Below are 261,852 nucleotides of genomic sequence, written 5' to 3'. Positions count from 1 at the left end.
TCACCCATTACATAATATAATAAAGTCTATCAATTTAGAAATTGGATAACTGAATGAATTCGGATTGAGTCGATTAGGATGGATTTAGTCACACTATTCAAAGTTTACGAACGATCAAGATAACATCTCCAAATTGTACAGACAAAATAACCTAACGGTAATTAGTGAGTTGAATATGATTATTAGGTTAAATCTACTGTCCATATGATTTTTTATCTGAGAAAGATAGATGGGGATTTGTTCGGGTTATGGTAAGACTTTGACGGTCTTACGTGTTTTGTACATTTTTTTTTGGGTTAATTCCATTTTGACCCCCTAAAGATGACCAACTCACCAAAATAGCCTCCTAAAGATGACCAGTTTCCAAAACAGCCTCCTAAATCATTTTTCCTTCTATTTAACCGCCAATTATTAATGTTTCTTTTTTTCCGTTTCCAATTCTACCCTTCTGACATTATTTATCCTACATTTATTATCCCAGAAACAATAATTATAAATCTTATCAATTCATCACTAACTTTTTAGTTTCTCTTAACAATTAATATTCTTTATTTCTAATTAGTTGTGTCCAAATTTTCAATTATCAAGTCTTTATTTCTTGTTTCTCCAAATCTTAAACTATCACAAGTCTTCAACATTTCTACTACATCTTCATCTTCAACATTTACCTCATCTTTATCAACACCATATTCAACATTTTCTTTTAAATTTTTTCTCCAAATCACTTTTTCTAAATTCATTTTGTTTTTCTTAAATCACCACTACTTGAAGATGGATCAGATTTGAGTGAAGAAAAGGTATAGATTTCTTGCTTCAAAACTCCAATCTGAAGAGAGAAAGTACAACGAAGAAAAAAAAACATCAAATTTAAAGGGAAAGTACACATAAGCAAAAAAACTAATCTAGAGAGAGAAAGTATAGAGAAGCAAATGGGATCATCTTTAGAGATGATGTTGATAGAGATAAAAATAAATGTTGAAGATGAAGATGATAATAGTGATGATGGTGAATTGGTGATGAAGGTATAGAGAGAAATTACAAAGAAGCAAAAAAAAAACAACTAATCTAGAGTGTATAGAGAAGCAAATGGGTTCATCTCTAGAGATGATGATGATGAAGATAAAAGTAAATATTGAAGATGAAGATGATGATGATGAAGGTAGAGAGAGAAATTACAAAGAAGCAAAAAAACAACAACTAATCCATAGAGAAAGTACATAGAAACAAATGTTCATCTTTAGAGATGATGATGAAGATAAAAATAAATGTTGAAGATGATGATGGTGATGAAGGTAAAGAGAGAAAGTCAGAGAAGAAAAAAAACTCAATTGATTTAGAGAAAGTATAGTGAAGCAAATGAGTTTATCTCTAGAGATAATGATGGTGATGATAAAAATAAATGTTGAAGATGATGATGGCGATGAAGGTGATGAGAATATGTTGAAGATAATTGAGGAAATTAATTAGTGAGAAAAAAAAATTGTTGAAAGAAAATAGGAATTTAATAATTAATGACATGATTTATGATGGCCGCGGTTTTGGGGAATAAAGAAAATTCTCCGGGGAATAATTTTTTTTCTTAAAACTAGTCAAATAAGTTTGACTTTTATGTTTTTTTTATTGCTAAGGGACTTCTAATTTTTGGGAGCTCTCCTCCATCTCATCACCTCTCTCTACCACCTCATCTCCACGCCATCTCATCATCTTCTACGGTGAAGGTCGCCGGCCGGCCAATTTTCCGGCCGGCGACCTTCAAACATAAAAAAAAATAATTAAATTAAATTTTTTTTTCTCTCTCAAACTTTTTTTTTCCTTCCTCTCTCTCTCTCTAGAACAGATCTAGAGAGAGAGAGAGTAGATCTTCACGAACAGATCTAGGTCTGTTCGTGAAGATCACGAACAGACCTAGGTCTGTTCGTGAAGAACACGAACAGACCAGGTCTGTTCGTGATGAACACGAACAGACCTAGGTCTGTTCGTGAAGATCTCTCTCTCTTCAAACATTTGGGGACAAAATAGATGATCTTCTATATAAAAGAAAAAGCACAAGATTGATTATACCTTGTCCAATTTCTCATAAGAATCAGCTCGAAGAGGGATCCATCCATGAATAGCTTCACCAGCAACAGCACTAAGCCAAGTAGGCCATCCAGCAGCAACTTGCTCCCCTTCTAAATACTTATTCATATTACTACCTAATCTGAAACTACCCATCCTTAATTTTTCTTCTGCAATTTTACACCTACTCTTTCTCATTGATTCCCCTAATTTATTTCCAAAACTAATTCTCTTGTTATTATCTGGTTCTGGCAGTATGGTTGGAATAGAAGAATTTGAAACTTGAGATGCATTTGACCTAAATGTTTCTTTGTGTAATTCATCAAATGGAGGAGGAGGAGGAGGCTTGACTGATATTGTTTGCTTTGATGGAACACACCCCATTACTGATATTTGTTAAGATGAAAAAAAAAAAAAAATTGAGAGAGAGAGGAAGGAAAAAAAAAAAAAAAAAATTGAGAGAGGAGAGAGAAAAAAAATTTTAATTTTAATTTTTTTTTTATGTTTGAAGGTCGCCGGCCGGAAAATTGGCCGGCCGGCAACCTTCGTTGGAGAAGATGATGAGGTGGCGAGAAGATGAAGTGGCAGAGAGAATAGATGAGATGGAAGAGAACTTTTATAAAAATGTATTTTGTATTCCCAATAAAAATTTATTCCCCGGAGAATTTTCAAAAAAATCCGGATTCCCTCGAGAATTTATTCCCCGGAGAATTTTCTTTATTCCCCAAAGCCGCGACCTTTATGATTAATGATCTTGAAAACCATAAATATTGGAAGTAATGTCAGAAGGGTAAAAGTGGTAATGAAAAGGAAAAAATGTTAATTTCTGACGGTAAACAGACGGAAAAATTTAGGGGGTTATTTTCAAAGCTGGTCATCTTTAGGGGGTCATTTTGGTGAATTGGTCATCTTTAGGAGGCCAAAATAGAATTCATTTTTTTTTTGTTGCAAAGTGTTTTGTACTTTTTGTTTTTGTTTTTTTTTTGTTTTTTGAATCCAAGGGAACAAATTCCATTAATAAGTGATTAAATCACAGTGATTACATGGATGAATGCGTATTCCTCTCCAGGGGCGGACCCATGTTGGGGCCTATGGGGTCACGTGCCCCCACGGCCCCGAGTCAGGAAATAATTGTAGTTTCAAATATTCCTTTTCAAAACAATTTGATCGTGCTACTTTATCAAGAACCAATGTTTGGCTCGCTGGAAGCCTACTTAATCATGTGCGGGAGAGGTCATGGTATCGAATCCCATGCCAGTCCCTTCCCCTTTATTTTTCCGTGATAATTTATCTTGGGCGATTTCAAACGGCAACGCCTTCAAAATTACCTATTTACTTTTGCCCCTACCCTTTACTGATCGGATTTTCCTTTGCTAGAATTCACCTAATCTCTAGCAAAATTATTTGAGTCCCCATATTACCATATGTCCTCTTCATCTTTCACTTTTATGTATATTTTTTTTTGGAGTAGTCTATTTTAATTCATTAATATCTCTCTTCTCCTCCTTTAATCTTTACAAAATATGGGTTATGAGGATTTTTAAAGAAGAGAGTCCTCTTATTAACATATAATTCGTACATATTTATTTTTATATAATTGAACACTAATTATATATATTTAGATTTCGTAACCTAATTAGTTAAGAGCGTTGTTATGACATACATGGAATCATTAGTTTGAATGACACTTATTTTTTTTAATAAGTTACTTATAACTAATTTTGATAAAACTTCTTAGTAATACTCGACAATTTGCCATTGGTGATGGTATTTGTTGTGTTTACTATTTTGTATAATCAAATGTGCCCCCACATAGGAAATTTCCTGGGTCCGTCACTGTTCCTCTCCTCTGAAAACTTCATGAGAGTTACATACCTCTAAATGCAAAGTGCCTCATGAAGGGAAAGAAATTGGACTAGACACTGACACAAAAGATCCTAAAGATCCGAGAATAGAGACCCTAAAGGTCTGACCAAAGGATCCTAAAGATCCGAGAAAGGAGACCCTAAAGGTCTGACAAAAACGAGAATATTATTCTAATAATATCACCAAACAAAAGAAAAAACTAAAGTTACATCCCCGTCGCTTTCGCCTGAGATCCACCAATGTCGCCGGAAAAACCGCTATTGTCGTCGAAAAACTGTCGCTGGAAAACTGCATTCATCGTCGGAAACCGTCGCCCTTACCAGAGAACCGCCTCCACCACAGAAAAATAGCCGCCTCTGCGAGAATCCATGCCACCACCACACCACCATCACAACACACCAAACCACCACTACTACCGCACCACAGAATCCAGTCGCTTCATATTCTTCATCACCAACTTTGATAAATTTTTAGAGAGAGAATGTGGATAAATAACACATTCCTAGCAATAGAATGTGTTAAAGAAGGAAGGGTAATTTTCTATCTCTCTCTCTATATGGATCTGTTTATATGATTGTGTTCTTTTTAGATTGTTTCGTTAGGGTAATCATAATCGAGATAGAAAAATAAAAGAGAAATGGGTAGGCTCTGTTTTGATTAATTTGGGGAGTAATCTTATTGTAGATCTAACAATAAACATACTAAAAACAGGGAAAATCCAGAGGAGGGATCCCTCCTCCGGTCAAATCCACTACTTTTTGTTTTTGTTGAAAGAGTGTTTTTGTATATTTTTTTTTTGTTGAACGGAATGTTTTTGTATTTGGGTGAACCAATTTTCACATTGGCTCCCCCTTATGCCCCTCTTTTTTTTTTGTGTCATTTCACATTGGCTTCAACTTATGCCCATCTTTTTTTTTGTTGAAGCTTATGACCGCTCCCCTGTTTTACTTATCTTTTGTTAACTCAAATTTTAGTCTGGTTGTTAGTATTTTAAGACCGCGACGGTGAGAAATAAAGAAAATTTTTCGGGAAATAAAGGCCTAGTCAACTAAAATTGACTCATGGGGTATACTTATGTTTAGTCCAAAAATTCAGTAGATTGACTTTCGCTCCCTAATCTTCATCCTTTAGCCTCCATCACCATAACTTCCGGACACACCATTTCCGATCACCACCATAACTTCATGCCACTACCATAACTTCGCTTGTTCTCTTCCTCTCCCTCTCTCTACAAAGCCAACCGAACCCAATAGAACTCAGAAGAAAGAAAGGAAGCCCCTTTGTTTGTTGAAGAACCCGCACAAATAATCATGTGAAATAAATAGTGACATTATTTGTTAGATAGTAAAGATTTTGTCTTTCTACACTACCCCACTTTCAATCTATAACATTAAGAAAATAATAAACTCTTGAGAGGATCTAGAGAGAGAAATAACAAGTGAAATGAATGCATTTGATGGGGGGGCGGGGGAGGGGGATGAAGGGTATACTCATATCTCTTCTTCAAATAAGAGTTTAGAGTAACCCCCTCTCCTCTTCTATGAATAACCACCCCACTTTCAATACATAACAGTAAGAAAATAAAAACCATCTGCTTCCCTTCGTCTTCTTTAAGTATGTTGAAAATAAAAACCATCTGCTTCCCTTCGTCTTCTTTAAGTATGTTGATCCCAACAGATCTGAGATCTACTCGACTTTTAAAGAAAGAGACGGAGAAGAAGAGAGGGGCAGGAAGAGAAAGAGTGAAGTAGAAAGAAGATAGAGAGAGAAAAATCAATTGGTGTTGAGATTTTGGCGATCAGGATTGGCGGTATGTGTGAAAGTTGCGGTGATGGAAGTGATAGGAGAATGAAGATTAGAGGGCGAAACTTAATCTATAAAACTTTTGGACTAAAAATAAATATACCCCGATATGTCAATTTTAGTTGACTAGGTCTTTATTCCCCCGAGACTGTATTCCTCAAAGTCGCGGCCTATTTTAATCTCCAAACTACATATCACATCTTAATAATTACCCGTGTTTTTTTATTTTTTGGAACTAAACTTTTTTTTTGTTACGGATTTTGGAACCAAAACCAAACTTCGTGTGTACTGTACGGTTAACTTCATTGTGTGATACTCTTGCCGTTTCTGGCATTCACGCCCGCGATTTTCTGGCTAGGAGTGGGATTTGGTGTCAAGTCGGCCGCCTTCATATCATTCCTTGGCTTGGGTCGTTTGGGTTTTTAAAAATTCTAATGTCCAAAACTCATCCAAAACAATCAAATCTTCCGGGTTTCTCGATATCAGACAGTCATATCGAGTTTTCACCAAAATATAACAGACGAAATGAACAAACTATTTATATTTTCATACTACCGGAATCTCAACCACAACTGAACTTTAATTAAGTTCTCTTACTGAACTTTAATTAAGTTATAACCCGTGCCTTCGGCACAGAGTCTTTTGTGGGCGTTTATCCAGAGAGACTTTTAATGAAGTTGCAACAGTTTCTCAGTTTCCTTTTCATCTAAAAGAATAACCTTCACCAAGATTAATGGAAAACACAAAAGTTATACGCATACGCAGCGGAAACCAATGTATTTATTAAAAGATACACAAAATGAAATGTTACGGCTATTCAAACAAGATTGATAGTCGATAGACATAGAAACCCATCATTTATTGATTGTGTCAATATAAATGATTCTGTTAATAGATAGCAGCCTTTAGGGTAGTTTCTATATCATCTCATTCATTCACAAAAAATTCATTTGCTAAAATATTTTATCAAATCAGGCTAAAGCAGTGAAGTACTTGTTCTTTGGATCAACAAACACAAACACCTTATTTTTTTTTCAGGAAGACCTACTAACCTCTATTTGTTAAGCTAATAGCATAGAATAGAAAAAGCAAGTAGTTCAAACGTTAGGGGGTGGCCAGATCTTTCCAAACAACTCCTCAACCCGCTTTGTTTGATTAACATACCCATCCAGATCAGAAGCCAGGACTTCTTCGGCTGCTAGTCCCATAGCCGCTTTGTCTGAAATATGATTTGAGCAGAGAGGTTCTAAGATTTAATTCGACATAAGACTAACACCACTAAGACTTAGTTTGCAAATTTCATAGAATTTAACAAAAGACGATGAAGTATGCCGCCTTTGAAACCAACCTAATAATCTAATGAAGAGAACCACAAACACTACAGATTTATCTTACAGAAAAAAGTAAGAAGATCAAGAAAAATATACCTATTCGTCTTTGAAAGAGTAGTCATTTGCTGAATTTGGGGATAGCCTCCTTATGAAACCGTATTTTTCATCAGGATGAGCAGGAGATTCTTTGAGTGAGTGTAGTACTTTCAAAGGTGCAATAATGTAATCAACCCTGTAAACATAATAAAAGGATCTCAGCCATGTTAAATCAAGTAACCAACTGGTCCCAAGGAGATATCGAAGGTCTTATCTTACCCCAGAAGGCTGAACAAGTCCTGCTTGTTTAAAACAGCTGCTGCCATTAACTTCGACTTATGCCCATATTTGTGAATGTAATTGTATGCCTTCGTGATCTGCAAACACTATGTAATTTAGCTCCATGACGGAAAGAGCCAAAGAAGTGCTCCAGGGTGCATTTTTTCTATTAGACATTTCATCGAACACATACATGATAGCATCAAACAAATTTCTACTCAATCATAATAACAACCAAATATATATGCAAAAATTCCATTAGGATCCATAGAATTTATGAAGGTTGAGAAACAAAGGAGCAACCAGTAGGAGCAAACGGAATCAAAGGAGTAAACAGTAACAAAATTCCCTAAACCGTCGGTGTGAATCAGAGATCAAATGAGAAAAAACTAACCTTCGGAAATATACACATGAAGTGATATTATATACAAGCGAAGATCAAGAACATTCGGAAATGTACTAAATCTAACATCTAAACTCAAGTTTATTTGGACCAATAACATAGTAAAATCAAGTGAGAGTTTTGAGATTACACGTGATACAATGTCTGTGCAAACTAAGGAACATTTGATTTCCTTCTCGAATCTACATAACGACACATTCATGAAGGATTTTCTTTGATGGCATTTCCTATCAGAATCAAAATGCAGCATATCCAACAGAATCTCAACTAAACACTATATTGAGTTATCAAACTTTCAACATTTCACTTCCAAACAGAGCAATAAGATACCAAGCTAAATCATAATCCAATCAAATGAAGTTATTAAATAGACATCAAATACGAAATTAATCGAACAATCCAAGTAGCAAAAGATTTATATCAGTAGAAAACCTTACCCAGTAGAATCAGTAACTTCTCTTGAAATCTTCATCCTCCAAACTACAAGATAGTGTTTGTTCAATTGGAGAATCCTTCCTCATCGGCACAGGACCTGAACCCTCACCACCATTACCACCTCCCGCTCTAAAAGAGGCGAAAATGTCTTGCACCACCACCACGACGAGATCCACCCATATCTCCCATCCCACCACCATAAGGACTCGAGAACCCAAAAAACTCAGAGAATACGCCGTCGGCGCTCCTTGGGTTGAACTGCAGAAAAAGTGATTTCTTCGGTGAAGATTTATGCCAAGAAGATTGCTTTGATGCTAACCTCAAGAAATTTCAGCATCATTCTTTCTTGCAGAAGATTTGGGGAAGGCTGGAGAGTTGAGAAAATTTTTCTTCTGCCATGAAGATTTGGAGATGGATGACGAATTGGGGAAGGATGAAGAAGTAATCGTTTTATGACTGGGATCCGAGAAGGTACGTCCCTTCAGAGGAGAGGAGGGAGTGACTGGCGCTATAGGCGTCCGGTTGAATCCTTCCAGAAGATGTGCCGCTTGAGAAGATGTGTCCCGTAATAAGAATCCAAGGGCTTATATCAATGCTGATGTGGATCGGACGACCGGATTTATCCAGGTTTTGTCCCAGTCAGCACCCATCCACATGTTTTATTACTAGGGTATAGCCCGTGCCTCCGGCACGGAACCTCTTGCGGAGCACTTACCTAGAGAGTGCAAGATTTAGAGGATTTTTACAGTGAAGAATTTCGAAGAAATACTACCACAACTAAAACATAAGTTGCAACAGTCTCTTTGAAGAAAATTAACAAAACAGTGATTTACAAAATTTAAAACATATGTTAACAATTAAAATATATCAAAGTTAAAAGTTTAGGCAGATCAGCAGATGTCAGAGGAACACTACCAATAATGTTAAAATTAAACACCACTAAATGTGAAACCAACAATGACATTGGGAATTAAGGCATCTGAAAGATTAACCTTATGCTTTAAGATGCTCTCTCTTCGTAGTTTCCAACTTGGTTGGTTTTTCTCTGCCATCGCCATTACAACTTTACCTCGGAGCTGATGGTTTCAAGATTTCAAGGTTTGGGCCGCTGCGAGTAATTTAGTATCATCATTTGTAGCGCACAAAATTTCGTGTATTAGAAAAATTTATCAGATGGATAAGAGGTTACAGACTTACGAGTTTAAGGTAAAATTGCATATGCATATACGATGGTTAATAACTACCAGATAATGTGTATATATTTCGATATTAAAATAAAAAAAGAAAACAAACACAAACCTTGTAACTCCCCACACTCTTCAGATTGTGGTTTAATAACTTTGCACGGTATCATTATCGTTTTTGTCCCACATTATTACCCACGAGAGCACCACTCTAAAAAGCAAAGGTAAGTTCAGGAGATGCCAAGATGGAAACAAAGCAACCCTGGTCCAAGGTAAGTCAAGCTAAAATAAAAAAATCTGCAAAATTGAAGGACTCAGGACGCACTCTTTATAAGAAAAGATCAACCATAAACATAATTAATGGAACTGAGATGAATATGGACAATAGTTTCCAAGTTTGCAACCCAAAATTAGGGAACTGTAAGACTCCACATTGTTCTCCTTCAGAGTAGAAACACTGACAATAACCCCATAAAAAATTATCCAAAAGAACTTTGCAAATCCATGGACTTGTTCTGCAGAAGTAATGAAAGATGATTTTACAACTCAAAACAAATTCAAAATATGTAAAGGAAACAGTAAAGTACTTGGCTATTTTATCTCCTTATGGTTGTATGGGTAACTTTAAGAGAACAACCGTTATTGTGCCATTAGTCTGCTTGGATATGTTTATTTGTAATTTACGTGGAGTCTAAGATGTCTGTTAATAAGAAATTAGTCTCAAACTCCAAATCAGGAAAAATCATTCTCATAGGAAAAAATCGTATTCCGAGCTAATTAAACAAGAAAATGGATCCAGAAACTCATCATATGAACGAACCGGAAAGAGTTCAAATCATCTTGTAAATCCGACAGTCAAACGCAAAATTTATAGGCTTAATAGGATTGACGTTATCGAGTTAACTTATAGTCAATCACATCAAGAACAAAAAGCAGAGTGTAAAATCATAATAATGAAACATCCTCCACTTAGAGGCAACAACTATAACAGAGAAATAAATAGTTATACTTTCAAATAGGAAGCAATGCCAAGAGTCGGACACACCTTGCAATTCAGAATACTTTATTATCTTAACAATAATGAAGACATTCATAAATTACTCAAGAATCAGAATCTAGCGAGACATTATTCATGAGTTCCAGTAACATCTGATGTTGAGTCTCCTGGACTGGCCTGGATATTGAAGAGGGAAAGAAACAAAGAGGAGTTGGCTATAATAGATTTCATTCAGCCCAAGTATGAATATACTTACCACTTCAAATTCAATAGTTACTTTATGGGGCTGCTCATCTATACGGGACAAACACTATGTTCTTCCCAATGGGCCTGAATATGGTATGCATGTGTTTTACTGCATTAAGAGAACAGTTGATAGGACAGCTTCTGCCATTAATTTTCGCAAATTTTGGTGCTTCCTTCGTTCCTTGTTCTCACATTGGTGATCTTAAGCAACTTAAAAGTCATTTGGTAGACAACTAAGGACTGCACTATGAATTCACTCATTGGCTCTCTCTTTCTCTCTCTCTCACTATCCTCTCTCTATTTATGTACTACTATGTTTTAGCCAGTATGTCTTATACTTTAAGTGTCCTCTTGGACAAAGTAAGCTTTCAGCAAGTTTGGTCTGAAACAGTAAACACCCAATAATGTCAATTTAGATAAGAAAGAAATATGACTCTATGCCGGGCCATATTCCCCGGCATGTTACGTGACCTGGGCAGATTTAGTGAGCGGATATCCCGACTGAGATTACAGCCGGGCATAGTTTCAACCCTGAACCAACAATTAGAAACATACAATCAACAAAATCATGAACCAACAATTGTTAATTTTGAACAAAAAAGTGTAGGTAGAGATAAGTGCAACACTTTAAAAGATGATGATTTTGAGTTTAAGTTGCTTCTCTATCCAGTTTATAGTTTTCGTGTCAAGTATATACATACACCCAGGATACTTACATTAGGAATACCAATTTTCAGCCTTCTTTTCTTCGTGAGACTCAACAGAAAGTAAAAGAAATAATTCAAACATTTAGAAAATTTGAATTGTGTACTATCAAATTGCTAAATTTTCCAAGAAAGCAAGAAAAAATAAATGAAAAAGAGTTTCTAGTTCACTTTGTCGAAGAACATGACATAAAACAACACGAGCTCGTATACGAATTGATGCAATACATGTTGAAGCACTCTAATCCAACTAAATACAGGGTGGAAATTATGCAGCGAAAAATGCTATACTAACGGGACACCACGAGGCATGGAACGATGTTTGGCCCATCAAGAGTTATTGTAATAGTTTCTTTCATAGATGTTGTGTGGGAGGCGCGGATTTCGTGAGGATGCCACTCTCCCTTTTTTGCCAACCTGTCCAACGCGTCAAGTGGTAATGACTTGGATTTAGTCGGCCATGCAATTACCAACACGAGGGTGAGTTGTATTGCTTGTCCAAAAGCATGCATAAGCAAAGAAGAAAAGGAATATGAAGCATGGAAATGAAAGAAAAATACAAGAATAATATGTGACTCTAAAGCTATCAACATCCTAGTTTGGCAACATAAATTTTTCGCTCATTTTTGCTCTCCTAAGTGATTTTCTAACTGTTAAGCATAGTTAAACGCCATCGCATCAAATAGACCTATTTCTTTTCTGATTCGTAGAGCTTATTCAAATCATAACGAGCTCACAAAACAAAAATATAATACACCTCCAATTGAGTTTAATTTCTATAGAAAGTTTCAATGTCCAACTATTGACGTTCTTAGGCATAAAACAACAATATACTCCCTGTATTCTCAATGTCAGTTCCCTGCTTTCATTTCACATGGAAGACTAAGTACTCAAAAGATTTAAAAATGATACCACATGATGTGAAGATGACTTATATAACAGGATGTGAGGATGGCTTATACAATATTCGTGTATGAGACATTTCATCAAACACTTTGTCTACAATAGTAAGATCAAGCAAAACTGAAATTGAATTTTGGAACTCCACAAAACAAAATTGAAAAACATGAATCAAAAAGATCTTTTCAATTTTAAAAAGAAAATACTAACCCTAAACACAGTCTAAACTGACCAAAAACATTAATATCAATCCAAGCTGAAATTTGATTTTGGAAGATTACAAAAAAATTGATGCGAAGATGAATCAAACATGAGAAGAACGAAACACTGACCTTGCCGGCACTTACTGAACAATCGAAGCAAAAAATGAGAAGATGAATATCAAAATCAAACAGGTGTGCTCTGAACAAACGAAGCAAAAAATTTCTCAACTTGAGAAGATGGATATCAAAATCAAAGACAAATCAAACATGAGAAGAAAGAAACACTCACCTTCCGACGTGCATTGAACAAACGAAGCCAACAATTTCTCAACCAGGGAAGCCAGAGCCATCGTTTTAATAAAGTGAGGAGAGATATGTTCCGTGGGAAAGAGATATGTCCGGTAGGAAAGAGATATGTCCGGTAGGAAAGAGATGTGTCACTCTAGAGACGTGGCTGAACCCAACGGTGGATAGTGATGCTGATGTGGGGCGGACGACCAGATTTATCCAGAGGTTTGTCCCAGTCAGCACCCATCCACCTGTTTTATTATATAGATATAAAATAGATATACTAGGTTATAGCCCGTGCCTCCGGCACAGAACTATTTTGATAAACTTACCTAGTTTGAATATATATAATGGGTGCACATGAAAAAATGAGGTATAAATTTATTCAAAAGGAGTAGCCAAACTTCTTAATTTTGTTATTCAATATTCATACAACCACATCCAACCATTATCAATCACAAAAACTATAAACTACTATCGAATTTTCATTGGCCACGATCTTATTTTCTTTTATTGGAAGAGAAAATATCCTTGATGGTCATGAATAATTATTCGTACAAAATCATTAGCCACAAACCCATCAAAAGTGTAAGGATTTACAAAAGCACACAGATCTACCAAGACAGACGAAACTCCAACAACAAACTTTAATCCAACCCCCTAAACGAAGAGTTCCTACAATAATAACAACCCCAATGCAAGTATGAGAAAACAAAAGCATAATTGCATACATCATGGGTTAACTCTTATTATTATAACCCCTGCCCGTTTTTATCTATTATTCTATGTAGCTTCACATTGAACTCAGATGACATCAACCTCTCTTCTCCACAAGAAAATTGTATAAACCTTAAGATATTGGGTATTTAGACATGTATCTATCTCGAAGAACAAAGCTAAGAATTTCAAAGCCTTATATCAGAGACTCAATGTTACCAAATCCCACACATCAAATTTTTTTAGAACATTTACTATGTCAAACATGAAACAGAAGACAACGTAACCCACATAAAGATGAATATTTACAATGAAATTTTAAACGTATTTTTTGAACATTGGAGCCAAGATGGAAATGTTAAAGCAAACTCACCAAACATGTTGTCGATAGCCGAGACAGAGAAGCATATGTGCTCCGACCGAAATTGCAATACCCAACCCACCTTTACAATATACACAAGATAAAAAGATAAAATTTGGATACGTGATTTATAAAAAAGACTAAAAGTCAAAGATCAGTTGGTATCCACCTTTACAAGTAAAAGTCCCGCAAATTAAGGGACTGGTTTAATTCGACAATATAGAAAACCTTTGCAATCTCGATTTCTACAACTTCTCGAATAGGGGACAAACGTCGTACCCTTTTATCCCAAATTAAATATGTCTTAGAACTTTTGTTGCCCCTGATTGGTGCCTACCATTATCCCGACTATTACTATATATGAAGGCCTGGAAATTGTTGGTAGAGCTTATATATTATCAAATTCTATAATGATCCAGAATGAGGGCATCTATTTCATCCCAACTATCCGGTGTAGAGAGTACCAGATAGCCCCTTCCAACCAGCAGACTCACCACTTTGTCTGAATTCCTTCTGTTACTACCCATGAACAGGGAGACAAGACTAACACCAAATTGTGTGGCTAATCTTCTAAGAGTTTCACTTGACCCGATTACAATTCCTATATCTGCTTCTAGGAGGCAAAGCAAGTCAATCACAGAATTGCCTATATAAACTGTTACGGGCCTCTTGCTGTTTTCGTTCGTCTTTGATATGTCCTTGAAAGCTTCAGCTTTCTCTGACGGAGACTCCACTTTCCTAAGAATTTTGCATGTCGAAATCCCATCTTCATATACAAACTCGTTTGCGTGAATGGTTAATTCCTCCAGACCTCTTGTTAAGAGAAACAAAATAATCTTCAATTTTTCATATACCTTAGTTGCGGCATATAATACAGAAACACGGACAGGACTTCAGAAACGTACCTGATGCAAAAGCTGATCTCATGAGATCAGCACACCAACAATATGAGAGTACATGGATAGATGCATTTAGCTTTTCATTCTTGATAACTCTCTTAAATAAGTCTTTACAACCATTTTGGAGGATCATATGTTCGCCCACTCGCTTTATGTCTTCGAAGTTTAGACCTTTTAGTACACCTGAATCAATTACTCTTACATACGCCCGTCTCTCAAACTGCGATAGTTGCTCAAGTGCTTTGAGTAGGTATTCATAGTTAAATTTGTCAACTGCAAACACAAATGAAGTACATAAAAACATGAGTATGGCCGAGTCAAAAGAAATCTGGGTAAAATTTGTGTTGTTGCGGCTATAACTGCGATTTAACTATCATATGTGGAGTGCAAAATCTTAACACATTACCTTTGTCACTTGGCAAAATGTTCTCGATGCATTGTTCATACTCTTCAGTATATTGTGCAGAAATAAAATCCCAAGTGTTTCTCAAATCGACTGATGACATCCGAGCAAGTAACTTTTCCTGCTCATCCAGATCAACGTTGGGCGCAGTTAATATTGCAATTTCTGCTAAGATGGCAGAGGTTACAGCAGTACATGTCAAGTCAAAATCAGAAAATAGTATCAGACGCTCCGCCACTGGATCAATCATCTTAGTAAAGGAACAAGGGTTTTCTCAAGAACATGCTGAGCAGCAAATTTTTTTATCTCATATTTAAAAGCTTGATGGTAAAGCTTCTCCACGACTTCAAGTTCTTCTCCCGTCAAACGGATGCTTAGCCTATCAAGCAATTCCTTAGTTTGTAGAGCTGATGCCTGCATTAGTGTAGAAAAAAGAAGATACACATAAGTTACAAGAGCAAATAAAGCGATCTAACTTATCACTGATTACTAATCAACACACCTGCAACTCCTGATTGGATCACTGTTAAAGCACTTACACATTTGCATACCATGCTTGCCCTCTTATGGTGGCAGTGCAAAAAAAAGTGAGTATTGACACAGAGAAGATAGTGATTTTACCATCATTCTCAAGAACGTACCTTGGGAAGTTTGATTCTTTGCTGAAGTTTTGCCATGATTAAAGAAAAGAAAAAATGAATGTACCTTCAAGATGGCAACCTAACTGGTGAGATTAAAAATAAGCCGAATGATGATATACCTGCAACCAACAAAAGAAGGTTAATCGCAAGTTGAAAATTAAGTTCTGAAAATTTAAAACCTTAATCGAGGTAGAGTAAATCTTAAGTACAAACAAGTGTGTAGATGATCACCTAAAATCTAAACACAAAATCAAAATTATAAAACCTTTCTTAGCTGATTTTTAGGTACAAACCGGTGAAGCTGCAGCAACCTGCATGAAGCAAACAGATATTTCCGAAGATCAAATAAAAACCCAAGATAGAATTGAAACCCTAATTGATAAAATGGAAAACATAGAGTGGTAACTTATAGGCATCATCATGCCGTTCCGAGTGTTCAGATTTTGAAATTTACAGTAAAAAGTATGGAAGTAAGAAATTGAAATTACTTACGAAGTGAACTGCACAAGAGCCCAAACGTAGTTTGAAGAGTCGAAACTGAGGCCAGACGTAGCTTGAAGAGTCGAACTGAAAAAGAACAACATGATATTAGTATATTTCTTCGAAAGATAACAAATTGGTTCATAATAAATAATCTTGGCCAAATGCGAGATGAAGATGAATGAAGAAAATTCAGACGAGTTGCTCAAATCGGAATTTCGAGAAATAACAATTTTGTCAAACATTAAATGTAAGATATTGTTGGGCTCGAAGTGCTAATTGGGTTTCATCAAGGACCTACTTGGCGCACGTACACAAAGGTTCCAGAAATCTTAAAACATCTATCAGCAATGGAGCATGTGAACTCTAGAATTTAAAACAACAACAGTAATATAACTTAAACTTTCAAGTGTGAGAGACATTTTATCAAACACTTTGTGAGCATATGACCAAATACTAATTTCTATCAACTCACATAGATGGTTCCAAGTTACAACAACATAGAAACAAATTTTTATCATTTAAAACAACAGTAAACATAAACATAAATTGGATTTAACAAAGTTTGAGACATTTAATTTGTATCATCGAAAACAGAGGTAAGATAAATTGTTTGAGACATTTTATTAAACACTTTGTGAGCATATGAAGTCTATGCAACTCACATAGATGATTTCAAAATAATCGAAACAGATATTTATCATCTAAAACAAAAGTAACATATGAAATCCAGGCAACCAAAAATAATGATTCCTATGCAACTAAATACTAATTTCTCACATAGAAACATATTTTTCTCATCTCACTCAAATAGATGAACAAAGGGAGAATTACTGAAACCCCCCAACTCTGATAATGCGTTTACTGAAACCCCCCACTTTAATTAGTAATTACTGAAACCCCCCAACTCCGTTTGATTTAACTTTGATATTTTCAATATTACTTTCTTACCCTCTTACGTTTTACCCCCACTTCTAATAATGCGTTTACTAAAACCCCCCACTTTATTTTCAATATTGCTTTTACCGTCACAAAAGCATAAGCCTAAAGAAATGGAAGTGAAAGTGTCAATATTTTCCATCTATATAATTCCAAAATCAAAATTAGATTCAAATTACATAAGGTGAAAATAAAATCAACAAACTGTGAGAAGAATTCAGATTTAAATGCAACTGCTGCCAAACCTTCCATTGATCATTATCGTCCTGTTGTTAAATTGATTGATTATAAAAATGGAAATAACAACAACTCTTCATCAATTAATTATAAGTCCAAACAATTAGTAATTCATAGTATTATGAAACCCTAGCTCGCTGTTACGGCACCAGCTAGCTAGTTCTCCTTAATTCCATTCAGTAACATGAAATTAACTTCCTTTCTCTTTGTGAGTTTCTCACTCAAGGCTCAAGCTAAGCTAGATAGCATCTGTGAGGTGATGATCATAGATAGTATATAGAAATTAGAGAGGAAACTAGAGTTTAAGACCGACTCCATATATATATATATTTATAACAAAGAGAAATATTACTATCATTCATATATAGGATTCCAAGAGCTATAACTTAATTGTGCTTACTCCACCATCATCACTAAGATATACTATATATTTTTAATTTGATAAGTATAATGATAGTTCTATATATATATATATATATATATATATATAAACTAGCTAGGACCCTGAGATGGCCGGTGAGAAGATGCAATATCATTCATTATATGTCTTTCTTTTCTTGGTATAATTTTATGAATCCCTGCCTTCTTGCTTGCCTGCCTACACTGAGAAACTCATCAGTCATCACCCACTTAACTCTCTCTCTCTCTCTCTCTCTCTCTCTCTAAACAAAAGAACAACAACATCAATTATATAAAGGACTAGACAAACAAAAAGTTTTTTTTTCTTACAGTGTGCCAATCACTCAACCCCCACTCATGGAAAAGTTCCAAAACTCGCCTGGGGTTTCAGTGAACTCGCCTGGTTTCTTGAAGGAAGAGACTTCACTTCCATTTGGGTTGGAATGGAGAAGATAATTAAGGTGATATAAACGCCCTTCCTTTTAGTCGAAGGCGCCCCATTTTGTGGTCTCATTAGTAGGTCCGGATTTAGTAAAGGGAGCTTTAAGTCATTTCACTCTCACTAACAGTTCAATTCCGTTAAATCAAACGGAGTTGGGGGGTTTCAGTAATTACTAATTAAAGTAGGGGGTTTCAGTAAACGCATTATCAGAGTTGGGGGGTTTCAGTAATTCTCCCCCATGAACAAATATGTTTGATTTAAATTAAATAGATTAATAGATGAACAGAGGCACCTACATACTTATTTCTAAGATTCCAAATCAAAACAGATCAAAAGACGAACAGAAGCATACTTATTCCAATTCCGATTTCAATAAAACAGATCAAAAGATATTTTTGATTCCAACAAAATAGATGAATAGATGAACATGAGAAAAAAGACGAACAAACAAACTTATCTCGCTTCCTTTGCACTGAAAATTCTGAGAATCGAAGGTGAAACGAATGAAAAATTCTCCAACAGGAGAAGCCATTGTTTTAATAGATGTATCCGGCAGGAAACATATGACAGATGTGTCTGAATCCTTTCCTCAACTTACGTGGTTGAATCCTTTCCTCAAATGAAGTGGATGAGAGTTCTGACGTGGGACGGACAACTGGATTTATCTGGAGGCTTGTCCCAGTTAGCACTCATGTTTTACTAACAAAGTAACGTTGTTGGACGATTAACGACCCTAAAATTGTTTATGTTTATTGTGGCATTATAGGTAAACGCCCGATGGTTCAATTGTCCTTATAGATCAATTGAACACAGAAACAGAGAATCCCTTACTGAAAAACAAATAAAGACACGGGAACATCGCAAGGATAAATTGATTCTAATTAGAATCCTTTATCTTTCAAAAAAAAAATAGAATTCTTTACGAATCTATCTCAAATTCAAGTACTAAATCATAACTCTCCATTTTTATCATGTTCTCGTACACAATGGCGTATCCAGAATTTACCTCTGGGGGGTCTCAAGTCGATTCCAAGAATTACAACCCTACAAACTTCAGTAAATAACAAAAACATTAGTAACAAATTATTGGATTGATACTTTGTGATTAAAAAGCTTAATATTTTAGATAGATTTATAGTTTTATAATTCATAATTGATCTTTACAAAGTTTCCGTTGTTTACAAGTTTTTCTTAATTACCTCATTTATCAATCTAGATAGATAAATCATTTTCTATCTATACGAGCATACAATCACTCAATCTGTGAGAATAGTGACGCATGGAAGAATGAGTATCTAGCAACAAAAAATATAAGGTCTAGGTCCTCTTCACTCATTATCAATTGATTTTGAGTTGGATGACCACAAACTTAACATGGTATCAAAACTAGGCCCACACGTAATAGACTTAAAAGCACGCCACACGAGAGGGGGCATGTGAGAATAGTCCCACATGGAAGAATGGGTATCTAGCAACCAAGAATATAAGATTTTCCACCTTAGAGGTCAAAAGTTCGAGACACACGCTTAACAATTAAAAAAAAAAAAGAATATAAGATCTAGGTCACCACAAACTTAACACAATCACTCACTTAATGAAATAGTCTTTCTAAAGTTATAAAATTTGACAAAATGTTCAAAATAAACCCTTAAAATTAACACAAAAGAGTGCTGTGAGAAATTAACACAAAGTTACAAAATTTGGCAAAGAATTTTTGAGTTTATAGTCCATAAAACGGGTCCTAATGAGACATTTAGACCTCTCTAATCCTATAAAGGGTTTCAAAATCAAAATATTAATGCAAATGGATATCTAGTCCATTTGTATCCATCTCGAGAGAACACACTAATCCCTAGAATATATATTAAATCTTAATACCCAAACTAACCTTCTTTATATATAAAACCGATTTTTGTTCAAAATTCCAAATTTCTGTTTCCTATTTTATCTCCTACCTTCTCTCTCCGATCACGATTCTATTCAAAGTAACCATTGTCTTCATTATTCTCTATAACGGAAACCTGTTTATCTTTCTCTCTCTAAAATCAAATCATCTAATAAACCTCCATTTTTGAATCTCGGAAATTTGCTTCATCTTCATTAGAACAGTTGAAACTTCCATCGTTTATCAGGATTTACAGTTTCAAAGTCTTTGTTTATACCATTGTCAAGATCTACTATTTGCTTCTCAGGTTAAAGTAACAGATTTAACATTGCACTGTTTTTAATCTTCAGATTTCATCATCATCAGTTTCATCTCTGTATCATTTTTTCCCTACTTTCATCATAATACATGATTTTCTCTCTCTAAACATATTCATAACAGATTTAGCATATTAATCTCAAATCTTTGTTTAGTAATTCGTTAACTTCGAGTTTGTGATGTTTATCTTCATGTATTAAATTAGTTTTCAATAGAATTTTGTTACAGATGTTGACTATTCGAATATTTCTTGACATCAGATCCGGTTACCGTACCACTACTGAACCAGATAAATTTATGTGCGGTAATTGATTATAAACGATACATACTTTATACGAAAGTATTAAACATCACACGTTTTCACCAGATAAGATTCCCTAAAATGTTTTTGTAACAGAATGTAAACATCGTGTAGTTTACGAACAATTATAGATATTTTTTTGCGATTTACATATTTGAAGTAAAAATATACCATTATTCTGTAACAGTGTGTACATATTGCGTAATTTCCAAAACAGTACACGTAATTTATAGCAAATTACACATGTTTGTGTTATATTACAGTGTCACTATGATTCAAACTGAAATACTATTCATCTCCAACACATGTTGAAGTTTATAAAAAATTATGGATAATTTATTCATTGTTTTATGTCGTTTATGACAAATTATAAATTTTTCTGACAAATGTATATGTTTTTTTTTCTTGTAGTAAACCAACACTGATGGAATTTCCTACAGAATCATCACATCAAGTTAAGACTAGGAAACAATGTACGCTATTGCCGCAACTTGGAATTTTGCACAGGCAACCCCATTAATATCCGAGGTTTACTTCGACCCATCTCATTCGGTCGATCTTCAACAACTTACTTGTACATGTAGAAGGTGGTAGGTCGATGGTGTTCCTTGTGAGCATGTCATTCGGTGCATAAAAAGTTGAAATTACGATGAAGAAGATTGCTTCTATGATCCTGTTTGGACAACGGAGTCTTATGTGAAGACTTAGAAGGAACATATAAACCTTGTCCCTAACTTTGATGAACCACATACATTTGATGAAGAGTCAAAAACAATACCACCTTTGATTCGTCGTAGACCTGGAAGGCCAAGGACTATAATGATCAAGAACTCGGACGACATTCTAAGGAGATTGAAGACTTGTGGTAGGTGTAAGCAGCCTGCCTACCACAACGGCACCACATGTAGGGTTAATATTTGAGTTTATTTTTCAGTTACCGTGTCTACTATGTTCTTTTCATTTCCAATTAAAAACAGATTATTGTTGAATAAAATTTCTTTTCAATCGTACAAAGTTTGTGTTATTTATTATACAGTATACGTAATTTATTTCAAATCACATACTTTATAATAAAATACAGGATTTCAGATTTACATTTTCCAACATGTTACGATAATTTATGGTAATTACATGTAGGCGTAAAAAACGAGTAATTCATGTCAGAAAATAATGTAAGTATGTTTTCTGGTTCTTGGAGCTTCCTTTATCCTCTTAATTAGAGAATTTTGTTTTGGTGTTTGACTAACAACATCTGATTTCTCTGATCCACCCTTCATAACTTTTGATTTTGTTCTTTTCTTCTTAACTGTTTATGAAGTTTGCTCCATAAAATCATCATCTTTTTCTTCACTTTCAGCTCTATCTAAATAGGATTTGGCCACTCGAACAATATCGGAGAAGTCGTTGGGATTTGTTTCATCTATTCCCAATGAAAAGTTCAGAGTGCCGCTATAATTCCTCTCTTCCACATGCTCAAATAGCACAATGGCTGTGCATGGTGCATTTACATCAGGATCTGCAATCATGAAAACATGTTTTTGTAGTTAATTTTTGTATACATGAAAGATAATTCCACTGTCATTTCTTATAGATTACTCATCAATTCTGATAAAGTACACGTAATTTACGAACAATAGACAGTCTGCGACATAAAGTACGCATCATTTATGATAAATTATTTAAACTTTATATATAAAAGGTATAATTTACTCACAGTTTCAGAAATTTATAAGACTTTTCACAAATATTTACCTCAGTAATTGATGATGCTTTAGTTTTACATTTCTTCTTTACAACAACTTCTTCCACAATAGCTTTCCTCTTTAAAGGTATAATTTATTGTAGAAAAATATATGTGCGGGTGAGGGGAAGTGATTTATGTAGTTTAGAGATATTGTAACCGATTTCCTCCCTAACAATTTCTCTTATTTCCATGATTTCCTCCCATAATTTTTGGGTATCTAGTAAATAGCGACAATAGCCTTGCGGTCAATGTTGGGTATCTTTTTTTTTTGCCGCGACTTTGGGGAATAAAGAAAATTCTCCGGGGAATAAATTCTCGAGGGAATCCAGATTTTTTTAAAAATTCTCCGGGGAATAAATTTTTATGGGGAATACAAAATACATTTTTTTGAAAGTTCTCATCCATCTCATCTGTTCTCTCTGCCACTTCATCTTCTCGACACCTCATCATCTTCTCCGACGAAAGTCGCCAGCCGGCCAATTTTTCGGCCGGCGACCTTCAAACATAAAAAAAAGTAATAATAATTAATTTTCTCTGTCCTCTCTCTCTCTCTAAATTTTTTTTTGTTTTTTTCTCTCTCTAGAACAGATCTAGAGAGGTCTGTTCTCAGGAACAGACCACAATGGAGCAAGCTTGAGATCTCTGCTCTCTTTCTCTCTCTCTACTTTTGCTCTCTTTGTCTCTTTATTCTACTAGATTTTCATCTTCTTCTCTCTGCAACAAAAACCCAAAAAAAGGTCACGTTCTCCTTCAATGGCAGCAGATAGAGACTAATTCCTCCAAACGGTTAATTTCAGAGGTACCATCATCTCCCCCTCCATTAATAACACAAACCAAGCAAACCCACGTAGGTCTTGCTTAGGTTTCATCTATAAAGCTGTTTTTGTTTCCATTATTTTAATAATCCTTCCACTTTTCCCATCTACTGCTCCTGAATTTGTTAACCAAAATATAATTAAATGATAGAAGTTGGGAACTTGTTCATCTTCTTTTTGTTGGTATTGCTGTTTCTTATGGTCTATTTAGTCATAGAAATGTTGAAACAGAGAAAGAAATTCATTTCAAAAATGATAATACCCAAACTTATATGTCTAGAATTCTTCAAGTTTCTTCAGTTTTTGATGATGATAATCAGATTGAAACCCTTTTTGGGTTTGATGGTAATAATCTTGTTCAAACATGGAGTTCTGAATATTATAGAGGTGAATCAAATGTTTTAGTTGCAGGTCAAAACTCTGCTTTTTCTGAAGAGAGAAATTTCAGTTTAAATAATGTTAGTTTTAAACCCTTAGTTTTGCCTGTTAGAAGTTTAAGATCTCAAATTTCAGATCCAGATATTGTTGAAGCTAATAAAGAAGAGAAATTATTTGGATCTTCTGGTTTCTTTAGTAGTTCTATTTCTGGTAGTAATGTTGATAGAAATGTTAATGGAGAAAATGGGGATTTGGGTTTTGTTCATTTGGATGAGAAATTTAAGGGTAATTTTGTCCTTCCTTCACCTGTGCCTTGGCGGTCGAGATAAGGAAAGATGATTATGATGAATGAACAAGTGAAATCTTTTGTTCCTTCCGTTGAAGAATCTGAAATCAATCAATTTGATTTTCACCAATAGACCACAATGGTCTGTTCGTGAGAACAAACCTTCTCTCTCTCTAGATCTGTTCTAGAGAGAGAGAAGAAAAAAATTTAGAGAGAGAGAGAGGAGAGAGAAAATTTTAAATTTTTTTATGTTTGAAGGTCGCCGGCCGGAAAAATAGCCGGCCGGCGACTTTCACCGGAGAAGATGATGAGGTGTCGAGAAGATGAGGTGGCAGAGAGAGGTGATGAGATGGAGGAGCCTTTTTTATAGCATCTTCCAAAATTAGAAGCCCCTTAGCAATAAAAAGAAACATAAAAAGTCAATCTTATTTGACTAGTTTTAAGAAAATTCTTTATTCCCCGGAGAATTTTCTTTGTTCCCCAAAGCCGCGACCTTTTTTTTTGATAAAATAATAGTATTGGGTATCTAGTAAATGCCGACAATAGTTTTGCAGTTAATTTGTAAGAAGTTTAAAATCTGATAATATCTAATACAAATGAGGGTATAAAAGTCCAGTAGTAATTTCAAGAACATAGAAATTAATTGTTGACATTAGTACCCTTCCCTTTTTAGTCGATTGACATAAAAATAGATTAATACAAGCGGGGGATGCGATCTTTAGGGTAGATAATCGATTTTTTTAGGGTTGCACTTGGATTTTATACGAATTTAAGATATATTGATTGGATAATTCCTATATATAAAAAGTTAAAATACTTTAAATTATTTACAATAGGACTCGAACCTAGAACCCAAGCTTCCGCCACACAATGCCTTAATCATTAAACCAAGCACCAACTTATGTCATTTAACTCACCATTAAATATATAGGTATAGACACATAAATATATAAAAATACTTTAATTGCTTATAGAGGGACTCAAACTCATATCCTCGCGTTCAAAGAGGCACTCCAGGTTACGGTTTAACCTCTAAGCTAGAGATTTATTTGTGTTAAATTTTTATATTAGAACATATATTATTTACACTTATATATAGAAACAGAATTACCAAAAGAAAAATCGGGAGGATCCACGGGGTGCGGCCGCACCCCCGTGGATCCGCCCCTGGACATGGCATTGTATTTTTAGAATAGACCTGAAGGCCTATTGACTCTATTCATCTGCCAAAAGTTGAGCTACTAGCTTGACCTCAAAACCCAGATTCAACAAGAACTATTTAATTCATATCCTTCCTCTACATCACTAATAACTAAAGCACAAGAAAAGGTTCCCTAGGAAGAAGATTATATTTCATATATAATCATTAGTTTCAAATAACAAGAAGATAGTAAACACTCAGTTAGGTTTTTGTGGTCTTTTAGTCCACATTGGTTGTGGAGGAGGACGGTGATTACTTTGTAAGCGTGAGAGAAAACTTCACTTCTTGAGCTAGTTTTTTTGGGTGAGATAGTCCACAGTCACTTGGGGACAAGTACGGTTTATGGACCAAACCCATGATATCAGAGTCCAAATTTACTAAAAGTATTTCATGTCCATTGCTCAATGAAAGATAATCTTCTAGCTCTAATGCGTGAAGGAAAAATTGGTGTCATTTTCCACATTGGTAGTTGTGGACCTTGTGGTGTGGTCACTTCAATAGTGTGAGAGAAAGACTCAAGTTCTTGAACTAGTTATTGGAGTGAAATAGATCCACGCCCACTTTGAGGCAAGTAGTCCACACTAATTTTTAGGAGTAGTTGGTCTGGACCTTTCGTAACACGAAATAACCCATCCCGACTCCACCGAACTCCCACATCTACCTCTCTCATTAAGATGAGGTTTGATAATTTTTTGTTTTGATGAAGGAAAATACCATTAAAACCAAACGTATATTACATACCAACTAGAAATCCGAAAAAAAAGAGACAACATCATTCCAAAGTTTCTTACACCCGTGAGCACGCCCCCATTTGGCTAACGCATCTGCATAATTATTACTATTCCTAGACACATGAGAGAATATAATTCCTGAAAAGTTTTCCTTGATGTCTTTGATCTGTCGGATGATACTTAGAGATTGCCATTGGATACATCCTTCCTCGCCATTGAGAGCTTACATTATTGCTTTATTATCACTTTCTAAATGCACATAAGATAGTTGCATTTGCATCGCGCTTAGTAGACCATATAATACCGCTAAACTTTCACATTCTTCAGCATTTTGCCCTCGTACACTATCTGCTACCGCCATTATAAAGTTGGCTTCTGCATCTCGCATAATGTAACCGATTCCTGCCTGTTCATGTAAATTAACAAAAGAGGCATCTACATTGATTTTAATATAAGGTGTCGATGGAGGTCTCCATGTTTGTATAACCGTTTGTTCTTGACCCTTCGTGGTAGTGCAATTCTCAGTTCTGAGAGGAGTAGTAGTGGTTTTGTTTATCCTTTCTATCATTTGCATTGGATTTTGTTTATTCGTCGTAAAGCAGTTTTCACATCTGGCTTTCCACAGAAACCAAAGAATTTTAGCATACAGATTAATAGTTTCTTCCTCAAGAGATTTCCATTGGTGTATCCATTGAATAGTGGTACTAATGTGATCAGTTCTAACTTGGTAATGAAGCCAAATTGCTTTCGCAAACGGGCAATGCAGCATAACATGATCTATGGTCTCCTCATAATTACAGTTCACACAGAAGTAATTATTACCGATGAATTTGCCAATCCTTGATTTTACTGGTAAGCTATTCGTATAGCACTTCCAGAGAAATAGTTTGATCCTAGGAATAGTATTCATATTCCATATGAAAAACCAATCCATCTGGTCATGAGTATTATAGAGTGTACTGGTGCGTAAAAAATTGTACATAAATTTAAGAGAGAAGTTACCTGATTTTGTCAGTGTCCAGATAGCTTTATCCTCATCATTAGGATTAAGGTTGATGCTAAGTATCGCGATGAGGTTTGATAATTAAAAGAAATAAGGAAAGTTTTAAAGGTGTCTACTACTTGTGGTATTGGCGCCTCCATGTCGGATGTGTCCCTCTATTTCTGAAAAATTGTTATAAGCTTTCAGACACTCCCACCTCTAAATCCCACAACAGTCTTTTGGTTTATTTCAGTTACTAACTTAAAAACTAAAACAAAATAATAATTAATACCAACTAATTAATCAATAAATTAATGGTTCATTTAGAAAGAACAATAAAGCACTTCATAACAATATAAAACTATCAAAAGTAGAAATCCTTCCTTGGTTCATGATTTTTAGGTCGACATGCAAACAAGAATAATTCTGGTGATCCTAGACCAAGTTTATACAAAGAACTTCTTAAATCAGGATAAGATTTGACATATTTTGGAACTTCTTTCTTTATTAAACTTTGTAAAGAAAGTAACAAGTTTTGTTCTTGACTAGCCACCCAAAACTCAGTCCGTCCAATACCACAAGGGCGTTTCACCATTTTTGTAAGACTCGTTTGTAGACTGTATAGTTTAAATACGTTTGGTCCCTGATCGTTTCTCCAACATAAGAAGATATCCTTACCACAACTCACAATTTGAACATATTGATGCCGAGGCACCTTTGATTTTATCAAAAACAACTCCTCGATCCAAATTTGCTCATTATCTTTTTCTTTCAATGTATACAAGAAAAGTATAGAATTAGAATAATCTCCGAGTGGTTGTTTTTCCAATAATACAAGACAAAGATTTCCTCTAAACTCTATATGAGTAACAAACCTCTGACGAAGTCGACCAACACAATTTGGTGGAAGTTTAATTACGTGAAAAATCTCCTTGTGTATATCGAAAGAAACGATTTCATGATCTACTGTCCTCCAATATAGAAACCCTTTACCAAAAACGGGTACCTTCGCATGGAAATCCTCACGCCAACAATAATAATCGTGTAGTCCTGTTAACTTGCGAGGAACAATGTCACTAATTGGTCGCCATGAATCTGTTCCTAATGTAAAAACCATGCACTTAAGCCTACTACTAATGCAGACCAACTTATATTCGTTCGTCTCAGAAGCATACCCAAATCCATAGCAACAACTTAAAGGAGCATATTTATCATTGATATAAGGAGAGGCAATTGCGAGGATTTCTCGTCTAGTTGGATTGCAAATCTCTATAATCTTCCCTTGTTCAAGGGTTAAACAAACCAAACCATTATAATAAGCACAAAAATTTCTTCTGTAAGTACTACAAATTCGTCCGATGTGACGAAGATCATCACCACTATCTTTTTCTAAATAAAAGAAATTGTTTTCATTATCTTGGCCTAAATAGACATTACCATATCCTTCCTTATAGAACTTGAATATCAAAAGGGGTTGAAAGACTTCAAGATTACTGTTGATTAAATTGAACCATGATTTGCAAACGCAACTGAATCTAATCACAAACTTACTTAGAGAAACCCTAGATATTATATTCAGAAAAAGTTCATCCGGAAGAACATCAAAAGGATTCACTTTCTTCGATTTCACCTTCATCGCTTTCACGATCGAAACTTTCTCAACATCATAGTTTTCTCTTCTACTTTGAAGTTTCTATGTTTTTGTTTTCCTCGAGTATTATGTATATATCGGAATTAAATAGGTTCCTCTTTCAGTTTTTTATTTTCTTGGTAACCTTTTTCAGTTTTTATGGAAACTATCCAAAACCCTAAACGTCTTGGAAGTTCTAATGGCCGTATGGGAGTTAAACAATTTAGAAACCTTAACTGAAATCAACACGTACGGGGTACCCAATAAGGGATAATTTAGCACTAAAATATAATCTGGATTCTCTACTTAGATAAGATACCCAGAGCCCTACCGTTTTTTATTATGATCTGTCAATATTTACTTTATTTAGTGCCTAAATTACATGAGATAAATCTTGGTAATAAACTATTTCCACTGAGATTCGGCCTCATGGCTTAAGAGGGATGCTCGACCTCTACACTAAAGCGTGGCGGACACGTCAAGAAGTATTAGTGTCAATAAATGAAAAAAAAGTAGAAGTGTCAATAGATTTTTCGCAGCGTTGCTTCTCACTAAGCCGTCGCTACTAATATACAAGATTGTCTTTTTTGTGTGAGCTTGTTGCGGTTGTACCTAGTTACAGACCGAATTTTCATTAATTTGAAAAGAGATTGCAACTCTATTTATATAGAAAATGGTAACTAACTCTTAATTAACCTTAAAACCCCTTACAAACTTTGGATTATGATCCATATATGATGCAGGGGCACCCGGCGTGGAGGCTTTTTCCATGACTAAACCGGGCCATGGGCCATGGAGAGTAGCTTTAGGAAGTCCCAATTTTAGTATGATTATTAGAGAATTTAGGTTTAGGAAATTATGTTATTTTAGTATTTCCAATAATTGGAAAGGTCCAGATTTGAGTCTAGTTATTTAGGAAGTTGCAGTATTTTATTTATCTAGGAAAGTCTAATTCAAGTCTATCTAGGAAAGTCCAGAATCCTATAAAAGGATATCTAGTTTGTCTATTATTCCGATGTTGAAGAGAAAACCCAATCAAGTTTAATCGAGTTTACAGTTATTTAGAGTTATTTAATCGTTATTTTATCGTTCTTCGTATTAGTTTATTTTATTCTTAAATTCCGTTGCGTTCTACATCATGTGGTATTCAGAGCCACCAAAGTTTTTGGCTAATGATTCTGGAAATTTTTTTCCAGACCAGTTACATCAGTATCAATCGTATTATATTCGTCAAGATGATTATATTCAATCAAATTATACTCATCAAGAGATACCGAATCAATGCTCATGTTCATCATGTTTATATGCGAATAACGACTCGTACAATTATCATTGGAATCCGGGAGAAATCGAACGAGAAACCCCTCCACAACCGTATTCATCATCACCGTCACCACCCCCACCATTGTCTTATACAGCTTCACATCCATATTCTTCTTCTACACCACCTCCGCACTCTTATTATTCACAACCGTTTTCACCACCTCTACCTTCATACACTTATTATTTACCACAATCACCACCACCACCGCAACCTTCGTACTCTTATTTTACACCGGCACCGTATTCACCACCTCTTATACAACCGTATTCACCTCCACCACCAACACAATCATCTTCTCTTTCCTATTCACCACCACAACAACCACAACCGTCTTTCTTCGAAACAGTTCCATCGCTAATACCCGATTTAGTTAAGGTTCAACATGTGGTGAACGACATCAAAACAATAATACGTCAACCATATTCATCGTCTATTTTATCTTTCAATAAGGAAGAAGAAAGAGAAGAACACAAAGAAGTTGAAGAAGACGCTCACAACGATGTTCAAGTCGACGAAGAAGAAGAACAAGAAGAAAAAGAAGCGTACGAAGAAGTTGAAGCTATAGGTATTTACGCAATTACTTCATCACAGACTACGAAAGGTGAATTATTTTTGGTTGATTTTAACACTAAGTTGAAAAACAAAAACATCACTACCCGTATCAAAGTGGACACAAATTCTAGGGTCTTCAAGAAAGGAGGTGAATTATTCAAGAAAGTAGCAAAGGGTGGATTAAAAGAAGATTTAGCAAGAAAATATTTTCAATAATTGATTTCTGCTGTTTCTTTTTGTCATACTAGAGGTGTTTTTCATAGAGACATAAAACCAGAGAACCTTTTATTAGATGAAAATGGTGATTTAAAAGTATCTGATTTTGGATTAAGTACTGTTTCAGATCAAATGAAAGATGGGTTATTTCATATTTTTTGTGGAACTCCAGCTTATGTTGCTCCTGAAGTTCTTGTTGGAAAAGGGTATGATGCAGCTAAAGTTGATATTTGGTCTTGTGGTGTTGTTTTGTTTGTTTTAATGGCTGGTTATCTACCTTTTCATGATCAAAATATAATGGCTATGTATAAGAAGATTTATAGAGGTGAATTTCGATGTCCTCGTTGGTTTTCGCCTGAACTTGTTCGTCTTCTTAGTCGTCTTCTTGATACAAATCCTTCAACTCGAATTACAATTCCAGAAGTTATGGAGAATAAATGGTTCAAGAAAGGTTTCAAACTTGTTAAATTTTACATTGCAGATAATCAACTATGTAATTTGCAAGAACAAGAAGAAGAAGATATTGATTCGTTATCCGAGAAATCAATGTCTGAATCAGAATCAGAACAAGAGCCAAGAAAAAGAAATCTTGGGTTACCAAGACCAGCTAGTTTGAATGCTTTTGATATAATTTCATTTTCACCTGGTTTTGATTTATCTGGATTGTTTGATGAAACAGGGGAAGAAGCAAGAATTGTATCAGGTGCTCCAGTTTCGAATATCATATCGAAACTGGAAGAGATTGCTAAAGTTGTGAAGTATAGTGTTAGAACAAAAGATTGCAGAGTTAGTTTAGAAGGATCAAGAGAAGGTGTGAAAGGTCCATTAACAATTGCAGCTGAGATATTTGAATTAACACCTTCACTAAGAGTAGTTGAAGTTAAGAAGAAGGTTGGGGATTTCGTCGTGATGGTTTGGAAGACGACACTCAAGGTTAATTTTCCCATAGAGGGGAATGTGGTGCTTATGATATTTTTCACAGACCTACAGGATGACGGGAGATGTAGAAAATTATTGGACCTATATCCTCTAAGATCGATTTTCCGAGGATCTTTGCAACGTTGGATTCAGTATGAAGTTGCGGTTTTGGTCCTTAGTCTTCTTCGAAATTCCGGCAAATGTCGAACAAAGTGGGAATTACGGATCGCCATAACAGAGTTCACCGTTTGCTGGTGCATTACGTTATTTTCTTCATCAAACGGTTCGGGACGAACCTCTTGGGAGAAGGGGATGCTGATGCAGGGGCACCCGGCGTGGAGGCTTTTTCCATGACTAAACCGGGCCATGGGCCATGGAGAGTAGCTTTAGGAAGTCCCAATTTTAGTATGATTATTAGAGAATTTAGGTTTAGGAAATTATGTTATTTTAGTATTTCCAATAATTGGAAAGGTCCAGATTTGAGTCTAGTTATTTAGGAAGTTGCAGTATTTTATTTATCTAGGAAAGTCTAATTCAAGTCTATCTAGGAAAGTCCAGAATCCTATAAAAGGATATCTAGTTTGTCCATTATTCCGATGTTGAAGAGAAAACCCAATCAAGTTTAATCGAGTTTACAGTTATTTAGAATTATTTAATCGTTATTTTATCGTTCTACGTATTAGTTTATTTTATTCTTAAATTCCGCTGCGTTCTACATCAATATATCTCTTTATGAAACAATACACCAGAACTTTATAAGCCCCAGTAGGCCAGTACATCCTCTCATCTATTAGCCCTTCAAAGTGAAGGTGGGTTGTGGACAAACCTTCAATTTGGACTTGAGAGAATGAAATCAAGGACCAGGAAGTGTTGTCGTAAAGTATTATCGTTATATGAAGTTGCTAGTAAAGCATTACTATCTGAAGAAGAGAGATTCTTCATTGTTTTCTTCACTTAGTGGCAGATTGTTTAATTCATTAATAGTAACAGGTGGACGGATTTCTAACTCGTACATAAGTAGCAAAGCCATCAAATTAAGAAGGTAATCCACTAGGAATGCTTACAATTACTTCTTTCAATGATTTTAATGAAGCTGACTACCCGCCGCAGCTAAACTATCATAAATCTTCTTGATTGTTGCAACAAATTCAGGAGTAAAATCATTGTCCTTCTTGCAATCTCGTTGTTGACGTTCAAGTTGAAGAATATGTGGTGTTGGTGAAGCAGGAGGTGATTCTTCAAGATTTTGTCACAATTGTGCTGAAGTAGTTGTGCCAACGACATAAGATACGACTGAATCAGAGAGAGTAGACTTAATCTATATTAGGAGTGTTTGATATTCATCAATCCATTTAATATATGCAGAATTGATGATCTCCTTGTTCTCATCAATGTATTTATCAGGACAAGGTCTAGTCTAACTAACCCTGGAATTTGTATTTCTTTAGAATTTGAAGAAACATTGTCTTCCATGCAAGATAATTGTCAAATTGAAGCTTGATTGGATCGCATTCCCCCATTGAATTTACGGGGGATGTGTTTTAAGTCCAAAATCACATGATCAATAAGTATAGAGACCAAAGATAATCTGAAATAGAAAATAAATCCACTTAAAGTAAATTACATGTCTATCCTCCCATTCTCTTTTACTACCTAACCTATCCTAAGTTAAAAAAATAACCTAAAATAAAATATACCATAATATTTAGAGATTCATTAAATGATTTCTTCAAAAACAAACTTTCCTTCTGGAAAAATAGTTGCCTTTTCCGTTTAGCAGAATACTTTGTTTTATATTTCTATTAGAATTTGACAAAAGCAAACCGAAGAGTAAGAGAGAGCATCGTCAATTTCTAATATACAAACTAGGTTTTGATTTCATTCATCATCGACGCCAAATTAAACCGAGTGAAAAAGGTGAAAGCATCGAGTGGGAGAGAGAGAGAATCAATTGCTGGTTTCATTCATCATCTGCAGTAGTGAAGAGTAAGAAAAAACAAACGTTAAGATAAAATGTTAAAAATGTTGTTACACTCGATAAGATTCTACCAGCATAGAATTTTATTAGAATCAACCTATTGTAACAAATTCATATCAGATGGTAACAGAATCAAGAAAATGCTAGTAAAATACTGAAAATGTAACAAAAATCATTTCACATAATATATTTTAATGACTAAAAAGTATTTGTTAACCTACTGTAACAAATTCATAAGATGCTAGCAAAATATTCTTGCTTTTTAAACTACTGTATTCAAATTCATTCAACAGATGCTAATAGAATGTAAAAATTGCTATTAGAATTAATAAGATGCTAGCGAAATAGTATTTGATTTTTAAACTACTTTGTCAAATTCATTCATCAGATGCTAGTAGAATGTAAAATATGCTAGTAGAATCAGTAAGATGCTAGCAAAATAGTTTGCTTTTTAACCTCACAAACGAATTTGTAGATGTCTAATTGGATCAAGGTAGAAATAAAAAGCAAATCACAAATTCATACTTTCTTGAAGTTCAAATAACATAGAGTTACAGAGAGTGAAAATCGTTTTTGGGAAAGAGCATCTCGTTTTAGGTAAATATCAATTGAATTGGTACGTTAATTTAGACAAATATCCGTTTTGAAAATAATATATTTTCTTGAATTCAAAGAACATATAGTTATAGAAAGAGAAACTCGTTTTTGAGAGAGAGAAACCAGTTTTAGGTAAATATCCATTGAACAAATGCTAGCAAAATATTCTTGCTTTTTAAACTACTGTAATCAAATTCATTCAACAGATGCTAATAGAATGTAAAATTGCTATTGGAATCAATAAGATGCTAGCGAAATAGTATTTGCTTTTTAAACTACCTTGTCAAATTCATTCATCAGATGCTAGTAGAATGTAAAATATGCTACTTGAATCAGTAAGATGCTAGCAAAATAGTTTGCTTTTTAACCTCACAAACGAATTTGTAGATGTCTAATTGGATCGAGGTAGAAATAAAAAGCAAATCACAAATTCATACTTTCTTGAAGTTCAAAGAACATAGAGTTACAGAGAGAGAAAATCGTTTTTGGGAGAGAGCATCTTGTTTTAGGTAAATATCTATTGAATTGGTAGGTTAATTTAGACAAATATCAGTTTTGGAAATAATATATTTTCTTGAATTCAAAGAACATATAATTACAAAAAGAGAAACTCGTTTTTGGGAAAGAGAAACTAGTTTTAGATAAATATTCATTGATTTGGTAGGTTACTTTAGAAAAATATAAGTTTTAGAAATAAAGATTAACATTAAATGTCCACCATAAATATTCTTTCATAAAATTTATGGAAAGAACAATTGTATTAACTCAACCATTATAAACCTGTGGTTTACCAATGGTTAAAAAATATTTATGAAAGGGCAAATATGAGAGAAGATTAAAGGATTGATACATGGGGCCCAGCAAATAGTGAATTTTTGGACTTATTTTACATTTTCGGTTTATTTTGGTTTTATTTTATTTATTGATTTATGAGTGGATATATGACTAATTACCCCCCCTATTTTTGGACCTTAAACTCAAAAATCCTTGAACCTAGGGGTGGGATAACGATCCAGGAACCCGGGACCCGACCCTATCCGCCCCGGTCAGTGAGGACCCGTTGACCGAATTGAGCCAGAGTCGGGCTTATCTGACCCGTTGTAGTGGGTGTTAGTGGGCGGGACTCGATCAAGGCCTCAAATCCGAGTCCCGACCCGATACAACTTGCCGTTAAAGAGACAGATAGAATCCTCCCGGTACCTGATCTAATGCCCACCTGATATAAGCCTGCAAGACACACTACAAGAAAAAACGGTTCAAGCGACAAAAAAATTTGTCGCTAAACATCAGATTTTTGTTGCAAATAATGTTTATCGACGAAATTTTTTTTGTCGTCATTTGGTCATAGTAGCACCGCCAGGGAATGTATTTAGTGGTGAAATAAAAGTTCGCCACAAAAAATATTTTTCAATTACAAAAACTATTTAGTCATAGAAAATATTTTCAACGATAAAACTCCATTGTTGTTGAAAGTATTTTTCAACGACCAAAATATTTGCCACCAAAATACTTTTCAGTGACAAAAGTTGTAGTCCCTAAAGAATTTTTCTGTGGCAAAATATTTGATTTCGAATTTTTCTGTTAACAAAAATATTACTGGTGTTTGAAGAGGTCCTACCATCAGGTATACTTAAACCAATTTGACTAAGAATCATCCTTCTGAAGTTTTCATTGTCGTCATCTATAAATTACGTCGTAAATTTGTTTCAAGGATAGGGAAGGAATCATAAATTTTCATCCTTAGTTTTAGTGACAACTGGGACGACGAAATTTTGAAGTTGTCGCAAAAAAATAATATTCGCGATTAGTTGTTACTTTGTCGTTAAAATTCACTTTTACCGACGAATTTCATATTATCGCCAAAAATTTGTTCGATAAACTTCATTTTTCTTGTAGTGACATCCGCCTATTCAAAACCCGGTTGGATCTTAAGATCCAACGGCCGAAGTAGTTTCCAGGATCACATGCATGACTAATTATGAACTAAACATGGAAAGAAGAATACCTTATTCGCTTTCCCTCGAACTAGATTTCGTCACCTTTTCGGAAGATTGAGAGCTTCAAAAGAGTAGCTCCTCTACTTGAGGCACCAAGTAGGTCGACTTGAAGTCCCTCCCTTTAGTCAACTAAGACCTTGATGAAGGTTGAGATGAAGAACTCCTTTTTCTTGACTAGTTAGAAAGATCTGGGAGTTTTTTTCTCTAAGTTCCTCCTATTATCTCTCTGAGATGTCTGAGAGATGATTTTTTCTTGAGAAAATTCCACCCCTTTTTTGTTTGTCTGACTGGTCCAAATATAGAGAAACCCTAATCTGGACCATAGAAAGATAACTGACAAAAATCCTTTCTGAGTGGGAATCCCAAATAGGAAAGGATTTCCCTAGATGTGGCCGACTAGATCAACCTATTAGTGGGGTTGACCTGCCTGATCCAAAGCTTCTCTTTAAGCCTGTTAGAAGTGACTCGAATATGGGTTGGTATCGAACCAGGTTTACGACCCTCTAACCCGTTTACAAGGACGGATTTCTAACCCGTTAGCGGAGTTGATTGCTGAGACAGAGCTGGAATGCGGAAGCTAGGCTTATGTCGGTGATTAGTGTTATCCGTGTATAATGTCGGTTGTAGAGAGAGAGAGTCGGTAAGGCGGTGGGATTAGGGTTTAGTGGCTATATAAACTAAACCCCAAGGAGATATCAGTAGCACAATCTCACGAATCTCTTGTGCAAACTTGTTTGCTTATCATAGTGGAAATCATCGCGCCGTTGTCGCCGTGGTGTAGGTCTCACCAACTGAACCACGTAAATCTCAGTGTTCTGTTCTTGATTGTTCTTTATTATTCCTATTGCTTCTGCTTGATTACTCGTTATTGATCACATTAAACCCCGATTGACATAACAAGCTGGTATCAAAGCTTAGGTTTTGAGGTTTCTGTGATGGCGAAATACGAGATAGAGAAGTTCGATGGAAGTAACGATTTTAATCTTTGGAAGATTAAGATGGGAGCAGTATTAGTTCAACAGGGTCTGCTGAAGACGTTTAATGGGAAGGCTGCACTCGCTGAATCACTTTCAGAAGCAGAGAAGGAAGATCTCGTGGAGAGATCTCATGGTTAGATTCTACTCTGTTTGAGCAATGAGGTCTTGCGAGAAGTAGCGACGGAAACTACAACCGATGGGCTATGGCGTAAGCTGGAGACGAGGTATCTGAAGAAATCTCTAACTAATCGTTTGTATCTAAAGAAAAAATTATGTAGTTTACAAATGTTAGAAGGGGGAATCGTTGAAAGACCATATGGATGAACTCAATCGAGTATTCTTAGATTTGACAAATATAGATGTCAAGTTCAAAGAAGAAGATAAGGCAGTACTATTGCTTGCATCCTTGCCACCATCATATGAAAGCTTTGTTGATTCTTTTATGTCTGGTAAAACAACTACAACCTTTGAGGATGTTAAAGCAACATTGAACTCGAAGGAGTTGAGACGGAGGTCAATGGAAGAAAGCAACTCAGGAGATGGTTTGGTTGTGAGGGAAAGGTCGCAGCATGTGGTTGATGGGAAGGGTCGTTCACGGTTTAAATCTAAACCTAAGAAGTACATATGTTTTAATTGTAAGAAGGAGGGACACTTCAAGAAGAATTGTCCTGAGCTTAGGAAGAAGCCAAGTGAGGCAGCAGTCATTGAAGAAGATGATGGTAGTGTCTGGGCAATCATTGAAGAATGTGATGAAGTTATGGTTCTGGCGATCAATGCCTGCTTCGCTGAAGATATGTGGATTTTGGATACTGGTTGTACATTCCATGTATGTCCTCATAAGGAATGGTTTTCCACTTACACAGTCATTAATGGCGGTAAGGTGTTAATGAGAAATGACGCTCCTTGTAAGGTGGTTGGAATTGGTACTATTCAGATCAAGATGCATGATGATGTTCTGATGGACTATAACAAACATCTGACATGTTCCAGATTTGAAGAGGAATCTAATCTCTTCGGGAACTCTGGATAATAATGGTTGCAAATATGTTGGTGAAGGTGGTGTTCTTCGGATTTCTAACGGAAGTCTTACAAGGGGTTGAAAAAGAATGGTCTATATGTGCTACAGGGTAAGACAATTACTAGATTTGTAGCGTAACATCATTAGACAAGGAAGCTGAGACTACCAAGTTATGGCATATGCGGTTAGGGCATATGAGTGAAAGGGGGATGGTTATATTGAGCAAGCAAAGTTTACTCTGTGGGCAGAAGGTTGGAAAACTGGAATTCTGTGAACATTGCTTCTTCGGGAAGCAATGTCGGGTAAAGTTCAGTACAACGGTTCATAATACCAAAGGAACTCTAGATTACATCCATTCAGATCTTTGGGGTCCCTCTTGGGTCAGCTCACATAGTGGGGGTAGATACATGTTAACCTTGATAGATGATTTTTCTAGGAAAGTATGGGTCTACATACTGAAACACAAAGATGAGGCATTCGTCAAGTTCAAGCAGTGGAAGACCTTGATCTAGAAACGTACTGGAAAATCGATCAAACGCTTGAGGACTGACAACGACATGGAATTTTACGGAAATGAGTTTAATAGGTTCTGTGTAGACGAAGGGATAGTGAGACACCATACGGTCAGAAAGACCCCACAACAGAATGGGGTGCGGAACGTATGAACAAAACTTTATTAGAACGAGTTCGTTGTATGCTTTTGAATGCAGGGTTGCCGGGGGTGTTCTGGGCTGAAGCAGTGAACACGACATCGTATCTGGTAAATATTTCACTCTGTACATCTATTGAGTGTAAACTTCCTAATAAGGTGTGGTCTGGTTATCCTGCTAATTATGAGAACTTGAGGATCTTTGGTTGTCCGGCTTATACACATGTTAAGGAAGGTAAACTTGATCCGAGGGCTAAGAAATGTGTATTTCTTGGGTATGAGCTTGGAGTTAAGGGTTATCGGTTGTGAAATCCTGATGAAAAATCGAAGAAGTTTCTCATAAGTAGAGATGTTACTTTTGATGAGTTAGCCATGGTAACTCAGAAGGTAACGCCTATAGATGCTCAGGAGGGTGTTGGTAAACAGGTGGAGCAGGAAGATCATGGAGAGCAGGTGGAGTTTGAGATAGACACTCAGGAAGAGGTTCGGCCTCAAGTAGATGAGAAAGCTGAGGAAGATGAACCAGAGCTAGTTCATTACAGTGTTGCGAGGAACATGAGGAGAGACATCCGGGCACCGAAAAGGTATGGGATGGCAGATATGGTTGCATTTGCATTTATTGTGGGGGAAAACATAGATGAAGGTGAGCCATGCACCTATGAAGAAGCTATGAGGAGTGATGAATCAAGGCAGTGGTCTTTTGCCATGAATGAAGAGATCGAGTTTCTTCGGAAGAACTGGGCCTGGGAATTAACCGAACAACCTAAGGGTCAGAAGATTGTTGGTAGCAAATGGGTTTTCAAGAAGAAAGAAGGAATCCCAGAGGTGGAAGATGCACGATACAAAGCACGGTTAGTAGCTAAGGGGTTTACACAACGGGAAGGGATAGACTTCAATGAGGTATTTTCTCCTGTTGTTAAATATAGCTCTATTAGAGTGATACTTGCTATGGTTGCTTTGTATGATATGGAATTGGAGCAGCTTGATGTTAAGACTGCGTTCTTACATGGAGAGCTGGAGGAACAAATCTATATGCGTCAACGAGAGGGGTTTGAGATTCTCGGGAAAGAAGACCAGGTCTGTTTGCTGAAGAAGTCCTTGTATGGACTGAAACAGTCTCCTAGGCAGTGGTATAAGCGTTTTGGATACGCTTATGGTTAAAAATGACTATGACAGAAGCCGATATGATAGTTGTGTATACCACAGGAAACTATGGGATGGTTCTTATGTGTATCTACTCCTATATATGGATGACATGCTAATAGCTTGCAAGGATATGTCCGAAATCCACATGTTAAAGGATCAGTTAAAGGGTGAGTTTGAGATGAAAGACTTGGCCTTAAGGAAGATATTGGGTATGGAGATACAGAGAGACAAATCTGCTGGGAAACTGTTCTTGTCTCAGAAAACGTACATCGAGAAGGTGTTGGAACGTTTTGGTATGACTGAGGCAAAACTTGTCAGTACTCCATTGGCAGCACACTTTGAGCTTTCAGGTGAACTGTCACCAACAACTGATAACGAGACGGAGTACATGTCTCGGGTGCCTTGTCCAAGTGCAGTAGGTAGCATTATGTATGCTATAGTGTGTACAAGGCCTGATATTTCACATGTTGTTAGTGCAGTAAGCAGATACATGGGCAGGTCTGGGAAAGGTCATTGGCAGGCTGTGAAATGGATACTGCGGTATTCAGTTAACTGCGGACATTGGTCTGGTATACGACAGAAGGGCTGACACTTCGGGTTCGGTAGTTGGATTTGTAGATTCAGATTTTTCGGGGGATCTTGACAGGACGAGGTCGTTGACGGGCTATACGTTCACACTCTGCGGGAGTGCCATTAGTTGGAGAGCAGTGCTGTAGTCGGTAGTAGCTCTATCTACAACAGAAGTTGAGTACATGGCAGCAACAGAGGCGGTAAAGAAGGCAATATGGCTGAGTGGTTTAGTTCGGGATTTGGGTCTGAAACAGGAGGTGACAAAGGTCTACTGCGACAACCAGAGTACTATCCATTTGACCAAAAATCAAATGTATCACGAGAGAACTAAACACATTGACGTCAGGTATCACTTTATCAAAGAGGTGATTGAACAAGGGAAGATCACGATGAAGAAGGTTTCTACGGCAGATAATCCAGCGGATATGTTGACCAAGGCAGTTACAACTTTCAAGTTTAAGCATTGCTTAGACTTGATTGAGATTTCCATATGTTAGCCCTAGTAGGGCTGGAGCGACGATGGCTCAGAGGTGTTGAGCTATGATGGTGGCAGTTTAAGTCAAGAGGATCATATTCAAGTCAAGGTGGAGAATTGTTAAAAGTGACTCGAATATGGGTTGGTATCGAACCAGGTTTACGACCCGCCAACCCGTTTACTAGGCAACGGTAACTGCCTGTCTATACTGAAGGTCTCGGCGACGAATTCCTGACCCGTTAGCGGAGTTGATTGCTGAGACAGAGCTGGAATGCGGAAGCTAGACTCATGTTGGTGATTAGTGTTATCCGTGTATAATGTCGGTTGTAGAGAGAGAGTCGGTGAGGCGGTGGGATTAGCGTTTAGTGGCTATATAAACTAAACCCTAAGGAGATATCAGTAGCACAATCTCACGAATTTCTTGTGTAAACTTGTTTGTTTATCATAATGGAAATCATTGCGCCGTTGTCGCCGTGGAGTAGGTCTCACTAACCGAACCACGTAAATCATTGCGCCGTTTGTTTATCATAAGCGGATTCGGTCGAGCTCGGGCTCTTACTTTTCCAGGTCCGGGCGGGTCGATATCTATGGTGTTGTGTCCGATCGGGCTATCGGGCGGATCGGACCGGACACATATGCATAAGTACCTTCGGCCTGATTTTGCCCGAGAGCCCGACCGGGCTCGGGCGGACGGGTCACATGCTTTCTTGAATAAAAAACAATATAGGAAAATAAAAAAAATTATTGTCTTTGTAGACTTACATTGTCTTTCTCCATTAGTTATAGTCTAAACATCTTACATCTTCAAAAATGTTACTGAAGGGTGTTTAATCTACTTGGTTAAATAAGTTAGCTTTCCCTCTACACATATGGTTGGACCAGAACAGAGACTCTAAAAAAATCCTAGAAAGAGATTTACACAACATAAATAAACAGAAACCAAAAAATTAAGCAACATACATAAACAAAGAGATTTACACAACATGGAGAATTGCAAAGAAATTACATAAATAAACAAATGGAGAAAGTGATTTACACAACATACATAAACAATGAAATTGCATGAATAAAAAACAGAATCTAAAAAATAAATAATAAAAAAAAATTCATTCTCCAAATCTTCAAGTCCCAACTTTCATCTGCAAACAAAAAAGAAATTATATAAGAAATAAACTAACTTACATAACTTCAATCTATTTCAGGAGAGTTTATGTAAGAAATTATGTAAGAGAAATTCAGATCTGATTCTTTAGAAAAAAGAAATCTTTATTTATAAATATAGATCTAATTTCGAAGTCTTTATTTATAAATATAGATCTGATTTCACTAATAATCTTCATGTAGAGAAAGCAAGGGTAGCCTTCATACCTTTTTTTTGTCTCTTCAGAACTCTTGTTGGTCTTCATCTAGCCATTGAGTTATTGAAAGAAAAAGTCATAACTCTAATAAAACCCTAGAAAGTTAACTCTAAAAAAACCCTAAAAACTTAAACTCTAAGAATTCATAGAAGCTTAACGAGGATTCTCCTTACCGTCTCTCTCTCAGGGTTGGCCCTGGCCCAAAGCGAGCAAAGCCTCGCTTTGGGCCACACAATTTTGGGGGCCACCCCATTCATTTTATGTTCAAGCAATTTTTCTGAAAGCACCCGTTGTTTTGACTAAATGGTCACCTGTTCGTGTGGGTGATCAAATTGGGACCACTCAACTTGTATCATGTGTTAAAACGAATTTTATAGGTACCCAATAGTTTAAAACCAATTTGGGGCCACCAAACCAATTTACAAGAAACCGGTCAACATCTCTATTGACTTTTCCTAGTTAATTAAAGAAATTTTGGGTTTATGTCCAAAATACGGGCCCTAAACACACATTTAGTCCTCTCTAATCCTATAAAGGGTTTGTAAACCAAAATATTAATGTAAATGGATATCTAGTCCACTTGCATCCATCTCGAAAGAAAACACAAATCCCTAGAATACATCTTAAATCATAATACCTAAACTAACCTTCCTTATACATAAAAACTGATTTACCTTCAAAATCTTCAATTATCTTTTTCCATTTTTATCTCTCACCTTCTCTCTCCAGTCACGTTTCAGTTCAAAGTAATCATTATCTCCATTATCCTTCATAACGGAAGCCTATTTATTTTCTCTCTCTAAACCGAATCATCTAATAAACCTCAATTAAACTCAAAAATCTTGTTTCATCTTCATTAGAGCAGCTGAAACCTCCATTGTTTATCAGGTTTTACATTGTGAAAGTCTTTGTTCATACCATTGATAAGATCTAATATTGCTTCTCAGGTTAAAGTAATAGATTCTCTCTCTCTAAAATAAAACATAACAGATTTTGATTTTGTTCTCAAAGATTTGTTTACTAATTCATTAACTTCGAATGTTTGAGGTTTATTTTCTCTCTCTAAGATTTTCTTACTGTTTATGATCTTGATATTTAATCTTCTTTACTGATTCCTTCAAATCGAGTATGTTATGTTTGCATCCAATTATCATATCATTTTTTTTAGATTTAGTTTTAAGCTTCTTGATTTTCTGATATTTCTTCACATTAGATATTTGTATCCGTACAATTTATGAATCTAGTGTTATTCTGTACGGTTTCTCATAACAGAATATACAATATAGGTAGTTTACAATACATTTTGATACTTTCTAGTACATTACGAAAACATTTTTTGTACGATGTTTTTATAACAGAATGTAAAAAATATATATTTTGTTACAAATTATACATACTTTGTAATTAATATCAAAAACATCTTATAAATCTGCGTACATTATATATAATTTATTCAAAATTACACATACTTTTTCCCCAAAACAGTTGTCGTTTATAGTACAATAATGTTCCAAAAATTATATGTAATTTATTGTACATTATACATATTTTTTCACATAACAGTGACTTTGCGATTCAAATTAAAGTTTTTTTTGTCTCCTAACATATTATGAAATTTAACAAACAGTATGCATAATTTATTCCATTATACATGTCGTTTTTGGTAAATTATATATTTTGTTGACAAATGTATATGTTTTCTTTTTGTAGTTTTGTTGTTACTTGTGGAATTTCTTATAGAATCATCCAATCTAAGTAAGACCACAAAACTATAATCTGATGGCTGAGATAAAATATTTACTGAAGTTCGAAAATTTAGTGTAACTGTTGTTTGTCCTGCTCAAGACTATAAATGTAGAGTACATAGATGGGCACCATTTTTGAACCAGAGAAGATTTTGTACATTTTTTTTGTAACAGAATGTAAACAATGTGTAATGTAAAAGAAATTATGTGTAATTTATTGAACATGACAGACATACAGTTGATAAATTACGTTGTATACATGACAAATGATGGTTTCCTCATCATAAATAACACATAATTTACGTATTTGTTTCATAATTTGTATTCGATGTGTATTTATGTATGAGTAAAAAAGAAAACAAATGTTGTTGTAATGTTTCCAGAAAAATATACTATTTCCACATCTGAAAATTAAGTGAGAGAAAGTGATATATATGTTTTGTATATTAACCCCCAATCACACTAAATTGATCTCAGAAAATATACTTTTTCCAAATCTGAAAGTTAAGTGAGAGAAAATTGATTTGAATCGAAAAAAAATTACATAGTAAGATAGAGAAAATTGATTTGGTTTCCAAATCTGTAAAGTAGAGAGAGAAAGATGATTTGGAAATGTCCGTGATGATGACGTTTCGTTTTGGTTAGGATTTTGGTTTCTGATCGATTCAGGTAATAGGAAAGAGAAAATTTGATTTCCAAATTTGTTTAGAGGACAGAGAAATTATGATTTGTTTCTATCCGTTTTTTGCTAATAAATCCCCCAAATCACGCTCAAATCTGTCTTTTCAGATTACGTCACCCCCCAAAATTCAAAATGGGCGAAATTTGAGCGTGGGACATTGACGGTAATCTGTTTAGAAAGTGAGGGTTTTTATGTCCATATGATATGATAGCTCATAAAAATGTCCCATCAGAGTCGTTTAATTTAGTGAAGTTAGTTCGTTTCGAGTCTTTATTATAATAAAATGGTTGGTTTTCTTGATTAGGTGTCTTTTGCAGTGTTAGGTGTGAAAAACGGTTAAAAACAAGGAAAAGATGCATGAAGGGTATTTTGATCATTTGGAGTGAAAGACATTCTGGTAATTTGGCCAAGATCAGTGCGTGGTTGAAAAGTAGAGGTCGAGACAGTCCGTAGGAGAAAACGGAAGTCAATTCGGAGTCCGGATGAGTGAAAAATACAAAGTCAAAGTCAGGTCAACATTTGGTCAATACTCGGGACAGTGTCGGGCACAGATTTGGCGCGCGGTACACCAACAGACACGTGTCGGAGGACGGAGGCTGTTACATCCATAACCCGTGTTCCCGTTGAGCATCCAAGTGCACCCTAAGTGGACGATCCAATGTTTCCGTCGCAGCTTAACTCAGTAGTCCCGCTCCCAGGTTTTAATCCTGACCGCTTCCTCCCGCGTTTTCAAGATCCGACGGCTTCGGATGGTCCTTCCGAAACCATAGCAACATAGCCTCCATGCACCTGGACGCGTGGCTCCTTCCGAAACCATCCAGATCCGCGTACACCCTCAATCCGACGGCTGCTGGGTCTAGCGCAAGTTAATATGGTGAACCGAGAATCACATTAGCTTCCGAATTAAAACCTAACGGACAGAAGACGCGTGGCTTCCTCTTTTCACTTTTAAGCCCTCCGGACCTTTTATGCCCCTCCTTTTTGTTTCACTTTATGTTCAACCAATAAGAAATCATTTCTTTAGTAGAATACAACCCTAACTTCCTATTTTAACCCTCTTTCTCCAATTTTCTCCCAATTAACCCAACCGAAACCCTAACCCTATATAACACCCTTTTCTCCTCCATTAAAACCTAGACTTGAAAGCCCTCTCAACCTCTTCTTACTCAATCCCTCTTCTCTATTCCCATACCTTCTCTTACCTATCCCCTCTTACCTATTTATTTCTCTCTTCTCTTCTCTACTACTAAATCCATTTTCTCCATTATTTTTCCATCTCTACTACTACTTCTTCTGTACCACTATTCTTTCTTCCATTAATAGTCTTCTTCTTCTTTCTTCCATATTCTTATACCATTTCTATCCCTCTACATCTCTTCTTTCCAACTTCTTTCTACATCTAATTTCTTCCTTCTCTTTCATTTTCTTATTTGGGTGGCAATAAAATAGCTATTACTTGGATTTCTTGGAGTAAAATTCTTGAGCATAAATGGAGCAAATCTTGGATAAAATGGAGATACATAGGAATATGGAGTTTGAACATTCTTGGTGATTTCTTTCCATAAATTTCTTAGTATTTTCATTTATTTTTACAATGTCAATGAATGTTACTCTAGATTCTATGTATAGTTAATTTAGCAATCTAAGGTTGTAGATGAACCCATAATAGATCTTTGTAATGCTTGTTCTTGATTAATTAAGTCCCTTGATGTGCTTTAATGTCTATTGATTGTTTATCTATATGGATTGGATTTTCTTTCCATTATCCATGCCTCATAATTAGATATTTCGTACTTTCGTTAAGTTGTTAGATGGAGTATGCTTTTTAGATGATGAATAATAGTTAAGCGATCCGAATCTCTATAAGGAAGACAATTAGAATTAGTAATTATAAAATTATTTTATCTAGAACATCATCCGGAATCCAAATAGTTCATTATATTGGATCCCGAGTATATACAAAAGAGATTTAAGTAATTAAGTGCTTGTTTTATAAAGTGAACTTATGCGGAGATTTTATAACCTTAGATATCTTCTCCCCTCTCTTAGATAGTTTAGTTAGTTTCATTTGTTTTCTTATTTCTTACATATCAATCATCAAATTCATGAGGGGTGTGTGTGTGTTTTAGTATAAGTTAGTTATTGACATTTTGATTATTGGGCTAAACTCGCCATCAATATCCGAATTGCCTACCTATTCCTTGGGACGATTTCCTGATTTACTAACATGCTATAACTTGACTCCGTATACTTGCGGGAATAGACCTATTTTGGGCCTATCAAGTTTTTGGCGCCGCTGCCGGGGATAGGTTTAGTAGTTTGGATATCGTTTGTTTGTTTGTTCATTAATTTAATGTTAATTTCTTACTTAGACATTTTTGGTTTATTTGTTTTTCTATTTTCTTAAGTGTATTTTTTTTAGGTACCATTTCAAGAAAATAGCCAGAAGAGACATAGGAGCGAAGGAAAGGAAGGAATCAAGAAGTAAAGTGAAAAGTCAATAGTATCGCATTCTATCTCTTCCTTCTTACTTGTGTGTGATTGTTTAGTTCTATAATTGTTAGTTATCATTTTGTGATTATGTGTTACCATCTTTGAATACTGTTAGATTATGACCCGTTCTTATAACGGTTGGCCATTCGATGTTGATGATGATGAGCTTATTTTGAGGATTCCCCGCACTAACCGACCTGATATGACCTTAGGTGAATACCAAAGGATGTGTAGGGATGCTCCGATTAGTGAAGGGAATAGACCATTTGAGCCTGACCGATCTCGTATGACCCTAGGAGAATACCGATGGATGTGTAGAGACGATCAGATTAGTGATGGATATGGTCCAACATCAAATATGTATGAGAGACCTTATAGTCCACACTATTCTGAGACCAATGATTTTAGAGGCAGGTATGATCCTAGTATGTACGGTGGGAGTTATTATCAAGAGTCTTCATTTAATTACACTTGTGAGCCTTATCATGAAGAGACTCTTGAAGATAGATCTTAATTAGAGTCTGTGAGTCGTCTGACTGAAATGATGTTACAACATGAAGAGACACAAGATCTATTTCAACAGACGCAGATTCAAATGCAACAAGAGTTACAACAGAGGTTTGAGTCTCTAAATCATCAGTTTGAGTCTCTAAATCATCAAGTACAGATGATTACATCACAGTTATTAGCCGACGAGGAAGGGGTTTTACCACCCCAAACTTAAGAGGGTACTAGGTCCGATGGCGAGGGTAATACGTCTAACCCTAGTACTAAGTTAAATGTCGACGAATCAACTGAGAGGACCCAAGAGCTTGAACAAACTGATAACCTTGTTGTCTCGTTTCCTCACCATGTGTCATCTCATCATGATAGGACTACATTAGACTTTGAGATTCAGGATGGTGGCTCTATGAACAAGTTTGGGGATGACACTATATTGAACTTTTCGATTTTCGACACTTGTAGGGAGTCAGTCTTAGATGCCAGACATGATGTTATAGCTGACTATGAGGCTTCAGATGCCTTTGAGGACATCGATGACATAGTACCTAGAGACATGTTGGAGAGTTTGTCGGACCATTTACCTAAGGGAACCATGGACCTTGATTTGGTCCCCGAGCCTATTGCCTTACCCTTAGAGTCTAGTTCGACTTTCCACGTGATCTCAAACTCGGTCATTGATCCCTTTTGGGACATTTCAGACCTCTTTCCTAGAATGCCTATGGACATAGTGGATGTTCTATCCACTAAGCTTTTAGATGATTTTTTGCCTTCGACTGACCTCTTAGCTCTTCACTTGTATGTCGATCCTTTTGACGACTTCTTAGTCGCCGCCCCTAGCATTTATGCTTACTTAGTGGACCGTGCATCCACTAAGTTTGGGGATGGCTTATTTTCTTCAATCGTCTTACTTGCACTTTATAGTTTATACATGGTTGTGAGACGATTACCATTTGTATATAGCTTTCTTTGGGTTGACCCCCAAATTTTTCGTCTTTTGCTTTATGATCGTTAGGTCGATTGAGATGGGTCTTGATGTTTGTGGGTATCATCTCTGTAAACCCTCCACGAGACATAACTCGCGTTCTTGTGTGAAATCAAGAGAATCAAAGGCTAATTGCATAGCTCAATGCAATCGTATAAACCCACGTTAGTGGTAGATTTGTATGTGGTCATGTCTTTTATGTGATTCGTTTTCATGATCTTTGTTGATATTTTAGGAGCAATTCTTATATGTTTTACTTCTAAGGCGTGGTTTGTTCCAAGTTTAGGGATGGCGCGAGCTTGGCATCAACTTGGAACCTATTTATACATGAACCTTGGTAGTATCATCTTTTATCTCCTTCGGTTATGGTAATATCTCTCCACTCTTCACTTTAGATTGACGTGCATTTTTATCTTTTGGTGAGTGTATGCTTAGAACATTGAGGACAATGTTAGTTTTAAGTTTAGGGATGCGGGATATGACCATAACCAATGCATGACCATGGGTTCAAAGACAAAAGGGTTCAAATTAGCCAAAATTTGAAAATTTTGAACATTTTGAGTAGATTTGCATGTGATTCTAGTGATAGTTTTAAGAATTTTGATGCATATGTGTCGAGTTGATGAGTTTTGTGATTGCTAATGGCCTTTCCATGAAAGTCGAGTCTTTTAGTGTTTGTGTTGTGCCATGTGAGTTACATCTTAGTGAAGAAGAAACATTTCTAAGAGACCTAAAGTAGTCATTAGCGGAGACTTAACCCATGTGAGAGCTCAAAGCCTAAATTGCCATTCGAGTGTACTCTTCCGCGCTAACTCCGAGTAGAATGAAGAGCTACTCAACCTCGTAACTTATAAAAGAGCTCATTTGATCTCGTGTGCTATATTTCCTTAGCCACTAGGAGTGACATTAGGATAGCGAATTAACCTTGTCCTTGTAGTCCATGAAACCCAATGAGAATGTCAACTAGAGGAAAGCGGATACTCCATCACCATCCATCATCTTATATCCCGAGAATGAAGACATGAGATAAAAGAATGAAGAATGTGAAAAGCAAGTATGAAATGAAAAGTTGATTGCAAGAATAGAGTTATGTTGGTAGTATTTTATTTTGGTTGATTGAATTTGTGTTATGAGAAAAAAAAAGAATGAAAAAAATGAAAAATGAAAAATGAAAAATGAAAAAAAAGTGATATGAAAAAAAGAAAAAGAAAAAGAAAGAAAAAGAGTGAAATAAAGTGATTTTTGTGTATGTTTGAGCATGTGTTAGCTCTTTTGTGTGAGTGATGTGATTGTATATATGTGTTGGTGTTTTTGTTCATGAATAAGTATTCGAAGCAAGAAACAAATGTTGAGATGCTTAAGAGGTTCTACCATAATGAAGAGGTCGAAATTCTCGGGAATCCACCACCATCACATCATCTATTGTATCCGCTAACCTTTAGAAGGCATCTTAATAGGGTAGAATGGGTGAGAAGGGTGAGTGAGCTTCCCCACTCTATTAGTGGCTAATTCCTTTTCGAAGATCAGTCATTCCAAAATGTTGGCCTCACCCCTTTTTATGTGTTGAGTCTATAGTCGTGATCATACTCACACATACGAGCAAACCATTCTTGAGTGATTTCATATTTGGAGTGTATGTCCGTGAGGCCGAAGTCGAGGCGAAATGTACTAACTTGGGAATCAAGGTTTTGTGACTTCGGAACATAGATGTGCTTATTATGGTATGACACTTGCATTTTAGGGTAAGATCTTAGTGAAGGGGTCTTTAGCTTTTACAAGAACTTATTTACTTGATTCATTATGTGTTGACATGCTTAAACCCTTTACTATATCAATCATGCGTATCTATGATTTGGATTTTGGACCCTTGTGTATTTGAAACCATGATGTTTGTGGGTGTCATCTATGGAAACCGTCACGAGACCACACTCGTCCACTAGGGAAACCTAGGGGTTTAACGGCTTGTTGCATACGCTAAATGCAACCGGGATGCCTCCGAAAGTGAATTAGGTTTTCCTTTTATTTTGTTTTGCTCGAGGACTAGCAAAATCTAAGTTTGAGGATGTTTAATGGGTCATGAAAATGTCCCATCAGAGTCGTTTAATTTAGTCGAGTTAGTTCGTTTCGAGTCTTTATTATAATAAAATGGTTGGTTTTCTTGATTAGGTGTCTTTTGCAGAGTTAGGTGTGAAAAACGGTTAAAAACGAGGAAAAGATGCATGAAGGGTATTTTGATCATTTGGAGTGAAGGACATTATGGTAATTTGGCCAAGATCAGTGCGTGGTTGAAAAGTAGAGGTCGAGACGAGTCCGTAGGAGAAAACGGAAGTCAATTCAGAGTCCGGATGAGTGAAAAATGCAAAGTCAAAGTCAAGTCAACATTTGGTGCACATTTGGTCAATACTCGGGACAGTGTCGGTCACAGATTTGGCGCGCGGTACACCAACAGACACGTGTCGGAGGACGGAGGCTGTTACATCCATATCCCGTGTTCCCGCTGAGCATCCAAGTGCACCCTAAGTGGACGATCCAATGTTTCCGTCGCAACTTAACTCCGTAGTCCCGCTCCCAGGTTTTAATCCTGACCGATTCCTCCCGCGTTTTCAAGATCCGACGGCTTCAGATGGTCCCGTCATTAATCTGTTCCCGTGTCACCCGTAGCAACATAGCCTCCATGCACCCGGACGCGTGGCTCCTTCCGAAACCATCCAGATCCGCGTACACCCTCCATTCGACGGCTGCTGGGTCTAGCGCAAGTTAATATGGTGAACCGAGAATCACATTAGCTTCCGAATCAAAACCTAACGGACAGAAGACGCGTGGCTTCCTCTTTTCACTTTTAAGCCCTCCGGAAATTACTTTTATACCCCTCCTTTTTGTCTCACTTTATGTTCAACCGATAAGAAATCATTTCTTTAGTAGAATACAACCCTAACTTCCTATTTTAACCCTCTTTCTCCCATTTTCTCCCAATTAACCCAACCAAAACCCTAACCCTATATAACACACCTTTTCCTCCATTTAAACCTAGACTTGAAAGCTCTCTCAACCTCTTCTTACTCAATCCCTCTTCTCTATTCCCATACCTTCTCTTACCTATCCCCTCTTACCTATTTATTTCTCTTTTCTCTTCTCTACTACTAAATTCATTTTCTCCATTATTTTTCCATCCTTCTCTACTACTACTTCTTCTCTACCACTATTCTTTCTTCCATTAATAGTCTTCTTCTTCTTTCTTCCATATTCTTCTACCATTTCTATCCCTCTTCATCTCTTCTTTCCAACTTCTTTCTACATCTAATTTCTTCCTTCTCTTTCTTTTTCTTATTTGGGTGGCAATAAAATAGCTATTACTTGGATTTCTTGGAGTAAAATTCTTGAGCATAAATGGAGCAAATCTTGGATAAAATGGAGATACATGGGAATATGGAGTTTGAACATTCTTGATGATTTCTTTCCATTAATTTCTTAGTATTTTCATTTATTTTTACAATGTCAATGAATGTTACTCTAGATTCCATGTATAGTTAATTTAGCAATCTAAGGTTGTAGATGAACCCATAATAGATATTTGTAATGCTTGTTCTTGATTAATTAAATCCCTTGATGTGTTTTAATGTCTATTGATTTTTTATCTATATGGATTGGATTTTCTTTCCATTATCCATGCCTCATAATTAGATATTTCATACTTTCGTTAAGTTGTTAGATGGAGTATGCTTTTTAGATGATGAATAATAGTTAAGCGATCTGAATCTCTATAAGAAAGACAATTAGAATTAGTAATTATAAAATTGTTTTATCTAAAACATCATCCGGAATCCAAATAGTTCATTATATTGGATCCCAAGTATATACAAAAGAGATTTAAGTAATTAAGTTCTTGTTTTATAAAGTGAACTTATGCGGGGATTTTATAACCTTAGATATCTTCTCCCCTCTCTTAGGAAGTTTAGTTAGTTTCATTTGTTTTCTTATTTCTTACATATCAATCATCAAATTTATGAGGGGTGTGTGTGTATTTTAGTCTAAGTTAGTTATTGACATTTTGATTATTGGGCTAAACTCGCCATCAATATCTGAATTGCCTACCTATTCCTTGGGACGATTTCTCGATTTACTAACATACTATAACTTGACCCCGTATACTTGCGGGAATAGACCTATTTTGGGCCTATCATGATAAAAAGACTAAAAATTCATTTTTTGGGAAGATTGGATGCTAAACCCTTTTTGAACATTATTTTGGACTATATACCCATGGACCCTTAATTAAATCTTCTTTGTTTATTCTTCTCCATCCGGTCACCCTACTTTCTAATTTTTATCCTAAATTAATAAACCAAACTCCTTTTCTCAAATTACTTCGAACTAAAATTCCTAACCTTCTATTATCTTCATGCTCCAACTTCGTGAATAAAAAAGTCGTTAGTATTTTTTAACTTGGAATTTCAAGTCTTTAACTAACTTTTGATCTTTTAAGTTTAAATTCTTAAATAACTTATATATCCAAATCACTAGAACCAAATTCTCTTTTTTCGCTCAATATTTAAAATTTTCAAGTAATTAACATTTTTTCTCGAATATGGACTAAGATCTGCGTTAGTCATTGCATGACACTGATACATTATCAAGATGTGATAAACACGATAACCTAGGACCTTCAAAGTTTAGAGTTTATGTCAACACTATCAACCACTTGGGTAACCAAGTGTTGACAATAATCAACATTCTATGAGTCTCTTTTCTCATTCAACAATCAACTAATCAACATTCTAATAGGTAATATAGGGCATAGTTGAATGGATTGGTAAGTTTGATGAGGTACTACAATTGCACCGTCATAGTATCTGACATGGTGAAATTCGATATCATTACCTTAGTCACAAAATTCAAAACGAATTGATATTTATGTTTGCTTTTGAGACTAAAAGTTATTGTGAAAAAACTAAAGATGCTAAATACTACTCAGTTGTACTTGATTGCACTTCTGATTTAAGTCACGAAGAACACATGTCACTAGTCATACGATGTGTTAATGTTGCAATAACTCTAATAAAAATTGAAGAATATTTTTTGGGTTCTTAAAAGTGGAAGATACATCGGAGTATGGTATTTTGGAACTGAAATAGTTGAGACGCATTATACCAAAGGAGATTAAAAAATCAATTGAAGTGTTAAGTTGTTTGAAAGATATTCTGTCCACTATGTACAAAAGAAGTTTCAATGGGTGGCCTATTTTGTCTATTGAGAAAGATATAGCCGACACTCTTGATTGTTCAACAATTTTGTAACTAAAAAAGTAAGAAGACTAATGTTCAAGTGATTATAATTATCATTTCAACAAAAAAAAATGATTATAATTATCACAGTTTTTTTTACTCCGTATTATATAAATTTAATAAAAATATATACGCCATTAATAGGTTTTTGTAACCTAGTTTTACGATTTGTTATAGTTGAAGGAGCCACATTTTTTAACTTCGCTTCGGGTCACCAAAAACTCAGTGCCGACCCTGCTCTCTCACTCTCTCTCTCTCTTTCTCACTTTCTCAAACTCTGAAATGCCTGAGAAAATAATGAAGAGAAAGTAAAAAAAATAGCTTATATATTTGATGTGCGAAAAAGTTTCCTAAATAGGTCTACACCCGCAAGTGCACGGGTGTCAAGCTGTAATTTTCCGGTAAGATCGTTCGTTCCTCAGAGACTAAGTCAAACTCAAATTCTAACCTTAAAACTATTGTGATTTTAAAAGTGAATTGATGGTAAGATGATTCAAATAAAAATAGCACATAAACTAAAAAAAAACAAATAAGTTGATATTCAGAAAATGGAAACCTAGGGTCTTCGAATCCGTCCACGTGACAATCCTAAAGACGATGTATTTGCCTTAGTCAACTAAGTACTTTGTTTTACTCAGATTCTATAGCATGAACGCTCTAGAATCCGGAAAGTGTTATCGTTAAAAGCAATAAAGACTTTAAAATATAATAAGATTTAATCTAGACATTAATTGACGTGCATATATATCAAATTGATAAAATTCTCGTTATGGACTTCATCTATATCCTAGATAGAAAATTTAGTTACTAATGGCAAATATAGTAAAATTCAGAAAATAAAGTAAGAAGCAAAGAGAAGAGAAAACATAACTTTTATTGATGTAGACGCAGCGGAATAATTAAAGAACAATAAAATAAACTAAGAACAATTAAAGAAAACGATAAACTAAACTTAAATTCTTAATAACTTCAATTGATTTTCTCTTCAAGGTGGTAATAACATAGACTAGATCCCCTTTTATAAGATAATAAACCTTCCTAGATAGACTCAAACTAGGATTCCTAAAATAATAAACCACTCAAACATAGAAACTTTAAAATAAAGAAATATCAAATTAAAGTAACTTCTCTTCTACTAAATAAACTACTATTATGACTTAATAGGGTGTGGGCACGCGTGGACGTGGGCCCACACGCCTATGCGCCTGCATCAGCACCCTGTTCCCCAGAAGGTTCGTCCCGAACCTTTTCAATGAAGAAAACCTTTTGATGCACCCGCATATGATGAACTTCGCCACACCTATCCTTAATTCCCACTTTTCACGAAATTTGCTGAAAATCTGTAGAAGAAAAATCTGGACCAAAGTACCAACTATAATCTGAATCATAGGATACAAAGATTCACGCCAAAGCAAGAATAGTGAATAAGCATCCAATAAATTTCGACATCTCCCATCATCTTTTAAGTGGCTGACGAAGATTGCAAATACTAACTTCCTCGTTCGCGGAAAATCAATGAAAAATATTATCTTCCAATCCAATATGTATTCAACCTTGTTTCTGTTAAGAACAACATGAAATACCAAATCGAAGTTCCGACCGACTTGTAGGTAATGAATAAAAACAAACAGATCACCAGGTTCCCAAGTAAAAGTATGAAAATTTTCAGAACTTGCCATAATCCGAGTATTGTTATGAGTATCCGCTTGTAATATTGTAGAGTACTCAACCAAGCCTTTCATCTTGTTCTGAGTAGCTGCTTTATGTTGAATTTGGCTCCATACATAGTTCAGTTTTTGTGGAAGGATTTGGTGAAATAGAATTTCGGATTCGCGGGTTCGGTGAGAGGGGTGGTTGTCAATGGGTCGGTAGTAGGTGGGTTGGGTACGGATTGGTTGAACCAGGGAAGTTATTGTGGGAGCTGGATACAGTTGAGTGGGTTGTTGGGTTTCAATCTCTAAGGTTGGGATGGGATCAAGAAACGGTTGGTTAAGTTGTTGTGGAATTTGTTGATTGGGTAGGAAGACTGTGGTGTTAGGTATGATTGTGAGGTGATAGCTGTTGGGAGGAATTGGAATTTGGGTGGTGCTTGTAGTTGGGATTGAAAAATTAGTAGTGGAGAAACTAGGAGTGCCTGTAGAATTCAGGTTGTAGTCTAAATAACTATGGTTTAGCAAAGAGTTGGATTGAGAGCCCTTGAAGTTGGTGGTGGAGGAAGGTGGGGGTGGTTCAGGGAGATTGGATGTGCTTTGGTATCCATTATAGATGTTGGTGGAAGTGGGGGAATTATGATAGTTGGATTGGTAGCCATGAAAGTTGGCGGTAGAAGTGGGGGAAGTATAAGAGTTTGATTGGTAGCCATTATATGTGTTGGTGCTGGAAGAAGGGGATGAATACGGTGGTGGAGGTTCGGTGGTTGTAGGGTGTAGAAAACCTATGATAGGGTTTAATGAGTCGGTGAAGGTGATGTGGGTTGGTGGTGAATACGTTGTTGAATATGGTGGTGTTGTATAACAAAAGTACGGAGGTGGTGGTGGTGGATATGGTGGAGGAGAAGATGGTGGTGTTGTGGGGTTTATGTACGTGAGTGGGAAAACCGGTGATAGTGGTTATGTAGGGTTGATGTGAATCGGGATTGGGGTCGTGTTAGGTTGTCCAAGTATGGATTTTGAAGTTGGTGTTGTGGTTGGAAGTGATAATGATGCTTGAATGGAAGTAGTAGAAGAAGGAGTAGTGGTAAAAGAGGGAGACTTACATATGCCTTCGAGTTGTTTAGATAGCTTCATGATCGAATCATTGACTTGATCGAATTTTTCCATAGTTTCCTTCTTGTGATTTTCGAATTTTTCCATAGATTCCTTCTTGTAATTTTCGAAAGCTTCTTCCAATTTTGTAACCGAGGATAACTTCTTGTTGATGTTGTCCCATTCGGAGGCAAAAGTTGGTGTCTTCTCTTTGATTGTTGGAGTAGGAACGGTAGGATTAACCATTGTGATTGGTTAAAAAAAATGGCTCTGAATACCACTTGATGTAGACGCAGCGGAATAGTTAAAGAACAATAAAATAAACTAAGAACAATTAAAGAAAACGATAAACTAAACTTAAATTCTTAATAACTTCAATTGATTTTCTCTTCAAGGTGGTAATAACATAGACTAGATCCCCTTTTATAAGATAATAAACCTTCCTAGATAGACTCAAACTAGGATTCCTAAAATAATAAACCACTCAAACATAGAAACTTTAAAATAAAGAAATATCAAATTAAAGTAACTTTTCTTCTACTAAATAAACTACTATTATGACTTAATAGGGTGTGGGCACGCGTGGACGTGGGCCCACACGCCTATGCGCCTGCATCATTTATTCTTGCTGGAAATGGTTTCCTTCTGATTTTCCTGTCTAACCGCCAAACGCGCCCTAAGGGAAAACGATTTTCTCGTCTTCTCGGAATTGAATTCTCTGTAGGAAAATAGTTTTCTCGCCTTTTTTCTCGTCTTCTCCAACTCTCTTTCTCTCTCTAACTTTCTGTTTTTCTCTCTCTTTCTACTATAACTCTTCCTTTCTATCTAATATAATCGAATAGAGTGAAATTATCTTAATGAAACCAATCGAAAATGAGTTTATAACATGAACTTAATATAAACCTCTCTCTGTAATTTCTCTCTCTTTCTGTTTACAATCTCTCTCTCTACAATCTCTGTCTCTTTGGCTAATGGTAAGGGGAGCTAAGGATTGTTGTTGGGGAACTACTATGGTTGGGGAGCTGCCAAGATTAGTAAAAGGATATGCAAGTTTTGAGTTATTATTTTAAAGACCTTCTAAGATTCATAATTTAAGGGACTCAAGTGTAACACATGGAAATATACCAGAATTAAAGAAAAGAAAGAAACGATGCCTTCTACTTCCACTCGATCTCTCTTCAAATCGTCTTTCCTAATCTCTGTCCGACTTCTCTTCAATCTTTTCCGGTCATCAACTACCAAATTCCGGCTAACTCTACCCTAGTATTTTCTCTAATGAAGAAGACATCAACCAAAATCTTGTGAGTTTTTCTTCCCCTTTTAATTTCTAGGGTTTTTCTAAGTTTTATATCTAGGATTTTAGTGAGTTTTACATCTAGGATTTTGCTAAGAATTTTTCATAAGTTGCTTATTTGTTTTCCCCCTTTTGTTATACTTAAGATTGTTGTGTTAGCTTCAAAACTTGTTATTGCAATATGTTCTTTGATTTGGCTCTGACTTAGGCGTTTGGTAAGCTAAATCTTTTATCAACTACTGTAAACAAATGTAGACTACTACTACAACATGTTATGCACTTAGAATTTTTATGTTTGTTTTTTGCAGAACAAGCAAATTGGTAAACTTTTAGATAATAAGAAAGCTTGTGGTGGCGAAGACACAAACAAACCGATAAGTCCGAAATCGAGGAAGAAAATGCAAGACACCCTCGAAAGCATATATTAAGATTCTGCTGAAAAGGGAAATCAAGTCTCAGACGAAAAAGATGAGGTGATTCAATCGATGGCGGCGATTCAAGCGATGGGTATAAAGATTATGAGTAAAATTGGCAATAGTATAATTTGATGAATCTCTTTGTGACTATTTTGTAAAGAGAATTGATATGTTATATCTCTAATATAATCATACTATTCACCAAATTTCAGAAATGGGAAGAAACTTTAGTAATGTACCTAGTTTTTTTTTTCATTTTTTGAGGTTCTGTTATTACAATGACGAAATCATGATATGTGGTTCCCTAGGCTGTTTTCACCTTTTTTGTCTAATTTCCCTCAACTGGGGGGAAATTTGTTAAACAAAATATCATGAATATGTGGTTCCCTAAGGAAAACTTATTGTTTTCACCTTTGTTTGCCTAATTTTCCTTAGCGGTGGGGGGGGGGGGGGGGGGGGGAATGTTTCAAAAATTTTCCCCAGGGAAATATCTGAACGAACCGAACGGTTCTGCCTCTTTTTGGCAATTTTTTAAAATTGAAGGAAGAAAGAAAAATAAAATTTAACCGAAAATATTTGTCTTGGAAGTTTCTTACATCTTGAGATAGATCATCATCTATAATAACATTGTTTGATTGAGTTGGTGGTTGTTGGTTCAATTGCAAAATATTTTTTTCCTCCATTAAAGAAGCAACATCATAGATATCGTGAGACATAATAAACGTTAGTATCCAATAGAGAAGAGAGTGGACTAGTTGCTTATCAGTAATGGTTCTTATATAACTTGATTGTGGAGAAAGAGAGCTATATTGTTATTGAAATATTTAGGGTTTAAGGAAGAATAGAAAAGAAAAATTACTATCAAAATTTTTAAAAGTTTGAATTATATAGTTTTTCTAATCCATCTATATTTCATTATTTAGTTTCAGATCCAAAAAAATAGCTACTAATACCAAATTGGTATAGGAAGCTGTAGTACAAAAAATTGATTTTGTACTACAGCTCCCCAACAACAATCTCCAGCTCCCCTTACCAATCACCCTCTCTTTCTCTGTAATCTCTCTCTCTCTCACAAAGAAAAAAGAATTCAGAAAGAAAAATCAAGAAAATGAATGATGATAATGATAATCTTCTCTTTCAAACCGAGAGTTAGATCATAATGGCTCCCTCTTTTCTGTTCTCTGAAACGTGATAATCCATCTCAGGTCTCCTTCCTTCTGTTATATCTCCAAAAATCTCGCCAAAATCCAACCCGGAAAAATCTCTCTCTGTCCCTTCTTCCTTTCTGTTACTATTTTGAATTCGAATAACATTCTCTCTCTCCTCTCTTAGAGCATCTCCAATGCAACACTCAATCTTAGAAACTTTGAGTGCCACCTAGGATTTTTAGAGTTTTTTTAAAACTCCTCTCCAATGCAACACTCTATTTGGATCTCTAAGATGACGTGTCGAGGGTGGAATAGAGATATCTCAAGAGGACACTCTATTTCTAGATGTCCTCTTGCGATATCTCTAATTGTCCAACTCATCAATATTTGATTTTCAACCAATAGAAATCGAGTCTTCTATATTTTTTAAAATAACTAATTATTTATTGACAAAAATAACTATGCCACATAAGTAAATAACATAAGTTTAGAGTTTTGTAGTGGAGACAAAAAAAATTGAGGATCTCTATTAAGGCAACTTAGGAGTGCGAATCTCAATTGGAACTTGACACATAGGATGAATAGAGATTTTTATGAGTTTTGCATTGGAGATGCTCTTAATCTCCATCAATCTCTCGGCTTCTCTCTAAATATATCTGTTTATCTCTAATCTTGATTTTCTTCTTCATATCCAGCTCTATCTAAAGGATCTCTGAAATATCTCCTTCCATAAAGCTCTCGGTTTCTAACTATATTTCCAAACTCTTTCTCTCTCCAGTTTCATTTTGACGAGACAGATAATAGGTAGCAAATAAAAGATCTTACCAAAAGATGGGTACCAAATCAATTAGTGTCTGTTTGATACGCGGGAAAATAAGGTTAGAAAGTCGATTTTCGTAAGAAAATCACTTTCTGCTGTTTGATTGGTGTAAGAAAGTGTGAAAGTCACTTCCCGTAAGAAAAAAAGATAGGAAAATAAGGTTATAAATTTTCCCATCCAAAAGATGGGAAAACGCAATTCTCAACCTCCCAAAGAAAAAAAAACGCGCTCTCTCTCCTCTTTCTAAAATCTAAACCCGCCCTCTCTCTTTCTCGTTATCTCAAAAAACATCAGAATTCACAGGAAATTATAGGGTTTATGATGTTAGTATTTGGCAAATTGTAGGTTGAATCCATATTTGAGATTAAGGTTGAGCACAATGGGATCATAGGGTTTCTGATGTTAGTATTTGGCAAATTTAGGGGAAACCCACATCATAAAAATAGGAAATTATAACTACACAAGGAACAATTAGGATCTTAATAAAACATAAACTAGTTCAAAGAAGTAATCTAGCAAGATTAAAACCTGGACAAGTTGCAATTTTGGGGTTGCCATCTCCATTTGGTGTAAAAATCATCTGGTCTTCTATTTTCAGTACACCAAAATCCTTCATCCAAAAGCTTGCAATCTTTTGACTGATACAAAGGATAACTTTCATCCCAAACCCATTCACCATCAAACAAATCACATTCTTTACTACCCTTTTCACCAAAGAATTCCAACTTTTTCAATACTTGATTCATTAGATCCCAATAATAGATGATGATCACAAAAGGATAACTCTCGTGAGATTAAGGTTTCTGATGTTAATTAGGATGGAAGATGATAATCACAAAATTTCTAAAGGCACCTATCTGAATTGGTTATTAATAAGGAAGGAACATGATTTTTAAAGGCACTCCACAATTTTCTTACAACCCTACCAAACACTTCAAAATCTCATTTACATATGAAAACTTGGTTTTCTTTCCCATCAGAAAAAAAGTGACTTTCTTACTCAGACACTCTAACGTATCAAACGGACCCTTATGTTGGTTAGCCGGTGTTGACGTGAGAGAAAGATAAGGAAAGGAATCAGCCAATCCGGTATGATGTGCTGGCTAGAGGCTCCGATAGCGTGCACCGCGGAGCAGCTAGAAAAAGAAGAAACCTGTTCCAGATGAAGCCACGTGTTGAGCTATTGAAACCGGCCACTGGATCCTCGTGGGAGCATCGAAGTATCTTGCTTTTAGCGCACTGTAGCGCAAATTCTTTAAAATCCCGTGTTGCCTGGCTGGATCCCCGAAAATAGTTTGTGCGCCCACCAGAATGGCCGAAGACAGCCCGAAAATATCCAAACGCACCACGTTCTACCATTACCTTTGTGCCACGTGTCGTCTAATAACTGTTGGTCAATGCCTTTTACTCAAACTTTGACTACCTATAAGTTTCTCATCCGAACTCCGATTGGACCTCTGTTTTCACCCACGGACTCGTCTTGAACTCTACTTTTCACACGATCATCAATGTTGGTCGAAATACCAGAATCAACCAATGACCATAATGCCCCTCATGTGTGTCTTTCTCCCGATCTTGACTATTTTTCTCACCAAACTCCGTAAAAGACACCTGAAAAAGAAAATCAAACAAATTATCAGAGTAACCGCTCGAACTAGACTAACTAACCCGAATTAAGAGATTCAGATGGGACATTTTCATGTCTCATCAATAGTCTAACCCTAAATGGAGAAAGAGAAGTTGGGAGCCTCCTGAAGGATATACACGCTTAAAGTCTGAAGGTATATCCTTCTAAAGGAATGTCCTTCGACCAAGATGGCAATGCGTACGATTTGGCTCATAGGATAACGATGACCTTATTGGAAGATCAATCAACCCGGTTCAATTAAGAGTCGTATTGCTTAGCTAGAAGCCGCTTACGATTGTCAGATCACTTTGGTTTTCTGCAGCTAACATAGACCGGATCCTACAACGGGATACACATAAGAATGGTAACTTGAACAGCGAGAATTAACTAGCATATAGATGGATATGGTTAAGCCTGTCAATGGATATCTGAATATTTGACATCCGCTCCGCATCCGTATTCGAATTTTTAAAAATATATCTGAAATTTGGTTATCGGATACGGATTCCGATATTCATATGGGCTTAGTCTTCCCGGCCCACACCCCTTTTATGGCCGGTCAGGGCTCTCCCCTTAATGGATTCCCTTGTTGGCCCAAAAATGGGTTTTTGCTCTTTTCGGACTTCTCTTTCAAGTCTGATCCTTTTCTATTTTTTAAGCACTATTAGACTGGATATGGGGATCCGATAAGCTATCTGAATATCTGTATCCGATAATTATCCGACGGATATTATAAATCAATATCCGAATCCAATAATATTAATGGATATCGGATAATATCTGATATCCGAAAGCTTAATAAAATTTATCGGATACGGATATTTATCGGATACGGATATTTATCGGATCGAATGTTAGTGTATCCGTATCCGATAAGGAATATCCAAATCCGTATCCGATATCCGAAATTTCAGATATTTTCTTAAAATTCGAATACAGATGCAGTCAAATATTCGGATATCCATTGACAGGCTTATTTGCACCTCCTCCATCTAAAACCCCTCTCATATCCCAGTCTCTCTCCCCATCACCACCACCACCACCACTCTCATCTTTCAATCTTCTAGCTTCGTCTCTTATATTTTACTCTAAGATTTGTTTGATATTAGAAAAATATTTCCATGGGAATAAAATAGTTCCACGGAAAGTCTTCCACATATCTTATTATGTGGAAATAATAAATCTTTCGTTTAGTAGTCACTTATTATTCCGTGGAATTACAAACTCTGTTATTTTGTTGACAACCAACTTCTACAAATATTATTTATTCTTTATGTAGTCAAAATGACATTCCTATCTTTATGTTGCCAAAATTACATATTCATTCTTATGTTGTCCAAATTACGTTTGAGAAGTTTTATAAGGGCTCCTTTTTTTGAATTTGGTACGAGTTCACCGAATCCACAAGTGGCCACTTGATTCGAGCCCACTGAATTCACAAGAGACCCTTTTGTACGAGCTTACCGATCTAGCAACTTACATTTGTAATTCGGTAGACTCGTACAAATTGTGAATTAGGTAGACTCACACCGAATTCAAAAAAGTGACCCTTTTAACAAGAAATGGGATCCCCGATAAAGCTTCTTATTACGCTTTTACCTTTATGTTTGTCAAAATTTTATTTTTAAAAATATTTAACCTGTGTCACTTTGCTACTTAAGAGTAAGAACGTCAAGTTATTAATAAAACAAAATAAATATGTAAATTTGACAACGCATATATAAAAAGTTTATTAATATCAAATTTTATAATAGTCATTTTAATATTGAAGTACAGATATACCATTTTACATGATAAAGATAAGAAAGTTATTCAACTCACGTAAGTAAAAGTGTCATTTTAACAACATAAAGGTAAAATGTCAATTTAATATTATAAAATGATAACAATGTAATTTTGGCTATCTAAAGTCAAAATGTCACTTGTCAACTTGATTAACATGTCATTTCGTAAGAAGGACAAAATGGTTTTTACCTAATGTATAAGTTAAAGATGTAATTTGCTAAATGTTATGAATAAGTGTCATTTTGAACGTATACGAAGATAAATATTAAGTTTCAAGTATCTAAATATATTAAAATATTTTTATTTTGATTTTTGACTTTCGCGGAGAAAAAAATTAAAAATAGACTATTCGAAAGAAAGAAATTATTCCCATGAAAATATGTGATATCAAATACACACTAAGATTTTATGTCGTTGTTTTGCTGTAGTCGCATGCAACTGCTCAAGAATGGAAACCAAGTCAGGACCTAAACCCATCATTTCTTCCTCGATCTCCTTCCTCTCAAGTTTCGCATCCTTCTCTCAATCTCACTTCAAAAATTTGAAGTGCTACTTGGTAATCTGTGCAGCTAGCGATTTCAATGGCGAAAAATGCAGCTTCACTTGCTAGAGAATTGAAGTCAATAAAATCAGATTTATCTTTCTTGAGAGAGAGATGTGCTCTGCTTGAGGAAGAGAATAAGATACTCCAAGAAGGATCGGAAAAAGGGTTAAGACCCAAAGAAGATGATCTGGTGAGACTTCAACTAGAAACACTACTCAGAAGAGAAATCGAGATTAGCTACACTACGAAAGCAAACTTAATTCAAGGGAATCAGTGTCTTCAACAACTAGTGGAATATCATGATCAACTTACCTCCCAAGATGATGACTTCTATGAATCTTATAATCAAGTCGCTTCTACGAATCTTACAGAAGGCGAAATTGTGAAGCTAAAGAAGCCTCTTCGACACCACAAATTGATACTCAGAGGTTTTCTACTTGTCTTGATTACTCCGTGAAGAACAAAAGTAGTACTACAAGATCTCTAACGATTCTTTTTCTTTTCTTTTTGTGTTTTAAATGTTCTTGGTTGATGTACCTGTCACAAAATTTGTTCTGCGGTAATATATATATATATATATATATATATATATATATGCAATTTGAAATGTCATAAAACTGAAACATAAGAAAAGGAAGAAATCAACAGGCAAGGAATAGATCTTTAAGCGAAAGTGAATTCAGCATATGGTTCAAAATGGATAACTACAGTTGAATTCCTTTCAGAAAGTATTCTGCACAAATTCCTAACGATAAAAAAAAAAGAAAAAGATTCCAACCGACTCTCCAGACGCCCCTCAAAGGAAGATCTTCACTTTCGGTCGAGTAATGGACGCTTCAACGAACTATTCTCTGCATCTCCTCTATCTACAAGCCCCCATCACCACCGTCACCACCGTCACCACCGTCACCATCTTTCAATCTTCTAGCTTCGTCTCCTATATTTTTCTCTAAGATTTTATGTCGTTCTTTTGCAATAGCTCTTATCCCATGCAACTGCTCAAGAATGGAAGCCAAGTCAGGACCTAATTCCATCATTTCTTCTTCGATCTCCTTCCTCTCATCCTGGTTTTCTGCCCTAGCCAGACGAGTACACCAGACTATCTTTAGACGATTCCGCACAAGAATCTGAATGAGGTCGAAGCTTTCAAAATCAAGGAGCAGCAACAGACGATTCTCCACTTCCCTGTTGTCACCACCTTCAGCAAGTATTTGAAGTACATCTTCAGCAAGGTCCTGCCCCTGCTGTGGGTCAATCTCATCATAAGCCCGAGTGATTTTCATCTGAATCCAATATGCATCGATGTCGCGGGCATTTAGAGTTGTACCCTCATCTGCCTCTTCCATCTCATTGTCATCTATTCCACCACCACCCATCTGCATACCCGCAGATCCATTTGCTTCAGCCCCATCTCCATCATCCTCTTCTTCTTCTTCTTCTTCAAACTCAACAGCAACACCGATATCATCTTCAGGCGCATTAACAGTAACAGATCCCCCTGCATCACTCCCATCTTGATAATCAGTAATAAGCCTCCCAATTGACACAATGTGATCAAAAGTAGTGTTAGGGATTGCATTCAAAAGCTTCTCAATGTCCTTTTTCTTGTCAGGATTCTTCACCTTCTCATTCTTAAGAACAGCCAAGACCTCGTTGGCGGCAGCACCACATAGAACCTCTTGCTGCTGCCCACCCAAGTGTTGTTGGATTACACAAAGGAGGGCCTCATAGGCAGCGCGTGTCTCTTTAGTCTTGGGCTGGTAAACTCCTTCGTCCGGAAGATTAAGTGCACTGGCCTCGGCAAGTTTTCTGCGCTTACTCTTCTGAACAGAATCAGGAGCTGAAGGGTCACATCCCTTCGATTTTTTCAGTTTTTCTTCAAGTTCAGGTGGTCTACCAATGTAAGCTCGGCCCCCAAAATGCTCGGGATCATCAATCTTACCCCACCAGAGTGTTTCAGGTTCACCAGTGGGCTCATGAGTGACCTGTGGCCGTGTGTCTGTGGTGAGAAAAAGACTGGAGTTGGCTTCAGCACTACCACCCAAACGTGCCATGTTCCCTCAGAGCAGATCAAAGACTAACAAAAAAAGTAAGCCAGATAGATATTCCTGAAAACAAAAATCACATAAATTGACTGCAAAAATCAAATCAAAGTATTTCCTAATTCAAACAAACTTTTAATTATTAGAAAAGGAACACATCAAACTTCAAGATTTAGGAAAAACAGTAAAACCCTAATCTCCTCCTAAATACTCCTAAAGAACAACAAGAAACCTATCAATACTCACTAGCAGACGAAGATTTTAAGATAAGCAACACAAAACCCTAATAATAGAATGTATTTCAACTAAAGCATTATCACATCTAGGGTTATGATTTCAGAGAATAGAGTTTACCGAGTGAAGATTTATCCAGAAAGAGGATCGCACTTCTTCTGAGAGCCTTTAATTCGTGATTCTAGGGTTTTAGTATATTTATTCCTGACCTAGAGGCGGTTTGCACCGATTCTCTTAAAAAAAGGCAAGTTTTAAAGGCGCCGCACAAAAACGTTATTGGGGCCTCCTAGTTATTGGCGCCCCCCAATTGTTAAGATGTGGTTATAGGCGCCTTCTAAGAAAACAAGCACCCACCACATCAAGTTTCACCTAACGAGGATGTTAACGCCGTTAGGTCACCGTTAAGTAATACCCAACAGTTTTCATCTTTTTCTTTCCTCTTTCATTCGGTTGTTCCCTCGTTTCTTCACTCATTCTATATCCAACCCTAAACCTAAGGTACTTGATATATTTGAATTTCTAACTTCACTTTGGGGTAAACCTAAGACTCAAGAAGACTAAGTGAAGGTATATAAGAACAAAGAAAGAAGAAAATTGTTGTAAAACCCCAGGTTTTAATTAATGGTATTGAATGTGATGTTTTGTTGTTTTAAGAATGTTTCGTGACCCTCTGTTATGGTTTTTCAAGAGGATTTGGATGGATTCACGATCTTTTCTTATTTTAACTCTTAACAATTGAACCAGACCGATAATAATCCCACTATTCGGTCTGCTCTTATCGAATAAAGATCCACCGCTTTGATAAGCTATGTTGAATGATAACAGTGTAGTCGATCTGAATATTGCTCATGTATTCTGTTTTCAGTTAGATTTGGTTTTGATACTTATTTTGGATCTATTGAGTTACAAAAGTCGAATTCGGTGGGGTTGAACCGAATTCAGTACACAATTTCGGTCCAACCCCACCGAATTCAGCTTCAGTAACTTAATTGGGTTACTGAAGCCCAATTCGGTTGGGTCGAACCGAAATTGTGTCCTGATTTCGGTTTAACCCCGTCGAATTCAGCTCCAGCAACTTGATTTCATACTCAAGTGGAGTTCGGTTGAGTCAAACCGAAATTGTGTCCTGAATTCGATACACGACCAGACCGAATTGTGTTCGTGTTCAAAAATTGTATTCACCAAAAAAAATCGACCATTAGACTTTATACATTTAACAATGTATCCAGTATTGTTTATATATCTCTTTAGAATCCGAATCATCAACAATCATCTGTTTGGTTGGCTCGTTTGATGTTTCCCTAATTCTTTTGGAATTTTTTCCATACATGGTGATTTCAAAATAAAAAAGGGCCAGCGCTTTGGGGAAAGCTAAATAGTTTCCGGGGTGTGAAATTTTAAAGGGAATATGCAAAATTTCGAAAAGTTTCCGGGGAAACATATTTTATGGGGAATATGGCTAAAAATAAAAAATTTTCCCCCTCACCTCCCTCCACCTCACTTCACCTCCCTCCACCTCACTTCACCTCCCTCCACCTCATCTCACCTCCCTCCACCTCATCTCACCTCCCTCCACCTCATCTTCTCTCTCTCTTCTCCAATAGGTCGCCGGCCGGAAAATTTTCCGGCCGGCGACCATGAAAAAAAAAAATTTTTTTTTTTTTTTTTCTCTCACACCTCTCTCTCTCTAAACTCCGGCGAAGGGGGTTTCCCTTCGCCGGAGTTCCGGTCTGTTGAAGAACAGACCGGATCTGGCCTGTTGAAGAACAGACCAGATCGGTCTGTTCTTCAACAGACCAGTTAGACCAGTCCGGTCTGTTCTTCAACAGACCAGTTCCGGTCTGTTCTTCAACAGACCGGAACTCCGGCGAAGGGAAACCCCCTTCGCCGGAGTTTAGAGAGAGAGAGGTGTGAGAGGAAAAAAAATTTTTTTTTTTTTTTTCATGGTCGCCGGCCGGAAAATTTTCCGGCCGGCGACCTATCGGAGAAGAGAGAGAGAAGATGAGGTGGAGAGAGAAGATGAGGTGGAGAGAGAAGATGAGGTGGAGGGAGAGAAGTGAGGTGGAGAGAGAGAGCTGAGGTGGAGAAGCTATTTTGCTTTCCCCCTAAATAAAATTTTCAAACAAAATTGACCAATTTTTGACCAAGTCTTCACACCCCGGAAACTATTTAGCTTTCCCCAAAGCGCTGGCCTAAAAAAGACACCTCTCGATCTTGCAAATGGAACACATCAACACAATAAGGTGGATGAAAATTTTCGGTAGTACTAGATTGTTCCCGAGGTTGTCGGGTCGATGTGCGGAGGAGGTTCCCGTGAGGAGGTTTGTGTTTGGAGATAGCACGTTTTTAGAAGATCAAGTGTTTGTATAAAAGATGATAAAGTGGGTGAATGTAACTTTCTGTGGAGGCTTATATATCATCTCAGAGGAGGTGCCTATACCCATGCACAGTCAACATGAATCGACCAAGTCAATTGAGTGTCGGGAGGCCCCAATCACAATTTGGGGAGGCACCTTTAAAACTTCCCTCTAATTTTCCCAAAGGGTCGCCCCAAACTTTGCCCTATGAACTCTTGTTTTAAACAAGTTTTAGTTTTATAGGATTGTTAATTGTTTAATCCAAAATATTCTGATTCAAATGCAAAATAATTTTTAACACTATATTTTCATCATCTGGGATTGTACATGATACAATAATTTCTCAAATGGCCCCAACTTTGTGACCATCTTCCTGCCTAACCCCTTACTTTATCAATAATTCCCATGTAAACCCCTTTTCCAGTTACCGTTAACTAGTCATATTCTCTCTCTCCTCCATCTCATCTCTTCTCTCTGCCACCTCATCTTCTAGCCACCTCATCATCTTCTCCGACGGCGACCTTCAAATATAAAAAAAAAATATTTTTATATTTTCTCTCTCCTCTCCTCTCTCTCTAGAGCAGATCTATAGAGAGGAAAGAAAAAAAAATTTAGAAAGAGAGGAGGGAAAATTTTTTTAAAAAAAGGTTTTTTTAAATATTTGAGGGTCGTCGGTCGGCGACTTTCTCCGGAGAAGATGATGAGGTGGCGAGAAGATGAGGTGGCAGAGAGAAGAGATGAGATGGAGGAGAAAGAGAATATAACTAGTTTACGGTAACTGAAAAAGGGGGTCAAATATTGATAAAGTATGGGGGCTAGGCAGGAAGCTTGTCACAAAGTTGAGGGTCACTTGAGAAATAACCCTACGATAATTCATACTGAATTTTGATAGTCATACAACGAGAATATCGTGGTGTTTCTGAGTCGCTTTCATTTACTTTTTTCAAAATTTAAAACTTTTGAGTTCTGATAAACAGTTATGATCACAATTTTAGAATCCGTTGTATAATTGTTGTAGATTTGTTGTAAGAATAGAATTAGGTGACTAATATATGAACAATCAAATATTTTGTGTGGACAACAATTTTCGGGTTGGTTCAAGTCTACGATACTTGACTTATTTGAATTTCTATCTAATCGAGAGACACAACTAAATAACTTAAACATAAAAACAATAATTAATTTGAGGATCATAAACTAAATGTCCTTCTTTCTTAACAAAAAAAAAATGTCCTTCTTTTAATCTTCACGGTTTATCTTTTTCCATTATAATGAAGTTTCCCAAATTTATTTTTCTCTCAACATAAAAAATTTTGTTATGAAATGGGTTATTTCCCTAATAGCCCCCAATTTTGTGACCGGTTTCCTGCCTAGCCCCCTACTTTATCAAAAATACCCAGATGACTCCCTTTTTTAGATTCCGTTATTACACCGTTACCTAGTCATCATTTCTCTCTCTTCCATCTCATTACCTCTCTCTGCCACCTCACCTTATCGCCACCTCATCATCTTCACGGCGAAGGTCGCTGGCCGACCAATTTTCCGGTCGGCTACATCCATTAGAAAAAAAACTTGAACCAGATTTAGAGAGATTTTTTTTGTTTTTAGAGAGAGAGGAGAGAAGAAATTTTTTTTTTTTTAATGAAGGTCGCCGGTGAAGATGATGAGGTGGCGATAAGGTGAGGTGGCAGAGAGAGGTAATGAGATGGAAGAGAGAGAAATGATGACTAGATAATAAGATAACAGTGTTATTACAGAATCTAAAAAAGGGGGTCATGTGGGTATTTTTAATAAAATATGGGGCTAGGTAGGAAACCGGTCATAAAATTGGGGGCTATTTGGGAAATAACCCTTATGAAATTGAGGAGTTGCAAATGTCCATCATAAAAAAAAAAGAGTTAGAGAGAGGTGAGTCTGGATTAAAATTGGAATTATAGAGAATCACAGGCATCAATGCATCACATGTGAGGAGGGTATACGAATTAATGAATCCTCATTTTCTATATTTATCCCTCAAAAATAGAACTGCCCTACCTTCCTTTCTCTCTCACTGTAAAAGATTATGTTATGAAAATGTCTTTCTAGATTTAACAGGGAAAGTTTAGGTTTTATTGTTTAAATTTTCAATCTCTTTAACTAACAATCTAAACTTTAATCTCATTAGGTAAAGATTAGGGCAATATTTGAATTTCCTTCGTCTTGTCATGATCAACAACCTTTCTCTCAATTTTTTTTCTCTAAAAATAAGAAGTTGGTGATCAAGAAGAAAAAAAGAATAACAAGATGTTGCCTAGTGTCACGGCCATATTCTTGGAGATGCTCTATGGTGTGACGAATGTTACGACGACACGCGAGCATATAGGTAGGAGGGTCAAAGACGAGGTCGAAGAGGGCCAAAAGCTTTGATGGAGACCATCAAGATGGGCCTCACGACCGAACTAGTTAGAGGGCCTCATGGCCGAGTCCATTAGGGTTAGAGTTTAGGAGTTTCCATGTTTTAGTATTTCCTACTAAGTCTAGGTTTAGAAGTTTCTATGTTTGAGTATCTTTGATATTTAGGAATCCTAATTTGAGTCTATCTAGAAGTTTCTAAGTTCCTTTAAAAGGAAGTCAGGTCTGTCCTTGTTATTCAGATCAGAGAATATTATGAATCAAGTTTATTGTTAATCAAGTTTATCGTTTATTATTAATCAAGTTTATTGTTTTATCGCTTTTACCTTTATTTCATCAGCTTTATTTCATTAGTTTAGTTTAATAACAATGGTGGATTCCATTACTTTTACGCTTCCGCAACAATCTACATCAGCTGGTATTCAGAGCTTTAAAAATCTGGGAACAAAAGATGAAATATTTTTCATGGATACATCTCTCCTTGAGTGTTGGAAAAATTTTCCACGTTTAGATTGGGATCCCTTTCGAGATTCAAAAAAATTTTATGTTGATCGAAATATCCAGAAAAAATTAATACCGTTTCTAAAATTCCTCTATTCGACGGTCAATATCATATAAATTTTTGGATTCAACATATGGAAGATTGGTTCATAAACCAAGATATCCATGACGAAGATAAGGTTTTTCTCATCGAACAACATATGTCCGAAAGAATCTACGAACAATTCAATGCAATGGAGTCTCATTAATCAAGGAAAAAAATTCGTAGACGATTGGACTACATTGAAAAGCATCTTCAGGTATGTTTTTCTTCCTTTAGATGAATATTTTTCATATGTGGAGACAAAGATTGAATCAAGTAGACAGTTCTCCAATGTTGCTTCGGTCATCGTGTTCGATGGTATTGAAGAAGAGGTTCTTGACAAAAAAAAAACAAAATTTTCTCAATGACTGAGGAAAAAGAAGAACAAAGTGAATTATCCGAAATTCCTTCGACTACTACGGTCGATACTGTTGAAGGAGATTTTCTAGATAAAATAAATACTAGTTTTTCAATGACGGAGAAAGAAAAGTTCAATGAGATGAATAACAAAAGCTCAGACAAATTATTTGCTCCGTATATAATCCTGGGAGAAGAATTAGTTGTTTCGAATCACAAAATTCCTTCGACCACCATGAACAATATTGTTGGAGGAGAGATCCTTGATAACAAAAATACAAGTTATTCAGCGAATGGGGAAGACGAATTGCTCACTTCCACTCCAAGAATGACAACCATGTATTCATCTTCCACTCCAAGAATGACAACCATGTATTCATCTTCCATCTTCCATCTTCCTATTTCTCCAAGAATCTACGAACAATTCAATTGCTCACTGCTCCTGGATCTAAACTGGATTCTACATATGCAAAATCTGTTAGACAAATTCCTTATAATATCTCTATTCTTGAAATTATTTCCCAACTCTTGACACTTACGGAGGGTTTAAAGTCTCATGCCCATGTAATTGTTATAAGAGCTACAAACCGACCAAACCGTATTGATAATGGAATCGGATTGACGGCAGTCGATTTGATGAACAATTTGGGAAAGATTGAGAGATCTGAAACAAAGGAATTCATGGAGCCATTAGAGGAAGGAGCAGATGTTAGTGTGATTGGTCAATTTGGTGTTGGGTTTCACTATTCTTCTCTTGTAGCAGAGAAGGTTATTATGACAATGAATAAAAGTGGGAGAGAAAGTGAGATGTCAGAACCAGTAGAAGGAAAGAAGATAAACAGTAGTAATAGTAAAACCAATTTTTCTTCTACATTAAACGTGAATTCCTTTGAATTTGTTCCAAGAACACGGATCCAAATTCCAAATTCAGGTTACCCAAACTTACAGTATATTGGTACTAGTAGTGGGTATGATCGGTTTAACCCTAGGGAACAGAACTCAGTTTAATTGATTTCATATTCTACTCTTACAATTCCAATTTCATTGAAAATTTTACTCAGTGATGATCTTGGATTAGAGATAGTCAAACAGGTGGAATATCAATTCAGCGATATGAGTTTATTTGCAAGTGATACCATATTGAAGCATATACTAAAGGATCCTGAAGGTTATGTTCCTTTATTTGTTATTTCGTCTCTTGGTGAAGAACTTGTGGGAATTGCTACAATAAGTCTCTCTTCATACTTATTCATGTTACTTCACTCTCTCATGAAGATTGTTAAGTGGCAAATTTTACAATGGGAAGATGGCACGATCAACATTGTTTATTCTTCACTCGTTGGTCGAAGCCTCAATAGGATGACAAAATACATAGTTAAATTTTTGAGAGAGAATAATGTGGGTATTATGATCATCTTCATTGAATTACTAGATGACGGGAGATGTAGAAATTTGTTAGAAGTTTGTTTCTTGGAATTGATTTTGCGGGATATTTCACATCATGGATTTCAGATTATAGTTGGTGAATTGGTCTATATTTGTCTTCTCCGAATTTTTGGCAAATTTCGCGCAAAGTGGGAACTAAGGATTGCCTTCAAAATCGTCGCCAAAGTTACCTTCCACATCGCTAATAACTACCCGTTTTATCCGGATGAACCAATATATGACGACACCAACTTGGGGACAAGTTGTTCCACAGAGGGGGAGTATGATGGAGACCATCAAGATGGGCCTCACGACCGAACTAGTTAGAGGGCCTCATGGCCGAGTCCATTAGGGTTAGAGTTTAGGAGTTTCCATGTTTGAGTATCTTTGATATTTATGAATCCTAATTTGAGTCTATCTAGAAGTTTCTAAGTTCCTTTAAAAGGAAGTCAGGTCTGTCCTTGTTATTCAGATCAGAGAATATTATGAATCAAGTTTATTGTTAATCAAGTTTATCGTTTATTATTAATCAAGTTTATTGTTTTATCGCTTTTATCTTTATTTCATCAGCTTTATTTCATTAGTTTAGTTTAATAACAATGGTGGATTCCATTACTTTTACGCTTCCGCAACAATCTACATCAAGCTTCCTGGAGCCATGCACGGTAGGTTATCTGTGACATTCAAGTCTTAGACAGGGGCATATGAGTCATTTGAACGAGAGTATGCTTGGTTGAAAGGATTGGTGTTTCCTTGTGGAAATAGGCAAAAGAGGAACTTTACTACTAAAGGAGGGGGTGGTCACCCTTCCGCATATGCATCTCGTATATGCCAAGGCCTCGTGGATGGGACGCTCGCCCTTCTTAGTTATTGTGCACGAAAGTGAGCATCCTCATGGCGCAACCCATGAGGTCGGCCTAGCGTATGTGAGAGAAGCATATTGCACGGGTACCTTTGTCATAGGAAATGGCTCGGGACAGTACCTGGAGATAGTTTACTGCGGGTTCCTTCTGAGATGCGATTACATGTACTCATGCTACGTCAAGGCGTGTGTCGTGCTATCGTTTTCCCGGAGGAGGATTGAGATATTCAACGGGTCAGACCTTGATGTGTTATGTTGGACATACGGAGCTAAGATAGCTTGTGGCAAGATGGATGCTCGTATGCCTAATGTAACATCCCATGTTTTTAAGGTTAGTTGAGGGACTATAAAACAATTGGGTCAAGTCAAAAGAGGGGCCAAATTAGCAAAGAGGACAATTTGGGGGTATTTTGCAATCAAGCCAAAACCAGGGGCCTAACTGCAATTTCGTGGAATTGGATAAGAGAAGAAAAATCAGACCTTTTATCCCTCTTTTGTTCGACAGAAATTGAGGGTTAGGGTTTGGGTGAAAGAAAATTCGATTTCTATGGAGATTTCAAGTTGATTTCAAGGGGAAATCTGATTTTTTTTGTTGAATTCAACTTCAATGAGTTGATTCAAGCTAGGGTTTGTGGAATTTTGGTAAGTAAAATCCTATTTCTCTCTCTAGACAGAATTTTAGCTTTGTTTGATTTTAATGGAGTCTTGTTGCTTCGAATTTGTAGAAGTTTGTGAAGGATTGATCAAGGGAAAGCTATCCTAACTAGAATTCAATCGAATCAAGGTAAGAAATCAACCAATTCGATGATTTAATGTCAAAATTCTTAATTCTAGGGTTTAAGGTTTATGAAATTTGGGGATTAGGATAATTCATATAGTTCTAGGGTTTATATGGTTGGGAATAAAGTAATTTTGGTATATTAGTAAACTTTAGAGAGATTATTTGATATAAATCATCGATCGATCGATTGCCGATTCGGAGACTGAATTTAGGCTACTGTCCGAGCCTTTCTGGGCTTTATATGTTACTTGGATGGACTTTCCCGAAACACGAAAATCGTAGTTTAGGATCTTAGCTTTCCAGAATGGTATAGTACAAGTCTTTTCGATAATGGACGAAGGAGTTATGGCTGTTTTACCGAGCAACGCGCAGTTTACCAAACATGAAAACTACTTACTGTTTTTAGTGGTTATCTAATCATACATGGTTGTAAAGTTAGAAGATCAGTTGAATTTCGGGTTAACATGAAGTCTTCCGAAGTTCGCGAATTTACTTTTATGTTTTAAGTTTTCTTTACGTTATTGTCTTTATTATACGAAGGTTCTTAGTATAAGAACCTAACGTTTCTATTCGTTTTTGTTATTCTTCCTTATCCCAGAGCATGCGAATGAGGAGGAATAAGGTCGTCTGGTAGGCGGGAGGTCTTTGGTGATGCAAGGACTGAGGTAGGGGTTCTGAATCCTTTATCCAACATGGTTTTATAGATGATGAATATTCTAGATTCTATAGTTATATATGCGCCATTATAACTAGAATTTAGGTAGCATGAAACTCGATTTATGTGATGAACTGAAATATGCTTGAAATGTTTTGATGCGATATGAGAAATGTTTTCGAACTGATTTTTCGATAATTGCGAACTACTGGGATTTTCTTGTATGTACCCGACTGCGGATTATGTCAACCTACGGGCACGTAGCCATTGAGGGTAGGTGACATGTGGACACGGTTGTGATCCGTGTGAGACCGGTGAGGTGGGCGACACTAGTCATGAGACCTGTGGGAGTAGAGTGCTTCACTTCCTGGCCATTGGTGCTCGTGCCTCCAGCTCGAGGCTCAGGGCCGTACACCCTGACCGCTCGCCTGGGAGGTGACATTGATTGGGAATCCCTCTGCTTTGTGGCGATATGACTCTTGGTTGTTCCACTTCCGTGTTTGATAAGATAATGAATTGAATATGAATATTGGTTTTGATAAATGGATGAAACTGATTTTGAAAGATTGCATTAGATGCATGACAGGGTACCGAAGCGAATGAGGTTCAGGTCCTTCCATGGGTATTGGGGGACGGCTCTCTTATTCGAACTCGGTGATCTAAAACGTATTTAGATACTTAAGGTATATATGTATCATGAGGTAAACTCTTCAATGATTGCGGAGTCCCTTAGTGGGAGAGGGACTTACCGGCTAGGGGTAAGTCTCTTTCTCGAGGAGACGTAGTGCATTAGCTAGTACCATAAATGGGCTGGTACTATCTAACACACTCTAGGTTCTCCTGAGGAACTTTCCTCTTATTGGGAGCGCACCATGGGTGGGCAGCTAACCACTGCTATTGCTTGCTAGATTAAGGAAAAACGATTTTGTATATAGTATATATAGTAACTGGTTTGATAACTCGTTTTGTCACAATGTTTACAACTTATTAAATGAACTTTTGAAAACGTGATGGGTTTTGGATTGGTCTTCTACCAGAATAACTCGTGTCGGTGATTATTCTGACCCCCTACCAGTTGTTAGTGTGCAGGTGCTTGGTTGTAGCCTCGAGGCGGAGTTGTATTCCAGTCGGTGATCTTGTCTAACGAGGCTAGAGGTGTTGCGTCGTTTTCTTTGGTTTTTGCTTATATGGTTTTTCGTTATTTCCAAGTTATGTATTTATTGCAGAAACCAAACTTTAAAATGTATATATATAACACTTAGAGTTGTTTATAGGTTGTATCGTTGTGTAAGAGGCTTTTATAGTTCTTTTTGTGGTTCGGGTTTCGACCCGAAACTGAGTTGAGTTTGTTTAGCTTCCGCTTTAGTTTATTTTTCTTGTATATGCGAATGTATGGTTTGCATGACAGGTTTTACAGGTACGACCGGTTCGATTTACAGAGGAGACTCTGTCGGATTTTTTGTCTCGTCTGTGAATTGTCGGGGCGTGGTCGTGTCTATTTTGGGACACGGGGCGTCACACCTAATGTCTGGATGGTAAGCCAGGATAGAAGGTGTCGGATGCTTGAGACTAAAAGGCAAGATCCGCATATGTGGCTTGGTATGCTCCGCACTATTGTTGGTATCCTTTATAGTGGGCTAGAGTCTATGACTCAAGAAAGCGTTATACGGGACGTCACGAGCTATGCTCGAATGTTGAGACACTACGGTGTCATGCCTCAGTATTAGTCAGGAACCAAGATGACTTGATAGTCGAGATGCTCCAAATATGTTCGGGAAGGCTGGTTATGTACTATGAAGGAGTGCATAACGCCACACGATGTTTTAGGATTTATATTTCGCACTTCGGCTCGTGTGTTTTGTACATATTATGCAGGGTCGACCTAAAAGGTCGTGACACTAGGGTTTATGGAAAAACTATTGGAGAGGACTTAAATTAAAATTTCTAACTTTTGTAGGGCATGAGTGAATATCTTAGAGTGATGTTCCCCTATGAAATTGTTGTCCATATAAAATTTCTAATTTTATCAATTGTCCACATAAAATATTTGATTGTCCATATATTGCCCACCTAGAATTACCAGGCAAAACAAAATAACAATAAGGTTGTAAACAGAGCGAACTTTGAGCGGATACACTACTATCCGATTCGATATCCGAAAATATTCGAACTATCCGATAAGGGTTCGATATCCGACATGTAACATCCCGTGTTTTAAAAGGTTAGTTTAGGGATTATTTGACAATTGGGTCAAGTCAAAAGAGGGGTTAAATCAGCAAAGAGGACAATTTAGGGGGTATTTTACGAACAGGCCAAAACCAGGACCAAACTGTAAATATGGCAGATTTTAAAAGTGGATAGATGTGCTTGGTAATGGTGGGTGGTGATCATTGGGTTCTTAATTTGATTGGTTAATAAGTTTGAATTGGACTTCATCAATGAACAAAAAATTGAATTGGAAATGGGTTTATCAAATGTTGGCTTTTAATAATATTTTATTCATTTTTTAACTAAAAGTTTTTGAAAATCTTAAATTCATTTTAACTGCACCACGTCACTAGCTGCATGCAACTCCACTTTGTTTAACCTATCAACCCCCTGAATACCTATTTTCTTTATTTCATAAATCATCTTCAAAACACAACTCATTTTCAAACACAGAAGCTGAGAAACGAAATGGTTCCTTGAACGTTATAAACTTAATGAATTTCTTTCGCCGATTTCTTCACGATATTTTGTCGGAATTCACTAAAATTTCTTCCAGGTAATTCTATTCGACTTGTTCTACATATCTATCCGCTCAGAATTTTCAATTTCGTCTAAATTTGATGGTTATTGGATGGTTATTTCGATAACTGTATAGTTGTACTAATTTCATTTGGGATCGAAATTTGGAGCTATTTAGACAATTATTATTCAATTTCTTCGAATGATTTGTGTTCAGAAACATGTTTAGGAGATTGTAGACTATTTCGGGTTGTCCAAATATAGACGGGGTGCTGCCGAATTATTTTAGTGCCCGAATTTCATATTTGGACCAGTTTTAGAATGAATTGGAATATAAAGAATTCCTCGAATTTTGTCGTATTTCATATGAATGGACAACTTCAGTTACAGATTTATATTATGAGGTTCATTATATGATTTGTCAGCTTATGAAGACTCTAACATGTAAAATAGAGTTTATCAGAAGTTGGTTGATTGGTTCGTAGGCATTTTCGATATTCAGGAGACATATTTACGAAGTTAGAGATCGATTCGACAGATACTTGAAGTCTTCCGAATTTAGCGAATTTGCTTTTAAGTTTTCATGGTTTTGTTTTAATGATTCTTTTTATTTACGAAGGTTCTTAGTATAAGAACATGATGTTTCTTTTCGGTTTTGGTTATTCTTCCTTATCCCAGAGTATGCGAATGAAGAGGAATTTGGTCGTCTGGTAGGCGGGAGTCTTTGGTGATTCAAGGACTGAGGTAGGGGTTCTGAATCCTTTATCCATCATGGTTTTATAGATAACGAATATGCTAGATTTTATAGTTATATATGCGTCATTATAACTAGAGTTTAGGTAGCATGAAACTCGATTTATGTGATGAACTGAAATATGCTTGAAATGTGTTGATGCGATATGAGAAATGGTTTCGAACTGATTTTACGATTACTGTGAACTACTGGGATTTTCTTGTATGTACCCGACTGCGGATTATGTCAACCTACGGGCACGTAGCCATTGAGGTAGGATGACATGTGGACACGGTTGTGATCCGTGTGAGACCGGTGAGGTAGGCGACACTAGTCATGCGACCTGTGGGAGTAGAGTGCTTCACTTGCTGGCCATTGGTGCTCGTGCCTCCAGCTCGAGGCTCAGGGCCGTACACCCTGACCGCTCGCCTAGGAGGTGACATTGATTGGGAATCCCTCTGCTTTGTGGCGATATGACTCTTGGTTGTTCCACTTCCGTGTTTGATAAGATAATGATTTGAATGAGAAAATGGGTTTCGAGATTGTATGAGAATATTGGTTTTGAGATATGAACGTAACTGATTTTGAAAGATCGCATTAGATGCATGACAAGGTACCGAAGAGAATGAGGTTCAGGTCCTTCCATGGGTATTGGGAGACGGCTCTCTTATTCGAACTCGGTGATCAAAAACTTATTTAGATACTTAAGGTATATATGTATCACGAGGTAAACTCTTCAATGATTGCGGAGTCCCTTAGTGGGAGAGGGGCTTACCGGCTAGGGGTAAGTCTCTTTCTCGAGGAGACGTAGTGCATTAGCTAGTGCAATAAATGGGCTGGTACTATCTAACGCACTCTAGGTTCTCCTGAGGAACTTTCCTCTTAGTGGGAGCGCACCATGGGTGGGTAGCTAATCACTGCTATTGCTTGCTAGATTAAGGAAAATGGTTTTGTATATAGTATATATGGTAACTGGTTTGATAACTCATTTTGTCATGATGTTTACAACTTACTAAATGAACTTTTGAAAACGTGATGGGTTTTGGATTGGTCTTCTACCAGAATAACTCGTGTCGGTGAGTATTTTGACCCCCTACCAGTTGTTAGTGTGCAGGTGCTTGGTTGTAGCCTCGAGGCGGAGTTGTATTCCAGCCGGTGATCTTGTCTAACGAGGCTAGAGGTGTTGCGTAGTTTTCTTTGGTTTTTTCTTATATGGTTTTTCGTTATTTTCAAGTTATGTATTTATTGCAGAAACCAAACTCTAAAATGTATATATATAATACTTAGAGTTGTTTATAGGTTGTATCGTTGAGTAAGAGGCTTTTATAGTTCTTTTTGTGGTTCGGGTTTCGACCCGAAACTGAGTTGAGTTTGTTTAGCTTCCGCTTTAGTTTATTTTCCTTGTATATGCGAATGTATGGTTTGCATGACAAGTACGACCGGTTCGATTTACAGAGGAGACTCTGCCGGATTTTTATCTCGTCTGTGAATTGCAGGGGTCTGGTCGTGTCCATTTTGGGACACGGGGCGTCACAGTTGGTATCAGAGCAGTTAGTTCTGGTGACCCATATCAGAACAGTTAGTTCTGGTGACCCATATCAGAAAAGTTAGTTCTGGTAACCGATAAGTCGTGTATAGTTTATAGCAGTGACTGCTCTAGACTTTAGGGAAAGATAAATGGAGAAGATTAGGTGTCTAAAAGCTTCAAGATTAAAAGCGACCAAGAATAAAAGATGCTATATATGTATTTGTTTCTTTTGATTTTCGTTTCTTGATTCGTTTTACTCGCTAAAGGAAGACTCGACGGATGATTTAAGATTGTTGTAGATTTCTTGCAATGTTGTACAAGATGTTATGGGAGGACAGTCAAGGGTTAAGAGGTTTCAGAGGTAAATTTTGGGCAAGTCGACATATCGGTGTTGTGGAAGTATCTTAGACAATAGTAGATGAGGAGATGAGTCAGACTTGGTATTGTGGACCTCATGGTAGTTATACACATTCCTTCATTTTTGAGTTTCGATCAGATCATTCAGAGATAGTTGAGATTGACTTTGATCAGGTTGTTTCGAGCGTATATTGTTTCAGTTTGATTACAGATAAGTATGGGTCTGGATTCGATTGGGTTTGACGGAATGTTTCGATATTAGAGGTCATATGGATTGAGTTGGTGTTGGGTATTAGAAACATCGGATGTTCTTAAGTTATTGTAGAATGTTTTTCGACGGTTGGTTTATCTACGACTTGTATAGATATTATAGCGGTCTTCTATTTTCATTTTATCATCTTATCGACAACAACTATTTTTTTCTTGAGATTATAGTGTCACCGCCAATGTTAACTTGAATTTATTATAGATGTCTTCATTCTTTATTTTCTTATTTTATCGAGTCAACGGTATTTTCTGAGGATGTGGGATCAACGACAACTTATACATATAGATAGATTATGGAGGTCTTCATTCTTTATTTTATTATATTATGGACAACGGTATTTTCTTATGTTATCAAGAATGGTATTTTCTTTGAGGATATTGGATCAACAAGAACTTATGTATTCGTATATATAGATTATAGAGGTCTTCATTTTTCTTTATCTCTTCATATGAAGGATATTTATTGTTATTGAATATTCTTGACTCGTGTGGTTATGTAGAAGAATTTGGGAGGATTGGACCTAGTTTGTTTAGTCAGATTGATTTTTGTTAGATACAGTGAGTTGGTGATTTTCGAAACGGGACAGCTTCTGTAAAATTCAGAGTTGGTCGAAAGAACAGGGTAAAAAGAAGTGAGTTGATCCAAATTTCGAGGACGAAATTTCTTTAAGGGGGGAGGATTGTAACATCCTGTGTTTTAAAAGGTTAGTTTAGGGATTATTTGGCAATTGGGTCAAGTCAAAAGAGGGGTTAAATCAGCAAAGAGAACAACTAGGACCAAACTGTAAATATGGCAGATTTTAAAAGTGGATAGATGTGCTTGGTAATGGTGGGTGGTGATCATTGGGTTCTTAATTTGATTGGTTAATAAGTTTGAATTGGACTTCATCAAAAACAAAAAATTGAATTGGAAATGGGTTTATCAAATGTTGGCTTTTAATAATATTTTATTCATTTTTTAATTAAAAGTGTTTGAAAATCTTAAATTCATTTTAACTACACCACGTCACTAGCTGCATGAAACTCCACGTTGTTTAACCTACCAACCCCCTTAATACCTATTTTCTTTATTTCATAAATCATCTTCAAAACACAACTCATTCTCAAACACAGAAGCTGAGAAACGAAATGGTTCCTTTAACGTTATAAACTTAATGATTTTCTTTCGCCGATTTCTTCACGATATTTTGTCGGAATTCACTGAAATTTCTTCCAGGTAATTCTATTCGACTTGTTCTACATATCTATCCGTTCAGAATTTTCAATTTCGTCTAAATTTGGTGGTTATTGGATGGTTATTTCGATAACGGTATAGTTGTACTAATTTCATTTGGGATCGAAATTTGGAGCTATTTAGACAATTATTATTCAATTTCTTCGAATGATTTGTGTTCAGAAACATGTTTAGGAGATTGTAGACTATTTCGGGTTGTCCAAATATAGACGGGGTGCTGCCGAATTATTTTAGTGCCCGAATTTCATATTTGGACCAATTTTAGAATGAATTGGAATATAAAGAATTCCTCGAATTTTGTCGTATTTCATATGAATGGACAACTTCAGTTACAAATTTATTATTATGAGGTTCATTATATGATTTGTCAGCTTATAAAGACTCTAACATGTAAAATAGAGTTTATGAGAAGTTGGTTGATTGGTTCGTAGGCATTTTCGATATTCAGGAGACATATTTACAAAGTTAGAGATCGATTCGACAGATACTTGAAGTCTTCCAAATTTAGCGAATTTGCTTTTAAGTTTTCATGGTTTTGTTTTAATGATTCTTTTTATTTACGAAGGTTCTTAGTATAAGAACCTGATGTTTCTTTTCGGTTTTGGTTATTCTTCCTTATCCCAGAGTATGCGAATGAGGAGGAATTTGGTCGTATGGTAGGCGGGAGTCTTTGGTGATGCAAGGACTGAGGTAGGGGTTCTAAATCCTTTATCCATCATGGTTTTATAGATAACAAATATGCTAGATTCTATAGTTATATATGCGCCATTATAACTAGAGTTTAGGTAGCATGAAACTCGATTTATGGGATGAACTGAAATATGCTTGAAATGTGTTGATGCGATATGAGAAATGGTTTCGAACTGATTTTACGATTATTGTGAACTACTTGGATTTTCTTGTATGTACCCGACTGCGGATTATGTCAACCTACGGGCACGCAGCCATTGAGGGTTGGATGACATGTGGACACGGTTGTGATCCGTTTGAGACTGGTGAGGTGGGCGACACTAGTCATGAGACCTGTGGGAGTAGAGTGCTTCACTTGCTGGCCATTGGTGCTCGTGCCTCCAGTTCGAGGCTCAGGGTCGTACACCCTGACCGCTCGCCTGGGAGGTGACATTGATTGGGAATCCCTCTGCTTTGTGACGATATGACTCTTGGTTGTTCCACTTCCGTGTTTGATAAGATAATGATTTGAATGAGAAAATGGATTTCGAGATTGAATGAGAATATTGGTTTTGAGATATGAACGTAACTGATTTTGAAAGATCGCATTAGATGCATGGCAAGGTACCGAAGAGAATGAGGTTCAGGTCCTTCCATGGGTATTGGGGGACGACTCTCTTATTCGAACTCGGTGATCAAAAACTTATTTAGATACTTAAGGTATATATGTATCATGAGGTAAACTCTTCAATGATTGCGGAGTCCCTTAGTGGGAGAAGGGCTTACCGGCTAGGGGTAAGTCTCTTTCTCGAGGAGACGTAGTGCATTAGCTAGTGCCATAAATGGGATGGTACTATCTAACGCACTCTAGGTTCTCCTGAGGAACTCTCCTCTTATTGGGAGCGCACCATGGGTGGGTAGCTAATCACTGTTATTGCTTGCTAGATTAAGGAAAATAGTTTTGTATATAGTATATATGGTAACTGGTTTGACAACTCGTTTTGTCATGATGTTTACAACTTACTAAATGAACTTTTCAAAACGTGATGGGTTTTGGATTGGTCTTCTACCAGAATAACTCGTGTCGGTGAGTATTTTGACCCCCTACCAGTTGTTAGTGTGCAGGTGCTTGGTTGTAGCCTCGAGGCGGAGTTGTATTCCAGCCAGTGATCTTGTCTAACGAGGCTAGAGGTGTTGCGTAGTTTTCTTTGGGTTTTTTTTATATGGTTTTTCGTTATTTCCAAGTTATGTATTTATTGCAGAAACCAAACTCTAAAATGTATATATATAACACTTAGAGTTGTTTATAGGTTGTATCTTTGTGTAAGAGGCTTTTATAGTTCTTTTTGTGGTTCGGGTTTCGACCTGAAACTGAGTTGAGTTTGTTTAGCTTCCGCTTTAGTTTATTTTTCTTGTATATGCGAATGTATGGTTTGCATGACAGGTACGACCGGTTCAATTTACAGAGGAGACTCTGCTGGATTTTTATCTCGTATGTGAATTGCCGGGGCGTGGTCGTGTCCATTTTGGGACACGGGGCGTCACACGACAGATGGTAAATGATATCTGAAATGCATCGAATATCGAATATTATCCGATGCGAAATCCTGAATTTTTTAGCACTCCTTCAACCTTTCTCTTCCCCTGAACCAAATAAAAAAAGATTAGAGAGAAAAAAAAAATGGTAGATGATTTCGAGGTGTGTGTTGATGGGATCATCCCTTGAGCTTGTCTTTAATATGTAAAGGAATGTTTAGAAAGAAAATAAAGGGATAACGAAGTTAGGGTAGATAATAATTTCTATGTTACTTTGATTAAAAACAACTGTGAGAGTTGCTCGAAAAAGGAGAGAAGATTGAGTGCATGATATGTCAAGAAGAAGATGAAAAACATGAAATGGGAGCTCCTTGTGCTTGTAATGGAACTTTAAAGGTCTTTACTTTTCTGGGTTTCTCTTAGATTGAGAAGAAGGAGACGAAGAGATGGAGCTTCCGAGTTGGGCTAGGGTTTTAACTTGGTGGCAAATACAGGGACAACTAGATTTCTTAGTTGGACAACCATGAACGGAGTGTAAATAATTATAATTTGAGGCGATCAAATTGAGGAACTAAAGGCCAGCGCTTTGGGGAAAGCTAAATAGTTTCCAGGGCGTGAAATTTTAAAGGGAATATGCAAAATTTTGAAAATTTTCCGGGGAAACATATTTTATGGGGAATATGTTTCAAAATAAAAATAAAAAACCCTCCACCTCACCTCACTCTCTCTCCACCTCACCTATCTCTCCCCCCACCCCTTTCTCTCCCCACCCTCCTCTCTCCCCACTCTTGGTGTGAAATCTAGTGAACCTAAATACTAGGCTAATTAGATCAAAATAAAACTCGCAAGTGTACGAACCATATGTAAATATGGCAAGAATTACGAGGTCGATCCCACGAAGATTTGTTTGGAATTAAATCTAAACCTAAGATTAACTAACAAACTAGGAAAGTAAACAATTGATTTTTAGAATAATTTGAGAAACTAAAAATTAAAACTTAAGAAACAAAGTAAATTGTGATGGAAACTATAAGTTGGTAAATCTAGGATATTGGAATTCACCACTAACAATCATATTCGAATCTAATATCTAATTTAAATTATTATCCCTCTTTTGATAACTCAAAAATTGGTGGAAATCAATCTCCAATTTTCGGAAGATAAAACAATAAAAGACCCTTCTCAATTAACTAAACCCATAACCCACTTCACTTAAAATATCATGCAATTAAGAACCGAGTTGTTAGTTTCTTAGGCTAACCGAAGTACGATTAATTATAAAACATTAAGGCACACTAATAGAGATAATAAAATAAATTATGATACTAGAATTTCAAATATTCATGTTCGGGTTTCATCCTTTATCCTAGTGGGAGAGTTAGAAACCCATGGATATTAAATACATGGTTCAATTAATGATAAACAAGTAAAAGAAAAGAGAAGAAAGGAAAAGATAAAACCGAATTAATGTTGATGAAGTCCGTTCCTCTCGTCTTTCTCCAAAACTTGTCTTCGATATAGCACTTGAATCTCCCAAATTCTTGCACCCAAAGAAGCTAATTTATCTCTAATGTTGCTCCTCTAAACTTGCTCTTTCATTAGTGTCTGGGGGTGTGTCCTCATTGTATGGGTTAAACCCCTTTTTATAGATGGGGCAAATTTAATTAAATTAGAAAGTTCTTTAGTTTACGGAAAAGTCTAAACGACCCGCTTTTCTGGACCGTGAGTTGGACCGTCTTGTCCACATAGACAAGAAGCCAACAAACTTTCCACGTGGAAGGTCATTTGGAAGGCAAACTGGAGAGAGAGAAAGGGTCTGGACAGAGAAACTAAAAATTATCACTCTTCCTCTCTCTGTTAGCTGCTCCTTTCCCTCTCTAGAAAGTCTCTCACATTAGGGGTTTTGGATGAAGACAATTTACCTTCTTCATCCTTCACTCAACCTAAGGATCTCAAACAAATAAAGATACGTAGTAGTGAAGACTATACTCAATAAATCAGATGTTAAAGAATTTCACAGATCTGTTTTTACATAAGTTGTCTTTATTTCTTTCACTTGAAATCTTTTGTTTCAAATCTAGAAGTGGAAAAGGAAGATCTCTTTTTCTTGTTGGATCTTACAAATCGACATATTAGGTGGTGATACATCTAGATTTTGGGAAAAAAATCCTAGTTTTGAACAAAGATTGATCAAGTGATGACTGCCATGGTTTGATTTTAGGGACTGGAAAGGAAACCTAATTTTGAGGTCATGTTCTCCAAGAGGATAGCACCCTAACTTTGGATAGGTTAAGATAATGAAATTAATTTGCCCTAATTTTCATCCATTGAATGCATCCAAAAGCCATACAAGTTGAAGATGTCATGAATTTAGAAAGTTCAAACTTGTTCAGCCATATAGAAAGCCATTCAAATGCATTCAGATCCATTGAAAACAGACCTTTAGTGAGAAGAAGATTTAGAAAGAGAGTTAGAACAGAAGTTTTAGATTATTTCTAATAGAAATACTTTTCTCTGTCTAGACCCTTTCTCTTCCCCGTCACTTCTTGCTTTCCAGATTTTAAGAAGAACCAGCCCATGTGGAAAGTCTGTTGGCGTCTTGTCCACGTGGACAAGACGGTCCAACAGACGGTCCCCAAAAAGCGGTTCGTCTAGACGCGTTGTTAATTTACCAAACCGACTTTATGATGATACCCTCACATGCCGGGTCAAACTTAGTATTTGACTAGTGAGAATATTGTAGTTGCTGTCTAAGAAGGCTAATGGGTGGAAGTGCTAATAGCACTCTAGGTATATGCTACTAGCCCCACACAAGTTAAACAACCCGGCTATTTCTTTCCTTCAGTTCACGTGGGGACTAATTAAGTTTGTTTTTCATTTTAGTCCCTAAGAATCCAGATTTGCCCCCTGTAGAATCCACAACTGCAGAATGCACCTCATAGTAACTCCATTTTTAGAACCGGTTCAATCTTCGACCACCAAGTCACCAGTCAATTAGAAATCTTCACCAGCATCTTATAATTAATAACTTCTTTGTATTTTAGGGAGTTTCCTGCAAAAACCATATAACGTAATCTATTCCACCAAATTTAACACGTAAAGACTATAAAATACAGTCTGAAAAAGGAGTACTTTACGTACTCATCAACTCCTCTCTCTGTCTTCTACAACAAGGTCGCCGGCGACCTGGAAAGAGAAAAAAAATCCACTCTCTCTCTAGAAACTCCGGCGAAGGGGTTTTCCTTCGCTGGTCTGTTGAAGAACAGACCGGAAACCCCTTCTCCGGAGTTTCTAAAGAGAGAGAGTGTGTGGATTTTTTTTTATCTTTTCAGGTCGCCGGCCGGAAAATTTTCTGGCCGACGATCTGGTCGAAGAAGACAGAGAGAGGGGTGGGGAGAGAGAGAAAGAGGTGAGGTGGAGAGAGAGAGGTGAGGTGGAGGTTTTTATTTCTCCATAACAATTTACAAAATAAAATTGTCAAATAAAATTGACTAATTTTTTTATTAGGTCTTCACACCCCGGAAACTATTTTGCTTTCCCCAAAGCGCTGACAAAACTAAATAAACAATTTTGCCTTTTTCATTTTCATCATCATCTTCACCAAATACAATCATGTTCATATTCTTCATGATTCGCCCTCTTCATCACCACCAACAACAAATCTTCTCCTCTGCATCTCTCCCCTTTTGTTTCTTAAGAAAAATTGGGATTTCATCACAAGTGTCGATCTCAGCGAACCCACAAACATCTAAAATTCTGTAAATTATGGCATCCTCCAACTTCTAGTTTCTGCAAATCAGGGCATCCTATGGAAGGCTCAAGAAGTCCAGTATTAGATCCCCTACATGACATAAACATCCTTCACATTCTTAATGTACTTCCAACTACACCTAAGACAAAGTGACAAACATAGGTTCAAGTAACCCCTTAATAGAGCTTGAACTTCATTATGGTGTGTTTTCTTCTCAGTCTAGTAAAGCTAAACAGAAATCACATCTGCTTTAACATTCTGGTACTTTTAAGATAAGCATTTGCGATGTAAGAAACGTATATGGCTAACTTTCATATGCAGCTTTTAATCAACGGACGAAGGGGAAGAATTCCCCCGCCGCCGGCACTCATTGGCACAAGAAAACCCTAATCTTTTTTATAAGCCAATGAGAGGAGAGACAGAGATGAGATGAAGTGTTGGTGGATGAAGATGAAGAAGGGGTGAAGCAGAACACGAACATGTGGTAGTTGTCGGAGAAAATGGCGCTCGCCGGTGGTAATCGGACCTGAGACCTCCAGGGATTTCTAGAGTTTATATCAACACCTTGGAACCACTTGGGCTACCAACTGTTGACTCCGATATTTAGTTTTAGATTTACATCCTTGAGTTAACCTGCCTCCCAAAGAAATTTGGTTAGGGCCAATTTTGTTGTCCACATAAGAAATATGGTTGTCCGTGTATTGGCCACTTTTAACTTTTTTTTAGTCCCTTGGGTGAATCTTAACCGTTGATTTCAAACTCAAATCGGATCGAATTATTTAAGTTACGGATATAGCTATATCTGAAATTCTGAGTCCGAAACCAACAAGATATCCAAATCCAATATCCGAATTATCGGAGTATTAGAGTACGGATGCAGATCGATTTCGGATTTTAACCACCGTTTACAAACCTAGATAACAACTATAAACTATGCCACAGACTTCTACCACTGGTAACACAATCTAGCTTTGAACGGATTCATGTAAGTTTGAATTGTGTTACCTTCAAATCTCGGATCTGTTACATTTTAATTCGCTTTCAAAGTTTCAATGTGATTTTAGTTAGTACGTGAAAGCTAGAAAACCTAGAAGATGCTAACATAGTGTTTTTTATCTTTACTAACGGTGGATGTTAAGTTGTGTAATACTCAAGTAGAGTAATAGTGAAGGATGCAACTAGGGTCGGAGTATAAGGAGATGGCACGACACGACTGGTAGAAAAGAATTCGGGCCATGTAGAAAGAGATCACATCTCTTAAAAGTTTGTATTTCTCATGTGTTCTTATAATCAGAAGGAATCAAAACCTTTGGAAGCTAAAACACCTCACATGACCAAATTCACATATACCGTAAAATCCATAAAAAATCTCTGTAATCTTGTTACTTTCGGACATACGAAAAATCATCCCACCATTGTTTGCTGTCTAATATAGATTTTACGACAGAACCAAGTAAATTCCTTGGGTTTAATGAATTTGAGATATTGCATATCTTGAATTAATCATGTGTTTTGTGTGATAGGGAGCAAAAGATCTTATCTAGTACTTCACTTTCACCAAGTAAACTATTGGATAAAGAGGGAAGCAAGAAGCTCAAGAAGAAAACAAGAGGAATGTAAAGAGGAAACATGAATCTCATCAATCATGTGAAGATCAAGAGAATACTATCGATCAGAAGAAAGAAAGTATTATCGATCCAAAGGAGAATGAACCGAGTTCCAAGAATGGGAAGCTAAAGAAAGCTAGAAATGTTTGTTTTCAAATTTTGATTTTCCCATCCTTCTTTCAATTTCACTTGAATTATTGAAAATTTGAAGTGCTAATTCTTAAATTGTGCAGCTAGCGATTTCGAATGGCAAAAAATGCAGCTTCACTTGCCAGAGAGTTGAAGTCGATAAAATCGGATTTATCTTTCTTGAGAGAGAGATGTGCTCTGCTTGGGGAAGAGAACAAGATACTCAGAGAAGGATCTGAAAAAGGGTAGAGACTCCAAGAAGATGATCCGGTGAGACTTCAACTAGAAGCACTACTCCAAGAGAAATCGAGATTAGCTACTGAGAAAGCAAACTTAATTCGAGAGAATCAGTATCTTCAACAACTAGTGGAATATCATCAACTTACCTCCGGAGAAGAAGACTTCTATGAATCTTACGATCACGTCGCTTGAGAGATGTTAGATTTTTCATCTCCTACAGAAAGCGAGTCGAACGATTGTGAAACTGAAGAAGCCTCTTCGACACCACAAATTGATAGAGGTTTTTTACTTCTTGATTATTCCAACAAAGAACAAAAGTAGTACTACAAGATCCAAAATCCGAATCCAATCTGACGATTCTTTTCTTTTTAGGTCTTAATGTCTTGGTTGATGTACCTGTCAGAAAGTTTGTTCTACTATAATATAAATGCAATTTGAAATGTCATAAAACTTAATCATAAGAAAATGAAGAAATTAACAAGCACGGAACAGATCTTTAAGCGAAAGCCAATTCAGCATATGGTTCAAAATCGATAACTATAGTTGAATTCCTTTCAGAAAGTATTCTGCACAAATTCCTAAGGATCAAAAAAGAAAAACAGAGATTCCAACTGACTCCCCTGACGCCCTCAAAGGAAGGTCTTCACTTTCCGTCGAAAATAGATAGTGTCACGAACACGAAAGACCTTTATAAGCTCATTAGAGAATTCAGGAAGTTCAGCCTCGAGCATCTTTATCATATTTCTTCCTTTTAGCTGTATTGGGTTCAGGAGAAGTTTGACGAGTGGTGGCATGAGGCGGAGACGAAAGACCTAACACTGTTTCAGTTGTCTTTGATAGATTTGAAAGGAAAGCCATGTCTTTAAATTTATCGAGTGCTGCAGAGAAAACATGCTGCCCTTTCTCGTACTGGAAGAACACAAGAAAAATCAGTTATCGAATGAGATAAATACAAACCAAAGAGAAATATTTCGTGTGGCAGTAAATTAAGCCTAGTCATGCGCTATTATTCAGTTCATGTTCTTGAATTTTGAACTGTCCATTACTTTCACAGAAACAATTAACTCGTCTAATAGTCAATTTGAGAACGTCTGAAGTCTGAACAGATTAAGGGGTAAGTATCAAAACAGCCCAGTCAAGAACAATTCTCGAGAGTCTCTTTTGAACCCCAAATATTTGGGTTAAGTTGAAACCAGGATATTCTGACTGAAACACTCCGAAACAGCAAACATACCAAACGAAAACCAAATCAACATGTTGACATTTTACTTTTTTCATTTATACTTTAACGACTACCAAATAAAGATTTAGGGATCATTGGGTAAGAGAGAATCTCGGCAAAGACCCGTAAAGGATATGTGAATCACAAACAGAAGTCATCCTAGTAACGAAATGGTAACATGAATGAACAGGGAGAGTTCTATACTATACCCCTTCAAGCTTGGCATTAGCACATTCCAGCTTCGTAGTCAACTCAAAATTTTCATCTTGCAATTCTTCAATCTGAAAAAATATGATACTGATTCTTTTAGGACTATATGACATAAAGAACTTAAGAAAGTACCTACACGAAAATAGAAAAACCAAACAACATGGGATAGATTAGGCGTTATAAATAGCACCTTCTTCTGGGACGCTACATACATGTTTTTGTACTTGCTAACTTTCATCTCCAATTTGTAGTTAGTCCCGTTCCCACACGGATTCTGCAGCAGGAGGTTCTCGTTAGCTCCATGTTTTGCGAAAATCGGAACAACCGAGTAATCGACATCAATAATGTACGAAAACATAAATTACCTACCTTTGACACCAAAGATTCAATAATCTTTTTCTGCTCTTCGACGAGTGAAAATAGATTATTTACTTTCTCCTCCATGCTTCCAGCATGGGTAGCTTCTGGTCCATTTTTCTCCTGGTCGATACTTTGCAGATTTTCTTCCTTCTCTCCAACCTCAACAGTTTCAGCAAGAGTTTCAATAGCTTTATCTTGTGAAGATGGACCTACATGTTGTATACGTCGAGATCTTCTAGGAGAACTTACATTCTCTAAAGCGTTGTTCTCTATTGGAGTTATGTTTGCCGAAACTTTAGTTACTTGATTGCCAACATTATTTCCTTTCGAGGCAGGATCTTCACATCCAGGCTAATAAAATTAGATGCATCTAAGTTATTATTCCACAAGTAAAATCAGATAATAACCATATTATATTTCATGATAAACAATTAGATTCCAATGTCATAACAATCAAATCATAAATACCCATACAACTTAAACTCCACTAAGCGTTTATGGATTAAGCAATCTGAATGTCCATCTTAAAAAATAACAACTATGGTATAATACATAGGCCACCGTGCTTAGTGCACATGAAAGTAATGAGATTACCAGGAATAACAATCATGTAATGTGATTCATGGTAATCGCAATACTTGACTATATTGTTTGGTTTGGTCAATAATAGGTTTGGGATTCTCTCTTGACTCTTGAGGGGAAAAATAACATCCCCTAGGTTAAAATAATATCTTCTCTGTTTCTTCTTATCTCCCTATTTGATTAAAAGTTTTTACAGAGCACATTGAAGGTTAAAACCCTAAAAGACAAGAAAAGTAAAACTACAACAACAACAACAAAACCCTAATCACATCAAAACAAAAAGAACCCACAAAAATAGGCAACATGCAAACTACATTGCTTTAACTTTTGTTCTTCAGTTGTAAGTTCTGACAAAGATGTTAAAAGTGAAAAACCCAGAAGTAAAACAACATTAATGGTGGGGTATGAACAGTTTGTTGGTAGGGTTTGATGAAGTGGGTAAGAGTATAAACAAACAAAGAAAGAAACCCAGACCTGATCTTTGAGTGAGAGGTCTATTACTTGGTTCACTTGATTCTTCTTAGCAACTCCAGGTCTTCTACCCATTGTTCTTCTTCTTCTTTACTCTCTTTTTTTTAGATTAGATAGATGGTTATGTATCTTTCTCTCTCTAAATATTCTCTTTCTCTCTTTCGAGAATGAAGTAAGAGAGAGAGAGAAGTGGGGAGGACTCTTCGGGGAGATCAATTACCCATTTATGGAAATTAATTTCTTTTTCACCTACTAACTAACCCATTCCTCTTTCAACAAAAAAAAAAAAAAAAAACTAACTTATTCCTAAAACAAACTTTGGAAACTTCCATGACTCAAGAGATTGATGGGCACAGGCCACATAGAAATAGGTTCGATCTACATTCTATTTATTAAGTGGATGTATAAAACTCAACAAAAAAAAAAGTGGATGTATAATAATGCTCGGTTTCCGGCATACTTGATTGGTTGACCTACAGTTTGACAATCTAAATAATTGGACGAGAACGAGAATAAAAAGATAAATTTTAGGGCAATATGGTAATTGTAAGTGTCAAAATCCATTATCGAGAACTCTTTGTAGAAAATATATGCTAAATGGGCTCACGCAACAACCAAGACCACAAATTAAGATATGAATGGGCATGGGTGACTCACCTCTGGGTACCCAGAATAACCACAGAATGCTTGGGTGGCACGTGCTTATAAGGAGGTTGATCGCTCAACCAAGGATGTCGACCATATGCGAACAGTTAAGTAGAAATTTTGAAAACTAAAGTTGAGTGATTCATAAAAGGTGTTACATGAGTTTGGAGCGATAACAGGATCGAAAATGCTATTTAACTCGAAAATAGGATTCGATCGCAACTTGAAAGTTGATGCAGACGACTCCTACTGGTCCGGGCATTTTTCTCTTGTGACTAGGATCGAAATAAGATACTTTTAGTAGAGTGTCCCCCAACCACGGATATCACGTGTAACAAAACGATGCAAGTAGATTTTAGCAAAATATTTGCAACATTTAAACTAGATTGGAATCTATAAATTTTAGTACTCTACTATTATATGAGCATCTACAATGCAACACTCAAGCTTATAAATTTTGAGTGTCACTTGTTATATACTCTTAAGGATTCTCTCCAACCTAAAACTCAATTTGGATATAGAAGATGATGTGAAAGTAGTTATTAAATATATCACGAGAGGATTAGAATGTCCTTTTGAAATATATTTAACTAGGGTATATCCCGTGTCCTAGGGTACGGACAGAGATTTTTATTAGTTATTATTTATTTGTATTATTTTGTTGTTTCTTTTCTCTTAAATTAGTTATTATTTTATTGAAAGAGATAGAGAGATTTTAATTTCTTTTTTTAACCCTTGAAATTTATTTTGTTTATTTTTTACTTAAATTAGTTATTTTATTTCTAAGAAGGAAACGATTATTGTTTTTTAAATAGGTAACTCTATTTCTACGAAGGACTATATTTTAAATTTTGAGAAAGACTTCTAGACAATATCCTTTATTAAAAAAAAATGTTTGTCTCAGTCACCGTTTTCCCTTCTGTTTTATTATACAGATTGTCTAATTCATCAATATTTGAATTTAGAATGTTTTTTTTAGAAATTGTTTAACTCTAAGAAACCTCTAATACTACATAAAAAGGTTTTCTACAAACTTTGCATTCAATTGTTTAATAAATTCAATTATTCTACCGTTGAATAATATTTCTGATTTTTCTTTGTAACTGGAGTATCTATCAAGTTGGAAGCTTCAGATGTCTTTCTAAATTTCCTATCAAATTTGTCACAAAACAATTCAGTCCCATAACAATTCTCTCTATTTTGTAAAAGAGTACAGGAAGAGAATATATAGATTAAGTTTCTAATTTGGATGTTCAACAAAAAAAAGTTTCTAATTTGGTGATCTTATATTTGTAAACTTATTGTATTTACTTTAATGTGCATAAACCCTAACGCACTATCTATATATTCACAAACAAGATCAATAAAAACTAGCTATATCTGTATTATTTTTAATTCTTTTTAAATCCAAGCTTAGTATTCTTACATAAATCATCGGTCGTGGTCTCATTCATTGCTCATCAAGTTTCAACTGTAAAATTATCTTATGCAACAAAATTAGTTCTTAATATTATCTGATAACCTGGTACTTTTTTGATCGCCTACTAGTTCAACTTATTTTATTCTAATTTTGATTCTAATATATTAATGTCTCGTTTGGTAATCGAAAATATCTTTAGATTTTAACATTTCATTCTAGAGGTTAAGAGTTCGAAACACGCTGACAATTCAAAACAAAAACAAAAACAAGAGGAACGAATGTGGTTTCATAAAGTCTCAAAATAGGACCAATTACTAGTAATTTAATAGAGTAGGACCCGCCAATTAGAACCATTTCCCCCCTAAAAAGTGAGCATTATTTTTTCCTTTTTCGAAAATAGCCGTTGTATACGTTTTCATACTAGCTAGATATGACCGTTGGAGCTAAAAACATCCGTTACCTTCTCTTTCTTGTTCTTTGAAACTCCACCCTTTTGACCTTCATTTCTCAGACAAAGATAGAGAGAGAGAGAGAGATCTTTGAAAACCCTAGGTTGTTTGTCTGAAAATGGTAGCTAAATCACCACCAAAGCAGAAGAAAATGGCAGCTCCACCTCTCAATTCAAATCTCCTAAGAGAAACAGTAAAAAAGGTAACCAATTTCACCACTTGAGCTCTTCTTTAATGGCTTCTATTTCTTAATTTCTTTACTTGGTTCTACTTTTTGTGATGATTTCTCACCTACCCACAAATCTAATTCTTATTATTATTTTAGGTTGATCAATGTATGGCTAGATTGCAAGAACTTCAATATACAGTTTCAGGAGGAACAAAAGTGATATCTGGGGTGAATCTCAGTCCAAGAAGTACAAGAGGGTATTTAAGAACTAGCATTAGATGCAAGCAAGAATCACTCAGGTACTAGGTTTTTCAAGATTAATTGAGTTTGGGTTTTGATCTATTAGGGTTTCTGCTGAAATTTTATAATCTTATATCTGTTCAAAATTGGGGTTTTTTTTCCTTTCTGAAATGGGGTTTCTTTATTGACCTGTATGAAGGATGAAGAATTCAGCTACTACTAAGAAATCTCCTATTGGGAAGTTCCAAGGAAGTACAGGAGGTATGAATCAATATGAAATTTTAGTTCTTAATTTGATGGGTTTGTGCCAATCAAATAGCTTCAATTTAGGGGTTGCTCCAAGTTGTTGAATTTTAATGGATACCACATATCTAGCTTTTGTTCATTCATTCATTTGTTCATTCGTTCGTTCATCCATTCATTCATTCGTTCGTTCCTTTGTTCGTTCCTTAGTTCTTTCGTTCGTTTCATTTTCTTCTTGAATTCTTGTTTTATGGTTAGATTAGGTTGTTTTGTGATTTGAGTTGGTGGGCTTTGCTTGTTTTCGATTCGTCTATCTATTTCTTGATCTGTCTAAATCTAGAGTTTGTTTTGGTTTTCGATCACTTTATAGCAAGCGAATGGCGTCAAATGTCTTTACCTGCCATGCTGGTTGGTGAAACAGTTGGGGAGATCCTTCAAGTTAGTCAATTTGCTAGAGAAGTAGTTGATGCTGTTGGTTTCAAGACGAAGAAAATAGTTCCTGACGATCCCAGAACTCCGATAAGTCAACGGAGAGGTCCAAAGGCACAACCCGAGAACACTGAGATGAAAGTAAGAAGAAAGAGAGAGAAGCAAGTATTGCAGTTAATCCGATCAGACTTGAATTCCCCATGTCTTCAAAGAGCTCGGTCACGTATAAATTTCAAGCTCTCACCGAACAAAAGAGATCTTGGAAAGGAGAATTGTTATATGGCTAACCGCGTATCTCCCAAGCATAAACCATGGGCCAAGAAAGCTGTTCTTTTTCCGAATCCGATGTTCCATTCATCACCGTCTTCTCACCAACAACGATTTTCCAAGACAAGGTCTCCTATTATTGCTAGACCTCGGCAACAGTCCCCACATAAGTTCTTAATCAAATCTCCTCCTTCGAATTCAAAATTTCAAGTAAAGATCAAGAATCCTCATGTTTGTTTATCTCCTACAAGATCTATGACTACCACTTTGAGTAAGAAATCCCCACATAAGTTCTTAATAAAATCTCCTCCTTCGAATTCGAAGTTTGAAGTTAAGATCAAGAATCCTCAAGTTTGTGTATCTCCTACAAGATCCATGACTACCACTTTGAGTAAGAAATCTCCAAAGCTTTCTACAGCTGCAAAACTGCGAAGATCTTTCTCACCTTCAAGGCTGGCAAGTAGATTAGTCTCTCCATTAAAGAGCCGAAGAGCATCGATGCAGCAAAAGAGTAATGGAGTTATGATGAGTGGACTGAAACAGCGTCCGTCTTCAACTCCAGTGCCATTCTCCAATTGGAAACAATAAATTGGTATGTCACCTAAGTTTGCTGTTTCTTGTTCTTTGCTTTGATATGTTTGAATTTGTTTCGATATTGTCTCGATGTCATAATATTTAGGTTGGTCATTGGTGAAGGTGTTTTATCGATAATAACCAAGCGGATTCTTGTAAATTTGTCATGAATTATATCGTATAAAAGCATGCCATGTTATGTTTATTCCTTTTTCTTTCGTATATTCTTTTCTCATTCGTGAACGTACTTTTACTTTGTCAATGTGAACAATATGATGAAAAAGGGTTGATGGTTAAAAGGTAAGGGACGAGTACGCATTGATTACACATAAGATAAAGTTGGAATACCCATTCATCTATGTGAATGGAAATATAACCAAGATATTGAAGTGAGACATAAAAACCAACTTTAGAGTGATGAGAGAAAAAGAATAGCTCTTTTCTTCTTGGTTGGTTAAGCTAAAACAAAAGCAAAGATTGATTGGATTAAAAGGGCAGACATGATTTTTTAGCTCCTTTATATGAGATCACTAAAGATGAAGAACCCATTCACATAACAAAGCAAATCCCACCAATTTGTTTCCTTCACTTTTGTTGCATCACCTTTCATCAACCAAAGCACAAAAAACCAATTACATTGATTTACGTAGTATCTACCTCGAACAAGAGTAATATTCTACAACCAAACGGTTAACCACGTTCACATCTCATATGAGAGATGAGCCTGAAAGAAACTAGCCAAGAATCAACTCACTTGTGATAATCCTACATCCCTCGCAAGCGTGTCCAGAGTCTAGACTATAGGTAAGTGCTCAAGCTTAGTAAGTACAAAGGTCTTTTGGGTGAGCTCGTCGAGCCTTTGCCAAAAACAAAACTTCTTACCTGTGGGCTTAAGCCTTGGGGTGGTAAAAGCAGGACAATATTGATACTACTAAGGCTTGGGGCGTCACAAGCCCCACCGACGCTCATCATGTAAGAGGTAAAATAGCCTGTTTCTGCATTTCCTTTTTTCATCGCAATCCAACGTGAAAATCATGTCCATTCATCTAGATACTAAGAGAATAATATCCATGTAAAAAATCTAATCGAGCGGCTAAAATGAGGGAATCAAGCTGTTGATATTTAGTTATACCATAAGCACAAGGAATATTCATCAAAAATCCAAGTCAATTGACAGATAAAAGAGTGGTAGGAGGCAAAACAGGTATATGTGGAGTTGGGTAACATCAATTGTACTCCCTACTTTGCCCTAGTCTACTGTTGAAATGAACTTTGTGGTAGAATAAAAGTAGTCCACTCAATAAATAGTGTATTTGGTTGCTTTATAGATTGACTATAAATATAGCCTCATCTTGTTTGCTCTTCTCTCATGTCCTCTTCTTTTCTCTTCTCTCTTTTTTCTTCCTATCCAAATCAACAACCAAACCTAATAATCTTTCTTAATCATAATCTCATAATCCAGTTTTCGTTAATACAAACGATTACTAATTATGTCGACTGTGATATGTCAAAACTATCAATCATGCTTTGAATCTCGAAGCTTAAGACACCAAGTGTCTTCTAATCAAATATCTTTTCTATTTGATGCAAGTTCTTCACCAGTGTTAATAGAATCAAATTCTAAAACCGTGGAACTTCGAAAGTCTAGTGGTTACATCAACAACAACAACAAAGAGAAGAACAAGAATGAACTAAAGACTAGCTTCGAAGACGAGAGCTTGATTGATTCTTTAACCAAAGAAGTAGAAGAAAAGAAAGAAACAAATTATGTTCATCCCATGGTTAAGCGTTCGTCATCGTCTCTTAGTGAGAAAAGTTTGGAATTGTGTACAGAGAATTTGGGTGGTGAAACAAGTAACAATATCGAGATTAGCGAAGATTTAAACTTATCTACACATTCGAATTTAGCATCTCCTACAAGAGAAAGATCAAATTCACTACAATCGTGGGTGCATGAGAAGGTAAAGAAACGACCGTTCCCTCCTCCATTAACATCAATAAGCAAATGTGATTCAGTTCAATATAGGCCTTACCGCGAAGGTGGGCGCCTGGTGATTAAAGCCATAACCGTAGTGAACTCAACTACTTGTTTTCAAGCTGAAAGAGGGAACGGCAGACTTAGGCTACTCTTGAAGGAACCATTGGAGGAACAAAGACAAGAAGAACAACAAGAAGAACAAGAACACGAAATACGAGAAGAGTTTGAAGGTAATGAAGAAGATGAGAGTAAAGATGGATATTCGGGTGAGGAAGTAGAACGAAACAAGGCCGATAATGAGTGGGAGTCTGGGAACTTTACAAGACCAAGTAACAGGAGATGCAGTATTACTGGAAGTTCAAACAGGGAGTTGTCAAAGAAATGGGAGCATTTTTGTGTGGCTACTTAAAGCTTTCATTTAGATGTTTCCTTTTCTGTATAAGCATACTATAACTACTAGTACTAAACTTTCTTGTCCTTTGAGTTCTACCTGTAAGAACCTAATCAAATTTCGACCGGGCAGGACTGAGAAAAAACTTGTTCGATAAGAGAAGGAGATTATAGTCATATGAGAATCGTAAGTTGGGGCGAGGGGCAAAAAGAAGAATGCAAGTTGGGGTGCACGTACGGCATACTACGCTTGTCGGGTGGTGTGCCATGGGACCATGAGCCCAGGACTGATGCCTAAGTAGGTGGGTCTAAGAGTTCTGAAGTGATAAAACTCTGCCTCTCCGTGTACTTGCTCTTATCCCATCTTATCAACAACTTTAAGCATACTAACTAACATTCGAATTAGCATAACAGTATTTCATGAGAAAAAGCATACCAAGCCCATCTTGGACACAGAAAATAATTATTATATGAAGCTACCTACAAGTAGAATATAAATACTCTTCGGTTCTATCCCGAACAGAAAAACATATGGAACCTAAATGATACGAGTAATGATAGGGAAGAACAAAAACTAGACAGATTATGAACATAAATCTTATGTGGTTTGCCGCGATTCATAATTTAGTTAATCCGAAACATTAGAAGCAGAAACCACATCAAACCACATAAGTATGCCTAGTTTTTCTTTCTCCCCAAAAATTAATATAGAAATGACAAGGGAATGGATAAAATAGGATAAAAGGTACCTTTGGAAAATTTGATTTGTGAAGGGTATCTTTTGGGATGTGGCAAGAGATAAGTGACTAGATGACATTATTTAAAGGAGGAGGGCAAACTCTAAGCGTGGAACTAGAGCAGCCACTCAAATTAGGGTTTAGGGATAGCTATGTTTTGTCTCTCAACTTTGATGTGTATGGGTCTGAAAACCCACTATCTAGTAAATAGGTAAGCAAAATCCTCACCAATGTTTCTATAAAAGGACGAGATGGTTTGGGACAATCAATTGATGTTTCTCTCAAAAAAACAATCAATTGATGTTTCACCCAAAAAATGATATGTTTGACCCATTTTCTTTTTTCGTGGGCGAAAATATTTTTTGAAATCACGCAAAACCTGTAGGAGACAAAGTTTGGGTTGGACATCCTAAATTGGTCCCATAGAGAGAGCAACAACTTTAACTATGGCTTCAACTAAAAAACAACTTTTAAGTGTGTCATTATTCCATCATATGACGTAGATACGTAGAAAATGGAAAAAACACATACTACCATGAAATATTATTACATAATATAAAATTGATACATCAAAATAATGGAATAAGTTCATAAACTACTCTTTCAACATAAAAAAAAAAAAAAAAAAATTCATAAACTACTACAAAAACGACACTTGGAACCTAAAACCTTAAAAAGGAAATCCAGAGGTAGTCGAGAAATACATCTACTTTATTTACTTAAAAATTACATAGATATTTTTTCGAACTTTCGTGCAGAAAGTGAATAAACTTAAAGATATTTTCAAGCACTCCTTTATCAAGTATACCACTTCTCCCTCTTAAATACTGAGAGATCATAGATTTGAGTCTTAACCTACGCAAAATCATGGTTAACCACATTCATTATCTATGTTTTTTCCTTTTTGAATTGTCAGCGACCTCGAATTCTTGACCTCTAAGGTGGAAGATCAACCAAGGATTGTCAGCACTATCTATAAAGTTTGGGTTCCCCCACCGAGACCACCACCACGACCACCGAGCCCACCATCACTACTGAAACCCCCACCGAGATAATCAATACCACCACCATCCAAAATAAACAACCACCACCACCGAGACAAATACCACCACCACGAATGAGACCACCACCGCCACCACGATTGAGACCACCACCACCCACTGAAACACCACCAACAAAGGTACAAAACGCTTCACCACAAATCAGGAACCAAACCACCACCACTACTGAAACTACTACTACCACCACCAACACAGGTATAAAACCCCTCACCACCACATCAGAAACCAAACCGCCACCACCACATCAGAAACCAATCGTCACCAAAACCAGAAACCGACCCCCACGACAAATGATCACCACTAAAGAACAAACCACCAGATCTGGCGAGGGTCATCGCTTTTGAACCCTCGCCAGACCTTTAACTTCGCCAAAGATTAGTTGAGAGATATGGCCAGAGAGAGAAAGAGATTGACGGTCTGAGAGACACAAGGTCTGAGAGATAGAGAAAGAGGGAGTGAAAGAACCTTGCCCGACTTTCATCATCTGACCTCCATTGTCGGATGTTTTATGTTGGAGAGAGGGGTGTTATGTTAGAGAGAGAAACGGCAGAAAGATGAGAAAGAGAGAGGAAAGGGAGTTTAGGGTACTCCGTTTGGTTTTGATTTTCAAAAAATTGAAATAAGGGTATAAATGTCAAAATAGTAATTCAGACTTACTAGTTCAGACATAAAAATAAACATCAAATTTTAAAATATTTTAGATAATTCAGATTCAGCAAATTCAGTTCAGCAAATTCAGATTCAGACATTAAAAAAAAAACAAACAGCACCTTAGCATCACCTTCAATAGCTAATAATAACCCCAATAGGGAAAAATACATTGAGGCATGTAATAAGAATATTAGATAAATAGCATTTAGGTACAAGCCTCTACATCTGAACTGAAGAAGTCAAGGTATTCTCCCATGAAAATCACAGCAGATATGTACACAGCTTCATTTTCAAGGTAATCGACATTCTTGACTGCGGGAAGAAACAAGAAATGAATTAAACGCTAAAGATTGCAACCGAGCAGCTACCGTAAATACTCTCTTCTAACCGGCTATGCATTCTTCCTTGCAGCATAAACTCGATAAGCTGCCAATCCTACGATACCAACAGCAGCCCCGACTGTTTTTCCTCCAACAAAAGTTTTAGATTACCAAACATGTTTGAGTACGTACTTAGGAAAATAGAGGAGAAAAGTGTTTGAAATAACTTATACCTGAAACGAACATAAGAGAGCGGTTAATGAGCTGGCGATAGTGTTTTCTGTTTCTACCAGCTTCAGTCTCAGGAATACTGAGATGGGGATGCTCTGCTGCACTTATAACCCTTCGGAACACGTTATTTAGATCTCCTAATTTTGTGCTAACTGGTATAGGTGCCTCAATTCCCATATCCTGACTCACCTACATCACCAAAAATGCAGTAAAGCATAAATCACATGTACATGTATCTGTATATAATATATTCACCAACAGTTGGCTGGTGTGGTCAAGTTGCATAATTTTACCCTTCCAATCCGGGGTCCAAATCCTGCCTAACCCGGACTTTGCTGGTGCTCGTTTTTTCTCCTGATTACTTGTCCAAATTTGAATCCTCTGAGTATGACTAGTTTTGGTTAGGGGTGTAATAGTCATCTTAGCTTATTTCAGACAATGGGCTCGGGCTTAATTTATGCTGAGTTGCTAACCCCAATAGACGCAAAATCCGTCCAGATGTCCTAAATCTGACTTAAGTGTTGACCAAAAAGTAAATAACTTCAGTTGAGCACTGAAGAGATAGAGTTAAGAAACAAATACCCTCGTTGAACTTTGTATTGCCAATGGAAAAGGATCAAGATCATCCTTAGCTGCAATTATGAGGGAAGGCACCTCAAACCCACTGTCCTCGAGGTGACCTGCAACTTCCACGAGCAATCGCGTTGCTTTTTCCCATGACTTTTCATCACAACTAAAAAGGCATAACATATCATGTCAAAGAGAGACAAGCAGAAAAATGAATTGAGAGAAAGTAAAGTGCATCTATATATGTTTTTTTTATTGTTTAACACAAACGAGAGAAAGGAAAAGAGGACAATTGAAGTTGTATTTCTTCAAGGCAGAACCTTGGCTGCATTTCATAAATTGAGTACACATAAGAACTGAATCCTTCTCCTAAAAGTGGATGAGTAACAAGTTAGCGAGAGCTCAATTATTGAGCAGCTTTCACAGGTCAAGCTAAATGATTGCGAATCGAAGTTTGCTTGAATTGTTCAGCCATAGAGCAACTCCAATGTATTGGCTCGGCCGCTCCCAATTTTGGGAGCTCTTGAACTTTTTCAATTCCTATGTCGGGCTCCCATATCCAATTGTTGTAATTAAAATTCATACATAATTAGAACAACTAATAAAACTTAAAAAATATTAAAACTACACGACAATTAATGTTAATTTATTGTTGAGTTCCCATTTAAATAGTCTTGCACCACTTTCTCATGAAAAACAAGTTGTAAGGGAGTCATGTTTGAGGTATCTTTGCTCATCAAATCTAACCCTATTTGCATCCTCTGATTTTCGGCATTTTTTTGTTAAACATCTACATTTTTGTTTTGCAACGTTATGGAATCCATCAAAAGTTTATCTCTATTCTCCTGCTGCGCTTTTTTCTCATCCCAAAACTCTAAGTGTCAAAGGGTGTAGAACTTTCTCCACTTTTGGATTTCAATTTTTCCTTGCTTGCCTTTCTTCCAAGTGGTCTTTGTTGGGTACTTACAGATTGTGCTCCTTCGACCTCATCATTCGCTAAATCAACTCGAGGGCTCATATTTAACATATCTAAAAAACTATCTTTATCATTACAATAGGGTTTGTATTAGCCATTGATGAAACAGAAAGGATCAAGACTGAAAGAGAGAGAGAAAAATGGATCAAGAAAGAAAGAGAAGATAGATGAAATGACTCAAATGAGATTGAGAGAAGAAATGGGGGGATCCCCTATCAACCACATTTTGACCAATGGGGGTCCCCAACCAGCCGTAAGGGATCCCCATCGCTCCAAACCCCATGGGGAGCCCAGCTCCTGGGCTCCCCGGTTGGAGCCCGAGTTGCTCTGAGAGAAGAAAGAAAAACTTACTCCATAGCATCACACATATCCCATATTAACATCTAATTTAGGCAATATCTGTTTTAATTGCATTTAGAAAGGGTGGTAACTGGTAAAACTGGCACAAGGATGTAGGCCCTGACAAACTACATGAAAACATTCCAACATATTTTTAGTTTTATCATCATTTTATGACTTATTTTCTCATAGTAGGTCCCTGAGATAGGTTCGCAATGTATCAATGCTAGTTCAAATTATGCCGTCTGTGGGACATATGCTAGGTAAATATAGCAACATCGTATGAATTTTGCAACAAGAGTTACAAGTCAGTACCTGTCATGGACAAATATTGCAGCATCACAGGCCGCAAAGGACTCTTTGTTAGATAGCAGGTGTTTCACACCATCTTCGGGAATCTCTCGCAGAATAAGAGTTTTGTTACTTGCCTTCATGAGAAAAAAATTCAACTAGTATTTAGAACGAAATTACAGGATAGACAGAAAACAGGATATGAGAAATGGTTTCTTAGTTGCAGGACTACAGAACCAAACCAAAAAAAAGATTAAAAAAAAAAAGGAGAGGCAGAAAAATAGTCAAACACTTGGAAAGTGAAAAATGTCAAGAGAGAGAGAGAGAGAGTTAATGTCATAGTATGTACCCCGAGATGTTCAACAACATTTGCTGCAAAACGTTCGGTCTCAGTCGAAGAATAAGTTTCAGAGAAGGGCCTGCAATTGGACAATATGTTTCAAATTTAACTTTTAGTTGCAGCAGATTCTAACGATGAAAGACATGATTCCGCAAACAGGAATAAAATAATATATTCAAGCCACCGTAGAAGGAACTAGAACTTATAAAACAAAATCACCATCAGATACATAACTATACTTAGACAAGTTGCGTGCATTACCTTCGAAGGAACGAATTCAACAATGCCGACTTCCCGGCACATTTAGGTCCAAAGACAAAGCACTGGAAAACTGTTCTGTCGGACTGTTGCTTCTTGCGGTCTAACCGCCTTCGCCTAGTTACTCGTAGCACAGAAGCAGGATCACCCGCATATCCAATGTAAATTAAATTTGCCACACTCTTAGCTGGGTCTAGCAGGGTCATAAGTGCCCACTACATCACAAGTATTTGTTGAATCTATTATAAATTAAGTAGAGGAAAATCGAAGTATTGACCTTTAGCGAGCCCAAGGGGAGGGAAAGCAAGTCTACCGACAAAATTTGAAAGGAGTGCTACTACATACAGAAGTACAAGCAAGGAATGTGACTATTACGTCATCTAGATAAATAAGAAAGATGGTAAACAATTTTTCCATAGGATTAGATGCTATGTAGTTGATCTCGGTCTCGGTCCGGCCGAAGGCCGAGACCGAGACGAGGCCGAGACGGACCGAGATTCTCGGTCGAGACAACATGTATAGTTAATCATAAGTAATATGTACTAAGTAATAAGTTTAACCCCCTGGTTCTTCATTACTTCATAATTTTCTGGACTATAAACATAAAATTACTCCAATATCATAAACGAAATCCTATTTTCACTTCAATAGTTCAATAAAATAAGTAAGTAACGAAATTCATACTTCATAAGTATTCAATAAAATAAGTAGTATAATATTAGGATTTAAAGTTTCCAAAAAAAAAATTAGAAGTCGTTGTCCTCGGGTCTCAGTCTCAGTCTCAGTCTCGGTCTGTCTCGGCCGAGATAGCCGAGAAACTCGACCAAACCCTAACTCGGAATCTCGGCCGAGTCTCGTCTCGGGAGAGGGCCGAGACCGAGACGAGACCCGAGTTCTTCAAATTTTTGAGTCCTTAGCTGTATTCGACAAACTTTTATAATGTCATTGTAACTTTGTTGGATAACTTATTATGATTGATACTATGATATTGGAGTAATAAGTTTGAAGAACTAATATGAATCTTGTTGGATAACTTATTATGATTGATACTTTGATAGTAGTACACCATTACAGTTTTAAGCAGAAAATACAAGTAATGTATATATTTATACCCCAAGAAAAATCTATCAACTGATAATCTCCAAAACTATGCTTTAAAAAGCGGGGCGTTGGCACTTTAAAGCCCGATTAAGTCGGCGCCTATAGCCGACTAGCCCCGAAACGGCTAGTCGGCTAGGCGCAGATTAACTCGGGTCGGTCCAACAGGCTTAAATTTTTGTTGTTTTATTTTCCTAAGATCTAGGGTTTTGGGGATCTCCAGAACAAGCAGCTGAACTTATCTCTCTCATCTCCTTCTTTCCTTCACTTCGTAAGGATTTCAAGCTCCAAAAACCTCCATTACAAGTAAGTTTCTCTAACTATCACTAACTTTTCTTCTCTTTCTCTCTCATAGTAAGCAAGTACTAAGTTATAACTTGTTTTTCATCTCTCTTACTCTTATACTCTGATGGTTTCTAATTTATTTTTTTCTTATGTTTTGTTCATTTCTCTTGTTCTTCTTCGTCACAAATTAATCCAATTCTTCAAATTTCTTATTTTAGGGCATCAAAACTCAATTTTTAGATAGTTTGAGTTTTCTAATGAATCAAATATGTCTACAACTGCTATAGTGTGAGTTTGTGAACTGATTTTTCGCTTGGACTTTCTTCAAATTTCAGAGTTTATGGAATAATTTGGCTCTGAAATGTACTAATTTGGCTCAATCATGGACTGATTTGGCTCTTTAATCGACTGGCTTGGCTCTTTAATGTAAATTTAACTCTTTCATGGACGAAATATATGATGATATATAATATATGTAATTATATATTATTACTACATATATTAACCGATGAAATCCGACTGGTCCCGCTGACATCCCATCTGGCAGCTAGCCCTGGTTGACCGAATAGTCCCCATTTCAGATTTTTCGAGCATAGCTCGAAAAAGTTTAGGCCAATTTTTTTTCTAGAAATAAAAGAAAAGATTGATGTGGTTGAGCATGGTGAATATAGAATACTACATCTTGCACATTTGTTTCACATTACAAAATAAGCAACATGTAGCAATTAGGAAATTTATAAACTAGCAAGGAGTTACTAAAACACATAAACAAAGCAACACTAAGTTGCATTCTTTAGAAAAATAACCATAATTACAAACCTGTGACAGAAATGCATCAAGTGATAACCCTCCTAACACAGTCTTCTCTGCAGAATCCTTATAAGGGGCTTCACACCAAGGGCTGCATATATAAGAAAATATGCAAGAAGAATATTTTGATTAAAATTTTTATTGCATTATGCCATGTGACTGAAGCACTAAAAAAAGGCAAATCCCAACCTTTCAGGTGCTGTTGAGAACAGATCATCAAGTTCAGAAGGTCTTAATATACCGTCCTACCATGCACAAGCTCAAATAAATTAGCAAACAAGGATATTAGGGAACACAACAGGAATTGCAAACCTACACGACTATTGAAATCGCTCAGAGTAATCCTCAATGACACTCAGCAGCTACTATGAGCAATACATTGTGTAATTTCAATAAACTTAATGAAAGTAATAACTGAGAAATATTATCAGGCCCTCATAACAGTAACAGTGCTTTACAGACTACAGTAATATACTAATAGATTTCATTATCTTGCTATATAGGTCATTTTCTTTTGGGCAATTTCGAAGAGTTCAAAGTAAGAAATTATTCGTTGAAAGAGAGATGGCTGAACAAGTTCAGAAGATATAAGTTAATACATACAGCGTCGAGATCGAACATGTTAAAAACTCCTTTAAGGAAGTCAACAGCTTCGTCTATAAGCTCCACACTCTACAGTACAAAGATTACAAATAAGTATTCAACTTGCTAGATTCGATTTTTCATAAAAACAAAAGACAGCAAATGAGATTTTACACAAATAGATGTCTAAAACTAATGTTCACATAAGTAGAGAACTACCTGGTCTGGTGCTCGTTTGAATGAAACAGGAAGGAGATCTTCCCTAAGCTTAATTTCATCGTCGTACCCAAATTTCCTCAAAACTGTCCATGTTGTTTCAAGACGACCTTTTTCTATAAAAAGTGCGTGAAGGAAAAGGAAACCGGTCAATGTTAGACCACGGTCATTGACCCCTTCATTCAGTTTTTCCTGAACAACCCTCTTAACACCAACAATTTCAGACGGCTGGAGTGGAGCATTAAAACATTTAACCTGACATGTACACCACGAAACCCTTTCAAAAGACGGAAAGTTAAGCCACATGCTTGCAAGCTAAAAGAGCATGGTTGCTACAAAATTTGCTTATATAGGTGGCGGTAGCTATTGTGTAAACCTGATAATACATAGAACAATGAAAACCAAGAGTAATGTAAGTAAACAGCTAGCTACCTGAAACTCATTTAGCTCACCATCACTTAGAGCGCCATCCCTGTCTTGATCACAAAGAATAAATATCCTCTTCAATGCTCTCATGCATCGGGGCTTCAAAGTTTGTGTTTCTTGATCAAATAGTGGTGCTGTGGGATGAAGTACTGCCTTTTGAGCATAATAAAAAACTTCAGGAACCTGCAATAATGAAAAATTTTAACATGTTTAAATCCTATTCCAAGTGATAGTGAACGCAACCAAATTATGGTGCACATAACCAGGATGTAAAGAGTCAGTCGCAAATTCAGTAAACCAATGTTCAAATTTGGTAATTCACTAAAAGCGCACTATGTAACTGTTTGATCTTGAAAAGAATTCAGCACATTCAGAGGAACATGATCAGAATTGAAATACCCATTGACACTAATGAATTAAAAAACTAAGTACCTGAATTAAATTACGCGCTGAGCATTCTATACAAGTTTCGATTTCTCGAAACCTATGCATTATTGGAGACATCACCTGCTCCAGGCTTAGATGTGCATCTTCCCTACTATCCAACTTGCAACCAACCACAATCACTGGTACCTTAACCTACTCATCATAAAAGCACAAATAAAATCTAAGTAAAATTACAAAGTTTGTGTGCTTAAAGCAAAACAAATCGAAAATGTGGGTAACCTCTAATTGGCGAAGTTCTGGTAACCAAAATGTACTCAAACGTTCAAGAGTTGCTGGTTGATCACAAGCATAAGTTAACACAACAACATCTGCTAACTTTAATTCTTCACCGAGCTTACTTCTATTCTCCAAACTACATAAAAAAAATTCAAATATTAAAATTACAGTTATAACCCATGAAATGTGAATCTATCTCAATACAAGGGTAGCCAATAAAAACCCTAAGTGGGAAATTTTTTGTTATTCTCCAAACTATATAAAATATTCAAATTACAGCTATAACCCATGAAATGTGAATCTATCTAAATACAAGGGTAGCCACTAAAAACCCTAACTGAGAAAAAAATTTGTCACCTTGAAGAAGTATCAACAATAGTAACAGGTACACGATCAGGATAGTAATCAGCAGGCAAACGAGTTAATGGCAAAACAGGAGGATTATCTCGAGGAAAAGTTTCATTAGCAGCAGCAGCAATCAAACTTGATTTCCCTGTTCCATGATCACCAACAACAACAACACGAACATTTGTCTTATCTCCTGTGTTTGATTGTCCACTAGCGTTCTCCATTCAACTGAAACCGAAAAAAAAAACCCTAAAAATTGGATCAGAAATCAGATTCACAGTAGAATGTAAGACAACGAGAGAGATCTAGAAGAAAGGTTGATGGAAAAACCTAATTTGATGAAGGTAGTACCTTTAAGAGAGAGAGAGGAATGGTGAGTTTTTGAATGAAGATTGTTGAATCCGTAAAAAACCCTAATTTATGAACTTTGTGATGATTGACAGACACAGTGTAATCTTGGAAAAGAAGGTAGAGAGAGAGAGAGATGAGGGTCCTCTAACAGAAACCCTTGTTTTTTTATTCTTCTATTTATACTTTCTCGTAATTTTTTCTCCAACAAGTAATTTTCCGGCAATTTCATTTCAGAAGTTTTTTCTTGCCGTCAACGTCAAGGTATGGGACAAACGGGTAGGGCTGGTTGCGGACCGTTAAAGAAGCTTCGAGGCCCATTAAAAGTGATAACCGCCTGGCCCATAATTATAGGCACATCAAAGACTTGAAAGAGCCACATATGTGGATGAAGGCACACCACCAAAATTGAGACTCCTACAAGCGCGTGCACGCTATTAGTACACAACATGAATTGAATACGCACGTTAACTGGCATAATCGACTACTTAATGCCATATTAAGACCCTTAGAGGCCACGTCGAGGGGCCTTATAATTTCTTTTTAGGAAACGAGGGGGACGTATAGTTATTTATACTAATTTCTACTTTATTCAGTGCAAACTAAAAAGGAGAACGTAAACCAGTAGACTAAAGTGCATGCACACAACATTTAAAGAAAAAACTAAATACAATGCAATCTTTTATCGTTTTCACTACCACCGTAGATCATTTCTCTTTCCCTCTGTAACTTCCCAACTTGAATTCATATGGGCAAGTCCAACATAAAATCACCTCATGACTCGAGATCCAAGTGACATGCCACTCTAAATCTAAAATCAGTAAACAACAATCATGTTATGTGAATATCAGAAACAACAATTATGTTATGTGATCTGTAATAATCGTAATATTTTATTGTACTATCTGGTTTGATCAAATAGAAAATCAAGAAATAAAACCACCTGATTTGAGTCGGTTTGTTCACGTTATTTGATTTCATAAAAAATTGCAAACTCACCCATATCTCTAGATTTAGAATTCCATTTGTGCACCAACCATGCCCTAGAAGTTGGGTCATCAAGCCAATTGACACCAAAGCTGGACTTATCCTGGATATTTTCACCTTTGCTTCTCCCAAGAAAAAATATGCCACCATCTCTCTCTCTACTTGTCACTCTCCCACAAAGGCACAAACTATCTTCATTGATGATGAATATAGATGATGATATCCTAGCTATCTGTAACTCACAAGAAAGAACTATAACCTAATTTCCTGATCTAAATCAAAGAATCATACCTTCTCTTCTAGTATTTTTCTTTTTATAAGTAAAAAATTTGGGGATGGGTATTGATCTAGAATCTTTATCAGAGGCAACTTCAGGTGCCATTGGAGCTCTAATTAGCACAACTGTTCTTTACCCTCTTGATACTTGTAAGACTAAGTATCAAGCTGAAGTTCGATTACTAGGTCGACAACGTTACAGGTTTGATTGAATTCTCATTCCCATCTCTTTAATAATGAAAGGTTTCTTCTTGGAGGGTAGTTAGGGTTTCTATTGGTCTTTATGGTTATTATGTATTTTATTTTGTTTATGGAGAAACTTTGATTAGTATCTTTTAAAGTTGGGATTTTGTTTATTTGGGTATCTTTAGTTTAATGATTTGAGATCAAGGTTAAATGAATTTGATAATATCAAGTTGTAGAATATTTGAAATAAATTTAGGGATTAGTATAATACCATGAACAATAATTATATTTAGGTTGTGTTTGGCACGCAAGAAAGGAATGTGGTTACAAGGATAGCAACCCTAGGATGTGTTTCCTGGTAATTGCAATACTGACCCGGAAGGGGATCCCAACCCCAGAGGTGGAAACGGAATCACCTACCCACCCGCCCCTGGTTTGGGATCCCCTTGACGGGGAATAAACACTCCCCATAGAAATGTGATTGTTGATGCATCCCTGTGTACCAAACACCATTACGAAGTGTGATTAATCACATTTCATTCGTGTCTACCAAACATGACCTTAGGGTTGCAATCACATCAAGAAGAATAATGAATTAATGTAATTTTAGTTTAGATAACGAAGTTGGATTTGTATCAGTAAGATCATTAAGATTTTGCTAAAAGTATTGGGATATTATCTCGTTATGAAGTTCCTATCTGATAAAAATGCACTGATGACACAATCTGTAGATTTGTTTTTAAATCACTGAGATTTTTTAAAATATAATTGTCAAGAAGATGCAACATCAACTTCTGAGTCAAACTTTGAGTAAGACTCTAAGGGAAAGAAGCATTTTTCAATAGAAACTCGTTTTGTAACGACGTTGTTCACTTGTTTGGCTATTAAATTTATTTTGGTTTCTCTTATACTACAGGAATCTCTCCGATGTTTTATGGGAAGCAATTTCTACCAATCAAGTTCTTTCGTTGTACCAGGGCCTCGGAATCAAGAACATACAATCATTTATCTCACAATTCATATACTTTTATGGTTATAGTTACTTTAAAAGGTTTTATATAAGATGGAGCGGAAACAAATCTATTGGCACAAAAGCAAACTTGATTGTTGCCGCTGCTGCTGGGGCTTGTACTGTCATAGTGACACAGGTATTTGATATTGTACAATGGCCGAATTTTTTCGATGTTTAAATGTTCAATTTTCGATAAACTACTTCGTTAAGCTTTATTGTGGTTCTCTAACATGGACCACTATTAGCAAGTACAATGAATTATTCTAAGCATTAAAACTCCCAAAGTAGGGGCGCCCCTCTAATCGTTTTGGAAGCCAATGAAATCGGCACCCAAGGAGCCAACTAGCCCTAGTCAGTAGTTCCCAGTGGGCTGAGTAGTCCCCATTTCCGATTTTCACAGCTCCGTGAGTTAATAAGTTTTTTATTGCTCATGGTTAAGATGCTTAGGAAATCATATTCGTCTTTGTTTTCGTTATTATCTAATTCATTTGAATTCCTCTACTCTAACAATGTTTTAGTATCTGACTTCATTTGTAGCCCCTGGATACAGTATCATCGAAGATGCAAACAAGTGATTTTGGAAAATCTCAAGGATTCTGGAAAACGTTTACAGATCGTGATTGGGCTGCGGCATTTGATGGCCTTGGCATATCTCTTCTTCTGACGTCTAACCCTTCTATCCAGGTACGTCATCGTTATTTCTTCTAGACATGAGTAGTGCAGTCGATGTTCCAAGTTTCACGACATAGGGGTGACAGTTTCGACTTACGCTGTTCTATTTCTTGTTGTAGTATACAGTATTTGATCAGCTGAAGCGAAGATTATTGAAGAGGCAGCAGAGCGAGAAATTAGATACAGAATCATCTCCAGAAGCACTTTCTGCTTTTTCGGCTTTCCTTTTAGGTGCTGTTTCAAAGAGCATAGCTACCTGCTTGACTTATCCAGCCATTAGGTAGACACCCATTTCTTTCATTATCAACTCAACCCTAACAGTTTTTGTCGGTAATTTTTTCATCTTAGCTTCTACATATCGAACTAATCAAGTTATGATATCTGGGTAGGTGTAAAGTCACACTTCAGGCTGCCGATTCAGATGAGGATGAAAACGAAGAAGCTCACCCAAAGGAACCCAAGACATTATCCGGTGCAATAGTTGCTATTTGGAAAAGAGAAGGACTACTAGGTTACTTCAAAGGGTTGCAAGGTCAGATCCTGAAGACTGTGCTTAGCTCGGCCTTGCTTTTGATGATCAAGGAGAAAATAACGAAAACCACTTGGGTCTTAATGCTTGCTCTCAGTAGGTATCTGTTCCTCAAACGAAGTAAACTAAAGAACGTTTGATCTTTCCTGTCAACGGAATATGGCCGAAACCCTAGTTTTACTTTTAGGAACCAACGGATAGAACTTCGGATTGGAGAAATAAAACAAGAGGTTGAATTGAGTTGTAGCTTAGATTAGTAACAAGAGATGATCTGGTTCTGTTTCTTCGAAATAATGATTATGGGTTCAGGCCTATTCTTTAGCTGAAATTCATGAATATTTCATCTTGCGCATATTCATTTGATTTTAATTTTTTATAACATATAATTTCACTTTTCAACCTTGTTTTAAGCTGGTCTAATTCTCATTATTCAAATTTCGATATTTTATTCATTTTTTGTTTTCTCTTTGAATGGTCCGATTAAAGAGTCGTAAAGCAATTCATGGATGACGAAGTTTACTGCATCTTTGTAAGGGCCCGGGAGAACTTGGAATACAAAAGCAGATCACTAGCACCTCAGGTCTGCAGTCATATAACATGTTTTCAACACTAATCTCTCCTATGATATATTCTTGGAGGGAGTGTTGTAGAGCAATCGGATAGTGGTGTATGAGAGAGTGCTTCGTAAGAGTTCAAGCACCCTTGCTACCATCTAGTCTTGGAAGGGATTGTTCGTCGTCGTCATCATCTCTCTTTCTTTGTAAAACTGTCTGTCTCTCCCTCTCCCTCTCTGTCAAACTTCCATAGAAGTTATCTTCAAAAAGTAAAAAAAATTAACTCAAATTTTCATGAGTCCTTGGCCTCTTAAGTTCGAGAGGTCGTGGTCCTCGTGGATAATGAGTCCTATAGAAAATTGTCAGAGGGTTATTTCCTTTTTTGGCCCCTAGTTTGGGACAAGTTTTTTGTCTGGCGTAAATTCAAAATTGATCTCATTTTCCGTCAGTTAACTTTAATGGTTAACCTTTATCATAATTATCCTTCTTATAATTCTTTTTTTCTCTCTCTTCTTCTTCCTCCTTTCTCAATCACTACCACCATTCATAGTCACTACCACCGCCACCATTTTCCTAACTACCACAATTTCTTAAACCCTCGTGACAATAGAAGAGAGAAAAGTGTGATTTTTCCATAAGGTGTAATATTCCAGTGAGGTGCGATTTTTCAAAGCAAGTGATAGAGAAAGAAAAAGACATTAGGAGAGCGCTTCACAATCGAAGTAACTGGTGAACTTATCTGGTGGTTGCTGTCAACTAGAGATGAGACAGTGGTGATGGTAGGCGTCAATTGGCTTGTGTAAGTAAAACTTGACTCGGTCATAATAATTTGGTCAAGACTAGTGAAAAAGTGTGTGCGGAGTACCGCAAAAGTGTGTGAATTGAAGTTTTTCAGAGTTCGAGATGAATGGAGTGTCCGGCGACAAGATTGCCACATTTTCACCACTACAACAATCAACACCCACCGTCACCACCACCATTATCACTGGTTACCACCATCTCTCTCGCCATCTCTCACCACTAACTCTCTTTCCACCGCCGACTCTCTCTTCTCACCTCTCTCTCTCTCTCACCACCACCATTCTTAACTAAAAGTTGTAAGCAAACATTGTCCAGATTTTGCAACGGTTGTAGTGTCCGTTGGTAAGTTGTTTCCAATGGTTTAACCCAAGGTTTTGAGCTGCCTTCTTCTGTTACAAGTAAAGGTAACGGGCAAACTTTGTTGCGAATTAATAACAACAGTTTCCAACCGTCATAAATAAAAAATGAATAACTTAACAAAGTGAGAATAGATCTAGGCCGTCCAATTAACCCACAAAGATTTATTCATCTGCGAGAGGAAATTAGGATTTCCTTTCCGTTTCAGAAACAGTCGAGAGGAAGGTAGTCAGTCAGTCGTAGTTAGACAAAAATGGCGGAGAAAGCCATACTCGAGCATCTAGCTTCCAAGGAAGAAATACCTGATTCCGGCGAGTTCGCTGCCGCCGTCGGTTTTGATCACAACGAGATCTGTAATATCATTAAGAGTCTCCATGGTTTCCGACTCGTCGACGCTCAGGTACTCTCTCTCTCTCTCTCTCTCTATATATATACCTTCTTCTTCTTCTTCTTCTTCTACGACTATAAACTAGATCTGTTTACTGAATCGAATATAATCTGTAGTATCGAAGTGTTTGATTTGAACTAATAAGTCATGTAATAATCTGTTCTTGTTGTTGTTGTTCTTGGTGGATTTGAATATGATTTTGCAGGAAATTAAGAGAGAGAAATGGGTACTCAACGAAGAAGGAGAATCATATACTGTTTTAGGCTCACCTGAAGTTCAACTATTGTTAGCTGTGCCTCCTGAAGGCATCTCCCGTGAAGAACTTCAGGTATAGACTATAAAACCCTAGTCCTTGAACAAGGAAAATTTTCAGAGGGTAAATTGAATGGATTTCTAATCTGAAGTTGTAAATTTAATGTAAAAAATCACATTTTTTTTTCTGTGTTTCTTTTGTTAGGAAGTACTGTAGTATTTTATCTAGATTGGGTATACTAGAGTTTCTTTATTGATCTTAATTATTTGTGTCTTTTTGATTAGTTGAGAGATTTGTGAATTGACACTCATTTTGGTATCATGCAGAAAAAGTTTGATTCTGCTGTTTACAAAATTGGTAGCTTAAATGCCCAAAAGAATGGGTGGGTTGAAACAGGGAAGCAGCTTGTATCGAGAAAGGTAATATGATTTGTACTTCAACACTGTACTTTGGTATAAACCATATTATTTGCCAAATACTGTGGAGAAATTTTGTTGCTCATGCCAAGGAATGAAATTTCTGTTTCGGTAGACATGGAAATATGTTGGTCATTTCAACCGAAAATATTTCAAAATTTATTTCCTTGACAAGGCATTGTTAAGAGAAACTTCGTTAAATTTCGGTTTCGATGGAAATTGTGGTAGGCATGGAAATTTCGAAATTCATTTCCTTGGTTCATGCCCTAAAGCTAGTGATGTACAAAAAATTTCATCATTATGCCATTTTGGAGAAAATGTAGCTTAGATATATCATTCTTATATTTCTTACTTGTGTAGTACTAGTAGTAGTGGGAATAGTTAATTATCTTTGTGAGTTATTGCGGTGCTGTTATTATTATTTCAAAAAAAATCTCAACATTTGTTTTAATTGGGTAGAGTATTGTCTTGTGTTACTAGCACTTAGTATTATCTTTATGTTTGTTCAATATATTCTCCATGTAAGCTACTACTTTTATGGTTAGATACTTCTCTTGGGCTTAGAGTGTATATTGTTTATAGTTTTTTTAAAGGTATTATGAAATAGATAAGGCTATATTGTTTTCACAAGTTTTCATTTATATATAACTATAAGTGACCTTGTACCACAGTTGTGGTTATATATATTACTCGCCTTCTGTAGTTCTCATGTTAATTTGTTGGTTGTAGGTTCAACATGTGGAGGACCAAGTTAAAGATTTGCTTCTACAAATAAAAGACGGGAAGGTGTGTTTTTGGCGACAAATTTTTTTTCCGTTTTGTGTTTGAGGAAGACTTCCAATTTTGCGTGCAAATTTTAGTTTGTTAGATGTGCACGAGTATCTTCTCTAAATAACCTATTGTTGGTATCTAACTGCAATGTTAATAATATGTCTTTTGATTACTCATTCCAGGTCATAGGATCTGAAGATATCAAAATGCTAAAGAAAAGAAAGCTGATTGTTCAACGGTAATTATCACCTTCTCATGTTATCTGTTAAAATCATAGGTTCCATTTGGTTCACTATCCGAAAGACTTTTTCAAAATCTAATTTTGCATTTACAGTACTTTACGTTTGGAAATACAGAAGACGGTTATTGTTTTCGAGTTTCTCTGTTTGATTGTTTCCTCCGACTACTTTAATAAATCTGTGAAAACAAAACCTACTCAAACACCTCAGCTTTCTTATAAATTCGTTTATCTATGGCTCTGTGGCTTGTCCTCTTCAGCTGCGCATTTTGCTGGTCGACAAGTCGATTCTTAGTGCTGAGAATTGATTTATCTTGTCATAGAAAGGGTCTTACGCATTAATCTTTTCCATATCTGTGTATGCTCCTCAGTTCCTTGTGCTAACAATTTCATTTGCTTCTTTATGAAGGACTTGGAGTGGATACTCAGTGAAAAAGGGCCCTAACTTTGCTCTGGAAAGAAAGAAGCTTGTTACCGATTTGACTCGTGATCATCTGCAGAGGTATTTAATGTTCAATTATACTGTCTATGTATGAGAAAGATGTCATTTCGTATCATACATTATCTTGCTCGCATATTTCACACTTCCCAGAATGTTTAACTTTTAATTAAAACCCCCAAATGTATATTAGCGTGTAAATGCATTTAGTTTAAACAATGTGAACCAATCAAGGGAAGTGCTGAAGTGTAAGTTCCAAAATGGTTCTAAAAAGAATCCACAGAGACACTGAATATCCCCAAAAGATGATGTACTTATTGCTTCTCATAATTTGGCGTTTGTCTTGGAGAGAAACTGATGAAAAAGAAAAAAAAATTGAGTGCCTTAATCACACTGTTTTATCGCATTGACAGTTTTTATTTGATGCATGTTGTTTGAAGGGGCGACTGGAAGAAACTAGAGTTTAAGGAGTATAACTTCAACGCCAAAAACTTGACCATACAAGGCGGACATCTTCACCCTTTATTGAAGGCAAGAGTTTTACCTTCTTTTATGTTTGTTATCTACAAACTACAATTCATTGACGTCTGCTGAACTTTAAGCATCAAAATAAACTATGTTCTTCTGTGCTTATTAGATTTTTAGCAACATGTTATGACCTAAGAAGCAATATCTCAGCAAATGCCAATGCTTTCTGCTAAATTGGTAATTTTGTTTGAGGTTAAAACTTAAAATCTCATTGTCTTGTATTTACTACACTACCATACGAATGAATTCCCCCATTGTCAAAATCATGTACGAGAATCATCATCTGGTGCATGTGCTTGATGCGATTAGTGCAAAAAATTATGGAATTTTGTTGGTAAAGTTTTTCAAAGAAGAACATCCCCACCTGGCCACCCATCCGTAGCATCAATTTTTGCTTTTAATGAATTTCAACATATTTAATGCTTCTAATTTATCTACTTGTGTAATCGTGTTTAGGTGCGGGCGCAATTCAGGAATATCTTCATTGAGATGGGGTAAAACTATTTTATCTAGTGATAGCACTACTATATATATATCTATATATACTGAGTTATCTTTTGATATGCTTGTGGTTTTGGATGTTGGCTATTATTGCAGTTTCGAGGAAATGCCAACGAATAATTATGTTGAGAGCAGGTAACTGGTTACGGTATTCTATGCCTTCACACTTGTCAGATAAACAAATAGCTAACATATAATTCATATAAGTGCATTAAGATGTTTAATATAAGCTTTCTATCTTGGGTTTATTAAGTGCAATGCTAAAATGTTATGTTCCACTGGCAGTTTCTGGAATTTCGATGCCCTGTTCCAGCCGCAGCAACATCCAGCTCGCGATTCACATGATACCTTCTTTTTAAGTGGTTAGTTACCTTAGCACTTTAGCAGAACTTAGAAATTCTTCCGCCCTTTGGTATCATGTTAATCAATAAATTACCATTAATTCGTATATTTTCAGTCCCTTCCACTACAAAGACTCTTCCAGAAGATTATGTAAAGAGGGTGAAAAAGGTTCACGAGGAAGGAGACTTTGGATCCAAAGGGTATGTATTTTCATTAATGAGTTGCAGTTTCACATTAAGAAGTATTGAAGCGAAGTTTCCCCTGTATGCAGATATTTATATGACTGGAAACGGGAGGAAGCAAATAAAAATGTGCTTCGAACCCATACTACTGCTGTCTCCGCAAGGATGCTTTACAAGCTTGCGCAGCAGGTATTATAGTAATTGAAGTATTTATTAGGTCTTGGAAGTTGCTCTTTCGATGACCACTTATTTGCTTCCATTTGTCTATTTAAAGCTTATGTATGGCTGGTAATTTTTTGAAAGATAAATGCTATTCGATGCGTTTTGTGAAATCTTTTGTGGTACTTCACACTACTCTGAAACTAAGAGCATGAATTTGGGTTGCACCAACTTTATAGCCTTCTGCGATTCTTGCACCATGCAGAGCTAATACCTTTTTTTACTATATGCATTTTAAAACTCCCATAGCTCTTCTCCTTGGTGTCCAATATGTTTGTCAAATAAAAAACAAAAAATGATACTCTGCCGGGACACTTAACCCGGCCGAATCCCGACCGGCTTAAGTATTGGGCAGAGTTTCACTGCTCATCATTTGGCCCCAATCCAGTGCTAAGTGATATCACAGATCTTTTGAGTTTTGCTCTTCCTTCTCATATCCGTGTTTAAGTGTTTTGTTTTTTTCCCTGTTATTCTATATTTGATAGAAGTCTTGGTTTGATGTGATCAGAAACCTTTTATGCCAAAGAGATACTTCTCTATAGATCGTGTTTTTCGAAATGAAGCTGTTGATCGAACTCATCTTGCAGAATTCCATCAAATCGAGGGTATCTCTTCCTATTTTCTGTTATTAAATTTTCTTTTGCAAAACTTTATGATTTTTGTTTAGGCATTTCTTTTGTCATGAGCCACAGAAGCTTAGCCGCGAGGAACGCGATTCCCCTTGTGAATTATCTTGCAGCTCAATTTCTTATACGCAGTCGAATCTCGACCTTGTTTTTCCCAACTTGTTGGAAACAATAAATTTATTATGCTTGTTATGAATCATAATACTTGAATTTCTTTACTTTGTCTAGGTGTTGTTTGTGATCGGGGTCTCACTCTTGGTGACATGATGGGAGTCTTGCACGACTTCTTTACGAGGCTCGGTAACATACCAAATTTCATCCCTTTTCTTTTCCTTTTAACTAAACGTAGATCCATAAACGGACGATTAACTGATGTATACATCTGATCGGTTAAATTAGTGCAAACATTGTTCTTGGTTAAAAGTTTGAACTTTAAAGTTCATAACAAGTTGTACCGTAATCTAGTTCTGATTCTTTATTTAATCTAACTTTGATTCTATCTCTTCAGGTATGTCAAAGATAAAATTCAAACCTGCTTATAATCCATATACGGAACCCAGCATGGAAATATTTAGGTATTTAAAATCCTGATGCTCATTTTCACGCATGTTCATAGTTTTATCTGCTCACCTGCAGACCCGCTTTCTTTCTGCTGCTAAAAAAAGTGGTCTCTAGTCTCTTAAGTCATTTACGTAAAAAGTCTATGGTAATAGACGGTTCAGTTTGCAAAACTTACATATACTTGTTTTTTTCGGTCAGCTATCATGAAGGCTTCAAGAAATGGGTCGAGGTAGGAAATTCGGGAATGTTCAGACCCGAAATGTTGCTTCCAATGGGCCTCCCTGAAGATGTTACTGCAATCGCATGGGGACTGTCCCTCGAAAGGTAAAAAAATCCTACAACTGATATTTTGAAGAATGACAATAAAAAAGCGTTACGAACTGTGGGAGTGATTAGGCATCTCGAGTCTTCCCAAGTTCACACTATAATGAATATAATCCTAATGTTATTTCTTTTCATTTTAACGATTGAGATATTTCATTCCTCTTTGTTGATTTGTTTCATATCTTCTGCAAATCAGACCTACCATGATATTATATGGAATTGATAACATCCGGGATCTCTTCGGACCAAAGGTACAATTATCATTCCTTCATGTTAACATGCGTAAAATAAAATGGGGTTTTCTAACTTTCGATTTATGTTCTTGTGAAACAGGTTGATCTAAGTCTGATCAAGAGAAACCCAATCTGTCGCCTCGGAGTTCAGTAGATTTTGGGGCTCCTTCCATCCTTGGCAACCATTCTAAATTTTTCTCATTTTTCAATTGTCTCATCTTCGAAATTAATCGAAGTCTGTATTCGGGTTGATAATGATATTTTTGATGAATCATGATTCATAAATTTTCGAAGATTATTTATGGTTTTGAGCATAACTTTATTGAGATTGGTAAAGTAGATATTGTATTTGTGCTACAAAAGAAGTACCATATGATCGAGTCGAAGTTTAAGTTAACAAATTTTGAGTATACGTAGTATTGTTGACAAGAGCAAAATGCACTTCACCGAAGCACAATGGATATTCTAACATCCAACTGGTCACAATCTCAACCAAGTCCCACATTTCCAATTTTTCACGTAGAGGTCAAGGGTTGGAGTCACACTCTGAACAATTCATAAAATAAAAATGTCAAAGATTCACTTGTGCAAAGCATAAAAATGTTGAAGATTCACCTGTGCAATGGATTTGTCGGATGAGAGAAGAGGAGAGGGACTAGGATAATGTTGCTCACTTTTTCACCTTTGCGAACCACATATCCGCAAAATGGAGAGAGACTTGTTTAATTTGGGCACGTTTTCACTTTCACGAGCCGCAATTCTTTTTTTTTTGTTGAACTACGAGCCGCAATTCTATCTCTAAACTATTTTTTGAGAAAAATATGCACATTGAAAATCGAATTTTGGATTGTGCCTTCCTAGTTTTTTGAAGTGAATGTACAACCAATTGAACAAACACTGGTTTGCATAGGCATTTCCGAAAAGGATATTGTATATTGTATCCTTTCATGTTTAAAAGTAAAACCTTTCAAAATTGATCAAAAATGGTCCCATGGTCTAGTGGTTAGGACATTGGACTCTGAATCCAGTAACCCGAGTTCAAGTCTCGGTGGGACCTTTCAATTTTTTACATATTTTTCATCTGTTTTGTCCAAATCTCACCCAACCAAACATCAAAAAAAAAAAAAAACTATACAAACTAAAGATACTGCTTGAGATACTTTCATGTTCTTTTTCCATGTTCACATAATTCCATACCCACACCAATTCAAAATCGGACCCACAATTGGAACCAGCCAGCCATAACAACCCCTCTACTATGGCCACCAAAATATGGATCTTTGAGCAGAAAAATGTTAACCTTAATGTGGGTTGATGTCGGATCCCCTCCTAAGAGATCAAAGTATTATGCTTGTTAAGTTTGTGGTTATCCATCTCAAAACCAGTTAGCCAATGAATGAGAAGCACCTTGGTTGTTGTTGTGCCCATTCAGACTATTCTCACAATGCCCGACTCGAAGGCACAAAATCTACTTAGGTGTACGTTTAGCGGGATAGACAGACCCAATCCTATCATCTTTGTGGGATTTACTATAATAGCAAGGGTGCCAATGGCAGTAGAAAATGGTGAGGGATTTGCTATAGCAAGTTCACTTATCCTGTCAAAGGAGATGGTAAATGAGTTGGAACTATTAGCAAAAGACTAATCAAAGAGTTGATGTTTATTACTACCTCTTTAATATTTCACAAGTAATTGAAATAGGAACTGAAATGTCTGAAATATTTAATCAACATCTATACATACACACAACTGCGACAAAATTTTCGAACTTCCATCGCTTTAAACAATGTCACCCTATATTAACCTTTGTTAATATAAGAGACAAAGACTCATGTATAATTTTTTTAACCACATTAGATAGCTTCTTTCATGTCTACCGACGACCACATTAGATAGCTTCTTTCATGTCTACCGACGAAAATATCGTTGAATTCTTCAACTCTCGTTTAAGGAATAATGCATATAGAAGTTCATTCCATGCATCGGGTACTCCTGGCAGACACCAATGGCTACAATCTTGCCTGTGAAGTGGTGCAGGCCCAATCTTAGATCCAAGATAGTACAAAGATAAATGACCATCTTTCCTAGTTGATGTCATTTGTGTCACATTCAAAACATCCATTTTGAGCACATGAGATTTATTTGATTGCTCCGTTAGTACGTCGTTGAATATGCTGAGAGGAACCCATGTTCTAGTCGGTGCTAGCGATGAACTTAACTCGGGTAAGGTCTCCATATGACAACTTCCACCAGTCCTCCAATCACCACCCCTACAAAAGTCTAACTATATTAGCTTTTGCTTCTGGCCATACTAAAATGACTATTGTACTCTGTAGGAGAACAAGTCAGACCCAGACGAAAGAAGTTAATAAGTTAGAAGGGCATATATACCTGAAATGAACTGGGGCATAAGTCCTGAAGAAGATTTGTGTCTTGCTTGTATCTACTTCCTGTTCTATCCAATCAACGATTGTCTTGATTGATCTTCTATACGCGCTTTCTACACTCATCTCCATCTTCACATCATTCCCTTCTTGAAAATAACAACCCCTATCGAATAAGAAGATAAATTTCATGTCAATCGAAGAAAACAGAAGTGTACTACAAGTCTAGAATGGAGATTGCATATAAAAGATTAGTTAAGATTACCCTCTTATAGTCTTTTCGTAGTTCCACCAATGACCCGTGTTGAGGATCAAAACATCCGCGTCTCTCCATTGAACAGAACTCCAATCCATTTGATCCAACTTGAGAGTTGTCTTAACTTGTTTTGAAACTCTAGCCGGAGGCCGACTTTGAAGTACTAGAAATGGAGCTCTATAGTACTCCAAAGTACAATTATAATCCTTGAACTTAAACACCAAGAAACCTTTGTGTTTTGTGATTGGGTTTCCGTTCACTTCATAGATTGAATCTTGATCGGCAATGACCGATGAGAGCATACACAATAGAGATTCCCACTGGTTTCTCCCAATTGAATCACCAACAAAAACTACTCGTCGATTTCGTAGTTTCTCCAACATTGTCTTTGCATCAAATCTTTTAAAGTAAAAACAATAACAATTAAGCAAAATTCACATTGATTCTTCACTTTTCACCAAAGCAAATCAAAAATCACAATTCACATATTAGAAGTCTATAACATCAAGGTATAACATGATCAAGAAAACTGTCTGGTCATCCAACTTAAAACCAATTGACAATCAGTGAAGATGAGCTAGACATTTTATTATTGGTTGCTATATCCCCCTTGTCACATGTGGGACTACTCTCACACGTGAGCCCCTAACACGCGAGCTCCCTCACGTGTGACAGTAATTATATTATTGGTTGCTAAATTGTCATTCTCCTATGTGGGACTATACACACACCCACAAAAATCAAAATTATAAGAACAAAAGTTTCATGATAACTTGATAACATCAATGATATAAACAGATCATGGAAATTTAAAAACAACCACAAAAATTTCAGAAACATAAAGAAGTAGAAGAATAAGTACCTAGGCAAGTTGCAATCTTTGGGTTGCCATCTCCATTTAGTATAAAACTTATCAGGTCTTCCATTTTCAGAACACCTAAATCCTTCATCTAAAAACTTACAATTTTTAGACTGATATAAAGGATAATTATCATCCCAAACCCATTCTCCTTTAAATAAATCACATTTTCCATTACCATCTTCTTCTTCTTCAAGAAAGTCAAACCTTTCATTTCTAATTCCATCTCTATCATTAAATTCTATACCTAACCCCTTATCACCAACTTCTTCTTCTTCTTCAAATCTTAACCAATTAAACTTTTGTGATTTCTCAACAAATCTATGCCCACTATTAATAACTTTATAATCAAAGTAAAAGAAAAATGCTAGTAAGCAAAAGACAGCAATAAAGTAGAATCCAATACTCTCAATGGGTTTCAAACGTTTCTTCAAAATGTCTAAGTATGGGTCTTGATCTTCACTACTTGAAATTTTAGTCATTTTGGAGAGAGAAAGAAAGTTAGAGAGAGCAAGTGAGAGAGAGAGATGGGTAGGGAAAAGGTGTGGTTTAAGAAAGATTATGTTGACCCATAGTTTGATAAACAAAACAAAATCCTTTGAATCATAATTAAGATATCTTTCTTTTGATTGGGTATTTGCTATAAGTAGGGAAAAGATCTTTAGAATGGGTATAAATGAAGCAAGAAATAAAGCAAGATTGGATCTTGGGTATGCATGTATGTGTATGTTAGTGAAGGTTTCTCTCTCTAGTTCTTCTTTACTTTTGCTCTGTTAAGCAAGAATCTAGAGAGAGAGAGAGATATTGGGTTCTGGTTGGTAAGTTCAAGAAGAGTAAGAGAGAGAGAGAATTTAATCCAAAATGCAAAAACCGCAAAACCGTTTCACTTTTTCTTTTTTGTCTTTTGGTGGCGATGCTTATAGGTCCGGGCCGATCCTTACAGGCCGGGCCTAGCCCGTAAAGAAAGCGGGTCAGGTTAACCTAGGATTTCTCTGGCTCTGGGACTGGACCTCTGTTTTAATCTTGCAGGCTAGGTCCATTGTCCGTAAAGAAAGTGGGTCAGGCTAACCTAGGATTTCTCCCGCTATCGGCTCCATTTTAATCTTGCAGGCTAGGTCCAGTTGTCTGAACGACCAACCAACTGTTTTTATAAGTGGTAGGGGGTAAAAAATGTAATTTTACTTCCTTTCTTTTATTTATGAATACCAATCCGAGTTAGGTATCGGTCCTGAACTAGACCTGGACAAAGCCAATCTAGATAGAGACCCGACTCGTGACTATGCAATCCGGGTTGACTGACCCGCTCCAGCCCGTTAAAGCACCACTATCTTTTGGTATAAAAACTAGTTAAGACGATAAAGGTAGATCGTGGAATCGTGTGGGGGTAGAGGGGGGTAAAAGTGGAAATAAGAAAGTGGGTGGGGGAAGTTTCTTTCATGAGAAAGGATTTGACATTTGGCGAGTTTTGATTGGTTGCTAGTGTCCACTAGTGTGTTTGGACCAACCCAACTGAATCATTTAGTGGGCCCATTGGACCGGAGAAGTTTGGTTTGTGTTGTAACTGGAGTGTCAGAAAAAAAATAGATGGTAATAAATAAATGTATAAAGAGTTGGGGAATCTGACGTTGCTTTACCGTTTCAATTCAAGAAAGTTACCTTTTCAGGTTACCGTTAGCTAAATGTCAAATGTGGGACCCATACTCCAACGGGCACAAATAGTAAATTTAAGGTAGTAACTACTATTTGTTTGGTTGGTGGCTCCATAGGCGCCCCACCCATAGTATTGCTCTACACGAGTGGGAATCATTCCGGACCCGGTGTCCATGGGTTATATCATTCATCGTGTCGGGTCAGTCGAGCTTTTAAATTCCTTGTTGATTTTGGCTCTCTGGCTTAAAGGGTTGTTTATTTTAAAAATTATAGTATTCAAATCCGTCCAAAAATCGTCAAATCCTTTGGATTTATCATGTATCAGGCAGTCGGGTCTCGCATTTATTTCATCGGGTTGGACAGATAGAACCCTATTTCGCGTTTTGGGTACCCATTGGCTCTAACGGAATCAGGTGTCCATAATGAGTTTTAGGTTCGCGGATTTTTCCTAACCCTACACTAGAAGCCCTCACCAAGTCAATATTTTAAAGGGCGCAATTGAAGAGGACGGCTAAAGGCATTCGATGTTTGTGTGATAAGCAGGCGGTTCTATTAGCACCTTAGTTCTTACAAGTACCACTTGACTTTTATACTTAACACACTCAAACATCAAATAATGGGTTAGAGAATGTTTATATACCCTATGGAAGATTTTTCCTTAGTTGAAAATTGATAGAACATCTTTTAATTTTTTATTATTTTTCAAGTTATAGAGAAAAAACACAGAAGAGAACACTTAAAATCCTGGTGCTAATAAAGTGTTCTAGTCAATGTTCATTGACCCTCATCAAACTAATTAGCTGCTTGATTGTATTACAAAGGTCGAGTGCTTTTAACACTATCCAAATTTGAAACTCGATCGAGTCGAAAACAACTTAACATAGTCATTTGGAAATTGGAATAGACAAAATACAAAAACTAACTCAAACCCAGGGCTTGAATCGAAGACCTCTGAGTCTTTTTTGTGTTACTAGTTGGGACCACATACAATTCAAAGGAAGTTCTATAAGCCCTTCTTAACAAAAAAAAAGAAAAAAGTTCTATAAGCCCTTCGTGTTATTGGTAAAGGTGTTTCCTTTCTACGTGAACACTGCAGAAAATGTTCAATGGGCAATAGCAAGAACAAGGGGGCCTTTATAACATGCTGGTCAATTTAAATTATTGGGCTACTAACCCAGTTAGTAGTGCATCGACTCCACAATACGAAGGTCACAGGTTCAATTTCATGAAAATGTAAATTTAGGATTTTTGAACTTGGGTATAATAAACTAGCAAAATGAGCTTTAAGCCAGTAATTTAGATGACTTAGACCAGTAGTTTAGTTAGGGTTGAACTGTTTTTGTAATGGTTTAATTTTGGCAATCATCGAGCTTATCACATCGTATTGATGTATAGATGCCTTTGCAATGACTATCGTAGTCAATATCCAAAAAAAGAATTTAAATTATTGGGCGAGACAAAATATGTAAATGGATGAAATGAGAAACTAAACATCGAACTGAAAATAAACATTGAAATAAGAAAAGCTTAGGGTTTCACCAAGCTAAGTTCAGTAATATTCATAGTAGCTAGTTGAAGTTGGTGAGGAAAATTACTTCATAAATTTCAGAAAATTTATGAAATGATAGGGTTTTGTTTGAACACAATTCCTTCTAATATTCCATTTCTCAACTTGAACTTGGATTCGTTTGGCCTTTCTATTGGACCGGGCAACTTGAAACTTATACCAAAATCTCCTTGAGGGCTAAGCTGTTTCTTCCCATTCACCTCAAACTCATCATCTCCTTCTTTCTGTACTACGACAACAGTTTTTGTCGTGTCCCTGGTTCCAGTTATACGGACATTTCCGCCCTCATCCACTTTACAGCTGAACCCTGCACATATTGACGTTTCGTTTTGAATAGTTGTACGTATGACAAAATAAGGTAATTTCATAAGAAAATAAACGAACGAGCGCCATCTGTTAATCAATGCCAACTTGATTTACGTAGAATTACTATAGATTTTGTAGAAAATGTTAGATATAAGAATAAATACTAAAATTGTAAATTGAAACTAAACTTACCGGAGTTCTTTTGAACACCCGGAAGAGTGACAATAAACATGTAGGAGTCACGAGAGTGTGCAAGTTCAACAACTCCAAACACTGATTCGGGGTGTGCGTCTACTGTAGCTCCATATGATTCCACCGTTATAGAATCAATATCGTTGTTGTACCTACCCTTTTTGTTGATGTTGTTGTTGTTGTTGTTTTGCTCCTCTTGTTTAGAGCCCAAAGGTTGCTCGGGTTCATTCCTTTTTAGTGAACGAGGAGAACAAGTCGCTGTATCTGCTAGGGCTACAGTTGTAGCATTAGTTGGAACAAGAACTGAAGCAAGACCATGAGCCGGAGTAGGATCAAGAGCATGAACGTGCGCTGAAGCAGGAACATGAACTGGAGTAGGAGCTGGATTAGGAGCAGCTGAAGTAGGAGCACGAGCATTCGTAGCAGCTGAAGTAGGAGCACGAGCATTCGTAGCAGCTGCAGTAGGAGCAATAGCATGAGTAGGAAGACGAGCAGGGGCCTGAGTAAAAGCATAAAATCGAGCTCGACTATGAGCATGAACTAGAGCTCGAGCACGAACATGAATTGGAGCTCGCCTGTAAGCATGAACCAATGCAGGAATACGTACTGGAGCTCGAGCAGGAACATTTATCGGAGCTCGAGCAGGAACATTAATTGGAGCTCGAGTATGAGGATGAACTGGAGCTCTAGCAGGAACATGAATTGGAGCTCGAGCACCATCAAATGAAGCAGGGAATAGAGTTGGAGCTGCAGCAGATGTACGACCTACAGCTGCAGAAGCTTGAACTAAAGCTACAGCAGAAGGATTAAATGGAGCTACAGCTGGAGCAAGAGCACGAAGTCCAGCTCGAGTAAGAGTAGGATCAGTAACTGGAATTGGAATTTCATCCCTGAGAAATCGTCTCTTACTAGCCTCATCTCTATCCAACTCTATATTATCAAGAGTTGTTAATCTTTTGAACCTCTCAATATCTTGTTGGTTAACAAAAGAGATGTCTGGGTTTTCGATGAATATAACATTGTCAATGCTCAGGTACCTATCCCCAACCCGACCATGAGGATGCATCTCTAAAGGAAATAGATCTGTAAAATGGCGGTATTCGTTAGGAGCCGCTTGCCCATCAAAAAGCGTACCGTCCATAAAGCTCTTGAATTGCTTGTGCGTAACACGAACATCTGGGTCAGCATTGCGGAGTACATACTTGTATACCCTCTCTATGGTACAAAATTTAATATGGTTTCCGGTTAGTTGGTTGTGAGTGTAGTTGGGTAAGTTTTGATACTTCAATTGAAGCGCAGGTCTCTTGGTCTGCGCGGTCCAAAGATCTGGCCCAAAGTACAATCCGGTAATATAAAGTAACAAAAAATGTTGATCGCTTTGGACAGTAATCTCAGGAGCCATTCTGCAAGAAAACAAGATTCCAAATCACCTATTAATTAAATTAAATGATGCATAAACGCTAATTCGCGCATTAAAAGTAATCATTTGATCTCCCAGAATTGGAATAGAAGATAGTAGTACTATTCTGGCATTTAAAACGACGTGTAATGTATACGACGATATCATTCAAATATAATCTATGTTCGGTTCGATATTGAGAGATCTAAGCCAACTTTCATATTAATCAGTACTAATAAAACAAATATACTCTGTCTAAGGAGAACTAGAACAATCAATCTCATTTATAAATAAAATCATAGGCTCTATATTTGATAACATATATTTTAATACTTGAATATGAAAACCAAGACATTGTCTTAAAGTACTAATTACATCTTAAAATTGCTTTTAATTTGTAAACTCTAACCTATCCTATAGATAAAATAAATGAAAATTGAAAAGGACCCCCTTGAAAAAACCCTGGTTTTACTAATAATAGTTTAGATCGGCATCGAATCATACATGGAATAACAAAAACCCTAATTTTTAAACTCTATCATGTCACAAAAAGAAAAAAACTTCAATACAGCTGATAGGTGGACTCCATAGTATACTTCCCCTAATAGGACAAGGGGTATTTTGGTCTTTTTCAGACTACGAAAATACCTCTATCAAAAAACAAGTTTCAACAAAGTATGCAAGGTATTACCCCAATCATTTTTTATTTTACTATGTATCAAAAACAAGTTTCATGGAACTCCTAACATTTTGACTAGATATTCTTTTATGAGAAATGGAAATAACATTTTGACTAGGCTAGAAGGCCAAACTAGAAGGGAGCAAAATTCCAACGCAGAGAAACTCAAAAATCTTAAAACTTCGGTTCTCCTTTTCACATAAAAAAACAGATTGAAATAGATCTTATCATTAGGATCTATAACTTTTGTGTCCAAAAATATGGAACAAAGAATTCTCTTGAGAAAGTATTTTAAACCATGGGATTTTCAGTAGAAAGTCAAATGTGTTATGACTCAAACAAAATGAGTTTTATAAAATTGAGGACACACTGATGCTTTCAACAAAAAAAAAAAAAAAAGGACAGAGTGGTTATTTGATTAACAACTCAATTATTCAAATCAATTTAAAAATATAAAGAGAAAATTTAACGAAATACTTTAAAGATAATAACCAAAATCCATTCTAAAACAGATCTAAATATAAGATCAATCAAGTTTGAGCGAAAAATGAAATATACTATCTAGATCGTAAGAAGAGAAATTTATGTAATGAAAACATTGAAATGGTAAAAAGAAAAATAGAAAAATTTGCACAAAAAAAAAAATTAATCTTTTTTTACATCTTCACATGTAAAATTCACTATTTAGAAAGATCTATTAGAATAATACAAAATACATCCACAAATACATATTTAAGCGAAAAAAGTTACCCTTAAATACAAAACAAAAACACTGATCCAGTTTTTCTTATCGAACAATAAGATTAGGTCTCATATATTTTCAATATAGACACATAAATTTAACCCTACTCTAAATATTTTTCTGAAACAATATATTATCATATCAGTACTCGAATAAAAGTTCTAAGTTAGATTATACTTTTTTTTTGATGAAATTTAGTTAGATTATACTTACAATTCGAAAAAGCAGACAAATATATGGAGAGACAAAAAGTGAGAGTGAGAGAGAGAGAGGGAGAGAGTGGTGAAAAACTTAGAAGTAGACAAGGGTTTAAATAGGAAAAAGAGAATATCCCAAATGGAGAAAAGGTTGACTAGGGTAAGTGTGCCATCTCACAATACATGAACGAATTTCTCTTACAACCCATTTAGGCTAGGATGTGACTTGTACTGAAACGAAACCGATACTTCAGACCATCATCAGCCGTACACGTGTCCTTCATTTCTTGTTCTTATCGAGCTTGACAAATCTCCACCTTTGGTTTGAATTACTAATTACTAAGTTTCCTGATTTTTTTTTGTTTCAATTTCTTTTCCTTTTTTGATTTTATTTAGTAAATTGATAAGACTTAAAAGATTTCTCTTTTTAATTATAGATATCAAGTGAAATCAGAATCATGAACTGGAATTTTTGGCAGATGATAAAGTTTACCTTTTTAAAGTATAAATCTTAAATAGAATCAGAATAATGAAGTTGAATCTTGATTTGTTAAAAATAGAAAATGATTATGGTTTAACAAAACATTATTTTGATTGTTTTGACCTAACTTTTATAAAGCTAAACTGAGATATTTAGTCTCATTAAATGAAAATATTCTTCAAATTTCATAGGATTTCTTTAATATTTATGGGTCATAATCAGTCATAAATTCTTTTTACTTTTAATAAATCAAAGATTCAAATTTTGTGATTTAGAAAGAGAGTTAAGTTTTTATCTTTTAACATTTGCTCTTGCACAAGATGGAAAAAATCATTAATTATTGTCATAACTCTTCTAATGATGCAGGGTAATTCTAAATGGATAGTTTTTTTTTAGTACACTCTAGCAAGTGGGTTCTAAACGGCTCACTTTATTACAAAATATTATTTTTTGTTGTCCCCCTAACTCTTTCATAATTAGTCCATTTGAGCTACGTGTGTAATTATGAATCATATAGACCCCTTGTTTTGGGTTTGGCTTTTGTTTGGGTTTCTAAGAGAATTATAAATAAGTTCAACAAAAAGAAAAAAGAATTATAAATAAAATAAGGGTTTCTATCCTATTTTGGTGACATAATGTGAGGGAGTCTTGACATTGACTAAGTTCAAGTTATCTATTGGTGTGCCCGAAAATATTCCAAAATTTTATTCGAAGTCCTTTCATACCATAAGATGTAATATCATTTTCTATACGTGAAATAGTCAATAAAAGTTTTCACTTTAAATTTCATAATTTTTTTTTGTTATACTGTAGATAAATGCGAATAGGATAATAATTAATATGTATATGATACTTCAAAGTAGTGATGACAAATCAACTTTTTTTTTTTTTTGTTGAGGAGATGACAAATCAACTTACTAACCGAATTACATATTCTCATAAAATAAAATTTCTAGTTCAATATGAAAAAATTTGTAATCATTATCCAAGAGAATGAAATCAGTTATTATTATATTAAGCATATATTTGTAATTGACTATTTGAAAAAGAAAAAAAAAACTAAAGGGGATAGTATTGATCTTATGATCTCTAGTTTATAAAACAATGTGCTTACCAACTAAGCTATAACCGAGCTCTACAAGTGATTTAGACTTTTAAACATTTACGGCAAAACTATTTGAGGGATCCTCGATTCTTCGATCATTTCTTGTTAATTGAAGAGGGATTGGTGCCGTCGCATCGATCACCCCTCCTCTCTCACACCCCCAAGGATAACAATATTATCTCTCTTCCTCTGTTACCTTCTCTTGCTAACATACTTGTTCTAACACCTAAAATTAAACAACAACTTATTAGATAATTTTATCAGTACGAAAAAACTTATTAGATAATTCTAATCCTTGAAACTCCAGCCGGAGCCCGGCTTTGAAGTACTAGAGATGGAGCTCTATAGTACTCCAAAGTACAATTATAATCCTTGAACTTAAACACCAAGAAACCTTTGTGTTTTGTGATTGGGTTTCCGGTCACTTCATAGATTGAATCTTGATCGGCAATGACAGATGAGAGAATACACAACAGAGATTCCCATTGGTTTCTCCCAATTGAATCACCAACAAAAGCTACTCGTCGATTTCGTAGTTTCTCCAACATTGTCTTTGCATCAAATCTTTAAAAAGTATAAATATAAATAAAAACAATAAGAATTAAGCAAAATTGACGTTGATTCTTCACTTATAACCAAAGCAAATTGAAAACCACAATTCACATATTAGACGTTTATAACATCAAGGTATAACATGATTAAGAACTACCGTTAAATTTGTGGTCATCCAACTCAAAACCTATTGTCAAGACCTAAACATTATATCATTGGTTGCTACATCACCCTTGCCACATGTAGGACTACTCTCACATGTGAGCCCCTTAAGTGTAGCGGTTCTGTGAGCCTAACACGCAAGCTCCCTCACATGTGATGGTCATTATATTACTGGTTGCTAAATTGTCTTTCTCCGATGTGGGACTATACACTCACCCACAAAAATGAAAACTGTAAGAACAAAAAGTTTCATGGTAATTTGATAAATCAATAATATAACAGAGCATGAATATATAAAAACAACCCATAAAAATTTCAGAAAAATAAGGAAGTAGATAGTTCAACAAAAAAAAAAAGGAAGTAGATGAATAAGTACCTAGGCAACTTCAACAAAAAAAAAAAAAGTACCTAGGCAAGTTGCAATCTTTAGGTTGAGTGCTTTTAACACCATCCAAATTTAAAACTCGATCGAGCCCAAAACAACTTAACATAGTCATTTAGAACAGACAAAGTACAAAAACTAACTCAAACCCTGGACTTGAATCGAAGACCTCCGAGTCTTTTGTGTTACTAGTTGGGACCAAATACACATACAATTCAAAGGAAGTTCTATAGGCGCTTCAAGTTATTGCTAAAGGTGTTTCCTTTCTACATGAGCACGGCAGAAAAGGCCCAATGGGCAATAGCAAGAACAAGGGTTGCCTTTATAACCTACTGGTCAATTTAAATTATTGGACCAACAATTTGTAACCCAGTTGGTAGTGCATCCACTACGTAATAGGGAAGTCATAGGTTCGATCTCATGTAAGTGTAAATATAGGATTTTTGAACTTCGGTATGATAAAATAGTTAAATGGGTTTTAAGCCAGTAATTTAGATGACTTAGACGAGTAGTTTAGTTAGGGTTTGGACCGTTTCTGTAAGGGTTTAATTTCGGCAGTCATTGAGTTTATCAGATGTATAAATGCCTTTGTAATGACTATCGTAGTCAAGATCCAAAAAAAGAATTTAAATTATTGGGCTAGACAAAATATGTAAATGGATGACATAAGAAACTAAAGCAACAAAGCTTAAATATCAAACTGAAAATAAACATTGAAATAGGAAAGCTTGGGTTTTTACCAAGCTAAGTTCAGTATTATCCTTAGCAGCTAAATTACTTCATAAATTTCAGAAAATTTATGTAATGACAGGGTTTTGTTTGAACACAATTCCTTCTAATATTCCATTTCTCAACTTGAACTTGGATTCGTTGGGCTTTGCTATCGGACCGGGCAACTTGAAACTTATACCAAAATCTCCTTGAGGGCTAAGCTGATTCTTCCCATTCACCTCAAAGTCATCGGCTCCTTCTTTCCGTTCGATAACATTTCCTCTCGGGTCCTTGTTTCCAGTTATACGGACATTTCCGCCCTCATCCACTTTACAGCTGAACCCTGCACATATTGACGTTTCGTTTTGAATAGTTGTACGTAAGACAAAATAAGGTACTTTCATAAGAAAATAAAAGAACAAGCGCCAACTGTTAATCAATGCCAACTTGATTTACGTAGAATTACTATAGATTTTGTAGAAAATGTTAGATATAAGAATAAATACTAAAATTGTAAATTGAAACTAAACTTACCGGAGTTCTTTTGAACACCCGGAAGAGTGACAATGAACATGTAGGAGTCACGAGAGTGTGCAAGTTCAACAACTCCAAACACTGATTCGGGGTGTGCGTCTACTGTAGCTCCATACGATTCCACCGTTATAGGATCAATATCATTGTTGTACCTACTCTTTTTGTTGTTGTTGTTGTTTTGCTCCTCTTGTTTAGAGCCCAAAGGTTGCTCGGGTTCATTCCTTTTTAGTGAACGAGGAGAAGAAGTCGTTGTATCTGCTAGGGCTAAAGTTGTAGCATTAGTTGGAGCAAGAACTGAAGCAAGAGCATGAGCCGGAGCATGAACTGACGCTGGAGCAGGAATATGAACTGGAGTAGGAGCTGGAGTATGAGTGCAAGCATGAGTAGGATCACAAGCATGAGTAGGAGTACGAGCCTGTGTAGTAGCTGCAATAGGAGCCCGATCATTAGTAACAGCTGGAGCAGGAGCACGAGCATTAGTAGCAGCTGCAGTATGACCACGAGCATGAGTAGGAACTAATGTAGGAGTATTAGCTGAAGTACGAGCATAAGCATGAGTGGGAATACGAGCAGGAGCCTGAGTAGCCGCATAAAATGGAGCTCGACTATGAGCATGAACCGGTCCAGGAATATGAACTGAAGCTCGTGCAGGAACATGAATTGGAGCTCGACTATGAGCATGAATCAGTGCAGGAATATGAACTGGAGCTCGAGCGGGAACATGAATTGGAGCTCGACTATGATCACGAACCGGAGCAGGAATATGAACTGGAGCTCGAGCAATAACATGAATTGGAGCTCGAGCACCATAAAATGAAGCAGGGAATAGAGCTGGAGCTGCAGCAGAAGTACGAAGCATAGCTGCAGCAGAAGCTTGAACTAAAGCTACAGCAGAAGGATGAAATGGAGCTACAGCTGGAGCAAGAGCACGATGTCCAGCTCGAGTAAGAGTAGGATCAGTAACTGGAGTTGGAATTTCATCCCTAAGCAATCGTCTCTTACTAGCCTCATCTCTATCCAACTCTATATTATCAAGAGTTGTTAATCTTTTGAACCTCTCAATATCTTGTTGGTCGAGAAATGAGATGTCTGGGTTTTCGATGAATATAACATTGTCAATGCTCAGGTACCTATCCCCAACTCGACCATGAGGATGCATCTCTAAAGGAAATAGATCTGTAAAATGGCGGTATTCGTTAGGAGCCGCTTGCCCAGCAAAAAGCGTACCGTCCATAAAGCTCTTGAATTGCCTGTGCGTAACACGAACATCTGGGTCAGCATTGCGGAGTACATACTTGTATACCCTCTCTATGGTACAATATTTAATATGGTTTCCCGTTAGCTGGTCGTGAGTGTAGTTGGGTAAGTTTTGATACTTCAATTGAAGCGCAGGTCTCTTGGGCTGCGCGGTCCGAAGATCTGGCCCAAAGTACAATCCGGTAATATAAATTAACAAAAAATGTTGATCGCTTTGGACAGTAATCTCAGTAGCCATTCTGCAAGAAAACAAGATTCTAAATCACCGATTAGTTAAATTAAATGATGCATAAACGCTAATTCGCGCATTAAAAGTAATCATTTGATCTACTAGAATTGGAATAGAAGATAGTAGTACTATTGTGGCATTTAATAACGACGTGTAATCTATCATAAACGCATATTTATCTACTAGACTAACCAACTTTATGCACGAATTCTTATGTATACGACGATATCATTCAAATATAATCTATGTTCGATATTGAGAGATCTAAGCCCACTTTCATATTAATCAGTACTAATAAAACAAATATACTCTGTCTAGGGAGAACTAGAACAATCAATCTCATTTATAAATAAAATCATAGGCTCTATATTTGATAACATATATTTTAATAGTTGAATATGAAAACCAAGACATTTTCTTAAAGTACTATTACATCTTAAAAAAATATAAAGAGAAAATTTAACGAAGTCCTTTAAAGACAATAACCAAATCCATTCTGAAACAGATCTAAATATACTATCTAGATCGTAAGAAGAGAAATTCATCTAATGAAAACATTGAAATGGTAAAACGAAAAATAGAAAAATTTAAGACCCACAAAAAAAAAGTAATCTTTTTTTCACATCTGCACATGCAAAATTCACTATTTAGAAAGATCTATTAGAATAATACAAAATAAATCCAGAAATACATATTTAAGGAAAAAAGATTACCCTTAAATACAAAACAAAAATACTGATCCAGATTTTTTTTTATCGAACAGTAAGATTAGAACTCAAATGTAGAGACACATAAATTTAACCGTACTCTAAATATTTTTCTGAAACAATATATTATCATATCAGTACTCGAATGAAAGTTCTTAGTTAGATTATACTTACAATGCGAAAAAGCAGACAAAGATATGAAGAGACAAGAAGTGAGAGTGAGAGAGAGGGAGAGAGTGGTGAAAAATTTAGAGGTAGAAAAGGGTTTAAATAGAAAAAAGAGAAGATCCCGAATGGAGAAAAGGTTGACGAGGGTAAATGTGCCATCTCACAATAAATGAACGAAATTCTCTTACAACCCATTTAGGATAGGATGTGACTTGTACTAAAACAAAACTGATACTTCAGACCATCATCAGCCGCACACGTGTCCTTCATTTCTTGTTCTTATCGAGCTTGACAAATCTCCACCTTTGGTTTGAATTACTAATTACTAAGTTTCTTGATCTTTTTGTTTCAATTTCTTTTCCTTTTTTGATTTTATTTAGTAAATTGATAAGACTTAAAAGATTTCTTCTTTTAATTATAGATCTTAAGTGAAATCAGAATCATAAACTGAAATTTTTGGCAGATGATCTTTTTTAAGGTATAAATCTTAACTAAAATCAGAATAATGAAGTTGAATGTTGATCTCTTAAAAATAGAAAAAGATTATGGTTTAACAAAACATTATTGAGGCTCAACATTATTTTGATTGTTTTGACGTAACTTTTATAAAGCTAAACTGAGATATTTAGTCTCATTAAATGAAAATATTCTTCAAATTTCAAAGGATTTCTTTAGTATTTATGGGTCATAATCAGTCATAAATTCTTTTTATTTTTAATAAATCAAAGATTCAAAGTTTTTAATTTTGAAAGCAAGTTAAGTTTTTATTTTTTAACATTTGTTCTTGCTCAGTTCAACAAAAAAAACATTTGTTCTTGCACAAGATAGAAAAAATCATTAATTAATGTCATATCTCTTCTAATGGTTATTTTATTACAAAATATTCTTTTTCTGACAGTACGTTTTTTCTCATTTTCATCGGTTGTTGTTTTTGAATTAGATACGCAGAAAATTAGAGTAAGTACAAATTGTCTATGCTTTTGAATTTGAATTAGGTAATTCAGAGACATTCGTAATTAAATCTCAATTATTACATTTACAAACATATCAATATCGGAAGAACCAATTAAACAAACTAAGAACATTTTTTGTTATAGGTGTTTATTGGCACCCAAAGAACTACTTATGGATCACATTATATAATATAAGTTATGAACAAATATGTAGATATTTCATTTCGAAAATAGTCCACCACCACTTGGTGGGGAGGAATGCCGACCACAACGGATGCATAACGCTCGAAAAACAAGTGCACCAACTACAGCTCCGACTGTTGGGGCGAGAATATATAACCATATGTCGTCGAATTTCCTTGAAACAATAGCAGGACCAAGTGATCTTGCTGGATTCATGGATCCTCCTGAAATGGGCCTATAACAATGCAAAATTGATCTATGAATTGATATACATCTTCAATGTTGTAACTTTAAAAGAATAATGAGTTAACTAGAAGGACTAGAATTCATATACCCAGTGATGAGAACTGCCAGTGAGATTGCAACACCAACTACAACCCCAGATATCTGACCTACCTGCATAGACATTGAAGACAATATTCTTAGCTACACCTTAGTTTAGATTCTAGACACAAACATATGCTAGACGGGCTGATACGTCGATTAGGGTTAAGCATGGGCCTGTCCATTCCGGACCTCTCTTAGTATGTCTTCGCTACGAAATCGATTTTCTCCATGGTACAAAATTTTTACCTTATGAGCTTTACGCGCCATTGATGCAGCAAGAAACATAACAATAAAAGTAGCGATGAGCTCGGCCCAGAACGCCTTCCTCCGGCCATGGAGTATATGTAGTGGTCTGCTAACCACTTGCTCAGCCTCTATACCATAGACAGACTCACCCACATATGTTGCCAAGACTGAACCCAGGACTTGTGCCACAATGTAGAATGGGAGCTATATATATTGAGAAAGATATATAAAATGTGTGTGGTATTAATCGAACCGAAATGAGGATCTGATAAGATTTTAGACGTACCCGTCGCCAAGGAAATTGACCTAAGATTGCAAAAGCAAAGGTAATGGAAGGATTAACATGGGCACCAGAGATAGGTCCAACGGAGAAGATGACAACAATAATAGATAAACCCCCTGTAACAGCATACTCTAACAGACCTACTTGTCCTCCTGCCCTTACCATTTCAGTGCTTGCTACTATCCCACACACACACAACACCAATATGAATGTCCCTAACATCTCTGCAAGTACCTACATAAATATATAAAGGTCTGCTTTATACTAATCTTCAGAACTCGAGCAAAATCAACCAAACTGATTTGAGAATAGTCCCACGTAGACAAAAAGTATACTCTTAGAATCAATAATATATATAATATATGGGTGTTATCTCATCTTATAGTCAACTGGTTTTGACTTGGATGCTCACAAAATTATCATGGTGTCAGAGCTATCGATCGGCTCATATATGATAAGTCAAAGGCCACATGTGATCCATTTCCCAATAAAAATTACTTTTGTTAGGCTCAAAGAACGTCACACATGAGGAGGCGCATGAGAATAATATGACATGGACAAATTTTACATAGTACGAGAATGAGATTCACACGTGTGTGATAGCCTGATAGGAATATTGCGCGTGAGGGGGCGCACATGTGATAATGGGCACGAATAGAAAAAGAGTACTCTTATTATATGATATCTAGCTAGGTCATCTTCACTGCTACTTACATGTCAGTTAGTTTTGAGTTGGATTTTCAGAAATTTAACACTTACCATGCGCGCTGGGTTGAGATCTCTTCCTCTTGTAATAAACCACCAAATAGTTGAATGATTCTCAAGTCCTACTATTTCATCATCTTCATTCCGATTAATGGAAATGGTATTGGATCCCATTTCTTGATCAGTACTTAAAGAAGAAGAAGAAGGAGGAGATGAAGAAGATGAAGTTACTTGGTTTGCACAATCAGAAGAAGGTATTATTGCTAGTTTATGAAACAAGGATTTCTTGATATTCATCATTCTAAAATTGGATTATGACCAACTTTGATTGTGCTTGAGGATCTTGAAGACTACACTAACATTCAAGACTTCATGTTCAAAGGTATATTAGAAATTATGGTTGAGTTGTTAGAGTAGGTTTAGTTGTTTTTTGGGTCACACAATTTTGGGGTCTATGAGGAAAGTATGTTTAAAAGGAGTCATGAAAATTGAAGTAGGTATACACATAATTTTCGTGTGGTTCCAACTTCTAACCCTAATTTTGATTTCAATTCATGCTTCTTTGAATTCTTTCAATTTATGGTAGAAATCCTATACTATATAAAACAATGTATCTATTCTATAAAGAAATTATGTAGTTATATAGCAATAACAGTTGAAAGCTACTTATGTTTCCAGTCACACCCTTGGATTAACTAATTTTAGTCATCCTACTCTGACAGATAATTTCGACAAGACTTAATATCTTAACGTAGTCTTCAGGACTTTATTCGTCGATGCATGTAGACAATTCATGACAGACCTCAGACTACTTTACGTAAAACTTATCACTTTATTTTTTAATAAGTGTTGTCGCTTTACGAAAATAGAATCAAATCTGTGTACAATGTAATAAAAAATTTGCTTGTTTTTGTACTTTTTATCCTTCTACTTGGGTTGCTTCTTGTGGTAAAACTAAAACTCCAGTGTAAATTCTCCTAGGTGGTAATCAAGTTTGATGTGTACTTGTATATATAATAGGTTAACTTGAGTACATTAAATTATTGAACTTGTTTGCCCGAGTAGTTAAAGTGTTGACATATACTCCACAGGTCCCTGGAGGTCTCGGGTTCGATCCTCAGAGAAGTTGAATTTCTGGATTATTGAACTTGGGGTTATTAGGGCATAAATAATGTAGATGGGCTTTAGGCCGTAGTTAGTTGGGCTTTAGGCCATAGTTTAGTTGGGTTTTAGGCATGTTCTTGTTTGATTTGACAGTTATCGTGCTTATCACATCTTTGATTTATCAACGTCATTGTAATGCCTTCCAAAAACAAAAAAACTGGAATAAATTAAAATTCGCAAGTGTACAAACTGTTTGTAGATATGGTGGAATTAAGTGTCGAAGATGGTGCAAAATTTTAGAATATCGAAATATACTGCTAACAATCCTAACTGAATCTAAGATCAATTTTAATATTATTATTTTTATGTATAACTATAAAAGGGTACTGTCTCTAATTTTCAAAAGATAAAATAATGAAGAACATTGAGAAGTTTTGAAATCACTAATTTTATATTGAGAAGTTGGAGTTTTAGATATATGGCATAAACTCCAAAAATCCGGACGTCCTAGGTTTCGATCCCACAGGAGGTGGAATATATGTTTATTGAACTTGGGTTATTAAAGGTGTAAATAATATGGATTTTAAGCTCCTTATTATGTTGTTTTTTTTTGGAAGACGAGTATGATCCACGTACATCGTGATATTTGGCATTTGATACATCATAGATGTGATAAGCTCGATAACTGCCCACTCAAACATTAACAAGACAATGGCCTATATAGCCCAACAAAGACAATGGTCTGAAGCCCAACAACTTTATTAATACCTACATAATCCCAATTCAAATTCAAATAACCAAAGATTCCACTTCTCTGGGATTTGAACCTGGGACCTCTAGGGATTTCTGGATTTTATGTCAACACCTTGGAACCACTTGGGCTACCAACTGTTGACCCTTATTATGTTGTTAGACTTTATGTCTCTTTCATTTTTAATTTAATTTTGGCAGTTATCGTACTTATCACATCTTGATGCTGTATCTATGTCATATAATGACTACCATAGAACATAGTTTACAAAAAAAGGTATGTTGGAGGTGAAAATTTTATCTCTAATAATGTTAGGTTAGTTACGTTTGACTTCAACTTCTAGATTTGCCTTTGGTTCACTTTTTTCACTCAGGGGTTTGGTCTCAAGTCATACTTTTCGAATCCTTTTGTATATTTTGTTTCTCCAAATCTTTGATTGCTCGGTTGTTAGTTTGTTTTTCGTGCTATTTACTGGATTTATTTCGGCTAAACATATATAAAATTTATCTCCAATGTAATTCGTCCAACTTTAAGAACAAAATTCTGACGAAAGCTTTTTTCGTCTTCACGTTCATATTACGGGGTCTTCCTATTTATTTGGTTATTTCCACTTGATTAGTTCATAAAAATCAAATAACTTAGCCTAAATTAAGAAAGAATTATTTGTGAATATATATTTTCACCCATGCTTTGAAGTTTATGCTTATAAGTATTATCAGTGTTTGTGTAATTAAGATAGAGCGGAAATGAAGTGAAAAAGACCAGAAGCAACTGTTTTGAATTATGAATTACATTTATTTAATTTAGAAGTAAGTAATTTGGTCGAACGTCTAATTTCAAAAAGAAACTTAGTTAATAAAAGCAAGTTATATTTTGTTTGATTAAAACCCACGTATTTGTGTTTTGTTTGGTTAAAACTTCAAGTATAATGCAACCAAAACAAATATTTTTAAAATTGACCATTATAGGCCCAACGCGATGTAGCCATTTTGAAGGTTGAAATTTTATAAAAATGACTATTGCACCTTAATGCAAATATTTATAAATGTAACAATTGTGCAATCATTTTGCGAAAAACTGTAAATTTATCAGTCATGTTGTTGCAAACTATTCTAAAGCATTTGTAAATAGTTTAGAAACTATTGTTTTTTTATAAATTTATGAACTATTTATAAAAATATCTATAAGAAATCTTTCTTTATAAAGTTAATTAATCTGAGCTTTTATCTATGTTTTTCACATTTTTTATATCTAATTCATACTCAGATTTCATACTTATCAATGAACACCAACAATAACACTCGACTCCTTTATCAGCAAATTAAAAAGAAAACGTCTGTGCTATGTGGTCACTCAACCACATTGAGTTTCATATTAATAACTTAATTCTTCTATTACTAACTTTTTCTATGGCGCCCAGGTTGTTTATAACTTTATTTATTTTTGTTTTGATTCATTCAACTTTTCAATAAATATATACTTATATATAAACTAATTAACTCTTCGCGGTATTAGTATAAAATTCAACTTCTTATACACATCCTCGTGTCGAAGGAGGTCAAACTGTAGCTACGAGGGTTGTCGGAGATCAATCGGCGTTTCACGACGGTAGATTCAATGGTGGCTATCACACCCTCCATGATGACTAAGGTAGACACTTCTTCAAGATATGCTTCATAGACTTTGTCTATTTTACAATGTAAAAATTTATATAACATGTATTTGTATACATATTTTGTTGCAGGAATGTTTTCTTTAGAGAATTCGACTGTACTGGGAAACGATCACTGCGAACAAAACGAGTAGAATATTCCGAGATCGTTGCTACGTCTGAAGTCATTTCTTTTCTAGATGTATCATACATAGATGACAAGATGTGGCTTCTTCATTGAGGGAATTAAAGTAAATTATGTGTTTATCTAAAATGTTTTAAATTATCTATAATGTTATACATATATTAAGAAATCTATATGTATTTAAATACAATTTTTGTTATTTGGCTTCTTCATTGAGGAAATTAAAGTAAATTATGTGTTTATCTAAAATGTTTTAAATTATCTATAATGTTATACATATATTAAGAAATCTATATGTATTTAAATACAATTTTTGTTATTTGGCTTCTTCATTGAGGAAATTTGAGGAAATTAAAGTAAATTATGTGTTTATCTAAAATGTTTTAAATTATCTATAATGTTATATATATATATATATATATATATATATATATATATATATATATATATATATATATATATATATATTAAGAAATCTATAGGTATTTAAAAACAATTTTTGTTATTTGGCTTTTTCATTGAGGAAATTAAAGTAAATTATGTGTTTATCTAAAATTTTTTAAATTATCTATAATGTCGTGTGTATATATATATATATTAAGAAATCTATAGGTATTTAAATACAATTTTTGTTATTTGGACCTCTTTCCATTATTTAAATTAACAAAAGTGGATGTATAAAATAGTGTTGGAATTATAGTCGACTTTGAATCATTTTGACTTGTCAAACTCAACGAAGTACGTTGCTCTCGTCTCGTCGAAAATCTTACATTTAGAGCCAGGAATGGCTCATATCTGGTTTCAGGTTCGAACTTAAAATTTGAGCCGAAATCCTATTAAGAAATTTCCAAGAAAGTTCTTTTCTTACTTATTTTTAGACACAAATATGACTGTGAAGTTTTTCATGTTTTGACTTTCTTTACAAGTTCTACTAAGAAAATTTATCATTTTTTTTTTATAAATTTAATTATTTTAAGTTTTCTATCTCTTCCTATTTCTATCTCTAATTTTTGTTGTGACTTTCAAACTTACCTATGAGCAACATCAACGACCATTCTCCACTAGCCATCTACTGTTTGAATGCCCCTTTACCAGAGCGGTCTGCTTTGCTCTTCTAGTTTCCATTCGTATTGATGAACTCAAGAAAAACACTTTCATTGAATCCATGAAAGTGTTGATGTCATTGGAAGATGAGTTACATCAATCACTGTTATACATCATCACAGCTTGGTGGTTGATTTGGAAAACCAGATGTGAGGTCTTATTTCAAAACAAAACACCCTCTGTTTTTTACTGTATCATAAAAACTGTTAACCTAGTATCATCTCAGATCAGTCTTCTTGTTCCAACTAATCAGAGTTCAAACTCTACCAAAACTGATATGAAATGGACCCCTCCACCACCAACAATCATTAAGTGCAACTTTGATGTTTCCTTTACCACTGTTACAGAAGATGCAGCAATTGGTAGTGTTTTTCATGATTCGAATTCAAAATGCATTGCACGAAAATCATCAATCATTCGTTGTCGAACAGTAGATGAGGGGGAAGCATTGGCCGCATATCAAGCACTATCACTTGCCAAAGAACTTAATTATGTGAATCTCATCTTGGAAGGTGACTCTAGCAATATCATTAAGGCCATTAATGGAGCTGCCAGTTCAGCTCACTGGACCAGCAAGAGGACTATCAACCTTATTAGATCCTTAAGATCATCTTTTGGTAATTTCTCATGTAAATTTGTAAATAGAAAAGCTAATGATAAGGCAGATATGCTTGCTAAGCAAACAAGAACATCAAAATGCTCTCAAGAATGGATCCCTCAGAGGCCACCTTGTTGATGAACTGTGTATGGTTGATGAACTGTGTATGGTTGAATGATCAGTTCACTTTAAAAAAAAAAAAAAAAAACAACCATTCTCCACTCCTTTTATCAACAAACTCAAAGAAATGTATGTGGTGTGTGACATGTGGTATCTGGTATGTGGTATGTGACATGTTGTATCTGATATGTGAGATGTTGATGTAGAATGTGGGATATTAACTTTCATTCAAAAAGTTATTGATTATGTATCCCCTCTTCATCTTAGTAGGACCTTAGTTATAACCACAGGAATTTACAGGTATGTACTTAATTGTCTTTTATATTATAATTACGATAAGTTTAACTTAAATGTTATTTCCTTTAGTGCATGTTGAATAATCATATTGTGTCCTTGCATGTTATACAAAAGGGAAATGATAGAGTGATTTAGAATTTGGTACTTAGATGTCATGTTTCCCATTTGGAAACAAAAGCGGTCCCCACCGTAGTCAAACTTTGAAAAATCTTTTCTTTTAGTGAATTCCACGTCATTATGGTATCCTCTAAGTATCTCTAGCATCTCCCAAACAAAAAATTTATAATTTCAAATTTTGAGATCTATTTATGCTTAAACAATACAAATCCCTTGCTTCCTTCCTATTCACTGAAGATCATATTTTTTAGATCATTCCAAAAGTTCACTATTTAGAAATTGATTCATCAATTACTCAAAATTTTGGAGGGGAAAAATCTACGTATATGTCAATTGAACAAATTCAATCTTCGAAGTTTCACAAAAAAAAAATGACCTTTCACAACTTTCATTGTGTGGAACGATACCAAAAGTACCACCAGAAGTTCGTTTAGTAGTTGCTATGTTGGATTATTTTTAAGCGCAAATGTGACTTTGCAGCTTTTCATCTTCACATGATTTTTCTTTTATAAGTTTTAAGGGCATCGGGTTCTATTAAGAAAGACTACCTTTTATTTGTTACTGATTTCATGAAGATCTGCTTTTCATTGAAACCTTACAAAGTTTGTTGCCACAAAATCTTGACAAATTTTTCTTTTTGATTGTTTTAGGTTTCAGAATGGAAAGAGATGCAATTTGTGCACACCGTATTTCGGTCTAACTATATTAGAAGGTTTATCGACAACCGTTAAACCTTCTAATATAACTTGTTTCTAAATGTTTACTTTGTTGTAGGGATGTTTTCTTTGGGGAATTCAAAAGCACCGGGAAAGGATCACTCCAAATAAAAAGAATAGAATATTTTAAGACCCTTACGGAGTCTGAGGTAGTTCCTTATTGAAGCTGGAGGTACGAATAATGTCGGAATGAGAGCCGATTTTTGCTCAATTCAACTACTGAACACGTTATTGCATTCATCTTGTTGAGTTCTTACATTCAATTTAGAGTCAAACCCCACTTTTATCTGGTTTTGGATGATGAGATATTCGAGTTTAAAATTTGGACGAAGTGCATTAAGAACTTTCAAGGAAAGTTATTTTCTTACTTATTTTGAAACACAAATATGACTTTGAAGCCTTTTCATCTTTGGACCTTTTCTATAAGTTCTACAAAGAAATTTACCCCGAAGAGAAAATGGATTATGGGAGTGTGTGACTTGAACTATTGACTGGCCGTGCAGATATATGATTTTATCCGCCACATTGTAATTTACAACCAAATGTGTCTCTGTTTCAACCACCACGTAATCCCCATACCGAGGATAGGCTGGTTCGCTCGAGACTAAGACTCTTTCGAAAGCTAGTCAATGATGACCCTCCAAGGATTCAAGCCGGTTATGGAAGAAGGAACCGAGAAGGAGGTATCAGCAACCCAAAGCAAGCTACCCCTGAGAGAAATAAATGAATTCCAAAGATCATGGGAAAATCCAAAGATGGTTTTCCCAACAGCTATCACCCCCCCCCCCCCCCCCCCCCCAGAACAACGTTCTCTTTCAGACCTTTCAACCAATCGATACGACCCATGTTGTCTCTATACCCCAACCTCCTTTATCACTGAGCGGTCATTTAGGGGCCTTAGCTGGTGATCCGGGTTGTTTCCCTCTCAAGGCTTCCCTGACTTTGTCCGTGTCAACAAACAATTCGAAATACCTCAAAATTTCTAGAACAGATCCGGAGGAAGGTAATAAAAAAAGAAAGAAGAACTCATCTTTTTTATATACTCCATATAAATTTGTTTATTCTAAATTTTCATCTCTCTTCCACTCTCATTTGTTATCTCTAGTTATTCTTCTCGTTTTCAAACTTACCAATGGACAGCAATAACAACTTTCCCATTCCTTTACCAACAAATTTAAGAAAATGAATATAAGTCTTAAGACGAAGATCTAAGACTTTTTCTGATTTTCATAAGTTTTAGACGAAGATCTAATTCTTTACGGAGTTTAAGACGAAGATCGAAGACTTATAGAACTCGAAACTAAGAAGATTTAATACTAAAATACTGAATTTTATTGATAAACTTGAATGCCTTAAACAATTACTAGACTCCCTTTACATAGCATTAGGGTTTCCTAAACCTAATAAATTCAAAAAAACAACTTCTAAAAACAAAATACTAAATCCTAAAATTATAAAACTGCTAAAAATATTATTTCTCTACTAATAAAAATACGAAATTACTAAACTAATTAGATTATTAGATAACTAAGATTCTCAAGTTATTTTTCGAGAATCTCCCTGCATCAGTCTCCCCCACTTCAAAGAAACTCGTCTCTAGTTTACTAATCGATTTAGCTGTCATGGTGATTGGTACTCCCTTAATGCAACTTTTTCGTGAGTTATGTATAGGAATAACCGAATATTCAGATTTTAACGAAGATTGAGTTATAATATAATCAAGATACTTGTGATTTAGTTGAATCTTCTTCTTCACCCCAAAAATAAATATGTGAGGATCATGAATAAAGTGATTGAGAACCACAAGCTTATGTGAAGACTATCCAATAAAACTATTAACCAATCCATTAGAAACTATTTTAGATTCACATAATACTAGAAAAGGCTCTGCATATGAAGGAAAATTCATCGATCCGATAACTGACTCACTAAGTTTTGCATCTTCCTTCAAAACAACTTTATTATCAACTTCTTCTGAAATAACAAACTCCTCATCTTGAGAGCTGATAATATTAGACTCTTCCTTGATCTCAATAATTTCAGTTTTTATTTTTTCATCAACTTGCTTCATAGCACAATCCACAAGTATTTCAGTGTCTAAATTAGTATAACTAATTTCATCCGCAACAAAAGACATATCAACTGACGCAGCGGAAAACTCTGTAAAGAATTAGATCTTCGTCTAAAACTTATGAAAAATCAGAAAAAGTCTTAGATCTTCGTGTTAAGACTTATAGAACCCGAAACCAAGAAGATTTACTACTAGAATACTGAATTTTATTGATAAACTTAAATGTCTTAAACAATTACTAGACCCCTTTTACATAGCATTAGGGTTTCATAAACCTAATCAAATTCAAAAAAATAACTTCTAAAAACAAAATACTAGAACCCTAAAATTATAAAACTGCTAAAAATATTAGTATTTCTCTACAAATAAAAATACGAAATTACTAACATAACTAGATTACTGATATTTAAGATTCTCAAGTTATTTTCCGAAAATCTCCTTGCATCAATACCTCACATAATCGACTAAAGACTGTTTTAATATATAGGATGGGGTAGTCTTACAGGTGTCCCTCAAAGTGTTATTGATGCCTCTTTCACGACTAATTTTAGAATAAGATTGTGAATGGAAGGGACACAAATAAACTTTTGAGAGACACCTTGGAAATTACAGTTACAAGGTTAACACTAAAACTAGTGATCTAGTATATACCTAAAAAGAATGGAGTATAGAAAACAACATTATAGGACATACATATTGACTTAGCATAATTTGGCAAATGTATGTAGAAATGTATACTAAACCTATAAATTACTCCACTCACATTTCATTCATGTGGCTGGCTTGTTCCAACACCCATTGTTGTTGATCCCCACATTACTGCTTAATTTTGTAATAAGAGTTTGACTAAATCACTTGTTATTTAACTAATTCCTTACAGCTAATCTGTAATCCTTATCTTCACATAATATGACTTTTTGACCTGACCACATCTTGGTATAAACTCACAAATCTATCCTTCCGATAGACAAATACAACTATTTTGACAATTCCAATCAAAGCTTATTTTAAATTTGATTTAAAAAATACTAGATATTTGACTAATATACAGGTGTAGATGAATTATGTTCAGAGTTTGAGAGATTAATTAATTTTTAAGAGAAAATCTGATGTGATAGATCGAGCTGCCAACAGATTTTCAGGAATGTGACGGAAACAAGAAAATCTCCTATAATAAATTTTATTTATCTGAATGAACTAACTTGGAAACTTCTAAATTTTATATTGTGTCTTGAGAACGTCCACGCCATTTTATTTTTTCTTACATTTATTATAAGGTCAACTTCTTAAATTTGATACTCCTTAAATCACTAATATACTCAACACTTCCTCTTTATAAATAAACACATCCTTTCATCTCTAATTCAAATCAATCAAAAAGAGAAAATGACTTGTCATCAAAGCTTTCTTCAATCTAGATTATCAATAATCCTTGTATTAACCTGCATTAGTTTGCTAAGTAATATTGTTTTAGCTCAACCTTACAAAGCCCTAGTTGCACCAATCACCAAAGATCTCACAACTTCTCTCTACTCTCTCACTCTAAACTTCAATGAGGAATATGTCATAGATCTTGGATCTCCTTTCTCATGGTACCATTGCCCTAAGAAGTACCCAACTGTTTCTTGCACATCTCCTCAATGCTTAGATGCTAAATCTTATTTCTCTCCTTTATGTCCTTCCTTTAATGGCACAGGTACAAATCAGTGTTCCTGTGTTGTCACTCCAGTTAACCCAGTCACAAAAAAATGTTCATTAGCTGAATTAACCAAGAAAGATTTCATCATCTCTTGGACAGATGGTCGATCACCGACCGTTGATATCAACTTTAATCAACTATATCTATCATGTGCACCTGATTATCTATTTCAATCTCTACCACTGGGTGTTTCTGGAGTGGCAGGTCTTTCTCAATCCCTGCTCGGACTTTCATCTCAATTTACGCCCGAAGCGAAGAGACAGTTTGGGATTTGTCTTCCCAGTACTGGTTCGAATCCGGGTGTGGTATTCTTTGGCGAAGGCCCATTTTATATGTTAGGCCCGACTAATTTTGATGTGACTTCGGTTCTTTCTTATACACCGTTAATAAAGCATCCAAGCAACGCTAATTACTATATCGATCTAAAGGGTGTGACTATCAATGGCGAGTTTGTTCATTTTTTGGCTCGTGTTCTTGAGTTCGATTCTATTGGTCACGGTGGGGTCAAACTTAGTACTGCAGTTCCGTATACGACATTAATAAGTCATGTTTATAGATTATTTTTGAAGGATTTTGAAAGGGCCACTAATGGTATCCCACGAGCTCCGAAAGTGAAACCATTTGATTATTGTTTGAATACTACTAATCTCGGTTCCACTAGAGTTGGTTTACCGGTTCCACAAATTGATTTGGTTCTAGGAAATGGGAAAAATTGGACAATATTTGGAGCGAATTCGATGAAACAAGTCAGCGATGACGTGGCATGTCTGGCATTTGTGGATGGTGGAGAAAGAGCTGAGGAAGCAATTGTTATTGGGTCATTTCAAATGGAGAATAATTTTCTTTTGTTTGATCTTGAACAATCAAGATTAGGGTTTAGTTCCACATTGTTTTTTATAAGGACTACATGTGGTAATTTCAACTTTACTAGAGGGGTTTGATTTGTTAATTTGGATTGTACACTACCAGTTGTAATGCTTATCTACTCTTAATTAAAGGTAAATTTCATTTTGGCCCCCTAAGATGACCAATGCGTCAAAATGACCCTCTAAAGATGACTGACTGACCAAAATGCCCCGTAAAGATGGCCACCTTCCAATATGGTCTCGTTTGTATTTTTCTGTTAGTTAACTTTAACACGTTATTGAATCTTTATAGGTCAATGGATCCATCTAAAACATTATTCTTTATTTGTTACATTGCCTAAGCTTTGGTATTGAAGTTAAAGTTAGAACAAGTAGTTTGTCTAAACAACAGTGATGAACTAAACCCTAATCTTGATTTTTCCACATCAAACTGGAGTAGATTATCCTCTAACTGATATCCACCGATAACTATTGAAGTCACTTGGTATTCACCTCCATCCACAAACCCTAAACACAACACATTATCATTTACTCGAACCATTGAATTCGACCCGAATATCCTCCATATTACTTTATTATTCGGGGGCAAAACGAGATCGATAGTTGGAACACTTGGTCCAACTCTTGTGCTTAAAATGTTCTTTGAACTAAAACAAGCACCAAATGGTTCCACTGACCTAACCCTAGTAATATTCATAACTTTAGCTTGATTAACAAAAGTATTAGTAAATGCCTTGTATATTGATGTCTCCATAATAGTATAAGGTTTTGTAGTACTTATCTTAGTTCCACCATTGCCATTTTCCTTGTTAATGGTGAGTAATTCTTTCTTCAAATCTACTAGTTTTCCATTGATTTTGATTGACTTTACTCCAATGAAATACTCAGATGAAGGAAACCCATATCCATGATACCCAGTAGTACTAAATGGGTTTACAAAAATAGGAGTATAAACAAGTGAGGTGGAGAGTTCTATTCCTGGTTGCATAAAGTAAGGACTCTCGCCAAAGAAAATTACACCGTTCGAAGACGATAAGCAGATAGCGAATTTTCGAGAAGATTTAAGAGCATAGGAGAATTGTGAAGGCATAGAAATGTTTGTAATGCCAAGACCAGCTATTCCTCTAACACCTTTGGCAAGAAGTTCATCAGTTAGGATAGGAAAACGGGCACACCCGAATAGAAACCGAGTAACCCGGAAGTTACCGACCGGGTATGACCCGTTCGTCGATTGAATGGATACAACATCTGAAGCAAGTAAAGCGTCACTAGTGACATCAGTTACACTAGTTGTATAAACACCACATGGGTAACTGCCGCAACCCTCGCCGGGATCAGGGATACAGCCCACACACCGATTGGATCTAGCAAGTAGGCATTGGACAGACCCACAACTAACATATGGGTCACTTTTTTCCTTGTAACCATTTTCACAACCAATGGTGAGGGATTGACCGCCTAGGTCGACGACTAGTTTTGTGGGTATTAGTGGGGTTCTTTGGTTGATTTCAGTGAGATAGAATTTCGTGGAAACATCTTTCGTGACGGGAAGAACAAGAGCGTGAGGTCGGGTAGACGAAGGACGATGGGCATTAGAGAGACCAGATAGGGATAAGAAGAGAACTAAACAGAGAAGAGATGAGACACAAGAAGCCATGGATTTAGTAATAGGATGTGTGAATCTTGTAATGGGGAGAAATGGTTATGAAGGGCATTGATATGTATGGGGTGGAAGAGGAGGATAGAAGGAAAGTCAAGTGTGGCTGCTTGCTTATAGATCTAGAAAATGACATATATCCACAATTATGCAATGCCCATATGGTCATGGCTCAAATTTTTATCTTATTTATTTGTGGGACCAAGATGTATCAAGACAAGTGGTGAACGGTTTATTGTGTCGTTAGAGCATCATTAAACTCAATTAATCCAATGTGTCAAGTGTGAATTGAGTTTTTCTTTCTTAGAACATCTCCAATGCAACACTCAATCTTAGAAACTCCGAGTGCCACTTAGGATTTTTAGAGTTTTTTCTTAAGAATACTCTCCAATGCAACACTCTATTTGGATCTCTAGGATGACGTGTCGAGGGTGGAATAGAGATATCTCAAGAGGACACTCTATTTCTAGAGTGTCCTCTTGAGATATCTCTAATTGTCCAACTCATCAATATTTGATTTTCAACCAATAGAAATCGAGACTTCTATATTTTCTAAAATAGCTAATTATTTATTTACAAAAATAACTATGCCACATAAGTAAATAAGATAAGTTCAGAGTTTCGCATTGGAGACAAAAAAAATTGAGAATCTCTATTAACGCCACCTAGGAGTGAGAATCTCAATTGGAACTTGACACATAGGATGAATAGAGATTTTTTTGAGTTTTGCATTGGAGATGCTCTTAGGTGTCACTATTGAGATACTCAATTCAAAATTCTTCTCCAATGCAACACTCAAAAAAACTCAACATTTACTTTAGATTTACTCTTCTTTCTTATTTTAATATATAAAACGATGATGTGGGCCAATTTAAATACAACAATGAGATACTCAAAAGAAAACTCAACAATTGAGTTTTCTTTTGAGTATCTCAATATTTATTGTTGCCACATATTGAGTTCCTAGTTGAGTGTTTCATTGGAGAGTTTTTTTTTTGTTAAAAACTTAAATAATCCTATGGGTCAAATTGAGTTTTTTAAGTTGAGTGTTGCATTGGAGATACTCGTAGGTTATGTAAGACATATTTACAAATTACAATCTAGAATTGGACGGCACGACCCGTTTGACAGTCGTGTCGTGTCGTGCCTAGACTACAAGGTCTTGGCACAGAAACGCCCCATGGCAACGACCCAACCGTTGTCGTGCCGTTTCCGTGGCGGTCCCAGCCGTTTTGGTGTCGGGTCGTGGCTAATGGGCCAGTTGTTGCCAAACGTAACAAAAGAAAGCACTAAATAATTTTTAAGTCAAACGTTGTGATCTTTGTTTAAACTGTAGAATCTATGTTTATTTTGTTACTTAATAATTTTATTAACTATTAATTTTATCAATTAACAACTACTTTGAACAAAATAACAACAATGTTTTGTAAATTAAGTACCCGTTTCTAACGGGTTAGCGTGCCGTGGTGGGTTAGGAACGCCACGAGCCGTGGTGGGTTAGGAACGCCACGAGCCGTGGCGTGTCGTGTTTTCGTTCCTAACGTGTCGTGGTTGACGGGTTTGGGAGCTTAAAATCTCAGACCCGCCACGGCCCGCTTGACCCGTGACGGGTCGGCACGACACGGCACGCGACGTTCCGTGCCGTGTCGTGTTGCCTTATAAACGGGTTGTGCCGGTCCGTTTTCGTGCCGACACAACCCGTTGGCCACCACTACGGCACGCGCACTAGACCAAAATAATCCATAATGATGAACACATAAGCTATGAGGCGTCATTGAAATATATTGGTAAACGTATATAACTCATTTAATAAATTCACCATAAACCATCTGGATTTTATTTTGCGTAGTAGGTTACATATACGTCTTTCTACTAAAGAGACTATGATTTCAATCTATCCGTTCGGAAACAAGAAAATAGCCAAAAAAAATATGTATCAAATGTTTGATAAAACATGGCACAAATGATAAGCTTTTGAGGGCTTAAAAACTCCAAAGAAGAATTAGTACTCCCTCTAAACCTTGGTAGTGAAATTGAAGTTGGCACAAGTAGTTTGTCTTTGATGTGGCGTTAAAATACCACATTTGGATCACTTAACTTGGATGAGTTAGTTCTTTTCGAGTTTTATTTCTAACTATTTATGTGTTTTTCTTGGTAGTTACCTTATTTGGAGTTTGATGTTTGATTCAGAATAAAACGAAGCGATTCATCACGTTTTCATCTCATGCAGACGAAGTCGGAGGAAAATAGCACCAGGGGTATTTTGGTCATTTTGGTGAAAGCAGAGGTTCAATGGAAAGTGGAGTCAATGGTGAGTCCGGCGGTGAAGACGGAAGTCGAATCGATGGTCGGACGAAAAAGTTATGGAAGAAGGAAGTCGAAGGTCATTTTCGTCTTTCTGAAAATTAGAGGAAGTGGAGACAAATTTGAAGGCACCCCTTGGTGTGTAATAAGAAGCAAAGCCCGGAAGTCCCAAAGCCCAACAGTTCAAAGAAGATATACAAATGAAACAAACTTATAGGCACTCACTTGGTTTTGAGGGTTTTAGTTTAGGCCTGCCTTTAGACAAGAGATGAGGGACAAATCAGACTTGGGGTTTGAGGATCAAAAAGCTAGGGTTTGATTATTCTCTAAAGGGAAGAGAAAAAGTTTAGAGAGAGAGAGGAAAGGAGAGAGCCGGCCAAGCCTCGGCCGGCCAAGCCTCGGCCGGCCAAGCCTCGGCCGGCCAAGCCTCGGCCGGCCATCATCAAAAGCCTGCCAAGGCTTTTGCCGGCGAGGGACAGAGAAGAGGCTGATCGGGTTCTTCATATCGGAACAGTAGCTCACGGGCAGCAACCGAGAGGGAACAGAGCTTTCATAGCTCGGTATTGGAAGAACAACTCGGGATCTATAGCTAGGGTTCGGGACAGCTTGAAGACCTCCATTGAAGCAGCTCGGGATTTTGAAGACCAGCTCAGGTTTCATTGAGGACGGCAGCAACAGCTCGGTTACTTGAAGGACAACTCGGGACATCATCGGCACGGGACAGAGTTGCAGCTCGGGAAGGAGCTGTTCTTGGCCGGAATCTCACTTCCATTTAGCCGGATTTTATAGGTGTTCCGACCATCAATTGGGTTGGAAACCTTAGGGCTTTTCATTGACATATTATTGCCTTGATTTTCTTAGTGTTTGATTGTGATTTGGTTGCCAATTTCTAGTGAGAGAAAGCTTGAAGCTAGATTTAATGGTGGATTTTGTTTAAGGAAGAAGATGATACTGGCTGATAAGGGGAGGTCAAGTTCTGTTAAGAGGACACCCATTGTATACTGTTAAGAGGACCCCTGCATTCTGTTACAGGGAGATCGACATCACTTCAACACATATATTTCCCGTCGATCTTAGTCTCGCGCCTCATCGGAATAGGGAGATTCTCACCTTAACTCGTGTCTTTCTTGGTTTTCTTCCCGTTTATTATTTGTATTGCCATGTCTAGCTTGCTTTTGTAGTCGGATACTCGTGAAACATGTTTTGATGTGACAATAGAGTTTTATAGCTTTTAATGATAAAATCTTCCGGGTTTTTAGACCGTTCATGGACTGGAATCTGAGTTAAACCAAGAGTTCGTTGACCAATCCAAGTAAATTGGTGAAGTTAACTAACTTTTCATTCTTATAGATCATTAGTACTAGTCACTATCGATTTTGTGGATCGAAGTATCCTCCTCACTTTATTCTTGCTCGACCCTTTTTCCCGAATCTTCCTCGTCTCTCCTTATATAGTTTAGTTTACTTTTCGTTGTTTCTTATAAATCAATCAAAAAAAAACCAAATTATCACCTTTTATTTTAGTCTGAGATAGTGAGTGACACCTAGACCGGTGGCTAGACTCTCTCGATATCCGAATTACCTCCTTGAGGATCGATCCCGATCTTACCGGGTTATTACTTGACGCACGTATACTTGCGGGTGGAGACCTTTTAGGGTAACCTTCTAGGCCCATCAATCTTCCAAGCAATATTGAGCTAAATCCTAATCTTGATTATGGTATATCAAACTGCAGAAAATTGTCTTCCAATTGATACTCACCAATGACAATAGATGTCCTTGGTTTTAAACCACCATCAACAAATCCTAAGCATAAAACTTCATTATTAACTTTCAACATCGAATTCGCCCCAAATATGCTCCAAGTTACTCCATTTTGCAAGCCGAGTTTGATAGTTGGGACCGCAGCTCCGAGCCTAGTGCTCACAATGTTCTTCGAACTAAAACAGAACCGGAACGCGGAAACACCAGCAACACTAATAATATTCCTAGCTTTAGCTTCGTTAACAAAAGCACTAGTAAATGCCTTATACATCAATGATTCTAACACGGTATAAGGAGCAACAGTACTAATTTTCGTCCCTCCAAACCTAGTTTTTTTTTGTTAATAGTTAATAAACTTCTACTTAAGTTGATCCATTTTTCGTTAATCTTGATTGAGTTTACGGCAATAAAGTACTCCGAAGAAGGGGCGCCTAGTATAATAGCACTAGCGGTTGTACGCGGGTTGACATAGAGAGGAGTGTACACAAGTGAACCCGAGAGCTCGATTTCGGGTTGGATCACATAAGGCCCATCACCCATAATAATAAGCCCTCTTTTAACGAAGATGATAAACAAAGAGCAAATTTTCTAGGTATTCTAAAAGCAAGTGAGAATTGTGTAGGTAATGAAAGGTCAGTTCTACCAAAACCAACCATTCCTGTAGCTCTTTTAGAAGCCCATCCAAGAGAGACCCACAACCAAATTGGACATTTCGGGTCGTAACAATCGGACCCGGGTTAGACCCATCAGTGGATTGAACGTACATTATTTCGGAAGGAAGTTCACTAGCGGGAGCGAACTTCGGCCACGGTATTATCCGGGTAAACTATGCAAGATTCGTTTCTACCACAACCCGGTTTAGATCCAGGGGAACAGTCGCAGGTAGAGAGAGAAGGAGGGCATTGGGGTGTGAGGCAAAGGGTAGTTGGCCGATAGGATGATGACACGTAGCCATTTTCACAGTCAACCCATGGGAATTGACCGCCAAGATCCACTACTAGACTTATATGGATCAGGAAATTGGGCCGAAGGCCCAATTTTAGAATTTTTTTTGGTTAAAAAGACATCTCATCTTTTTAAAGAGATAGGCCCCAAATAACTTTTCAAAATGTTCTTGGATGACAATCTTGTAGGCACTCACGTTTTTAAGGTAAAAAATACCCTTTGTCTAATGAAAAATACCATAAAAATAAATTTCTAATAAACTAGGAAGTTGTTTTCTACCAATGAAAAAATCAAACGAGCGTGGTGGATTGGACGATTTTTCCGAATTGATTCTATAAGGTCGAGAATGATCTCCTGATTTTTTTTTATCATCAATATATTTTAGGTTTTTGTAATTGGATCTCTTTAATTGTTGTTTGAAGATGATTTTGAAGGCTTTGAGTTAGTTTTTTGTGAAAAATTCTAGAGAGAGAAAGTTGCAATTTTCAAGTTTTCAATCTTTAGGATTGAAGTAATTTTTTTGCTATGTTAGTTTTGATGTTTATGTTCGACCTTATTTGTTGGATTTATATGGAAGTTGTGGAAGTATAGTTGATGCAAGGAATGTGTTTGATAAAATGCTTGAAAGAGATCTTGTTGCTTGGAATGCAATGTTAGTCAGTTATACAAGATTTGGGTTGGTTGAAATAGCCTTAAAGTTGTTTGATGAAATGCCCGTGAAAATGTTTGTTCTTGGACAATCATGATAAGTGCTTATGTTCAAATTGAAAATTTCATGAAAGTTTTGGAAGTTTTTCGAAGAAATATAAAAAGATGGTGCTAGAGCTTATAAAATGACTATTATGATTTTGTAGGGGTTTTAGCTAGTTTTTTTATACAACATTCTATTAGACAAAATATAATAATTTGTAACAAAGTCAATGTTAAATTAATTCAAAAACTAATTTGCAAACTATTTGCAAGGTTATAGCAAGGTTGTGTGATGGGCCTAAAAGGTTACCCTAAAAGGTCTCCACCCGCAAGTATACGGGCGTCAAGTAATAATTCCGGTAAGACCGGGATCGATCCTCAAGGATAGGGGGTAATTCGAATACCGAAAGAGTCTAACTCACCGGTTTAAGTGTCAGTCACTAACTCAGACTAAAAACAAAAAGAGAATAAGTTGGGGTTTTTTTTTTAATTGATTTCAAATAAATAAACAAATAAGACTAACTAAACTAAAGGTGAGAGATTCGGGAAGAGTCGAGCAAGAATCGAATGAGAGGGATACTTCGATCCACAAAGTCGATAGTGACTAGTACTAATGATCTTATAAGCATAAAAAGTTAGTTAACTTCACCCATGTACTTGGATGGGTCAACGAACTCTTGGTTTAACTCAGATTCCAGTCCATGAACGGTCTAAAAACCCGGAAGATTTTATCATTAAAAGCAATAAAACTCTTGTCACATCAAAACATGTTTCACGAGTATCCGACTACAAAAGTTAGCTAGACATGGCGATACAAATAATAAACGGGAAGAAAACAAAGAAAGTTAAGGTGAGAATCTCCCTATTCCGATGAGGCGCGAGACTAAGATCGACGGGAAATATATGTGTTGAAGTGCTGTCGATCTCCCTGTAACAGAATGCAGGGGTCCTCTTAACAGTATACAATGGGTGTCCTCTCAGCAGAACTTGACCTCCCCTTATCAGTCAGTATCATCTTCTTCCTTTCAAGAACAGTCCACCATGAAAGCAACCTTCAAGCTTTCTCTCTCTGAGATTTCAACACTCAAAACCAAATCAAATATAAGACAAAGCAAGGCAAAAACATTAGGAGTAAAACCCCTAAAGTTTCCGGCCAAGGAGATGGTCGGAGAACCCTAGAAGAACCGGCTAAGGAGATGATCAAATCCGGCTAACTCCATAAGAGTCTGGCTAAATCCGACTGTTCCGAGCCAAGTATATTCCGTCCCGTGAAGACCCGTGCCCGCAGCTGGTGAAATCCCGCGATCTCTGTCCCCTCCTAGCTTCAATCCGAGCTTGAGCTGCTCCTATGAAGATCCCGTGCTGCTGTGCTCTCTGGTTCTCCGAGTTGCTGCTGAAGACTTCAAAAACCGAGCTGCTCTCTTGAAGACTAATGATAAATCCCTAGACCCGAGTTGCAGCTGCTGTTCCCGTCTTCTTCCCGGCGATTTTGATCTGCCGGCCAAGAGATGGCCGGCACTAGTCCCTTTCTCCCCTTTTTCTCCAAAAAGTCCTAAACCCTAATGCTTTGATTGAGAAGATGATGCATCTATTCAGATTTTTTTTCTTTTTATTTCTTCCTTCACTAAAATTGAAACTCTTGACTTGACCACCTCCATTAGATTAGTTGACTTTGACCCTTTAGAGAGGAGGTGCTCACAGAATCTTTACTTGGTCCTTCTTCTTTAGACTCATGGACTTGGGTTTGGGCTGTTACTTCTCATTAAGAAAACAAAGGGGTGCCTATAGATTTCTCTAATGCTCTTTGGCTTCTTTATTTCATAACTTCTTCGTACGAATTCCGATCAGACTTCCGTTTTCGCCGTCGGACTCACCATTGACTCCACTTTCCATCTAACCTCTGAATTTCACAAAATGACCAAAATACCCCTGACGCTCTTTCCTTCCGCTCTCTTCCACATGAGATGAAAATGTGACGAATTGCTTCGTTTTATTCCGAATGTAATGCCAAACTCCAAATAAGCTTCCTAACAAGAAAAATACATAAATTATTAGAAATAAAACCCGAAACGAACTAACTCATCCAAGTTAAGTGATCTCAATGTGGTATTTTAACGCCACATCAAACATCCCCAAACTTAGAATTTGCTAGTCCTCGAGCAAATAAACAAAACAAAACAATAAAGTAAAATCCTAACTCACTTTCGGAGGAATCCCGATTGCATTTAGCGTATGCAATAAGCCGTTAAACCCCTAGGTTACCCCTAAAGGACGAGTGTCGTCTCGTGAGGGTTTCCAGAGAATATACCCACAAAATTCAAGATTTCGAAGACATAAAAGAGTTCAACATCGATGTAAACAAGATAATGACCACAAATGATACACTCAAGCATGCTAAACAAGTGAAACAAAATCGATAAACGCATATATATGCTAAAAGCCTCCTCACTAGTAGTCTCATCCTAAAATGTAAGTGTCCAATCATAATGAGCATCATCTAAGGTCAAAGTCACAAAACTTCGATTCCTATCTTAGTACATTTCGCCTCGACTTTAGCCTCACGGTTATACACTCTTAAACATGAAATCACTCAAAAATAGATAATACGGTTCACTCTAATGTGTGAGCATGGAATAAAGAGAAACTCAACACATACAAAACAAACGAGGATAACAAGTTTTAGAACGAAATGATCTCTAAAGAATGGAAATAACCACTAAAATGGAATGGGGAAGTTCACTCACCCTTCTCACCCACGATACCCTCTAACAATGCTTCCTAAAGGTCAACGGATACAAGTAATGAGATGGAAGTGATGAGATCCCGAGAATGTCGACTCCTTCAATAAAAAGAACGTTCAAACAACTTCTAAACTTAGCTTTTTGCTTTGAACACTTTATTTCCCACATAACTTACACATATAAGCATAAAATAACACATAAACTCATTTCTTTTTTTTCTTTTTTTTTTTTTTTTTTTTTCACTTTTTTTTTTCACTTTTTTTTTTTTCATAACAAACAAATACTAACACTAGTATTCTCAACAAACAACTTTTTCTTCTTTCGCACTTTGCTTTCACATTCTTCTTTCTATAACTATCATGTCTTCATTCTCAGGAGTAGGATGATGAATAGATGGTGGAGTATCCGTTTCCCTAAAGTTGACACTATTATCGGGTTTCATGGACTACAAGAGTAAGGTCGCTATCCTGATGTCACTCCTAGTGGCTAAGAAAGTTGAGCTCATGAGATCGTCTAAGCTCTTTTAAAAGTTACGAGGTTGAGTAGCTCTTCATTCTACTCAGAGTTAGCGCAGAAGAGTACACTCGAAAACAATATAAAGGCTCAGATATCTCACATGGGTTTAAGTCTCCACTAATGACTCTTCTAGGTCCCTCAGAAATGTTTCTTTTTCCTTATGATGCTACTCATATGATCAGAAAACAAACACTAAAGGATTCGACATTCATGAAAAAGACTAAGAACATGCATAACATTCACCAAAACTGAAACACATGCATCAACATACTTAAGCATACCACTAAAGTCATATCAAATCTACCCAAAAATTTTCAAATTTGGTCGAATTATTGAACCCTCTTGTCTTTTGAAACCCCATGGTCATGGCTGAAAGTCATACCCCATCCCCAAACTTAAAACTAACATTGTCCTCAATGTTTCAACCATATACTCACCAAAAGATAAGACATATTAATTTAAAGAGAAGAATGAAAAGATATTACCATAGCCGGAGGAGATAAGAGATACTACTACCGAGAGTCGTGTATGAACAGGTTCCAAGTTGATGTCGAGCTCGTCGCCATCCCCAAACTTGGAACAAACTATGCCTCAGAAGCTAAACAAGTAAGAAATGCTCCTATGATCAACAAGCAATATTAGAATGAAACACATAAGATCATGACCATAAAAATGACCACTAACGCGGGTACACACGATTGCATTGAGCTATGCAATTAGCCGTTGATTCTCTTGCTTTCACAAGAGCACGAGTTCTGTCTCGTGGAGGGTTTCCAGAGATGATACCCACAAACATCAAGACCCATCTCAATCAGTCAAAGATCATACAATAAGAGACGGAAATTTTGGGGGTCAACCCAAAGAAAGCTATATGCCGGTGCTAATCGTCTCACAAAAAGATCAGAAATGTAAAGTGCACATGAGACGATAAAAGAAAACAAGCCATCCCCAAACTTAGTGGGTGCACAGTCCACTAAGTAGGCATAAATAGAAGGAACGACAACAAAGAAATCATCAAAAGGATCGACGTACACGTGAAGGGTCAAAATATCAGTCGAAGGCAAAAAATCATCTGGAAGCTTAGTGGACAGAATATCCACTATGTCCATAGACGTCTTTGGAAAGACGTCTGAAATGTCCCAAAAGGGATCAACAACCGAGTTTGAGATCATGTGGAAAGTCGAACTAGACTCTAAGGGTAAGGCAGTATGCTCGGGGACCAAGTCAAGGTCCATGGTTTCCTTAGGTAAATAGTCTGACAAACTATCCAACATGTCTCTAACTACTATGTCATCAACATCCTCAAAGGCATCTGGAGCCTCGCAGTCAGTTATAATATCAGGCCTTCCTAGCATTGCATCTAAGACTGACTCCTTACATGTGTCAAAAATCGGATAGTTCATAATCGTGTCATCCTCAAACTTGCTCATAGAGCCATCATCCTGAACATCAAAGTCTGGTATAGTCCTATCATAATGAGACGATAAAAGTTGAGGTAAAGACGAAACAAGGTCATCAATATTTTCGGGCTCTTGGGTCCTCTCAGTAGATTTATCGACATTTAACTTAGTACTAGGGTTAGACGTATTACCCTCGTCATCGTACCTAGTACCCTCTTGAGTTTGGGGTGGTGAAACCCCTTCCTCGTCGACAAATGACTGTGACTCGAGCGTCTCTATCTTTTGAGTTAAGGACTCAATCCTCTGCTTCGTTTGAGTAGCAAATTGTGACATCATCTCAATAAGACGACTCTCGGACTCTGATCGAGATCTATCTTCAAGAGTCTCCTCATAACAAGGCTCACCAGTGTAATAAAATGAAGACTCTTGATAATAACTCCCTCCGTATATACTAGGATCATACCTGCCTCTAAAGTCATTGGTCTCAGAATAGTGTGGAATATAAGGTCTCTCATACATATATGGTGTCGGACGATATCCATCACTAATCTGACCATCTATATACATCTGTCGGTATTCTGCTAGTGTCATACGAGATCGATCAGGTTCAGATGGTCTATTCCTCTCACTAATCGGATCATCTCTACACATTCGTTGATAATCTCCGAAGGTCATACCAGGTCGATTAGGCTCAATTGACCTATTCCCCTCATTAACCCGTCGGTATTCTCCTAGGGTCATACCACGTTGGTTAAGCTCAGCTCTACGCAACTGTTGGTATTCTCTTAAGGTCATATCAGGTCGGGTAATGATGGAACTCTTCAGATCAAGGTCATCATCATCATCATTGAATGACCAACCGTTAGAATAACGTGCCATGATCTCACAATGTTCAAGGAACAACACACAAGCTATAAATGTAAACTACCAACCAATTACACACAAGTAGAAAGAAATAGATAGAATACGATACTAGCGAATGCTCCTCTCGTTTCGTTCTTCCTTCTGATTCCTTTCTTTTCCTTCGCTCCTATGTTCTTTTTTTTTTCGGCTTTTTCCTTAGAGTAGTTCCTGAAAATAAGAAAGAGTCAGAAACTACGAAAATAAACAAAAACGTCTAAGTTAACAAATAACACTAAACTGATGAACAAAACGAACAAACAATATCCAAACTACTAAACCTATCCCCGGCAGCGGCGCCAAAAACTTGATGGGCCTAAAAGGTTACCCTAAAAGGTCTCCACCCGCAAGTATACGGGCGTCAAGTAATAATTCCGGTAAGACCGGGATCGATCCTCAAGGATAGGGGGTAATTCGAATACCGAAAGAGTCTAACTCACCGGTTTAAGTGTCAGTCACTAACTCAGACTAAAAACAAAAAGAGAATAAGTTGGGGTTTTTTTTTTAATTGATTTCAAATAAATAAACAAATAAGACTAACTAAACTAAAGGTGAGAGATTCGGGAAGAGTCGAGCAAGAATCGAATGAGAGGGATACTTCGATCCACAAAGTCGATAGTGACTAGTACTAATGATCTTATAAGCATAAAAAGTTAGTTAACTTCACCCATGTACTTGGATGGGTCAACGAACTCTTGGTTTAACTCAGATTCCAGTCCATGAACGGTCTAAAAACCCGGAAGATTTTATCATTAAAAGCAATAAAACTCTTGTCACATCAAAACATGTTTCACGAGTATCCGACTACAAAAGTTAGCTAGACATGGCGATACAAATAATAAACGGGAAGAAAACAAAGAAAGTTAAGGTGAGAATCTCCCTATTCCGATGAGGCGCGAGACTAAGATCGACGGGAAATATATGTGTTGAAGTGCTGTCGATCTCCCTGTAACAGAATGCAGGGGTCCTCTTAACAGTATACAATGGGTGTCCTCTCAGCAGAACTTGACCTCCCCTTATCAGTCAGTATCATCTTCTTCCTTTCAAGAACAGTCCACCATGAAAGCAACCTTCAAGCTTTCTCTCTCTGAGATTTCAACACTCAAAACCAAATCAAATATAAGACAAAGCAAGGCAAAAACATTAGGAGTAAAACCCCTAAAGTTTCCGGCCAAGGAGATGGTCGGAGAACCCTAGAAGAACCGGCTAAGGAGATGATCAAATCCGGCTAACTCCATAAGAGTCTGGCTAAATCCGACTGTTCCGAGCCAAGTATATTCCGTCCCGTGAAGACCCGTGCCCGCAGCTGGTGAAATCCCGCGATCTCTGTCCCCTCCTAGCTTCAATCCGAGCTTGAGCTGCTCCTATGAAGATCCCGTGCTGCTGTGCTCTCTGGTTCTCCGAGTTGCTGCTGAAGACTTCAAAAACCGAGCTGCTCTCTTGAAGACTAATGATAAATCCCTAGACCCGAGTTGCAGCTGCTGTTCCCGTCTTCTTCCCGGCGATTTTGATCTGCCGGCCAAGAGATGGCCGGCACTAGTCCCTTTCTCCCCTTTTTCTCCAAAAAGTCCTAAACCCTAATGCTTTGATTGAGAAGATGATGCATCTATTCAGATTTTTTTTCTTTTTATTTCTTCCTTCACTAAAATTGAAACTCTTGACTTGACCACCTCCATTAGATTAGTTGACTTTGACCCTTTAGAGAGGAGGTGCTCACAGAATCTTTACTTGGTCCTTCTTCTTTAGACTCATGGACTTGGGTTTGGGCTGTTACTTCTCATTAAGAAAACAAAGGGGTGCCTATAGATTTCTCTAATGCTCTTTGGCTTCTTTATTTCATAACTTCTTCGTACGAATTCCGATCAGACTTCCGTTTTCGCCGTCGGACTCACCATTGACTCCACTTTCCATCTAACCTCTGAATTTCACAAAATGACCAAAATACCCCTGACGCTCTTTCCTTCCGCTCTCTTCCACATGAGATGAAAATGTGACGAATTGCTTCGTTTTATTCCGAATGTAATGCCAAACTCCAAATAAGCTTCCTAACAAGAAAAATACATAAATTATTAGAAATAAAACCCGAAACGAACTAACTCATCCAAGTTAAGTGATCTCAATGTGGTATTTTAACGCCACATCATTGTGCAAGTTGTTTGCAAGGTACTGCAAGCTCATTGCAAGGTTTTGCAAGGTGTTTGCAAGGCAGTGCAAGGTGTTTGCAAGGCTATCTAACGTGTTTGCAAAAATCATGCAAGGTGTTTGCGAGGCTCTGCAAGGTGTTTGCATGACTTGCAAAAGTCATGCAAGGTGTTCGCAAGGCTCAGCAAAGTGTTTGCAAGGCTCTGCAAGGTGTTTGCTAGGTTATCCAAGGTGTTTGCAAAAACTATGCAAAGTGTTTGCAAGGTTCTGCAAGGTATTTGCAAGACAATGCAAAGTGTTTGCAAGGTAGTGCAAGTTGTTTGCAAGGTATTTTTTTAGACTAGGGTTAGGTTGGTCTTTTCACTAAAATAGAAAATTACATAATTGCTACTAGGGAGGTGAAGCCTAAAAAACTTTGATGTATTTTTTTTCACCTAAATAATAATTTCTTAGGAAGTTTTGGCCAAATTCCCCGGAATACTATATAAATGGGGGGGCCTAAATTTGGGGGTCCTAGGCGGCCCGCCTGGAGTGCCTAGGCCCAAGGCCGACCCTGTCTGGTCAAAAATCGAATTGGCACACATCAAAGACCAATATGTGTGTATTTTTTTGTAGTAATATCAATTACTAACTCAATAACCACCTTTACCCAATAGATTGCTTCGTGGTACAGACATACAAAAATCGTACTTAGAAATTAGAATAATTTCCTTCGCTGCCATTCTTTGATTTATTTGAAGCTCTTTGGCACCTTAAAATGAACATAGATGCTTCCTCAAAATGCAAAGGAGGGTAATAAGCAACATCAAGTACCAGATTAAAAGAGGTGATAATCAACCTTTGATCAACTTCTTTAAAGGTAGGAAAAAAAAAAAGAAACAGTAATGACATGCCGAGGAATATATCAAAGAAGTCCCTCAAGATCAAACCCAAATTCTTTGGTTGATTTGAGTGAGATAGAATTTCGTCGAAACATCTTTCGTGACGGGAAGAACGAGAGCGTGATGGTGGGTAGAAGAAGGACGATGGGCAATAGAGAAGAGATGAGACACAAGAAGCCATGGATTTAGTAATAGGATGTGTGAATCTTGTAATGGGGAGAAATGGTTATGAAGGGCATTGATATGTATGGGGTGGAAGAGGAGGATAGAAGGAAAGTCAAGTGTGGCTGCTTGCTTATAGATCTAGAAAATGACATATATCCACAATTATGCAATGCCCATATGGTCATGGACTCATAGCTCAAGTTGTTGTCTTATTTATGTGTGGGACCAAGATGTATCAAGTGGTGAACCCCTTATTGTGGGATTAATTAGGTTTTGTATGACATATTTACAAATTACAATCTAGAATCGTATGACACTTGAATTAGACCAAAATAATCCATAATGATGAACACATAAGCTATGTCGCGTCATTGAAATATATTGGTAACCGTATGTATCTCGTTTAATAAATTCACCAGATACCATCTGAATTTTATTTTGCGTAATAGATTACATATACGTCTTTCTACTAAACAGACTATGATTTGAAGCTTATCGGTTCTGAAGAAAAAATTACAAGTAAAAAAGTATCAAATGTTTGATAAAACATTGCAGAAATGATATGCTTTTGCCGGATTAAAAACTCCAAAGAAGAATTAGTACTCCTCTAACCCTTGGTAGTGAAATTGAAGTTGGCACAAGTAGTTTGTCTTCCAAGCAATGTTGAGCTAAACCCTAACCTTGATTTTGGTATATCAAACTGCAGTAAATTGTCTTCCAATTGATACCCACCAATGACAATAGATGTTCTTGGTTCTAAACCACCATCAACAAATCCTAAGCATAAAACTTCATTATTAACTTGGACCATGGAATTCGCCCCAAATATGCTCCAAGTTACTCCATTTTGCAAGCCGAGATTGATAGTTGGGACTGCAGCTCCGAGCCTAGTACTCGCAATATTCTTCGAACTAAAACAGAACCCGAAAGGGGAAACCGCAGCAACACCAGTAATATTCCTAGCTTTAGCTTCGTTAACAAACGCACTAGTAAACGCCTTGTATATCGATGACTGCAACACGGTATAAGGTTCGACAGTACTTATTTTCGTCCCTCCGAATCCAGTTTTTTTGTTAATAGTTATCAAAGTTCTATTCAGGTTGATTCGTTTTTCGTTAATCTTGATTGAGTTTACGGCAATGAAGTACTCTGACGAAGGCGCACCTTTTATAATAACATTAGCAGTCGTACGCGGGTTGACGTAAAGAGGAGTGTACACAAGTGAACCGGAGAGCTCGATTCCGGGTTGCATCACATAAGGCCCATCACCCATAACAATAATGCCCCCTTTTGATGAAGATGATAAACAAAGAGCAAATTTTCTAGGTATTCTAAAAGCAAGTGAGAATTGTGTAGGTAATGAAAGTTCAGTTCTACCAAAACCAACCATTCCTTTAGCTCCTTTAGAAAGCCCATCTAAGAGACCACCGCGAGCGAATTGGACGTTACGGGCCGTAACATTCGGACCCGGGTTAGACCCATCTGTGGATCTAACGGACATTATATCCGAAGCAAGTTCACCGCCGGTAGCGAATCGAGCCACGGTATTATCGGGCCAAACTGTGCAAGATTCGTTTCTACTACCGCAACCCGGTTTAGAACCGGGGGAACAGTCGGCGCAAGATTCAGAGAGAGAAGGAGGGCATTGGGGTGTCAAGCAAAGGGTACGACGGTAGGATGATGACACGTAGCCATTGTCATAGTCAACCCATGGATATAGACCGCCAAGATCAAGTACTAGATTTATAGGGATTTGAGGGGTTCTTTGGTAGATCTGGATTAGGTACTGTTTGGTTGAAGGATCTTTTGTGACAGGAAGGAGGATAGAGTGAGGTCTGGAAGAAGAGGAAGGAGGTTGAGAGTTAGTGAGAGAAATGAATAAGAAAAAGAGAATGAGAGTTTTAGAGAGAGAAAAAGAAGAAGCCATTAGATGGGTAATTGAGTTGTAGATAGATGGGGGGAGTTTATAGATAGATAAATGTTGGGGGAAGAAATAACATAGAAAGAACACCTCAGTGGAAGTAGCCTGAGTAGGGCGCTTCAACAATGGCGGCCCTATTCAAGACTCAAGAGGTAGGCACATGTCACATTCCGCCATTTAAGACGGATGTTGTGAAATGACAATTTTTTCCCTTGTCCTATTAGTCACCAGCTCACCGCGACTCTGCAAGGTGGAGTAGTATTTATGTGTACAAGAAATGGCGGACTAGATTGTGTGGACTAGGTAAGCTCAAAACCACCTATCACATGTTCCGTGATTGTTCGAGGATTAGAGAGACCATATAATTCGTAGACAGTCCAGATCTGGAACAAGACGAAGTGGATCCAATAAATCGACTGAAACAGTGCCTAACTCAAATGAAATCACGACCGTTGATCCGAAGGTGCCCTGGAGACTATCAAATGAAATCAACGACCTTCGTGGAATACACCCGTTTGCACGGAGTGTTGCCAGCATACTGCCCGCGACTTTGCAACAAGGATGCGCATAACTTGGCAACTTCTAGTCAGCCCCTCATCGCAGAATTGTTGTAATTTAGTCCCCTTATGGTTAACTTTTTTACTTTTTTGGTCTCCTTTTTACCGACTTTGGGTTATTCTGTGTAGTCGATAGTTTGTATTCAATGATCAACTCTGTAAACTTTTTAGTCTTTTGATGGATGTTATTCAAAAAAAAGAAATGGTGGGCCCAATATTGGTCTCATGGAGTTGGATACTCTCTCTTAAGCCTATGAGGTCGTGGGATCGAGTCTCGGTGGAAATATTTTGCTATCAAGATTTATCTCATGTAATTTAGACAATAAATTCAGTAAAAGTAGAGGTAGATGGGCTTTCAGGCCTCCTAGGATGACCCTAAGAGTCTTTACATGGACTTTAGGGTCCAAGGTGTCTTAATTGGCGTTTATAGTGCTTCTCAAATTCATGATGTATTATGTGTTATATTCATAATGTATCAATGTCAAATGTATTCATTCTTCAAAGCCAATCTATAAAAAAGAAAAATAGAGTTGACCAATTGTAATATGGTTTTCTTTTTTAGAAATGACATACTATAGTTATTACAATGTATTGACACATCATAAAAAATAGAGTTATTTTTTTTGGCTCCTACTTTGTGACCAACTTCCTTTTTCACCTCCTCTTTTTCGTAAATTCCAGGCCTCCTTTTGTTTCCGTCAATTAATTTTAATGGTTAATTTTTTTGTTTTCATAATTGTCCTTCTTAAAAAAGTGATTTTTAATTCAAAATTGACTCCCTTTTAAATATGTGTTAATTTCTAAAAAAGTGCTAACTATTTTGGAACAAACAAGGGGGCCAAAATGAAATTTATTTACAGAATTAAAAACATAAAACACACCTCATCTCTCCTCCATTTCATCACCTCTCTTCTCCACATCATTTCTCGCCACTTCATCATATTCTTCGGCAAAGGTCATCGTCGGCCAAAATTTCCGGCGACCTTCAAACTTAATTTTTTTAGTCTCTCTCTAATTTCTCTTTCTCTCTACCCTCCCTCTTTATAGCCCCGGCAAAGGGGAGGAGTCCTTTCGTCGAAACCAGACCGAATTTAGTTCAACCCAGATCTTCAAGGTCTGATTTCTCCGGGGAAGGAAATAGAGATTGAAGATAGGGAGATTAAAGAGAGTTGAAGAAAAAAAAGAGAAGAGGAAGAGATTAAAATAATAATAATAAGTTTCAAGGTCGCCAGAAATTTTAGTCGGTCAGCGACCTTTGCCAGAGAAGATGACCAGGTGGCGAGAAAATGATGTGTGTGTAGGGGGGGGAGAGATTGCCCCCTAGTTTGTAGCAAAAAATCACTTTATAAGAAGGGCAATTATTGAAACAAAAAAAATAACTATTAAAGTTAAATGACGATGTTAATAAAAGAGATCTAATTTGAATTTATAAAAAACAGGGGGTCAAAAAGGAAGTTGGTCACAAAGTAGGGGCCAAAAAAGAAATAACTCTAAAATCTATATTACAAAACAGAAAAGTTGTGACTAGGACAAAATAAATGATCCTAGATGGTAGAGTTGTACAGACACATAGGCATATAATCTCATCCGTTCAAAACGAATCTCACATGTAACCAACCCTTAAATTAAATCAACGGCTAAATGGAACGAACATGGAACGAACGGTTGTTTCAATGTCTTTCGCTCAATCAAGGCCGATTCCTATCCTTAACTCTCTCTTCATCGCCCCCAGCCTCTATCTCTTCCACCAAGCTCCTTCATTCACTGTACCATTTCATCTTCATCAATTAACAGGTACAAAACCCTTGGCTATGAAATCCTTATTCATTTGTTTTTCAGTTGCTCTAAATTCTGCCGGAAATTCTCTCGATTGTTCGCCCTTTTTGAGTATTCCATGCTTAAATATGGTAATTTTTTGCTCCAAAAATATATGTTATTGTAGATGAAGTCTTAGTGTTGTTCCTTCCTTTAATACTTAGTTTCTTTCTTCATATATCTAGCTAAATTTTACTCATTCCATAGTGTAGTGGTTGAATGTTGTGATCCGTGAAGGTATTTGACAATCTCATCTGGGTGTTGTATATTTTTGTTGTACCTCAGGTATATTTTTGTTGTACCTAAGGTGTTTGACAATATGTCATATAGGGTGTCGTATATGTTTGTTGTACCTACTTCCTCTCCATTGTACCTTAAAGACTGGAAATCAACACATTTCATACTTTTAGGACTTTTACCTCATAGTTAAACCAAATTGTATTCATGTGCATAGATTTTCATCTTCTTCAATTTATGGAAGTGTCTCAGTTTTACCATTTAATTCATTTCTTAAGCTCCCCTTCTCGTATGTGTTTTTAAATTTCTTTTAATTTTCTGGTGGTCATTTCTTCAATATTTATTGGCTTAGATCTTGAATGTTCGATAGTTGTTTGTTAACTTTAACACGTTTGATATTCCTAGATTATTAAAAAGAAACATGTAAAATTATGAAATTTGTCGACTATGACGAACTTAAGGCAGAGATAAAAATAGTTGACGCTGAAGAGTTGTTAAATGAAGGGATAATTGTTCTTGTGATTTGCGTTTTACTTCCAAAGAGAGAGGAGATCAAAACTTTGCTCACTCTTTCTTCCTAGCCTCTCAGGAAAAGGGATATTCCATTTTGAATGATATATTTCAATGCCTTGATGAACATCATAATTTAATTGAAAGTTTGGCAAAGTGGGGTGGTTGTTCTTCCCGTTCCGCAGGGTATGATCGTCTTTTATGTATTTATTACTATTTGTTATTGATAGTTGCATCTTCTTATTTATTCAGTGAAATATATTATTGTGATGGTAACAACACTCGCTTCATCAGAACAACCATAAGCTATTAGGTAGCCTTCAGAATAACATTTAACAGATTTGTCACTCTAATGATTTCTTTCATCCATGCTAATCATCATTACACAATTTCATGGCCTTAGCCTTAGAACTACTGCACAAACCTTACCAACTTAGTCTTGGCATCCTCTTTAACATATAATTTAACTTCTGATAGTCTATACCAAACCAGTCTAACAGCTGAAAATAACTTCTTCTCATTACATATATGATGAGACATGAAACAGTCTCATTTGAATCTCTTAACTCGGGTTAGTTAGTCCAGTTCGAGCGGTTACTCTGATGATTTGTTTGATTTTCCTTCTCAGGTCTCATTTACGGAGTTCGATGCGGAAACATCGTGATAAAGACATACTTGAGGGGCATTTTGGTCATTTTAATGACAAGGGTATTCTGGTCAATATTAGTGCTCGGATGGAAAGTAGAGTCCAAAACGAACCCGTAGGCGAAAACGGAAGTCAAATCGGAGTCCAGATGAATAAATTAGAGCAAGTCAAAGTTCGGGTCAAATTTGGTATACTAAAAGTCAAGAGGGACACGTGGCATGCATCCGGCAAGAAATCGAATGGACCAGGGAATGCGCGGGCTACTTTCTGTCACGTCCAGAGGTACACCAAGATATACGCGTGACCCGGACAGCCCAGACCGACTCGATGACGTCAGCTGACGTCATCATCTTCTTCTTCCTTTTATAACCGAGAGCTGTCTAAACTTCTTAAAACGGAGACTTCACCAAGATTCCGACCGACTGAAACAGAAATAGAAAGAAGGACAGAAAAGGAAAGTGAGGATTTCGAATTCACATAGAGATGGATAGAAACCGAGTTGGAAAGGGAGAAAGATTGGAGAATATATTCAAAGAAGAAGGAAAGAAGATGAAAAATATTCGAGAGAGAGAAACCCGGTCATGGAAGTATAAAACCGAGAGCATCATCTTAGTTTGATCATCTCGATTGGGGGGTCAAAAACTGATCCTCTCCAGCTCGATGAAAGAGAAATATTAGAGAGAGAGAGAAGAAGAGGAGAGAGAGTTGCCATCATCATCTCTCACGGCCAAGAAGAAAAGAAAAACAGAGACAGAGATTTTATCATCATCATCTTTTCTTTTTCTTATTTTTTTTATGTAGTCTTTGTTCTTAGTGAGAGAGAGAGAGATTACAGAGAGAGATAGAAACAGGAAGTTGTAATAGAGAGAGAGAGAGAGATTAATAGTGAAATCATTCTCGGTTTTAAAGAAATTTCGATTTGTTTCATTGATTCCGGTTAATTAAGTTAAAGAGACAGAAAGGAAAAGCTAGAGAGAGTTTATAAGAAAAGAAACAGAAAGTTAGAGAGAGAAAGAAGGTTGAAGAAGATGAGAAAATAGGTGAGAAAATAATTTTCTCACAGGGAAAATATTTCCGGGAAGACGAGAAAATTGTTTTCCCAGAGGGTGCGTTTGGCAGAACAGTGGAAAATCAGAAGGAAATCACTTCCCTAAGGCTCTGTTTGGCTGGAAAATCAGTAAGAAATTCAATTTTTTTTCTATTTTTCTCCCACTTTTTATATAGTTAACCTTTAAATCTTTCATCATGATTAACTAATCTCTATCTAGGGTCTTAGATGAACTTCTTCATAAATAATTTTATCGATATGATTTGTTAATCAATTTTTCTTGTTTTTCATGATAAAATCTTCCGGATTTTTAGACCATTCATGGACTAAAAATCTGAGTTATATAAAGAATTTGCTAATTAAATTATAATGAATCATCGTTAGAATTATTAGGAGAACGGATTCAGAAAACCCTAGGCTCTCCCCCATTTGAGTTCCTTGTATCATTTGTAATTATTTTCTTTCCGTAATTTTATTTTAATATTTTATTTTAAAAACCAAAACCAAATCATTTTAAAATCTTATTACTTCCTAATTTTAGAATAGGTTCAACTAGTCTCTGAGGAACGAACCGGTCTTACCGGAATTTATTACAACTTGACACCCGTGCACTTGCGGGTGTAGACCTATTTAGGGTAACCTTCTAGGCACATCAATATATCCCCCCTAATATCCTAATGAACACTTCTAAAAAAAAATTATCCTAATGAACACTCTTTAGTAATAAATCTCATGTCTACGGTTCCAGATACTTCCTCTAATTTAGTCTAAGTTTTTTTTTTTTTTAACTTCATAGGTACTTTATCTTCTCACCATGGATTTTCATATGTTTCTCTTTAGGTTGATGGTTGATAACAAAACTAAAGCTATAAACCTAGGTGAAGTTTTAGATTTGCAATGGTGAGAAAATGATTAAAGGCTTAGGACTTGGGCTTAAAGCTTATGGTAGTGGGAGTGAAATGAACGGTTTGAATGACCTTACAATGGAGCTCTTCTTGCGAATACTCTTGAATGTTTATAACCTGACCATGATTTGGAATAGGTTCTTATTAAAATCATAATTTCAGTCCATTTCAAGTTTTATAAATTATCTAAATTTTGTATTAGATTGGAGCCGTTGAGGAGGAAGTATTGTACTGAAGGGCTTGGTAATTTCACAAGTTGTTCATGAAGGTGACAAACATGTTCCTCGGTAAGTTAATATATTTGGTCCATAGAGAAAAATTGATCTCAAACCATTTTAGACTTAATTAAAGTATTTGTTTCTCTTCATCACCATTAATTCCTTTTCTCATCTTATGATCTCTGCCTATCTCTTTATCCTCTCTACAGAGTTTTTCTAAGACGCTCATACAAATTTTCATTTTTTTGGTTTTTGTTAGTCCCGCTTTAATACGTGGAATCGTCTTACGACATATGCACTGAGATTGTTCTTGAGGCATATAGAAACAATCAAAGATGTTATTTTGTTCTATTGGGTGACATTTGTGAATTAGATGGTATGTTTTTTTTTTCCAGTCCAACCGATTACGATCTTCCAATTTCGGGATCTTTTGCAGTGAAGGCATGTCATCGAATTCGTTAAACTTGGAAACTAGACCTACAAGAGATAGCCGTGCAACTAGAGTTCTCCACGGTTGGGACACCACCAGAAAACTTTCTGTTTTTGAATGTGTTTACTTTCTAATTTGTCTTTCATTTTCCCAACTCCTTGTTATTATTTTTCTTTTACATTTTTTTTCAATTTCATACTTCTCACCTCCAAATAATTAATCTATCTTGTAATGCAGTTTTTGTCTCAAATGTTTGACTCTATATATATATATATATATATATATATATATATATATATATATATATATATATATATATTAACCTATATCTACTGTCTACACTTCAGAAAATGGGTAGAAAAATATATTAGATCCGCACATGCGACAAATGAATATCAACCATCTTAAGAACTGTACAGGCAAGTACTCTCATGCTAGATATTCTTTTCTTCACAAATATTTGTGGACATTCGTTGAATTCGTTATTTCTTTTAATTTATTACGTATATTTGAATTAAATTTTCAATTTACAGGTTCATATTTTACACCTTTGAGAAAATCGTTGGTCAACCCTATGGTCAAATGGGTTCAATTGTCGATCAACTCTTAGGAGAGAAGATGGATAAAGATTATAGAACAACTTAGTATTTATCTTACACGGAGAAGCTCGTAATTTGTAGTGAGAAGTGAAGCTTAAATGGAAAACAAGTGTACCACTACAATATTTTTGAGTAACCAATTGTACAAATATTTGTCACTTACATCTTTTACAATAATGCCGCATTAAAATATCGATAAATCAAAGTATTGGGAGAATAAATAAGAAACTATTCTCAAAAAAAAAAAAAACTATGACGAACAAACAAAAATCTATAAGTCAACTTGTGTGTTGAAGTGTAACATTATGACACTTTTATCGCATTCGATGAATTGTACCGTGCATACCTAGTATAATACAAATATACATCAAGATTTATGAATTGAATATGCACTGTAACTGTCTGATGTAAGCCTCTTCAAGGGTCATGCTACAGAGCCTGAAGGCCAGTCTAAAGACCGACTAAATTACTCTATTTATATCCAAGTACAATAAATCTGAGATTTCCACTTCAATTGAACTGAACTTGGGATTTTCATGTTGCAGAGTGGGTGTCCAACCACTACACCAAGAAGTGATGGATAGCTTGTAATATGATTGGACTTATGGAGTACATCATTTTTAGCTGGGGGACTATAAAACAGATTCATATTCTCTTTCACCATATTCCACCTTCATCTTCTTCTTCACTATCAGCCACCACCATTTGTTTAAGTTTTGTTTTATTAAGTGGCGTGTATCTACATTGTGTTGGCAATTTGAACCATTACCTTGGTTGAACTATTGTCTTGGTTGAACAATTGCCTTGGTTGAATTAAAATTAGGAGAGACACATCTCTAGGTTTATGTCTCTCCATGTAGTCACCATCATCTATATATACATAATCCAGATTTCATTTTAGAGATAGAAAAATCAATTAGTTTTCTGAGTTTAGAGTTTGCATTAGAAGTCTAAGAAGTTAAGAGAGTTCTCTACGTATTTGGTTCGAAGTTTCTTGAAGAACGAAGTGCTGCGCTTCAAGAAGGTAAGACTGTTTTATCCTGGGAGACGATTCGTATATACAACCCGGCTTAGCACCATTGTGGGACGAATAACGTCTTAAGGAGAGAGTATCCAATACTCGACTCGGTCATAAAACTTATACTTTATATTGTTATTAATTTCGTAACATAACTTGTCGAACGGAATCATTATCGAATTGTGTATTCGAGAAGGACAATTAAACTAATTAGTCCAACAATCTTAAGACGTTATTCCTTAATGGAAATACCATTCGACAAATTGGACAAGTTAGTTCTATAATACTTTAATGGTGGACGAGATAATTTAGTGTTACTGTTATATTGACAAAGTAATCTAAGGCATAAAAGAAAGTTGGATACTGGCATTTATCTATGTGGTGTTACTTCTAAATTAAAGTTTACATATAATTTATTAGCTACTGTCCCCACTAAATCGTAGACCCCTAGTTGCTTAGACAATTTGTATTGATGCATGTTGCATGGGATAGGCACTGTTAAAACTTAGTAAATTTAATCTTCCTTTTGGTTGCCTGTACCAACTCATCTAGTTTTAATTGGTTCATAGACTCTCTTTCTTAGTTAGTATTAAATTCAAATAATATAATACTACAAAAACCAAATAAAACCCTCGGTGTGTCTCTGTTAGAAACAGAGCAAGTCTATTTGACTCTATCTCTTTAAATATTAGCATGAGAATTAAACCTATACCCTCTCTGCCTGTCTTCTTTGATTCTTTGGCAAAAAAATATTGTGGATCCCTGTTCTATTTAATTAAGTGATAATCTGTCGAAATAGCATACCTTGGTGATTTTGTAATCATCTAAATATTGACTTTGGTATTCTTATCACATCTCAGTTTCGGTTAATGTTTGTAAGTGCTTTATTCACTCTATAATTTTAAATTTAAATCAATTACTTATTGTTTATTGTCAAGACGGTATACAATCAAGAAAAGTATACAATTTACTACCATATTCTTATTAGTCTGTGAATTGTGTATTCAACAGACAATGGCAAGTAATACCGGAAACAATGTTCATGTCCCTCCAACTCATGTTGCACACGGAGAAAAACCTGAGAAGTTTACTGGCGCCAATTTTAAGAGATGGCAACAAAAGATGTTGTTCTATTTGACCACTCTTAACCTTGCTAGGCTGTTATACGAAGAAGCACCCACTCTCAAGGAAGATGAGTCGGATTTTGAGAATGTGGCTGCAGTAGATGCTTGGAAACATTCTGATTTCCTTTGCAAAAATTACATTCTCAATGGTCTCGATAATTCCTTATACAACGTTTATAGTCCGATTAAAACGGCAAAAGAATTATGGGAATCATTAGAGAATAAGTATAAGTCTGAAACTGCCGGAGTGAAAAAATTCATCATAGGAAGGTTCTTGGATTTCAAGATGACAGACCTTAAAACTGTCATTAGCCAAGTTCAAGAATTCCAATTAATTTTACAAGAATTAAAGGCAGAAAAATTGGTGATTAGTGAATCATTTCAAGTGGGAGCAATCATTGAAAAATTGCCACCATCTTGGAAAGATTTTAAAAATTATCTTAAGCATAAACGCAAGGAAATAGACTTGGAGGACTTGATTTTAAAATTGAGAGTTGAAGAAGATAGTCGTCTTGCCGAGAAAAAGAATGAGAAGCCTTCTGAAATCTCAAAAGTGAATGTGGTTGAAGGGGGGCTGAAAAAGAAAAGGAAATTTTCCGGTAAAGAAAAATATCATGGGAACTCTAAGAAGTTCAAAAGGTACTTGTTACAATTGCAATAAGAAAGGACATCTTGCCAAAGATTGTCGCTCCAAAACTTGGAAGAAAAATTTCAAGAAAAGAAAGATGGAAGACAAAGTGATAGATAACTTGTCTGATGGTGTCAAAGAGATTAATTTATGTGCCGTTATTTCTGAAGTCAACTTGGTAAATAATCCAAGAGAATGGTGGGTAGACACTGGGGCTACTCGTCATATTTGTTCAGATAAAGGAGTATTCTCATCTTATAAAAAGGTAGAAAACGCTGAACCTTTATTTATGGGAAATTCGGCAACATCCAAAGTTGAAGGCACCGGGACAGTCATACTTAAATTCACATTTGGAAAGGAAGTAACTCTGAAAAATGTGCTTCATGTACCCGACATCCGAAAGAATTTAGTTTCTGGTTCTTTATTAAGTAAGAATGGTTTTAAACTTGTATTTGAATCTGATAATTTTATTCTTACTAAGAATGGGATGTACGTGGGAAAGGGGTATTTAAGTGAAGGTCTGTTCAAGATGAATGTAATGACCATTAGTCCTAAGATTAATAAAATTAATGATTTTGCTTATATTGTTGATTCGTGTATGAAGTGGCATGAGAGGTTAGGACATGTTAATAATGATTCTTTAAGAAGATTAATTAACATGGACCTTATACCTAAATTTGATTTAAATCCCAATCATAAATGTGAAGTTTGTGTCGAATCAAAAATGACTAAGTCGTCTTTCCGTTCAGTTGAAAGAGACACAGAACCGTTAGAACTAATACATAGTGATATATGTGACTTAAAAACGGTTCAGACAAGAGGTGGGACAAAATACTTCATCACGTTTATAGATGATAGTACCAGATATTGTCATGTTTACTTATTAAGAAGTAAAGATGAAGCCGTAGAAAAATTTAAAATATATAAGAGTGAAGTTGAGAATCAACTCGATAAAAAGATCAAAACTTTACGAAGTGATAGAGGTGGTGAATATGAATCACCATTTGCTGATATTTGTGCTGAAAGTGGTATTATCCATCAAACAACGGCTCCTTATTCGCCTCAGCAAAATGGAGTCGCTGAAAGAAAAAATCGAACTTTAAAAGAAATGATGAACGCATTACTTATAAGTTCAGGATTACCCCAAAATTTGTGGGGGGAAGCTTTGCTTTCAGCAAACTATATTTTGAACAAATTGCCTCATAAGAAAAAGGATAAAACTCATTATGAGTTATGGAAAGGAAAAAAGCCTTCTTATAAATACCTCAAAGTGTGGGGGTGTTTAGCAAAAGTGGCGATTCCTACACCGAAGAAGGTCAAAATTGGACCAAAAACTATCGATTGTATTTTCATAGGATATGCACATAATAGTAGTGCATACAGATTTCTCATACATAAATCTGAAATTCAAGACTTACATGTTAATACGGTAATCGAATCAAGAAATGCTACATTTTTTGAGGACATATTTCCATGTAAATTAGACGATGAGAAAAGTTCCAAAAAGAGGAAATTTGAGTATATTAGTAACAATGAAAATACAAACCAAAATGATAAAGAGAATGTGGTTCAAGAACCACAAGCAGGAGAAAATAAAGAGGAACTCCGAAGAGGCAAGAGACAAAAAATTGCCAAAACATACGGTCCGGATTTCCTCACATATTTGTTAGAACAAGAACCGCAAACATACAAAGAAGCAATGTCTTCTCCTGAATCTCAATTTTGGAAAGAGGCCGTAAATAACGAAATTGAGTCTATCCTTCAGAACCATATATGGGAGTTAGTAGATCTTCCACCGGGGTGTAAACCATTGGGTTATAAATGGATTTTCAAGAGAAAATTAAAAACGGATGGTTCTATAGACAAGTACAAAGCGAGACTTGTCGCAAAAGGATTTAAACAAAAAGAAGGATTAGACTATTTTGATACATATTCTCTTGTTACGAGAATAACATCAATTCGGGTATTAATTGCTATAGCATCTCTATATAATTTAGAGATACATCAAATGGATGTTAAAACTGCTTTCTTGAATGGTGAATTAGAAGAAGAGATCTATATGGAACAACCGGAAGGGTTTATAGTACCCGGTCAAGAAAAGAAAGTTTGTAAATTAGTGAGGTCACTGTATGGGCTGAAACAAGCACCAAAACAGTGGCATGAGAAATTCGACAAAGCCATGTTGTCAAATGGTTTTAGTATTAACGAGTGTGATAAATGTGTCTACACTAAATCTACTACCAACGGAGTTATAATTCTATGCTTGTATGTAGACGATATGTTAATAATGGGTAGCAATTTAGATATGATCAAATCTACGAAGGAAATGCTATCAAAAGTATTTGATATGAAAGATTTAGGTCAAGCAGACTTAATTCTTGGAATCAAGATATGTCGAACTTCTAATGGAATAGTTTTATCTCAATCACATTATATTGAGAAAATTTTAGAGAAATTCAACAAAAATGATAATCAAGTTGTAAAAACTCCAGTAGACCTTAGTCTACATCTAACTAAGAATACGGGTCATAGTACTAACCAATTAGAATATTCTCGGATAATTGGTAGTTTGATGTATCTAATGAATTGTACACGACCTGATATTGCATACTCAGTAAGTAAATTGAGTAGGTTTACGAGCAATCCAAATACAAGTCATTGGAGTGCTCTGATAAGAGTTCTTAGATATTTAAGATATACTAAGGAGTATGGGTTACATTTTACCAAATACCCTGCAGTTCTTGAAGGGTATACTGATGCAAATTGGATTTCAGATACAAACGATTCTAAATCCACAAGCGGTTATGTTTTTACCATAGGTGCTGCATCAGTTTCATGGAAGTCCTCAAAACAAACTTGCATAGCAAGATCAACCATGGAGTCAGAGTTTATTGCTTTAGACAAAGCTGGAGAAGAAGCTAAATGGCTTCGTAATTTTCTAGAGGATATTCCAATTTGGCCAAAACCGGTGTCTGCTATTAAAATACATTGCGATAGTAAATCGGCAATTGGCAAGGCACATAATAAAATGTATAACGGAAAATCTCGACACATACGTCGAAGACATAATATCGTTAAACATTTGCTCTCAAGTGGAATTATAACAATTGATTATATAAAATCAAAGGATAACCTAGCGGATCCGTTTACAAAGGGGTTATCGAAAGAGCAAATGTACAAGTTATCAAGGGGAATGGGCTTAAAGCCTAAAGTAAATGAGTAGATCGCAATAGAAACCCAACCTAGTTGACTGGAGATCCCAAGATCTAGGTTCAAAAGGGACAACATAAATGTGAAATACTCGCCAGTAACACTGAAAGAGTCATTCTCTTACCCATTCCTAAGTATCAGTGTTGCCTGTCAGGTGATAGGATAAGCGATGCTTTTAATGATGCCTATATTCTTGTGTAAACAAGTGGGGTACGTCAGGGTACTCTTCATAGGACATCACCTATGTGAGTGTAGAACTGATGCCGGTTCTATGAGAATGTCCTAAGGCGGAATTCTCTAAAGCACTCATGAATCCAGGAGTTGTCCAGGGCCGAAAAGGACACAACCAAAGAATCAAATATGTACGGAAGAAGTTGTGTGTTGGCTATTGTATCGACTTACTGCGAAAATTGAATAGTTCAAGACATCATGTTCACTAATCAATTAGTAAGTCCGGTAGTCATACACTAAGGAAGGTTCAAAGCCAAAAGCCACCTCTCCTGATGCAACAACTTCCATATGAACTCTCTTAGTCTGTATGCATTGTCAGTTTGCATAGTCTTCATATAGAATAAATTTTAATTCATGTGGGGGATTGTTGGCAATTTGAACCATTACCTTGGTTGAACTATTGTCTTGGTTGAACAATTGCCTTGGTTGAATTAAAATTAGGAGAGACACATCTCTAGGTTTATGTCTCTCCATGTAGTCACCATCATCTATATATACATAATCCAGATTTCATTTTAGAGATAGAAAAATCAATTAGTTTTCTGAGTTTAGAGTTTGCATTAGAAGTCTAAGAAGTTAAGAGAGTTCTCTACGTATTTGGTTCGAAGTTTCTTGAAGAACGAAGTGCTGCGCTTCAAGAAGGTAAGACTGTTTTATCCTGGGAGACGATTCGTATATACAACCCGGCTTAGCACCATTGCGGGACGAATAACGTCTTAAGGAGAGAGTATCCAATACTCGACTCGGTCATAAAACTTATACTTTATATTGTTATTAATTTTGTAACATAACTTGTCGAACGGAATCATTATCGAATTGTGTATTCGAGAAGGACAATTAAACTAATTAGTCCAACACATTGTACCTGTATAGCTAAGATGATCCACAAAGTTTGCATAGTATTTGTCAGACTACGAGCATATAGCTAAGCAGATATAACATTGTTGAACAACTTTGAGCACGAAACAAATCTCTTTTTCATTTGGGTTAGAAGTATCTACGTTGTACCTGTATAGCTAAGATGATCCACAAAGTTTGCATAGTATTTGTCAGACTACGAGCATATAGCTAAGCAGATATAACATTGTTGAACAACTTTGAGCACGAAACAAATCTCTTTTTCATTGGGTTAAAAGTATCTACGTTGTACCTGTATAGCTAAGATGATCCACAAAGTTTGCATAGTATTTGTCAGACTACGAGCATATAGCTAAGCAGATATAACATTGTTGAACAACTTTGAGCACGAAACAAATCTCTTTTTCATTGGGTTAGAAGTATCTACGTCGTACCTGTATAGCTAAGATGATCCACAAAGTTTGCATAGTATTTGTCAGACTACGAGCATATAGCTAAGCAGATATGACATTGTCGAACAACTTTGAGCACGAAACAAATCACTTTTTCATTGGGTTAGAAGTATTTCTTTTTGCAGGATAAATCCATATGTCAGAGGATACGATAACAATATTTATCACGGGATGAGCATCTTCGCAGTATCTTGAAAATAACTGAAGACAAGCAAGAAGATCATGTATCCTTCAAGACTTGCGTAAAAGAAGGTATGCCTTCTTGATCCCATCTCATTGCCAAGGTATAGCCGTCTCATGATCCTATAGGGTATAGGAGCATTACATACAACGTACAATGAACACATTCGACGATCCCCAGATCCTCTGAGTCTCGCGAGAACACCTAACTGTTTTTCACAATAGAGGGGGATCCCACAACACATTCAGGTTCTCTTGATTTTACAAGTCGCCAGAGCTCTCAAGAACTACTTTTACCTTGGTGTTCGAGTTGAAGTTAAATCATCCATACTATTCCCATAATACAATTATTGCCGTTCTCCCTTATTGTTCATTCTAATGATAACAACGAGATAATCTAATTAAGATTGTGAAATTTGAAAAACAACACTTTTGCATTCATGATTATGATTCGTAGTGTTGGGCTAATTACCATAAACGACATGGGAGCTTACTTTGTGTAGCAAGAGCGGTGGAGTCATTTCAATTTAACATTTCCTTAATTACTTTTATAGTTCTAGTAAACTTTATGTCTTTTCTAATACTTTAATTTATAAGTTTGTCAGCTCGGCGAACCTAATGCCTAAAAATATGAAACAAATGCAGCATCCATGAAACAATATACTACTAAATATAGATAAATGAAATCATTTGAGGATACATATATGGGGTGGAAGAGATTTAGGTTTGTAGATCTCAAAAATGACTATTTATAATCCACGAATTCCATAGAATGACACGCGGATCTGATTTATTAATTCACCAAATACATAACAAACTCGTAAAAATGTTCCGTTGTAACATTTTAAGAGATAATTTAACTATTCAAACTCTGAAGAAGAACATGAAGAAGAAGAATTAGCAGTACTCCCTCTAAGCCTTGGTAGTGAAATTGAAGTTGGCACAAGTAGTTTGTCTTCCAAGCAGCGTTGAGCTAAACCCTAATCTTGATTTTGGTATATCAAACTGCAGTAAATTGTCTTCCAATTGATACCCACCAATGACAATAGATGTCCTTGGTCCCAAACCACCATCAACAAATCCTAAGCATAAAACTTCATTATTAACTTGGACCATGGAATTCGCCCCAAATATGCTCCAAGTTACTCCATTTTGCAAGCCGAGTTTGATAGTTGGGACCGCAGCTCCGAGCCTAGTACTCACAATATTCTTCGAACTAAAACAAAACCCGAACGGTGAAACCGCAGCAACACTAGTAATATTCCTAGTTTTAGCTTCGTTAACAAAAGCAGTAGTAAATGCCTTGTATATCGATGACTCTAATACGGTATAAGGTTTGACAGTACTTATTTTCGTCCCTCCAAACCCAGTTTTTTTGTTAATAGTAAACAAAGCTCTATTTAAGTTGATCCGTTTTTCGTCAATCTTGATCGAGTTTACGGCAATGAAGTACTCGGACGAAGGCGCACCTTTTATAATAACACTAGCAGTCGTACGTGGGTTGACGTAAAGAGGAGTGTACACAAGTGAACCGGAGAGCTCGATTCCGGGTTGCATCACATAAGGCCCATCACCCATAATAATAAGGCCCCCTTTTGATGAAGATGATAAACAAAGAACAAATTTTCTAGGTATTCTAAAAGCAAGTGAGAATTGTGTAGGTAATGAAAGGTCAGTTCTACCAAAACCAACCATTCCTTTAGCCCCTTTGGAAAGCCCATCTAAGAGACCCCCACAAGCGAAATGGACATTACGGGCCGTAACATTTGGACCCGGGTTAGACCCATCTGTGGATAGTACGGACATGATATCGGAAACAAGCCCAGTGCCTGTAGCGAATCCAGCCACGGTATTATCGGGCCAAACTGTGCAAGATTCGTTTCTACCGCAATCCGGTTTAGAACCGGGGGGACAGTCGTCGCAAGAGCCAGAGAGAGAAGGAGGGCATTGGGGTGTCAAACAAAGGGTAGGCCGATAGGACGATGATGACACGTAGGCATTATCACATTTAACCCATGGATATTGACCGCCAAGATCAAGTACTAGATTTATGGGGATTTGAGGGTTTCTTTGGTAGATCTGTGTTAGGTACTGTTTGGTTGAAGGATCTTTTCTGACAGGAAGGAGGATAGAGTGAGGTCGGGAAGAAGATGAAGGAGGTTGGGAGTTAGTGAGAGAAATGAATGAGAAAATGAAGAAGAGAATTAGAGTTTTAGAGAGACAAAATGAAGAAGCCATTGGATGTTGTAGAGATAGAGAGAGAGAGAATGGTAATGTACTAATGTAGGGGAGTTTATAGATAGATAAATGTTGGGGGATGAAATAACATAGAAAGGACAACTCAGTGGAAGTAGCCTAAGTTGGGCGCTTCAACAATGGCGGCCCTATGCTGCTATGCAAAAGGTTGGCAACCAACAATATAGGCACATGTCAAATTGCGCCATTTAAGACGGATGTTGTCAAATGACAATTTTATCCCTTGTCCTATTAGAGCATCTTGAATAGGACAACCAAGTGTCACTTAAGATTTTAGAGATTTTGTTGAAAAATCTTTTCCAATAGGGCACTATATTTCACACTTCATAGTTATTTTAGAGACACTCTAAAAGTACAGTATCTCTTTGAGACTCTTTAAGTGGCACTCTAAGATTTAAACTAATAGAAATCTTTTCCCTTTAACTATTTTTTTTTCATATTCAATTTAAGAGTGACATATGTATTAAGTAGAGAGATTTTAGAGATTTCCATTGAATATCAAAAAAGTTTAGAGTCTCTCTATATTGACACTTAGGAAATAGAATCTTCACTTGACACTTGACAACTTGACTTCGGAGTTTTTGTTAGAGTGACTCATTGGAGATTTTCTTAGTCACGACGAGTCTGCAAGGTGGAGTAGTATTTAAGGAGATGTTAGAGTGCCCAGCTCGGTGGCCACTAAAAAGCCCAGCTGACGTAGATTCACTAAAAGACAAGGTTTTTCAGAGTTTGACTACAGTGGGGACCGCTTTTATTTCTAAATGAGAAAATTTGGGCATTTTAGTGGGCATTCTAGCTGGGCACTCTATCTTTTCCCTAGAATTTATGTGTACAAGAAATGGTGGGCCCAACATTAATCTAATAGAGTTGGATACTCTCTCTTAAGGCTATGAGGTCGTGGGATCGAATGTCTTGGTGGAAGTAGTTTGCCATCAAGATTTATCTCATGTAATTTAGACAATAAATACAGTAAAGTTAGAAGTAGACGGACTTTCAGGCCTCCAAGGATGGCCTTAAGAGTCTTTATATGGCTTTTAGGGTCAAATATGTCTTAATTGGCGGTTATAGTGTTTCTCCAAATTCATGATGTATTACATATTATACTAGGTTCCCACCGGTAGATCCCTTTTGGCTGCGCCGTCGTGTTAAGAATATTGTAACAGTTGAATAGCCATTTTACATTTAAAGAAAATAATAATTATTCATTAAACAATCAAGAGGAGCAATCAAATACTAAGCTATTTACATTCAAAAAAAGAGACTTACATTTAAAAAAGAAAAATAATATTTCATTGAAGCCTGAACTATAAAATAGATGTGAGAGATTGTTTTTTTCTTACAGTGAAAAGATATCAATCTAGAAAGAGTCCTATTTATATATTTTTTGAAGTAGTTACTTTGGGAAGTTTTTTATAAAAAAAACCGATCAAGAATGTGGAAGAGAGATTTTCTCCCCACTAATTTCTCATCCTCCCACGTTTTCTACTCAATAGAAAAAAAGTGAGAGAGAAATATATGGGTAGTAGTTACTCTAACTAATTTTAGTTGATTTACATAGATACCTTTCTTTTTGTAGTCTATTTACATAAAAAAAAATTATATCATTCGTCGGATGTGTTCCCAACTAAATCTCTAAAATAAAATGGACGGTCAGACTTATCCCCTGGATAACCGACTGACCTGTTTTAATATAATAGATTTATGATGTACCCATGTCAGTGAAATGTAATAACTCTTGAAGATGCAATCTAAAAAAAATAGAGTTGACCAATTTGTAATATGATTTTCTTTTTTTAGAAATCGACCACGATAGTCATTAGGGCAAGTCCAATGTGGGGCTCGGGCTCCCAATTTTGGGACCCCTGAATTTTGGGATCCCCGGGGCTTTGTCTCAATTCCAACGTCAGGCTCCCAACAGAGGCTCTCAAATTCAAATAATGTACGTGCGCGAAGTACGTGTGAGTTTGATTTTAGATTTCGACTATGAATTATAAGATTTCGACTATAAATTAAAATGTGATATTGTCCGAGATAGATAATTTCAAAAGAGAAACACAAAAAAAAAAGTAGGATATAAAAATAGTTCAAAACATTTTAAGAAAATAAAAAAAATCAGTTTAAAAAAAAATTAAAAAATAAAAAGAAATAAAAAAAAAAAAGTGGGGTGGATCCCCTTTTTAGGGGATCCACCCCAAATATGGTCGTTGGGGACTCCCAACGGCCATATTTGAGGGTTGGGAGCCCCCCAGCCCCGAGGCTCCCGAGTTGGGCGCTGGTAGGGGGTTGGGCTCCCAAAATTTGAGTTTTGGGAGCCCAGAACCCTAACATTGGATCTGCCCTTACAAGGTATTGACACATCATAAAAATATAGTTATTTTCTTTTTGGTGCCTATTTTGTGACCAGCTTCCATTTTCGTCCCATGTTTTTCGTAAATTCAAATTTGCCCTCTCTTTTGTTAACACCATCAGTTAATTTTAATGGCTAATTTTTTGTTCCCGTAATTGTCCTTTTTTACAAATGACCCCCTTTTTAGTTTCCAAAAAGTTCTAACTATTCTGGAACAAACAAAGGGGCCAAAATGGAATTCATTTAAAAAAAAATTAAAAACAAAAAACACACCTCATATCTCCTCCATTTCATCACCTCTCTCCTCCACATCATTTCTCTCCACCTCATCATCTTCTTCGGCGAAGGTCGTTGGACGTAAATTTCCTGCGACCTTCAAACTTAATTTTTTTTTCCAGTCTCTCTCTTCTTTTTTCTTCTTTTTTCTTCTTTTTTCTTCATTTCTCTCTCTATCCTCTCTTTTTATAGCTCTGGTGAAGGGGAGGAGCCCCATCATCGAAAAAACCAAACCAAATTTAGTTTCAAACTTGACTTTCAAGGTCTGGTTTCTCCAGCGAAGGGGCTTTTCCCCTTCGTCGGAGCTATATAGAGAGAGATGGTAGAATGAGATAGGGTAGAGAAAGATTATAGAGAGAGAGAGAGATTAGAGAAAGGGAGATTAGATAGAGTGATGAAGAAAAAAGTAGAGGAAGAGATTAAAAAAATAATAATAATAACAAGTTTGAAGGTCGCCCGAAAATTTGGTCGGTCGGCGACATTTGCCGGAGAAGATGATGAGGTGGAGAGAAATGATGTGGAGGAAAGAGGTGATGAAATGGAGGAGAGATGAGTTGTGTTTTATGTTTTTAATTTCTTTTTAATGAATTCCATTTTGGTCCCCTAGTTTGTTGTAAAAAATCACTTTTATAAGAAGGTCAAATTTGAATTTACAAAAAACAGAGGGCCAAAAGGACGATGGTCACAAAGTAGGGTTGCTAAAAAGGAAATAATTCTAAAAAATAAGACATATATATATATATATATATATATATATATATATATATATCAAGATTCATGAATTGAATATGCACTATAACTGTCTGATCTAAGCCTCTTAAAGGTCATCCTATGAAGCCTAAAGGCCAACCTAACGAGTCTAAAGACCAACTAAATTACTTTATTTATACTCAAGTTCAATAAATCTTAGATTTCCTCTTCCATTGAATCGAACCTCGAATTTTCATGTTGCGGAGTGGGTGTCCAACCACTACTCTAAAAAGTGATGGATAACTTGTAATATGATTGGACTCATGGAGTACATCATTTTTAGTTGGGGGACTATAAAACAAATTCATATTCTCTTTCACCATATTCCATCTTCATCTTCTTCTTCTTCACTATCAACCACCATCATTCGTTTAAGCTTCATTTTATTAAGTGGCGTGTATCTACGTCGTACCTGTATAGGTGAGATGATCTACAAAGTTTGCATAGTATTTGTCAGACTGCGAGCATATAGCTAAGCAGATATAACATTGTCGAACAACTTTGAGCACGAACAAATCTCTTTTTCATTGGGTTAAAAGTATTTCTTTTTGCAGGATAAATCCATATGTAAGAGGATCCGATAATAATAATCTTTATAACGGGATGAGCACCTTCGCAATATCTTGAAAATAATTCGAGACAAGCAAGAGGATCGAGTATCCCGGAAGACTTGCGTAAAAGAAGGTATGCGTTCTTGATCCCATCTCATTGCCAAAGTATAGCCGTCTCATGATCCTATAGGCTATAGGAGCATTACATACAACGTACAATGAACACATTCGACGGTCCCCAAATCCTTTGAGTCTCGCGAGAACACCTAACTGTTTTTCACAATAGAGGGGGATCCCACAACATATCAGATTCTCTTGATTTTACAAGTCGCCAGAGCTCTCAAGAACTACTTTTACCTTTGTGTTCGAGTTAAAGTTAAATCATCCATACTATTCCCATAATACAATTATTGCCATTCTCTCTTATTGTTCATTCTAATGATAACAACGAGAGAATCTAATTAAGATTGTGAAATTTAAAAAACAATACTTTCGCACCCATGATTATCATAGTGTTGGGCTAATTATCATAAACGACATGGGAGCTTACTTCGTAAGCAAGAGCGGTGGAGTCATTTCAATTTAACATTTCCTTAATTACTTTCATAGTCCAAGTAAACTTTATGTCTTTTCTAATACTTTAATTTATAAGTTTGTCAGCTCGGCCAACCTAATGCCTAAAAATATGAAACAAATGCAGCATCCATGAAACAATATACTACTAAATATAGATAAATGAAATCATTTGAGGATACATATATGGGGTGGAAGAGATTTAGGTTTGTAGATCTCAAAAACGACTATTTATAATCCACGAATTCCATAGAATGACACGCGGATCTGATTTATTAATTCAGCAAATACATAAGAAACTCGTAAAAATGTTCCGTTGTAACATTTTAAGAGATAATTTAACTATTCAAACTCTGGAGAAGAACATGAAGAAGAAGAATTAGCAGTATCCCTCTAAGCCTTGGTAGTGAAATTGAAGTTGGCACAAGTAGTTTGTCTTCCAAGCAACGTTGAGCTAAACCCTAATCTTGATTTTGGTATATCAAACTGCAGTAAATTGTCTTCCAATTGATACCCACCAATGACAATAGATGTCCTTGGTTCTAAACCACCATCAACAAATCCCAAGCACAAAATTTCATTATTAACTTGCACCATTGAATTCGCCCCAAATATGCTCCAAGTTACTCCATTTTGCAAGCCGAGATTGATTGTTGGGACCGCAGCTCCTAGCCTAGTACTCACAATATTCTTCGAACTAAAACAGAACCCGAACGGTGAAACCGCAGCAACACTAGTAATATTCCTAGCTTTAGCTTCGTTAACAAACACACTAGTAAACGCCTTGTATATGGATGACTCTAATACGGTATAAGGTTCGACAGTACTTATTTTCGTCCCTCCGAACCCAGTTTTTTTGTTAATAGTTATCAAAGTTCTATTTAAGTTGATCCTTTTTTCGTTAATCTTGATTGAGTTTACGGCAATGAAGTATTCGGACGATGGGGCACCTTTAATAATAGCATTAGCAGTCGTTCGCGGGTTGACGTAAAGAGGAGTGTACACAAGTGAACCCGAGAGGTCGATTCCGGGTTGGATGACATAAGGCCCATCACCCATAACAATAAGTCCCCCTTTCGATGAAGATAAACAAAGAGCAAATTTTCTAGGTATTCTAAAAGCAAGTGAGAATTGTGTAGGTAAAGAAAGTTCAGTTCTACCAAAACCAACCATTCCTTTAGCTCCTTTAGAAAGCCCATCTAAGAGAGACCCACAACTAAATTGGACATTTCGGGCGGTAACATTCGGACCCGGGTTAGACCCATCTGTTGATTGAACGGACATTATATCGGAAACAAGGTTATCGTTGGTAGCGAATCCAGCCACGGTATTATCCGGCCAAACTATGCAAGATTCGTTTCTACCGCAACCCGGTTTAGAACCAGGAGAACAGTCGCCGCAAGAGATAGAGAGAGAAGGAGGACATTGGGGTGTCAAGCAAAGGGTAGGCCGATAGGATGATGATGACACGTAGGCATTATCACATTCAACCCATGGATATTGACCGCCAAGATCAAGTACTAGATTTATAGGGATTTGAGGGGTTCTTTGGTAGATCTGTGTCAGGTACTGTTTGGTTGAAGGATCTTTTGTAACAGGAAGGAGGATAGAGTGAGGTCGGGAAGAAGATGAAGGAGGTTGAGAGTTAGTGAGAGAAATGAATATGAAAAACAAGAAGAGAATGACAGTTTTAGAGAGAGAAAAAGAGGAAGCCATTGGATGGTTTATTGAGTTGGAGAGAGAGAGAGAGAGAGAGAGAGAGAGAGAATGGTAATGTAGTGGAAGAAGGGGGGGTTTATATATTAAATAGATGTTGGGGAAGAAATAACACACAAAGAGTCCACCACCCTTTGGTGTAACGGATGGACACCCCTCTTAAGACCATGAGGTCGTGGGATCGAGTCTCGGTGGAAGCAGTTACCATCAAGATTTATCCTATGTAATTTAGGCTATGAATAATGTAATAATTTGTCGGGTTTTAGGCCTCTTCGTTGTCGGGCTTTAGGCCTCTTTCATTCTCAGTTTAAAAAGTAGGCGGTTATCGTGCTCATTACATCTCCATGATGCATCAATGCCTTGTAACGACTAACGTAGACCGTAGTCGAATTCTCAAAAAAAAAAAAAAACACAGAAAGAAAGGAGGGCTTCAAACATGGCCGCCTTATCCAAGAGGTTCCCAACGCACACTATAGGCTCCTATCATCGTGCCACTTGAAACGCGATGGTGTGAAATGACATTTGGATAATGCTGCTCAGACTCCCAAAGTACAAAACTTTCTTGACTTCTTCTGTACTTTGAGAGTCTGAATAGCATTTTTGTCCCTTATCCTATATTAGTCACGATGGGTATTTATGATTTGGTACGAAGTCCCATGGGCGGGTCACTAATGAGTTGACCAATTTGCAATATAACTAGGTTTCACAAATCTCTCTTGGCTGACGTCGAAGATGACATTTAATTCTGATTCACATTTAAATCAAAATTTCTAAGAAAATTTCTGAAGATTGAAAAAACAGAGAACAATGAGTAATAAGTATGTGTCGATTTTCGAAAGAAAAAAAAAAAGAAGATGCAGGAGAAGAAAATGAATGGATATTAACCAATTCATAAATAAGTTGTAAATCGTGAGACAAAAGTAGGGAAAGAAATACGTGGGTGCAGGGATATCATAACCGATTTTGGTCTTTCTATTTTGATTTAATCTACATGAATAAGTTTCATATCAACCGTCTGATGTGATATTTATGAAACTTCAAATAAAAATGGGACGGTCAAGATATAACTCACATAACCGACTGAGTTGTTTTATTATACTAATAGATTTTCTTTCTTAGAAATCAATTACATGAATTGAATGTGCACTACAATTGTCTGATCTAAGCCTCTCGAAAGTCATCTTAAAGAACGTAAAGGGCAATCTAAAGAGCCTATAGACCGAATAAATTACTTTATATATATCCGAGATCAATATATCCTACATTTGCACTTCTAAGGAATCGAACCTATAACCTTCATGTTGCAGAGTGGATTGTGCCCAATCAATACACCAAGAGGTGGTGGACAACTTGTAATATGAGTGAATTGATGGAGTACGTCATTTTTCGTTGGGGGGACTACAAAGTAAATTCATATTCTCTTTCACCAACACTTCTCTGTAATCGAACTTGGTTCATTAATATGCACTAGCTATAGGCAGTCTGGTGGGTTCAATAAGTATAGTTTCTCTAAGCTTGGTGCTGGAATTAAAGTCTGCAGATTAAGCAGTTGTCTGAACTTTGGTGTTGGAGTTAGAGTTAAATGATCCATACTATTCCCATAATACAATTATTTTTGTGTAAATCTATAACAAATTTTACTAGTCAGATTGGCACAAATCGAAGACAAATATAAGTTTACTTTTTTTGTGGCAGTCCGCAGTCGTACAAAAACCTTTGAGCATTTATTCCAGCATTATAGTTTCGTCTGTAATGTATATAATTTTACTTTAATGGCAGCGTATCTGTCATTCTTTGATTTATTCAATTAAGTTCGGGCGAACAACCTAGCTAGCTAGAGTCCACGACGGATCATGTTCCTAGTTCCCATGTGGCTCTATCAGTTTGTATTCTCAATAACTATAGAAATGATAAGATTCGAACTCTGGTTTCTGAAGTGCACATATATCCACCTGACAACTCAATCTCAATGAACTTTACAAGAATTAGTTCTTTTGAGTATTACATTTCAACAAAAAAAAACAAAAAAGAAAAAGAGAGGAGAGGGAAGAGACGAGGAATGACATAAAGCCATGGATTTAATAGTGGGAAGGGTGAATATTGACGGCCGACACTGGTGATAGAATATATCATGTTGCGGCTGCTCGAATACTTCACCTTCTTACGGAATAAAATATATAGTATGTAGCCCACTGCCTACCTAACGCGTTATTGCTTTTCTCCCTTATAGCCCCTAACTTTGTGACCAGCTTCCTGCTTAGCCTCTAATTTTGTGACCAGTTTCCTGCTTAGCCCCTAACTTTAGCAATAATTTTTGTATGGCTACATTTTTCGTTATCTTTAACTTTCCGTTACTCTCTCTCCTCCATCTCATTTTCTCCCTCTGCCACATCATTTTAGCACGCCACATCATCGTCTTCACCGGTAGGGGTCGTCTGCCGATCAAATTTCCGGCCGGCGACCTTCAAATTTTTTTTGTCTCTCTCTTTTATAAAAAAAAAAAAATTTAATTCTCTTCTCTCTCTCTCTCTCTCTAAACTCCGGCGAAGGAGGTTTCCCCTACTGGTGAAGACGATGATGTGGCGTGCTAAAATGATGTGGCAGAGAGAGAAAATGAGATGGAGGAGAGAGAGTAACGGAAAGTTAAAGATAACAAGAAAAGGTGGCCATACGGGAATTATTGCTAAAGTTACGGGCTAGGCAGGAAGCTGGTCACAAAGTTAGGGGCTATTTGAGAAATAACCCTTTATTCTAATAATAACGACGAGAGAATCTTCTTTTTGTTAAGTACGACGAGAGAATCTAATTAAGATTGTGAAGTTTAAAAAACAATACTTTTGCACCCATGATTATTATTCGTAGTGTGAACGAGTTATTATTCGTAGTGTTGGACGAATTATTATTCGTAGTGTTTGGCTAAATACTATAAACAATAGGATGCTTCTAAAGGCACCGGGTCAAAAGGTTGTTAGCAGGCGGGCTCTATTAGCACCAGTCCCAACAACTAATTTCTCTGTTAGCACCAGCCCCAACAACTAATTTCTCTGTTAGTACCAGCCTCATCTGTAAGCATCCGACCTCATCTAACCTAACCCAAACTTCCATCTAAATCTCACAATTTGAAAATTAATTTGGAGAAACACTTTCATTTTCTCTCTCTAAAGTTCAAAACCGAACCTTAAATTTTGCTCTCAATCAGTCATTTCTCCCTTAGTGTTTATTCTAATAATAATGACGAGAGAATCTAATTAAGATTGTGAAGTTTTAAAAAACAATACTTTTGCACCCATGATTATTATTCGTAGTGTTGGCCTAATTATTATTCGTAGTGTTTGGCTAATTAATATAAACAATAGGATGCTTCTAAAAGGCACCGGGCTAAAAGGTTGTCAACAGGCGGGTTCTATTAGCACTAGTCACAACAACTAATTTCTCTGTTAACACCAGCCTCATCTGTAAGCATCCGACCTCATCTAACCTAATCCTAACCTCCATCTAAATCTCACAATTTGAAAATCAATTTGGGGGAAAAACCTTCATTTTCTCTCTCTAAAGTTCAAAAAAGAACCTCAATTTTGCTCTCAATCAGTCATTTCACTCTCTAAGTGTTAAAACCAATAATCATTTGGCGAAGACGGATAGTGATGAAAGATGAAAATTTTAATTTGTCCTAAAATCTATCGGACAGGTTGGACCAATCCGAGACCTGGGAGAACCAAACGGATCAGCTGATCCGGGACCTAAGAGGACCAAACGGATCAGCTGATCCGGGACCTAAGATGACAAAACCGATCAACTGATCCGGGACCAAACGGATCAGCTAATGCGGGACCTAAGAATGCCGATGATAGTGGGCCTTTACTTCTTTTAAAAAGATGATATAACACAGTTGAAAGATGAATATCTCACTCGGATTGATGGTTCCGTTTATTTTGAGTGGCCACCGGTAGGTGTGGATGTGGTTGTCGAAAAATGTCGGTAGTAGTGCACAACCTAGGATTTTGTTTTGGAAGAAAAAAGAATTTTATTTTGGAAGAAGAAAATAAAAGAAGAAAACGGAAGTGAACTTCGCACAAGTTAGTTGACCGGGTGCTTATAGAGAACTCGGCTCAATAGTCATTGACCCGAACCAACCAAATGGCAGCCCGCTAACAACCTTTTGGCATTGTGCCTTTACAGCCACCCTAAACAATATACTAAATATAGATAAATGAAATGGTTTAAGGACACATATGGGGTGGAAGAGATTTAGGTCTGTAGATCTCAAAAATGACATTTATAATCCACAATTGTACACTTCCCAAATATTCATTGCATAAAATAACACGTAAATTTGATTTATCAATTTACCAAACACATAAGAAACTCTAAAAATGTTATACCGTTATAACATTTTAAGAGATAAATTAACTATCATGCCCATTCGTCCGTAATGAAATATAAAATAAAAAGCATTACACACATCAAATGCTTTTAACAGATTCAAACTTCCAAGAAGAAGAATTAGTACTTCCTTTAAGCCTTGGTAGTGAAATTGAAGTTGCCACAATTAGTTTGTCTTCCAAGCAATGTTGAGCTAAACCCTAATCTTGATCTTGGTATATCAAACTGTAGTAAATTGTCTTCCAATTGATACCCACCAATGACAATAGATGTCCTTGGTTCTATACCACCATCAACAAATCCCAAACACAAAACATCATTTTTTACTCCAATCATTGAATTCGCGCCGAATATCCTCCACGATACACCATTTGGCAAAACGAGCTCGATAGTGGGGACCGCAGGTCCGAGCCTAGTACTCAAAATATTCTTTGAACTGAAACAGAACCGGAACGGTGCAACGGAAGCAACACTAGTAATATTTCTAGCTTTAGCTTCATTAACAAATGCATTAGTAAATGCCTTAAATATCGAGGACTCTAAAACGGTATAAGGATTAACCGTACTAATTTTTGTCCCTCCAAATCCGTTTACCTTGCTAATCGCGAGTAATTTCTTACTTAATCGAATTCGTTTTTCGTTAATCTTGATTGATTTTACTGCAACGAAATACTCAGCTGAGGGCTCACCTTGGGTAGAAACTGCAGCAGTAGTAAATGGGTTGACAAAAAGAGGTGTATAAACAAGTGAACCCGAAAGTTCAATTCCGGGTTGCATCACATAAGGCCCATCACCCATAATAATAAGGCCCCCTTGTGATGAAGATGACAAACAAATAGCAAATTTTCTAGGGATTCTAAAAGCAAGTGAGAATTGGGTAGGCAAAGAATAATTGAACCTTCCAAAGCCCACCATTCCTTTAGCTTTTTTGGCAAGCCCATCTACAACAATACTAGCTCCACACCCGAATACGCTGTTTCGGGCCGTAACTTTCGGACCCGGGTTAGACCCATCTGTGGATTGCACCGACAAAATATCGGAAGCAAGTTCACCGTCGGTTGCGGTTCGGGTCACAGTATTATCCGGGAAAACGCTGCAGGTGTTGTTATTACATCCGGGTTTAGGTCCGTTTACGCAGTCACCACAGGCGATAGAGAGAGAAAGAGAGCATTGGGTGGTCCCACAAAGAATGGGTCGGTAGGATGATGACACGTAACCATTATCACAGTCAACCCATGGGTATTGACCACCGAGATCGACGACTAGATTTACAGGGATTTGTGGGGTTCTTTGATAGATTTGAGTTAGATATTGGTTGGTTGAAGGATCTTTTGTGACAGGAAGGAAAATAGAGTGAGGTCTGGAAGAAGAAGTAGGTTGAGAGTCTGTGAGAGAAATGAAGAAGTAGAAGAAGAAAAAGAGAATGAGGGTTTTAGGGAGAAAAAGAGAAGAAGCCATTGGATGGGTTATTGAGTTCTAGAGAGGGAGAAGAGAGAGAGTGGTAGTGGAAGTGGAGTGAGGGGTGTTTATATATTGTTTGTGAAGGTACTAGCTATGTATTGAGTTAAGAGCTTCAACAATGGCGGCTTTTTTTTCCAGAATTAGTATTTTATCCATAATTGGTATTAAACACAAGGACCAACTTGACTTAATTTGAATTTGACATTTTTATATTATAAAGTTTTTAATTAAATAGGTCAAATTTATTCGACCGGTGTTTGGTAGCTACAAAAGACGGGCCTACCCGTTTTCATCAGAAAAAAAAAAACGGGCCTACCCACGTTCATCAGGTGCCATTTGACTCAGCATTAGCCAAGAGACACCTAAATTTCGAAGGGAAAACTAAAAAGACTAGGTCATATTTCATGATAAACACTTGATGTCAACAAGTGATAGCTTAGTTGGTAGTACATGGACTCCAAAACCTAGAGATTTGAAGTTCGATTACTAATAGAGGTGGGATACGTGGTTTGAACTTGGATTAGTAAAAATATGAACAATGACTATAGCGTAGTTGTATTGCCTTTAAGAGTCTTCTTAAAATAGTAATTACAGTTATCAGCATACTTCATCATTTTATGATTGACCCATTAATCTCCACCATCCATCGTAGTTCCAGTTGACTTTGGCATAACTCCAACGTCTTTTCAACTTTCTTCGATTAACTATTGTGGAAGCTGGGCCGGAGTACCAACTATTGGGCAAATATCACATCGGGCTAAGACGGACACATTGGTTGTGGTGTATCCAAATAGATAGAAACTCTAGCCTATGATTAAGTAGATAGGTGATCATGGACGCTACACAGGGGTTCGGACTAACAATCGTCGCACGTGTTATTATTACCATCACTAGTAGAGACATGATGAAATTCCTAGGTGGTGTTTTGTTTTTTATTGTTGTAGTTGGCTGGTCCTGATCTAAATCATGGGAGTTTGATTTAGTTTCGTTAGGCCTTTTAGACTATTTCATATAAATGATTATTGATTCAAATATAATTTACATCTGAGTCAAATAGACTTAAAATCAACTTGAATTTGGTATTTCACACGAATTAGACAAAACAAACATTTTGTAAACAACTAAACTAGTCATTCAGACGGATCAAATAACGACTTTGTAAAAATAAGCACAATATAGGTCCAAATATTTTTGAAGCCTTCATTTAACACCCAAATACCTTTCGTTGTCGAGCATTTATTATTTTATTTCATGAAACTATTATGGAGTAAAATGATTTTAAAGTATAAATGTGTCGATAAAATACACAAAAAGTTATTTCAATTTTAAAATAATTTCGTGCATGTTGTTTCTGTAAGATGCTATTGCTTTTTATAATCGAAAGACCCCTACCTCCACCAAACTCCGCTTTAGAATATAAAATTACACAAAACTAAATTAATATTTCATATTTGCTACCATGTTCTGCCTCTTTTGAAAAACCATTGACTAAAAGGGTCTCGAAGGTACAAAAATTTCCACGATTCAAGTTACGGTTATATATCCTCACATAATAGTTAATATAAATATAGGAAATTGGGCCGGAGGTCCAATTTCTTGTATTTTTTTGTTAAAAAGACAACCCATCTTTTTAACTAGCTAGGCCCCAAGTAAGTTAGGCTTGAAGGACATTTTTAAAAGCACCAATTTTTTAAGAGTCAAAAATACCCTTCATTCAATTAGAAATACCTAGTAATAATCTAACTAATAAATCAGGAACTTGTGTTTTTCTCATGAACGAACCGAGTTGGATTGTCGACGCCGATTAGAATTTCTGGGGTTTGAATCGATTTTGGCTTTAAGATAGGTTGATGTTTTTAGGTTTTGGTGATTTAATCTATTTGCTTGTTGTTTGAAGAGGCTTTTAAGGGGTTTGATTTAGTTTTTGGTTCTAAATTCTAGAGAGAGAAAAATTTATATACTTTCAATGGAAGGAGAATTTGATAGTGTTTCAAGGTATATTCCAACTTCTTCATTGCTTTATTTTCATTGAGTTATGAATGATGGATGACAATTTGTTAGTTTTGATGTTTATGTTCAAACTTATTTGTTGGATTTATATGGAAGTTGTGAAAGTATAGTTGGTGCAAACAATGTGTTTGATAAAATGCTTGAAAGAGATGTTGTTGCTTGGAATGCAACGTTAGTTGGTTATACAAGACTTAGGTTGGTTGAAATAGCTATAAAGTTGTTAGATGAAATGCCTCTGAGAAATATTTTTTCTTGGACAATCATGATTGGTATTTATGTTCAAATTGAGAATTTCATGAAAGTTTTGGAAGTTTTTCGAAGAAATGTAAAATGATGGTGCTAGAGCTTATAAAATGACTATTATGAATTTGTAGGGGTTTTAGCTAGTTTTTCGTTACAACATTCTATTAGACAATATATAATAATTTGTAACAAATTTCATGTTAAATCAATTCAAAAACTAATTTGCAAACCATTTGCATGGCATTGCAAGGTGTTTGCAAGCCTCTGCAAGGTGTTTGCATGGCATTGCAAGGTGTTTGCAAGGCTCTGCAAGGTGTTTGCAAGGCTCTGCAAGGTATTTGCAAGGTGTTCGCAAAGTTGTGCAAGGTATTTGCAAAAGTCATGCAAGGTGTTCGCAAGGCTCTGCAAAGTTTTTGCAAGGCTCTGCAAGGTGTTTGCAAGGATCTGCAAGGTGTTTGCAAGGATCTGCAAGGTGTTTGCAAGGATCTGCAAGGTGTTTGCAAGGCTTTGCAAGACAGTGCAAAGTGTTTGCAAGGCAGTGCAAGGTGTTTGCAAGGTATTTTTTTAGACTAGGGTTAGGTTGGTCTTTTTACTGAAATTGAAAATTACATAATTGCCATCAGGGAGGTGAAGCCTAAAAAACTTTGATGAATCCTTTTTAGCCAAAGTCATTATTTCTTAGGGAGTTTTGACCAAATTCCCGATATAAATACGAGGATAAAACTCACAAGTTTAGCCGAAAATCAAGTTCTTTTGGCCCCATTGAGAGTTGATACATACAAAATGCACTTGTTACTAACTCATAGACATTTATTTATCCACACTACGAAAACAGAGTAGATATACATTAACCTAAATACCATAATATAAGACTAACAAGGTTTGGTTTTATTCACCCACGTTAGTGTGATCTCTAGGGTTTACTAGATGTGGTGTTGAAATTAGCACAAGTTGTTTGACGGAACAACAAAGATCCACTAAACCCTAACCTTGACGTAGTAAGATCAAACTGTAATAGATTATCCTCTAGTTGATGTGCCCCTATAACAATTGCTGCTTTATGTCTGGCACCCCCATCAACAACTGCCAAACAAGTTATACCCTCTCTTACTTGGGCCATAGAATTTGACCCGAATATTCTCCACACGACCCGATTGTTGTGCAACACGAGATCTATATTTGGTACACCAGGACCGACCCGGGTACTTGTTATATTATTAGAGTCGAAACATAATCCAAATGGAGCAACCGGGTCCACCTTCTGAAACCCAGACGTCGCAGTTTCGAAACTTTGTAGTACAGCTTGGTAGATAGATGTTTCCAGAAGTGTGTATGGTACAACTGTACTTATTTCTGTCCCGCCAACTCCGTGATGATTAATGGTTAACAAGGAAGTATTCAGAGGGACGGGTTTATTGTTAATCATAACAGAACTCACTCCGATGAAATATTTTCCTCGCCGGTTGATAATCAACGGTGTACGTGTTAGCAATCGTGAGACGTCAATACCTGGGTTGACCATGTAAGGTCCACTACCGAAGAATACAGATCCGGACCCCCCAAGACAAATAGCAAATTTCTGTTGAAATCCGAAATGGGAAGCGAGTTGAGTCGGTAACGCGATTTGGGTCCGCCCTAGTCCAACAATACCTTGAACACCAGTTGGAACACTCGATGTTTGTAGCAAAAAAGACGGTGCACAAGCGAATAGAAAACTGGGAACGGTAACAAGTGGACCCGGGTTCGACCCGTCAGTTGATTGAATAGAGAGAACATCTTCGGCAAGTTCTCCGGGTCCACTCTTCCGGGTAATCGGGTTAAAAGAAACTAACCCGCAAGTATTATTATGACAACCGGGTCGGTTAGGAGATTGGCAGGTCCGACAATAATGGGTATTGGCTATAGAGCATTGAGATGAATGGCATAGAGGAGCATGGTAAGTTGATGATAAATACTGGTTTTCGCAGTCGACCCATAAAAATGGCCCGTTTAGATGGATTATAAAGGGTACGGGTACTAAAGGGGTTCTTTTATGGATACGGGTCACATAGAGATGAGTGGCAGGATCTCTATTGAGAGGTAAAATAAGGGCATTAGGTTTGAAAGTAGATTGAGGGAGTTGGTTTGAAGAGTGAGAGATAGTTATGGAAGATGAGAAGAATAAGAATAAGAGAAGGAAATGTATTGAGTGAGAAGCCATGGGGACATGCATCTAGTATTCAATGTGTACATTAAATGCATATATATAGAGGGAAAAAGATATAAAATCCGAATTTTTGGTGTGAGAGTGGCCCGAATCGCCACCAACCGTTGAATTCACCCACTTTCTCTCTCTTGACGATATAGGCGTTAATCTAAACCGTTAGATAGAGATTCACGCCAAAAACGGGTCCCCTGTAACGGCTCTATATATAGAGAGGGGGTAGAGAGAGGGTATGCAAATGTGGGATTTGTCATTGTTAGTGAGAGAGGGTAGGAGCTTTGGAGTGATTTATCATGTGGGGTGGGAGGTTTGTGTCTTTATGCTCAAATTAGAAAAGTTAGTAACGGGTAGGGATGAAGCAGTGGAGATAGATAGATAATCATGCATGAAAATGATCTAAAAAGGACAAAATATGATTTTGGTGAAAAGGTACTTACTACTTGGCAGGCTAAGCTTGGGACACACTTAGCTTGCTAGGTTTCTTAATTTTCGACCTGTCATGTGTCACCCATCATCTTTTTTGTTCGTGGCAAAATAGAGATCCTCTGGTCAGTAGTTTCTCTAGTTCACTACAGGCAAAATAGAGATCCTCTAATCAGTAGTTTTCGTAGTTCACTACTATGTTAAGTCATGTTCTTGCAAGCAAAACAACTAGGACTGACAAACGCTTGAACGGTTTGTTTTGGCAGATCCTCCTCAACTTCGGCTAATGTAACTCTAGACGGTGAAACGGAGTTGGGGCTATTCTAGAACGTAGGACGGGCTATGTACACGTCTTCTATCTCTTTGTATCTTTCTTCCAGCGTAAGCCCAAGTTCGGATGTTAAACCCTTGGGCCCAATTGATACGTTTCTTGTGGGCGCCTGGAATTTGTAAGGTACAGCATAAATTTCTAAGCCCAATACTCCTTCCCATGTTGTAGCAAGTTGTTAAACTATAGGTGCCCCCAGGCCCAGTAGTTGGTAAAGGCGCTCATTCCATGTTTGCACCACCCTCTTCAGTTTCAAGGATCATGAGTTCGAGCTTGGGCGGAATGAAACCTCAAAACTTATCTCATGTAATATAGACATTAAAGTAAAGTTACGGTAGAGCTTTGAAAGTCCCTAGACAAGGATCCAAATATCATGGTCATAAGTTATAACGGTTAAAATTCCAGTTGTATATACATGATTTATCAATATTATGTAATGAATATGATTGTTATTGAAGTCCTTTGTGAAAAAACACACACCCAGTTTAGCCGCTTAGATTTTACTAGTTTTGTTAACTAACTGCATACCTTTTGAATTTCCATAAGATACGAAGTGTGATATTTTTTTTTTTTTTTGATAAAGAACGAAGTGTGATATTTGGTTCATGAAACTACTTGACCACATTCCTAACCACGTCAATTGTCCGCCAAGATGGGTCAAGTATCTACTTGACCCTAATCTTGGCTGATCACGAGTCCATGATAATCAGTCAGACCTACTTTTTTAGGTGCCCAGCTGACTGCAACTATCTAGTTGGGGTTGACCAAATTTCCTAAGCTATTAACCACAATAACAGTTAAGCGGGGATCGACCAACTTTGCCTAACTTTACAGTTTTGCCCCAAAATCACGATTAATCAAATTTAACGGTAAACAATTTATTTCCCTTCTACCTTTCATTCAAAAGGTTTCTATATCTATCATTTGTTCTTAACATATAGTAGTAACTATGAGCATCCACCCATCTCCAAAGAAAAAAAAAACTCTAGTGTGGATGGCATGCCCAATTTGCCTTCCATACCTTTTAACTTGACTTGTAAAGTTGTAATGTGCCGCAAAGATTCTTGTTTTTTCAGTCGGATTGAAGACTCCTTATTCTTCAGACCAACATACTCCTTTGGTAACTCTCTCTCTCTCTCTCTAAAACTCTCTCTCTCTAATCTGATTAGATAAATATTTGCTGGACCCATGCTCTTTTTCATTGACCTAATTTTGCTTGATTTTATATATGGGCTTAAGTTTTATGGTGATTATACCTCTTGATCCATGAGTTATTTGTTTCTGATTTATAAATTACAGGAAATTAAGAGACACCAAATCTAATTTAAATGATCATCAATTAGACTGATCCATTTTGCAATTTTGGAACCCTAAAACAATAATATTTCCCCTACCCACAATTTCTTGTTAGTTAAATTGTTTTTATAACACTTACCCACAGATTATAAGTCAGATGATCACATTACTGTTAGTAAATACTAACAAGTTAGAAATTTTAGGGTTTTTACTATAGGTCATGTTTGGCACACGGGAAATGAATTTGATTGCCAAGAGGAGCAATCTTGGTCATGTGATTCCTGGTAATTGCAGTATGGTGAGGAATATAATGGGTACAGATTGATTTTGTTTGTAGATTATATAAAGATAAAATTCCAAGGGAAATGGAATCACAACCTCCCTGAGGGGTTGGGATTCCCCTTGGAAATGTGATTCTTGATACATTCTCGTTCACCAAACACCTTTATGAAATGCTATTCTTGGTAATCCCACACCATTACCGCACCCCAAACACGGCCTTTAGTTTTTGTAAACTAAAGTATGTTGATTCTTAAGTATGATATTTACATTTGGTGCTAAGATTTGGATATTTTGTTTATGTTGTTTGATAATGTATGAACAAACTCCGATTCAATGATTTTGTAAAATTCTAGCTTGATTCATATTTCTTCGAAACTAAAGAATTTGAATCACTACCATGGAGGGTTCCGGAGGATTACAGCCGAAGAATACGAAAGCGCTATTAAAAGCATTCCGTACTAGGAAGATGTTAAAAGAAGATAATATCCCATGCCAAATTGAAGAGGTAATGAATTTCGTTAACCATAGATAGAAGTTATGAGATAATATCCGTTGGGCTAGGTCGGATTTCGCTCCACCATCGGCCTCCCCTTTCAGTTGTTCTATCCTTTCTCTTCATTATATTGTACGTCGAGAACGATATAACTTGTCCTTTGAATTTGTCAGGGTCTTTTCTTGGGTTGTGTTACAGCTGCTAATAACAAGGATGTGCTGAAAAGTTTGAACGTCACTCATATCTTAACTGTGGCCAATTCATTAGGATCACCACATCCTAATGATTTTACTTATAAGAAAATCGACGGTGAGAATTAATTTCTTCGAACTTCAATCCAATAAAAGATAATAGTTAAGTGGTATATTTCCGAATAAAGAGTTATGTCCTTTGTTTTTGTCTTACGTAAAGATTCTAATTGTTCGGTTGAACAATCTCTTTCGAGGAAGATCTCTTCAGTTATGACTTCCTATTCTATGAACTTACTATTTTTTCTTTTGAGGTAGTGACTGATAAAGCGGATACGGACTTGGCACAACATTTTTCTGAATGCTTCGATTTCATTGATGAAGCCAAAACAAAGGGTGGTAGCGTGCTCGTTCATTGTTTTCAAGGAAAATCCCGAAGGTGATTTTTTTTCATGTCATCCTTGTTTACGTAGTGATACCTTATGGTTTCTATTCTTCGTAATCTCTCTTTATACATGTGTGTCCGATACAACGAGTTGAATTCCTTTTGGACTATATAAAGAGGATACAGAATTAGAAAAAAGTTGAATAGCCACAAGCCTGTTATGCTTATACCATTTCCGGTTGTGACGTGTTGAGTTGTTATTGCAGTGTGACGATAGTTGTTGCCTATTTGATGAAAAAGCGTGGTATGACTCGATGGCAAGCATTAGAACATGTTAGACTAAGACGCTCACTTGTTGCTCCTAATTCCGGTTTTATGCAACAATTACAGACATTTGAGGAATCCATGAAAGGTACTCCTCGACCATGATTCGTCATAAATGCATTTCTACACTCATTAGCTTCCGTACTTGTTCCCTCTTAACTTCTGTACTTACGAAGTTCACGCTTTATGATTGTTTCCCGTTCTTTTGCAATCAAAGATGATGATAAGAATACCGAGTCAATGGGAAAAAAAAGGAAGCTTTCGTTTTCATAACTTGAGATTAAGCCCATTTGAAATTAATCCGAGTATTCGATGTAAGTGGAGTGACTTCATGAATTAAACCAGTTTTATTGATGATTTTGTGAATTGACATGGAGATTATAGTACTAACAAGAATTAGTTTTATGGGCTTTCTTATAAACATGAGCTTAATTATATTCATACTTGAGATTTGATCTTCCCCAAAATCCTTGAGAAAAGAAAACTATACAAGATCATAGGCACGCGCACCTCAAGTGTGCACTTGTTCTCTGTTACCCATGCCTTCCTTGACCTAATTTAGGTTCATATTTTATGAAATTGGAAATCCCTACATTATCTAACCTAACGGGGAAACTGATGATAACATGCGGGGTTTTTTTTTGTATTTGAATTGACTCGAGTTAGATTTCAGAACGTTTGTTTTTAGCCAACGCGTCTGGAGTCATTTGAGTTAGACGAGTTAGATTCAGACAATACGAGAAAACAAATAGCACCACATGATTGATTTACTTGTGGTAAACAATCCCGCGTCGATGGTGAGACAGACCGTGGTGCTTTTCTTAAGAGGTTAAGCTCCTCTATCTGATGAGGCTTTTTAAAACCATAAGGTATGGAAGAGCCAAAGCGGCCATGTAATATCACTAGTAACTCAAGGGTTGGCGCATTATCCTATAACATTTTATCAACATGATTCGCTTTACTACGATGTGGTTTTGGGAGAGTGTTTTGAACAATCTCAGATCGATGGTGAGACGGAGTGCTCCCTTTAAGAGTTTAACTAGTGAGGTCTTCCCTTTCAAAACCGTGAGGCCTAAAAGAGCAAAGCAAACAGGATCACTAGCAGCTCCCGCATATAAGTTAATAGTTTCTCTATTTTCAGTATTTGTTAATTATTTGTTCCTTTACTTCGATCACGTATAGTTTCATCTTTCAATGTTGATATATTTTTTATTTTCTCGTATGTCTGTCGTCGCGATGTTCAATAAAAATGTACCAGTTCTTTGTGCACCAAGAAAACCAATAGAAAGTAATTGTTCCATATCTATATATTTCTTTTTAATTAGTGGGTGTTATTTGAATCCAACTAATCATTTTTAAGTTAACCTATGATCTATATATATTCTTATTTTTCAAACACATAAAGTACAACCTAGATTTCAGTATGGGTTCTCCCTACTTCCTCACTCTACACAATTTGCTACAATTATTAGGTTTCTGTCTGGGTGTTCACTACTTAGTTTTTGTCTTTGTTTAACCCCTCTAATTACATGCTTTTAAGATAATCTTAACATAAAATAATACTAAACATGTTTCATTATTAATCATCTATTATAAGCACTCTCTTAATATAATTTTATTCTGATTTGCTGTATTTCATCTACTTTAATAGCTTAAAAATGTGTTTAAGTGGTCGTGATCGAACGTTGTCACATGGTATGTTCTTAATTAAATATTAATCTCATCGATAAAACTAGCTTAACATAATCAATTATACGAACAATGATTGTATCTTAACCTAAAATTGTGGGATATGAATTATATTAATCAAGGTTTAACAACTCCTGTCACCTTTCATCAAAAAAAAAAAACAACTCCTGTCACAGATCTAGGTCAGGTTTCTAATTCTGACTTAGTGATTTTTATAAGATATCTTAAAGTAGATGAAGTAATGTCAAGATGACCCACTCTTAAAAAAAGAAGACTTCAACCAAACAACCACTTCCAGCATTCTTCCATGTGGGTATTCTTTAAGAAAGATGGGGTTTGTGTTTGCTCTTTTGATTTCAACAAGTCCTAACATTACAAACTTTAACATTTATGTGTATCGTCTTCGTTTTTTCTTTTTTTTTCAATCGTATATCTATATCGATGGGCACAAGATTTTGTTCTTTGCGACAGCTCTGCAAGCTCACCAAAAAGTATTGACACTTACTAAGTTTGATTGCATATATATAGTCTAAGATTCGATTGCTCTCTCAAACGACGTGAAACTTTCACGCTGATTCATTTAAATCAGGTAGCTTCACAATCAACTTAAAGCAATCGTCATTCAAACGATCAGACATCACAAACTAGATAAAGACAAACATGATGAAATCTTGCTCGAATTAACCTCGACTTCAAATCAGATTTCACATCTCATTTTGAAAATAAATCACTACCCAAGTTGAGAAAATCAAGTAGTAGCATTAAACAATATTTCCTACACCAACAAAAAATATAAAAGCAAGAGTTTGAAAAATGGGTCCAGCTGACAAAAGCATCTTGCTATAGCTCAACCAATGAGACGGAGCATGAGAGTGAGAAAAAGAGGTGATGAGATCATCTCATTCTATTATATGACATTTATTGCATAAAAGAGGAGAAAAAGGGGGGAGCAAAATAAGTACTATGAGAGAAGAACATCAGTTGATAGGAAAAAAGGATAAGAATTTGATTTCTCACTTCCATCTCCAAAAAGAGGGCCCTAGGGGTTTTGTTTGTCTTGTTATTTGGAACTTGTGGGAGGTAACTGTCAATGAATATCTATCTGTCTCCTGGATTCTCCTGCTCTCTTTGTACCAATACCACCAGCTTTTCTCTTTTATATTTTTATGATCATTGTTTTCCAATCAAGATCAACTCTCAAACAAAATCAAACCCATGCCTATAAATTTCAAATAGTATCAAATAGTAGTCAAGAGACTTTTGATCTATTATTCTTTGTGAACTTGTGGTGTATTTTTTGTAATCCAAAATTTTATCCCCAAAAGTTGTTTTCTTTCTTTCTTTCAGTAGGACCCAATCTTCAAAGCATCTTCTTCACCAAAAAAAAAACCCACTAGTTTTTCAAAATCCATTAGGAAACAAAATGTTCTACCTTATCTTCACTTAAGACTAGAGAATTATTAACATATAGATAATAGGGTTGTGATTCATTGTCCTTGAAAAAAGTTGAAGTGATAGTCCGATTACGATGCCCCAAGGTAGACCACCTATAATAGTTCCACCTCTGAGTACGTGTTTGTTGTGAAACTGAAGAACCCATGTTTCGATTCAAGAAAAAATAAACATTTTTGTAACGTCTTTAAGTCTTAGCAGTTATTTATGTTGTCGCTTCTTTTGGTACTAGACTTACGTCCATGAGTACAAGGTTTTGTTCATGCTTTTCGTGAAGGCTTCACGAGCCTACCCAAAAAGGTGACACTTACTAAACTTCAACATATACATATATAGCCCAGGGTTCGGACGTTCTGCCAAACGTAGAAAGATTCTACCAGAGAATAATTAGAATACTTGGAAGAACATCCATGATTGATTTAAATGAAATTAAAGTACATAAAAAGCAACAATGTGAGCAAATTTGAACCATTATTTCTTATGAAAACTATGGCAAATACAGGAATTGGTAACAGAGAATCAATAGCTAGAGTTCTTGAATGGAATTCACAGCTTTTAACTACTCCCATTTCGATTTCTCTTCTGGCCTTGTTTCCCATCTGATCTCATAGTACCACCTGAATCACCTTCTGATGAAGCTTCCATTGATTTAGTGAAAGAAGTTGAAAGATCACCATAAAGATCAACTACTCTTCTAATATTGTTATTAAGTTCTCTAATCAAACCCACATTTCTACTTAAATTATCAGGGATTTTTGATTCATGGTTTTGATTAATCTCATTGATAAGTAATCTGTTTTGATCTAAAATGTTTTGAACTTGAACAAAATTCTTTTGAAATGTTTGTAAAACTTTTCCATCAACTTGGGTTCCATTTCCATGCCCTGAAAATGTATCTCCTTCCATTTATTTAGTCACAATTTCAAGAGCTCGACTAGACGAACGCAATGGTGCATAGATCTCCTGATTCTGACGAGTCGAACGGTTTCAAAATCAGCTCTGATTTCAACAAGAATCAAATCAAGACAAGAGTATAATCTATGAGAAAGTTAGAGAGAGAAACAAACCAAGGAGGTTAGATTTGTTCAACAAAATTTGTACTAAAGGAGATAATTTTTTGATTTTTTATAGGGGTCTATATGAACAAGAAGAGAAATGGGTAAGCTAAGGGTGTGTTTGGCAACTACGTAATTGTTATCAAAAACACAAATTTTAAAGAATTTTGATTCCTTGAAGTAAAATTTCACATCTCTTAGCAAATTCTTGATGGGGATTTTCAAAAATTGCATAAATAAACTAGGGTTGAGAAAGGATTGAATTAAGATGATAAAATCTACAAAGTTTATGAGAATCAACTCAAAACACAATCATTGACTCATTATTCTTCATAGTTCAAACCTACCCACAAAATGAAAGAAAGAAAATGATATATATAGATAGAGAGAGAGAGAGAGAAGATAGTACCTTGAATGTCTACAATCTTGAGACTTAAGGGTTCATCTGTTAGAGAGAGAAAGAGTTCTAGATAGAGAGAGAGGGAGAGAATCCTTGATTGTGTCAACAAAAGGAAGCAATAATTAAATGTTCATTTTGTGCACTACCCACTTCCTTTTTCCTCTATAGTTTCAAAGAAAGAACTTCATCATCATAATCAAACACATATTGAAATGTAAGAAAGAAAACAGGAGTAGAAAGATATTTTTGTAGGCATTAAGAAACTTAAAAAGGCCCCACTTTGTTTAATTTTTACAACTTTCTTCTCCTATAAATTAAGTATATTATAAGATTAACATGGGAATCTTATTATACTTTAGTTTTGTTTTGTTTTGTCATTTCAAATAAAACAAAGAAGATATCGGAATAAACTATGAAGTCGTGTATTACTTTCAGATTTATTCTACATGTAGAGTCTGCATAAAGATGATTTACGTTTTATTTATGAATGTTACTATTGGCTGAAACAAAGACACACGATAATAATGGTTCGAGACCTTAGACCTAAAACTTTATTCGGTTGAAAATATTGACGCTTTATATTGAATAGAATAAGATTTATTCTCAAAACGATCAATCATACATTCCTCCATTTAGTTTTTTCTCACGTATTTGGTTGTCTTACGAGATTATAACTCTTACCTGATTAAAATTAGGTAGGATAACGACGGCTAATTAGACTAGAATGGCATTATTATACGAAAAAGAATATGGGTAATCTCTCATTTGTAGATAAGAGTGTGCACTAATGTCATAATCTTATGAGTTAAAACACTAATCTACCTAACATCTCTATTGTCCATATTTGATTATGATTATGACCTTTACTAAGCATAGCCCCCACTCTTTTGACACTATCAACTACTTGGATTTAGTATTGTCCTATGATGCCGCATGTGCAGTCTGCACGTACAAGTTATCTTTGTTATGTAGAATTTAATGCTACCTAATTTTAATTTGAGTAGTCTTTGTCAAATGATAATAAAACCATAATAGTTCTTGCTCTTTTTCTTATCCTTTGGGTTTGACAATCATTCTGGGAAGATTTTTTTAGTTTAGGTTGAGTATCAATGAATTTAGATTAGGTTATTAAGGCACCATTTCAAAAAAAAAATGTTTATCGATGGTTAAAACTCATCATAACTAGTCGAACAGATAACTATTTGACAAGTTTTAAACAATTTCAATTGGCGTAATGCATTGTAGATTTTTCGGAGGAAGCGCATCTGATCATTGTTATAAAAAATTTGTCTGCGCGGGTTCACAACTCAAAGAAAGTGAATAATTTTTTCACAAAATTGGGATGCACCACACTTTCCCAATGTTTAAATAGGTGGGGAAGGCTAAATCTGGTGGCGTGCCTTGAAATACCCTATTAGGGTATGGGCTGGTTTTGTAGGTGGGTCGAATATGTAGTTCCCTGTAGTAGAGGGAAGTTTATAAGCACAACCATTTTGTAAATACATGACATTGATTGCATCATGGACTCATGGTGATCCCCTCCAAGTCCCCAGGATTTTTGATTCCATCTTCTCTATAAAGGACCAGACTACTTTGTTTAGGTCTCATTGGGAAATACAGAAATATTTTGCTTATGTATTATTGATAAATGCATTAACACAATTGCGGGAGTAAACAGAGGTAATAAAAAAAGTGTGTAATCTATAAAAACGAGTCAACGTAGAGGTTTCTCATTTTTTATGATTTTTACCACTAAAGCACCAATAAAAACTTCAACGTTTTGATGATTTTAGAGGAAGATAATTCTTTGATTTCGGGATGTATCCGTCGACAAAAAAAATTTCAATTGTGCGGTAGTGAGGTTGGTTAATAGAAAAATTAATGAAGAAATTCGTAGGTTTTGAGAGTGTTTGAGGACTTTAGGTTTATTTTTTAGGGCCTATGAGCTTACCAATATTGCCTTCGTGGCGAGCGAAAGTGAAGTTTGACTAGGTCAAGGAAAATTGACCAAGTCAACCGGAAGTTGAGTGTGACAAGTAAAAAATGCGTGGTGTGTTTATAATATTTCCCATTTACCCAAACTAAATCTATGCATGTTAATGGGCTAGGTTTTATAATGGGCCAAATATGTTCTCCCTATAGCAAGGAGTGGAGCTCTTAAAAACTCCCCTACCCACTTACATGTCTATTTCTTCTAGTTGAGATATTTCTTTTCTACCAAAAAGATTAGACATATCTTTATAGTCTTGTCAATTCTACAAATTATCCAATTCTTTGCCCTCATAATTGATGAGGGATTAATAGTGGAGACCAACTTAAACAGATTAGAATAGGAACAACCCCAATCAACTTTTAAAAAAAAATGTGTATATCACTTACAAAATAACTTTTTAAATATTTCATTTAAATAAAATAGAAAGATATATAGTTTCGGAACCTTCCCCCGTGCTTTCTTTCCTCATGTTCATTTAAGCATCCAAATTCTCTGTAATACTATATTTTATGAATTATATATTCAATAATGAAATTATATTTCAATTTTTTGTAAGGAGATGAAATAAAAAAAAAAAAGATTCTTACATATTTTGTGGTAGTGGGGTTCGTACAATTTGTATCATTAAAACTTCAATACAATACTATTTTTGAAATTTTTTTCTTTTCTTTTTAGGATTTAAATATCTTGATATCTTAATTGGTGAATAAAGGTAGGTAAAAGTTTAATAAAATTAGTATTGTGTATTAAACTAAAACAAAATTAGAAAGTGGCCAACTAAGTGGATGCCACTCATTCTTTATCTCTTTGTGTACGTACATAAATATGGAGGTTGTAGTACGCCCTAAAAACAGCTACTTGTCTTCTCATCTTACCTACCATTTTTATTCATCTCCAAGATTCTCCACCAATGGTTGCTCCCCATCCACCCTACCTTCTCTCTGTCACTCTCCCTCTCTCTCCACTTCCACTCTCTTTCTATCTAACCCTCTAACTCAAAGAGCTTTGGGTTTTTTTGTTTGAGGGAATTATGAACCCCATCCCTACACACACAACCTAATTATTTCATTTGATTGTTGTCATTGTACATACAAATTTATTTCTTCCAGCACACATACAAATTTATTTACTTTTTTTAAGGAAGATTGTACATACAATCTTGTCACATGTCAAATATACGAAAATAACGTACAAATAGTTAGAACGTTAGTGGGTTGGAGTTGTAGGCGACTTGTTACAGCTTTGTATCTCAAACTTCTTTTTAATTTTAACTTATTAGTTTCTCGATTTTTGTCTTCGAAGGCGAAGAAATAATTCAGTAGCTCTTGTATAGTACATGATTCGTCAGCGGTCAGCCTAACTGAACCAGTGAAATTTTATTCGATTCTTAATTTTAGGGTTTCAAATAAACAAGTAGATAAATAAGATATTGATTTATCATTAAAAAAATGAGATGGAAAAGTTGTGTGCAGAATTGTGTGAATTATTTTTTGTAGTGATGTTAAGAAACCCGGTTAAGACTTTATTAAAAGATAAACACGATTTATCAAAATTAATAATTCAAACACCTTTATAATTCTCCATAATTACATTTCGAATAAGGGTTACAGCCAAAAGAGCAATTTCTATTGTTGCATTATTGACAAACTCTGCAGACAAAAATCATCTGACCAAATATAGTATGCCATGTGACACATTAAAGTGAAATGTCTATTTTGTTGCTTCCAAAACATCAAAGTCCATGGAAAGTTAGGCCACCAACAAAAGTTTTTAGATGGGAGCTAGCTAGCTACTTTTGTTTGAATTTATGAGTCGACAAACAAAAAAAGAAAAAAAGATTTAGATAATTATCAACAATGAAGTTAATTGATTTATGAAAAAATAATACTAAAGTTAATTGTTTTACAAGTAATTGTTAAACTCTGACTCTCAATTAATGTTCTTGAACTCTCACTTTGAAACCTTAAATTTTAGGTCGGTGTTACGGAAAAATAAAGAAATTTGGGGTGCAAAATTTTGGGTGGAATCAAGAAGAATTCTTCAAACTAGATCTCGTTTGGTTTGCAACTAGACGAGTTCCGGGGAAGTGCCCCTTCGTCGGAGATAGAGAGAAAAAAGAGAAAAGAGGGTGAAGAGAGAGAAAAAAAAGGGGATAAAAGAGAAAAGAAAGTGATAAGGTAAGATTCTGGCAAAATTTGTCGGACGGCTAATATTACGGCGACATAAAATAGAGTGTGTGTTTATGGAGAACGTTTTAGCTTTCCATCATTTGATATTGTTTTTTTTCAATAAAATTTCTTATTTTTCTAAAACATCGACCAAATTTTATTATAAAAATATTTTAGCTTTCCATCACTTGTTGCCTTATTGGTATATACTCTTTATTGACTGTAACCTTGGGGGGGGGGGTAGTGGAGCAACACTTTCGTGGACATTTGAGAGTCCGCGAAAGTCTGAGGCATTCAAATCCAGACATTTGAAAGTCCGCAAAAGTCTGAGGCATTCAAATCCAGACATTTGAGAGTCTATGAAAGTCTGAGGCATTCGATTGTAGACAAAATATGTCCCAGACTTTGGTGGACTTCATAGTTTGATGGATTTGTGAAGGATTTGGGACAAATTTGGAAGCCAAAACGTCTTTCAAAAAACAAGAGACATTTGAAGTCCATCATGTGATCAAACAACAATAATAATATTAAAATAATAAATGTCTACCAAATGTCCATCAATGTCCACAATATTTACAGATGTCTACGAAAGTCGAAAAATATATTTTTGAAATGGTAGTATAAATATATTATTTCATGTAATTAAAAAATAATAATAATATTAAAATAATAAATATCTACCAAATGTCCATCAATGTCCACAAATATTCACAGATGTCTACGAAAGTCGAAAAATATATTTTTGAAATGTTAGTATAAATATATTATTTCCTGTAATTCAAAAATAATAATAATATTAAAATAATAAATATCTACCAAATGTCCATCAATGTCCACAAATATTCATAGATGTCTACGAAAGTCGAAAAATATATTTTTGAAATGTTAGTATAAATATATTATTTCATGTAATTAAAAAATAATAATAATATTAAAATAATAAATATCTACCAAATATCCATCAATGTCCACAAATATTCACAGATGTCTACGAAAGTCGAAAAATATATTTTTGAAATGTTAGTATAAATATATTATTTCATGTGATTAAACAATAATAATAATATTAAAATAATAAATGTCTACTAAATGTCCATCAATGTCCACAAATATTCACAGATGTCTACAAAAGTCGAAAAATATATTTTTGATTAGCAAAAATATATATGTATTACACATTTTGTCAATGGACTCAAGATCTTAAAATGTATGGATCAAATGTCTTGAAATGTCTATAAAGACATTTTGTCTACAAACTCTCAATGTCTTGAAAATGTCTATGAACACATGTTGTCTATAATAAGTCATCTGAAATGTCTTGAAATATCTACGGGACATTTTGTCTATAAAAATCTGCGAAAGTCCCGCTCCACATATTTGCAATTGAAATGAGCTAGGTATCAATAGTAACGGGTTAGGAGATAGGTCCTTGATAATTGAACATCTCATTCAAAAATCAAGACAAATGCTAAACGAAGCTGCATAATTGCTTCATAAAGCTATTTGCTAGACACAACCATTTATTTTTTATTAAATTGCTAAACAATACTAAAAATCGATTTATTGGTTTTATCTAGCAAATAATTTTTTGAATCTTAGATTGCTAAATACAACTATGTTTTAACTTCCCAAAATTATTTACTAGACACAAGTTTTTCTTTTATCAAATTATCAAACAAAAATAAAATTGGTTGTATTAGTGTTATCTAATATTTTAAAAAAAAGTACTTAAACGTTTTATAGGTTTTAAAAAAATATACATTATTTTTATGTAGTATGATTTTATGAAATATACGTTATTAAAGTTTAAAGTAAGCTTAAAAATATACATAGTGATTTTATGTTGTATGATTTTATGAATATCCCATGCGATTTTTTTTTTTGAAAATATATCCGTTAGATTTTTTTTTTTGTTGAACAATACCCGTTGGACTTGATAAACCAAAATTCCAATCTATAAACACGATTTGATTTAATGAAATATACACTATTAAGGTATAAACTAAGCTTGACTAAGTTCATAGTAGTTGCGGTTATAAAAGATACTTAGTGATTTTATGTATGATTTTATGAATGAATATCCGTTGAGACTCTTTTTTGTTGAAAATATACCCGTTGATGAGGAACCAAAATTTAAACTAAGCTTGACTAAGTCATAGTTATTAGGATTATAAAAGATACTATCTCTATCTCTTTGAACCCAATATTTTTTTGAGAAAAAATTCGGTTATATTTGATTTTTTTTTCTTTGGATTTTACCTCAAATAACAGCTTGGAATACTCTGATTGGAATATAATGTTTTTTTGTTATTTGTTAATATTTGGTTAACTTTTTAGTTTAATGTTCGAATAAATTTTATTTATGAATGATTAATTATGGTAATAGAAATTTGAATTTTGAGAAAAATACAATTATATTTGATTTTTTTTTTTAGTGTTGGGTTTAGCAATTTAAGACAAAATTCAATTAATTTTATTAAGTTATTTTGTGTAATAATTTTTTTAGAGTTGTGTATAGAATGGAAGAGAGATTCGGTTATACTTGATTTTTGGTGTTGGTGTTGGTTAGCAATTTAGGACACAATTCTAGTTAGTTTTATTTAGTTATTTTTGTCTAATAGTTGTCCTTAGCAAAACTGAAGTTGTATATAGTAGCATCCAAAATCAAATAGTATGGCAAGAGAAAAAGTGGAGTTGTAACTTGTACAACAAAAGTCTTCAAGTCAACAGTTGGTAGCCCAAGTGGTTACAAGGTGTTGACATAAACTCCAGAAAGCCCTGGAGGTCCCAGGTTCGAATCCCATAGAAGGTGGAATCTTTGGTTATTTGAATTGGGATTATTAGGGTGTAAATAATGTTGTTGGCCTTTAGGGCATGTTCTAGTTGGGCTTAGGGGTGGGAATCGGGACGGGCGGGTCGGGTGCGGGCATAGAAAGAGTCGGGCCGGGCGGGTTCGGGCAACATAAGCTGATGACCACTTTATTTTTCGGGCGGGTCGGGCGGGCAAAATCACTCTCTTAGTCCGCCATTGCCCGCCCGTGCCCGATTAATTAAGCGGGCACATCGGGCAACGGGCGGGCTTAATTCGGGTAGCCCGATGAACCTTTAAAAATAAAATTCATTATTGTCGGGCGGTTAACAGTGGAAAAGCCCAATTTGAGGAGTGAAACCAGCCCAAGGTTACAAGCCCAAGGCAAGTCATAATGCTTTGAGGAGATTGAAAGTGGTTGAGGGTTTTTATAAGAGTTCATGCTTCTTTAGTTGCTCACAAACTACAATGTGGGACAAAATCTTATGAGTTTTCTTTCTTTTGTTTAGTACCACATTGAAGGGTAACAAAATTGGAGAAGGTTTTGAGTGCTATATCTAAGCTTCTCATGAGTGTATCTTCCACCTTGGGTTAATTTTGGACCCCTGTTAGTAACATTATTATTATATGGTTTGGACCAGTTGGATTCATTATATAAAGGAATTATATAAAGGAATTAATTTTAAGCTTTCACAATGTTGTATTACAATCTTCTTGTCACCTTCACGGATTTTATTTATCAGGTGAAGAAGGAAAATTTGTCAATCTATATACAAATCTCTATTTTCACAACAATACATTGGAAAGAAGGATGGTTCAAGTATGATATTGGAACCACAAGCCTCATATACACCAATATGACCTTTTGGGATGTCTATTAATGTTGTCCAATCCACTTGTGTATATATGAAAGTAAAGGATGATAATATCTAATAGAAATGGTGACTTGGAGTTCATGCTTCTTTAGCTCTTTACAAGCCTATAGCAAGTTATGGTGCTTTAATGAGATTGAAAGTGGTTGAGGGTACTTGTAGGACTTCATGCTTCTTTAGTTCCTCACAATCTACAATGTGGGACAATATATTTTTGTAATTGTATGAGTTTTCCTTCTTTTGTTTAGTACCACATTGAAGAGTATAAAATTGGAGAGGGTTTTGAATGCTATATATAAGCTTCCCATGAGTGTATCTTCATTAGAGTTGTAAGGTAAATCTCGCGGGCCCTAATTAAAGGTTTAAACGGGCCGGGCTCGGGCGGGTAACCGGCGCAAGGTTCCCATCCGTGCCCGCCCGTTGTCTTTAACTCGGGCGGGCGGGCTAAGCCCGATATCGGGCAACGGGCCCCGATGTGCATAGCGGGTCTCGGTTACCCGCGGGCGGGTTCGGGCCTGCGGGTTTAATTCCCACCCCTAGTTGGGCTATAGGCCCGGTCCTGTTAGTGTTTGAGTGGGCGGTTATCGAACTTATCACATCTATGATGTATCAAGTGCGAAATGTAACGAGTAGAGAGTGGACTTCAAAAAAAAAAAAAAACAAAAGTCTTCAAACCTACACACCTCAATCAACTTTATGTCAAATTAACTTGTCACTTCCTATTCTATTTGGATCTTTGATTCAAAAAGCATATTGAAAAATGCAATAAAGTAGAAAATCATAGTTCATGTCAACGTGACACTATTAATTCTCCCGCTAGAACTTGTCTCTTATAATTTTGAAAGAATAATGTCAAAAGAAAAACAGGTTGGAAGCCGACATGACCAAGTGAATTTTGTCTACATATTTTTTTTTTGATGACTTGGGTAAAATCCGTATGTTCATGTGTCGATTTTAAAGTGGAGTATAACGGTTGATATTGAAAGATAAATTAGGTTTGATTTCTTTCTGTAAATTGAATGTACGGAGAAGAAAAGATTATTCGACAAACATCTTCCTATAGAAAAGAACACATTAAGTCGATTTTATCCTACTCAGTTCACCATATATTACTTGAATTTATAAAATATTTATATGATCTGATCGACGAGCATATTATTTAACAACATGTCAAGGATACATATTATGTTGGTTGTATAAATTGTTATGGATCTTTAAAACAAAAGTGAAAAGGAGGAAGCTAGTGACATTGAATCAACATTGACTAACATTGGTGAAGAGGATCACCTCCACCTAATGGTCAAAATATCATAGAAAATGTCTCTCATTTCAACCCCAAATCCACCAATATAAAACAATAACCATAAGTACTTTTTTTTTGTTGAGAAACATAAGTACAATTTTGCCCCTACAATTTGTTATTGTTAAGATATAATATCAACACATGCCTTCAATAATGTCAAGGTCCCACCAATTCATATGCTAGTATTATAGTATAGTACCTACCAGTCATTCAATATCACAACACACTCTTGGACCCATCAATTTGCCCTAATAGCTATTCTTTTAATCTTGCTTTTTATATATTACAATTCATTCTTTCTTGTTTAAACTTTAGAACTAAAGTTTATTAACTATTATTGTGGTGCACAAATTCCTAATTTAATTATATTTAGTTTGGTTCCTCCATCATACACCGTTTGGATTTTGTTATTATCAAGAGATAGACACAAAAGAAAAGACCAGTTGTCGAATGACATTATTCTAATCACTAAGTGGTGGAGAAGATATTGGGTTTAATAATTAGAGTTGAGAAGACTACGATACAAGTTAATCTGTTATAGAGAATTAGGTAAAAGTTACTATAAAAAAAATGAAAGAAAACTGAAGGTTTCAGACATTGTTTTATGCAAGTTGACATAAATTTTTGGAAGTGTTTGTGCACGATTGAGCAATGTCTTTAAAATAAGACTGACTGGTTAGGGTTACAACAAAATCTCTAAAAATCGTAGGTCTGTTTCGTGGAAACTGAACCAACCCACTACTATAATAACATAGTATAATATAAAAAAGAAAGAAAATCAAGATTAGGGTTTGACATGAATGGATGGGATTAGGAGTGGGGCTTTGCAAATCCCATTTCTTTTCTTCTTATTATGTTTCCAACTTTATAGACAACATATTGATACACACATCTCTCTCTCTCTCTCTCTCTCTCTCTCTCTCTCTCTCTCACTACTTCCTCACTCTAAGCTCTTAACCCCTCTTCTAAACTTCTTCAATATTATCTATAATTAATAGATATATTAATTATAATAATCATAATTAAAATCCTTAAACTTCCATTCTAACAAGGAAAAATGCAAACCCTAAAAACAAAGAGAAAAAAGAGAAGCCCACTAAGCTTTTTAAAATTTCAACATGATGTGCCACCGCCACCGAGTGGTGGTGGTGGTGGTGGTGGTGGGTGGAACTAAAGAGGGGTTTTCACATGACACTGCAACCACCAGTGTTTTCATCACTGAAATAATGAGTGTAAGGGTCGGCTGCCGGAGGTGGGTAGTAAGAAACTGCTGGAGGTTGGCGGGCGTACATCATCGGATGTCCATTTCCGTTCATCATAGCTGCCGCCATGTAAGGGTTCATTCCGGGATGCATCTCCGGCGGTCCACCTTGCCCTTGATAATAACCACCACCACCTTGATTCATAGCTGCCGCCGGCAATCCTTGTACTGCCGGAATCTGACCCATTTGACCCATCTGCCGCATCTGCATCATTTGACCCATCTGAGCCATATTCATTCCACCACCACCGCCGCCGCCACCACCACCGCCAAAAGCAGCACGTGGGGCATCCATGTTTTTAAATCCTCCTTGTTGCATCATATCGTTCATTACGTTACCACCACCATCATTCTTACCACCGCCGCCTCCCTTCTTATCATTCTTACCTCCACCACCACCGCCTCCTCCTCCCTTATCATTTCCACCGCCATTTTTACCATCTTTTCCACCATTTTTACCACCATGATTTTGATTCCCCCCATTGTTTTTCTCACCGCCACCACCACCACTTTTGCCTCCATTTTTCCCATTCTTGCCATCTGAGTTTTTCCCATCATCTTTCTTGCCGCCATTTTTATCACCACCACCACCCTTTTTATCACCACCACCTCCCTTTTTATCACCACCACCTCCCTTTTTATCACCACCACCCATGGAAAACCCTTTCAACATGGCATTCAACATCCCATTACCACCACCTCCACCACCACCACCACCTCCTCCTTTTCCATTACCACCCACCACGGGTTTCATCTTATTAACAGGCTGATTAGGTTGAACAAAATCCTCATCCCCAGACTCATCCTCATCACTGTAATCATCTTCATCATCAAACTCATCATCATCATCAAAATCATCATCTTCATCACTGTAATCATCATCTTCCTCTGGCAAGTTAAATTTCACAGATTTTTGGTCTGGTTTAAAAGCAGGCAACTTCATGTCTTTTAATTGACCCATATTCATATCTTTGAAAGCTTTCAGCTGCTGTAATTGTTGAGGAATTTGTTGCTGTCCACCACCACCACCACCGCCCTTTTGTTGGTCTTTTCCCCCTTTCTGTTGAGCTTTGTTATCTTTTCCACCACCACCACCACCACCATTCTTTCCACCATCCATCTGCATATTCTTGAACTGATTATTGTTTTGATTCTGGTTGTTGTTGTTGTTTGAACCCTTTTGACCACCACCACCACCACCACCTCCCCATAACTCTGCATGTTTCCCTGATTTCTCCAATTTCTTTATAAGTGTATTTGGATCAACATTCCCTGATACTGTTACCTTCCCTTGTTCTGAATCTACTGTTACTTTATAAACCCCTGTTTTTCAAACAAACAAACAAACAAGAATTAGGGCAAATACTTTCAGATTCTAAACTACCAACATAAAACTTTTTACAGAGAAATTAGGGCAAATACCTTCAATCTTCTGCAACAGTTTCTTCACCTTGCTCTTACACCCATCACAGTGAATATGAACTTTAAGAACACAAGTCTGAAACAAAAAAAACAAAAAACAGGGGAGCTCAAAATATATTTTAAAAAAAAGACAAGATCTTGAGTTCAAAACAAGTAAAGTTGTCTCATTTATAAAATAACTAGAAGAAGAAGATAAATGGAGCTTACCCTGATCTTCAAAATCTCTTCTTTACTCATTATAATCCAAGAATAGACAATGGGAGATCTGGGTATTAACTAACTGGCCTAGTTGAAAAAGAAAAGATCAAAGAATAAGAAAAATAAGGGTAGTTTGTTTCTCTTTCTTGTCTGATTTTTTCTGATAAAAACAGAGAGAGATAATGGTGAAAGAACAAATTTGTTTAGCAGAGAGAAAGAACAAGAAGCTAGGTTCGGACTTTAAGAAAGAGAAAGAGTTTGTGTGGTCTTTAGAGTCGGTGGGTAGACATTAAAATCTTCCATCCATCACCCATTTCCTCTATTTCAGGGTAGTTGTAGAGTAGTATACTTGTATTTGTTCTAGAGAGAAGAGAGAGAAACAGAGTATGTTGAGGGAGAGTAGAGAGAGAAACAGAGTATGATGAGGGAGGGAAAAACAAAGTGTGAGAAAGGACCACTCTACTCCTTTATTTAATGAATTTTTCGTATTTTACTTTTACTCCCTTAAAAACTAGAATACAACAAAAGAATCCCTTGTATTTTATGAAATTAGTAAAACCCACCTCAAACCGTCAAAGAATTATGAAGTTTTGTTTTTCGAAAGTACAAGTCAACTTGGTAAGTTGTAAACCGAGCCATTAGATTGTTGTAGTATGAGGTTGATAGTTTCTTTTCTTTCGTTTTTTACCGGAGTTGACTCTTAGTTTACTGTCGCGTATTATTTGTCACGTGTATAAACTTCTAGTATGAGAATAATATTGATTTAGACGTTAGTCCAGCTCAAATTCTATAATTTTGTATGGCAATTAAATATCAATTGACATTGACTAATTGACTTACTCAACGATAAATCTTATTTTCGTACAACGACAAATTCTGAGTCTGAAACATTTTTATCTGAATTAGATGGATAAAATGTATGTTTATGAAAATTATTTCATATTCATCTTAATCGAGTAAATATTTAGTTACCTTTAGACATGGTTGTCTTAAACTTATGTCTCTTAATTACATTATTAATCTGGAAGGGTGCACGAAATTACGATCTTTGTTACTTCAGTTTCTAGACGAATAAAACAGGCTGGTTGTCCCTCTTAAAACATTAAAAATATCCAAGTGGAGTACATGAACCTTCTAGCAAAGTCCCCGAAAAATGAGGGGTAATTTCATATTTAATTGTTACATTCAACATGTCAAATGTACTTTCCCCCTCCAAAATCCAAATAAAAAATCCCAAAATGAAGCCCTAATTTTATAGGGTACCCTAAAATAGTTAAACGTGTAAAACTATGAAGCTATAACCTAATTGACCTCACCTTCTGCGTCACAGGATTAAAAATGTCATTTTCTCTGTTTGGGGACAAAAATTACCATTACATAAAATCAGGGCTAAAGTCCAAAATATATGACTCCACTAACAACCACTTTGGTACATACAAAACTAGGGCATAATAATATCTACCTTCTAAATATTCTCTTCACTTACATATATGGAAGTGGAAACAGCCACCTTCTATGGCATTCTAGCTCCAAACTCTTTACTTGGATGTAAATTCCCAAGGTCCAAAAACCAACTCAATTTGGTAATATAGATGAGTTTTGATCTAAACTTGGTTATGCTTTATGGAGTAGTAATAAAGTTTTCTTTTCTTTTACTTTGATTAAAATTTAAGAATGACACCTATTATTTTGTCACCTACTAAATCAACCGTCATAAGTAATATTAAATTGATCGAAAACAAATAAATAAGAATGTGTTTATTTTCTACGAGTTCTTGTTTTTTTTTTTTGTTGAAAGATCTACGAGTTCTTGTTTGAAATAAGATCTATCTCACTTATTTAATAAAATTGTGACATGTGACACTATGTATTGACATTATCTCCGCTTTAGACACGTAAGCCTAAGACCACATAAACAAATTTCTTTTTTTTTTTATGCGAAAACTCTACAACCAATCTAAAAGACACTTATTTAAGTTTGGCCGTCCAACTGTCCATATACAAACTACAACTCAAAGAAAGGATGTACAACTATCACAATCACACAGGGTCATTAAAATAACATTTCACTCCAATTAGACTCTATTTCTAATGAAGAAGACATGGTCCATGGAAACCGTTTAAACGTTTTTTTTTTTTTTTGATGAAGTACCGTTTAAACGTTTTGAAAAGTAGATAAAAAATTGATGATGATGAAAACAGTAAATTGAACCCCACATCACATACCAAATAATTGCAGTAGCTTCTGAAAAGCCTAACCTCGTGAACAAAATGTCCCTTGTCCTTTTTTACTATCACCCCTTATTTCATTTTTGTCAAAAGACGTGTAAACCCCATTCATTTGTGACATTTCTCTCAAAATCTTCAAAAAGTTACCCCCATTCATTCAATATAACATTACCAATTTACCACCCTCTTCCTCTCTCTATCTCTCTCTCTCTCTCTCAATATAGAGTGAGAGAAAGAGAAAGAGAGCTAGGGCTACTAGCCTAGGGCTTTTAGGTCACATGAATTTCCCTCTCTTGTAATAGATTTTTTTGTTGTAACACTCTTGTAACACTCTTGTAATAGTTGTTTACTATTACAAGAAGTTCTTTTTTTTTGTTGATGTTGAACTTTTTTTTTTTTTTTGAACAAGTTGATGTTGAACTTACTATTACAACAAGTTGCTTATACAAATAGCAAGTACTCTTCAACAAAAAAAAAAAAAAAGTATTTAATAAATGGACTCTTAATGCATGTTCCTATCATCACATGCAGCCACATCAACATTCAAGAATGACAAGTGGACTTAGAGTGAAGAATACTATTTTTGCTTATTTTACATTCCCAATAGCTCTAAAATATACACGAGTCATCTACAATAGTTGGTTTTACGGTAATCTCCTCTTCCATTTTCAAAGTTGATTATCTTCTATCTTTACAAGTCTTTTTTTTTTGGGTTGGATGGATATTCGAAAGCCGAGAGAAAATAACAATTTAACATTTGTATTTTCTTAATAGTTGACTGTGATAGTGTTATATCGCTAGCGAGAGAATTTGAATTACACATGAACGCTCAAACTCGACAGGTGACAAAACTCCTAATGTTGGGGGGTCATATTGATTGATTTGAAAGAGAATTATGTTCTAAATGAAAATGAACTGGAATCAATTATCAACCACTCTTAACTCAAATAGTTATCTAAGTTGATTTTTGCTCTCTCCATTTCAAATTCTAGATAAAATTCACTCTCAAAAGATGTGAATAATAGGGGAAGTTTGACTTATGGTTAGGTATTTGACTTTCTCTTGTATTGGAGGGTTATATTTTGGTTTGAGAAGTTTTATTCATCCTTCCATTTTGGTCCATCTTCTAGTCCTCTGTCGATGTGACAACATATCACTTGATTGTGGAGCAATTGGAGAGAGAATTGTGAGAAAATATACTCCAATGATATGTCGCCACATCGACGGAGGGGTGGAGAGGGACCAAAATAGAGAGAGAAATAGAATTTTTGTTTTGGTTTTACTGTCGAAAAGGTTGACCATTTTAACCAACTAAAAAAAGTAAAAGTAAGAATTATAGTTGCAATCTTGTCCTTTGATCTGAAAGTTTAGGTGAGTGGAGAGCTGTTAGATCAGTCAACTCTATGACCACTGACATATCCAGATATATAATCCAACGGTGGTGGGTCCCTTACCAAGTGAAGCAAGCACCATGATCCAAAAGTCAATAATTAACAGGACCCACCAAAAGATAGGTGGGTTATGGAGTACTGTATCAAGGGGGGTTATGATTTCTTAACAAAAAAAAAAAAGGGGGGTTATGATTGAAGGATCGATTATTGGATTTGGTGTGAAGTGTGAAGTGTGAAGTGTGAACTGTTAAATTTAATCCGACAAAATCAAACAACCGACACGTTTTATACATATCGGAAACGAAATTTCAGTTGACAACTGGTACACTTTGAAAGTGCCAAAAGATGCCAAATGTCTTCTTTTGATAGATAGAGAGAGAGAGAAAGATAGACAATCACTAAAGATGATTTTTTCCAAATATACTATGATTAAGAGTTAATTCCTATATGGCCCCCTACTTTGTGACCAGCTTCCTTTATGACCCCCAAATTTCTGTAAATTCAAATATGACCCCCTATTTTCATGGAAATGTCATAACTACCCTTCCCATTAATATATTTTCAAAATAAAATTAAAAACAAAAACCTAAATTCCACCTCACTTCCCTCTCCACCACTCATCTCTCTCCACGTCACCTCTCTCTCCAACTCACCTCTCTCTCCAAGTCAGCGCTCTCACGAAGGTCGCCGGCCGGAAAATTTTCTGGCCGGCGACCTTCAAACTTTTTTTTTTTTCACTCACCTCTCTCTCTCTCTCTCTCTCCAAGTCAGCACTCTCATGAAGGTCGCCGGCCGGAAAATTTTCCGGCCGGCGACCTTCAAACTTAAAAAAAAAAAAAAAAAAAAATTTTTTTTCACTCATCTCTCTCTCTCTCTAAAAATTCCGGCGAAGGGGAATCTGGTCTGTTGAAGAACAAATACTACCTCTTCTTCATTTTCAACCTTCCTAGTTATAAATCAAAATCACTAAAACCCTAATTTCTCATCTACAAATCACTCAAACTATTATCTTGTTTAGGTTATAGGGATAAAGGTAAAACAGATTCGTATGCAAACAAGCATCAAACATAACATCATTAGATTTCTTCTTTGATGGTCTATCTAAACCAGGAACAGTTAACAATTCAGTTGGGGCATTAGTAACAGGGGCAAACGTTGATAAAATCCCAGGTCTTAATACTCTTGGGGTTTCATTAGCTAGAATCGATTATGCACCAGGTGGATTAAACCCACCTCATACTCACCCAAGAGCTACTGAAATTGTATTTGTTCTTGAAGGACAACTTGATGTTGGATTTATTACTACTTCTAATGTTTTGATTTCTAAAACAATCAAGAAAGGTGAAATCTTTGTGTTTCCTAAAGCATTAGTTCATTTTCAGAAGAATAATGGAGATGAAGCTGCTTCAGTTTTATCTGCTTTTAATAGTCAATTGCCTGATACTCAATCATTAGCTGCTACTCTTTTTGGTGCTAATCCTCCCGTTCCTGATAATGTTTTGACTAAAGCTTTTCAAGTTGGTACTAAAGAGGTTCAGAAGATCAAATCAAGATTTGTTCCTAAAAAGTAGAATTTAGAGCCTCTACCCATTTACTATGATTGAACATTCATCTACCCATTTCTCAGATCTCTCTCTCTCTCTCTCTCTATATATATATATATATATATATATATATATATATATATGGTTGGTCGGAGTGGTGAGATTCCGATTAGCCGGAGTTCTTTTCATTGTTAATGTGTTAGATGTATTTTCAACAGACCAGAATAGGTCTGTTGAAGAACATACCAGATCTGGTCTGTTCTTCAACAGACCAGATTCCGGCGAAGGGAAACCCCCTTCGCCGGAATTTTTAGAGAGAGAGAGAGAGATGAGTGAAAAAAAAATTATTATTATTATTATTTTTTTTAAGTTTGAAGGTCGCCGGCCGGAAAATTTTCCGGCCGGCGACCTTCATGAGAGTGTTGACTTGGAGAGAGAGAGAGAGAGGTGAGTTGGATAGAGAGGTGACGTGGAGAGAGATGAGTGGTGGAGAGGGAAGTGAGGTGGAATTTAGGTTTTTGTTTTTAATTTTATTTTGAAAATATATTAATGGGAAGGGTAGTTATGACATTTCCATGAAAATAGTGGGCCATATTTGAATTTACAGAAATTTGGGGGCCATAAAGGAAGCTGGTCACAAAGTAGGGAGCTATATAAGAATTAACTCTATGATTAATAAGTAACTAATTTAATTTTATAATGAAATTTCAAATATTTAGTACTATGTAGAGGTATTATAAGCTAATAAAAATATAATACCCACTAATTAATAGGCAGGGTCAGTCAATTCGATTCGAACGGTTTCAAAAGTTCCAAACTAAATCGTTGAAGTTTGGTTTGGTTTCGACAAAAAATAACTAGTTTTGAAAGATCAAATGTGATTCAACTAGTTCAGCCTATCCTATATTTCTTTTGTCGAAAGTAATAGGTTCAACTGATAAAAATGAAAGATAATAGTTAAAGGAAGTTCTTTTATAGGGAGTTAGGTTATGATAATACATACTTACAACTCTAGCAAGTAAAGTCATATAATGGATCACAATGTAGTGTTTTCGGTTTGATTTGTCCCGATCTCAAATGGGACGGGTCTTGGCTACTTTGGTAGAGAATTCCGTTCTATTTATATCATCTCTCACATGAGTTGGTACTTTCCCATGGGCTCAACCTGCACCAAATCTGAGAATCGTCTTGTCATGTGAGAAATCTTTATATACATGACATCCCATCTGTATTTCTCTTTTAAATTACCATCAAAATGGGTGATGAAGAAATTCAGGAGAAAAATAATCAAAAGTTAAAATCAAATTGGAATGTGAAATAAAAAACTCTCGTATTAGATAACCTCCCAAAGTAACACATGGCTTAAGAGCATCTTGAACCTAGGTCACAAGTGCGAGCTTGATCTCACGAAACACTGAGGTCTTCTGGGTAGACACGGGGAGTTTCTATGAAGAACAAAATCCTGTACATATTAGGCTTTGGCCTGAACGACAACGTTAATATGAGTGAGTGAGAAGAACTTCGATTTAAGAGGAAGCCAAAGCTGATTCTTTCCTCTAGATTATGTTATAGCTGGTTTCCCCTTATTTCACTTAGGCAGTTGAAAGTATGAAACTACTCAGTCCGAGTTACTTTGACACCAGAGAGTATTGAACCATTCATTGATCAACTCGATTCACCTTGATCTCTATGAGTTCTTCAATGGGCTGTCGACATATCGGACACTTGTTTGTTCGAAGTCTTAATGCTTTTGCACACTCACTACACATACACTGAAAATCACAAAGCAATTATATTAGAATAAAACAATGGCCTATGAAGAAAGAACACGGTATAATGGAGAAGGTCGTATAAATTGAATTATCGTTCTATTACAATGCTATATGAGCTTATTGAGCTGATATTTTCGTTTAAGTAGGTTATCAACAAACTTAGTATGGCAACAGAGCTAAGTCCAGGCGTGATAGGCCTAATCAACACAAGTCCTCCACATCACCCAACAAAAAACATATGTCAGGCTTGAAGAACGCCACACATGAACAAAAGGTTATATCAGGACTAAGATCATAATATCTAGGCCTTCTCCACTTATCGCCAATAGGTTTTGAGTCAGGTAGCCACAAACTTAACACAAATTAGTCGAGCAAGTTACCAAGAATAAGAGAAGAAGGAAGCAGCAAAATTTAGCTCCATTATACTAATCTACGGAAAGAATGAAATAGTTAGTGTTCTTACCATGTGCCTACAGGGCAAAACGGCCGTGTCCTTTGGTTCAGATATACAAATAACACACCGTTTCGCTTGTTCACTTTCATCGAATCCCACTTCGGTCGAGTTGTTGATTCCGAAAATTTCCCGAAGTTCATATCGAGTTCCATCAACCCATAAGATTTGCTTAATGACTTTAACTTGGAAAAGTCCCTCATTGTTCTTCTCCAAGATGGCTTGAGTAATCTGTGCATTAGATAATGTAGAGCCAACCTGTTCATCTGTAGTTGATGGTGAGGCACAAGCCTCAGCAACTATCACAAGTGGGAATACATCTTCTCTCGGTGAAGATTGTGAAAGATCATCCAAATCAAAGAAGCCTAGATCAATGCCAGTTCCGGATGGCTGGCGGAATTTCCGCCCGACTCCCTTTTGAAATGGGGTTTTCGCTGGCATATGAGCTTCAGGGTATACTGGAGAAAACCTACAGTTTTCGTTTTCCTTACCGAAGTATAGGATGCTTATACTGGAAAACAAGTAAGCGAAAAGGAAAACCAATCACTACTCATGAATTATTTCCACATTTTAATGAAGGTACAGTGTTTTTTTTCAAGTCAGACCAGAAATCAGACTCGTGGTCTAAATTTCCTTGAGCGAAATTTCAGAAATTTGTTTTTATCCTACTTTTGTTTGTTATAGGATGATGCACACCAACCTTCTGGGCTGCTAGTGATATTTTTTTTTTTTTTGTTGAAAGGGCTGCTAGTGATATTGTTCTCTTAAACATTTCTAGGCCTCACGATTTTAAAAGGCCTCACTTAGCAAGGGTGCTTAGAGCGAATCGTGCTGATAACGTATGATAAGATGATAAGGACCAGACCAGCCTTCTGGGCTGCTAGTGATATTGTCCGCTGTGACACTTCTGGGCCTCAGGGTTTTAGAAGGCCTCACTAGGGAAGGGTGTTTATCCTCTAAAGAGGAGCACCACACTCCGTCTCACCGACGATGTGACATTGTTTGTCTGAATAACTGGTTTGGGTTGATTTTGGGTCTATTCAAGTCAAATGGTTCAGATTCAGATGAGTTAGATCGTTGGTAGACAGAACTATCAACATGGAAGGTTGGAATTCTTATAGATTCAAGTAAACAACATAATTCGAAGTTCAACTCTAAGGCATTAATCAAATTGTAGGAAAGGAAATCATTTACCTCCCATCAACTAAGGCATCAAAAGTGAGAGAAACCAAATGGCAGTCAGGATTGTTCTCATCAGTTTCAATCTTTATGGAGTCTCTGTGCACATTAATATCATTTCTGATCTTCTTTGCCGTTCGATGATCAACATAAGGCGGCAGTGGCATCTGAGGTGGTGGGTTAGCAACAGGATATCGAAATTCCGACAACCACCCATTGCTCTGATTAGCAAACTGTTGTTGATAATGGATCCCAGAGTGAAAATGGGTACCTGAAAATTGATAGTAATGTGGATGAGCAGGTGGTGGTGGTGGATAAGGGAGTGAGGGTGGAAGATAAGGAGAAGCTCCTGTAAATGGATAATTTGGAGGAGGAGGAGGATGAAAAAGAGATGGGTCTGAAGAAGTGTAAGAAGAGATGAATTGAGAAGGAGATGGGTATTGAAAGAAATTGTTGTTTCTTCTCCTACCATTACTCCATGAAAGACCCATGTTTAGAGAGAGAGGGTGTGAGAGAGACAAAAATGGGGGAATTCAGATCAAAAGACAGTAACAAAATCAATAAAACTTTCCAAGAAGTACATCAATGGGTGAAAAGAAGAAAGAAAAAGAAAGTCTAATAAAGTGGGTCCTTGTAGTTTTTTTTTGTTGTTGAAATTGGGTCCTTGTAGTTGATGAAAGTTGGATGCCATCTTTCCCAAAAGCCAAAAACTTGATTAAGAATCCAAAGATTGTTAATGATGATTCCACCCACCAGCCTTGACTGTCTAGTTTTATAATAAAAAAAAAGGGGAACAAGAAAAACTAGGAGACTCTAGGCAGAAAACCTATCTGGAATGTTGTGATACGTCGTTCGATGATTCTGATTCACTAAACAACGAACCACGGCAAACCACATATGATTTCTGCCCAGCTTTTCTTGTTCTCTAGCATTACTCTTTATAATGTTCTTTCATTTTCCTATACACCCAACACCACTATGTTTCAATTGTCCTGTAAATGGAAGCATTTTGGTTCATATTTTAAGACATACCCACAAGAAAGTGAACACATTCAAGTTAAAATAGATGATTTTCGAGCGTAGCATCGTCTTATTATCGTCTCTGAAATATAAAACAAGCAAATCTTTGAAATTAATAACAAGCTTTATGGTGTTTGGAACCGCGGTCTCTGAAACTTAAACATTGAACCTCACAAGCGGTATAGGAATGAAGGTTATGCGAATAAAGAACCTTCCATGACAGTGACAGCTTTTCCTCGAATCAATACTCTCTTAGTTTCCTCGTCTAAGTGAAGATCCAAGGTTCCACCTCTTGGTGATGCCTGTAGCCAACATAGTATGATTTTAATACAAACATTTAATAAAGAAGAACGAGCAAGAGTGAGTGAGTGAGAGAGAGAGAGAGAGAGGTAGCTACCATATAAGCAAGAAAATCACATTTCCCCAACTTTTTGCTCCAATAGGGAACCAAGGCACAGTGGGCGCTTCCACAAACAGGATCCTGAAATATGAAAATAGCGTAAGAGAGGGCCAGAGAGGTTGATCCTAATGCATAATAATAATATTATGGCCGGAGATTGCTTTTAACAGCTTAACCATTCAGTTATTCCAACCCTAGGCACATCGTCCGGCCTTAGAGCATTTTGAGCACAAACAATGCTAGTTTATGTCCTATTTCTAATTTCAGCTGCATTTGTACTTTTCTTGGTTTACTTACTGTTTTCTACTCAGAGATATCTCAACATGTCTAATATAATATCGCGAGGAGTTAAGGTTTGTAATTAATTTTCTTTCGAGTAGCTGATTAGGGATTAAGTCCCCTTATTTCTACATTAACACTGACTAAACCTGCAACCTCAGAAACAAATCACAATTAACATTGGAATTTCTTGACTACGTAGAAAAGAACAGGTGAATGACCCTTGTCTAGGTAATGCAGTTTGTTCATATCTAAGCAATTCATCTGTTTCTTTTGAAGTTTTGAACTTAAACCACTCTACCATGCTAGCAGTGATTTCAGGTATTAGCCGAGACATGATAGTATTGATCTTAAGTATTATTGTTGCACGAAGTGACAACTTAAGTTGTACAAATGATGCCAAATATCTAACCTCATTGATGCCAAATTTCGGACAGAAGTAGCGAGAAAAGAAATCAAATCCGGATCCATCGGGAGCAATCCCTGTTATTATGACTCCTTTGCCAGTACAACTTTGAATCTCATCAAACCGTGGCTCCAAATCTGCGACAACTTGTCCTGATGATAGCTCGACCTGCACAAGCAAAGTTTCATTCCCCACATACAAATAAAGGATATTATGCTTATCGAATTCCAACTCATAACCGAAGAAAAGTAGTTGAGTAAGTACAATGAAGTCACCCGCGGAAGTTTTCGTAATGTTGGTAGTTGGAGCACCATTAAGAGTTTTAGGAATGGAAATGATTTCGGTAGGATCAGACTCAATCACTGAGATTGAAGGAAAATCCAGTTCAATTGAGAACTCTTCTTCACTCCCACCATTCGAAATCTGAGACCCGTCTAATTGACTAGGAATCCTTTTAGCAGTCAGAGTTCCAGACAAAGTAAGGAACTCAATTAAGTTTGATTTCACCAAACCAGATGAAAAGAGAACATGGGCAGCTGCCAAGGTTGCATGACCACAAAGTTCAACCTGCAAATTAAGGTTCATCAATGAGAAACCGAGACGAGATAAATCCCACTGCCCATCAAGCAATCAATCAACCAACCAATCAACCAACCAATCAATCAATCATTTATTCGATCAACCAACAAACAAATGGACCATGTTTTGTGTGCGGGGACGGAATGCAATTATCAAGAATCCGTATTCCAGAACGATCTTTGTTACACGAGAATTAATCATAAAAAGTGTTTTCGTCTTTGTGATACCCTCTCCCTTAGAATCCTCAACCAAATAATCCACAGACAAAATCAATCTCTACCAAAACCTATTCTGGATCAAACCAAACAACAAAGTATTGTGATTACTAGAAATCACATTTATGAGATTGTTATTACTGGTAATCGCATTCCATTTCCGCTCGCAAAACATGGCTTTACCGGATCTTGTTTTTTTTGTTTGTTAAGGGTGACCCCCAAGTCTTAGCTATTATCAATATTGTCCCGACACCTCAGGCCCAGGAACCGGACACTCTCGCAAGCGATGTGGGACTATTACACTCCCCACCCTCGGCGAAGAGCCGTCCTCGGCTCTGATAACATTGGCGACACCCCAAACCTTAACAGTTATCGATATTGTCCCTACTTTAGACACGCCCAAGCGCGCTTAACTTCGGACTTGTGATGGGATTCAATAGTCCCGGGAGACCTAAAATTGCTAAAATTTCAATTCATAATCAACTTCAACTGCTAAATTTTTGTTCTACAGGAATACTCAAAATGAAATTGAATACCCATGAACATAGAAAAAATTGAAGATAAACTAAGATAGATTGAGAGAAATTGACCTCAGCAACAGGAGTAAACCATCTGAGATTGAAAACCGGGTTAGATTGGTTATTATGGGCATCAGGAATTGGAATCAAATAACAAGTTTCTGAGACGTTGAATTCTCTGGCAACTGCTTTTAACCATTCATCATCTCTCTTTTCTCCTTCTTTCAATAAACAAACAGCTGCTGGGTTACCCTTAAATGGTTCATTTGTGAAAGCATCAACCTGATTCCCATTACAATAACAACAACAAATTGTTCACACGACAAAGTAAGAACATAGAGAGAGAAAGGTAGAGAGAGAGAGGCTTTACCACAGAGTATTTGATGGATTTCTTCACCATGTTGTTGGATTTCAAGAGGTGTCTCTTAAAGCCCAATTTTCAGTTTGAGGTTCTATTATGAATGAGCTGCTTTGACTTCTACTTCTCAAACCCACACCTACCACCACCACCCACTACAAAAATGGGGACTTTTGATGTAATGTATTTGGCTCAAAAAAAAAAAAAAAAAAAAAAAAAAGAGGGACTTTTGGCGACGGTTCTTAGTGACGGTTTTTTGAAAAGCGTCGGTACAAGTTGCTAATTACTAGGGGCACGTTTATTAAGGGGGTAGGTGTTTCAAAATCTAAAAACTTGGGTTGTCTTTTTCGTTTGCCCTAGTTTCTCGTCTGCGTAGTTCGAGAGGAGAGAGAGAAATCCAGAGATAAGAAAGAGAGAAATACGCAGAGGGAGAGAGTGATAAAGCTACTGAAGTGTAAACCCTATAAAAGTTTAGAAGAAGCTGTTGATGTCGAGGTTTGTTCTCACTCTAGATTCTTCGTTCCTCCTCTGTTGATTCTAGGGTTTTCTTTCAGTTCTCGATTACCATTTTTTGTACTCTAATGTTCTGAAATACATCTCACTAAAACCAAACTAATCGCTAAATTTGTTTTTATTTCCGAGTTGTTCCTTCTTGCGAAGTTCGATGGAGCTAATTTCATGATTGATTTCTCAATTCTTTTTTCTTTCCCATAGGAGCTTATGAAAACGAACCAAATCACGCTAGAGAAATCCGATCTCAGTGGAACCCTAATATGGAAAGTGGTATTCATAATTTAGTTGATAAATTATCAGGAATAGGAGTTCATGATTCTTCTGAAGAAGATTATAATCTTATGGGTTATTTCCCTAATGGCCCCCAACTTTGTGACCAGCTTCCCGCCTGGCCCCCTACTTTACAAGAAATACCCATATGGCCCCCAACTTTGTGACCAGCTTCCCGCCTGGCCCCCTACTTTACAAGAAATACCCATATGGCCCCCTTCCGTTATAACACCGTCACTCTCTCTCCTCCATCATGTTTTCTCTCTCTGCCAACTCACGCCACATCATCTGTTACGCCACCTCATCACCTTCTCCGGCAGAGGTCGCCGACCGGGCAAATTTCCGGCCGGCAACCTTCAAACCAAAAAAAAAAAAAAAATTTTTTTTTTTCTCTCTTCCTCTCTCTCTAAAATTACTCCGGCGAAGGTCTCCCTTCGCCGAAGTAATTTTAGAGAGAGAGAGAGAGGAAGAAAGAAAAACATTTTTTTTTTTTTTTATATTTTAGTTTGAAGGTTGCTGGCCGGAAATTTGGCCGGCCGACGACCTCTGCCGGAGAAGGTGATGAGGTGGCGTAACAGATGATGTGGCGTGAGTTGGCAGAGAGAGAAAAATGATGGAGGAGAGAGAGTGACGGTGTTATAACGGAAGGGGGTCATATGGGTATTTCTTGTAAAGTAGGGGGCCAGGCGGGAAACTGGTCACAAAGTTGGGGGCCATTAGGGAAATAACCCTAATCTTATTCAGGTTAGTAAAGCAGTTAAAGATGCTGAGAGGACAATCTTGCTACAGGTTAGATTTAAACTTTCTAAAAGATTATCTTTTTATGTAGTGTTTAAAATTTGAACAAGTCTAATCATAAGTTTGTCTTACTTAATGGTACTTATTTGACTAGATAATTAAGTTTGAACCTTGTCTTAATAATCATGCTTAATGTTTATTGAGTTAGGTTTTTTTTTTTATGCAATTTATCAATGATTTGGCTTTAAAATTTGTAATTTTATTTCTTACACTTACGTTGGGTATCTCTCTGTGGTGGTTTATTTATACAAAATCTAGTTGGGATACTTTAAGTATGGATACATGATAAATCTAGTTAGGATACCTTGTGATCTGATAATGACCTCTAGTTGAACTATAAATGCTCGATGTCGGCGGTGTCATTAGTGTGTGTGCAAGGAAAAGAAATGAATTACCTTTTGAAAGCAATCGATAAGAAAACAACCAAAGAACTGCGAGGCTCGATATTTGTTATTAATAGGCAGTTCTTGCAATTAGCTTCCGGGTTAATGTAACCTTCAATTTTTTGGTAGAGTTTATATCAACCCATCTTAGTCTCACCGTTTTGTTTGGAGAGTTTCCGCAAAATTACATGCCTTTCCCAGCTAAATATTAGTTTCCTGAACTTCAATACGTTGTAAATCTTCATTTTTACGTGGAAGTAGTTTAAATTTGATTATTTAAGAGATGAACCTTATTTAAGCACCGATGTGCTGATGGCACAGGCTTTCAGGAGTGATCTTCAGGAAGCTGGATGGAAAGTTGGAAGATCGCCTTTGCACCAAGTTGTCACGGTAGTTGATGGCACTATTAAGGTGTGTTGACAACCTAGAAAACTTTTCAATAGTCCAGCTGAATCTTAAATGACGATCACCATTTCTGCTGGTTTCCCACTGTACTAACAGCTTCTGCTTGTTCAACTGCAACAAAAATCGAAAGAAACTAAGATTGCTTTCTGCTTTGACCAATGGTCTTCTTTTTCATTTTGGCAGCAATCGTGCAGTTGCATTTATGCATCTGGTTAAGCTGAACAAAGCTCTTGCTGATGCAGAGATGACGATCACCATTTCTATTATTTAGAAGGTACCAGAAGCTCTTTATCAGATCAAATCGGGGAAGAAGCTCAACGGATGTTGAGGAAAGCAAGGAGAAGAAAGTGAAAACACTGCAATACTATAATTTTAAACTGAAGGTACTAAATTTACATCTCATCTGATAAATGCAGTAGCTCTTTTCGGGTTTATTTTTCAGTGAAGGCCTCCAAGGAAAACACAAAATAAATGTTTAGAAGCTACCGATATGATGTAGATTGTTGCGGAAGCGTAAAAGTAATGGAATCCACCATGGTTAATAAACTAAATTAACGAAATAAAACTGATAAAATAATGATAAACAATAAACTTGATTAATAATAAACTTGGTTGATAATAATCTCTGATCTGGTTAACAAAGACAGACTAGACTTCTCTTATATAGAGATTGTACTTTCCTAGATAGACTCAAATAAGGAAATAAGATAACTACTAATAATACTTTCCTTGATTGCTAAGACTCATAATTATGGAAACCCTAAATACTTAATTATAGAAACTACGCTAATGTAGCTTCTTGACCGTGAGGCCCACTATCACCATGGCCGTGAGGCCCAATAGGAAGATGGTCTCCATCACGATATTAGTCAATAACTACTGTTGTATATAACTTCAATATGCCAATTGCCAGGATCCATGTAAACCTAAATAACATACATGAATTGTTAAACTAGCTTAGAAAGCTCAAATGAAGATTCATAAGTTGACATGTAGCGAATCTGAAACTATTAGTCATTACGATCCTAAGTTTATATTCGTTATGTCAACCTGATCATGAGATACACTAAACCAATAATCTTGACGTTTTTGTTTTCTTGTATTGGTTTACTGCAGGAACAAGAGGTTTAATGCAAACTGTCAACACTGTCTAGTTCAGTTGGTTCCTTCCACTTTAGAATTGACGGCAACTATTGCAATTGACGATTTTAGGAAGGAGGTTGAAGAACTATGACAGGGCGTAGGAACCTAGTATAATACGAAGACAAATTTTTTATTAGAATTGTTTCTCCTAGGGATGATATATGAAATACTTCACATGTCAGACTTCATAATTTTGATTAAAATCGATATATGAATGGTATTATAGTACTTTGACAGATTTGTAAATATTTTGGATAAGTATTCCAAATAGGAGGGTCAATTTATTGTTTTGAAATACAATTTTTTTTTTTAGAAAATCAAAACATATCGTCGACGGTTTTCTGTCGTCGCCTACAACGCAGTCGCGACGGTTTTTTATTTAAAAACCGTAGCTAGTAATTACTATTAGCGGCGGATTTATAAACTGTCGCTCTCAACTGTCGCGAAAAGTATCCCCGACGGCGGTTTCCACGACAAATGCTCATCCGTCGCTAAATAGTTTCTGCGACGGAATTTTTACATTACTGACGGTTTTAAACCGTCGCTAAAAGTCTCCATTTTTGTAGTGACCACCACATACGGGTCGAACCGATCGGGTACGGGCGCCCACATGTAGCAACACCTCGGGTTCAGGCGAGTTGGGTAGATCGCGTCTCTGGCTATTAGGGTAAGAGTGATGATAGGGAACAAAAATACTATGCAGACTCTGGGTAGAATTTTTTGTGGTTTGTCGTGATTTGCAGTTCAGTGGATCAGAACCATTGAAAACACGAATCACAACATGCACCATAAGATTTCTATTGAGAGTCTGCTTAGTTTTTTTTGTTCCGTAACATTTTCTTTCGGATAGTCGAGTTGATCGGACCGGTGAAGGTTTGGTCTTCCCTTAATTAAAGCCGATTTTATAATGTAATTGGAAGATGGGGAGTTCTAAATCTTCCATTATAATACCGTCGCAAAAACGTCATGAAAATTATTCATAAAAAACCCTCGCTAAAACTATCACAAGAATTTGGAGGAAATGTTCGCTAAAACTATCAAATAGTTTTCGCTTTATCCGGAGCAAACTCAATTGTACACAAAGAAATGCACAATTCAATGTAGAAGTGATACTCTGTTTTCTTATTCTTGTTTGTTATTCGAATAAATTGTAAAAGCATACATCTTTATTTCAACTTACATTTCGGAATCAACTTAGATATTAGAAATAACACACAAAAATGCAATACAAATCAGTTTAGAAGTAATAATTTAAGGCTAAGCGAACATAAAACCTTCCATGATAGTAACAGCTTTTCCTCGGATCCGAACTCTCTGTTTTTCCTCATCCAAACGAACATCCAATATTCCACCTCTTTGAGACGCCTACTTATAAAAAAAAAATATTTTCCTTTAAACACACGAGAGAAAGATAAAGAGAGAGACAGAGAGAGAAATGCTGCAACCAAGGGCGGAGCCACAATTTGATGTATAGGTAGGCTAGCTTAAAAAATAAAGGCCTAGGAAAGAATTCAATCACAAAAATAGGGGCAAATTTTAAAGGTCAAACACGGAATGGGGATGAAATTAAGGGGCGAATGCAAAATTGTGGAGAAAGGGAGGGTCAAAGAGGAGTTAATGGAAAACAAAACAAAAGACGAGCACCCTAGGATTCTAACCCAGACTTGGAATGGGGACAACCAAAGAATTGACCAACGTTGCAGAGGAAGCTTAATGAAATGTGTCAGTCTAACTCCTTAATAACCATTTTGGACCCCTAGCAGCCTAGCTGCAGGCAGGTGTAGCCGATGCCTGGCTTCGCCCCTGGGTGCAACACCCCGTGCCTAAAATATGTGCACAGAGATGTGCTGACGATTTAGATACGAGACTAAAATCCGACAAAGTCTCCTGTGTAAATCAAACTCGTAGGACATCTTTAGTGCACATTTTTGGGCGTGCGTGGGCTTTGGAGTAGAGTATCTTTTGTCGAACCAAAACAATTCTAATGCGGATTTATTGATCAGGGAGGGTTACGTAGGAGGGAGAGAGAGAGAGAAGGTACCATGTAGGCAAAAAAATCAGATTTACCCAACTTCTTGCTCCAATAAGGTGCTAAGCCACAATGTGCACTTCCACAAACAGCATCCTGAGAGATTGATTTATATCAAAGATGAGTTGGGCTTTCATAGTGATTTTTCATTAAATATCATGAAGTTGTTGTTGTTTACCTCATTGACACCCATTTTCGGAGCGAATAATCGAGAAAAGAAATCAAAACTAGATCCGCGAGGAGCAGCTCCTGTTATAAGGACTCCCATTCGTGCACGACACTTTTTTATCTCTTCGAAATTTGGCTCCAATTCTGCAACTCTCTCACCCGACGAGATCTCAACCTGCACTACCATTCATTTTCAAAAGACATATCTATCCAAAACCCAAGTTTCAGTTCTTAAAAAGATATAAAGAATTAAACTTTAGGTTTGAATAGGTACAAGGAGGTAACCAGGAGGAGAGATTTTCTTTATATTGACAACGGAAGCACCATTCAGAGTTAAGGGAATGAAAGGGATTTCTTTAGAATCACATTCGACAATGGAAGATACAGGAAGATCCAATTCAATTGAGAACTTATGCTCTCCTTCTTCGGCTTCATTTTCTCCAAAAATCTTTTTAGCAGTCAGAATTCCATATAGTGTCACAAATTCGATTATGTTCGATTTCACCAAACCAGATGTGAACAGAATATGGGCAGCTGCCAAGGTTCCATGACCACAAATCTCAACCTGCATCCCAAAACAAGATTAAACCATTGTCATAGACTCATTAACACTAATAATTGTACTATTTTTCATTATAAATTCGAAGTTTTAGAGCTTAATTTGGATATCATTTTCGATGTTTACGAGTACCCTTTGTTAAGTTTGTGGTCCTCCAACTCAAAACCAATTGGCAATGAGCGGAGAGGACCTAGACATTATATTATCGGTTATTAGATCATCATTCTCCCATGTGGGACTATTGTCGCAACGAGTAGCCTTAAGGTAGATTTTTTCGTAAATGTAGGTTACTTTGGGATTGTACCTCTGCAACAGTAGTAAACCACCTTAAGCGGAATCTCGGGTTGTTACTATACTTTGAAGTAGTAGCATGTTCCGTACGAGTCAAGAAACATGTAACAGCAGGGTTATTGAATTCCCTCGTCACTGCATTCAACCATTGCTCATCTTTCTCTTCTTCCAACAAACAAACGGTCGCTGGGTTTCCTTTAAATGGCGTTTCGGTGAATGCATTCACCTAGTATCAACAAACTTATCAATGAGAGAGAGAGAGAGAGAAAGTGAGAGAATTAGGTAGAGAGAAAGAGAGACTTACAAGATAGTATTTAGTGTGTTTCTTCACCATTCTTGAGAGTGAATTAGTTAGAGTATGGACTAGAGATATAACGGATTGGAATGACCGATAAGTTCACCATGAGTATAGCGTGGTGTATGAACAATTATTATAGTTAGTTAGAACTTCATTTTCATTATTGAAACAACCAACTAATAATCAATAAGTAGGGTAGATCAGTTATTCTGCAAGAAGAAACAAACAACTAAATGTCAAAATTACTGTGAGAGGCAGTTTCCAAAATTCATGTAGGCGGTTTTGAAAGATTAGGATGGCATAAATTGGCAGTTTCACATTGGCATTGGCGGTTTGTAATGGTTTCTAAATCTTTTAGAAACCAATTCCTAAAACTAATTCCTAAACCGGCTTATACTAATATTTAAATAGAGGACTTGAGTGCTTTGTATCATCGTCAACAACAAACACAACTCTTCTTTAGAGAGAGCTAGAGAGAGAGCAAGTAAGAGAGATTTTTTGTTCATAGTTTTGAGCGGTGATAAATTTCTCGGTCGTCGAGAATTTGGTATAGAAGGTTAATTTCTATACGGTACCATCTTGGGACGAACTTGCGGGTTGTGTGAGTCGTCTTCATCTATCCTTCAATAAAGATTTCTTGTTCGCCCGAGGACGTAGGCTTTAAAGCCGAACCTCGTTAAATTCTGTTCGCATATTTGATTTTGACTTAGCTTTTCGATTCATCTTCATAATCGGATCAATTTCTAGGATAGGTTCGATAGCTTCCGCGACTTTTAGTTATAACAATTGGTATCAGAGCCTTGTTTGAGATTGAACGAAAAGAAGATGGGATCGAGAAGTGGTACGGTCAAATCAGGGAATATGAGATAGAGAAGTTCAATGGGAAAAACGATTTTTCTTATTGGCGGATGCAGATGAAGAATCTGCTAATCTCGCAGAAATTACACAAGACGTTGACGGGAAAGAAACCAGGAGATATGTCAGATGAGGATTGGGAGGAGTTAGATCTCGAAGCACGGGCCACCATTATGTTGTGTCTTGAGAGAGACGTGGCGTTCCTAGTAGACGGAGAAGCAACGGCGGCGAGTGTGTGGTTAAAACTAGAAAGCAGTTTCATGACGAAAACTTTAACAAATCGGGTCTACTTAAAATCCAAATTATTCACATGTAGAATGGAAGAGGGTTCTTCTATTCAGGAATATGTGAATAGGTTTGACAGGATTATCTCAGATTTGAAGGATATTGATGTTAAGGTTGAGGATGAGGACCAAGCCCTCATATTATTACTTTCATTGCCTAAATCCTATGAGAACCTTGTTCAAACTTTGATGCTTGTTGGTGATAGTCTAAGCATGGAAGAGACGAGAAATTCGCTATTAGCGGATGACCTTCGTAAGGTTGCTACTAGCAGTATGGCGTCGGGTGGAGTAGACAAGGATCAAGCACAAGGGTTGTTTGTAACGAGGGGGAGGAGTAATGAAAGGGGAAAGGGAAAGGGCGGGAAATCTAGAGGCTCTTTCAAGAAAACGTGCTTTAGTTGTGGTGAGTTTGGCCACTTTAAAGTGGCTTGTCCAAAGAGAAAGTTGAAGCAAAAGAACGAAGGCTACAAGGAGAAACAAGAGATGCAAGAGGCGGGATATGTGTCAGAAGAGGCGGACGAATGTTTCTCGGTGACAGAGGTGTCTGAGAAGATCTTCGATAAGTGGAGGCTTGATTCAGGGGCGTCACACCATATGTGCCCAAATAGGGAGTGGTTTACTACCTATAGGAGTATAGATGGTGGTACAATTATACTGGGTGATGATAGTATATGTAAAACTGTGGGACTCGGAACAATACGGATCAAGATGCACGATGGAGTGGTGAGAACATTGACGGACGTAAGACACATACCTGATTTGCGGAAAAATCTAATTTCCCTTGGTGTGTTGGAGCGGAACGACTGTAAGATAATTATAGAGAATGATTCCATAAAAGTCGTTAAGGGTTCTTTGGTGGTAATGAGAGGTACTCGTTACGGAAATTTATACAAACTTTTGGGGACAACAATTACGGGAGATGTAGCAGTAGGAATCAATGGAAGGGATCCAACGGCTAGTACGAGGCTTTGGCATATGCGCCTTGGGCATATGTCAGAAAAGGGTCTATCTTTGATGTGCGGGAAAGGCTTGTTGAAGGACATGAAGAAGCCTTGCATGGAGTTTTGTGAGCATTGTGTGTTCGGGAAGGCACACAGGGTGACGTTCTCTACAAGCAAGCACAGGAGCAAAGAGGTGTTAGACTACGTACACACCGATGTCTGGGGACCGACAAAGTTACCTTCCAAGGGTGGTTCCAGGTATTTTGTTACATTCGTTGATGATCATTCGAGATTTGTCTGGCTTTATTTTCTGAAGCATAAGAATGAGGTATTCAACACATTCCTGGTGTGGAAAGCAATGGTTGAGAACAAAACTGGTCGAAAGCTGAAGACGTTAAGATCGGATAATGGGACCGAGTACACGGATGGGGCATTCAAGGAGTTTTGTAAACAGGAAGGCATTGTGAGGCACTGGACAGTAGTAAACACACCTCAGCAGAATGGAGTCGCAGAGAGATTGAACCGTACACTACTTGAGAAGGCTAGATGTATGCGCTCCAATTCGGGATTAGGCGTAGAATGGTGGGCAGAATCTGTTGCTACAGCTTGTTATATTGTGAACAGGTCTCCACATTCTTCTTTAGATGGCGGCATACCTTACGAGGTGTGGTCAGGTGAACATGCAGATTACGGGAGACTTAAGGTTTTCGGTTGTACGACCTATTACCATGTTAAAGGTAACAAACTTGACAATAGAGCAAAGAAGGCAGCTTTCTTAGGATATGCTACAGGAGTCAAGGGTTATCGGCTATGGTGTACGGAAGACAAGAAGTTTGTAATCAGCAGAGATGTGGTGTTTGATGAGTCATCTATTGTAGCTATGGCGAAAGCTACGGTGCCTAGTTGTGGTGATGTTGGGTCTACTAAAGCTCAAGTAGTGGAAGTAGAAATCGAAGACCAACGGGTTTCTAGGAATCATGATCAGGTGGAGCATCAGGATAATACTCAGGATGAGGAAATTGATGAACCCGATCATGAGGAGGTTCAAGGGGAAGGTACACAAGTTTTACAACAACAACAACAGGATGTTTCGGTACACACTAGGCCGAAACGGTTATATAAGCCGGTACAGAGGTTAGGGTCAGACAAACCTCTTAGGCATTACGGGCAGGCAAATGTGGTTGAATATGCACTCTCGGTGGAAGACGACGAGCCGGTCACCTTCAAACAAGCTATCACCGCGGCGGAAAGAGAGAGTTGGCTGGTTGCTATGCAAGAAGAGATGGAGTCTCTTCACAAGAACCAGACATGGGAGGTTGTCCCATTGCCCGAAGGTAAGTCTGTTATTGGTTGTAAATGGGTGTACAAGAAGAAAGAGGATTCTTCCGAAATCAAGGGTACAAGGTATAAGGCAAGACTAGTGGCCAAGGGTTATGCACAGAAAGAAGGGGTCGACTACAATGAGATTTTCTCACCGGTCGTGAAACATACTTCTATTCGAGTGCTATTGAGTATTGTTGCTCACAGTGATCTTGAGCTGGAACAACTCGATGTTAAAACCGCCTTCTTGCACGGAGATTTGGAAGAAGTAATTTATATGGCTCAACCTGAGGGATACAAGGTTGAGGGTAAAGAAAATCAAGTATGTCGTTTGAGGAAGTCTCTTTACGGATTGAAACAATCCCCTCGCCAATGGTACAAACGATTTGATTTTTTCATGCTAAAGCATGGTTTTCGCAGAAGTGACTATGATTGTTGTGTATACATCAAGAAGCTTCGCGAAGGTGACTTTATTTATCTCCTTTTGTATGTGGATGACATGCTTATTGCTTCTCGAAGCATGGTGGAGATAAATAAGTTGAAATCTGAACTCAGTCAAGAGTTTGAGATGAAAGACATGGGCGCTGCAAAGAAGATACTGGGAATGGAGATTAAGAGAGAGCGGTCAAGTAAGAAACTGTACTTGAATCAGAAAGGTTACATCGAACGAGTAGTTTCTCGATTCGGAATGCAGAATGCGAAGGCGGTGTCAACACCTTTGGCACCACACTTCAGGCTCTCGGGAAAACAATCTCCCACTACTACGGTGGAGAAGGATCATATGGATCGTATACCGTATGCTAGTGCAGTTGGCAGTTTGATGTACACTATGGTGTGTACTCGTCCGAACATTTCACAGGCGGTCAGTGTGGTTAGTAGGTTTATGGCAAACCCGGGGAAGACACATTGGGAAGCTGTGAAGTGGGTCTTGAGGTACTTGAAGGGTACCGTTGATACGGGTTTGTGCTTTGGTGGAGACACATGTCAGGTAAGCGGTTATGTTGACTCGGATTATGCTGGCGATCTAGATAGAAGACGATCTACTACTGGTTATGTATTTAGGGTACATGGTGTTCCAGTTAGTTGGCGATCGATGTTACAATCTATAGTTGCGTTATCTACTACGGAGGCCGAGTATATGGCTATGGCCGAGGGTGTGAAGGAAGCATTGTGGTTGTGGGGTCTTCTGGATGATCTAGGGATTAAGCAGGAGTGCGTGGATGTATGGTGTGATAGTCAAAGTGCAATCCACTTGGCGAAGAATCAGGTTCATCATGCTCGCACTAAGCATATCGATGTCAGGTATCAGTTTGTACGAGATGTCGTAGAGGAAGGTGATGTTTCTCTCATGAAGGTACACACAGATGAGAATCCCGCGGACATGTTGACTAAAGTGGTGACATGTAGCAAGTTTCAGCATTGCCTGGAATTGCTACAAATCGGCTCGTGTTAAGTTGCCCGAAAGGACGTAATGGCGACAAGGTAAACTTTATGTGAAGGGTTGGTAGAACTACGGTAGGCTTGATCCTATAAAAGGGTACGTAGGCAGCCATGGTCATATGGTGCAGTCAGATGAAGTTACAAGAAGCAGATATATCTTACAAGGAGTATCCTGGTGTTCGTCCAAAATTTGAAGAGTATCAAATTGTGTACGAGGTGGAGAATTGTGAGAGGCAGTTTCCAAAATTCATGTAGGCGGTTTTGAAAGATTAGGATGGCATAAATTGGCAGTTTCACATTGGCATTGGCGGTTTGTAATGGTTTCTAAATCTTTTAGAAACCAATTCCTAAAACTAATTCCTAAACCGGCTTATACTAATATTTAAATAGAGGACTTGAGTGCTTTGTATCATCATCAACAACAAACACAACTCTTCTTTAGAGAGAGCTAGAGAGAGAGCAAGTAAGAGAGATTTTTTGTTCATAGTTTTGAGCGGTGATAAATTTCTCGGTCGTCGAAGATTTAGTATAGAAGGTTAATTTCTATACGGTACCATCTTGGGACGAACTTGCGGGTTGTGTGAGTCGTCTTCATCTATCCTTCAATAAAGATTTCTTGTTCGCCCGAGGACGTAGGCTTTAAAGCCGAACCTCGTTAAATTCGGTTCGCATATTTGATTTTGACTTAGCTTTTCGATTCATCTTCATAATCGGATCAATTTCTAGGATAGGTTCGATAGCTTCCGCGACTTTTAGTTATAACAATTACCTATCTGTTCTTCTTGATTTTATGTGTGACAATAAGGAGAATTCAAAGATGTGGAAGATCTTATAACTAATGTTCTTGTTTTCGATGTAACAAAACTTATCGAACCAGCTTTTTCCATTTTAAGAAAATTACAACTTAATATCTTATAGCTATGATATCTAAAGGTGAGTAGTTGGATTTCGAATTCCAGCTGAGAATTACAACTTGTTCCTTTTTCTGTTTTAATCACTTTAAGCACCACTTTTTTGACACTTTCGGTAACACTTCCGACATTTCAAAGGTAACATTTTACTGGCACTTCCCGTAGCTCTTCTGACACTTTAGGCGAGACTTCTAACATTTTTGACGACTTTTTCTAGCGCATACAGTGACACAATTTGTGTCACTTTCGACCGTGGTACATGAAAAAGCGATGGTAGGATCAAAACTTTGTTTAAATGTGACGCATAATTCAACCAAAGCTGATACCATGCCCGACCAAGTACCCTGGCCGGATTATGGCTGGGCATAGAGTCATATTTCTAATTCAATTTGATCAAATATGACCATTTGTGGTCCTAACCAGTGGACAATAATAACCCACTTCTCAACTTTCTTATGTAAGCGGCAGTATGTATGTACAATCAGAGCAAGGAAACTGACATATAGTAAATTTATAACAAAAAAAAAATAGACACAACAACATGATTGAGTCGAGTACAGACGTTAGACCAGAGCTCAAAGAATTTATCGTAATTTTGAATACGAGCATGAAAATTTGGTCTAGTTGTCGTTTGGTAACTCTTTATGGTTCGAAAAATAGATAAATATGTATGAGAAAGATCTAAATGGTTTAAGAGTCTGACATTATCATTAAAAAATCTTTAAATCATCTACCTTTCCTCCATCCTTTAAACACTAATCAATAATATATATATAAGGAAACAACATTGACCCTAGGATTAGTCATTGTAAGGGTGAGATCAATCAAACAAGTAACCCTAGGCAAGTAAATGTGACACTACAAACAGGACTAACTTTAATAACATAATAATGTTTAGGCCTTCTCATGAACATTGGCATCCTATATAGCATTTGACAAACACAAGTATCATCCATCTCTCTCAACCACCTACAACAATCAATTTGCTCCCTTGTTTGACGATAATGGCGTCTCCTTCCTTGGGCATGTTCGTGTTCATGTCCGTGTCCATGTCCATGTCCATGGTGCCTGTGTCCATGACCGCTATGTTTATGTCCTTCTGCAATTTTCAAGTGACGTTGACTTTCAGGATCTTCTGGCTCATCTGGGGTTTCGCCATTACCGATCTCTTCTACAAGACTTTCTTCTGTGCCAACCGGTAATAACCCACAAGCTTGGTTCGCCAAAGCAAACTGAGACAAGCATAACGGTCTCGGTGTTGGAACCGATTCTATCTTTAAGACCAAATTTAGGATGTTTGTTATGACGACGAGCAAAGTTAAAACTTTAAACATGAATCTCTCCATTTCTTTGGCTTATGATCTTAAATTTGGAATGGAATGGTCCGAGTTTTAAGGGTTTTATTAAGCATAGAAATGTAAAAAGTCCCTCCTAACCTAACATATGTAAGTTTGTTTAGTAGTCACAGTCTTGTGGCCTTCCTTCTTTTAAATGGAATTCAATTTTTAAGAGATTAGGTAGAAGAAATTTCAGTAGTGAATTATTAACAAAGTTAGATTTTTGTCATGCCTTTTAGGTTTAAGTTTGTCATGCATATTTGATGATTTTATGTTCTTTTATTGTTTTAGCAAGGTTTGCATGTATGAGAACACAATAAAAATGGAGGAGAGTTCCAATATTGATTTAGTACTTGAAATTTAGAAAGACTAGTAAAGGGTTCGAATTAGAACCAATTTTACCATTATGTATCTCTTGTTCCCGATGCCTATTTTCTTTGTTTTTGTACGAGTTTATTTGCTTCTTGTGCTCATTTGATCTGTAACGATAATTGAACAATTACATGTTTAGATGTACTACCAGAGTAAACATAAGCAATTTCAGGGTCAATATGGTTAATTGTGCAACATTTTTACTTTTTTTTTTTTTGTGCAACAACTTTTACTTTGTTAGTAGAGCATCTCATTTGATTGTTTGAAAATTGCCGTTAAAGTTTAGGCTACGGTTTCATAATGTAGTAAAAAATGTACTGAACCATGAATTCATCTCAGATAGCGAGTCAACAACACCATGTGAGGAGAGACGGTTCTGTATGAATCTTTTGCTAATGATCTTAGAAGGTGTTGTTTAATTTGAAAAACATCTCACACACAAAAAGATACTTTTAAGTTGTTAGTGACACTATACTGAAATAACGTTGCCAAAAGTCAACAGTATTCAAAAGGTTATAAAATGGCGGGATAATAAGTAAATGAACCCCCACTTATTTAGAAATATTAGGACTTCCCCCCTAAAATCATTATCGTTCAGGCGTTAACCCCTATCGCCCATTTTTCTGCCAAAATCTCGTTATTTAGTGGGCGTGTGAGTCACGTGCTTGTCATCAGACCAAAATACCTCCGTCCTAATTTTTAATATATGACCCCCATTTATTTAGCTGTATTAGGACTACACCCCCGACCAAAATACCTCGGTTAGTTGTTGAAGGAGGATCTGAAAATCGATTTAAAATGGATGAATTTCTTCCTCAATTTTTTTTCTTTGATTGATTCTCCTTCTTCTTCTTCAATTTCTTCTACATCTATTCTAGATTTCAATTCTTCTCTAGCAAAATGTTCTAAGATTTCATTTTTTCTTCGAAACCCATGTCTAAGAAACGGACAACTCCTTAAAACATGACTAGAAGATTCAATATCAGATTTTTGTGAGAAACAATTATAAAACAGAGATTTTTGAAACCAGTTAAACCATTTTTGGGTACAACTACTACTAGTTGTTCTTCCATTCTTTTTCGGGTTATGTTTGGTGGATATTATAACTTGAACTTGAACTTGACCCATACAAGTAATTTTAGGGTACAACTACCTCAGACTGGTAAAGACACGATCCACCCTACCATCGGAGTATAAGTGACACCTCGACCAGAGTCACTCGCTGATTGGCTCTAGCTCGGGGAGAGTATGACCCAATTTATAGTCGAACCTCAGACTTATGAGATAGAGAGCGTAACAAGGGTGAACCAACCAAAGTCACTCGTGGATTGGATCTAGCTCTGGCCTCTGGCTAGGGGTGAGCATGACCCAGTCTATGGGCGAACCTCGAAGTCAGTGGTTCGGCATGTAACGAGAGTGGTTCAACCGATTGTGAGATGGGAAGGTATTGGCTCGGGAACTATTCAAATGGACAAGGTATTTTGGTCGGGGGTGTAGTCCTAATATAGCTAAATAAATGGGGGTCATATACTAAAAATTAGGGTGGGGTATTTTGGTCCGATGACAAGCACGTGACTCGTACACCCACTACATAACGAGATTTTGACGAAAAAAAGGACAATAGGGGTTAACGCCTTAACGATAATGTGAAGTCCTAATGTTCCTAAACAAGTAGGGGGCATTTACTAAATATCCCTAAAATGGCACATAACAACTTGTCTTGAAAAATTCATATTAATTATGTTGTTTTTAATAAGGTAAGAGTACTAAGAGAGAAAAGAAACCTAGAAAGAAAGGAATCTCACTCCCAAAAATATTAATTAAGTTGAAAGGATAACTTTTTCTTGGTTAGTAAAGGTAGGATTTGATTTGATTGATTAGAAGGTGCAGGTGAATGCCGAAGGCAGGGCTAGTGACTGGATTGAAGTCGTAACAAGGTAGTCGTACTGGAAGGTGCGGCTGGATCACCTCCTTTTCAGGGAGAGCTAATGCTTGTTGGGTATTTTGGTTTGACACTGCTTCACACCCAAAGAGAAGCGAGCTACATCTGAGCTAAGCTTGGAGATGGAAGTCTTCTTTCGTTTCTCGACGGTGAAGTAAGACCAAGCTCATAAGCTTATTATCCTAGGTCGGAACAAGTTGATAGGATCTCCTTTTTTACGTCCCCATGTCCCTCCCGTGTGGCGACATGGGGGCGCAAAAAGGAAAGAGAGGGATGGGGCTTCTCTCGCTTTTGGCATAGCGGGCCTCCCACCGGGGGCCCGCACGACGGGCTATTAGCTCAGTGGCAGAGCGCGCCCCTGATAATTGCGTCGTTGTGCCTGGGTTGTGAGGGCTCTCAGCCACATGGATAGTTCAATGTGCTCATCAGCGCCTGACCTGGAGATGTGGATCATCCAAGGCACATTAGCATATGGCGTACTCCTCCTGTTCGAACCGGAGTTTGAAAGCAAACTTCTCTTCAGGAGGATAGATAGGGCGATTCAGGTGAGTTCCAATGTAGATCCAACTTTCTATTCACTCGTGGGATCCGGACGGTCCGGGGTGGACCACCACGGCTCCTCTCTTCTCGAGAATCCATACACCCCTTATCAGTGTATGGACAGCTATCTCTCGAGCACAGGTTTAGGTTCGGCCTCAATGGGAAAATGGAGCACCTAACAACGCATCTTCACAGACCAAGAACTAGGAGATCACCCCAGAATGAAAGGGGTGACGGAGGGATCGTACCATTCGAGCCTTTTTTTCACCAGAGTGCCAGTCAAGACAAGAAGAGTGAAGAGGTTGTTGAGAATAAGTTTGTTGTCTTTTTACTCAAAGTTATGAATTCGAGGCAACATGACATCGTCGGGGTGGTCTATGGGCCTTACTTGCCTCCAAGTGGTCTTCGGCCTATCTTACGTCAAAAACTAGCTCAAGATGTGTGACTTTCTCTCACACTTATAACTTGACCACCACCTTTTTCCCTATCCCTTATGGAACTAACACCAGTAACAGTAATCTTTCTCTTACACATTGGACCTCCAAGACTATCTTCCCTCAATAATAGAGTCGAAAGACTTTGATAAATCTAGACTATGTTACCAGTTGTGGGTGGCTGGGTGCGGTAGATAGGCCTCACATGCCCCCAAGTGGTTTTGCACCTATCTCACCCCAAAAATTTGCTCCAGAGGTGAGACTTTCATTACACTTATAACCTGGCCACCACTTCCTTCCGTATGAAACTAACACAAATAGGTATAGCCGCAACAAGCTCAAGCTCACACAAAAATGACAATCTTTTATACTAGTAGTGGCAGGTTAATGGGAAATGGTGTTTCGAAAAGTCTATTGATACGAGGGTGCTGCTAAAAGCACCATTTTTTGTGCTATTACCAGACGGTTTATTAGTTTGACTAGGGCCGATGAACATTTGAGCCGAATATTTTATAAGCAATTACAACATCTAGATTGTAAGTGTTATTTTTCTATCTTTTTTTTTTCTTCAAACTTAGAAAATAATCAATAACTATTCTTACCAACCAATTTTCGGCAAAGGAAAAATCTCTAGTGAGGGATATGAACACTGCCTAACCTATTATTTGATGTTTGATTGCATCGTGTATAAGGGTTAACATGAGCTTTTACAAAGGCCAAGTGCTAATAAAATTTTGAAAAATACTCTGAGTGCTAACAGAGTCGTCCATTTATAGCAAAATAGTCGAGTGTCTTTACCGATGCCTCAAATGCGAATACTTTTTCTTGACATTAAGGTCAGGTATTATATTACTTGGTTGCACAAGTGGTTGATAGTGTTTACATGAAGGTACATGTTTGATTCCATATGTTCGTTGGATAGTATGTTGTTAAGCTTTAGATGTATATCAAAATTATAATGAGGCACATAATATCGTATCAAGTTGAAGAATCCAGATTAAATGTGGAAATTAAATGGGCTAGTATTTTACTGCTAAGTTAATTCCTTTATTGGTTGCCTTGATTTTAGTTATGTTTTTAATTTGTCTAATTCCATATATACCATTTAGAACTTCCAAGTTTTTTAGGGTTTTGGAAAGTTTCCATATAAACTGAAAAAGGAACCCATTTAATTTCGATAAATAAACAAACATATGGAGTAATATTCGAGGAAAACAAAAAAAAGAATACTTCGAAGTACATGAGAAAGCTATGATGTTGAGAAAGAGTCTAGCGAAGAACGCCAAGTCGAAGAACGGCAAATCGAAGAATGGCAAATCGAAGAAAGTGAATCCTTTAGATGTTCTTACGGATGAAATTTTTCTGAATATAATATCTAGGGTTTCTACATGTAAGTCGGTGATTAGATGTAGTTGCGTTTGCAAGTCATGGTTCAATTCAATCAACCGTAATCTTGAATTTTTTCAATCGAAAAACAAGTCACGTTTGATATTTAAGTTCTTTCAAGGTGATTATGTCTATTTACGCCAAAATATAAAAAACGACTTCTTTTATTTAGGAAAAGATAGTAATGATCTTCGCAACATTGGAGAAATTCATAGTACTTACACAAGAGATTTATGTGGTTATTATAACGGTTTGGTTTGTTTATACCTCAGAGAACATGATATTATAGAGATTTGCAATCCAACTAGAAGAGAAATCCTCGCCATCGCCTCTCCTTATATCAATGATAACTATGTTGCTTCTAGATGTTACTACGGATTTGGATACGCTTGTAAGACTAACGAATATAAGTTGGTCTGCATTAGTAAATATTATAAGTGCATGGTTTTTACACTAGGAACCAATTCATGGCGAAAAGTTAGTAGTGTTGTTCCTAGTAAGTTATTAGGACTATTCACCTATTATACTGGGCTCAATGATATCCACACAAAGGTTCCCATTTCTTGTAAAGGGTTTCTATATTGGATGACAAGAGATCACGATGAAATCGTTTCTTTCGATGTACACAACGAGACTTTTCATGTGATTAAGCTTCCACCAAAATGTGTTCGTCACGGTCATGAGCCGTCTGTTCCTCATATAGGGTTTAAAGGAAATCTTTGTCTTGCATTATTGGACAAACAACCGTCCGAAGATGATTCTCGTGCTAATCTACGCTTGTATACTTTGAGAAAAAAACATAATGAGCAAGTTGGATGGAGGAGTTGTTTTTAATAAACTCAAAATTGCCTCTACATCAATATGTTCATATTGTGAGCTTCGGTAATGATATTTTATTATGTTGGTTGGATAATGATAAGGGACTAGAAGTATTTAAATTATACAATTTGCAGACGGGTGTCATAAAAATTGTGAAACACCCTTTAGATCTTGGACGTACTAAGTTTTGTGTGTCTAGTCAAGAACAAAACTTGTTATTTTCTTTACGAAGTATGATAAAGAAAGGAATTCCAAAATACGTCTACTCTTATCCCGATTTAAGAAATTCTTCAAATATAGAATGTCGAAGATCACCTGTATTATTCTTATTTGTAGGTCCACCTAAAAATCATTATGTGAGGAGGGATTCTTACTTTTGGTAGTTTTATATTGTTATGAAGTGTTTTATTGTTCCTTCTCTCTGTGAACCAGTAATCTACTGATTAATTAGTTATTAATTATTATTTCGTTTTGTTTTAGTTTTTTTTAATAATTGAAATAGACCGATAGAATGTTGTGAGATTTAGGAGTAGGGTGTCTCAGCGTTTTTAACAATTTTTAAGAAATTGAGACACACTTTTAACCGGAAGGGTCAATAACACAAGTGGCAGACGCCTTTAAAACTTCCCAATTTCTTTCTACCAGACCCCATCCTAGTGGGAATCCATTGGAGTAGGGGTGGGTTATGACTTTCGAAACTGTTAGGGAGACCGAAGAATTGGGCGGATGATGGGCAGATTGCTGATGTGGCACACTATGTGGGCAATTTCGCCCAGCTGGCACTGTCTTCCTTTCCTCTCGTTTTAAGTTTAAATACACTTCCTCGGTATTTTTCTAGTTCATCTAACAATGGAGGAGAGATTTGGAGAACAAAATTCAGTTCAAGAGACCAGTTAATGTACATAAAATTAGTTTCATAAAACATATCTTGCTTCGTCCATTTGTTGATGTGGCGCACCACGTCAGCAATTTGCCCAACATTTGTCGAAGTATTTGGTTTCCTATCATTTTCTATTTCTTTTTCGAAAAGATTTTAGAGTTATATTTTGATCTATCTAACTCTAAGAACTAGCTCAAAAGGTGAGATGTTGAAAGTGTCTTGATAATATCTTAACCAGCCTGTTACTTGAGAAATCGTTTAACGACAATTATTTTCTAGTGCCGCTAAACACAACTAAATATTAGAGTTTTTAGAGAGCTACAACTACTAAAATCCTTGAAAAGTCTATGTCATCTTGCTTTTGAAAATAATTTCATTTATATCCAATGTGAGACTAACACCACCAGGTAATGTCGCAACAAGCTCACACAAAAATGACAATTTTATGTTATTTGTGACAACTTGATGGAAAGTAACGTTGCAAACAATCCATTTATGCCAATACTTCTACTTGACCTTAAGGATTATATGGAAACCCCAACCAGCGGGCACATAATATCTTATCAAGTATAAGAATCTAAACTACATTTCTAAGGGTAGTATTTTTGTGCTAATTTTTTTTTTTATAGAGAAGGTAAAATAGGTTCATTGATGAGAAAATCAAAAACACGACCATCGTGGAAACCAAGATGGTTAACCAACCAAGACACCAAAACAAGAGCAAGCTAAGGGTAATTACATTTGACCTAAAGCCTGTCCAAGACATCCCAATTCCTAATATAAAAGCTAAATGGATTGTACTACTCCATTCTTGATTACAAACCCAATAATGTATCAAGTTTTTCACTTGTGTGATTATATTCTCCATGGAAGCCTTTATCATAACCTTTCTTCATTAATCGGTTGTTCTGCTCTAACCAAGTGGGCCATGCAATGGTAGGAGGGATTCACATACGGATGAAAGATTTTCTATCCGTTATCTTCTTGGGATTCCACTATGTCAAAACCTGAGAAATAGATTGACTGTTGATAATGAGATGTTGAGAGGGGTTAATCGACTCTCAAATTTTAGAAATGAATTGGCAAGTGAGGAAGAGATATGTTGAGGATTCCCAATTGGACTTGCAAAGAGAACATCTATTAGGAGCGGTGCAACCTTTCTTGATTATGTTATCCATAGTGGGGACTGCATTATGCATTATAGCCCATAAAAGAAAGGAGACCTTCGAGGGGATAACCTTGTTCCAAAACCATTTTGGAATCTTAACTTGAGATTGAGAGGATGATGCTGCTTGTTGTTCTAGCTTTTGGTACAATGATTTGACGATAATTCAATATTAGAAGGCATCCATTTTCGAGAATGTACCTTTGAGTTAAGAGTATTAGTCGCTTTTGTTGTAGTATAAAGGAGGGCAGTGAGGAAACCAATCTCAGAATTTTTATCGGACGAGAGAAGTGAATATTTCAAGAATCATCGCTAAAAGATCCACCTCAATTATCTTCAACCGTTGCAAATTTCCTTTTGGCGGCTCACCACAATGTTTAAAATCTAGATCTGGAGATTTCTCTCTCAGTCCAGTCATCTAACCAGTAGCTTAACTGTGAGCCCCTGTTAATCTACTGGTTAGATGATTGGATTTGGGTACGCTTGGCCTAGGACCCCAAGTATCCTTAAACATACAAAACTAGAGATTAATAGGAGCTCAAAGTTAAGCTACTGGTTAGATGATTTAGGTTTCTCCTCGCCATCGCCTCTCCTTATATCAATGATAACTATGTTGCTTCTAGATGTTACTACGGATTTGGGTACGCTTGTAAGACGAACGTATATAAGTTGGCCTGCATTAGTAAATATTATAAGTGTATGGTTTTTACACTAGGAACCAATTCATGGCGAAAAGTTACTAGCGTTGTTCCTAGTATCACTGCTTTTGCTGAAGCCTCTCTTTTCTCACACATCTTGGTTAGCTTTGCTACTTGATGTACGAGTATGTCGTCAAAACATTCAATCTTTCTTCTCTTTTAAAGTTTGAATACCAACTATTCAGTTGCTACCACACCATATAGCTTTCTACTCCCCCATTCACTGCAAAAAACAAAATACATAATGATGAAGATTATTAAAATTGGTGTAGTAATTCAATTGCCGGGGTGTTAACAGCTGTTATACTCCAATCTAATTATCCAAAAGAAAATTCTCAAAGGCCCACAACATTGACAACAATACCAAACAAAGCACATGCATCATGAGGTTACATAATGGGTGAAGTCAGATCTCATGACATTTAGGAAGCAACTAATAGTTTAAAAGTATAAGAAAGTACCTCTTCTCTTCCTCTATTTCTTGCCTCCAGTAAAGAACTTGTAGCCACTATAAAAAAGAGTATACCCCATCCAGTTAAGGAAACAATCACAAACTACAATAGATTAAGAATAAGTCAATGATGCAGGCGCATAACACGTGGGCCCACGTCCACGCGTGCCCACGTCCCGGTCGACCACAATAGTGGTCCTAATTAGTATAGGATTAGGAAATTACTTTAAATTGGTATTTCTTTATTTAGAAGTTTCTATGTTTTAAGTATTTTATTATTTAGGAATCCTAGTTTGAGTCTATCTAGGAAAGTCTGTTATCCTATAAAAGGAGGTCTAGTCTATTTTATTATTCAGATTGAAGAGAAAAACCTTTGAAGTTAATTAAGTTTTAGTTTATTTATCATTTTCTTTACAGTTCTTCGTTTATTTTATTGTTCTTATTTTAATTCCGCTTCGTCTACATCAAGTGGTATTCAAAGCCATCAAAATTCTGGAACTTTTTTTATTTCTCAAAAAAAAAAAAAAAAATCTATGGATACATCTCCTCTTGAATGTTGGAAAATTTTTCCACGTTTATGTTGGGATCCAATTAGAGATACAATTCAATTTTATATGGATCGGAAGGATGAAAGAAAAATTCATCAAGGTTCTAAAATTCCACTCTTCGAAGGTCAATTCCATATAAATTTCTGGATTCAACGCATGGAAGATTGGTTCAGAAATCAAGAAGTTCATGACAATGATAGAGTTTTTTTGGTTGAACAACATATGTCCGAAAGAATTTATGAACAATTCAATGCAATGCAATGGAGACTCATTGACGAAGGAAAAAAAATCATAGACGATTGGACGACGTTGAAAAGCATCCTCACATATGGTTTTCTTCCTCTCGATGAATATTTGTCATGTGTCGAAACAAAAATTGAATCTGGAAGACAGTTCTCCGAAGTTACTTCAATCACTAAGATCGAAGATATTGAAGGAGAGGTTATGGAAAAAAAGAAACAAAATTCAGTCAATAACGGAGGAGGAAGAAAAAAGTAATTTTCCTTTGTTAGACATACACCCTAGTTGTGATAGGAAGCATCCATGTCTAGCCGAATTATTTGATCTATATGCGATTCCGGGAGAAGACATCCTCGTTTCGAATCATAAAATTCTTCCACATCAATTATGTCCCACATCACCTCTTTCTCTATCAAATCATCTCCATCCACGAAAGTCTCTTGCAACAATGAAGAAGGTAGTCATGAACCCTATTAACAGTGTTCTTGATGCCAAGCAATGATTGGAAGGAGACTCAGTAATCCCATTGTTCCGGCTGATATCAAACAATGGCCATTCAAGGTTGTTGCTGGTCCTGCCGACAAACCCATGATTTCGGTAAACTATAAAAGTGAAGAGAAGCAATTTGCTGTGGAAGAAATATCATCCATGGTGGCAATTAAGATGCCTAAGATTGTCGAGGCATACCTGGGTTCTTCGGTGAACAACCTTGTTGTTATAGTCCTTGCTTACTTCAATACCCTCTTGCGGTTACCTTTAAAATCTCGAATCCGATGTCAGTGGGGAAGCAATTCTTGGTCCAATCTAATAACAAACTCTCTCTTACTTGGAATGAACTACTCATACCAACCCAACAACTTAAATTTTTTTCTCACCAGTGAACACTCACCAATCAACCATCTTTACTCAATTGCTTATAACGACCCATCATCACTACCATCTTCATATGATAAGCCTATTAAATTCTCTTCCTAGTTCCTTGGTAATAGGTTTGATATTATTGGTTCTTGTAATGGTTTACTTTGCATAAACAGAACTTGTTCCTATGCACTTATCCTTTTGACTCCAACTACAATTGAATTCAAGGAAATTCCTTCACCACCAAACATTCAAGATGAAGAAAAATTTAGTCAATATCACGGTTTTAGTTATGATCCTCTCGTTAATGACTACATAATGATAAGAATTGTAAGGTTTTCTTCACTCTTTGATTCTGAAGTTCAAGTTTATACTTTGGGATCGAATTCATGGCAAACCATTCAATTCGGTATTCTTGATGATCTTATTTTAGAGTGGTATCAACATCGTGGGGTTTTTGTTTATGGATGTTTTTATGGGATTACTAAAGAATTGGACTTCGTATATTCTTTCAACGTTTGTACTGAAAAGTCTTATAAGCTACCAATACCTGCTAAGT

The 261,852-nt window shown here is 36.4% G+C and overlaps 21 protein-coding genes, 3 long non-coding RNA genes, 1 other non-coding gene and 9 pseudogenes across 33 annotated transcripts; 13 read left to right on the top strand and 21 right to left on the bottom strand.

Annotated features, from left to right (window-relative positions):
• Positions 1–8,998: 8,998 nt before the first annotated feature.
• LOC147555092 (uncharacterized) lies at positions 8,999–13,002 on the bottom strand. The gene is made up of 4 exons (XR_015235277.1): positions 12,735–13,002; positions 12,217–12,644; positions 9,511–11,583; positions 8,999–9,319 (listed from the first exon to the last, which is right to left on the bottom strand). It is a non-coding gene; the product is annotated as an uncharacterized LOC147555092 (long non-coding RNA).
• A 1,347-nt stretch (positions 13,003–14,349) lies between these two features.
• Positions 14,350–15,790, bottom strand: LOC147555091 (bifunctional TH2 protein, mitochondrial pseudogene; annotated as a pseudogene). The gene is made up of 3 exons (XR_015233465.1): positions 15,755–15,790; positions 15,117–15,527; positions 14,350–14,983 (listed from the first exon to the last, which is right to left on the bottom strand). The product of XR_015233465.1 is annotated as a bifunctional TH2 protein, mitochondrial pseudogene (transcript).
• Positions 15,791–21,226: 5,436 nt separating this feature from the next.
• Positions 21,227–24,111, top strand: LOC147555090 (uncharacterized; annotated as a pseudogene).
• A 3,145-nt stretch (positions 24,112–27,256) lies between these two features.
• LOC147555089 (putative F-box protein At1g32420) lies at positions 27,257–28,528 on the bottom strand. Its single transcript, XM_086664630.1, has one exon. It carries the CDS (start codon positions 28,526–28,528, stop codon positions 27,257–27,259), a length of 1,272 nt encoding a protein of 423 aa, XP_086520756.1.
• A 193-nt stretch (positions 28,529–28,721) lies between these two features.
• Positions 28,722–56,336, top strand: LOC147555088 (CBL-interacting serine/threonine-protein kinase 12-like; annotated as a pseudogene).
• Positions 56,337–75,068: 18,732 nt separating this feature from the next.
• On the top strand, positions 75,069–77,394 carry LOC147555087 (uncharacterized). The gene is made up of 4 exons (XR_015235256.1): positions 75,069–75,256; positions 75,340–75,398; positions 75,994–76,060; positions 77,126–77,394. It is a non-coding gene; the product is annotated as an uncharacterized LOC147555087 (long non-coding RNA).
• Positions 77,395–83,552: 6,158 nt separating this feature from the next.
• LOC147555086 (uncharacterized) lies at positions 83,553–84,872 on the top strand. Its single transcript, XR_015235257.1, has 2 exons — positions 83,553–83,586; positions 84,677–84,872. It is a non-coding gene; the product is annotated as an uncharacterized LOC147555086 (long non-coding RNA).
• A 6,451-nt stretch (positions 84,873–91,323) lies between these two features.
• LOC147555085 (uncharacterized) lies at positions 91,324–93,986 on the bottom strand. The gene is made up of 5 exons (XM_086663394.1): positions 93,677–93,986; positions 92,630–92,971; positions 92,451–92,534; positions 92,260–92,331; positions 91,324–91,737 (listed from the first exon to the last, which is right to left on the bottom strand). The coding sequence occupies exons 1-5, from the start codon at positions 93,746–93,748 to the stop codon at positions 91,546–91,548; spliced, it is 762 nt and encodes a 253-aa protein (XP_086519520.1). The 5' UTR covers positions 93,749–93,986; the 3' UTR covers positions 91,324–91,545.
• Positions 93,987–96,170: 2,184 nt separating this feature from the next.
• Positions 96,171–100,563, top strand: ATN (cyclin family). The gene is made up of 4 exons (XM_086663391.1): positions 96,171–96,389; positions 96,513–96,655; positions 96,796–96,857; positions 97,210–100,563. Exons 1-4 carry the CDS (start codon positions 96,306–96,308, stop codon positions 98,121–98,123), a joined length of 1,203 nt encoding a protein of 400 aa, XP_086519517.1. The 5' UTR covers positions 96,171–96,305; the 3' UTR covers positions 98,124–100,563.
• LOC147555083 (uncharacterized) lies at positions 99,599–100,634 on the top strand. The gene has a single exon (XM_086663392.1). The coding sequence runs from the start codon at positions 99,599–99,601 to the stop codon at positions 100,493–100,495; it is 897 nt and encodes a 298-aa protein (XP_086519518.1). The 3' UTR covers positions 100,496–100,634.
• A 2,325-nt stretch (positions 100,635–102,959) lies between these two features.
• Positions 102,960–112,613, bottom strand: LOC147555082 (mitochondrial Rho GTPase 1-like). 3 transcript variants are annotated; one of them, XM_086660583.1, is made up of 16 exons: positions 112,023–112,613; positions 111,027–111,834; positions 110,685–110,903; positions 110,331–110,463; positions 110,097–110,243; positions 109,671–109,847; positions 109,242–109,493; positions 109,044–109,112; positions 108,630–108,685; positions 108,450–108,531; positions 106,251–106,462; positions 105,999–106,068; positions 105,674–105,786; positions 104,059–104,209; positions 103,479–103,665; positions 102,960–103,384 (listed from the first exon to the last, which is right to left on the bottom strand). In XM_086660583.1, exons 3-16 carry the CDS (start codon positions 110,897–110,899, stop codon positions 103,317–103,319), a joined length of 1,932 nt encoding a protein of 643 aa, XP_086516709.1. In that variant the 5' UTR covers positions 110,900–110,903; positions 111,027–111,834; positions 112,023–112,613; the 3' UTR covers positions 102,960–103,316. The 3 variants fall into 3 exon arrangements, with proteins under 3 accessions (XP_086516709.1, XP_086516708.1, XP_086516710.1); XM_086660582.1 differs by having other exon boundaries at positions 111,027–111,440; positions 112,023–112,490; XM_086660584.1 differs by lacking the exon at positions 112,023–112,613 and having other exon boundaries at positions 110,685–110,924; positions 111,027–111,278.
• LOC147555081 (peroxisomal adenine nucleotide carrier 1-like) lies at positions 112,126–115,084 on the top strand. The gene is made up of 5 exons (XM_086660585.1): positions 112,126–112,488; positions 113,389–113,620; positions 114,022–114,168; positions 114,276–114,436; positions 114,546–115,084. The coding sequence occupies exons 1-5, from the start codon at positions 112,346–112,348 to the stop codon at positions 114,823–114,825; spliced, it is 963 nt and encodes a 320-aa protein (XP_086516711.1). The 5' UTR covers positions 112,126–112,345; the 3' UTR covers positions 114,826–115,084.
• A 1,456-nt stretch (positions 115,085–116,540) lies between these two features.
• LOC147555080 (phenylalanine--tRNA ligase alpha subunit, cytoplasmic-like) lies at positions 116,541–122,819 on the top strand. Its single transcript, XM_086660581.1, has 18 exons — positions 116,541–116,797; positions 116,991–117,113; positions 117,365–117,457; positions 118,184–118,240; positions 118,408–118,463; positions 118,873–118,965; positions 119,343–119,433; positions 119,887–119,924; positions 120,028–120,066; positions 120,217–120,293; positions 120,389–120,473; positions 120,545–120,644; positions 121,183–121,279; positions 121,529–121,600; positions 121,809–121,875; positions 122,060–122,185; positions 122,382–122,436; positions 122,519–122,819. The coding sequence occupies exons 1-18, from the start codon at positions 116,651–116,653 to the stop codon at positions 122,570–122,572; spliced, it is 1,470 nt and encodes a 489-aa protein (XP_086516707.1). The 5' UTR covers positions 116,541–116,650; the 3' UTR covers positions 122,573–122,819.
• A 584-nt stretch (positions 122,820–123,403) lies between these two features.
• Positions 123,404–123,475, top strand: TRNAQ-CUG (transfer RNA glutamine (anticodon CUG)). The gene has a single exon. It is a non-coding gene; the product is annotated as a tRNA-Gln (tRNA).
• Positions 123,476–124,060: 585 nt separating this feature from the next.
• On the bottom strand, positions 124,061–126,807 carry LOC147555078 (protein trichome birefringence-like 11). Its single transcript, XM_086663698.1, has 4 exons — positions 125,921–126,807; positions 125,068–125,457; positions 124,810–124,968; positions 124,061–124,688 (listed from the first exon to the last, which is right to left on the bottom strand). The coding sequence occupies exons 1-4, from the start codon at positions 126,397–126,399 to the stop codon at positions 124,307–124,309; spliced, it is 1,410 nt and encodes a 469-aa protein (XP_086519824.1). The 5' UTR covers positions 126,400–126,807; the 3' UTR covers positions 124,061–124,306.
• A 2,249-nt stretch (positions 126,808–129,056) lies between these two features.
• LOC147555077 (uncharacterized) lies at positions 129,057–132,730 on the bottom strand. Its single transcript, XM_086663749.1, has 3 exons — positions 132,666–132,730; positions 129,633–131,035; positions 129,057–129,441 (listed from the first exon to the last, which is right to left on the bottom strand). The coding sequence occupies exons 2-3, from the start codon at positions 131,032–131,034 to the stop codon at positions 129,182–129,184; spliced, it is 1,662 nt and encodes a 553-aa protein (XP_086519875.1). The 5' UTR covers position 131,035; positions 132,666–132,730; the 3' UTR covers positions 129,057–129,181.
• Positions 132,731–139,912: 7,182 nt separating this feature from the next.
• On the bottom strand, positions 139,913–142,198 carry NIP7;1 (NOD26-like intrinsic protein 7;1). Its single transcript, XM_086663127.1, has 5 exons — positions 141,689–142,198; positions 140,933–141,163; positions 140,647–140,850; positions 140,408–140,469; positions 139,913–140,308 (listed from the first exon to the last, which is right to left on the bottom strand). Exons 1-5 carry the CDS (start codon positions 141,932–141,934, stop codon positions 140,110–140,112), a joined length of 942 nt encoding a protein of 313 aa, XP_086519253.1. The 5' UTR covers positions 141,935–142,198; the 3' UTR covers positions 139,913–140,109.
• Positions 142,199–146,666: 4,468 nt separating this feature from the next.
• On the top strand, positions 146,667–147,125 carry LOC147555075 (uncharacterized). The gene has a single exon (XM_086664614.1). It carries the CDS (start codon positions 146,667–146,669, stop codon positions 147,123–147,125), a length of 459 nt encoding a protein of 152 aa, XP_086520740.1.
• Positions 147,126–151,694: 4,569 nt separating this feature from the next.
• LOC147555074 (chitinase CLP-like) lies at positions 151,695–153,029 on the top strand. The gene has a single exon (XM_086663727.1). It carries the CDS (start codon positions 151,695–151,697, stop codon positions 152,946–152,948), a length of 1,254 nt encoding a protein of 417 aa, XP_086519853.1. The 3' UTR covers positions 152,949–153,029.
• Positions 153,030–153,151: 122 nt separating this feature from the next.
• On the bottom strand, positions 153,152–154,530 carry LOC147555073 (putative aspartic proteinase GIP2 pseudogene; annotated as a pseudogene). Its single transcript, XR_015235102.1, has one exon. The product of XR_015235102.1 is annotated as a putative aspartic proteinase GIP2 pseudogene (transcript).
• A 2,014-nt stretch (positions 154,531–156,544) lies between these two features.
• LOC147555072 (putative aspartic proteinase GIP2 pseudogene) lies at positions 156,545–159,669 on the bottom strand (annotated as a pseudogene).
• A 3,614-nt stretch (positions 159,670–163,283) lies between these two features.
• On the bottom strand, positions 163,284–167,392 carry LOC147555071 (uncharacterized). Of its 2 annotated transcripts, none has more exons than XM_086663540.1 (2): positions 167,272–167,392; positions 163,284–167,221 (listed from the first exon to the last, which is right to left on the bottom strand). In XM_086663540.1, exon 2 carries the CDS (start codon positions 165,766–165,768, stop codon positions 164,305–164,307), a length of 1,464 nt encoding a protein of 487 aa, XP_086519666.1. In that variant the 5' UTR covers positions 165,769–167,221; positions 167,272–167,392; the 3' UTR covers positions 163,284–164,304. The 2 variants fall into 2 exon arrangements, with proteins under 2 accessions (XP_086519666.1, XP_086519667.1); XM_086663541.1 differs by lacking the exon at positions 167,272–167,392 and having other exon boundaries at positions 163,284–166,095; positions 166,266–166,958.
• A 1,987-nt stretch (positions 167,393–169,379) lies between these two features.
• On the bottom strand, positions 169,380–171,335 carry LOC147555070 (putative aspartic proteinase GIP2 pseudogene; annotated as a pseudogene). The gene has a single exon (XR_015234869.1). The product of XR_015234869.1 is annotated as a putative aspartic proteinase GIP2 pseudogene (transcript).
• Positions 171,336–186,447: 15,112 nt separating this feature from the next.
• LOC147555069 (putative aspartic proteinase GIP2 pseudogene) lies at positions 186,448–187,802 on the bottom strand (annotated as a pseudogene).
• Positions 187,803–192,562: 4,760 nt separating this feature from the next.
• On the bottom strand, positions 192,563–194,088 carry LOC147555068 (putative aspartic proteinase GIP2 pseudogene; annotated as a pseudogene). Its single transcript, XR_015234871.1, has one exon. The product of XR_015234871.1 is annotated as a putative aspartic proteinase GIP2 pseudogene (transcript).
• Positions 194,089–198,330: 4,242 nt separating this feature from the next.
• Positions 198,331–199,913, bottom strand: LOC147555067 (putative aspartic proteinase GIP2 pseudogene; annotated as a pseudogene). Its single transcript, XR_015234862.1, has one exon. The product of XR_015234862.1 is annotated as a putative aspartic proteinase GIP2 pseudogene (transcript).
• Positions 199,914–202,919: 3,006 nt separating this feature from the next.
• Positions 202,920–204,466, bottom strand: LOC147555066 (gamma conglutin 1-like). The gene has a single exon (XM_086664512.1). The coding sequence runs from the start codon at positions 204,340–204,342 to the stop codon at positions 203,044–203,046; it is 1,299 nt and encodes a 432-aa protein (XP_086520638.1). The 5' UTR covers positions 204,343–204,466; the 3' UTR covers positions 202,920–203,043.
• A 1,557-nt stretch (positions 204,467–206,023) lies between these two features.
• On the top strand, positions 206,024–208,473 carry LOC147555065 (dual specificity protein phosphatase 1-like). The gene is made up of 6 exons (XM_086663456.1): positions 206,024–206,204; positions 207,016–207,167; positions 207,329–207,464; positions 207,662–207,782; positions 207,995–208,140; positions 208,270–208,473. Exons 2-6 carry the CDS (start codon positions 207,060–207,062, stop codon positions 208,323–208,325), a joined length of 567 nt encoding a protein of 188 aa, XP_086519582.1. The 5' UTR covers positions 206,024–206,204; positions 207,016–207,059; the 3' UTR covers positions 208,326–208,473.
• A 3,116-nt stretch (positions 208,474–211,589) lies between these two features.
• Positions 211,590–212,788, bottom strand: LOC147555064 (protein ELF4-LIKE 4-like). The gene is made up of 2 exons (XM_086663455.1): positions 212,658–212,788; positions 211,590–212,192 (listed from the first exon to the last, which is right to left on the bottom strand). Exon 2 carries the CDS (start codon positions 212,097–212,099, stop codon positions 211,749–211,751), a length of 351 nt encoding a protein of 116 aa, XP_086519581.1. The 5' UTR covers positions 212,100–212,192; positions 212,658–212,788; the 3' UTR covers positions 211,590–211,748.
• A 9,795-nt stretch (positions 212,789–222,583) lies between these two features.
• On the bottom strand, positions 222,584–225,119 carry LOC147555063 (uncharacterized). Its single transcript, XM_086663400.1, has 3 exons — positions 224,684–225,119; positions 224,477–224,552; positions 222,584–224,377 (listed from the first exon to the last, which is right to left on the bottom strand). Exons 1-3 carry the CDS (start codon positions 224,711–224,713, stop codon positions 222,978–222,980), a joined length of 1,506 nt encoding a protein of 501 aa, XP_086519526.1. The 5' UTR covers positions 224,714–225,119; the 3' UTR covers positions 222,584–222,977.
• A 4,212-nt stretch (positions 225,120–229,331) lies between these two features.
• LOC147555062 (rhicadhesin receptor-like) lies at positions 229,332–229,959 on the top strand (the record flags this gene model as incomplete). The annotated part of the gene is made up of 1 exon (XM_086664573.1): positions 229,332–229,959. A coding segment is annotated over one exon (534 nt), but the record flags the coding sequence as incomplete, so codon positions are not given.
• A 1,070-nt stretch (positions 229,960–231,029) lies between these two features.
• Positions 231,030–234,342, bottom strand: LOC147555061 (putative E3 ubiquitin-protein ligase LUL4). The gene is made up of 3 exons (XM_086660437.1): positions 233,256–234,342; positions 232,074–232,572; positions 231,030–231,610 (listed from the first exon to the last, which is right to left on the bottom strand). Exons 1-3 carry the CDS (start codon positions 233,729–233,731, stop codon positions 231,497–231,499), a joined length of 1,089 nt encoding a protein of 362 aa, XP_086516563.1. The 5' UTR covers positions 233,732–234,342; the 3' UTR covers positions 231,030–231,496.
• On the bottom strand, positions 234,284–237,209 carry LOC147555060 (uncharacterized). The gene is made up of 6 exons (XM_086660438.1): positions 237,028–237,209; positions 236,730–236,939; positions 235,610–235,912; positions 235,352–235,513; positions 234,658–234,741; positions 234,284–234,562 (listed from the first exon to the last, which is right to left on the bottom strand). The coding sequence occupies exons 1-6, from the start codon at positions 237,055–237,057 to the stop codon at positions 234,455–234,457; spliced, it is 897 nt and encodes a 298-aa protein (XP_086516564.1). The 5' UTR covers positions 237,058–237,209; the 3' UTR covers positions 234,284–234,454.
• A 4,419-nt stretch (positions 237,210–241,628) lies between these two features.
• Positions 241,629–243,978, bottom strand: LOC147555059 (uncharacterized). Its single transcript, XM_086660436.1, has 6 exons — positions 243,879–243,978; positions 243,588–243,800; positions 242,999–243,289; positions 242,735–242,899; positions 242,569–242,652; positions 241,629–241,892 (listed from the first exon to the last, which is right to left on the bottom strand). The coding sequence occupies exons 1-6, from the start codon at positions 243,906–243,908 to the stop codon at positions 241,785–241,787; spliced, it is 891 nt and encodes a 296-aa protein (XP_086516562.1). The 5' UTR covers positions 243,909–243,978; the 3' UTR covers positions 241,629–241,784.
• Between the last annotated feature and the right edge of the window lie 17,874 nt (positions 243,979–261,852).

Source organism: Eschscholzia californica, unplaced genomic scaffold, assembly GCF_041429995.1.
Source record: "Eschscholzia californica isolate CP2 unplaced genomic scaffold, dmEscCali1.0.p SCAF_2, whole genome shotgun sequence".
Classification (NCBI taxonomy): domain Eukaryota; kingdom Viridiplantae; phylum Streptophyta; class Magnoliopsida; order Ranunculales; family Papaveraceae; genus Eschscholzia; species Eschscholzia californica.
Note: the sequence above shows the minus strand (reverse complement) of the source record. Positions and strands in the feature narration are given on the sequence as shown.

Coding starts and splice junctions, on each gene's coding strand:
- LOC147555089 (XM_086664630.1), bottom strand. CDS start 28,528: ATGAAGGTGAAATCGAAGAAAGTGAATCCTTTTGATGTTCTTCCGGAT.
- LOC147555085 (XM_086663394.1), bottom strand. CDS start 93,748: ATGGGTAGAAGACCTGGAGTTGCTAAGAAGAATCAAGTGAACCAAGTA. Junction 92,535..92,629: donor TTGAATCTTTGGTGTCAAAG/GTAGGTAATTTA, acceptor CTCCTGCTGCAG/AATCCGTGTGGGAACGGGAC. Junction 91,738..92,259: donor CTAATGCCAAGCTTGAAGGG/GTATAGTATAGA, acceptor GTGTTCTTCCAG/TACGAGAAAGGGCAGCATGT.
- ATN (XM_086663391.1), top strand. CDS start 96,306: ATGGTAGCTAAATCACCACCAAAGCAGAAGAAAATGGCAGCTCCACCT. Junction 96,390..96,512: donor TAAGAGAAACAGTAAAAAAG/GTAACCAATTTC, acceptor TTATTATTTTAG/GTTGATCAATGTATGGCTAG. Junction 96,858..97,209: donor GTTCCAAGGAAGTACAGGAG/GTATGAATCAAT, acceptor ATCACTTTATAG/CAAGCGAATGGCGTCAAATG.
- LOC147555083 (XM_086663392.1), top strand. CDS start 99,599: ATGTCGACTGTGATATGTCAAAACTATCAATCATGCTTTGAATCTCGA.
- LOC147555082 (XM_086660583.1), bottom strand. CDS start 110,899: ATGGAGAACGCTAGTGGACAATCAAACACAGGAGATAAGACAAATGTT. Junction 108,686..109,043: donor ACATGTTCGATCTCGACGCT/GTATGTATTAAC, acceptor TGTGCATGGTAG/GACGGTATATTAAGACCTTC. Junction 103,666..104,058: donor CAATACAAAGTTCAACGAGG/GTATTTGTTTCT, acceptor TTGGTGATGTAG/GTGAGTCAGGATATGGGAAT.
- LOC147555081 (XM_086660585.1), top strand. CDS start 112,346: ATGGGTATTGATCTAGAATCTTTATCAGAGGCAACTTCAGGTGCCATT. Junction 112,489..113,388: donor CTAGGTCGACAACGTTACAG/GTTTGATTGAAT, acceptor CTTATACTACAG/GAATCTCTCCGATGTTTTAT. Junction 114,437..114,545: donor TTGACTTATCCAGCCATTAG/GTAGACACCCAT, acceptor ATATCTGGGTAG/GTGTAAAGTCACACTTCAGG.
- LOC147555080 (XM_086660581.1), top strand. CDS start 116,651: ATGGCGGAGAAAGCCATACTCGAGCATCTAGCTTCCAAGGAAGAAATA. Junction 117,458..118,183: donor AGCAGCTTGTATCGAGAAAG/GTAATATGATTT, acceptor TGTTGGTTGTAG/GTTCAACATGTGGAGGACCA. Junction 118,464..118,872: donor AGAAAGCTGATTGTTCAACG/GTAATTATCACC, acceptor TTCTTTATGAAG/GACTTGGAGTGGATACTCAG.
- LOC147555078 (XM_086663698.1), bottom strand. CDS start 126,399: ATGACTAAAATTTCAAGTAGTGAAGATCAAGACCCATACTTAGACATT. Junction 125,458..125,920: donor AAAGATTGCAACTTGCCTAG/GTACTTATTCTT, acceptor TTACTTTAAAAG/ATTTGATGCAAAGACAATGT. Junction 124,689..124,809: donor TATGCCCCAGTTCATTTCAG/GTATATATGCCC, acceptor AGACTTTTGTAG/GGGTGGTGATTGGAGGACTG.
- LOC147555077 (XM_086663749.1), bottom strand. CDS start 131,034: ATGGCTCCTGAGATTACTGTCCAAAGCGATCAACATTTTTTGTTACTT. Junction 129,442..129,632: donor GGGTGTTCAAAAGAACTCCG/GTAAGTTTAGTT, acceptor CAATATGTGCAG/GGTTCAGCTGTAAAGTGGAT.
- LOC147555075 (XM_086664614.1), top strand. CDS start 146,667: ATGAAATGGACCCCTCCACCACCAACAATCATTAAGTGCAACTTTGAT.
- LOC147555074 (XM_086663727.1), top strand. CDS start 151,695: ATGACTTGTCATCAAAGCTTTCTTCAATCTAGATTATCAATAATCCTT.
- LOC147555071 (XM_086663540.1), bottom strand. CDS start 165,768: ATGGCACGTTATTCTAACGGTTGGTCATTCAATGATGATGATGATGAC.
- LOC147555066 (XM_086664512.1), bottom strand. CDS start 204,342: ATGCATGTCCCCATGGCTTCTCACTCAATACATTTCCTTCTCTTATTC.
- LOC147555065 (XM_086663456.1), top strand. CDS start 207,060: ATGGAGGGTTCCGGAGGATTACAGCCGAAGAATACGAAAGCGCTATTA. Junction 207,168..207,328: donor TCCCATGCCAAATTGAAGAG/GTAATGAATTTC, acceptor TGAATTTGTCAG/GGTCTTTTCTTGGGTTGTGT. Junction 207,783..207,994: donor TTTCAAGGAAAATCCCGAAG/GTGATTTTTTTT, acceptor TTGTTATTGCAG/TGTGACGATAGTTGTTGCCT.
- LOC147555064 (XM_086663455.1), bottom strand. CDS start 212,099: ATGGAAGGAGATACATTTTCAGGGCATGGAAATGGAACCCAAGTTGAT.
- LOC147555063 (XM_086663400.1), bottom strand. CDS start 224,713: ATGAGTAAAGAAGAGATTTTGAAGATCAGG. Junction 224,553..224,683: donor AAGAGATTTTGAAGATCAGG/GTAAGCTCCATT, acceptor TTTTTGTTTCAG/ACTTGTGTTCTTAAAGTTCA. Junction 224,378..224,476: donor ACTGTTGCAGAAGATTGAAG/GTATTTGCCCTA, acceptor TTTGAAAAACAG/GGGTTTATAAAGTAACAGTA.
- LOC147555061 (XM_086660437.1), bottom strand. CDS start 233,731: ATGGGTCTTTCATGGAGTAATGGTAGGAGAAGAAACAACAATTTCTTT. Junction 232,573..233,255: donor GATGCCTTAGTTGATGGGAG/GTAAATGATTTC, acceptor CTTGTTTTCCAG/TATAAGCATCCTATACTTCG. Junction 231,611..232,073: donor TTTTGCCCTGTAGGCACATG/GTAAGAACACTA, acceptor TGTGATTTTCAG/TGTATGTGTAGTGAGTGTGC.
- LOC147555060 (XM_086660438.1), bottom strand. CDS start 237,057: ATGGTGAAGAAATCCATCAAATACTCTGTG. Junction 235,913..236,729: donor GGTTTACTCCTGTTGCTGAG/GTCAATTTCTCT, acceptor CTTAATTTGCAG/GTTGAACTTTGTGGTCATGC. Junction 234,742..235,351: donor CGAAATTTGGCATCAATGAG/GTTAGATATTTG, acceptor TTCATATTTCAG/GATCCTGTTTGTGGAAGCGC.
- LOC147555059 (XM_086660436.1), bottom strand. CDS start 243,908: ATGGTGAAGAAACACACTAAATACTATCTT. Junction 242,900..242,998: donor CTCCTCCTGGTTACCTCCTT/GTACCTATTCAA, acceptor ATGGTAGTGCAG/GTTGAGATCTCGTCGGGTGA. Junction 241,893..242,568: donor CTGATTTTTTTGCCTACATG/GTACCTTCTCTC, acceptor TTTTATAAGTAG/GCGTCTCAAAGAGGTGGAAT.